Source organism: Cetorhinus maximus, chromosome 17 (genome assembly GCF_964194155.1).
Source record: "Cetorhinus maximus chromosome 17, sCetMax3.hap1.1, whole genome shotgun sequence".
NCBI lineage: Eukaryota > Metazoa > Chordata > Chondrichthyes > Lamniformes > Cetorhinidae > Cetorhinus > Cetorhinus maximus.
In genome coordinates, this window is record NC_135895.1 from 30,602,216 (window position 1) to 30,855,527 (window position 253,312).

Genomic DNA, 253,312 nt, shown 5'->3' on the forward strand with positions numbered 1-253,312 from the left:
GATTAGACCCACCCTTCAATTCAAGCCTTGGAAAGCCCCATCCCGGGGAATCGGACGCTCCCGTCCCATAACCCCTCCCCCCACGCCCCAGAGTATCCACGCCCCAGAGTATCAGTGACCACTAGCCTACCACTGTCACAACTGCTCCCAAGATCTGCACAAGTACCCCCGCTAAACGAGCAGCAGACTCCATAGCTGCTTCTGATGGTCTCCTCCGGAGCATTTCATTGCCTGACAGAGCTAAACCTCCTCTTGGCCCTCCAGCTTTTGGGGGCCCACTCACCATCCTTAACTAGACAGCGAGCATGCAAATTTAGGGTAAATTACCTCCAGGTGCTTGTTCCAGATGGTGTGGAGTCGGGACCTCTAATTTCCCTGACATTGGGGTCCTGACCCAAAACACAAAACCCTGCTCACTGACTTGTACAGTTCCACAGAATGGGTCAGGTCTGGACACCTATTGCTAACACCATTCATACATGGTTTGGAAAAGCCCAATTCTTGTAATATTGTATTATTGCCTAATGACACTTAGCTATGTGGCTAAGCAATTAAGGTAAGTGAAACTGATAGCATTCAAAGGAATTTGGACCAAAGAGACATATGGGCCAAGGAAGGGCAAACCGGTTTTAATGTAGATAAATGTCAAGTAACGCTGGGCAGAACTGAGGGAGGTGCCGTCTTTTCTGAGATTGAGGCCTTGACTTTCTCAGGTGAACATAAAAGATCCCCGGCACTATTATGAAGAAAAGGAAGGGAGTTATACCCGGTGTCTTGGCCATTATTTGCCCCTCAACCAAGATCACTAAAAATACAGATTACTTGGTCATTATTGCATTGCTGTTTGTAGGACCCTGTTATGCACAAATTGGCTGTCGAATTTCCTTCATTGCAATAGTAACCATATCATAAAAAGTACTTCATTGGCTGTAAAGCATTTTGAGATGTCCTGAGACTGTGATAGGTACTATAAAAATGGAAGCCCGTCTTATTTTCATATTAAAGCAAGTAACATGACAAAAATGTTATATTCTGGAGACCTAGTTCACTACATCTGGAGAACTGAATCTGCCATCTCAATTAAACTCAAGAACACACCAGCCCACCCAGGGAAACCTAATAATTCTGCATACATTCGAGATAGAATCTGGGGCTTGCTGTATCTATGAAGCTCAAGAGCATACCTGCACCCACATTCAATCCATCAGCGCCCCAGGAAATGTGACCTATTTTAATCTGTCCAGCTGATGCAAACCAATTCAGCATACCTTGAAAACCAAACCTCAGACCTTCAAAAGCTACTTAGCTCAGAGTACAAAAAGCTACCACTTCACCCGGCAACAACTTTTTATTGACCAGTAGGGAAAGTGGAAAGGGAAAATAGAACATAGTCCTTCACTTAAAACTCTCAGTAACGGTAAAACGATTATCGTCAGAAATAATCAGATGTTACGGTTTTCTTGAGGACACTTAAATGTAAATCAAATAAATGATTGGAACCATATGTAGATCATTTGGCAGGCCACATTTGGAATAGTGTGTATAATTCTGGATTTCACCCTCTAAACAGACATTGATGTTTTGCAGATGGCTACAAGGAGAGCAACAAGGTTAATCCCAAATCGTGGGATTAGATTCTGGGAAAAGACGACTAGGTAAACTTGTTTCCATTAAAACATAATTAAGAAGAACATAATCCAGGTCTTTTAAACTAGCAACAGGCATAAATAGTACAGATCTAAGCAGCATACTTAACTTAGCTAGAAATACAAGGGCATGATTAATAAACCTCAAGCATAATGGACTGGTGGGTATGTGGAACAAATAGTCAGCAAAAGTATTTGACCTTTAGCCGATGGGTAGATCCATGAAAATTTCAATGTTCCTGGGCCAGCCATTTTAAAAAAACTTTTCACGTGACACACTGCAATACGACAAAGCACAACATTTCACAGGTAGCTTTATTACCAGAACATTAATCCTGTACAGTAAAAACATACACTTAAAACTGAAGAAAATTTAAATTTCTACTCACACCTTTGACCATTTTGTTTACATTGGTGAATTATTACCTGAAGGAAGATCCACTCTGCTGCATCATTTTGTCAATAGTGGTGAAGCATCCAATTGAAAACACTACTGATCACCTCAGATCAGCCTGACCACTGACCAAGCCAGCCAACGCTGGGAAGACCAGGTGGACATTCAGAGTATTGATTATACATACGAATTAGAGCTTATTCATTCAGGAGTGAAATCGGCTTTCTCGTATAAAGGGTAGCAAAAACCTCGAACTCTTTCCTCCAAAAGGCTGTGGATCTAGGATCTAGACTGAGATTTATAGAGTTTTGTTAGGCAAGGGTAACAAGGGAGATGGAGGAAGGGTGGGTAAGTGGAGTTATGATATAGATCAGCCAGGATCTATGGTGGAACAGGTTTCATGCACTGAATGGCCTACTCTTTTCCTATGCATAGATATGTATACATATATTTGTATTAAGAAAGTTATGTATGCATAAATTCCAGACACAAAACAATCTTTATAAAACCAGCCATTACCTGATCGTCTCTTCTGATCTTGGGGAGGAGTCAGATATTTACAACCACTACCAAACCCAATAGAAGCAATGACCCTCTCATTTACTTTAGGATTTCTGCTAAAGGAATTGACCTCTAAATAACTTCACAGTCTATTTTCAGCAAATAGACCTTATAGGGCTAAAGATATAAAGCTTCACCTTTACAGCAGAATTATGTGTTGTGTGTTATATGATATTATGCCTCTGTCTTTATAAAACATTTACTATGAGTAAGACCCCAGGCTATCTACTAGCATTATACAATAACATGGAAAGTATATATTCAATTGATTCTTTGTGGAAGCCATTAACATTTCAACACAGCATTATATGGACACATACAGAAAGGGTGCTGCTTTGTGTATAGGCACTAATTACTGACCCCATAAGTGGCATGACCAGCAGGGTTTCAGGGGATGCCCAGGATCTACCAGAAGTGGGTTTTTTTTGGAAAAATATACTTTATTCATAAAATATCTGAAAGAACATTACAAAACACTTCAAAATGGCCATCACAAAAAGTGAAATCATATTCAACTTTTCCACATAGATCATGAGGTGCTTCAGTATAATCAATGAATATTACAAACATTTCAATATGGTCATAACAGACAATCAGACAGTGATTTCAGATTAAACCACTGAACCGAGTATGACATGGATCCCAAATTCTCCTCGATGTCCAGTACCTCAACATTGTATTTCTACCGCATTAACATCAGAATTCCTGCACTATATAATCATTTTATAATATGGTATATATCATATAACCAAGTAAATACTTATATGGTATTTAATTACAATGGTTATATAGTTATATACAATTACATTTTTAGTTGATTGGTAGTACAGAACTTGAGTATTAAAAGTTAACAACTGTCGATGGTGCATTCTCCATGGCAATGTCTTGACCTGCTGCCTTCTCCATGACAACATCTAGACCAATCAGAGTCAACTTGCCAACTAATCAGCACCTATTTCTCATGTAGTATAAATTGTTGCTCCCTTTGAAATTTGATATTCTTGCATTTGTTCTATGAGTGCAAGATGGACCATATGGTGGCCTATATAGTACACTGAGCAAAGTAATTGCACCATTTTTCTTCCTTAGCTCTAGCCATATAGGACAGAATCATCCCAGGTGTGCACTAAGTGCGGTAGCGGGTGGGAAAAAAGACATTTTACCCGCCGGCCACAATGGTGGGTTTTCACGCCATATTGTCCCCTTCCTGCCTCATTAATTATGCAGCCACGGGAAACACACTGTCTTGTTGGGGGAGGGGGGCGGCCTCCAATTTGTCCACCACGCCATTACCTCACCACTTCCTCATGCCGGGCACCATATTTAAACTGTAAACACGTGCACAGTTTTCAATTCTTGCAGCCCAGGACTGCTCTGGTGATGACATGACCCCAAAAGCCAAGAAGAGTGCAGCCCCCCAATTCAGTGACGCATCCCTGGAATGCCTTCTGAACATTGTGAAGGCTCGCCGCAATGTCCTTTACCTCCTCTCTGGTGGCAGGAGGTTCATCAGTCTCACCACTCTGGCTTGCGAGGCAGTAGCAGAGGTGGCCAATGCCATCACTGCACACAAGAAGTCGGCCATTGAGTGCAGACAAAGGATGAATGATCTCACTGGTGCCACCGGGGTAAGTCAACCATCTCATCACTCTAAACTCACACACTCACAAGGTCATCACACATTCACTGACATCTCACTCACTGTCAGCTCGAGGGAAATCACCACTCACTCCCTCACACACACCCTCACATCTCCATCTGGTCTCATCTTCTCTGGAGACTGCCTCCTTAGCCCTCACCAACTTGAGGCCACTTGCACAGATCAACATGTGCCCCCACACACACCCTGGGATACCCCCTGCCCCAATACAGCCCTTGCCCTGTAGCCTCTTCCCTTGCCTGAGGCCACTTCTCCCCCTTCCCCAAGCAAGACCTAGCCCTGCAGCCATTGAAAAGCCACCCCCATTCCCCCCCCCACCCCACCCCCACCCTTACGGCTGGTCTGGTAGGTAGAGATCTGCCCGAGAGCCCCTCTAAAAGTGATGTGGTGTTGCCTGCGAAGCCTGGCGCTGATGACTGTGAGTGCTGCCCGAAGCAAGGTAGGCAAACAAACCTCAAAGTCCTGAGCGAAGTGCAGCTCACCAGGTGCACGTCACTTATGTACAGTGGTGAAATACTTCAGCGTGATTCCCGGATGATCCAGCGTGGGGTGGGGGGTTGATTCCGGTGAGCAGGCTTATAATAAGATACTAAAGTATTGAAATCAGGTTCCTGACGTGCAGAGGCGGAAATCGCAGCCAGCCATTGAAGGGTAGAGCGGACGATTGCAAACTGGTTTCACGATGGTGTGAAACCGATTTTTGGCCCTCTCGCCATATTGGCTGCTCACGCCCACCATGACGCCCACGGCCAATGGGACCAGATGATTCCTTGACCCTTCTGGGACATTATCTCCAGCTCCTTAATCAATACTGCCACCCTTCCCCATTCCCTTTCCTGTCTTCCCTAAACACCTTGTATCCAACAATATTTAATACCCAGCTATGCTCTTCTTTGAGCCAGGTCTCTGACATAGCCACATTACATTTCCATGTGCCTATCTGTGCCTACAGCTCACCAATCTTATTTACTACACTCTGTGCATTCACATATGCACAGTAACACTAATTTAAAATGGTAACGGGCAGTGCTATGGAAGCTTGGGGTTTGTGGAGGGAGGGGCAGCGTTGACGTTTTGAGTCCTGTGTGGCTCTTCTGTGGGGGTGTGGTGAGCTTTGTGCTGTTAGGTTGGGGGGAGGGTCAGGTGGAGCGTGGAGGTGTGATGAACCCATTCCACTGTGTGATTGACCCATTCCACTGTGTGATTAATCCATTGCACTGTGTGACTGACCCATTCCACTGTGTGATTGACCCATTCCACTGTGTGATTGACCCATTCCACTGTGTGATTGACCCATTGCATTGTGTGATTAACCCATTCCACTGTGTGATTGACCCATTGCATTGTGTGATTAACCCATTCCACTGTGTGATTGACCCATTCCACTGTGTGATTCACCCATTCCACTGTGTGATTGACCCATTCCACTGTGTGATTAACCCATTCCACTGTGTGATTGACCCATTCCACTGTGTGATTGAACCATTCCACTGTGATTGATCCATTCCACTGTGTGATTGACCCATTCCACTGTGTGATTGACCCATTCCACTGTGTGATTGACCCCTTCCACTGTGTGATTAACCCCTTCCACTGTGTGATTGACCCATTGCACTGTGTGATTGACCCATTCCACTGTGGGATTGGCCCATTCCACTGTGGGATTGACCCATTCCACTGTGTGATTGAACCATTCCACTATGGGATTGGCCCATTCCACTGTGCGATTGACCCATTCCACTGTGGGACTGACCCATTCCACTGTGTGATTGACCCATTCCACTGTGTGATTGATCCATTCCACTGTGTGATTGACCCATTCCACTGTGGGATTGACCCCTTCCACTGTGTGATTGACCCATTCCACTGTGGGACTGACCCATTCCACTGTGTGATTGACCCATTCCACTGTGTGATTGATCCATTCCACTGTGTGATTGATCCATTCCACTGTGTGATTGACCCATTCCACTGTGTGATTGACCCATTCCACTGCGTGATTGACCCATTCCATTGTGTGATTGACCCATTCCACTGTGTGATTGATCCATTCCACTGTGTGATTGATCCATTCCACTGTGTGATTGACCCATTCCACTGTGTGATTGATCCATTCCACTGCGTGATTGACCCATTCCACTGTGTGATTCACCCATTCCACTGTGTGATTCACCCATTCAACTGCGTGATTGACCCATTCCACTGTGTGATTGACCCATTCCACTGTGGGATTGACCCATTCCACTGTGTGATTGACCCATTCCACTGTGCGATTGACCCATTCCACTGTGTGATTGACCCATTCCACTGTGATTGACCCATTCCACTGTGGGATTGACCCATTCCACTGTGGGATTGACCCATTCCACTGTGTGATTGAACCATTCCACTGTGGGATTGACCCATTCCACTGTGCGATTGACCCATTCCACTGTGGGACTGACCCATTCCACTGTGTGATTGACCCATTCCACTGTGTGATTGATCCATTCCACTGTGTGATTGACCCATTCCACTGTTTGATTGACCCATTCCACTGTGGGATTGACCCATTCCACTGTGGGATTGACCCATTCCACTGTGTGATTCACCCATTCAACTGCGTGATTGACCCATTCCACTGTGTGATTGACCCATTCCACTGTGGGATTGACCCATTCCACTGTGTGATTGACCCATTCCACTGTGATTGACCCATTCCACTGTGGGATTGACCCATTCCACTGTAAGTAACCCATTCCACTGTGGGATTGACCCATTCCACTGTGTGATTGACCCATTCCACTGTGTGATTAACCCCTTCCACTGTGTGATTGACCCATTGCACTGTGAGTAACCCATTCCACTGTGTGATTGACCCATTCCACTGTGTGATTGACCCATTCCACTGTGTGATTGACCCATTCCACTGTGGGATTGACCCATTCCACTGTGGGATTGACCCATTCCACTGTAAGTAACCCATTCCACTGTGGGATTGACCCATTCCACTGTGTGATTGACCCATTCCACTGTGTGATTAACCCCTTCCACTGTGTGATTGACCCATTGCACTGTGAGTAACCCATTCCACTGTGTGATTGACCCATTCCACTGTGTGATTGACCCATTCCACTGTGTGATTGACCCATTCCACTGTGTGATTGACCCATTCCACTGTGGGATTGACTCATTCCACTGTAAGTAACCCATTCCACTGTGGGATTGACCCATTCCACTGTGTGATTGACCCATTCCACTGTGTGATTGACCCATTCCGCTGTGTGATTAACCCATTCCACTGTGTGATTGACCCATTCCACTGTGTGATTGACCCATTGCACTGTGTGATTGACCCATTGCACTGTGATTAACCCATTGCAATATGTGATTAACCCATTGCACTGTGATTGACCCATTGCACTGTGAGTAACCCATTCCACTGTGTGATTGACCCATTGCACTGTGTGATTGACCCATTCCACTATGTGATTGACCCATTCCACTGTGGGATTGACCCATTCCACTGTGTGATTGACCCATTCCACTGTGTGATTGACCCATTGCACTGTGGGATTAACCCATTCCACTGTGTGATTGACCCATTCCACTATGTGATTGACCCATTCCACTGTGTGATTGACCCATTCCACTGTGGGATTGACTCATTCCACTGTAAGTAACCCATTCCACTGTGGGATTGACCCATTCCACTGTGTGATTGACCCATTCCACTGTGTGATTGACCCATTCCGCTGTGTGATTAACCCATTCCACTGTGTGATTGACCCATTCCACTGTGTGATTGACCCATTGCACTGTGTGATTGACCCATTGCACTGTGATTAACCCATTGCAATATGTGATTAACCCATTGCACTGTGATTGACCCATTGCACTGTGAGTAACCCATTCCACTGTGTGATTGACCCATTGCACTGTGTGATTGACCCATTCCACTATGTGATTGACCCATTCCACTGTGGGATTGACCCATTCCACTGTGTGATTGACCCATTCCACTGTGTGATTGACCCATTGCACTGTGGGATTAACCCATTCCACTGTGTGATTGACCCATTCCACTATGTGATTGACCCATTCCACTGTGTGATTGACCCATTCCACTGTGGGATTGACCCATTCCACTGTGTGATTGACCCATTCCACTGTGTGATTGACCCATTCCACTGTGTGATTGACCCATTCCACTGTGTGATTGACCCATTCCACTGTGGGATTGACCCATTGCATTGTGTGATTAACCCATTCCACTGTGTGATTGACCCATTCCACTGTGGGATTGACCCATTCCACTGTGTGATTGACCCATTCCACTGTGGGATTGACCCATTCCACTGTAAGTAACCCATTCCACTGTGGGATTGACCCATTCCACTGTGGGATTGACCCATTCCACTGTGGGATTGACCCATTCCACTGTGGGATTGACCCATTCCACTGTAAGTAACCCATTCCACTGTGGGATTGACCCATTCCACTGTGGGATTGACCCATTCCACTGTGGGATTGACCCATTCCACTGTGTGATTAACCCACTCCACTGTGGGATTGACCCATTCCACTGTGTGATTGACCCATTCCACTGTGGGATTGACCCATTGCATTGTGTGATTAACCCATTCCACTGTGTGATTGACCCATTCCACTGTGTGATTGACCCATTCCACTGTGGGATTGACCCATTCCACTGTGGGATTGACCCATTGCATTGTGTGATTAACCCCTTCCACTGTGGGATTGACCCATTCCACTGTGTGATTGACCCATTCCACTGTGGGATTGACCCATTCCACTGTGGGATTGACCCATTCCACTGTGTGATTAACCCCTTCCACTGTGGGATTGACCCATTCCACTGTGTGATTGACCCATTCCACTGTGGGATTGACCCATTCCACTGTAAGTAACCCATTCCACTGTGTGATTGACCCATTCCACTGTGTGATTGACCCATTCCACTGTGTGATTGACCCATTCCACTGTGCGATTGACCCATTCCACTGTGTGATTGACCCATTCCACTGTGTGATTGACCCATTGCACTGTGATTAACCCATTCCACTGTGTGATTGATCCATTCCACTGTGTGATTAACCCATTCCACTGTGTGATTGACCCATTGCAATATGTGATTAACCCATTCCACTGTGGGATTGACCCATTGCATTGTGTGATTAACCCCTTCCACTGTGGGATTGACCCATTCCACTGTGTGATTGACCCATTCCACTGTGGGATTGACCCATTCCACTGTGGGATTGACCCCTTCCACTGTGTGATTGACCCATTCCACTGTGGGATTGACCCATTCCACTGTAAGTAACCCATTCCACTGTGTGAATGACCCATTCCACTGTGTGATTGACCCATTCCACTGTGTGATTGACCCATTCCACTGTGCGATTGACCCATTCCACTGTGTGATTGACCCATTCCACTGTGTGATTGACCCATTGCACTGTGATTGACCCATTCCACTGTGGGATTGACCCCTTCCACTGTGTGATTGACCCATTCCACTGTGGGATTGACCCATTCCACTGTAAGTAACCCATTCCACTGTGTGAATGACCCATTCCACTGTGTGATTGACCCATTCCACTGTGTGATTGACCCATTCCACTGTGCGATTGACCCATTCCACTGTGTGATTGATCCATTGCACTGTGTGATTGACCCATTCCACTGTGTGATTGACCCATTGCAATATGTGATTAACCCATTCCACTGTGTGATTGACCCATTGCACTGTGATTAACCCATTGCATTGTGTGATTAAGCAATTAAATTAACCCATTGGGATTAACCCATTACACTGATGGGGTTTGTGGATGGAGGGGCAGCATTGACGTTTTGAGTCCCGTGTGGCTCTTCTATGGGACTGGGGAGAGGTGGGGGTGTGGTGGGCTTTGTGCTATTTTGTGGGGGGGGGGAGGGGGGCGTGAGGGTCAGGTGGAGCATGGGGGTGGTCTGGGACAGGGTGGAGGGCAGGAGAGAATAAATAAGAAATGTAATGGAATAAAAGGCAAAGGAAGAAGTAATGGTTGTAGTAAAGAAACAAAACATGGATCCAGAGTAAGTGTTAATGGCAGAATAAAGGACAGCTCTGTCTGAAAGCAAAAACTTAAAAACAAGTTATAATTGGCACATGGCAAAAAAAAACAAACAAAATGGAGGGCCGAGTTAACAGTCTGAAGTTGTTGAACTCAGTGTTAAGTCCAGAAGGCTGTAAAGTGCCTAATTGGAAGATGAGATGCTGTTCCTCCAGCTTGCGTTGGGCTTCACTGGAACGTTGCAGCAGGCCAAGGACAAAGATGTGAGCAAGAGAGCAAGGCATTCAATTAAAACGGCAAGCAACCAGGTGGGCTGGGCCACGCCCTCTGACCTCTCCCTGACCTTTCCTTTTGTTCTGCCTGGCCCTCCTCCCTTCTTCAGCAGCGTGGGACCCATTGCGTTTCTGCCTCTCTTCGGTTCTGAGGAGGAGATATGTTGAACTTGAGGCATTGACTCTGTTTCTTTTCATGCATGCTGCCAGCCCTGCTGAGTTTTTCCCACACTTGCTGTTTATCTTTCAGATTTCCAGCCTCCGTGGTATTTTGCTTTTATTAATCCTAATTTATTACTTTCCCTCTTACTCTGAACCTACCTAATAACTTACTTGTTCCTACCCTAGTGCTATCTGTCTCTCCCAGTATTCTGTGCACCTTGGTATTCCTTGCTAGTATTGCCTCCTGATCCCTACATTCCTAACTAACTAAAGTTAGTTTAAAATCTCTGCAATAGCACTCACAAATTTCCCCGTGAGGAATTTGATCCTGGCTCTGTTTAGTGGTAACCTGCCTGACCTTTACGGTCCCATCACCCTCAGAGCTGCTCCCAATCTTCCAGGAATCTAAAACCCTCCCTCCTGCACCACCTTTTCAGCCATGCATTCGTCTGCTTTATCCTTTTTCTATGTTCACTTGCTTCACAGGGAAAAATCTAGAGATTACTACTTTTGAGGTCCTGTTTGCTAATTTCCTACTGAGCTCCCTAAATTCTGGCTGCAAGACCACATCCCTCTTTCTACCTAAGTGGTTGGTACCAATGTGACCATGACTGCTGTCTGTTAACCTTCCTGCTTCAGGGTGCTCTGCAGCTGTTTAGTGATATCTTTGACCCAGGCAGCAGGGAGACAGCATATCATTCAGGTCTGTGGCTGCAGAAACGCCTGCCTGTTCCGCTGTTAAATCTCATATCACTACTGCCCTTCCGGACTTCTTCTTGTCCCCCCGCCCACACAATCTGAGCCAACAATCTTGCCATGGACTTGGCTGTGGCTGCACTCCCTCGATGAGTCATCGCTCTCACCATTACTCAGAATTGGAGAGTGAGATGCACTCAGGGGACTCCTGCGCTACCTGACCATTTCTTCTTGACTGCCTGATAGTCACCCATTCCCTCTGCCCCTGCATACTCTTAGGCTGTGGGAAAGTGTCTGGAGTTCCCACATAGCACAGGATGTGAACTCTAGAGGTTGGAGCTGCCCTGTCATTCCTCTGCCTATTAGATAATATACCTTACTATTGCTAATAAACTTTACAACTTAAAAAAAGAAAGACTCAGCAGCTACTCACTTCCCTTCTGTTGACATCACTATAATAACAGGAAGTTAATGGGATGTTTTACTTAACCCTTATTTTAAAGAAAATGGAAATTTTTAATTGCCCTGCTCCTTAGACTAACTCCATAACTTTGGAGAAAGGGACAAAAGTAACAATATTCACCAGCTGATCAAATCATGGCCTTCCTCTGATGCTACAGTTTGACTATTTTTCTCTCACTCCTTCTAACTTGAGCGTTCCCGGGTCCGTTCCTCCTTCCGAGCCTCTCCTCGGGTGGGAAATAGGCTCCAAGCCTGGGACTCAATTTTTCCTCTCCCTGTTGTTACAAATTCTTTCTAGGTCCACTCCAGTCCCTAGTATCTCCTCGGGTGAGTGATAGGCCCCAAGCCTGGGACTCAATTTATCCTCTCCTTGGTGCTCCTGATTCTTTCCGTGTATAGTATTGGCCTCCTTATTTAAGGAAGGATGTAAATGTGTTGGAAACAGTTCAGAGAAGGTTTACTAGACTAATACCTGGAATGGGTGGGTTGCTTTATGAGGAAAGGTTGGACAGACTGGGCTTGTATCCACTGGAGTTGAGAGGAGTGGGGGGGGTGGTGGTGACTTGATTGAGGCGTGTAGGATCCTGAGGGGTTTTGATGGGGTGGATGTGGATAGGATGTTTCCTCTTGTGGGAGAATTCAGAATTAGGGGGTCACTGTTTAAAAATAAGGGGTCGCCCATTTAAGACAGAGATGGGAATTTTTTTCTCTCAGAGAGTTGTGGGTCTTTGGATCTCAATTCCTCACAAGGTGGTGGAAGCAGAATCTTTGAATATTATTAAAGCAGAGGTAGATAGATTCTTGATAAGCACGGGGGTGAAAGGTTATCGGGGGCAGGCAGGAATGTGGGGCTGAGATTACAATCAGATCAGCCATGATCTTAATGAATGGCAGAGCAGGGGCTGAGTGGCCTACTCCTGCTCGTAATTCATACGTAGGTATGAAAGTTTCAGCAGCATGAACCTGTTGTCAACATTTCTTTTTTGTAGGGCATTTTTTCGGTTTTGAATCTCGGAGTTAAGTGAGTGAAGAGGAAGACATCCCACCCATCCAAGGTCACCCAGCCAGGAAAAACTGACAGATGTCCCATTCACAGAATGTAACTCTTGCCTAAATAAATCTAGGGTTTCTGCTTCCGCTAGCTATCCAGATGTATGTCCTACACATTGGTCATATTTTATATCAAGAACTTCATCACTGGTCTGAACCTGTGCCTCTTGTCCTGCTGTCATGGTTTAGCTTGAAAGTTACGTTCTGGATTAACCTCTTCTTTTTCATTTAATATTTGAGCACATCCTTTGAAGTTTCTCATTCTGAGCTTGGAGAGCCACAAGCTTTTTCTGTCTTTCCTAATAATAATGAAATATTTGGGATTGGCACACTAGCACTTCATTGCGCCATCTCCAGAATTCGAATGTCACTCCTGCACCCTGGTGTGCAAAATTGTATGGCTATTCACATATTTAATTGAACCTGTCTTTGGGTGCCTCTTCAAACTCCACAGCCTTCCCTCCTGCCCTATAGTTTCGTATCATCTGCAAATTGGATCAGAACGCATGAAGCCCTGAATCGAACTGTTAATGTCAGCTAGAAACAGTAATCAGTATACCCATCCCTAATATGCACCAGGCAGCACATCCACACATCCCAACATCACTGTCCTAACAAGTACTTGTTGCTTCCAAGAACTCCATCATTTCTGGAATTTTCCTGGAAATTAAGCATAAATTTTCTATGTCAATGCAGAACTTTGTTAAAGACCTTTAGAAAGATTGGATGCACCAGGTTATAAGGCTTTCCACAATCCACTTGGGATAACACTTGCAATGTCAAGGAGGTTGGTCAAGCTACATCTCCCCTTTCTGAAGCCGGAGTAGTTTTGTTCACTATGTTATTCATTTTGTGTTGACTGTGGCTGCCAAGAGCCTCTACACACTATTTGTAGGTGGTAATATTCACATTTTAGAATTAAACAACCCAGGTGTCATTGCAAATTGGTCAAACATTGATTTGTAGCTGATGACTAAAATGACATGACAAATACAGAATTGTAAATCCACTGATTAGATTATAAGGATGCTGTTCTTCCATCAGAAACATTTTCAGAACATTTATTAATTCCTGATTTATTTAGATTACAAATAGTGAGGTTTATTCAATTTGGAACTATCTGACAAAGATTAGGTTCGCCGTCACTAAAGGATCCCAATCAACTGAATTGAACAAAATGGAAATCAGCACGCAGTACATTTCAACACCGGGTCTCCTCAGGCAGTCAGTATGTGGCTTGTATCATAGTTGTTCTCTGAAAGTAAATCCAGTCCCTGGGCCAGTCACTGGTATTTAAACATGTACAAACTCCAAACTATGTAATTGTTCATGTCTGAAAACATCTTACTAATCACTATAACAAATTATGGCTGGCGACTGATACAGGAGGAAGATGACTAGCGCCCTCCTGTGGCCATTCCTTACCTGTGTTTCAGTTTATTCAATGGTATATCTTGCTGCAGCATTCACCATTAGACATTTTCCTGCCCTTACCAGTTTGAACATTTTTTGCCCTGTAACTTGCTAAAAGTAAAAGCTGATAACGGAAAAGTGGATAATTAGGACCTTAGTGAACTTTAGCTAATGATGGGGCCAACAGTGATTGAAGGATTGAGAAAGGGACAGAGGAATGAAAGAGAGGAGCAGAAAGATAAAAGCAAAAAACTGCGGATGCTGGAAATCCAAAACAAAAATAAAAATACCTGGAAAAACTCAGCAGGTCTGACAGCATCTGCCGAGAGGGACGCAGTTAACGTTTCGAGTCCGTATGACTCTTCAACAGAACTAAGGAAAAATAGAAAAGAGGTGAAATATAAGCTGGTTTAACGGGGGGTGGGACAAGTAGAGCTAGATAGAGGGCCAGTGATAGGTGGAGATAGCCAAAAGATGTCATAGACAAAAGGACAAAGAAACAGGCATAACTGGGGCCCATGCGGGTAAAAGGTGTGGCTATGGGTACCCGCATGGGCCCCAGCTATGCCTGTCTCTTTATGGGGTATGTGGAACATTCCTTGTTCCAGTCCTACTCCGGCCCCCTCCCACAACTCTTTCTCCGGTACATTGATGATTCATGCTGCTGCTTCATGCTCTCGTCTGAACCTGGAAAAATTGATTAATTTTGCTTCCAATTTCCACCCCTCCATCATTTTCACATGGTCCATCTCTGACACTTCCCTTCCCTTCCTTGACCTCTCTGTCTCAATTTCTGGTGATAAGACTGTCCACCAATATCCATTACAAGCCTACCAACTCCCACAGCTACCTCGACTACAGCTCCTCACACCCCGCTTCCAGTAAGGACTCCATCCCATTCTCTCAGTTCCTTCGCCTCCGTCGCATCTGTTCTGATGATGCCACTTTCAAAAACAGTTCCTCTGACATGTCTCCCTTCTTCCTTAACTGAGGTTTTCCACCGTGTCTGGCCCATCTCCCGCACATCCGCCCTCACACCTTCTTCTCCCTCCCAGAACCATGATAGGGTCCCCCTTGTCCTCACTTATCACCCCACCAGTCTCCACATTCAAAGGATCATCCTCCGCCATTTCCGCCAACTCCAGCATGATGCCACCACCAAACACATCTTCCCTTCACCCCCCCTGGTGGCATTCCGCAGGAATCATTCCCTCCGGGACACCCTGGTCCACTCCTCCATCACCCCCTACACCTCAACCTCCCACAGCACTTTCCCATGCAACCGCAGAAGGTGCAACACCTGCTCCTTTACTTCCCCTCTCCTCACCGTCCAAGGGCCCAAACACTCCTTTCAAGTGAAGCAGCATTTCACTTGCACTTCCCTCAATTTAGTTTCCTGCATTCGCTGCTCCCAATGCGGTTTCCTCTACATTGGAGAGACCAAACGCAGACTGGGTGACCGCTTTGCGGAACACCTTCGGTCTGTCCACAAGCATGACCCAGACCTCCCTGTCGCTTGCCATTTCAACACTCCACCCTGCTCTCATGCCCACATGATCGTCCTTGGCCTGCTGCATTGTTCAAGTGAAGCTCAATGCAAACTGGAGGAACAGCACCTCATTTTCCGACTAGGCACTTTACAGCCTTCCAGACTGAATATTGAGTTCAACAATTTTAGATCATGAACTCTCTCCTCCATCCCCACCCCCTTTCCGATCCCCTTTTTTTCCAATAATTTATATATATTTTTCTTTTCCCACCTATTTCCATTATTTTTAAATGTATTTCCATCCATTGTTTTATCTCTACCTTTTAGCCTATTTCGATCCCTTCCCCCCACCCCACCCCCACTAGGGCTACCTTGCTCGTCCTGCTTTCTACCCTTAATGTCACCTATTAGCACATTCCTTAGATAATATCACCACCTTCAACACCTATTTGTCCTTTTGTCTATGACATCTTTTGGCTATCTCCACCTATCATGGCCCTTTATCCAGCTCTACTTGTCCCACCACCACCCCCCCCCGCCCCCCCACCAACCCCCCCTTAAACCATCTTATATTTCACCTCTTTTCTATTTTTTCTTAGTTCCGTTGAAGAGTCATACGGACTCAAAACATTAACTATGTTCCTCTCTGCAGAACAAAAATAAAAATAGCTGGAAAAACTCAGCAGGTCTGGCAGCATCTGCAGAGAGGAACACAGTTAACGTTTCGAGTCCATATGACTCTTCAACAGAACTAAGTAAAAATAGAAGAGAGGTGAAATATAAGCTGGTTTAAGTGGGGGTGGGACAAGTAGTGCTGGATAGAGGGCCAGTGATAGGTGGAGATAGCCAAAAGATGAAATAGACAAAAGAACAAAGAGGTGTTGAAGGTGGTGATATTATCTAAGGAATGTGCTAATTAAGGGTAGAAAGCAGGACAAGCAAGGTACAGATAGCCCTAGTGGGGGTGGGGTGAAGGAATCGAAAAAGGCAAAAGGTAGAGATAAAACAGTGGATGGAAATACATTTAAAAATAATGGAAATAGGTGGGAAAAGAAAAATCTATATGAATTATTGGGAAAAAAAGGGGGATCGGAAAGGGGGTGGGGATGGAGGAGAGAGTTCATGATCTAAAATTGTTAAACTCAATATTCAGTCCGGAAGGTTGTAAAGTGCCTAGTCGGAAGATGAGGTGCTGTTCCTCCAGTTTGTGTTGAGCTTCACTGGAACAATGCAGCAGGCCAAGGACGGACATGTGGGCATGAGAGCAGGGTGGAGTGTTGAAATGGCAAGCGACAGGGAGGTCTGGGTAATGCTTGCGGACAGACCAAAGGTGTTCTGTTTTTTTTTTCCTCTCTGCAGATGCTGTCAGACCTGCTGAGTTTTTCCAGGTATTTTTATCTTTGTTATGAAAGAGAGGAGGGTTGATTAGAATGAGTGAATTGGAGTTAAATGAGCTACAGGGAAAAAACAAAGAACAATTAGATTAACAGAGAGAGAAATTAATTTATTTATTTAGCATGTGCATAGTTGCAGAGTCAAGCAATAGCATTGTCAGCAGCTAGATGGAGTTCTTCAGGCCCACCTTCAAGTTTAGTCAGTGGACACTCCTCGACAATGTGCATCATTGATTGGGCTGCACCACAGTTACAGCCTGGCTTGTCTTGGTGGCCCCACTGATGTTGGGTGCCTGCACAGAGGGCTTGGCCAGTCTGGAAACGGATTGAAAGGGCCCAACTGTTGCTATGGGAGATCAAAGCCGGGCAGACAGGCAGTGGGGTCTACAATGAGAGAGTGGTTTCTGGTGGACATATTCTCCTGCCAATCTTCCTGCCATCGGTCGTCAGTTGTTACTCCTTGGTGTGGTGCCTTTAACCGTATGGGGTGGCATGAGGTAAGGCATACCGCTGGTGGGTTGAGGAGGTCGTTGAATAAGGGCAGGCTTGTGTTGGAGTAGACCTTCTCCAGTAGCTTGTCTGTTGCAATAACCTGGCTGATGTGATGGAGAGTGGTTAGTGTAATGTTGCTTAGGACTGAGAGCCAGGGAGGTGATCAAAGAGTAACTGTAATAATGTGCGTTGTTGAGTTGAGCTGCATATCGATAAGTTTGATGTGGACAGATTGTTACCAGTATTCTGCAGTTGAGTACCTAATAGGAAGAGCAGAGGTCCTTAAGGATCCCCATGAAGTACTGAGTCTACTGTAGAGGCTAAGGGCTTTAATTTTTTCTTCAGCCTTGATGAGGTGTTGTCTGTATGTGAAGGTTCTGCCGAGGGTGACACCTAGGTTAACAGGGTGGGGATCGTGCTTCAGTCTCTGACCACCCAAGGTGATGTTCAGTTCCCTCTTAACACTGAGTTGTGCAGGTGAAATGTGCTACAGACTGTTCTACTGGTGCTTGGCTGTAGGCTTCATCTCTTACAGTATTCAGCCAGCTTTTCAATATTGTCATTGAATGCATCTTCCAGCTGAGGGAAAGTCTGAACCTGTATTCCACAGCAGATGTCATCTCCTCAGATAAACTTCTGGGACTAGGCTGGGTGTAGGTTGTTGGTGTACAAATTGAACAGGCTTTGGGCTAAGGCAGAACCCTGGAGTAGCCCATTTGTCTGTTTCCTCCAGGTACTATAGAGAAATGAAAGAGACAGAAAGGAAAAGTAAGAAAAATAGTTTCAAATTCATGAAATCTTTAACAATAGTTTATTACATGTGGGAATGGGACTCAACAATTTACATTGTTTCCTTTCTGGGCTGGTGTTACTCCTTATTCTAGCTTTAACTTTATGACTTTAAACTGAGTTCTGTCCCCGTTAAGAGTGTTGTCTTGATCTTCCTTCACCTTCCAGACCCACAAACTCTGCAGCAGTATCTGTAACACTGCATTGATGGATTTTTTTTTTAAAAAAAAGAATAAACTACAGGAGAAAGCCATTCAGCCCATCAAGCCTGCTCCTCCTTTCAATACGATCATGGCTGATCGGACACTTAAATGCCTTTTACCCGCACTATCCCCATAACTCTTGACATTATTGTTAAACAGAAATTGATCAATTTCTACTGTAAACATATTCAATGACTGAGCTTCCATGGCCCTCTGGGGTAGAGAATTCCAAAGATTCACAACCTACTGAGTAAAGAAATCTCTCCTCATCTCGGTCCTAAGAGGTTTCCCCCTTATTCTGAAACTGTGTCTCCTGGTTCCAGACTCCCCAACCAGGGGAAACATCTTACCTGCATCTACCCTGTCTATTCCTTTAAGTATTTTGTAGGTTTCAATGAGATCACCTCTCATTCTTCAAAACAGGCCCAGTTTCCCCAATCTATCTTCACAAGACAGTCCTGCCATCCCCGGAACAAGTCTGGTGAAACTTTGTTGCACTCCCTCTATGGCAATAATACCCTTTCTGAGGTAAGGGGACCAAAACTGTACACAGTACTCCAAGTGCGGTCTAACCAAGCTTCTATACAACCTTCACTACTCCTGTTCTCAAATCCTCTTGCGATAAAGGCTAACGTTCCATTAGAATCACAGATTCATAGAATCACACAGTGCATCAAGCCCTTTATATTCGACCTGGCTTATAACACAATGGCCCAGATTTGCAGTTGTCATTATAACAAGGCTGTCAGTGTTCACCATCATAATCCCACTGACAGCAACTTCTGGCATCAGCACATGCGCAGTTAAAATCACAGTGCAGAAGAGGCCCTTTGGCCCATGGATCTGCACCGACACGTGAGAAACACCTGACCTACCTACCTATTCCCACGTACCAGCACTTGGCCCATAGCCTTGAATGTTATGACGTGCCAAGTGCTCATCCAGGTACTTTTTAAAGGATGTGAGGCAACCCGCCTCCACCACCCTCCCAGACAGTGCATTCCAGACTGTCACCACCCTCTGGGTAAAAAAGCTTTTCCTCACATCCCCCCTAAACGTCCTGCCCCTCACCTTGAACTTATGCCTCCTTGTGACTGACCCTTCAACTAAGGGGAACAGCTGCTCCCTATCCACTCTGTCCATGCCCCTCATAATCTTGTACACCTCGATCAGGTCGCCCCTCAGTCTTCTCTGCTCCAATGAAAACAACCCAAGTCTATCCAACCTCTCTTCATAACTTAAATGTTTCATCCCAGGCAACATCCTGGTGAATCTCCTCTGCACCCCCTCCAGTGCAATCACATCCTTCCTATAATGTGGCGACTAGAACTGCACACAGTACTCCAACTGTGGTCTCACCAACGTTCTATACAACTCCAACATGACCTTCCTACTTTTGTAATCTATGCCTCGATTGATAAAGGCAAGTGTCCCATATGCCTTTTTCACCATCCCACTAACATGCCCCTCTGCCTTCAGAGATCTATGGACACACACGCCAAGGTCCTTTTGTTCCTCAGGACTTCCTAGTGTCATGCCGTTCCTTGAATACTTCCTTGTCAAATTAGTCCTTCCAAAGTGTATCACCTCACACTTTTCAGGGTTAAATTCCGTCTGCCACTTATCTGCCCATTTGACCATCCCGTCTATATCTTCCTGTAGCCCAAGACACTCAACCTCACTGTTAACCACCCGGCCAATCTATGTGTCATCCGCAAACTTACTAATCCTACCCCCCACATAGTCATCTATATTTAAATAAATGACAAATAATAGGGGACCATGCACAGATCCCTGTGGTACGCCAGTGGACACTGGCTTCCAGTCACTAAAGCATCCTTCTGTCATCACCCTCTGCCTCCAACAACTAAGCCAATTTTGAATCCACCTTATCAAATTACCCTGTAACCCATGTGCCTTTGCCTTCTTTATAAGTCTCCCATGTGGGACCTTGTCAAAGGCTTTGCTGAAATCCATATAAACTACATCAACTGCACTACCCTCATCTACACACCTGGTCACCTCCTCAAAAAATTCAATCAAATTTGTTAGGCATGACCTCCCTCTGACAAAGCCATGCTGACTATCCCTGATCAAATCTTGCCTCTCCAAGTGGAGATAGATACTCTCCTTCAGAAATTTCTCCAATAGTTTCCCTACCACTGACGTGAGACTCACTGGCCTGTAGTTCCCTGGCTTATCTCTACAACCCTTCTTAAATAGCGGAACCACATTAGCTATTCTCCAGCCCTCTGGCACCTCCCCCGTGGCCAGAGAGGAATTAAAAATTTGGGCCAGAGCCCCTGCGATCTCCTCCCTTGCCTCCCTCAGCAGTCTGGGACACAAATCATCCGGACCTGGAGATTTGTCCACTTTTAAGCCTGCCAACACCTCCAATACCTTGTCACTCCCTATATCAATTTGCTTAAGAACCTCGCAGCCTCTCTCCCTGAGTTCGATACCTTCATCCTCATTCTCTTGGGTGAAGACGAATGTGAAGTATTCATTCAACACTCTAGCGATGTCCTCTGGCTCCACCCATAGATTGACCCCTTGGTCCCTTATGGGCCCTACTCTTTCCCTAGTTATCCTCTTCCCATTGATATACTTATAGAATATCTTGGGATTTTCCCTACTTTTACCAGCCAGAGCTTTCTCATATCCCCTCTTTGCTCTCCTAATTGCTTTCTTAAGCTCCACCCTGCACTTTTTGTACTCCACTAATGCCTCCGCTGAGTTGCTCCCCTTGTAACTGCTAAAAGTCTCTCTTTTCCTTCTCAACGTATCCTGAATATCTCTAGTCATCCATGATTCTCTGGGATTGTTACTCCTTCCTATCACCCTAGAGGGAACATGTTGAGCCTGTACCCTCCCCATTTCCTTTTTGAACCCCCCCACTGTTCCTCTGTAGCTCTTCCTAATTACCTGCTGCACCTGCATGTTAGCTTTCAGTGACTTATGGACGAGGACACCCAGGTCCCTTTGTACATCTACACTTTCTAAACTCTTACTATTTAGGAAATACTCTGCACATCTGTTCCTTCCACCAGGATAACCTCACATTTTTCCACATCTGCCATGTTCTTGCCCACTCACTGAGTCTGTCCAAATCCTCCTGTAGCCGCTTTACATCTTCCTCACAACACACATTCCCGCCTAGTTTTATATCATCCATGAACTTGGAAATATTACATTTGGTCCTCACATCCAAATCATTGATATATATTGTGAACAGCTGGAGCCTGAGTACTGATCCTTGAGGTGCCCCATTAGTCACAGCCTCCCAATGTGAGAATGACCCGTTTATTCCTACTCTGTTTTCTGCCTGTTAGCCAATCCTTAATCCATGCCAGTACATTGCCTCCTATCCCATGAGCTTTGATTTTGCTAATTAACCTCCTGTGGGGGACTTTATCAAAAGCCTTCTGAAAATCCAAGTGTATTACATATATCGACCCTCATTTATCAATTTTTTTTAGTAACATCCTCAAAAAAATCTCAAAGTTCCTCAAACCTGATTTCCCATTCACAAATCCATGCTGACTATGCCCAATCAGATCATAATTATCCCAAGTATCCATTTACCACATCCTTTATAATAGATTCCAGCATTTTCCCTACTACTGATGTAAGGCTAACAGGTCTGAAGTTTCCTGTTTTCTCTCTCTCTCCCTTCTTAAATAGTGGGGTGACATTTACCACCTTCCAATCTTCAGGAACTATTCCAGAATCTATAGAACTTTGGAAAATGATCACCAATGCATCCACTATCTCATTCACAACCTCTTTCAACTCTCTGGGATGCAGAATATCAGGTCCCGGGGACTAATCAACTTTCAGTCCTATTAATTCCTCCAATACAACCTTCTTACTTACACTAATTTCCTTCAACTCCTCATCCCTTGGATCTCTAAAGCTGGGAGATTTCCTGTATATTCCTCAGTGAAAACAGACATAAAGTAATCATTTAGCTTCTCTGCCATTTCTCTAACCCCCATTATAAATTCTCCTGACTCTGCCTGTAATGGACCCACATTTGTCTTGGTCAAACATTTCCTTTTTACATACCCATAGGAGCTTTTACAGTCTATTTTTATGTTTTTTGCTAGATTGCATTCATATTCTATTCTCCCTTTCTTTACCAGTTTATTGATCTTTCTTTTATGTATTCTAAAAACCTCCCAATCCTCAGGTTTACTACTACTTCTGGCAACTTTATAAGCCTTTTCTTTTAATCTTATACAATCCTTAACTTGCTTTGTCAGCCACGGTTGACAGACATTTTTTGGGTTTTTGCACCTTGAAGGAATGTATAGCTGCTGTAAGCTATGTACTAGTTCTTTGAAGACAATCCATTGCCTATGTACAGTCACACCTTTTAATGTATTTTCCCAACCCACCTCAGCCAATTTGTCCCTCATGCCTTCATAATTTCCTTTATTCAACTTTAACACCCTTGCTTCAGAGTGAACTACCTCACTTTCAAACATACAGTAAAATTCTATTATATTGTGGGAGCTCATTCCCAAAGTTTCTTTTACAACAAGATTATTAGTAAGCCATTTTTCATTACGTAATACTAGATCTAAAATAGCCTGTCCTCTATTCCGCTCTTCAACATACTGCTCTAGAAAATCATCCCTAACACTCCAGAAACTCGTCTTCCACAGCATTAGTGCTCAATAGGTTTATTCATCTATATGCAGATTGAAGTCACCCATGATTACTGCATTGCCCATGCTACATGCTTCTCTCATCTCCTGATTAATGCCATGCCCCACATTATCATTACTATTTGGTGGCCTATAAACAACTCCAACCAATGTCTGTTGCCCTTTGCTGTTTCTTAGCTCCACCCAAAAAAATTCCACACATTGTTTTTCCAATCTGAGATCCTCCCTCACTGATTCCATCCCTTATTATCGGAGCAACTCCACTTCCTTTCCCTTCTTGTTTGTCCTACCTTAACTTGAATATCCTTGAATATCCAATTCCCAGTCTTGGTCACCATGCAGCCATGTTTCAGTAATGGCAATTATATCATACCCATTTACCTCTATTTCTGCCTTTAGATCATCTATCTTATCGCGAATGCTGCGCACATTCAGGTAGAGTGGCCTTAGCTTTGTCTTTTTGACATCATTCTGCATTCGAAGCATACTCAATGCTCTGCTTTGTTTCGCCTGCCTTCTAGTCTCACTACCACTTCCTGTTACCAACTTTACTTCCTTCCACTTTGGGCCACCCCTCAGGTTCCCAACCCCCTGACAAGCTAGGTTAAACTCACCCCAACAGCATTAGCAAATCTCCTTGCGAGTATATTAGTCCCAGTCCTGTTAAGATGTAACCTGTCCAGCTTGTACAGGGCCCACCTGTCCTAGAACTGGTCCCAACGTCTCAGAAATCTGATGCTCTTCCTCCTGCACAAGTTCTCCAGCCACATATTTAATCGATCAATCCTCCTATTCCTATGCTCACTAGCAAGTGGCACTGGGAGTAATCCTGAGATTACTGCTCTGGAGATCCTGCTTTTCACTTTCCTTCCTAACTCCCTGAAATCTGTTTTCAGGACCTCATCCCTCTTCCTATCTATGTCGTTGGTACCAATGTGGACCATGACTTCTGGCTAATCCCCCTCCCCCCGAAGGATGTCCTGGATCTGCTCGGTGACATCCTTGACCCTGGCACCAGGGAAGCAACACACCATTTTGGGGTCACGTTTACTGCCACAGAAACGCCTGTCTGATCTCCTGACTATGGAATCCCCTATCACTATCGCCCTTCCATTCTTCTTCCTCCCCCGCTGTACAGCTGAACTGCCTGTGGTGCCACAGGCTTGGCTCTGGCTGCACTCCCCTGAGGAACCATTGCCCTCATCAGCATCCAAAATGGAAAACGATTAGTAAGCAGGATCGACTCAAGGGACTTCTGCACCACCTGCCTGGTTCTCTTAGACTGCCTGGCAGTCACCCATTCCCTCTCTGGCTGTACGCTTCTGACCTTTGGTATAACCATCTCCCTAACTGTGCTATCCATGTAGTCCTCTGCTTCGCAGATGCACAACAGTGACTCCAGCCGCCGCTCAAGTTCTGAAACCCAAGCTCAAGCTTGTGCAGCTGGCGACACTGCCTATAGACGTGTTTGTCTGGGACACATGGTGCGTTCAGGACTTCACACATACCGCAGGATGTGCACTCCACTGGCCAAGCTGACCGGCCATCCCGTAACTCTAAAAACTATTTATTACACTTAAAGTAGGTAGAATGAGTAGAATAAATTAATAGTAACTTAACTTTACCACACTTACACTAACTTTATCTTACTTTGGTTTACTTTATTACTTTATTTCACTTTGATTGATTTAACTTTACTTCTCTATCGCTAGTGTTCCTTACTGAAATCCTAGTAGCTACTTCTTTATAAATGATATGTTTTCTAGTTTTAAGCTATTTAAATACAGTCCCCAACAGCAACTTCTCACCAACCAGTGAATGTACAGTTTTCCTGTGATGTCACTCCTGTATTTTTTTCAAACTCAGCCCACTGCCCGAGTAGAGGTGTCCCTCGCAAGTTTGGCTGTCTCCGTGCCCAGAAGGTGAGTGAAGGCCCTAAGCCTCGCCCTCTATTTATCTGCTACCCGAGCAGAGGTGTCCCTCATAGATCCGGCTGTCATCGCTCCTGGAAAGCGAGTGAAGGCCCTGAGCCTTGCCCTCTATTTATCTGCTGCCCGAGCAGAGGTGATCCTCGCAGATCCGGCTGTCTCTGCTCCCGGAAGGACATTTGCTAAACCATACAACTCATTACAGAATTTTGATATACTTCGTATGTCTTGGGGTAATAATCTCTGATAGACACTGATATACATTCAAGATAATTTTCTTGGTCATGCCCCAATTTATCACTTCTGTCTAATGTAACAGATTTCTCACTGTAACAGACAAACATATAATCTAGTCATTCTTTCATTGTTGTTTGTGGGAGCTTGCTGTGTGCAAATTGGCTGCCATGTGTCCTACATTACAACAGCGAATTGTCTTTAAAAGTACTCCATTGGCTGTAAAGCGCTTTGGGACACCCTGAAGGTATGAATGCAAGCCTTTCTTTTAATTTCTATCATATTTTGTAATCTGTCTTCCATTGCCATATACTGCTCTGATACAACATACTCCATAACATGGCATTGCATGATGTTAAGGAGAAGATTTGTATATTCTTGCGCATGGTGGAGTACTGCATAGTGAATACAGGAAAATTAGGCAAGGAGGAGCTAATGCCCATATGGGAAACTTTCTGAATTTCCATCTATATACATTGATGGACAGAAATGTGTGTTTCTTCCTATTGAATTACTGTGTATTTATTGTGGTAAGGCAATCTGATAACATATGGTTCAGAACGGGAAAACCTTCCCCAATATGCCCATCAGTGTGAAATTCTATAGTATGTCCCATATTTCTCTCAATAAAACTACACCATAAAGCAAACTGTAATGCACTAATATACTTTCCCATCAGTACACTGCTCTTTTGTCTCTAAGTCAGAAGATAGTGAGTTCAAGCCCAAGTCTGGAGACTTGGGCACATAATCCAGGCTGACACTTCAGTGCAATATTGAGGAAGTGAGGCAATGTCAGAGTGGCGTCAATCAGAACAAAACATTAAACCGAGGCCCACATGCCTTCTCAGATGGATATAGAAGATTTCATGAAACTACTGGAAGAGCAGGGGAGTTCTCTGGCTCATCTGGCCAACATTTATCCTTCAAACAACACCACCAAATAATTAATCGCATTGCTGTTTGTGGGACCATGCTGTGTGCAAATCATCTGCCCCATTTCCCTATTTTACAACAGTGACCACATTTACAAAATACTTCCTTGGATGTGAAGCCCTTTGCGATAGAGTGAAAGATGCTGTGTGATTGCAGGCTCTTCCTCTAATCCAATAAATGCCTCAGTACATCAAGCCCTTTATATTCTACCTGGCTTATAACACAATGGCCCAGATTTTGCAGTTGTAATGATAACAAAACTGTCAGTGTTCACCATCATAACCCTGTGAAACTGACAGCAACTTCTGGCATCAGCACATGCGCAGTTAAAAGCGGAAATCCAACAGGTGCAATCGGTAATTCTTCCTTCCTCCACAAGGAGCACTGATGTAGTCGCTGCAGATGGCAATCTTTAGAAATCACTGAACTGATTAGAAATTCTCCTAATATGCTGTAATATCACTGATTAAAAAAAAGAGATATTAAATGATGAATTCCACCTCTCTGCAGCTCCCGTCCAAGATCCCCCCACTTGCCTCCCCTTTCCTGCTTTTAAAACTGTTCTTCTTTAACTGCCATCTACTTGCCTAAATTTTCCACCTTGGCTTATGCTTGATGTTCACTATTTCCTTCATCATTTAACCTCAAGGTGCTTACTGGTATTTAAGGAGTAATATAGAAATGTAAGTTGATGCACCAGAGAGTGTTATTATCATGTGTTATTTCGGTGGGTGATTGTACTCTGCCAGAATGTGTAACAGTGAATGTTATTAGATACATCAATGAGTGTAATACTCAAACTGATGTTATAAGAAAGGCATAACCAGGGCTGTTACATTAGAGCTTTATAGTCTTGGTATGTTGGAACTGTAGTTTATGGTAGTTCAACAGCAGGCTTGTGATATATCAAAGTATTATAATAAAAATCAAATTAAACATTGGCCTAGATCTTATGATCTTGAAGAAAGATGCCCATAAAGATCGAACGATCTCTGTGGTATGGATTTCACCTTTCCTCACGTTAACTTGAATCTGGCATCTAGATCACCAGGTGTCTAGCAGAGTGATCTGATCAGCAGGCAATCACATTGAATAATTCTGACAGCAAACCAGGAAATAATGTTCACGGATTACCCTTCACTTTTATAAATTTTACAAAGAAGGAAATAAAGATTGGGACATACGCATTTGGAGCTCAAATATCATAATCAGACTTAAAAAATAAATGAGAAAACTATGGGATTTTTATGATAATGGAAAATATAAAATTTGTTTTCCAGAGACACCAACGTTGTTTAGCAATAATTAGGAACTTAGTACAAGGTGTAACTTTTTCAATTTTTTTACTGAAAGAGAGGCCACTGTAAGTGGAGCACAGGGATATAACTTAACCTCTTATAATCAGATAACATCAGCACAAGAATTCCAGCGGTTCAAGAAAGCAGCTCACATCACCTTCTCAGGGTAACTAAGAAAGAATAGTCAATAAATTTTAACAATCAATTTAAAATCTCCAAAATATTAATTAAATGATCTAATCCTAATCCACAGATGACATTTCCTTGGTCTTAAAGGACTGAAGCCATTGAACTCTCTGGCATATTTGATCAGCTACACAGAACAAAACATGTTCCCTTTTGTTAAAGACACATGGAGATCTTTAGTGTACTATCTCAAAAGAAGGTTTGAAAGGCATACAGGGAACTTCAGTGCTGAAAAAAAACACTCCAAATGCCACCCGCCATTAGGATGTGCATTGATCTTTGAAAATTGAAAAGTAGTGTTACAAATAACATCTCCAGATTGCTGGAGATGTGGGGCGGAATCGTTCCAGATTTGCACTAAGTGCGGTAGCGGATAGGAAAAAGAAAGTTTTACCCGCCAGCCGCAATGGCGGCTTTTCACGCCGCAACATCCCAATCCCGCCTCATTAATCATGCATTCCTGGGAAATAAGCCGGCGAATGGGCTGTCATTTGCCAGCCACACTGTCACCTCGACACTTCCTTATGCCAGGTGTCACATTTAAAGTGCGGCCATGCACACATGTCTCAGTGGTTCCAGCCCAGGACTGCTGCACAGAAGACATGGCCCCAAAAGGTAAGAACAATGCAGACCCCCGATTCAGTGACGAATCCCTGGAACACCTTTTGTACACCGTGGAAGCCCGCTGTGATGTCCCCTACCCTCAATCTTGCCGCAGGAGGTCCAGCAATCTCACCACTCCAGCTTGGTAGATGATGACAGTGGTGATCAGTGCCAATGCTGCACAGAAGAGGTTGGCCATCTAATGCAGAAAGAGGATGAATGATCTCATCTGCGCCGCCAAGGTAAGGCAACCACATAATTTCGCTCAGCAGGCATGTGCGGCAGTCGGAAGAGGCCCGCCGACAATTAAGCGGGCAATTAAGCTCATTAATGGCGCAATTGTAAGCAATTTTTTGTGGCCCGTCCAACCTTATGGTTGGCGCGTGGGCCGATTAGCCAGGTGGCCTTTACATTTTTGATGAAACCTCACCTGAGGGCAGAATGAAATCTCCGTTAGGGTATAAAATAAAAATAAGTATCTGGGGACTGGTTTTTTTATGAGGTATGCTTTCAGGTGCTTGATTTGTGCTGCATGGACATTGTCTGCACCATTTTTGTGCTTTCTTTTATTCTGTGGAGGTCTGCAGCTCCCGGAGGCAGCTGTCTGCCTTCAGGGCGCTCAGTGGAAGCGCTCACTAACACCCACGGTGACGTCAGCGCCTGACCTTTTCCCACCCTCACCGGCAGCGCTGAGCCTTTCCATGGGCGCATTTCATGATTGCTGGCTGTTAATTGGCCAACCAGTGTAAAATCCCGGCCGGCGGTCATTCGCGGCTGGGTGCCCATTTCCCGTCTGCTCCCGGACGCGCCCATCGCACGCACCCGACGAGTGCAAAATTCAGGCCATGGGCACAAAATGACATTTATTCGCACCAGCATACCAGCAAATATGTGATTTGTTAGTCACCTTTCTTCCCACGATTTGCTTTGTAACTGCGAGGAGAGAATCCTTATTGTCTGTTCATTCCAAAACCAGCTAACAGGAGGGTCAAACAGGATGGGCAATTCATCAGTAATAACTGGGTGCATGTGCACATGGAACCAAACATCACTAGAAAAAAAATTACATTCAAATTAGAAAAGTCACATTTGAGTAAAAGCTAAGCACCTTGTAGAGTATGATATAACAACTCAAGGACACTTCTGAAACAAAAACAAAACAGGCTGGAAAAACTCAGCAGGTCTGACAGCATCTGTAGAGAGAAAAACAGAGTTAGCATTTTGAGTCCGTATGGCTCTTCTTCAGAGCACAGACGCTGTCAGACCTGCTGAGCTTTTCCAGCATTTTTTGTTTTTGTTTCAGTTTTCCAGCACCCGCAGTATTTTGCCTTTATCAAGGACACTTCTGATTTGAATTAAATGTTCCTTAAAGGAACATTGACTGAAATGTAGGAACCTTCCTCCACCCAAAGTCTGATCGCATGTCCCATTGCTCCAGCTACACTAATGCATTTCGAATGTGCTAACCCTCCAGTTTCTGCTGCCATTTAGGGGTGAATGCTTAATATATATCAATAGAAAACTAGAAATGGTGTTGTGATATCATTCATATTTATAGCATGAGAAAGAAAGGAACAAGAAAAGGGATTGGGCATATCTAACTGGCTCCTTCTATACAGCATATACAGCTTATACTACCATGAGCTTCATCCCTTCAATTTAGCACTCTGAGGTAAAGTTCTGTATAAATATTCCCTAATCCCCAGATGTATTTCAGCAACATTATGTTTTTTTCTTAATTCTCATTTTCCCACTATTCAAACTTTAAAATTTCTACTACTCTTTCCCATTGTCTCTTATGTACAGCTCCCACTCCCGCCACGTTGGGAATTGGGAAGGAGCACCAGAATTTTATTTCTTTTATTACCATATGTTATATTTTTCCCCTAAAGTGCAGGTTAAAGTGATAAGGAGAACACTGTTAAATGCATATAATGGGAAAAAAATTCAAAGAATATTTACACATTTCAATCCAGCCAGCTCAGCGTAGTAAAAACCCAAATAGTTTCATGTGTCATTAATTCTTCAGAGGTCCAAGCTACATTCTATTACTATAATAAGTACAGTAATCATTCACAGACATTAATATAATTATATTCACTGAGCCACAGCAGACCATACCAAGGCTAGGTTACACATTTTATATTGTATGTTTTATCAAGTGCTGACAAAGTGAGAAACTACAAATAAGGAATGAATGCTGTCATTGAATTGGACACGATCCTTAATTCTCTGACAGTGTCTAAAATAAAAATAAAATATAATGATCATCAGAAAGTTACACAAGTTGTTTTATTAGATCAGTAGCCAAGTGCACAGCCTGTCCTAAACTAAAAGGACATGTTGCAATCGTTGTTATGATTAATCATGTTTGTGAATTCACTTGTTATAATTGCCTTGGTACTGAGTTAGGTTCTGCTGATGAATTCAATGTATGTTCTGAGAAAACAGTAAGGGTGTTATACAATTAGATGGTGAAACATTGAGGCAACTGTATATTTGGAAAGAGTGCATTTTCAATATCTGTACAATAAGAAATGTTTTTTTATCTTGTTATCTTCTGAAATTGATGCAAATGGTACACTGATTTCAAAATATTCAGACAATAGTTCAAAAGCCTCCTAACCCAGAACATGGGGCCAGCAAAAGGGAGTTTAATATCAAAGTAATAGCTTGGGTTTTGCAGTCACCAGTGAAGGAATGACACTTACAGCTGCCCACAGGCTCTTGACCATTTAGAGATCTTGTTCAGCATAGGGCCCTCTGTAGGCGATGTGCAGCATGTGCAAGGAGGACAAATAACAGCATGGCTCATCAACCAATCAGACTGAAGAATCCTTACAGAGACATGCTGAGTTTAAACCAGGAAGTGTAAATTAGAATAGTTATTTCATTGCAAAATCATGTTCAGAAACCAAAATAAAGAAAAGAAAGATGGGGTTGAGAGAGAGAAAAAAGAGACAAAGTAAAAAGATAGCTATTTTATTTTAAAATCTCCAACAATAAATAAGTTCTAAGACAAACAGGACTCTACATTTTTAAAATTAAATTTGCAGGGCCAGAGCGATTTTTGACAGTAATTAAGACTTATTCTGTCACTTAAAATTGGTTTATACCTAAATGCACCCATCCTAACTTTTTCTGACATGCTTATTGGGTAACTAACAGGCAAATACAGCAACTTCATGTCCTAAGCAAAAACAAAAATAGCTGGAAAAACTCAGCAGGTCTGACAGCATCGGCGGAGAGGAGTACAGTTAACGTTTCGAGTCCGCATGACTCTTCATCAGACGAAAATGCGGACTCGAAACGTTAACTGTACTCCTCTACGCAGATGCTGTCAGACCTGCTGAGTTTTTTCAGCTATTTTTGTTTTTGCTTCAGGTTTCCAGCATCCACAGTATTTTGCTTTTATCTTCATGTCCTAATATGGATTTCAATGTTGAGTCACATGGTGAGGTCCCAGTGTCGGTGAAGCTTGTGGAGGAACAGGGAAAGTCAGTCATCACCTTTTGGATTAGTGCATTTAGCTGCATATGTATTGGCTCTGGAAATTGCTGTCTGATGTTCTCCATAATAATGATGAGCATTGATAGACTTGACATGATTCTTTATTCAAATACCAGGTCATTGTGTTTAACTTCAAAATTAAGAAATAAACCCTATCTCTTTCAAACTCATTTCGACTATCACAAAATAGTAAAGCAATAGTAATATCTCTAATGCTGTTAGACTTGTCTTCTCATGGCAGGAGAGAATCAATGCAAAACAAACACAATCAGTTGGCGGGAAAGTATTGGCACTATTGTACTGGGCATTTGCATTCATGTATTAGAAGATTGAATTAATCCCAATGTTATTCCTTGGCTCCTAGATCCTTATCTCATCGTTATCTCTTAACCAATAGAAATACTGAATTGTCCTATAATCCTAAACAGGCTCTTTACCCACACTAACAAGATGTAGCTCATATTAAATGTGATTTACATACACGGCAAGTCACAGTAAATTCAGCTCCTAGCTACTGTATATAGGAAATCATGGCCATAATTCATTTTAATAGCAAAGAGGCAAATGGGAGGAGCAGCAGTTACCAAAAGAAAATCAAAATTTTCTGGTAGCATGCAAGGGAAAGTGATGTAGGTCACAGGTAGAGGCTGCTAGGAATTTGCATATTATTAAAAATGTGTTCATTTGGGTTCCACAGGGCCACTCAGCTCCTGATCTCATTACAGCCTTGGTTCAAACATGGACAAAAAAATTGAATTCTCGAAGTGAGGTGAGAATGACTGCCCTTGACATCAAGGCTGCATTTGACTGAGTGTGGCATCAAGGAGACCTAGCAAAACTGAGGTCAATGGAAATCAGGGGGAAAACTCTCCACTGGTTGAAGTTATACCTAGTACAAAGGAAGATGATTGTGGTCGTTGGAGTTTAATCATCTCAGATCCAGGACATCACTGCAGGAGTTCGTTAGGGTAGTGTCCTAGGCCCAACTATTTTCAGCTGCTTCATCAATGACCTTCCTTCATCATAAGGTCAGAAGTGGGGATGATCACTGATAATTACACAATGTTCAGCACCATTTGTGACTCCTCAGTTACTGAAGCAATCCATGTCCAAATACAGCAAGACTAGGGCAATATCCAGGCTTGGGCTGACAAGTGGCAAGTAACATCCCTGTCGTACAAGCGCCAAGCAACAACCTTCTCCAACAAGAGAGAATCTAACTATCACCCCTTGACATTCAATGGCATTATCATCGCTGAATCCCCCACTATCAACATCCTGGGGTTACCATTGACCAGAAGCTGAACTGGATTAGCCATATAAATACAATGGCTACGAGAGCAGCTCAAAGGCTAGGAATCCTGTGGCAAGTAACTCACCTCCTGACTCCCCAAAGCCTGTCCACCATCTACAAGGCACAAGTCATGAGTATGTTGGAATATTCTCCACTTGCCTGGATGAGTGCAGCTCCAACACTCAAGAAGCTTCTTCCACTGTCGCCACATGGTGGCAGCAGTGTATACCATCTATAAGGAACTACACTACAGGAACTCACCAAGGCTCCTTAGACAGCACCTTCCAAACCCATGATCGCTACCTTCTAGAATGGCAAGGGCAGCAGATACATGGGAATACCACCACCTGGAGGTTCCCCTCCAAGCCACTCACCTTCCTGACTTGGAAATATATCGCAGTTCCTTCACTGTCGCTGAGTCAAAATCCTGGAACTCCCTCCCTAACAGCACTGTGGGTATACCTACACCACATGGACTGCAGCAGTTCAAGAAGGCAACTCACCACCACGTTCTCAAGGGTAATTAGGGGTGGGCAATAAATCAAAGTTTGCGAATGCTACGAAACTTGGAAGCATTGTAAACTGTGAGGAGGACAGTATTAAACCTCAAAAGGATGTAGACAAGTTGGTGGAGTGGGCAGATTAGTGGCAGGTGAAGTCCAATGCAGAGAAGTGGGAGGTGATCCATTTTGGTAGGAAGAACATGGAGAGACAATATAAAATAAGGGTACAACTCTAAAGGCTGTGCAGGAACAGAGGGACCTGGGTATATATGTGTATAGGTCATTAAAGGCGGCAGGACAAGTGGAGAGTGCAGTTAATAAAGTATACAATATTCTAGGCTTTATTAATAGGGGCATAGGGCCTAGAGTACAAGAGCAAGGAGCTTATGCTGAACTTGTATAGGACACTAGTTAGACCTCAGCTGGATTGTTGTGTACAGTTCTGGGTGCCACACTTTAGGAAGGATGTGAATGCATTGGAGAGAGTGCAGAAGAGGTTTACCAAAATGGTTCCAGGGATGAGAAACTCTGTTATGTAGGTAGATTGGAGACATTGGGACTGTTCTCCTTGGAGAGGAGAAGGCTAAGAGGAGATTTGATAGAGGTGTTCACACAATCATGAGGGGGTTTGGACAGAGTAGATAGGGAGAAACTGTTCCCACTCGTAAAAGGATCGAGAACGAGAGGGCACAGATTTAAAGTGATTTGCAAACGCGATGTCAGAAAAAACTTTTTCACACAGTGAGTAGTTTGGGGCTGGAATACACTGCCTGGAATTGTGGTGGAGGCAGGTTCAATCGAGACATTCAAAAAGGCATTAGATGATTATTTAAATAGAAACAATGTGCAGGGTTACAGAGAAAAGACAGGAGAATGACATCAAGTCATAACGCTCATTTGGGGAGCCAGTGCTGATACGATGTGCCGAATGGCCTCCTTCTGCACCATAGCAATTCTGTAAAGTCTATAAATGAAGACCTGCAGCTAGAACCTTCCTGCACAAACACAACAGCTCCAAGCTTGTATCTCTCACAATATTAATCACTATTTCAAGGCGCAGTTGTTTGGAGACTGAAGATAAAAGGCTGAATTGAGTGAGAGGGAAGGCAATAATCAGACACGGTTAGATAATTTACATTATTAAAGTAATCATCACCATAACATTTCTCCAGATTTTATGAAGAAAGCACAACAGTGGAAGTGCAGAGACAAGGCTGATTTTGTGTTATTCCTCCTACTGCCCTCAGGAATACAGAAAAAAAAATGCAGGTTTCACACTTGTCAGCAAGAAAAAAAAGGCGACTGCCTGCAACAAAAGTGGTGTAAATGATGCCAGAGCCGGGTCCTGGTGAAGACCAACTCGTGGATCAAGCAGGCTGAATTAAATGAAAGATAAGAGTTTGTCAAAATTTTTAAAAACTTGTTTGCGCAGTGTGCAGCATTAAGTTGATGCACAGGATAGCATAGCGCCTTGGTTTTAAAATTCTCATCCTTGTTTTCAAGTCTCTCCATGGGATGCCGCTCCCTATCTCTGTAAGCTCCTCCAGCCCTACAATGCCCTGAGATATCTGCACTCCTCCAATTCTGACCTTTTGTGCATCTCCAATTTTAACCTTTCCACCATTGGTGGTTATGCCTTCTTGGCCGCAAGCTCTGGAATACCTTCCCTACACTTCTCCAAGCCTCTAAATCACATTCCTCCTTTCAAACGTTCTTCAAAAACTATCTCTTTTATCAAGTTTTTGGTCATCGGACCTAATATCTCATTCTGTGGCACGGGGTCATACTTTATTTTGTAATGCTCCTGTGGAGCTCCTTGGGATGCTTTGTTGCATTATAAATATGTTGTTGTTGTTGACATTGTAACAAAAAACCTCCTACTATCTGAGAAGGTACAGCAAAGGTTACCAAACACTTTTTGTTAGTGTCTGTTTAAAGGCAGAGTATATGCTGTCTAATGGCCATAATGGATAATTATCCAAAACTGATCAAGCAAGCATTTCAGTTTTAAGTGGTTTGGAGAAAAGATAAAAACACAAGAATAAAAGGTGAAGGTTATTTCTGGTTCTTCAGTTTAACATATTAAAGATAAATAGACATCAAGGTCTGGATTTTAGTTTGGATGAGAGTTCTGTGCAGGGTTTGGTGAGGCTGTATTGAGGTTGGAAAATCCAGGAGAGCAGGTCTGAATATCCTGCAGATTTGAACTGAAGAGCTCCTTTAATACAGCTCCTGTATTCCTATCCACAGGCAGCCTAATTGTAATTCCTCTTCAGGCAGGAAGGCTGCTTCACAGGGCTGAACTCTATGACAGCAGTTTGATGCCATGGGTGAGGGTGGCAGGGGGTTTATTTGGTAGATTGTTAGGCCTTAAGGGAGCACTCCCTCTTTCCTGGCCCACAAGCAGTGCTGTAAAGAGAGTTACCTCATGGAATCAACCCCTCTCCTAGGCTATCAGGTTTCCTGAGGCCTGGGAGACCTTACCGCCTGTCATTAAACATAGAATAGCTGCTAAAATGAAGACAGGCAACCTAATTTAATATTCTTACATAGGATATATGGCACAGAAACAAACCATTTAACTCAACCAGTCCATGCTAGCATTTCTGCTCCACTCGAGCCTCATCCCAACTAAATTCATCATTGGTGACTAACCCAGACTTCCTGGGAACCAATTCGTTATCTGTCCTTGACCTATTTCTAGTAAATGCGGAAGTGGGTTCAGTTGCTGTTCCAGCTTTTTCTAATCCTATAACACGACCCTAACCCACCCATTTTTGGGAATTAAAGTTCAGGCCTAAGTGTTTTCACAGGTTAATAATCAGCTTAAACTATTTTACTAATTCTTATACACTCATGAACAAGAATGTCCAAGTGCTCAATGAGTTGGTTAGCGAGTTTCTAAATCACACCAGTAATCCAGTATTGTAACTTCCTATTGTCAATTCAAGAGAAACACTAAAAAATAGAAACTGAAGCCCAATGGTTATGGAACCAAGTATCAATTTATTTATTGCATTATGATATTCCTGTCTTCAATATTTAGAGATTTTTGTCCCTCATATGTCCTATTACACCAAAACAAAATTTACTGGCAACATCAGATTACAATAAAGTCCCAAACAGTTCAACGGGCCAATGTTTTACAATTTACAGTGAAAGGTGTGTGGAGGGATAGAACATAGTCAACGTCTTTCTAACATGTTAAACACATCACCATTTGATTTCAAGTTGTTAAAAATCAGAAAATTCAATTTATTAATCCCAAAATTAAGTTTATGTCACCTAATTCCAAAACTTTTTGCCATATCCCCAAGTAGAGCAGCATCTGTGTGAAGGTTCAGCCAGGAGTAGTTGTACTTAAAAGGCTGCTCCAATAACCGATGTAGTTAAATGGTCCTCTTCTTCTGAGTAACCCTTTCCACCTCCCTCATCAGACACAGGCAGAGTTCATCCTGCCAAGGCAGGGCTACACACTGCACAGCTAGTGGGAGACCAATAGCTCCTGATGCACCCTGGAATATAGGAGAGGAAAGAGAAACAGCAAAATAAGATCATATACATATGAGATAAGTATTTGTACAAATTAATTATCTTAAATTGATTACACTGCTAATATTTTTATTGATCAGGAGAGGACATTCAATTCTCACAGAACTACGCTAGTTGTAACCATAAATCATAAAACATTAACTTCCCCATTCATTCTCACATTGGTTTAGTGCAATCCACTTTTTAAATACAAATAGATACAGGGTAATCTTCCTCCAGCCTCACTATAACAGAGTTAGATGGTCTTTCTGCCCCTTTGCTCACTCCAGTTTAGAGACAATACAATTTAAATACAAGTTCCATTTATAAATTTTTCATCGAGCATTCCAAGGTCCGGTATGCAATCTCCACCCTGCCTCAACTCAGGTGAGCATTGCTGTACAATGTGCTATTTCCTATTTTGTCGAAAGGGACATTCCCCCCGACCCCCACAAGGGAAAATCATTGCCTTCCCATCCCCTTTTCCCAGAATTATCTCTCCATTTCCCACAGTCAATTTTATGTCCTCCATTCGAAACTGCCAATTAGCCCCAAGTCATCTTCTCAAGGAACCAGACCAGAAGTGTAACAAAGTCATTTTATTGAGGAGGAGCTCAGATCAGAGGTGAAAAATGGTGCCAACTATGTCAATTTATGACTTTCACCTACACAAAATTAGGCAGGAGGTTGTTCCAGGCTTAGTGCCAATATTGTGAACATTAAGTAGATCAGACTTAATGCCAATATTGTGACCGTTAAGGAGATCAGACTTGCTTTGGGCACACCAGCAGCAGAAGAGTATTTTGGCCATTATGAATTTTTCTGGCGGCGCACACAATAAGCCCCCCAATGTTTTCTACTGTCCTCATTTAAATGTAATACTGGAGATAACTCCTCTGCTCTTCATCAAAATAGTGCCATGGGATCTTTTATGTCCACCTGAGAGAACAGACAGTTTAACATCTCATCTGAAAAAGAGCACCTCAGTACTCCACTGAGTATCAGCCTAGATTTTTGTGCTCAAGTCTCTGAAGCGGGACTTGAACCCACATCTTTCAACTCAGAGACATGTGCGCTACCAACTTAGCAACTGCTAATGCCCAGGCACAAGCTTATGTCAGGCAATGAGTTTTGAATGGTGCTGTCAATCAGTAAAGTTGAAACCAAATTAAAGGAACTGCATAAGCTGCCAAGCCAAAAATAGAAACAACTGTGCAATGGCAAGAAACCAATAATAGCAAGAAAAGATGACAGCGCTCATCAAAAGGTCAGTACTGACAGCTTTGAAACTAATGTTGTTACTGTGACAAGTGCAGGAATGTGCAAAGCTCCAGTATTAAAAAGGTGTCAGTCTCCTGCTAGTGGGGAACAAACATGAAATCTCAGGAGCACAAAGCAGATGACTTCACATGAATGCATGAATGAAGCCTTTCACTCCAAACAGCCCAACTCCGTCAGAAAACCCAGGTTTACTACAGTTCAGCAAAAATAGGTACCAGGTTTCTATCCCTGAGTTGTAAGCATATGGGAATGTCATTTTAGCCCCAGATATGTCAGCTCAAGCAAGAAACCGGTACCAAAGTTCTAACCCTGTTTTAAAGTCTACTGATTTTTTTCTATTCATTCATGGAATGTGGGCTTCGCTGGCTGGGCCAGCATTTTTACTGCCCATCCCTAGTTGCCCTTGAGAAGGTGGTGGTGAGCTGCCTTCTTGAACTGCTGCAGTCCATGTGGTGTAGGAATACCCTTAGTGCTGTTAGGAAGGGAGTTCCAGGATTTTGACCCAGCGACAGTGATGGAACGGCGATATATTTTCAAGTCAGGATGGTGAGTGACTTGGAGTGGAACTTCCACATGGTGGTGTTCCCATCTATCTGCTGCCCTTGTCTTTCTAGGTGGTAGTGGTCGTGGGTTTGGAAGCTGCTATCTCAGGAGCCTTGGTGAATCGCTGCAGTGCATCTTGTAGATGGTACACACTGCTGCTACTGTGCGTCGGTGGTGGAGGGAGTGAATGTTTGTGGATGTGGTGCCAATCAAGTGGGCTGCTTTGTCCTGAATGGTATTAAGCTTCTTGAGAGTTGTTGGAGCTGCACTCATCCAGTCAAGTGGGGAGTATTCCATCACACTCCTGACTTCTGCCTTGTAGATGGCGGACAGGCTTTGGGGATTGAAGAGGTGGGGTACTCGTCACATGATTCCTAGCCTCTGACCTGCTCTTCTAGCCACAGTATTAATATGGCTAGTCCAGTTCAGTTCCTGGTCAATGGTAACCCCCAGGATGTTGATCGTGGGGGATTCACTGATGGTAGTGCCATTGAACGTCAAGGGGCAATGCTTAGATTCTCTCTCTTGTTGGAGATGATCATTGCCTGACACTTGTGTGGCACGAATGTTACTTGCCACTTGTCAGCCCAAGCCTGGATATTGTCCAGGTCTTGCTGCATTTGGACATGGACTGCTTCAGTATCTGAAGAGTCGCAACTGGTGCTGAGCATTGTGCAATCATCAGCGAACATCCCCACTTCTGACCTTATGATGGAAGGAAGGTCATTGATGAAGCAGCTGAAGGTGGCTGGGCTGAGGACACTACCCTGAGGAACTCCTGTGGTGATGTCCTGGAGCTGAGATATCTGACCTCCAACAACTACAACCATCTTCCTTTGTGCTAGTTATGACTCCAACCAGCGGAGAATTTTCCCCCTGATTCCCACTGACTCCAGTTTTGCTAGGGCTCCTTGATGCCACACTTGGTCAAATGCATCCTTGATGTCATGGGCAGTCACTCTCACCTTACCTCGGGAGTTCAGCTCTTTTGTCCATGTTTGAACCAAAAGAGTACATTCTGGTGGAAGGTTGTACTTCAAAAACTAGCAGGATGTGGCTTCCAAACATTAGGGAGAGGAAAACAAAGATGAGATAGCCGTTGAAGTATTTTGGACTGATCTCACATAATTTCTGGATATGAGATGAACCGTTAATTGAGGGATTTTTGAATCAAGGCTTACTTTTTCTGATCAGGTGCACTAACCTTTTTGAAAGTCCTGTCCCAGAGATCATTACTGTAACCCACATAGTCCTTTAGTTCCTCTTCATCCTTCTCTGTTACTGTACTAACTGGCACAACACCAGCTGGGAAATTTAGCAGGTTGAAAATAATCTGGTAGCAGGCAGTAGCTGTGGAAAAAAAGTTCAGTATCTTTATCTACCATATTTTTAATTAGCCTCAAATGAACGTCACAAGGTGACAGGAGTGGTTAAAATAGTGAGATGGCAAGGTCAAGGGGGTGGCTGTGAATACGAGATGGGGAGTTTACATGGAGCTTATGTGGAGGGAGAGTTTAAGGGAGTATGACAGGGGAGTGAACTCATGAAGAGAGAGAGCTTGATGAGTTGAGATGGGAGGTTGAAATCATCTGGGAAGAGAAGCCTGTTCAGCACAGAGGCTGAGTAAAGAAAGCAGTGAAGATACCACGGTGAGCAAATTTTTACCATGCAGACGATGCAATGCTGTGGTTGTGGAAGTAAGCAGTCTTGATGATGGAAAAAAAGTTTGGGTTTGAAGCTCTGCTCACGGTCAAACAACATGCCAAGGCTGTAAACAGTATGGTTCAGCCTGAGGGAGTGGCACAGGCAAAATGGTATCAGTGGCAAGGGAGTGAAGTAAGTGGTGATGCTCAAGTTATCGTTCATTACAGAGAAGCTAAAGAAGTTTTGAAGCATCGTAACCACTTTGGAAGAGGATATGGTTTCTATAGTAATGTAATCTAGTGAAATATGCTTTGTTTTCTCATGCTGCCAATAATTCTACTTCTTAATAAATCTGATTCATAGTTTATAGTCTGAGACATACACGGTCTGTAGGAGTGTTATTTGTCCATCTGTCAGAAAGCTCCAAAAGCATAAGGGAATTTTGTACTATGTTGAATGAGATCATCAGTAGCATAATGGCTTCATTGTTCATCCCAGGATACTACCTCCCTGATTACTTTGTGTATTATGCTTTGGTTCGCAAGAAATATGGATTTGCCCATGGAAGCTGTACTTTGAACTGGGCATATTAAATCAGAACCCAGTCATCCTTTAATATCCATTTGAATCACAGAAGCAAGCCTAGTATTCCTGTTCCAATGATTCAGGGAGATGTATTAGAAACCTTTGAAATATTCAAAGAAAGGGTACAAATTATCCAAGTCCCTCAGCTACTGATACCTCTCAACCAATACTACTAACAACAGTCTTCCATCTGATTATTGCTGTACGACATGGCTTTGTGTAATGTGATTGCTGCTTTGTTTGCCTAAAACAACACAGTGGCTGCACTTAAAAAAGCAATCCAAAGCACTTAGAGATGTTTCTGTTAGAAGGTCCAATATTACTAACTACATCCAAAGCACTTTGAGATGTTTCTGTTAGATGGCACAATATTACTAACATCAAGATTAATTCAGGTCTTTTATTTCATTAACAGTGCCTCTCAGAAGTGCACTTCTGAAAAGTGGGTCTCAGTATTCGGTAGTGCCCTAAACTATATAAACCAACAGAAACAAAAAGGATAAATAGAAACAAATCAGTATACATCAGGTTGCAGTTATACTGCTCAGCTGTGAATCTAACTCTGGCAGTCCAAAGAGAGTTCTATGCATTGTTGCTTAACATGCATGTGCAAAACTCTGCTCTAGGCAGTTCAATTTTAGATTGTTTTACACCTTCTCAAAACAATGAAGTAAAACCTGTTTCCGTTCATAAGGGCCTGGAAGGACCAACAGACCTTTAAGGACTTTCTAAAACTGGGTTTGATGCCTCAGTAGAGCCATACTGCTCACCAGGTTTGCAATGATTTGGCTGCATATGTGAACCCTTACGTTTGACTTTGGATGCAGAGGGCAAATTAGATGCCTTTACCATGGAGAACAATTAGATTTTATCTTCGTACATCACCAACCCGGCTGAATGTAAAATAATTGTAGTTTCCCCACAATAGCACATTACTCTGGTAAAGGGCTTATCCCTGAATTGTTTCATACCTGTTAATTTTCCAGCATATCCGACAGTGAGAGCTGGACCTATTGCTGGGCAAAGTAAGACGTCAAGGTTTGCGCTTTTCCACATGCTGATGTACTCCTCACGGTAAGCCTAGACAAAATACAAAAACTTAAGTTTACTTAATAGTGACAGTTTATTTTATAGGCGCTTAGTCCTACACATGCATTCAACCTCAAACATGGGACCTTGATTTTAGCTGAGCCTAACCCGCCCAGTGATAAAGGGGCAGTGAATGAATAAAGTTGTGAAAATTGACTTGTTAGCCCTCTCCAGTTATTTGTGCTGTGGAGCAGATTCGGGTCACAATTCCACCAGCCAGAAAGAGATGGTTTAGCTCATGAATTAATTCAACTAGGAGTCTGATAATGGCATTTCAATCCAGATACAGTTTTAACTGGACCAGTTAGAAGTCCCGCTCAACAGCAAACATACTAAGTGAAGTGTAGCAGCTTTTGCTTCACAAACTGACTAGAGGCTGAATTTAAAGGAACACTCACCTGCAAGCACTAGGATCAGACAATCTGTGCACCATTGTGAATAGTGCATTTTCAAGCCAGCTTCCAACTTGGGCCTTCTAATTTTCCCCTTCTTAATTACCCTCATTAAGCACTCACTGGTTATCATGTGTGGATGAACAGTCAGGGGAAGAGGAGCAACAGCCTGAAGAACAAAGGCAGGTAGCAACTAGGTCTGATGGAAGACAGCATTTGAGATGGGCTAAGATGAGGGAAGGGGTGTGGGGGTGAGGGAGGGGGTTGGGCTCCTCGTCAAAGGCCTCACCCAGCCCACAGGCTTTATAAGTCAAGACTTACTTTTGAAGTGCTTTGACTCATGGAGACCAGGTATCATTCTGGTAAACCTATGTGGGACATCCTGCCCCATGTGCCCAAAGATCTGTGGATCAAGAAATGGCCTACTCGGGCAAATGAAGATACAGGGCAGATACTCGAGACCCTGAGCAGACATCACCCGTGAATCGAGGGACAGCCGACAATATCCTCCAAGTTTAATTTGCACCTGCAATTCATTCAATTTATCCCTTATATTCCATGTGTTTGCATAAAGAACTCTTATTTGGGTTCCAATTACCTGGTGGGCCTAAAGCACATTTCTCATTGTTATTCTACTCTCTTCCCTCTTGTTTGCTTTTGAGCTATTATTAATACTACCTCTTCCACCTGAGCCCTCCCTCCAATTTTCTAGTTTAAAGTCCTTGTCACACCCTCGCCCACCCCCAACTCCCACTTTTATCCTTACTACTAAGACCCTGGTCCCAGTTCAGTTCAGGTACACCATCAACAAGACACACTGCAACACTTGCCAACACCCCGACAGGACCTTCCGAACCCGTGTCCTCTACCATCCAAAAGGATAAGGCTAGCATACGCATGGGAATACCATCATCTACAAATTCCCCTCCAAGCCACATACCATCCTGACCTGGAACTATATCGCTGTTCCTTCACTGTCACTAAGTCAATAACCTAGAACTCCCTTCCTAACAGCCCTGTGGGTGTATCTACACCACATGGATTGCAAAGGTACAAGGCAGCTCACCACCACCTTCTCAAGGGCAATTAGCAATGGGCAATAAATGCTGGCTCTGCCAATGATGCCCATAATTTGTGCACAAATGAAAAAGGTGGAGCCCATTCTAACGGTTATTATTTCCTGTCGCAACACTGGTCCTAGTGTTCCACAAAATAGAACCCCTCCTTCCTACATCACTCCTTCAACCACGTGTTCACCTCCATAATCTGCTTATCCCTATGCCAATTCACGCATGGATCAGGTAATAGTCCAGAGGTCCTGATATGCAACCCGTGTAGTCCTGCTCTTTAATTTAGCTTCTAAACAGGACTTTTGTCTAATCTTCCCTATGTCACTGTTCTCAACATGAATCACAACAACTGGATCCTCACCCTCCCTCACCAATATCCTTTCAAGCTAGTTCGAGATATCCCTCACCCTGGCACCAGGCTGGAAATATACCATGTGCATCTCTCAACCCTGCTTACAAAGGATATTTTCTATTCCCCACACTCCCCTGCAATTACCACATTTGGCTTACCCTCTTTCTCTTCCCCATTTCAGCGGCCTCCTGCTCCAAGGTGCCTTAGTCTGCATTGTGGCTGTCATTCCAATAGTCTTTATCCTTATCCTCACAGGCAGCGAGTATATCGAACTTATTGAATAGGAGCAGTTTCTGCAGATCCTCGTTCATTATCTTACCTGGGTCCCCATTACCCTGCACACTATCAGTCATACCAACCCCATTCTGAACTCGCACCTCTTTGTGAGGCACAGCAAACTGTCCAGATATAGCACCCTCTCCCTTTTATCTCAGAGTGTCTCTAACTCTCACATCAGCCCAATGACTTGGAGCCAGAGAGATTGGAGATGGAGACATTTACAGCAGAGTGCTCACTCAGAACAGTCTCGCCGTCCACTAATTCCCACACAGAGCAGACCAGGCATAAAACCTGTTCTGCCATATTTACTTTCTAGTTTTTTTTTCTTCACATTAACTTGTACCAAGCAATAAAATAAAACATTAGACCAAAAGATTTTACAATGTTTACTGCCTCAAGCTTACAGGAGCCACTGCAAGTATAGGAGGCAGAAACCAGCTTCTTCATCCGAACTCCCAGTTGCATGAAATTCCAAACTTCAGCACTCTGTTTACAACACAATCTGTGTCAACCACGCTGTTAAGTGGCTGCACACCTGAGCAGGGGGCACAAAATCACGAGAGGCTAGCACACAAGCCTGCACGGCTTGTAACCACCCTGCATTTCTTAAAAGATAGGTACATTTTGGTTGGAGGTGGTGTTGGAAGTCACTCTAAATTTGAGTTGGACCTGGGAAAGTCAAGAATGGGGCCATATAATTGAGAGTGTGCTCCAATATTTTCCGATGCTACACTGGAGGCCTTGGTACAGGAGGTGGAGAGAATGAGAAACATCATCTGTGCTTGGAGTGCCAGCAGGCCCTCCAGACAAATGTTGAGAAGGCAGTGGGCCCAGATAGCTGTTGCAGTCAATGCCAGCAGTATAGCTCCTGAGGACCTGGGTGCAATGCCACAAGAAGCTCAATAACCTCACAGGAGTAGTCAAGGCCAGTGAATACATTTTCAAATGCCACATCCTACCAACTGCCTCAAACGCTGCTCCAAGTATCACCCCCTATCACTCACCTACCAACAATCACCATCAGCCATGACTTATACTCCACATGCATACCTTCACCTCACCCTCACCTACTTAGCACTACTGTAAGCCTCACACCTACATCACACAGCCTATATTGTTAGCTATTCAACCATGAAAACTGCTTCACTCAGCTGAATGATGAGAGATTGTAATCCCTTTCCATTGCAGCACATCTCAGAGTCGACTTATCTGTGCCTACAAATTTTGTGTGTGTGTGCGCAGTCAATGACACCCTACATCATGCAGAAGCTTGCAATCCTCACGAAGCTGCCTGCACACTCTGTCTAGAGAGATGAAGTGAAAGGTACATGGCAAGCTGTGAGATGTTGCAAATCTCATCTATGCCAGCCTGGAAGGAACCAGGCACTATGGGCTGGATTTTACCATCGGCATAAAATGATGCGCGGTGACGTCGGGCGGAACTCCTGATGTCACCGCGCCCTATTTAAATTTTCAGGAAGGCGTGGGCGCAGCAAAATCAGCTGCGCGCCCGCCGACCTGTCAATGGCCAACTGAGGCCATTGACAGAGCAATTAAAGTAATTAGTGGACCTTCCCATCCAACCTTAAGGTTGGCGGGTCGGTCAGGAGCCTCGCCGCGAACTAGAGAAAGCATGAAACCTCATCTACGGATGGGATGAGGTTTCATGCAGGGTTTTAAAAATTTTAATAAAGTTTTTTTGGAAATTATGAACATGTCCCAACTCATGTGACATTGTCACATGAGGGTTCATGTTAGAAAAATAAATCAATTGCCAAGTTAATGTACTAGTGATATTTGCTCATGTAAAGATCACTAGATTGGGCATGAATACAGTTTACGCTTACAGGTTACTGCCTAAGAAACCAAATAATCTGGGTTGGGATGGGCTCCAACACCCAGCGTATACATTTTTTCAAAACCAGTTCTGCCACAGTCACAGTTACATCAATTTGAGTGACTTTTACCCTGCCCAAAATCACCAGCTACTAGAGTTTGGGTTTCCTCTGTAGATAACTAGTGTCAAAGAAAAACAATATGTAAACCATTGAGTCTGACACTGATACGCATGATGATCTGTGACATTATTGATTTCTACACGCAATGTACTGAACAAACTACCATTTTCTTAAGTGATTTTCCCTTCCTTCATGGGGAGAAGTATATTAACTACTTCTAAAGGCCTGGTTGAGACCAACAACTCACCCTCTGGAAATTTCTGGGTGGGCACATCCATCACATCACTCTTTGTCACATTAGCTTGGTGCTTGGTAGTCACCATACTTACAGATAACAAAATAAATCATGGGCTGGATTCTACAGGGCACCGTGGTCCCCCACTTCCCAGCTTCCCAGTCCCACGATATTCCTGGCTACCCCGTAGTCATTTAATGTTGGGAGCAGCACTAATTGGCTTAAGGCAAGACTTCTGCCCCTATCTTGGAAGGAAGTCCTGCTGAAAGAACTGCCAGCCAATCAATGACTGGCAGCTCAATAGGCCCAAAGGCAGATGGATGCCTCCACCATCCCCATAAAATTTGAGATAGGATGCGGGTGGGTAGGCAGTAGACAGGCCACATATTGCATTTAATGAGCCCCCTCCCCACTTCAAACCCGTCGGCAGTTGTGTAAAATCCAGCTCCATGTTGCATCATGTGCATTTCCAGATAGTCACTGATCCTTTTGGACTCCTCACTCATTCACATTGAAAAATACTAAATATAAACAAAAATTCTGCAAATGAAAAGCAATATCTGAAATATGCAAACAATGATCTCACCTCTATTGCAGAATGCAGCTTCCACAGTTTATCGATTGATCTATTGAAACATAACAAGGTGACACAGAATATACAGAAAAGAGAAAGACACAAGAAAAGAGAATGAAGGTTTAGATTAAATACATTCATTGTAAATCTGGAATGCTCTAATATTACCAAAAATACACTAATGTTAAGAAAAGAAATCAGCAAACTTAATTGTAAATCATTAGATACATTTAGAATCAAAATGTTCTACATTATAATTTTGTCTTTAATAATTAAACAATTATCTATCCCACAGAGCTACAGTAAAATGAATTTCTTAATTTAGTATGACAGAGGGGCTGATAATCTGATGACAGGCATCAGGCACAGAATACCACATTTGCAAGGTCAGACCATCTAGCCACAGTCCCAAAGGGCCATAGGCATCTCTCTCCATGACAGAAAGACAATTTTTGCAACTCGTAGCTTGAGGGGTGCCACTCCGCAAGCACAGGGCAAGACAAGGAGGCAGGGCCTCCATGAAATACAATAGCCAGTATGGGAATTAAACCCACACTGTTGGCATCATTCTGCATCACACTCTAGCCAACTGAGTAAACCAACCCCCCAGTCTTGAAATATACAATGCAAATAAATCTAGAGTAGTTCCACAGAGTGCTGGTGGTTTCTAGAAAGATGATGTTTCCTGAAGAATCATTACCATGCTCAAAGACAACTTAGTAAATAAGTTCAGGCAGAATACAAAATCAAAATAAGGAATGGATGAGGGTGTTCAAAGCCTTACCCTACTCCATCCAGGAACTTGCAGGCCTCTGCAATTCTAGGACTCTAAAACAGGTAAAAGTTATAGATTTTATGAGAAAAGTACTGATAGCAGCCAAGCATTCAAACCAAACAATAATTATTCAGATATACATCATTGCAAACTAACAGCTGATTATTTGAACAGCGCTCAGAGTCAAGAGATTGACAAAAGGGTTGGGATGGGAATGTGAGGTAAATACAACACAAACAGGAGTGCAGATAGATAGGGTACATCATTAAAATGTGATGACATTCCAAAAATGAAAGTTTGAGTTTCCAACAACCTTCAGGAAAGGCCAAGAACCTCCCCACTTCTTCCCCCCAACCCACCCTTTCTCTACCCACCTAGCCCTCTCTACCCCATCAGCGCACAGACTTTCGCAGCTCAACCCACAAAGTAGAGTGGCAGCCTTTGAATATTCTGGTTATTAACATATACACATAAATGTTGTCCCACATCACTCCAGTGAACACAGTATGTATAATACAATGAGTTTCCCCAGACAGGTCCTGCTACATTGTGAATTCTTAAAAATTGGAATAAAAATGCCACAATTCAGAAAATTGCTAGAAATGTGACTCAGCTTCAATATATTTGTTGAAAGTTCTCATTTTAAACAATTCACTGTAACTCATGCATCCTGTACCTGTCAGTGTGATTGGCACAACAGGGAGTGCTGAGTCAGAAGATATATAAATAGTTTTCATAAGAATGGAGTAATCAAACTGCAATGATTTCACAGTGATTTTTGTAGCAAAGAGAACAAATGGGTGGTGAGGAAGGAGGGCAGATAATTATTTAATGCATTATTGAAAATATGAAGGCAACAACTTAACCGTTTACTGATAGCTATGCCAAGGTGGTAACTGGCACTGTTGACAATAGCACCACCAGCTGGTTAGCTATATTGTAGCTCTAAAGTGGTACAGTGATCAAACTGAAAGCGTCAAATTGCATTTTTTATTACAAGATCACAAACTAATTACAAATCTGGAAGGTCCATCTTATTTCACTTATACAGAGAGACCCTAAAGATCCCCTACTTCACCATCTAAATATTTCTTAAAATATTCCAGGGTTTGGCTTCCCATACTCCTTCAGAAAGTCTGTTCCACTCTTTGTTTGAAGAATTTCCTGACATCAGTTCTGCATTTTCTTTTCACTACCTTGTCTCCTCATCTTATGGTCAGAATTTAGCTTAAAGTTATATTATGGATTTACTTCTTTTCCATTTGCATAACTAGCCCTCTGGAGGATCGCCTCTCAAATGCCTCTTCCGTAGGCAATTAAAAAGCCTACATCATTCCATTCTTCCCTCACAACTCAGTTCTTTGACAATAGGGATCAACCATATGGATTGCCTCTGAACTGCTCGTTTGGTGGCCTAAGTGGACACAACACACAAGATGCGGCCTGATCTGAGCAGCATACTGTTTGCCCGTGACATTCTCAGGACTGTTCCATCTGTGTAGTTCAACATTCAAATGGAAATGAGCTCAGTAGAAAAGTTTGCAACAGAGTTAGAAAAATGGTCATGCGTATAGAAAGAGGGATGATTTGTGCCTCTGCTCAATGCCTCAATGTTGAGCTACTGTGATGTCTCAATTCCTAGCCCTGATAAACTACAAAATAAGGCAAGGCTTTCACGTTGAAGGAGGAGCTAATCTTACAGGAAAATAAGTCAGTATCCCACGAGAGATACATAATGTAAAATTTAGCACACATTGTTACTGAATGTAAAATTTGGCTGTACAACAAACACTCTAAAATTGAATTAGTGCTTCTAATCACCTTTGTCTTGCCAACAAAGATGATGGGGATGGGTGGAAAGACCTGCAAGATTCTGATTAACCTAGTTTCAGCTTGAGCAGTTTGATACATGATGAATGATCCAAGATAGCGGAAGGTAAGATGCAGAGTCTACCAAAGAAATTCAGGCTAGACTTAACAAGGGTCATGGCATTGTGAACTCACTTAAAAGAGTACGGAGTAGCCACAGCATCTCAATTACAATGAAAATTCGTCTTCTGAAAGCCCTCGTGTGGCTGGTGACAATATATGGCCGTGAAAGCTAGTCAATCAGGAAGAATGATGAGGCTCAAATAAGAGCATTTAAAATGAAAGGACTCTAGACGGATATTACATGTGTCATGGACGACCAAGCAGACAAACGAGTGGATGCTTGAGAAAGCTGGTGCTAAGAGGAATTTGTTTGAGGCAATGATATCAGGGGAGCTCATATTTTGGACATGTACTGCGAACAGGAGGGGAGTGTTTGGAAAAAGAGGTAATGCAAGACAGACACCTGGAAAACAAGCACAAGGAATACCCAAGATGGCATGGATGGATAATATCAGAACATTGACTGGCCTCTCTATGAGACAGGCAATGAGGGCAGCAGGGAATAGAAATCAGTGGAGAAAGATTGTTCATAGTGAGGCTAACCCTTGGAATGAGGACTGATGAAAGACAAGTGCTCCTATAATACAAATTCAATAGGAAGGCGCTGTGTTCATTCCTAATATTTGCAATGTGCAATTTTAAAATCCTCTTTTTTCATAAACCTACTTTTATATTTACCTAGGCACTTCTCATAATACTGGGTCATTTTGAAACATTTTGGGAAATGTTTTACTCACAAAAAATTTCAGAAGAAAGCACAGGATCTTCTTTAGCATCTGAGGCACCTTGTACATGAAAAACAAATCTTTCAAAGTCGGGTCGAATATGTCTCCCTTTCTGGAAAACACAAAGTAACATAACAGTTAGTCACATTCACTTGTTTGCGTGTGGACATGTCAAAGCACATAAGATTGTTGGCAAAGGTCAGAAGAACAAACCTTTCTGCCTATCAAGTACTCACAGATTAGAGTTACGCCCTGTACCATTCTGTGAAGTTCCCCAGTTTGCTGCAAGTTATCCCTTTATTATACATACCCACCAAACGACAGAACAACTTAAGAATGGGAACAGAAATAAGGTTAACAACTGGAACTTTGAGCCTTTCGCTGTTTCCTTTAATGAAGCAAAGTATCACATTTGCCAACCATTAAGGCATCCGCTGGCACAATTTTGGACATTTTTAGAGTCCGAGCCACTGACCACATTCCTTATATTTGTATTTATTAGGCCTTTGATCCCTGCAGCTGTGTTACCTTTACATTTCTCACTTAACTGGTTACGTGTTAGTTCTGTATCTGAGTAGCAACTAAGGTTGAGTGATGGTCAGTTGTGTACTATGAATTCATAACTACTGGATAATTATGAACAGACTGTACCAGACAACAGCCAAGGTAGTTGTTAACATCTAATCTTTAAAACCTGAAGATAATTGTTCACAAATTTGAATGTTTAAAACTGCACTAAAAAGAAATTTTCTACAATCCTTTCACCAAAATGAGACTTACAATCTTTCCATCAGTGTAACGCCACCATCAGCCCCGACACCACTTATAATAAGCTCATTTACTGCATATCGAGTCCTCATAGGTGTGAAGGGAACCAGCTGAAAAGAAACAAAAAGGTGAAAAGTTATTGCATAGGTGACCAATGCTAATCGAGAATAACAAATTTAATCTGCTCAAAAGTAGCTGTCATTCTTCTCACCAACCAAAATGATTTAGTATTACAGTTGAAGTATGTAATTTAGAATTCTTAGTCCCATTTATCGTCATGCCTTAGGAAATAAAAAATCAATTAATACAGATCTTAATACATTAAGAACAAACTGAACTAGTCTTCACTCAAGGTCCTGGTCTTGACCCGATTTGGTGTGGAATGAAGACTCTTGCCTAACTGGGTTAACATGGTTCTTCTAAATGATAAAGGAATCTGCTCCCCATTCCCCTCCTGCTTCACTCTCAGTCAGACGTGAGTAGGGCATGAATTCACCCTGCACCGTCTGTGCAAGGATTTGGTCACATCACAAACATAATATTATCAAAGATACAACTTTGTGGTTGGTCAAAAATAATTAAAAATTGGAAAACATGGACCAGGATTAAGCACAGTTTATTCAAGCTACTCCCTCCCCTCAAGTTTAAGTTGATTAGATTTATTGATCTGCATTGCATCACCCTCCACAACTTCATCCATCAATTCCGTTGCATCCCCAAAGGGTTCCAATAACTTTTAAGCTGGCTTCATGAACCCATTTTGGCTTTTCTTTACTGTTTTTCCTCAGTGGAAAACATAACAGAGAAATAATCGGAGGATCAGCTAGGATTTTATTGCAATGCCTATAGCTTAGTCAGTCTGGATTCTCACGCTTGTGCACTCAAATTACAGGGCTGAACCCAGTGGCTGTCCACATACCCTGTTTAGAAACAAGCAATATTTTTGGTAGTTTACTCCAATAGCATTTTATACCGGATACCCTTAATCTTGAGCGTTGAAACCCAGATTGCACCACTGGACATTTCATCAATATTACTTCTTCATGCATCATACTAATGGATTGATTCTGTCATTGGTATATTCTGTAGCTATATTATGGAAAACTGTCACAAAGATTTGACTGAAACAAAGAAAGATTTATGTTCAAGACAAACATAAAAAAATATTTTTGCAGTTGTTTCCCTTTATTTGTTTAAGGCACTACTTCCTGCTGAAGTATGCTTCTATGGGTACTGGTAGTCTCCTAACATCCACTTTTCATGTTTGGCTTTTGACAGCAAGTGTCAGAAAGCTATCTGACTTAAGCATAATGCTATCCTTACTCAACATTCATAAGTACAAAGTTTACTGCAGGGCCTCGGGACTTATCGAAAAGAGTGAAAACCCCAAGTGCTTGTTTTTGTCCTCCTCTTGTCTGGAAGCACTGATGCTAATTGCAGTACCAGATCTGGTCTAGTTGAGATAATTTAACTTAGCACAGACTAGGAACTGAACCAGTGTCTTCCTAGCACATATATCTAAAATTACACAGCATGGTACACACTTTTCTTCTCGGAAAACACTGCATGTTTTGCATGCATTGAAGAACGGGTAGGCTTTGTAAAAGAAAATCCATGTCAAAAGATGGGTTTCTCTGCAGAACCAGTTAATTCAGAGTGCTGGGATGCTGAGGATTGTAGCCAAGTAAACTATTGAAATGTTCAATTTTACATTTGTCTGCACTGGAGTGCTGTTTTTGGCCGCAGTCGAGTGCTTCACTTGGAGTTTGGTGACTGAGGGAGTTCGATGAGAAGGGAGGAGGTGCTCCTTTCTTTTTCTACCTTTCCTCAGAAAGAAGAGCGGCAGCCTTGGTAGGTAGGACCTGGTGAGTAAATTAGAAAAGTGTAACATTTTTAAACAAGTTGCTATACTTGGGTTCAACTGAGAAGTGCCAGGAATAAGGGAAATTTAGGGCCAATATAATAAAGTAATATAAATAATCTAAAGTAGAATAGAGTTAAAGTAGGGGAATTGGAGTTAAGACATGGCAGTCGAGTGGAATCTGTATCCTGTAATATGTGCGAAGTCATGGATGCTACTGGTGTCCTAGATGACCACATGTGCAGGAAGTGCTGCCAGCTGCAGAAACTTGAGCTCTGGGTTTCAGAGCTCGAACAGCGGCTGGAGTCACTGTGGCGCATCAGCGAGGCTGAGAGCTATGTGAATAGCATGTTCAGAGAGGTGGTCACCCCGCAGCTTAAGGGCCTGGAGACAGAGAGGGAATGGGTGACCACCAGGTAGTCCAAGAGAAGTAGGCAGGTAGTGCAGGAGTCTCCTGGGGGTCCACTCACAAATCGGTTTTCCATTTTGGAAGCTGGTGAGGGTGCTGGTTCCTCAGAGGAGTGCAGTCAGAGCCAAGTTTGTGGCACCACGAGTGGCTCAGATGTACAGGAGGGAAGAAGAAAGAGAGAGCAATATTGATATGGAATTCATTGGTTAGGGGGATGGACAGGTGTTTCTGTGGCCGTAGAGGTGACTCCAGGATGGTATGTTGCCTCCCTGGTGCCAGGGTCAATGATGTCACAGAGCGGCTGCAGGCCATTCTTCTGGTGAAGGGTGATCAGCCAGAGGTCGTGATCCGCATTGGTACCAATGACTTAGGTAGGAAGGGAATGTAGTCCTGCAATCGGAATTTAGGGATTAGGTAGAAAATTAGCAACCAGTACCTTAAATGTAGTACAAAAACAAAAATACCTGGAAAAACTCAGCAGGTCAAACAGCATCTGCGGAGAGGGATACAGTTAACGTTTCGAGTCCGTATGATTCTTCATCAGATCTTAGTTCTGATGAAGAGTGATACGGACTCGAAACGTTAACTATATGCCTCTCCGCAGATGCTGTCAGACCTGCTGAGTTTTTCCAGGTATTTTTGTTTTTGTTCTAGATTTCCAGCATCCGCAGTATTTTGCTTTTACCTTAAATGTAGTAATCTCTGGATTACTCCCAGTGCCACATGCCAGTGAGGAGGATAAGGCAGATGAATGCATGGTTGTAAAGATGGTGTAGGAGGGAAGGCTTTAGATTCCTGGCACATTAGGACTGGTTCTGGGGGAGATGGCACCTGTACAAGCCGTCTGGGTTGTATCTGAACAGAGCTGGGACGGAGATCCTTGCAGGGCACTTTGCTAGTGCTGTTGGAGGTGTGTGGGAACCAAGAGAAAATATTAGAGAGGAATACCAGTGTGCACAAAATACTGGGAGGGACAGGTAGCACTAGTATAGAGAATTGCAAGTTAATAGGTAAAGTCGGAGCAAGGGAGAAAGTAACACAATCTAAATCAGGGTTACTATGCATGTATGTGAATGCACAGAGTATAGTAAACAAGATTGGGGAGTTACAGGCACAGATTGCCACGTGGAAATATGATGTTGTGGTGATAACAGAGATCTGGCTCAAGGAAGGGCGGAACTGGGTGTTAAATATTCCTGGGTACAAGGTGTTCAGAAGAGATAAGAAAGGGGGAGGGGTGGCAGTACTGGTTAAGGAGAGCATTGCAATGCTGGAGAAAGAGGATGTCCCAGAGGGTTCAAGGACAGAATCAATTTGACTAGAGCTAAGGAACAAAAATGGGTGCAATTATATTGCTCAGCGTAGTCTAAAGACGACCAACTAGTGAGAAGGATGTAGAAGGACAAATCAATAGGGAAGTTACAGAGAGATGCAAGCATTATAGAGTAGTTTTAATCGGTGACTTTAATTACCCGAATGTAAACTGAGACAGTGGCAGTGTAAAGGTCGGAGAGGGGCAAAAGTTCTTAGATTGTGTTCAGGAGAATTTTCTACAGCAGTATGTGTCAAATCCAAGAAGAAAAGATGCACTGTTGGACCTGGTTCTTGAAAATGAGGTGGGCCAAATAGATCAAGTGTCAGTGGGGGAACATTTAGGAGATTAGTGATAATTGTATTGTATGTTTTAGGATGATGATAGAAAAGGACGACAGGCAATCCAGAATAAAAATAATTAACTGGACGAGAGTTGACTTTGATGGGGCAAGAACGGAGCTGGGCCAGATAGACTGGAACAAAAGATTGGCAGGAAAAACTGTTGAACAATGGGCTACCTTCAAAAAAGAATTGGTTCGGGCACAGTCAAGGTACATTCCATTCAAAGGGGAAGGTAGGGCAAACAAATCCAGAGCTCCCTGGATGCAAAAGGAGGTTGAAATTAAGATAAAGAAGAAAAAGTGCACTTATGACAGGTATCAGATAGAAAATACAGTTGAGAACCAAGAGGAATACAGAAGGTTCAGAGGGGAAGTGAAAAAGCATATTAGAGAAGCGAAGACGGATCATGAGAAATGACTGGCAGCCAACATAAAGGGGAATCCCAAAGTCTTCGATAAGCATATAAATAGTAAAAGGGTGATTAGGGACCTAAAAGGGAATTTACACATGGACAAAGGGGCCATGGCTGAGGTATTAAATGAATACTTTGCATCCGTCTTTACCAAGGAGGCAGATGCTACCCAGGCCATGATGACAGACAAGGAAACTCTGTCACTAGAAGGGTTCCAAATTGACAAGGAGGAAGTGTTGAGTAGACTGTCGGTACTTATAGTCAACAAGGCACTGGGACCGGATGAGATACATCCAAAGATATTGAAGAAAGTGAGAGTAGAAATTGCAGGGGCACTGGCCATAATCTTTCAGTCTTTCCTAGACTCAGGGGAGGTGCCAGAGGATTGGAGAATTATAAACATTATGCCCTTGTTCAAAAAAAGGTTGTAAGGATAAGCCCAGCAATTACAGGCCAGTCAGTTTAACTTCAGTGGTGGGCAAGATTCTAGAAACAATTATTCGGGATAAAATTAGCAGTTACATGGAAAAATATGGGTTGATAAGGAAGAGCCAGCATGGATTTCTAAAGGGAAAATTGTGTTTAACTAACTTGCTGGAGTGTTTTGAAGAGGTAACAGTAAAGGTTGATGAGGTGTACATGGACTATCAAAAGGCATTTGACGCAGTGCCGCACAACAAACTTGAGAAAAGTTATTGCTCATGGAATAAAATAAGGACATTTATTGTGTCTCTGTTCCCTTTGACTATTGCCAATCCTCTGCCATAAGTCTGTAAACCCACCGTGTGTCCCGCCTCCTCCAGCAGTTGTTTGGTTTCCAAAACTGCACGTTTCATGCTGGCATTGGGAATCCAAAATCCATCACTCTCATAATAACCTATCCTCAACGGTTTGGAGCTGGAAAACACCTAAAATGAAAGAAAATAGATCAAATGATAGAAAAATTATATATTTTTTTTATACTCAGCTGAACCGTCTTGAGCTGTATAAGCATTCTGATAGGCCTGTTATGAATAGAATTTTTGTCAGAACTGGGTAAGTGACTATAAACGGAGAGGAAAGCAGAGACAGAGGCCCGGATTTTCATGCCTCTGTCCTTGTCAGAACAGAGAGAGAAGGGCTTTAAAAAATGGTGGACACGTCCAGATTCCAGGAATCCTGCTCCAATTCCCATTTCTGGCAATTTTTGCCGACGTGGGATAAGGGTGCAGCGAGCCTGCAAGCGGCACTCCCGTTCTTGCCTGCTCCACTGCAATTCCCATTGGAAAAACCTTTACTCTTGTCTGCTCAACCTGCTTCTATTGTTACTGTTGTCAAATGGCTTCATATTGGATGCTTGGCTGAGCTCCAAGAGCTAAAGGACTCAGTCCGGCAGAGGGTCCGTTTACACAGTTGCAAAGGGGACTTCTAGCTTCATCTGATAGACAGTTTTCTTACCATCTAATAACTCGACCTTCCTTTGTCATGGTTTATCAATGGGCGGAATTGTCACTGAAATTGGCAAAGTCAATATCGGGTGGGGAAAGTGGCGTTTGACCCATTGACAGCAATGGCAGCTTTTACTCCGTATGGTGCGGCACTTTGTTGAAAAAATACAGAGGCACAGGTTTCGTGTCGGATCGCTGGTGGGGCGGCCTCTGATTCGCCCATCCCACTGTCACCTCAGGCCTTCAGTAATCCGGGCGCCATATTTAAAGGACACCCCCGCACAGAGAGTGAACGCTCCTCAAGGGATAGGAAGCTGCTGGGTACCAATGGCTGCCAAATGGAGAAAACATGCTGCCCCCAAATTTAGCGATGCCTCCCTAGAGCACAGTGGAGGCTGCCACAAAGTCTTCTGCCCCCACTCTGGGCAAAGACCAGCAAGCAAAGTTACCAATCCAGCATGGGAGGCATTGGCAGCGATGCTCAGTGCCAAAACCCTGCAAAGGAGAACTGCCACCCAGTGTCAAAAGGGGATGAATGACCTCCTCCGTTCCGCCAGGGTAAGTCATTCTTCTCATCACTCTTAACTCTCACATGCTCACAAACCCGTCACACATCCACAGGGATCTCACTCGCTGCCAGCTTAAATCCCATTCGCTTTCTCACACACACCTTCATCTGCCCTGCAGATAGTGTCCTCATCCCGTCCATGGAACCACTCAACACCCACACATGCCAGGCAACCTTCTCATTTAGCCTGGCAGGTATCCTGCTTACACTCTCTCCATCGGTCTTCATTCTTTTCCTCTTTTTTTCGAAAAGGGGGTGCAGCCTACAACAATTAACATAGACATGGACTCCACAAGGCCGCAAAAGACACAGGTATCTTGGGAGGCCGTGAACCGACACAACTTACGGTTGTATGGGACCACTGTGTGCAACACCCTCCACCCCAGGTCCTCGATGGAAAGTGGGAGGAAACCCCTGTAGAGGGCCCCCCACTGGGGACCTCCACCGCCGGATGTCAACAAGGCACGTCTGGATGGCGGGCAAGGGCAGGGAAGTGAAGCCCATACAGGAAACCCCTCCGCGCCATGCTAAAGGACATGGAGGGCATTTCCACGAGGCGACTCAGGTTGCAGGACACCGGCTCCCAAGGGAGAGGTCAGGGCGTGGGGCCAATGTGGAATTCCGTCTGAACAGGTGTATGCTGTATGTATGAACAGGGCACCTGCGCCAACTCGAGACCCAGGATAATGTTGGGGCCGAGCACGACCGTCCTAAGGTCATGAATGGCATCGGCCGCGAGCCAGACATCCACGGACGCGCGACGCGCCAACTCCCATGGTAGCATCCAGCCCACTCCTCCGCCACCCAGCACCTCCCTGATCCATCTGTCTTCAGCAGGACAAGCTGGCACATAACGCAAGGGAAAGGTCGCAGACTGGTGGAGGAATGCCTGAAATCAAGGTCCTCACAGGCTTTGAAAGCAGGGCCATCCAGCTGGCCAGCGACGATCTGGATCATTCCTGTGCTGACGGTGAGGTCGGCGTAGCTCAACCAAGTGAGGATCCAGCAGTGTAACATCCATCAGTCAGCCATGCTGTGAGTAATGTGTCCTGTTTCACAGGCCACTGCCATGTACTAATTATCTCCCCATGTTTCCGCATGCACATCTGGAAAACAGCCGAAGGGGTCCACGGCCCAGGTCCTCGACTCAAGCCCCGAGGACACCAGGTTGAGAAATTCGCAGACACCGACACTGAAGACTGGTCACAGCGCTCACCCACACCCTCCACCAGCGCAGAGACAGACATCTTGGTGGAAATTAGTTCTGGAGTAGCCTCCGGGTCACAACATGGTGGGCACATCGCTTAGTCTGATCCACAGCAGGCGGAGCCAGGGGCTTTCCAGGTTGCTAGCACTCGGAGGATTGCTGGAGGCCAGAAATCTGCTGAGTCCTAGTCAGATGAGGATGGACTGGATTCTACCTCAGTTGCTGGAGCTGCAAAAGCAAGCTCAGGGACATCAGGAAGGGATGTCCGCTGCGCTCCTCAGATTGCAAGGCACGATGAAGGAGTGCGTCCGCCTTTAGTCTGAGGTGACAGCGCCGGCATGACAACACACAGAAGTCAACACTGGTAGGATGGCGGCTGCCATGGAGATCTTGGTCCAGGTCATTGCCCCTGCAGTGCTGCAGGAGCTGCACTCCATCGCTGAGGCACTTGCCATCAGTGTCAATACATCTCGAACTCAGTCCGGCTGCCCCTTCCTCTCAAGGAGTCAGCCAGGTACCCATAGGGAGGAAGGTCAGCAGGTGCACACCCCGGGCCATTCACCCAGGTAATTGCAGGAGTGTCCAGCCCATCCGAATCCCCTCCTCCTGTGACCCCAGAAGCTCAGGTTCCACAGGCCAAGGAGGATGCCACTGTCGCACAGCAGGACCCTGAAAGCAGGCCGGGGCCCTCTAGGGCTCAGCCCTCCAGAGGACGCCCACCAAGGTTGTCACAGACAGGGCACAGCAGTCAGCAGGCCACTCCACCTCCACTGTGGATGTCGGGAGAGCACCAAGGGTTAGAAAGGTCAAGAAGATTTAACTCTTTTGAATCCAACCAAATAAGCTAAGTTAACAAAATTAGGGACAAAGTAAAAAGCAGCCCCTTAAGTTAGGGAAACTGCAAAAACAAAAACAAAATTTAAAAGAACTTACAAACATTAAACCAAACTGTGATTAACAGGGTCTATAAAGCACCCCAGCCCCCGCAGTGCCCACCGGGCACAGAAGGCCTCGATGGTGCTGGCAGACACCGCATGCTCCCTCTCCAGGGATACCTGGCCACGAACATAGCCACAGAAGAGGGGCAGACAGTCGAGTTGGACAACCCCCTCGATTGCCTGCTGCCTGGACCTGTTAATGGCCAACTTGGCCAGGCCCAGGAGCAGATTCGCAAGGAGGTCCTCCTCCCTTCCGGCCCCCCTCCACAACGGGTGCCTGTAGATCAGGAACGTGGGGCTGAAGTGCAGACAAAGCATCAGTAAAAGGATTTTTAAATAACAGAAAAGGGTGTGCAGCCTACAACACCCTATATAAATGTGGTCCATGGACTCCATAAGGCCGCAAAAGGTGCAGGTATCTTAGGAGTCTGTGAACCGACACATCCTACGGTTATACGGGGCTGCTGCATGCGACACCCTCCACCCCAGATTCCCCAATACAAAGCAGGAAAACACCCCCATAGACTGGGGACCTCTGCCGCTGGATGGCAACAAGGCACGATAGGGCGTGTCCAGGCAGCGGGCGAGGGCAAGGAAGTGAAGGGTATGCAGCAGCAGCCCATACAGGAAACCCCTCCGCGCTGTGCTAAAGGCACGGAGGGCATTTCTGCAAGGCGACTCAGGTTGGGGGGCACCAGCTTCCAAAGGAGGGTTCGGGGCTTGGGGCCTATGTGGAATTCCGTCTGAACAGGGGTACACTCAGACGGAAGACCACCGCGCACCTGCACCACCTCGAGGCCCAGTATGATGGCGGGGCCGAGCACGACCCTCCTAAGGTCTTGAATGGCATTGGCCACGAGCCAGATGTCCATGGACGCGCAATGCGCCAACTCCTGCGGAAGCATCCAGCCCACTCCTCCACCATCCAGCACATCCCCGATCCTGGTCACCCCAGCAGCCACAGCCCTCCTCTCCTCCAGCCACTGAAAAGAACGGAGGGGCAGATTCCTGAGCAGCGGCTCTCTGATGATAGCTGCTACTCCTGACGGCGGAGAGCTGCGTTGCGAGGTGTACACAAGAAGATTTAATTTTATTTACACAACATTTCCATCGTAACCTGTTTACTTCAGGAGAGATGAACCTGAAGCAGTGAGTGGCACCGATATCAGGTCTGCTGTGCTCGACAGGCTTGTAGGTGATGGAGAACTCTCCAAGGTAATGGCCAATCATTTCAGGCTTGATTTCAACCTGGTTAAAGGTTTTCCCATTGTACACACCAACCATGCTGTCGACCATCTCTGGGAGGATAACCATATCCCGAAGGTGAGTCTTGACAGCCTCTGGTTTCTCCATTGGAGGAGCTTCCTTTATTCACCTTGCGCAGCCTTTTCAGGAGGGACTGCTGTTAGTGGCGAAGGCCTCTGTTCACATGCCTATGCTGACCAGCACAGTACAACTGCATCAGCTGCTCATAGGACATGTCGAGGGGCTGATCCAGGTCAACGCCTCTGTAGGTAAATTTCCTGAAAATTTCTTTTCTTCTTCTTCTGTTCTACTTGGTCAGCTATTTTCACCCGGTCTTGCTGGAAAGGAAACTCTTTCGAGTTATCAACAGTCACAGATTGCAACTCTTTTGAGTACAATCACAGTTCTTGGTTTCCGGGAGTGGGACATGAACCCACAACCCTCTGATTCAAAGGCGAGGGCGCTATGAACTGAGCCACAGCTGACACCTCCCTTGCTGGAAAGGAAGTTGCACAATGTGGGCATGGGTGTTAATCACTTGTACTTAATGTTGACCATTGTAAATACACTCCCAAGAATGTCTCCTTGTCGATGGCTCCTTGTTATGATGAGCAGTATTCGTGTCAATCAGACGTGAAACCTTGGTTCGTTCCTGAAGGCTACTGTCACAGTCTAGGGCCTCTCCCCTGTGCAGAGTGTAACGTTTTGAGCACAGTGATTGTCCGGCTTCAGTCACTCTCCAGATCAGTGACACGCGCACCTCCATGCGGCTTTTATTTGCTGCAAGAATCTCATACCCAAGTGTGACTGGGTTCTGTGATGTACTCTGTGCTCTCAGCACCTTTGAGGCAGGGCTGCCCCCCCATCTCATCACCATTCCTGATTGGTGAAGGTGTGGTGCTGAAGAGAACAGGTGATGAAGCCTGCCAAAGGATTAAGTTGTCTTAAAGTCCATGTGGCTGCAGCGTCTCGATGATATGAGCCTCTTCACAGAGCATATGTGCGTTGCCCTCAGCCAGACAGGTGTCAGACGTACCCAGATGCAATGTGAAGATCTCAGGAGTGTCCTCACTGCATTTCGTCATCATCCTCCTGGAATTTTGTGGCAATGAGGGCCTCACAAGTACGCCTGCCTCAACTGGCCAGCGCACTGGCCTCATTGCCTGCACCCTCGCCTTCCAGGACCTCATTGCCCTCATCCCATTCGATTTCCTCCTCATCGGAGAAGAGGTGCAGCTCTTGCATCTCCTCATCATCCCCCTTTGCATCACCAGGCTGTGTAGCGCGCAGCAAGTCACTATGATGCGCGACACCCTCTGGGTAGTGTACTGCAGTGCTCCACCAGGTCTGTTCAGGCACCAGAACCTCATTCTCAGGATGTCAATGGTGCGCTCAACCAAACTCTAGGTTGCAGCTTGAGCCTCTTTGTACCTTCTCTCATCAGGAGTCTGAGGCCGCCACACAGATGTCATCAGTGAGTGAGTAGACCTTGTACCCGAAGGGCAAACCCCACATCCTGTGTGCTCCCTGGAAGGTTTCAGGGCTCTGAGGCCAGAAGTTGTACGAGTTGTGGATGCTTCCAGATATCTTGCATACACTTGCATGATCTGTTCATTATGGTCGCAGACCAACTGAATGTTGGGAGAGTGGAAGCCTTTGTGGTTCACATAAATCTGCCTGGCAACAAGCAGTCCAGTAAGCGCCAGTGGGTACAGTCGATGGCACCCTGTACCTGTGGGAATCTGAGCAAATCCCAGCTCTCTTGCTTCCTGGCTTGCCTGGTCCCTGTCAAAATTGACAAAAAAGTGTGTGCTTGGATACATTTGTGGGTGAAGGCTTGCAAGATCCCACAAAGGTCCGCAGTGGAGCCCTGGGGACTTTTGCTGTAGAAATTGAGCGCGGCAGTAATTTTAACTGCCAATGGTAGCGGATGCCCTTCGGGTCCCCCTGGTGCCAAATCCTGCAGAAGGCGGCATATGTGTGTGACCAGTTCCCTTGACATGTGCAGGCATTGGCGACACTGGGTCTCACTCATCTGCAGGTAGCATATGTGCCACCTGTAGACCCTGGGTCTAGTGATGCATCTATGAACGATGACTCTGTGGTGTTCATCCTCTACGTGCGGAGGAGGCCGTGCTGCCACTTGGTCTTCAGGGTTTTGCTCCTCCCTTTGGTGAGCCAGGCCTCTCCATCACATTCTTCTCAATCTTCTCTCCTGCCTATAAACAAAGAGGCAGACAGCAAGATCACCAGGCTCCATGTTCCTGATGGTCTCCTCACTGCAGTATCAAAGAGAGAGACGCAAGAGCCAGCAAATGTCTCCTAAGGACCACTCTTGGTCAAGTCAACCACAATAATGCCCAGTGTTTAGTGTGCATGATGGCTCACCATGGCCAAACCCAGCACCGCCCCACATGACCGAGTGATGGCAGCTTCGGCCACTCGACTGCATCCAGAACTCTCATCTCAGACGCAGGCATTTTTCTAACCTGGACTCCAAGACTTCGTGGTTTGCTCGGGCCATGAGGGTGACTTTTCAATGTCAACTTAAACATAATGCAAGGGACTGGGAGTGCATCCCTCCATCAGTGTTCAATGGCTTCCTTTCCCGACAGAATGCTCAAACTTGCCCAGTCATCCAAAAGTTCCACAGCATCATAGCACTCATCCGAGTTTGAAGTATGCGCATGAGCAATTAACAGTAAAGGAGTAATCATGTGAGGAATTAGTGCAGCTTTAGTGGGTATATTTGCTTGAGTAGGCTGACTCCTAGCAAGTCAATTGAGCCCAAGCTAAACCCTCTCAGCTGTGGTGCAGTGCTCATCTTTGACGTGTTTTTGCCATTAGCGTGGCCGTTTTCTTCCCTTCCACCCACCGTCTCCCCCTCCCACCCACAATGTGTTGGTGCTCAAACTTCAGTCAGTGCTGCCATGACCCCCCCTCGGCACTGATACCCTTGCCCCGAGGTTACTTCTCCTACATCCCCCTTTACACTGTTGCCTTTGCCCCGGCACCACAAGCTAGCCACAAAGCTGCTGCTCCAGAGACTTGCCCATCCCCCCCAAATCCACGAAGCTGCTTGGATCATCACGAGCACACTGCGCAAAGTTGTGTGCACTCACCTCCGAGTTCCTCTCTAAGTTGAGATCGGCAGGTTCATGCCTTTTAAAAGCCGTTGTAAATCATGCCATCGTGAAACCACGCCATTGTGGGATTTGACGTGGGGGGAGGATTCCGGCATGTGGCCACAATAATTAGATGCAAATTTATTTCAATAAGTTTCCCGACATTCAACGGCAGGAAACGTGATCTGCCATTGACGGGGGAAGAGGACAATCGCGTCCTGGTTAGACGTCATTGGGAAACATGACTAGGGCCTCATTGTGAGAATCTCCAATCTCGCCACCAAACTCGCCTGCTGTGAACAGGGTCGGAAAATCCTGGCCAATATGTGTGTGTTTATTTAGGCAAAATTAAGGTTTCCTTCATGTGAATTTCACAGGCTGCGTTTGATTGACAGCTTTATGAGAAAGATAAGAGGGGAATTGTTTTTCAAAGGGATTTTTGAATGGCTGTTTTGATTTGTAAATTTCATTGGCATTTCAAAGACTTGCCAGCGTTATTACATGGCTCATTTGTTATGTACCTAGTGCATACTAGGTGAATGGGCATGGGAAGTAAAAGGGTGCATAGAAGGTGGGTGGGGAATGAGGGGTGATCACTAGCAGACCTAACAATCATGAATTGAACTGGGGCAACGTCCCAGTAAATGGAGGCAGGCCTTCTAACCAGCTTCGTCATCCAGCTGGCTCTGTTGCCATTTCGGCCTGGCTCCAGAGGCAGTGGGCCAGTCTCTGGCCCATGCCTGCCTCCCCACCACAAGAACAGAGCAGGTGGGCTCCTCTGGGACCAAGTCGGGAAACAGGAGTGGGACATTTCCCAACTCCTGCTTCCTGTCTCCTTGATGAGAATCCGACCCAGAAAGACTGAAGGAAATATCTCTCACAGGCATGCAATTTATGTCCAAAGGTGGGTTGAGTGGCCATTATTTGAATAGTGTAAGGAGAGTGAGAGAATGCGAGAGGGATATGCAACTGTTCCTGCCTCAACTAGTACAATTTCATGATTCAACAACACTTTGTGTGAAGAAATCTCTCCTAACCTCATTCTCTTAGTGATGATTTGAAAATTCTTGACCCTTCATCACTTACTCCCATTAGCTTCTGATTCCTATCATTATCCCAGTCAATTCATCAGCAGAGTGATAGAAGGGGTTGTTGACATTGCTATCAAGCGGCTCTTATTCATAAACAATCTGCTCACTGAAGCTCAGTTTGGGTTCCGCCAGGGCCACTCAACTCCTGACCTCATTATAGCCTTAGTTCAAACATGAAGGTGAGGTGAGAGTGACTTCCCTTGACATCAAGGCTGCATTTGACCGAGTGTGGCATCAAAGAGCCCAAGCAAAACTGGAGTCCATGGGAATCGGGGAAAAATTCTCCACTAGCTGGAATCACACAAAGGAAAATGTTTGTGGTTTTTGGAGGTCAATCATCTCAGTCCCAGGTAATCACTGCAGGAGTTCCTCAGGGTGGTGTCCTAGGCCCAACCATCTTCAGCTGCTTCATCAATGACCTTCTATTAAAAGATCAGAAGTGGAAATGTTCGCTGATGATTACACAATGTTCAGCACCATCCGCGATGACTCAGATGCTGAAGCAGTCCTTTTGTTTTTATTCATGGGATGTGGGCATCTTTGGCTAAGCCAGCACTTATTACCCATCTCTGATTGCCCTTGAAAAGGCAATGGTGAGCTGCCTTCTTGAACTGCTGCACTCTGTGCCCATATGCAGCACCTGGACAAGGCTTGGACAACATTCAGGTTTGGGCTGATGAGTGGCAAGTAACATTCGTGCCACACAAGTGGCAGGCACTGAGCATCTCCAATGAGAGAGAGTCCAACCATCTCCCCTTTACAATCAATGGCTTTGCCATCACTGAATCCCCCACTATCAATATCCTGGGGGGTTACCTTTGACCAGAAACTGAACAGGATCAGCCATATAAAAAAGTGTGGCTGCATGAGCAGGTCAGAGGCTGGGTATTCTGTGGGGAGTAACTCACCTCCTGACTCCCCAAAGCCTGTCCACCATCTACAAAGCACAAGTTAGGAGTGTGAAGGAATAATCTCCATTTTCCTGGATTGAGTGCAACTCCAACAACACTCCAGATGCACACCACCATCCAGGACAAAGCAACCTGCTTAATTGCCGCCCCATCCATCACCTTCAACATTCACTCCCTTCACCACCGATGCACAGTGGCAGCAGTGTGTACCATCTATAGGATGCATTGTAGAAACTCACCAAAGCTCCTTCAACAGCACCTTCCAAACCCACGACCTCTACCACTGAGAAGGACAAGGGCAGCAAACACATGGAAATACCACCATCTGGAACTTCCCCTCCAAGCCACTCACCATCTTAACTTGGAAATATATTGCAGTTCCTTCACTGTCTCTGGGTCAAAATCCTGAAACTCCATCCCAAACAGCACTGTGGGTGTACTTACACCACGTGAACTGCAATGGTTCAAGAGGGCGGTTCACCAGCACCTTCTCAAGGGCAATTAGGGATGGACAATAAAAATGCTGGCCAACCAATGACACCCACATTTCTTGAAAGAATAAAAAAAATCTACTATAATAATAACTTATGTAGCACCATTAATTAAGTAAAACATTCCAGAGCACTAACGAGTGTTATCAGAAAAATAATCTACATTGCAAGGTCTCTACATCTTTAACGCCCATTCTATAATGGCTTGTCTGAATTGTACATGGTACAGCTGTGCCTAACTAATGTTTTGTATGAACTTATCATTAGTTCTTTATTTTTGAACTCCCTTATTTACAAAACCTATAATTCTACTGGCAATTTTTAATGTTTCTATCTATCTGCACTTACACTTTAGAGAATGATATATCAAATATTTAGGATTTTCTGTTATTACACGCCCTTCAGTGTCTTTCCTGGAAATACATAGTCCCATTTATTCTTTATACATGTTGTATTTATGTATTTATCCATGGTTCATTGCTTTTACCACCTGTTATGTTTTAACTATTAATGTGCTGCAACTTCCTCAGAGTTGCGATCAGCGTCGGATTGCCGCTCCGTGCCCACTTACCTGTGCCAAATTTCTTCTGTGCCTGTCTCGCCCGACCTTCCAACTCAGGCCGGGCGAGATCCAAGCAGCGCAGATGTCTCCAAAGCCCAGTGTCAAAGTCCAGCATAGTCAAATTGAAGGAGGAAACACCCCCCTTTTTTACAGCACTATCTGCTATAGAGCAGGTGAGTTTAAAGGTCCCGTTGAAATTGACAGGCCAGGGAGAAGGAAAGTGCCTGAGGTAAGTGAAAAGGATTTGGTCGGGGGGGGGTGTTTGGAGGTAGGGTGGGGATGTGGGGAGGGGATCGGACATCGGGGGTGGTGTGGAAGGAGTCAGACATTGAGGGGGTGCAACGTAGTCGGACATCGTGGGGGCTAGCGCTGCTCGGACATATGGGAGGTGTAGGTCGGACATGGGCGTAGTGGGGGGTCCGGTCAGGGAGTAAGTGTCGGGCCTGCAGGGGAGTGGTGGGTGGTTGGGTGAGGAGTCCCATGCGGTTGGGTTGGAATACCATGGGAGGGTTGGTGGGTGGGGAACACCATGGGAGGGGGGCATTTAGTCAGGGGTGGGGGAGGCACCGGGCAGGGGAGGTGAAATCGCTCCGGGTCTTTACAATAGTTACCCAGAAGTTAGAAGAGGTTTTAATTCTTCTAACGTTTTCTGGGTAACTATTGGTGTAACCCCAGCGGAACCATCTGAACTTTGCAATTTAAAGCGCATTTTTGGATGGTTCCCAGCACAGCGCAATTGTCCAGAGGAAGTGTGCGCTTCTGGGCAATTGCTGTGCAAACCCTTACCTGGGAACTTCCCAGAGGGATTCCCCAGCGCATCGTTGGGGTAACCCCCCCCGCAAAACCTGCAATGGGGAGCTCGGAGGTTATGGCCCATTGCTTCTGAGCCATTTTTCTTTCACAGTCCTCCTCACTGTTTACCAAACTTCATAACAAAAATGAACTCCTTGCATGCAGCAACATAATAAACACACATGTTCTGAAGCAGATAGGTTAAATAAATTAGCTCTAATACTTATTCCAGAGGTTGGGGAGGAAGGAGGGAAGAACAACCACTGGTGATATCTTGCTTTTAAAATGCATTCTGGTCAGATTGCCTCACTGAAGTAGTCATCTAAAAACTAAACAAACAAAAAAAATGGAGCTAATATTCAGCACAAATTTATAGCAAACCAGCCCAGGCATTGGGCAAAATATCAAAAAATTACTTTCAGCTCTGAAATCTAATCTAAATTAATGGAATGAAGGTCTTTTTATCTTTGCAAATATTAGCTGCCTGCACGTATTGGCAAAGTAATTGAAATGAGTCTGTAGTAGCGAGTGCAGTTGCAATGACAGAACTGAATGACCCATCATTCATTCATTTCTAATTAGGAAACCGGCTCAGCGAGTCCAACTATAAGGGAAATGGAAATGTCTAGGGAAATACTAAGGGATGCTTTTATAAGATGGTGTCGAATATTACAGTTTACAAGAATAATTTTAGACTGAGAGCACACATAAGGAATTCAAGGCCGCACTTCCCATGATTTCCAGACCGTTAAAATGAATGGGCACAAAATCATGGAAAGTATATCCCTGAATCCCAAATAAATTTTCCCAAGAGCATGAAGTCCCTGTTGGGACCACAAATTCATCAAGCTTCCCTTGTATCTGTCAGATAATTTAGTTAACCTGGGTGCGTCTGACACTGTGGAAAAAGTCAAAAAATATCCCATTCTTAACAGTGACGTCCCTCACCTTGAGCAGCCTAATATAGAAGAGAAAAGCATGCACAAGCCCACCACAATAATCCTCCTCCTATTCTGAAGAAATCAGAAGCTTTGGAAATCCTCTCTGATATGGTGTAGTGGAGAGGAGAGGGGGAGCAGGAGGGAAGACAAAAGTATAAGATAAAAATATAGTTCACCTCACACATTACCTCATTATTGAAGGGAAGAGGTGGCACTATGGGATCCAACTGGAACATGTCTTCACATAACAGAGCATTCATGCACAATGCCAAACTATCCACATCTCTGGCCAATGGGCCAACTGCCGCCTCAACTAAAAAACAATAAAGGTTGCATTACTTAAAAACATCTTTGAGTTCTACCATGACACAGTTTGCTTTCAGCTAGGTACAGAGGGCTTTCTTTCACTTCCTCATCTCTATTTCTTTATTATTAGTTTTTCTAGTTAAATTATTTTCTTTGCCTTCTTTTCTCATCCTTCTGGTGTCCCATTCACTATTTTGGACAGGGAAACAATTTTCCAAATACTGGATTTTCATTGGCTGAAGTATTAGAAGAAGGGTGACTTTCCAAGGGTTGACCTAGAGGAGGAGCAAATTGAAGCTCAATAAAGATTCACTACAAGCTGAAATTTGTGACTCCACTCCAGAGAAGTAAAATGGGAGCACATGCTGCCATGTAGAGGTACATGATAGTTGAGGCACACTGGGTTGAATGGCCTCCATCTGAGCTGTAATTATAGAATAGTTACAACACAGGAAGCCATTCGGTCCATTGTCTCCAGGCCAGTCATTGAAGAGCTACCCAGCCTAATCCCAGCTTCTGCACACAGCCCATAGTCCTGCAGCTCACAAGCTCTTCACATAGACATCCAAATGCTTCTTAAATGTGGAGAGAGTTTCTGCCACTCTTCAAGGCAGTGAGTTTCAGGTCCCTACCATCCTTTATAATTAAATGGACTGAATTTTAACTGAAGAAAAACAGGCAGTTTTGGGTCGAGTGGGAGAGGCAGAGGGTGGTGGGGGGAAGCAGTTAAAGACTCAGAAATCTGTTTCCTGACCTGAACCTGTCACAAACCCACTCATTTCTGGCTTTATCTGAGACTGCAAGGCAGCATGAGATCAACCCAATCCACAAAGGTGGGTTAAAGTTTTAAAGATAAAGTCACAAGCTTGATTTTCATGCAATTTGAACTTTTCCTGATAATGGCCAGATTTACTGGGCATCGGGAAACCCCAATAGCTTCCTCGAGGTGAGGACTTGGTGAATTCATGGATAAGGGCTTCCACATCTACCTCCTGCATCCAGGTGCCTGCCTGAGGGAACTCCATGCCTGCATCCCACCGAACGACCTTCCCCTCTAAGGCCTCCAACCAACCCCCCAATACCATAAGCAAGGCCTGTCTCAGGCCCAATCTCACCCTCCTCCCAAAAGGCTCCAATTCCCCATCATGAGGCCTTTGACCTGCCCACCCTCCTCTCGGGATGAGCAGCCCCCTCCAGTTGACCCCGTCCCCACTCCAATCAACCCTCACTATCCCCCCACCCTTCCCTAGATGTACATGGATTAATCTATTGCCCTGATTGTCAGTGAGTGACTCCCTGTCTGAATGGAGGCCCAGCTGTCAATCAAAATGGGCCTCTGGGCGAGGAAATAATCACTATCTTCACTTACATGCTGGAGAGTTAAGGCTTCATAGTATGTGGGTGAATCTCAAATAGTGGATTCCACACCCATCCCCCAACCCCTGCCATCTTTCAGATGAACCGGCTCCCTGCAGCTCAGGTCAGTGAAAATATTGCCCTATGATTCTATGTAGATTGTCCCTTTCTGCTAACAATTTCACTGGGACTATAAAATAGTTTGCCACCTATTCATAATTAATTGGCATATCTTTCTTCATAGTGTGCACAGTCTGTGGTAATGAGGAAGCTCAAATATCGCAAAATGTCTAAATGCTGATTCACTAAATGCTGACCATAGCAATGTGGTCGACTCTTAACTGCCTTCCGAAATGGCCTAGCAAGCCACTCAGTTGTATCAAGCTGCTAAAAAGTCTAAGAGGAATGAAACTGGATGGACCACCCAGCATCGACCCAGGGACCGAAAACGACAACAGCAAGCTCAGCCCTGTTGACCCTGCAAAGTCCTCCTTATGAACATCTGGGGGCTAGTGCCAATATTGGGAGAGCTGTCTCACAGACTAGTCAAGCAACAGCCTGACATAGTCATATTCACGGAGTCATACCTCACAGACAATGTCCCAGACTCCACTAATACCATCCCTGGGTATGTCCTGTCCCAACAGAAGGACAGGCCCAGCAGAGACAGCTGCACAGTGATATACAGTCAAGAAGGAGTTACCCTGGGAGTCTTCAACATCAGCTCTGGACCCCATGAATTCTGATGGCATCAGGTCAAACATGGGCAACTCCTACTGATTACCACGTACTGCCCCACCTCAGCTGATGAATCAGTACTCCTCCATGTTGAACACTGTTTGGAGGAAGCACTGAGGGTGGCGAGGGTGCAGAATGTACTCTGGGTGGGGACTTCAATGTCCATCACCAAGAGTGGCTTGGTAGCACAACTACAGACCGAGTTGGTCGAGTCCTAAAGGACATACCTGCCAGACTGGGTCTGTGGCAGGTGGTGAGGGAACCAACAAGAGGGAAACACATACTTGATCTCATCCTCACCAACCTGCCTGCCGCAGATGCATCTGTCCTTAACAGTATCTGTAGGAATGACCACCGCACAGTTCTCGTGGAGACATCCCGTTTTCACATTGAGGATACCCTCCATCATGTTGTGTGGCACTACCATGACGAAGTGGGAAGATTTCAAACAGATCTAACAACTCAAGAGTGAACAACCATGAGGCGCTGTGGGCCATCAGCAGCAGCATAATTGTACTCAACCACAATAAGTAACCTCATGGCCCAGCAGATCCCCCTTCTACCATTACCACCAAGCCAGGGGATCAACCCTGGTTCAATGAAGAGTGCAAGAGGGCATGCCAGGAGCAGCACTAGACATACCCAAAAATGAGGTGTCAACCTGGTGAAGCTACAGACAGGATTACTTGCGTGCAAAACAGCATAAGTTGCAAGCGATAGATGGAGCTAAGCAATTCCGTAACCAATGGATCAGATCTAAGCTCTGCAGTCCAGCCACATCCAGTCGTGAATGGTGGTGGACAATTCAACAACTCACTGGAGGAGGAGGCTCCAAAAATATCCCAATCCCCAATGATGGGGAGCCCAGCACATTATTCATTTAGAGGATGTGGGCTTCACTGGCTGGGCCAGCATTTATTTCCCATTCCTAATTGCCCTTGAGAAGGTGATGGTGAGCTGCCATCTTGAACTACTGCAGTCTGTGTGGTATAGGTATATCCACAGTGCTGTTAGGAAGGGGGTTCCAGGATTTTGACCCAGTGCCAGTGAAGGGACAGCGATATATTTCCAAGTCAGGATGGTGAGTGACTGAGAGGGGAACTTCCAGGTGGTGGTGTTTCCAACTATTTGCTGCCCTTGTCCTTGACCTGGTAGCGGTCATGGGTTTGGAAGGTGCTGTCTAAGGAGCCTTGGTGAATTCCTGCAGTGCATCTTGTAGATGGTACACACTGCTGCTACTGTGAGTCGGTGGTGGAGGGAATGAATATTGTGGAGGTGGTGCTAATCAAACAGGCTGCTTTGTCCTGGATGTGTCAAGTTTCTTGAGTGCTGTGGGAGCTGCACTCATCCAGGCAAGCGGGGAGTATTCCATCACACTCCTGACTTGTGCCTTGTAGATGGTGGACAGGCTTTGGGGAGCCAGGTGATGAGGTACTTGTCGCACGATTCCTAGCCTCTGACCTGCCTTTGTAGCCACAGTATTTATTTGGCTAGTCCAGTTCAGTTTCTGGTCAGTGGTAACCCCCGGGATGTTGATAGTGGGGGATTCAGTGATGGTAATGCCATTGAACGTCAAGGGACCATGGTTAGATTCGCTCTTGTTGGAGGTGGTCATTGCCTGGCATTTGTGTGGCACAAACGTTACTTGCCACTAGCCCAAGCCTGGATATTGTTCAGTTCTTGCAGCATTTGGACATGGACTGCTTCAGTATCTGAGGAGTCGCAAATGGTGCTGAACATTGTACAATCATCAGCGAACATCCCCACTTCTGACCTTATGATGGAAGGAAGGTCATTGATGAAGCAGCTGAAGATGGTTGGGCCGGGGACACTACCCAGAGGAAAACAAATGTAACAAAATCAGAATCCCACTTCTAAAGAATGTTTCTATGATATTGTTACACGTAATCTACAGAGGAAGCTTCATTTAGGTGACGTAGAAACAATCTGCTCTCTTGATTGGCTGGTTCTTGAGACAGTTATGGGACATGTGCTTGCTCAGAGGAGCAACTCTTGATATAAACATTACTAGTTCCAAGCACCCAAATACTATTCTTGCCACCTGACATGCGTCATCATTATGTCTTTCTATGGTGCTTCAGCTGGATTGCCAACATTTACCAATTTAAACTGCTGCCTCAGCAAGAGAAGCGGAAGAAATACAGCCATAGCAAGGCTACTCAATTCGCCCCATCACTCAGAATCACTATATTCTCAGTCGTGAGAATATCGGTAAATTTGTTTCAAAGAGCAACCTGCATTGACATTGCTCTGCCTCCTGATTCTTTTTCATTGCAAGGCCAAAAGTAGCAAAGATCAACACATGGGTGCACACAAGGGGATACAAAACGGCACAGAGGGGAAACTGGGAAACGTGCATGAAACTGCACAACATTTCAAAATTTGACACTAAAGAATGAATTTTCCCAGCCTATGGAGACAGATTGGAGATGGGGACCTGGAAAATAGTGAGCAGGGGGGGGGTGGGGGGCGGTTGGTGGGTGTGGAGCCATAATGGGAAGGCTCCCCAGGGGACTTCCACAGGGGCAGGGCTAGAACCACACTCCCAAGGTGGCAGGCAGCCAATCAGATGCCATTCTGAGCCAGTGCCAGTATTTTACCACTGTCAGTGCAGTCCCCACCATATGCCGAGGCCACTGGTTCAATTGAGGCGGCCTCCTGGTGGCAGGCCACGGGGCCATCAGAACCAGAGGCTCCATACCTCAGTGATGGAGCCACGAGGATGAAAGGATTTCAGTGAGGCATTTCCATCACGTCTTGGCTTTGTAAGTCTTCGGTGCAGGCCTTCTGTGTTGACCACCGAAGGCATCCCCATGGGCCCTACCTGACTCTGCAGTGCCCACCTCTCCTGATGAGGCTGCCGAGCCTCCCGATCTGCCGGCCCTCTGATTGGGCCAGCAACATTGGGAACCCATCTGTTGTCCTTAATAGGATGGCAAAAATGGAGGTGGCTAATTAGAGGACCACCTTCTGCTGCCAGCAAGTGCAGGCTCGGGTCGCCCATTTGGTTCTGACGCCCACGTGAAAATCTAGCCCCAAGTTACCCAGCTCACTAAAACGTGCAGAGTGTGAGAAATAGACGCTTGTTTAATAGGTGATTCCTGTCTAAGGATTTGGATAAATCGCAAAATGGATTTGCATTCATGTGTGATCAAGGTGCAATGTTAAAGTAAAAGAGGCAATTAAGGTACTGCCGTTTGTTAGTAGGGGGATAACATACAAATAAAAAGATGGTGCATTGCAGTTGGATAAATTGCTCAGAGTACTGTGTGCAGTTCTGGTTCACTAATTCATGGGAAGATGATGATTATTATTTTTTGTGCGAGTATAGAGACAAGGGAGTACAGCAAATCTGTTATCCAGCTTGCTCCAGGAATGGGAGGTGCCGGTTAATCAAATATGCTGGTTAACTGAGGTGTAAAGTGAGTTCCGCGCTTTCATCCAATGAGAAAGCTCCAGGATGATCACACAGGTGTTGAGGCCTCACTAGAGGTATGGGAGCGTGCGAATCGAGTGAGCATAGCTAAGGGGAGATGGTGCTGCAGAGCAGTGGGAGACTGAGACCTGAGCGAGGACCGGCCACCAATAACTGTTATTGGTGAGTCTGACATCTCCAATTAAAAAACAGACCTGACAGACTCAGAATTCCGGTTAATGGAGAATTCTGGTTGGTAGAGTGCCGGATAACAGAAATTTTACTGCCAAATGAATCCAGGTATCTTAAAATCAAAATCACAATCAAAGGACAAGAAGTTAACCTTGTTCTTTTCAGAAGGAATGAAACTTTAAGGTGACCTAGTAAAAAGGTTGGCAGGGAATTAAAATTGTTTCAGGCAAATTGTTCACTATAATGAAGGGTAGAAATATCAGGCAATATAAGGAAACAAACTGAAGGTCAGTTGGAATTTCATACAAACTCACCAGCTCTCTGTCCAGGCATAGATGATCTGAATCCTTTGCCGCTATATAACATATCAACAAAAAAATGTTACTAAAGGAACCAGATTCCTCTTCATAAATATTAACAGCGCTCTAGCGTATTGGTTCATAGCAGCGGTATATGTGAGTTTCAAAGGAATCCAGCACAGAAAAACTTCAAAGCAGGAAAACAGTGGAGTATCTTCCATTAGCTGAATCGTAACTTTCAAAAACAGATGGGTTGGGGTCAGTTCAGAGATTAAAAATTCAAAAAGTTGAAAACACTTCCGCTTCTAGTTTTATTGGAGGTGGGACGAGGGACAGGAGACCAATCCGATTGCAGAAGATGGATTGGTCATTTAAATATTTTAATGAGGCTGTGTGCCTTGTCATGAAGGTATTAATGTATATAATGTTATTGGAAATTATTTTAAATTGGACTTGTAATAGCATCTGTGCCTGTGGGTGAGAGTGTGTGTGTCTTAATTGATTAAAGCCAGCTAGTCTGGGTGTTTTGATGTTTAGTAGTTTTGAGACATTAAACAGCAAGGATGTTAAGATAAAGAGGACATTTGCATTTTGTTGAATAAACCATTCAAAGACTAGGGGTGAAATCTTGCACCTAGCTAGGAGACACCAGCAATATGTTTATATTACTAAAAAAATTGGTACTATGAAAGGAGTTTTATTGTTAGGAGAGGTGGAGTTCAAAGGGCCTGCTGATACAATGAGAATTTGCATTCAAAGGGAAGGCTAGGTATATACAGAAAAAGAGTTGTGTGTGTGGGTCAGAGGCATGTGAGATCTAAGCCGCCTGTAAGCCTTTAACTGTCAGCAAAGGAAACAAATTGAAAGGAACCTCATTTTGAATTTGTAAGATAAAATGTGCTATGCCTGGTGTCTGTTTAAGTTTATGGGTTATTGTTGCCTTGGGGAAGATTATCTGGGAGTGATTAATTTGGGGATTTCTTTAATAGTTGTTATGGTAGTAATTTGTAGACATGTGTATGTCTACATGACCTTGGGGTTGGTGGTTTCATTTCTGAATTCAAAGCTGCATCTCAAACATACCAATTGAAAATATAGGTTATGACAGTTGTTTAAAGTTTCCCTCTGGGATTTTAAATAACTCAGCCTTTACCAACTGCTGTGTCATAACAATTGGGGGTTCTTGGCATGGTACTATTTGTAATTTCTTGACTGGTTTGGAATTGGTGAATCTTAGGGTTACGAGTACGAGAAGCACTTTGAATTCAGGAGTTGGTAAGGTTTTTTTTAAGAAGTGGTGAGACTGCAAGATGGCTTTGGCAATTGCTTAAGACTTGTCTGGGAATAGAAGATATAACTCTGATTGGGTTGCAGAAAATAACCAAGAGTAAGTTAACAGAGTTGGCAGACAAGTTAAAACTGGGGTTACCTGCGTGGGCTAGGAAATCAAGTATAATTAAAAGTATAGCACAGCATCTGCAGTTGGAAGTGATGCCTGACAGTAGCGAGTCACAGCTGGAAGTAGTGAGGCTTCAGTTTGAAATGAAGAAGCTTGAATTTGAACAAGCAAAGGAACTGAAAAAAACTTGAATTAGAAGCGAAAGAAAGAGAAATGAAATTTAAAAGGGAGCAAGCAGAAGGGCAGGAGAAAGAAAGGAAGCTGGAACTGGAATTTTGAGAAAGAGAATACCCGCCTAAAAGGCTGGAAGTTAAAACGGAGATCTCAGATTCTGAGGAGAGTTCTGATGACGAAAAAACCTTTAACCTAAAACCCAGTAGGGAGATATTTAGATTTGTACAAGCTCTTCCACAGTTTGAGGAAAAAGATGTTGAAGCGTTCTTTATTTCATTTGAGAAGATAGCTAAACAGATGAAATGGCCACAGGAGTACTGGATGTTATTATTACAGTCTAGGTTGCTGGATAGAGCGCATGAGGTATACGCTTCGCTGTCTGAAGAGGTATCGGTGAATTATGATGTGGTGAAAAAGGCTATTTTGAGTGCATGAGTTGGTTCCTGAAGCATACAGGCAGAAATTTAGGAATATGAGAAAACAGCCTGGGCAAACTTATATTGAGTTTGAGAGAGTAAAACAAAGTAATTTTGACCAGTGGATATGGGCGTTAAAAATAGAGACAACATATGCAGCTCTTAGGGAAGTAATTCTTTCAGAAGAATTTAAAAACTCAATCCCTTTGGTAGTGAGAATTCATGTGGAGGAACAGAGGGTTTAAACTGTAAGACAAGCAGCAGAGATAGCTGATGATTATGAGTTAGTTCATAGAGCTAAACCTTTTTTTCATCACCCTTTTAAATCAGAAAAGGATTGAAAGTGGGAAGATGAAAGGAAGGGAAGAGGAGTCAGGAAAGAGGAGTGGCTGGGAATTCCCAGGAAGTTTTTTCTCAGAATAAAAAGGAAGGTGCTGAGGGTAGGACTGACATTCGAAAATGGAGGTGTTTTCATTGTAATAAAGTGGGGCACACAAAGTCAGTGTGTTGGAAATTGCAGGAAAAGTCTGTTGGAAAGTTCTGGAAGTAAAAGTACTGTGGCTTTTGAGGTTCAGGCACAGGAAAAAAGTGTTTTGTGTACAGGTAAAACAGGGAGAATCAGTGATAGGTAAAGAAGTGGGAATGTGTTCACAATTTGCCCAAAGACAGTTCTGAGGAGCAGGTTGCAGAAATGTTTAAAGGCTTTGTGTATGAAGGGAAAGTCTTTCCATATGTACAGGGTAGAGCAGGTAAAGATGTTAACATTTTAAGAGACACGGGGGCTAGCCAATCTTTAATGTTGTGGGATAGTGTTATTTGTTGTTCAGAGGGAGTATTACAGGAGCAGGTGATAATAAGCGGGGTTCACGGAGATGCTAAATCTATTCCGTTGTGGAAGGCAAATTTAAAGAGCGAATTCAGGACAGGTGAAGTTATTGTTGGAGTAGTGGAAAAATTGCCCATTACAAGGGTTCAATTTATCCTGGGTAATGATATAGCTGAATTACAAATGTAGGTGATGCCTAGGTAATTGATCAGCCTGCAGAAGTGTTTTCAACAGAGGTGTTACAGAAGGAGTATCCTGGGTTGTTTCCAGATTATGTGACGAGATCAAAAGCTCATCGGGAAGAAGAAGAAATCTAATTAACTGTGTTTAATAACATTGTTCAGGAGGAAAGACTACAGGGCAATTCAGCTGAAGTGTTTAACACAAGGAGGTTAGTGGGGGTTACAGAAAAAGGATTTGCAACTAAAGCAGTTATATCAGAAAGTTTATTCAGAAACTGAAACAAAATGTATTCCAGTATGTTTTTACCTTAAGGGAGATATTTTAATGAGAAAATGGAGGCCAGATCATGTCGCAGCAGATCAAAGCTGGAGTGTGGTGCATCAGATTGTTATCCCATTAGGGTACAGAAATGAGATTCTGAGGATTGCTCATGAAATTCTAATGGGTGGACAATTAGGAATTAGGAAAACACAGGAAAAGATAGAGGATTTTTTTTTGGCCAGGATTGCATAGGGATATAGTCAAACTTTGTAGAACCTGTCATACATGTCAAGAAACAAGAAAACCACAAACATTGATTAAGCCGGTGCCTTTTAATCCCAATACCAGCAATTGAAGAACCTTTTACTAGGGTCATGATTGATCGTGTAGGATCCCTCCCTAAGACTAAAAGAGGAAATCAGTATTTATTGACAATAATGGATGTGTCTACCAGGTTTCCTGAAGCGATATCTTTAATCTGTCTGCTGCCTCCTAACTACTCTCTTACCCATTTCCCCTGCCTTAAATAATATTTCCCAACCCGCCCGCCAGCAGCACCCCACCCCCTCCCTCCAGAATTACCTGCTCCCAGGCAACATTTTCAGGCTTGTGCTATCGCCCTCCCCATCTAATAGGTCTCCAGTCTTTCAATAAGGCTGGCAGGGAACCAAAAGAAAGAAATGTAAAAGTTGTTCTGCAGCTTTTAAACTGCAAGGCCTTTAGCAAAACACAGTCTTCTGAATTTCCCAACCTCAAAACAAATCCCAACACCCCAACACAGAACATGCCTCCCGCCTAAAATCTACAGAGTCGCAGGCAGATTGTTCTATCCCCCTGCAGCAGATTAAAGATGCTCTAAATCTTTAATTATATACGGCAGAATCATTTGGCTAGCTTTCAAAGAACGTAATTATTCAGAGGATAGTGAGAAATTGTACAAATTGTCATGTGATCTTTTCCCTTCCAAAAGTGTTATTACTGTATTGTAAAATATGAAATCCTCGTTAACCCTAGGGGAGGATTTTTCCCTCATTGGGCAGGTTACGCAGGGCAGTCAGGAGGCCAACTGCTGCCCACAATCAGAGCCGGACGGCTATTTCATGCTGGCGGGCCAATTAAAGCCTGCCCAGCGTGAAACACGCACAGCAGCGCTATCTGTGTGGGGGGTGCAGGGAGGCGGAGGGCAAAAGCGCAAGTTCACGCATGCGCGCGGGAAAAGCACAGAGCTGCCTCAGGGAGATGAAGAGTTTAAAACATTAAAAATAAAGATTTTAAAAATGTTATAAGACATGTCCACATGTTATTAATAAAATGTTAAAAATTTTATTTTATTGTTATTTGCTGTTGGAAACCTCATCACGCCCATGGATGAGGTTTTCTAAAAAAATGCTAAGGCCACTTGGCCTTTTTGCCTGCCCGCCAACCGGAAGGTTGTAAAGACAGCGAAAAATTTCTTTCAATTATAACTTTAATGGCCTTAATAGGCCTTTTAATTGTTGTCGTGCGTGCTGCCGACTCCGGCACGCATCTACCAACCGAAATATCGTGCGAGTGTGCGCGTCCGCCCAACGAGCGTTATATTCTGGCCCCATAGTTTGGAAAAATAATGCCGACATTACAGTCATAAGATCTTTTCAATTGATGGACAACACTTTTTTTTAAAAACAGATCTATTGTGGGTGCAAGAAATATGAAAACAGATGCACCAGCAGAGAGGCCGCTGTCCCCCACAGCTGCCTAAAAGAGACAGAAAGCCAAAGAGTGGTAATTACAATGGGGCCCAGCATATTCCAGTGAAGTGCTGAAATGTAGACTACTATTCATCATTCTCCACAAGCTCTGTTCCCGTTTCCTGTCACAAAGAAGTACCAGGTACGTTCCAGGGAGAGAAAATCAAATGCAAAGTTAATGTAAACTGCTCTTGCACATCATAGTGATCACCTTGAGAGCATCTGACTCCTGGGTGCTCCAACCAATTAGCACAATCGAGTGTGATGCTGACCTGTATAAGTGTATTTCAGATGAAGTATTTAAAGGGGTATTGAAATTCTCAAACCCAGAGGGTTTTAGATGCTCAGTGGCTGAACATATTCAAGACAGAGATCTCTACATTTTTGGATACTAAGGGAATTTAGGGATTTGGGGATAGTGCAGTTAGGTGGTATTGAGGTTGATCATCCATGTTCGTGGTGAATGGTGGACCAGGCTCAAAGGGCTGAATGGCCACTTCTGTTCCTGTTTCTTATGTTCCTATGGGCTCTGATGGATAATTTTTCAACTTTCATCCTAAGTGTTTCGACAGGGCAAGGAATTGCAGCAATGGGTTCACAACATGGCAAGGTGGCACTTCATTTCACTGATGCCTCCCTAGAGCTGATGCAGTTACCTATAAGGGCCCACAGGGGGGTGCTGTTCCCCGCCAACAGGCAGAAGAAGCCCGCCACAGAAAATAGAAAGGCATGGCAGGACATTGCTGAGGTGGTTAGCAGCAGGAGTATGGTGCCATGCTCCTGGCAAATGAAGTTTAATGACCTTGTCAGATCAGGAAAAGGAAATGACATTGCTCACTATGCCTTCCCAAATCTTCTCCTGCACTCCATTCCTCATACAAACTTACCTTCAGGTGCACCCATCCCTCCCTTTGAGGCATCTCCTCACATCCCAACCTGACCAGTCACTAGTGAAATGCACCCTTAACTTAATGCAATGTCACATCCATCTATCAGTGACCTTTCACAAATATTGTCCCTCCATCCACCCAACACATTCCATTTTTCACACTCATAGGCTTGTCTCTCCCACCTTGCAGTAGAAGCAAGCACAGAACACCTGGGAGACGCAGAGAACTGATGGTGGAGCTGCAGCTATCTCCACACCGACAGCTGCTGAGGCGATGGCACTGCAGATAGGCCAGTCTGGCCATTAGAGATGGGGGTGGTGGAGGAGGACGACTCCCAGCTACCTGGTGACAGAATTCAATGTCAAACAGCCACATGGCACACTACACTCACCCCGGATTACAGTTGTCAGTGATATATGATCTCGTGCAGATTGATGCCTCAGCACCTTGTCTTGACCATTCTAAATCACGTCTTCACCTATATAAGAATCAAGTGACCCACAAGAGAAGCACGAATCTCCTCATAGAAGATCAACCACTCTGAGGATGCACCTGCACAGGACTCAGACACGCTGTCTACCAGCTCAGATACACACACCACAGTTAGACTGGCAAGATAGGTAGTTGGGTTTTCACATGGAATTTCTCAGTTCACAAGTGAGCAAGAGCAAGTGGTGGAGATGGAGGCTGCAGTAATGAAACCCCATCGAAGGGAGCAGGACATTCCATGCGCTGCTCAGCTGGACATAGATCTGAGTCTCAAGTGCCGTCGACATGGAGGATAATTCTGGAGCAGTAGCAGAGAATATATGTCAGGTTCTGTTACCCTTCCAAGCCTCATTGTAAATGACTGGAAACAGAATGGTAGAGTCTCTCTCTAATATGAGTGCCACGATGTCACAGGCCTTCACAATGATATCTATGTCAATGGAAAGAGTGGCCATTTGCACAGAGCATCAGGCGTTGGCAGGCAATCGAGTTCATGCTGGGCCTTCACCTATAACCTGTACACTCAGAATGCCACCTTAAGCAGGGTTGATGAAAACCAAGCCTTGGCCATTCAGCAAACTGTTCTCCAGCTCATTGTTATCTGCGATGTGGGGATGGAACATGAGGCAGAAGTGGGGACTCTGCTCAAAGTACTCCCACTTCTCACCTATTCCCACTCCCATTCTGCCTTCTGTCCTGATGGCAGAGTTTGTCCTTGCATAGGTGCGGAAGGCGGGGGGTGGGGGGGGGGCAGTCTTTGGTGAGGCAGGCTCCAAAACCCAGAGACCCATTAGACAAGAGCATCTGAGCAGTCAGAGCAGGGATATGAACAGCCCACTTCTACCTCTACTGAAACCAGCGGTAGCACCATGCAAGAAAGGTTAAAAAAAGAGTAAAGAATTGTAGTTGTACAACGGCGTGCATATTGATGTTTAACACAATGTTAGATTAAGTTCCTGCATGTTTCTGTAAAATTAAAATTATTTGTTTGCACCATGTTGTCCATTTTTACCTGCTGCCTGGCAAATGGCCTTCTCACTTGTGGTGAGACAAAAATTAAGGATGAGTAATGGGTGACAGTGACAGGGTCGCTCCATTGATTGTGGGGCTGCTACATGTTTGGGGGTGGGGGGAGGGGGGTGGGTCCCAATGGGGTTCAGAATTTGGATGCAAGGTGGGTGTACTGTTTGCATCTAACTAAATCATGCCAGAATTAGGACATCCATGTGCCATGATGGTGCCCTTACAACATCAAAGTTTCTCCACCTCCTCCTCCTGAAGTCAGTGTGCTCAGCACCCTCTACAGCTCCAGTCTTCCTCACTGCAAAGGGCAGCAAATGCTATTATTCTGCATACCCAGGTTGGTGCATCACAAAAAGAGTGCCCCCAGATCTGTCCAGGCACCTAAAGTGCATCTTCTGCATCCTGAGTGCATGTTTGCTGACAGCTCTTGTGGTCAGCTGGCTTCGACTGTCTCTCTCCTGGCTCTCCTCTACTGTCTGTCTGTGCTCCTTAAAGGTGTCATCAGCCAGGTCTTCAGTAGGTAGCCCCCGTCTCTGAGGAGCCAGCTCTTAGCTCAGCTTTGAGGTGTGAAGAACTCAGGGAGGACAAAAGCATCATGGCAGCTCCCTGGGAATCTTACACAAACATGCATGGTGATCTTGTGGTTGCACACACATTGCATTAATGGAATGGAAGCCCTTAGAGTTGACTAAGGCTCCAGGGTGATCTGGGAGAACTTTGATTCCCACGTGTGGAGTCGATGACTCCCTGGACCTGAGGGAAGCCAGTCAGAGCCGCAAATCCAAATGCTTGCTCATTCCGATAGGCCTCATCGGTTGCAAAACGTATATCATTCCAAACTATGCCAAACATGCATCCCTCAAGATGCATTTATAAGCAGTAGATGCTGAGGTTCTAAAAATATTATCTGTTGATTCCTTGAAGGAGCCAGAGGTGAAGAAATTAAGGGCAGTGGCACTTTTGACAGCTACTGCCAACAAACAGGAGATCTTCTTCCAGAAGGCTGAAAATATCAGTGACCACCTGGTGTGAAACCCTAAGCCTCCTAAGGCTTCAGTGCTCGGACATATCCAGAAAGCTGATCCTTTGTTTATAAACCCTGTGAATGGGGTGTTACCTTCAAGAGCAAATCTCTGTGCATTTCCCCTCTCTCCTGTGGAACGGAAGGCTGGTGAGGAAAACGCTGCAGCTGAAGCTGCTCCTGCTGCTTATCTTGGTCCTCATCGAAGGCTCAAAGTAAAGCTGGATATGTGGCACTCGTTCTGAACTGATATTTGCCAGCTGGGAAGTGTAGATCAGGTGCACAACACTCCAAGATAGTGAAATGACCGCCACAAAGTATTGCACATCACCTCCAAAGTAATGAAAGTACATTTTCAGAACAAGCCCTGTGAACAAATGCCTTTCAATGCAATGTCAGAGTACTTATCGAATTTGCTCAGCCCCCTCAATTCCTGCTGTTGTCCTGCCTTGTGTTTACCGGCCAAGTTCCGGAAGGCCAGAGAAAGCCTTGCCCTCAGAATTACATTTGATAAGCATAGTTAAAACAGCTGCTAATTGTCTTTAAAATGTTATAATTAGTAACCCACCTCCCCCACAGTGGTTCCAGACGCACAGCAACAGTGAACTAGAAGGTGGAAGTCAGCAGGCTGCTGTCGACCTCCTGACACACTGACAAATTCAGCCCACTTAGCTAGCAAACCACTCCCAAATCCATTCACTTCTTTTAGGTTAAAACTACTCCCACCCACCCCCCCAATACCCCCACACACACACAACACCCCACCACCCCTACCCCACACCCCCCACCCTCCACCATTGTAGTTCAAACCTCAAGAGGTTGCAATGTCTGGGTGATAAAAGGATTATTAGGAAATCACCCATGTTAATGTGAAGGAAAAATAATTGCTGCATTCTTACCTCAGTCTTTTTCCAGTTGGTTTGAAGCCACAGATTCCACAAAATGCAGCTGGCACCCGGATGCTGCCACCGATATCACTTCCAATGCCAAGAATGGAACCACCAGCTGCGATCAGGGCCCCCTCTCCTCCAGATGACCCACCTGGCGTGCGCTTGTTATCATGTGGGTTGACAGTTTGCCCAAATATAGGGTTACTGCACTCATAGCTTCAGCAAAGAACAAATCATTATTCTTATTATGAATTCTTTTATATTTCTCTGCCTTTCCTACCTTTTGATTTCTTACAACAGTTAATATTCCACAGATGAGAAGTTCAGCCCTTTTCTAGACTCATGCCAATGTTAATCAATAACCAGGGCAAGGAGGTGATTTTGCTCCCTCCAAGGAAGCAGCAAGCCTGTCTGGCTCATACCTTGACAGCATAGGTTTAAAAGATCATTTGCTTGGCTGAGAGTCCAGACTCTTATAAAAAGATTATGTGAATGAGTTTCTTTACACAGGCAGAGTGAACTATTGACTTTGCTTGATTGACATCTCTATGTGGTTATAATATGGTATTTTTCATGATCTCTTTTGTCAATGTCTCAATGTTTATTTGCAGAAGATTAAGAGGTGTCAAACGCTTAGAGTAGCTGTTATTGATACTTTAATGGTCTGTTTGATTGACACTTGTATAGGGTTGTATGAACATCAGTTTTTTTTCCAAAAAATTATGAGTCACTTTTTTTTTCTAAGCAGTTTCACACATTCAGTTGTTACTATAGAGTTCATTGATTCTGTAGACAGTGTATACTGGGCATTGAAGGGCCATGAGTTGGCATGGGGCTACAAGGGGCCATGAGGGTTGGTGGTGGGCATGAGTGACATTGAGTTCATATGGAGGCATGGAGGTAGCGTGGGGAGTGGGTGGAGGTTGATGGGATGGGAGGCTAGAGAACCTAACCAAACTGGGACAAAGTCCAAGAGAACCAACTTGGCACTCTAACACACCATGGCTGCCTCCGATCTGCTTCCAGGGGCAACAAGCCAAATCCCACACCTACACTCACGCCCCCACAGCAAAGATCACACCATTTGGGGCAGTTTCTACTGAGGAAGGTGAGGTGAACCATGACATTTTTCAACTCGAGCTACTTGCCTTGGGACCGAAAATCCAGTCCTCCATCTTGCTCCAGACTCCCCCAAAAGTTGTTTGTTCATATGTATGTATGAGTTTTGTAGATGCACAAAGTGGCAAGCAAAGACCAATGCAGTGTGAAGTAATGGATGTTGGATGGGGTAAATTAAGGTGAAAGGAGGAAGAGTGGCATTGAAATAGGGAAATACATGTCAATGAAGAGGAAAGGAAATATGAGGCATAGGAAAATGCCAGCATGAATGCTTTGGAAAGAGCGAATACTACTGTTGAAATATTAGATGGAGACGCAGTCATTGTTATGAATGCAAGGTCTTATAAGATGTTTATGGCCTGGATCTTCCGATAAGCGGCAATCATTGCCCACTCAAACTTTCTCCCCAACTTAGCGCTGCTCTGACAGGTCTTTTGAGCCTGGCATTCCAGAAATGCGGAAGCAGTGTCCTTCGGAGAGCTCTATCACAGCAAAGTGGAGTCAGGGGCAGCACCAGCTACCATGTCATGAGTTTAAATGTCTAGTCTCAATGTTAGTGATTGGATGAATGTAAAATGAATGGGTGAGTGAGTGCACACAAGAAATAGGAGCAGGAGTAGGTCATTCAGCCCTTAGAGCCCACTCTGCCATTCAATAAGATCATGGCTGAGCTTCTACTTCAATACCATTTTCCTGCACTATCCCTGTATCCCTTGACGTTTTTAAATATGTTGAAATATATCGATCTCAGTCTTGAACATGCTCAACGACTAAGCCTCCACAGCCTTCTAGGGCAGAGAATTCCAAAGATTGACCACTCTCTGAGTGAAAAAATTCTTCTTCATCCGAGTCTTAAACGACCTGTCCCTTATTCTGAGACTGTGTAGCCCCCGGTTCCAGACACCCCAGCCACGGGAAACATCCTTCCTGCATCTACTCTGTCACGCCCTGTAAGAATTTTGCATGATTGAATGAGATCACCTCTCGTTCTTCAAAATTCCAGACAGTGGATGAATGAGTGAATGGGTAGGGTTATAGAGTGGGTGAGGTAGTGGATAAGTGGGTAGGGTGGCAAGGGAGTGAGTGGGTAGTCAGACCTGGAGGGGTAGTCAGATAAGGAGCTAGTCAGGTTCGGTCAGATCAGTAGTCAGGTGGTTGGTGGAGTAGTCGGGAGGGATAGACAGGTTGGATCGGGGTTTCATTGGAGGGTTGAGGGGTTAATTAGGGAGTCAGTGTGAGTGATTGGAGGGGTCAGTTCTGTGGTTTCCCAGGAGTTAGACTAGGTTTTTACTGCCTAGCATTTCCTAGGTAACTATCCAAGTAAATACATTGGAACTGTCCGAAGTCTTCAACTAACTCAGGGTCCAAGACATTGGTAGATGGTCCTGGGGAGCAGCAGAATTGCCCATCAGAAGTTCAAACCTCCTGGGCAATTCCCACAGAGGTCAGACAATCCAGAGACAAGAAGATTTGAGCCAATGTTTTAGACTGTCTCTTTAATTCAAGGTAAAATGGAGTAGTGAAGAGAGTCATGTGATCTGTTTTGAGTTCCACCCAACAACAAGCCTGTGTTGCTTGGTTACCATGGAGGCCAGGAGCTCAGCTTGATACTTGTTATGCAAAATTGTTCACACCTGAAAATAAAGGAAGGAGCAGCTGGGCAGACTGTGGATAAACTTTCTGTCTCAGATTTTTTTGGGCATGTCTCACAGAGACAAAGACTGCAGCTAGTGTGGTCAGCAGAGAGAAGGCTTCAAGCTACCAGACAGAACACGGGAGGGGAGGACAATCTCTGGTCAAAGAGACACATCACGTGGCAATCTGAAGTCTCTGGAATATTTGCCCTGGTGAGGCCGGGAGAAGAAATCACCAGAGGTGCCTCACTACTGAAAGTTGATTCAAGAATTCTCAGGAGAGTTAGGTAGAAGACCTGTCACGTTCAACAGATGTTATGACTCAGCAAAACAGGGAGACATGAACCTTTTGGAAGTGACGATGGGCTGTTTTCTATAAAGACTAATCCTGTGAACAGGGTGCTGTAAACAGAGGGTTATTGGTCTGTGGAATTCTCTTCCCCAGAGAGCAATGGAGGCAGGGTCATTGAATATTTTTAAGGCTGAAATAGAAAGATTCTTAATTGACAATGGAATCAAAGGGTATAGGGGATAGACAGGAAAGTTGATTTGAGGCCACAATCAAGTCAGCCACAATCTTATCAAATGGCAGGATAGGCTCAAGGGGCTAAATGGCCTACTCCTGCTCCTAATTCATAAGTTTGCATATGCATGTGGGGTTATCGGTTGTGTTAAGGTATTAATAAGAGTTACCTTTTGTTTGGAATATTAGTTGCCTACTTGGTAATGTTGGGTTATTGTTGCTCTTAGGTTTTTTTTGTTACAGCGAAAGTCTTAAAACTCAATCTTGTTGTGCAATTCCTTTAAGATGGTCACTGGGAATTAAAATCTCATGTTTAAAGTTAGATATTGGTCTCTATGCAGATTGTAACAAGATACAGTCGTAGCCTAACTCGAGGCAAATTCATGCCCCACTTCCCTCCCATGACGGGTTACAGAAAAACTAAATTGCTAAACAGGATCAAGATATTAAAGGAAATTTGGAGAGTCATTGTAATAAAACAAGAACTTAATTTATTCAGTCACCTTAAAGTCATGACTTTACTCCTAGGCATTTATTTAGAGCTGTTTTTTAAGTTTCACTTTGTTTTCTAAGTTTTAATATGTTTGAAGCTTTAATGAGGTTTTCAGACTGTTGTAAGTTTTTCTTTATGTATGCCTGTCAGATCCGAGACACTGGTTGTGCAGGCAGATTCAGAACGGAACATAAAAATTTCACAGTGAAATAAAACTGCATTGTGCAACCCCACTACACCGCACACATTTTTCTTACATGCGACATTTTACTTCTTGCAGCCAAGTCGCTTGATAATCATTTTCACTTTTCCAATTATTTGCTATATACTTGCACAAGCAAGTAGAATTTTGATTGCTCCACATTGATCACAACATAGTTCAAACTGTGCTAAAACATGTCAATAGGTATTAAAGTGTTAGTTTGGATTGTTGTACTATGCTTCTTGTTGAATTCTGGCTGAATGAGATTCCTCTTACACTATGTATGACTTCGACAAAGGCTGTATTATGTTTTTCTTAAAATTATTTACAACTATTTACAACCAAGGCCTCATGGTATGTAACATTACTCTCTCTACACAGACTATTCTGTGTTCTGCTCCCGTGGAAACTCTTGGTCATCTCTGATCTGATGTCATGCCTAACATTGCCTATCATTGTCTAATTAACACAAACATTAACCCTTTAATCTGCAGGTGTCAGCGGCCTCTTACTGCAACACAACAGTATATTACCTTAGCATGGACTGAGGAACATTAGTTTTCACAAAAGGAACAGCCCCTTGTTTCTTCAGCACTTGGACTAAGACACTGTCCTCCATTGCAGGCTGCTGTAAGAATTTCCTAAGTCCACAAGTTGAATCATGACCCTGTGTTAAAAAAATAAAAATGTTTTTTTGACAAAGAATATCCTATTTTACTTATGTGATAGCAGAAACCACTAAAAATCATGACTGAAAACAAGGATGATTTTTGCTCCCTTACTCACCTAGCCTGGGCAGAGATCTGGTGAAGCACATTTGAAATGTACTCTGCTTAAGGAAATGTGAATCTGTCTGGATTTTCAGATTTTTAGCACTTGTGCAATATGCCCAAGGCACAGACAAGAAAATTAGGAGGGAAGTCCCAATAGGTCCCTCTCATCTCACTTCGAGAGCTGCCCCAAGCTTATGTCTGGTCTATGCACAAACACTTTGCTCACCCACCTTGAAGGATCCTCAAGAAATCCCCAAGCAATATAATGGGGAAAGGACCTAGCCATGGGGAACTCTGCCCCTAGAATATCAGGGCCATTAAGATCCAATTCTTCAGTCATCAAAATCAATGGAATTGTCACTGAACACCGACTAGGATGCAAATCACTTCCACATCAGTGGGAGCACATCTCAAGGGAAGGAACAAACATAACTCTTCTCATCTGTCCACAATATACCTTTCTCTCATGGAACCATTAGATCATTCAAATCACAGACATCAAACTTTCAAAAACTGATCTTGAAACAGAGGTGGGTATGAAAATCTGTTCCCATTCAAAATGGGCATGCAGGAGGCAACTGCATGCATCTGAATGGATAGGCCTGTGGTGCACCTAATATTGGGGCCTTCGAACCATGTCTCCAGGCAGCTCACCAGAGAAGAGACCTCTCAGATCAGGTCATTCCATCACCGCCACCAGCCCTCAGCTAATACCCAAAAGAAGACTGAGAAAGGGGTACGACCAAGAGTGAAGGAAGTGATGGCCGGGATCAGGGTGGGTGGTATTGCTGATGCAGGGTGGTGGGTGGGGTTAGGATTGAGGTCAACGTCTCCAAGGAGAGAAGCAGTGGTCCATAGTTTTATTGTTGATGTTGGGAAAAGCATCCTGGCTCCTCTTGGTCTGAAGTATTTCGACAAAAATCACCTTTTTGGAATCAGCCTGCAATGGTGCCTTTAAGTTATGCTGATTAGGCCACATGTAGACCAGTCCAAAATATTACACACTTAAATGCACTTTTCTTGTCTGTAAGACAGGCAAATTCTGTACAAATTTCTAGGCTATTTTGTTTCTATACATGAGGATCAGACCTCACCTCCCGAGTGAATCTTCACACCCTGTGAACTCCACTAGCTCCATTCAGGGCCTCGCCAAATTAGCACCTCATTATTATGTGGGGCATGACAGGCCCAACCCATCATCTCATTCTCCAGCTATTTGGAGCTTTGTATTTTATATTAAGTTGCATAACGAGTGACTGTAAGATTAGTTAGAAGACAGCAGAGTATTGTTATTAGAAAGGTTCAAAATGCATAAATTAGTCTGCTTATGATGTATGATTTAATCTAGGAATAAAAAGGGTTTGGCCAAGAGAGATGATAGATTTACTGCATAGACACACAAGTCAAACAAAACTTGCAAATCAATTAAAGCAACCGCTGAGCCAGAATTTGCCTATTTAATATTATGGCAGAACACTATGTTTGTCTCGTTATAAAGGTCAGGTCAGGCTCCACATGTATGCTGATGACACCCAGCTCTAACTCATTTCAACCCTCAAATGTCTCATTGCTTGCTCAGCATCCAGTACTGGACTAGTTATTGGGAAGACCCATGCTTTGGTCTTTGGTCTCCACCACTAACTCCCTTCCTTAGTCATCGACTCCATCCCTCAGATAAAGGCAAAGTGCTGCGGATGCTGGATATCTGAAACAAAAACAAAAAAATGCTGGAAAAGCTCAGCGGGTCTGAAAGCGTCTGTGCTCTGAAGAAGAATTAACTCTTCTTCAGAGCACAGATGCTCAGACCTGCTGAGTTTTTCCAGAATTTTTTTGTTTTTGAATCCACCCCTCACCTTGCCTGAGGCTGAGTCTTGGTGTCCTGTTTGAAATGAGCTTCCAACCACATGCTCACACCCTTACCAATACCTGCTACTTCCACCTCTGTACTAATATCGTCCGACTCTGCTCTGGCCTCAGACTATTTGCTATTGAAACCCCTGTTCATGCCTTTGTTACTTCTAAACTTGACTCTTCCAACACTCTGCTGGTGGACCTCCCATCATCCACTCTACATAAACTGGAGTTCATCGAAAACTCATCTGTTGCCCATGTCCTTATAAACTCATCACCCCTGTGCTCACTCACCTATATTGGCTTCCAGCTTGGTGATGCTTCAATTTTAAAAATTCTCATTCTTGATTTCAAATTCCTCCATGGCCTTGCCCTTCCATATTTGTGTAACCTGCTCCAGCCTTACATGTATTCAATATCTCTGCACTCCTCCAATTCTGACCTCTTATGCATCCCCAGTTTTAATTCCGCCACCACTGGTTTGGCTCTACTTTCTGAAATTTTCACCCTAAAGCTCTTTGTCTCTCCACTTCCTCCTATAACACCTTCCTCTTTGTCCATCCATCCTAATATCTCCTTATGTGGCTCATTGTCAGATTTTCCAATAAAGTGCCTTGGAAAGTTTTATTATTGGGATAGGCTACTTAAATGAAAGTTGTTGTAAAAAAAAACATTCTTCTCAAAGTGATTGTCATTAGATTTAATAGCACTTCCTCACCTACTATTGTTACAAATAGACAAACTCACCATTTCCTGCAAAGTCTTATGTTCTCAACTCAACCAAAGTTAACTTTTTTCTGATCCCTTCTCTCCCCACCCAATTTCATCACTCTCAGTGGCCAGCTCCACCACCATTCCATCTTTACCATTCTCCCAACATACTTTCACACCAAGTTATTTCCTCCATCTGTTGAACCTCTACCTTGTAGTTAACGTTATCCTTAATGCTGACAGGGATTCCATGTAGAAGTCCTTTCTTATTCCCACAGAGCTCCTGAAGTTGTGTTTGACATTCTGGAAGAAAATCTGTGAGGCAGTTCAGCTGCTTGGTGACTTCCAGGGCCTTCAAAAGAAAAAAAAAAGTGTGCAAATCTAGCATGACAAAGCAACTATAAAACCTTTTCTTTCTTTTTCTACTTGCTCATAGGATTGGGGTGTCACTGGCAAATTTAGCATTTATTGTCCATCCCTAATTGCCCTTAAGAAGGTGGTGGTGAACTGCCTTCTTGAACCCCTGCAGTCCATGTGGTATAGGTGCATGCACAGGGCTGTTCAGAAGGAAGTTCAAGGATTTTGCCCCAGCAATAGTGCACGAACAGCAATATAGTTGAAGTCAGGATTGCATGTGGCTTGGAATGGAACTTGCAGGTGGTGGTGTTCCAATGCAGCTATTGTGCTTGTTCTTCTAGGCGGTAGAGGTTGAAAATTTGGAAGGTGCTGTGAAAGGAGGCTTGACAAGTTGCTGCAATGCATCTTGTCGATGGTGCACGCTGCTGTCACTATGCATTGGTGGTGGAGGGAGTGAATGTTTAATGGATGGGGTACCAATCAAATAGGCTGTCTTGTCCTGGATGGTGTCAAGTTCCTTGAGTGTTGTTGGAGCTGTACTCATCCAGGTAAGTGGAGAATACAAAACAATACATTCCTGTCCCAACTGAGATCAACTTATTCTGAGCATATTGAGGAGAGAACCTGGAATCTTGCTGAATGATATGATTCAGCAGTTTCCCCAGCCACCCTGGCTACTGCACAGGGCTACACGAAGCTACTGAGCCATTGGGGGAGGGGTTATGGAAATTAAATATAGTCAAACCAGCTTATTTTTCAGGCACAGAATGTATAAGGCCATCTCTGAAGTTAAATAAAACTGATCACAGATAATGTAGCAATAAAATTAAATGCTGACTGAGGAAAATGGAAAAACTTTAGAAAAATAAATGACTGCTACATCCAACACGCACATTTTTTTTGTTTTATGATACAGATCACAACATCTTTAAAACCTGTTCACCAACAGCATGGGAGACAAGTACTCCAGAACTTCAGGCTCAATGTGTCGTGAATACTGTACTAAATAAGATCTCTAACCATGTCGTTGCAAGGCAAGTAATTTAAAATGGCATTTTCATACCTTCCCCATGTAAGCATGCAACACAACATCAGGAGAAAGAGAATCTTCCTGCAATTGTTCATGCAGCTCCAGGAGGGATAGAGATAGAATAGATTCAGTGTCTCCAGATCTGCCCTAAGAAGAGAGAGTTTTAGTTAATTTTGAGTAAAAGTATCAGAATGCAACATGAAACACTATATATGTCACTGTTCACATAATGCAAGTTCATTGCTGCAGTAAATAAAGAATTTGCTTGAAAAGTATGACGAGGTCCCAGGTTCAATTCCTGGCCTGTGCTGAATTATCTCATCTCAATTAGGATGCTTTACTTGAAGATGTAAAACTGGGAAGAGTGTCCTCTGCAGTCACCCCCGCCGTGAGGCAGCCTGGGAAGAGTGTCCTCTGCAGTCACCCCCGTGAAGCAGCCTGGGAAGAGTGTCCTCTGCAGTCATCCCCGCCGAGTGAAAAAAAAGTGACATCGCAGGAAAACCGTAAGTTCATTGGTTGGTAAGTAACTGCTAGTTTGAACTACCTATTCTAAGTTGATTTCAGATTAGAGGTGACTACTGGGGCCCAGGATCAGAGGTCTAACATTTCAGCTTCAACTCAGCAGGGAGAGCGAGTTCCAGTTGATTTTAAAAAGTGTATATTGAATCTCTATTCTAACTTGCTTTCAGATTAAAGGTAAATAGGAGAAATATTTTACAGATTGATAAATTAAAGACCAGTAGGAAATTTAAAAACAAATTTAAAAACTAATTAAATAAAATAGAGATGCAGGGCCAGGCAATGTGTTGTAGCTGCCTGATGTGGGAGCAGGTGGACCCCATTGTGACCACATCTGTGGCAAATGTTGGTTTCTCGAGGAACTCCAGCTCAGAGTTGATGAGCTGGAGTCTGAGCTTCGGACACTGTGACACTTCAGGGAGGGGGAGAGTTACCCTGGGCGCTGTGTTTCAGGAGACAGTCACACCCCTTAGATTAACTACCTTAAATTCAGCCAGTGGTCAGGGACACGAGGGTGTGACTATGAGTGAGGCAAGTAGAGGGATCCAGGAAGTAGCACTGCAGGAGCCTCAGGCCTTGACCTAATCCAACAGGTTCGATGTTCTTGCTCCCTGTGTGGACGAGAGCGGGGACTGTAGGGGGGATGAGCAAACTGACTATAGCACTGTGGTACAGGGAGCCATTCAAGTGGGGGGAGAAAAGAGAAATATAGTTGTAATTGGGGATAGTATAGTTAGGGGAATAGATACTATTCTCTGTAGCCAGGATCGAGAGTCTCGAAGGCTGTGTTGCCTACCTGGTGCCAGGGTTAAGGATATCTCATCTGGGTTGCAGAGGAACCTGGAGTGGGAGGGGAAAGATCCAGTTGTCGTGGTCCACGTAGGTACCAATAATATAGGTAGAATGAGGAAAGAGGTTCTGCTGAGGGAATACAAGCAGCTACGGGCTAAATTAAAAAGCAGAACCAAAAAGATAATAATCTCTGGACTACTACCTGAGCCACGAGCTGATTGGCACAGGGTTAATAAGATTAAAGAGGTAAATGCGTGGCTCAAAGGTTGGTGTGAGAGAAATGGCTTCGAATTCATGGGACATTGGCACTAGTACTGGGGAAAGAGGGGGTGTTACAGGGAGAACAGGTTTGGGTGTTGAATATCGAAGGGTACTCAGTGTTTCGGAAGGATAGGCAGGAAGGAAAAGGAGGTGGTGTAGCTTTGTTAGTAAAGGGAGAGATCAGTGCTATAGTGAGGAATGATATAGGCACTGGAGAGCAAGATGTAGAGTCAGTCTGGGTAGAAATAAGAAATAGCAAGGGAAAGAAGTCCCTGGTGGGAGTAATCTATAGGTCCCCAAACAGTTGTTCAGCAGTAGGGCACAGTATAAACCAGGAAATACTGGGAGCATGTAAGAAAGGCACGGCAATAATCATGGGTGATTTTAATATGCATATAGACTGGATTCATCAAATTGGCAGATATCTCAAATAGAGAGATGAGGTGAAATATAAGCTGGTAGAGGGGGGTGGGGGTAGGACAGGTAGTGCTGGATAGAGGGCCAGTGGAGGCAAAGAAGAGATTGCCAAAGATGTCGTAGACAAAAGGACAAAGGGGTGTTGAAGGTGGTGATATTATCTAAGGAATGTGCTGATGGGGACATTAAGGGTAGCAAGCAGGACAAGCTAGTGGCAGATGGCCCTAGTGGGGGGGGGGGGGGATCGAAATGGGCTAAAAGGTGGATATAAAACAATAGATAGAAATAAATTTAAAAATAGGTGGGAAAAGAAAAATATATTTTTTTTAATTATAAATTATTGGAAAAAGGGGGATTGGAAAGGGGGTGGGGATGGAGGAGAGAGTTCATGAGCTGAAGTTTTTGAACTCAATATTAAGTCCAGAAGGCTGTAAAGTGTCTAGTCGGAAGATGAGGTGCTGTCCCTTCCCTGGTGTTCTCAAACGTGAGGCCCTCCCCGCCGCCTGCAAACAGCCAGCAGCCTCCAGGTCGTGTGATTCTCCAGGCAGCAAGTTGGCCAGCGGGATTTCAACCAGCTGCGGGTCTCATTCTGCCGCGGACTGACTGCCATTTAACTCGCCAGTAATATTGAGGCGCAAGTGGAAATTAGGCGAGGCTAAAGGAGCGGAACACAGGCCTGGCGAGGTCAATAATCATACATTTATCGCGCAAACTCTAATGTTGACTGCGAGTCGGCAGCTCATTTTACATCTCACCCAATTGTCATTTCCTGCCAATTTTTGCTCCCATTGACTTCACTGGGCAGCTCAGTCCCTGCCACTCATTCACTCTAACGCCAGAAAAATCGCGATCTAGCCCAGAAACCCTGCAACAATTAGGTGACGGCATCCGGCAGTCAGTGCTCAGAATCTGTCACCAGAATCATAGAAATCTGATGGCAGATGGTAAGGACATATCTGCTACCATTTTTCTGTTGTCCCTAATTCTGTTCAAAGATTGAAGAAGATTCACTAACCAATGTGATATATAACAGCGCTTTATTCGTTAGATCTCTTCAGTAAACTTTGGTAACCCAGGCATCTCCCCGAGCAAACCCCTTACCGACTCTTTAAACACCAGCACAGCTCTTTCCATGGCGCTCAACGCTTTCTTTCTGCTTGCCCGAGCTTTCTCTATCTCCGCAAGACAGTTCCTTCTTTCCATCCATCTCAGCAGTTTAAACAATACAACGGTGCAGCAGATTAAACCAGGGACCGCTTGGTAAACTTGGGGCGTGAGAACAAATTCATTCCACAACCAAGGCATATTTCGCAAAGCCCTCCACCACCAGCTAAACTCACAGACACACGATAAGAAACGCCCATTCGCCAGCAAACGCTGCTGAGCAGGGCTGCCCTTAAACCCAGGCACGGATGAATACAACAGATGGCTTGTGGTAATCCATTGCAATGTTAATTTTCTAATCCTTAGAGAATTAGTGTGAATAGGCAACGCAATGCACCACGCTATCCCTGTCACCAGGGTAGACTGACACAAGGGGCTATGTGTTCAGGAGCCACTCATGCAGTCTTGGTAAAATTCTCTGCAAAAACTGCATCCGACTGCTGGATCGGATGAATTAACATACTACATTGTGATATTATTTGTTTTATTATTAGTGCAATGTATAAACACACACAGCAGACAGATACTAAGGGAATACACGAGTGATTATTTTTGTAAGCATCCCCGTGACTGAATTTATGAAATTTAATTGGCATATGCACTATCTGATTTTTAAAAATTTTTGTGCTGTCAGAAAGAGGATGATGATATGATAGGGGAAAGGTAAGGAATGTGGGCTGTTGGTGAATGGGGAAGTCCAGTTGAGGTTACTGGTATCATTCTTGAATTATTTGATCACGTGGGCCCCAGTCTTCTGCCTTTTCCTCTTTCCGTGCTTTTGCGCTCCCCCCCCCTCCCCCCTCCCAAAAAAAAGCTTCAAAAGATTGCGGTTCCTTCATAATGACAAAGTTGGGCAGCATGCACAAATCTTGATACCTGCTATGTGGAGTACTTTAGGGTTCCTTCAGAGTGCCCAGGCAGTGCAAGCGTTGCTTGAGGATGTTTGGTGAGCCTTGTAGCAGTGTGGCTCTCCTTGTAAGTGAACTATGTGCGTATTCATGGGCTCCAGACCAGAGTCATGAGCCATTTCATGAGCAGATAACCCTTACTGCCCAAAAGCCAGCCTTTGACTTGCCATGGTGGGTCAAATACAGGTGGCAGAAAGGTTGTTGCAGAATGAAGAAATCTTGACTGCTGCCAGGATATTTGAGGTCTTTCAATCCGTTTAATATATTCAGTGAGGTTGTGACAGGGCATAAGCTGCAGTGTGCTATTGGAAAATAGCAGTGCTGAAGTCAACTCGACGTTGCACACCAATTCACATCATGGTCTGCCTGCTTTGCATGTTGCCAATGGTTTTTAGATGCTTTTGCAGAAACCCATTTAACAGGGTGGCATCCTGCACATTTTCATTGAGTGCGTGTGCATCTTGGACCACATTTTTATCCATTAGGCATCTGTGTAGACCTAAAAAGCAAGCACTATACAGCCTAAATTAGCCCCATAGACATTTTACCACCACTGATATTTGACTGATTGGCTTGAAATTACTAGGTTTATACATGTTTCCATTTTTTGAACAGCCCTCTGGCACCACTCCTACTCCTAAGGAAGATTGAAAGATTGGTCAGAGCCTCTGTTAATTCCACCCTTACTTTCCTCAGCAGAAGTGATTTTTAAAAAATTGTGTGTGTAAATGCTTTTTCTTTTTTCTCTTGACTGATTTGCAGTGTACTGCATTTGGGTGAACCTGTTTCCTTTTTGCTCTGTCTGGTACCGTCACATGAGACAGCTTCAGATGTGGGCTGCTCCATGGGCCACTGCAAGTAACACAGACTTCCTGAAGCTGGTCCTTCTGGGGACAAACCAACCCTGAGACAAAAGTAAACTCAAGTTTCCAAGGCCCCAGACACCTACTCTTCAACCTCATCTCATTCAGGGGACACTTCATAATAATAGTAGTAAGTAGCTGCAGAAAGGGAGAATTGATTTTGTTGGCATTTCCTGATGAATATTGTGTCTTGGATGATGGTGGATAAAGTTTAACGTTTTATCTTATTAGGAATATGTAAAAAAAATTAGAAAATGACAGACTCTGTGTTGGGAAGAATAGGCAGCTATGAAGTAACTATTTGGTGTGTCAACCTTTATTTCTTGCAAGTTTAGAGTATCAGTTGTGTTCTTACTCTGTCAGCTGATTCTCTTATTCTAACCCATCTTTCTTGCTTCCCTCCTTGTGGCCGTAGAGCACTTAAGACCTTTGTTTCCTGACCCTAGTGAGTAATTGTCTATGCAAAGTGAAGAGATAGCTTTGGTACTCAAAGAGCTTCCAAACTAACCTTTTCCCTGTCTTCATCCACCTTCTCTTCATAATGTCAACACACCTTTTGCAATGGCTTCTTTTCCACTGCTCATCTCTGCCTATCCCTTAGTTCTATTTTGGTCCCAATTCCTAATCTGTGTGTTACCCATCAGTGAAATTATCTGCAGGCGTGGAGTTTAGTTTTTATCTCTTCCCTGCCTGCTTGATTCTGCAAAACGGGCTGTCCAACTGTCTAACGTTGTGAATAAGCTGGAACTTTCTGTACCTCAATAGTGGGAAGCCCAAGGTCATCCTTAGCCCCTGATCCCATCTCTCTTCCTGAATGCTTGGTGAAAATTAATGATGGCAGCCACTGAATCCTTTATAAATCATCCTTCGGTATGTGGCCATCAAAGGCAAGGCCAGCATTTATTGTACATGTCTACTTGCCCTTAAGTCTGTGAGATAATTAAACATTTTGGTATTAAAAAACCTGAAAATTTGAAAAACTTGAACTGTCGGATGTTTGAAGTAAATTATATAAATAATATTTATAAGAAGCTGTTCAATTATGTATTTTCTCATTGTTAGATTACCTATAAAGTTATTTTTGTTTCCGATCTCCCAATAAATCTCCTCAATGTAAACAGAAACTCCAATTTTGATAACATTCCCAAATTGTTACAGCGTTTTACATATTGTTATGTTCCCAGCTGATATTACAACTGGACAAGCCTAATCCCAGAGTAGAACCCGGCTTGATAGATCCCAGCTTTTATTTTTTTCAGATATGTTGAAAGTAGCTACTGAACAGAGTCACAGGAGTCAATTGAAAAGAATAAAACATTAATTAAACAAGAAAAGATGGACTATATTACAATACTCTTTCATCCACAACTATACCTTTATATACAGATATACATATTTGTAAGGATAACACACAAGTTACAAAAGCTATCTTAAACTCCAATGTTACACAGTCCATATAAACCAATTGGTAACCCTTGGTCAGGCACATCACACTCTGAACCAAGTGACAGATGCCATTCCAAACAAATACTATGGATCTCTCCTGAACTCCCCCCAGATGCTTGTCACCATGTAAGCCAACCAGTCTCACTGAACTCCGTCTTTCAAATGAGGGTTTCCAATCTCCACTCTCCAAGAACTCGCTTTGGAATCATCTCCCAAACCGACATTTTCTCTCAGACGCCTTCCGCAAGGGTTCACCTCCAGGGTTTCAAAGTCTCCTTCTGTTGTTCCTTTCCCTAGGTCACCGCATGCATTCAAGCTTTCTTTCACGCACTCTCTCTCACTGACTCAGCCGTCAACAGTACATCACAGCTTCACAAGCCCATAGTAAAGAGTTACAGACCTTCAGCCATCTCTTTGGACCTCCCGACTTCTCACAAGCTGTTTTTGCTTTAAACCTGCTTCCTGCAGCTTTTCTTTCTCTAAGCTTGAAGCCTTTCTCTCCTCATCACTCCTAGCTTTACTTAACATGACCATTTCCAGGTTCCTGTCCTTCCTTGGACTAGAAGTCTTTGGACTTTCTCCTGTTTCTGTCTCACTCCTTGGCCTTGGGACCTTTCAGTTCTTTTGGGAACTCTGCTCTCACTCTGCAGCTCCCTCTCCCAGGGTCCAGTCTCTCTGGAGTCCTGGCTTCAACTTCAGTTTGGGACTTAATATTTGCCCTTCTGCTGCAGTCTCTCTCTGGCTGCTGTTTTCAACTGAACTCAAACTGCTTTCTCTTTAGCTTTTCTGTGTGTGGGTGGGGCCTGCCTCTCTGGACCCCTGTTGTTATGCAACAGCAGATTTTTTCTACTCTTGTGTTTGCTTTAACTTCTCTTAGAGTCGTAAAACTCATCAGAAATGCAGGTATACAAACTGCTTTAGACATGCTGTCTCCACTCAAAATGGAACTAGATCCCAGGTTTCACTTTTTTAAGTGAAACTAAACTCAGCTTGACCTTTTCTTAACACCAGGTATGGAAATACAAAAATCAAACTTAAACTTTAAAGCTAAAAGTCATCCCTAACACCCATAAATACAAATATAACTTACTTAAACTGTCTCTATTTCCTAAAAATATATTGATGAATGAAATTAAACAGATAGAAGTTTTTGTATTTTGTACTAAATTCTAAGTAGTTAAACAGTTTCTACTTTATTTCTACTGAGAACTCAAAAAATGATAATTCATTCAAACAGATTGGTCAAACAACTAAGATATTTATTTTCGAGGAACCAATCAAAACACACTACCATCACGGTCTCTGGGCAGTGCTCTTACAAATCTCTTTCCATGATGATAGGTACCCTTTCATTTTGAATCAATGTTCTATGTCAACACTTAAAATGGAAAAACTCATGTCAATGCTTTATAATGGAAAAATATGTCAACATCTGGCTGCCATGCTAGAATTGCTTACCTTCCGACTTTTATTTCTGGCCTCGGGCCATTGGTCATCTAATGTGTTTTCTTTTCTTGGCACAATGCATTGGTTTTAAGCGTAATGCTCAGGCCTACCCACCTAAATCCATTCCTGGCCACCAGAGAAGTTTTAGAGCTGTCTCCCACCTACCCTCCAACCATCCCTGCTCATATCCTCATTAGCAATGGTCAAGCATTGGGCCAACTACCACATGTCTAATGCCCCCTTCACATCACAACTCCTGATCTTACTTACCTGTCCTCCTCTTTCACCAGCAGAACTCACCTCCAAGTGCCTTATCATAATCCCGACTCTCTATGTGCAAATATTTTAAAAACACACTTCCATCTATATAGCACCATATCAGATCTTTGATATATTCCAAAGCACTTTATAACAAATGGATTACTAAGTGATAATACTGCACAAGTATAAACTATTGACACTTTAATTGCTCCCACAAGAGTATTTTACTTCAGAAATCTTAAAACAGGTTTTTTGTGTCTCCACTTATTTTTCATATCAGTGGGAACACAAGTTCTGCAATACAGTGAACTATGCACTCAATGATTGCACTGTGTAAATACAGAGTGTTAACTCTTTTAAGTGCTTTAGGTGTCAGCTCAGTGGTAGTAAACTTACCTCTGAGTCAGAAAATTATCAGTTCAGGTCCCACTCCAGAGACTTATGTGCATAATCAAGGATGACCGAAGAAGTGCTACATGACTCTTTCAGTTGAGAAGATAAACTGAGATCCATGTGCCCTCTCAGGTAGACGTGAAAGATCTTATAGCATTAGTGGAAGAAGAGCAGGGGGGGTTCTCTCTGGTCTCCTCCCAGTAATTGTCCCTCAGTGAAAACCTCTTGCTCTTTGTGGGACCTTGCTGTGCAAAAATTGGCTGCTGTGGTTCCTGCAATACAAGCTGAAATACAATATGCTGATAAAGTATTTAGTTGGCTATAAAGCACTTTGGGATGTCCTGAGATCAAGAAAAGTGCTATATAAGGAAAGTTCTTTCTTTAACAATGAGCTTGTCTACACCTCAGTAACCTTAAACAGGCTATTTTTAAAACCTACCTTTCACACTGGTGTAAATGCAGCAACAAAATCTGCCTGTAATGCTCTTGAATTATTTAGTAGCCCTATCACTAGCATATTGAAGAAGCAACAGTCACAAAGATTAGCAATCAACTTGCACACCTATTTTTATTCTTCACATTTCTACTCAGTTTTTGAGAATAATTTGTTCAAACATTGAGTGCTCCATCATCATCCAGAAAACTGACTACAGGGAGTTGCAGAGATCAATGGCAGGTGATAATTACCCCACCATCATTTGTGAAATAGCTATAAAAGCAAGACTGCTGTGTAATTATAAATGTAATTGCGAATTGAGCACTTTGGCACTGTAAGACTAATTTTTAAAAATTGACCTTAGAGCAAGGTTTGCTCATTAAGTAACTGAGCATCAGGCACAAACATTTTCGTTACTCTCTCCCTGGTGCAGCTGAGTTCCTTTATTCTTTCTGACAAGTTTTTCCACTTCCCTCATGAAACAAAGACAGAGTTCGTCATGCCAGGGTAAGGCCACACACTGCACAGCTAAAGGAAGACCAACACCTCCTGACACAGCCTGAAACACATGTAAACCAAAAATATTAGTATTAGGATAAATAGCTTACTGATGTAGGAGTTAGAAGTCTCCAGTCAAATTTACATTTGATTTAATTTAGGTCAACATGTGCAACTTTCATGACAAAACTAATACAGCAAAATCCATTTATCACAATACTGCTAGAAGTCAAAGTTTATCATCAAAATGGTGCACTTTGTACCTTCATCATGTGACTTGCCTTGCATGCTAATTCACATATCTACATTGTATTCACATGACATGTACAGTAAAAAAACAGGCCAGTCAGACCAAATGTTCATGCCAGTGTTTATGCTCCATATGAACCTCCTTCCACCCTCTTCATCTGACCCTATCTATATAACCTATTCCTTTCTCCCTCATGTGTTTACCTACCTTCCTCTTAAATGAATGTATCCTACTCACCTTAACTACTGCTTGGGCTGAATTTTACAGGACCCAATGGTCCATGTTCCTCCTGGCTAAAAGGTCAGTGGCGGGTCCACCCATGATCTTGACAGCTGCCCCACAGCATCTTAACCCTGGGAGCAGCATAAATTACATTAAAAAGTGAGACTTCCACCCTGATCTCAGGAGAAAGCCCCAATTTAGAGCACTGTTGGCCAATTGGATGGCTGGCAGCTCTGTAGTACCAGCAGCACCAGGCAGGAGTGGTGGCCACTGCTGGGACGACAGGCAGTCCAACGAAGAGCAGCCCAGACTCAGAGGTAAGTCTTGGGTATCACCGGGGCTCGGCTGGCAGCCCAGGCAAGGGAACGTGTTTGGGTTGGAGTCCTGGTTTGTGAGGCCGGATGGAGGTTAGAAGGGGAGGTATGACCTTGGTGAGGGGGGGGAGGGCATGCCTCCGATGGGCCACCCCCCACATGCCTAACACCAGTCCATGAAGATAAAACTGCTGGGCATCTCGCATGGCCTCCCTGCTGCGGGTAAATCATTGGCAGGGGAGTGATAAGTCCATTAATTGGCCACTTGATAGGCCCAAGTGTGGGCAGGCTACCAGATGCTTCTCTCACCCCGTGTAAAATTTCAGACAGGGATGAGGTGGGTGAGTAGGTGGCAGGAGGGCCACCTGCTGGATTTTACAAATCTGCCTCCGCCTTCAAACCCGTTGTAGAGGAGTGTAAAATCCAGCCCCTTGTGGTGACAGTTCCACATTCTAATACTGATTCAGTAAAGAAGTTCCTCCTGAATTCCTTATTGGCTTTATTGGTGATCTTATACTTATGGCACTTAGTTATGGTCTCATAATTATTTCAGTTTCAGTCTTTTAAACCTACACTCTCATTTTTTTTCCCCTTTTGTTTCATCATACTGATAGAGCAACTTACTTACTTAGGGTAACTTACTTCAACTGATAGGGCAGAGAAGTAGCTCACTTCAAACTGATTCAGCCATGAGTGTTTAGAGGCTCAGACCTATAGAAGGTTGCTTCATTTCATTTGTCCTTCAGATTCCACCTTTCTTTATGAGCCTATTCACTTTAACTCTATTTGATATTTCCCTTATTTTGTTTCATTTTGGCAATTTTCCCTAGATACAGGGGAAGTGCTAGAGAACTGGAGATTGAGAAATGTGACACCCTTATTCAAGAAAGGGTATTAGACCATAAGACATAGGAGCAGAAATTAGGCCATTCGGCCCATCGAGTCTGCTCCACCATTCAATCATGGCTGATAAGTTTCTCAACTCCATTCTCCCGCCTTCTCCCTGTAACCTTTGATCCCCTTACCAATCAAGAATTTATCTATCTCGGTATTGGGACATTTTTAGCAATGCAAGCTGGTCAGTTTAACATCAGTGGTGTTTAAGTTTTTCATTAATCAGGGGGAAAAGAGCAGTTGGTGAGATTTGTGTTAATTAAGGAGAGCCAGGAAAGGCAATGTAAAAGACAGATTGTGCTTGACTAATTTAATTGAATTTTTTGTTGGAGAGGGTTGATGAGGCAATCAGTATATGTTGTCCAAGTGGATTTTAAGAAAGCCTTTGACAAAATGAAGGCTCATGCTATAGGAGCGTCAATGTCATCTTGAATAAAAAAACACAAGGACAAAAGAAATAGGACCAGGAGTAGACCGTATGGCCCCTTGAGCCTGCTTTGCCATTCAGTACAATTGCGGCTGATCTTCTGTCTCACTCCCCTTATTCCTTGATACCCTGAGAGACCAAAAGAACATCCCAGCCTTAAATACATTCAACAATGGAGCATCCATTGTTATTGTATTGTTGGTTGGGAGTAGTTTCAATAACCCCTGAAGACTGCCAGCTGCAAACACTCTCACTTTATTGTAACATATTTAAGTTCTGAGAACATTCCCCTACACTAGCTTCTTTCCACACCGCTTTCTCCTAGAATCTACAATCACATGAATATATGTCACTTCCTTTTATGACATTACAGACTATTAGAGTTAACCTTTTATAGGATTTAGTCTAAGATACTCCATGAGACTAAATCTTCACACCAAGTCTCTGTTCAGAATTCAACGTTCTCTGAAGTTCCTGGAAAGCTAATGCTTCAGTCTCCTAGTCATTCTGAACATTTCAGTGTTTTGAAGTCTCATGGAGAATGTAGTGTCTTTTTGATCTCTTAGGTAAGTGTTTTTCTTCTTCGCTCCATGTCCTCTTCTTGTTCTCTCTTCTCTCTCCTTCCTCCTTGTGGTGCCTTCACAAGCATCCCGTACCTCATTCTCTTTTTGTTTGTAGGGAATAGACATGGCATTATCTCATTCTGCCGTTGATCCTCTGGATGCTGTTGAACAGAATTCGAACTAGTAGATGGTTCGGAATCACCTGCTTCCGTGCCTTCTTTCATTTCTGATGACTGTAACCTATCTGGTCACTGATTTCCAATCTGTTGCTCAATTCCAATCAAGGCTCTCTTATTTCTACTTACTGTTCCCTGTTCTGTCTGGAGCAAGTAAGATCTCAGGTGTGGCAATCTCTCCACTATTTCTCCAAATCTCGATTGATTTCTGATCCAAACCAGTTCTCCCTGTCGAAGATCCGATAATCTTCTTGCTCTGTGATGGCTATCATAGTGTTTTATCTATTTACTACAGCAAGTTTCCTCTCTTTCTCATACTTCCTCTAAGTCTGCGTCTTTGACCTGTGGCATCAATGTATGTGGGCGCGTAGGAATCTGTGTCTGTAACCTTCTTCTCATGACTAACTCGCAATGAACCAATCCATTCTCCAAGGGTGAGGATCTATAACTCAAGAATGCTAGTTTGATATCCTCATTCTTTCAAAGTGAAAAGTGGTCCTGTAGAAAGTGAGTCTCGGCAGTTAATAATGGAAAGTAAGGAGATGGCAGATGAATTGAACAGGTATTTTCCATTGGTCTTCACTATAGAGGGTACAAGTAGCATCCCAGAAATAGCTCAAATCAGGAAATTTGGAATGGAGGGAGAAACCCAGGAAAATTACAATCACCAGGAAAATGGTATTGAGCAAATTGTTGGAGCTGCGGGCTGACAAATCCCCAGGTCCTGATGGAGTTCATCCTAAGGTCTTAAATGAAGTGGTTAGTGAGATAGTTGATGCTTTGGTTTTAATTTTCCAAAATTCCCTTGATTCGGAGAAGGCTCCATTAGATTGGAAAGTAGCAATTGTAACTCCTTTATTCAAAAAGGGAGGGACACAAATAACAGGAAACTTCAGGCCAGTTAGCTTAACATCTGTCATAGGGAAAATGTTAAAATCTAATTTTAAAGCTGTCATAGCAGACACTTGGAAAAATTCAGGGCAATCAGGCAGAGTCAACGTGGTTTTGTGAAAGGAAAATCATGTTTAACCAATTTATTGGGTTCTTTGAGGGAGTCACATGTGCTGTGGATATAGGGGAACCAGTGGATGCACTGTACTTAGACTTCCAGAAGGCATTTGAAAGGGGGACACACCAAATATTATTGCGGAAAATAAAAGCTCATGGCGTAGGGGGTAACATATTGACATGGATAGAAGATTGGCTAGCTAACAGGGAACAGAGAGTTGGCATGAATGGGACATTTTCTGGTTGGCAAGATGTAATGAGTGGGGTGCCACAGAGATCAGTGCTAGGGTCTCAGCATTTTACAATTTAGATAAATGACTTGGATGAAGGGGCCAAAAGTATAGTTGCTAAGTTTGCTGATGATAGAAAGATAGGAAGGAAAGTAAGTTGTGAAGAGGATATAAGGAAGCTACAAAGTAACATAGATAGGTTAAGCAAGTGGGCAAAGTTCTGGCAAATGGAGTATAGGGCAGAATTTTCTGCCTACCGGGCGGGCGGGCCTGACCCAATCTCTGATGGGCGGAGAGGCGATCCCCGCCAGAGAAGCGGGCCCTGCCACCATTTTAAGTGGGCGGGCCAATTAAGGCCCACCCAGCGTGACACCCGGCGGGAAGCGCTATGCGCTTCCTGTGCGGGTGGTGGGGGGGGGGGATTCCCCAAATGTGAGATTGCGCTCTTTTGCGCATGCGCACGAAAGAGCGCACATCTCCCTGAGGTAAAGTGCTGCCTCAGGGAGATCATTGACAGTTGTTAAAACATTAAAAATAGAAAAAAAAATCCTTAACATGTTCCCCTCATGAGATGGAACATGTTCATAAATTTCACTAAAACTTTATTAAACTTTTTAAATCCCTACATGAAACCTCATCCCGCCGGTGGATGAGGCTTCATGATATTTCTATTCCCCGCCGGGGCTCCTGGCCTGCCCGCCAACCTTAAGCTTGGACGGGCAGGTCCTTTAATCGTTTTAATGATCCTGTCAACGGCCTCAATTGGCCATTGACAGGTCAGTGGGCCCGCAGCTGATTTTGCTGCGGGCCTGCCTGCCTGAATATTTAAATGGAGTGGGATGACGTCAGGGGTTCCCCCCAACATCATCCTGCATCGGCGAGCGGGCCCCGCCCTCTGCTTGCCGACGGCAAAATTCAGCCCATAATGTGGGAAAATGTGAAATTGTCAATTTTGGCAGAAAGAATAAAAAAGAAGCATATTATCTAAAAGGTGTGAGAATGCAGAGCTCTGAGGTGCAGTGGGATCTGAGTGTCCTGGTGCATGAATCACAAAAGGCTAGTATTCAGGTACAACAAGTAATTAGGAAAGCTAATAGATTGTTATCAGTTATTGTGAGGGGATTTGAGTGCAAAGTAGGGAGGTTATGCTTCAGTTGTACAGGACATTGGTGAGACCACATCTGGAGTACTGTGTACAGTATTGGTCTCCTTATTTAAGGAAAGATGTAAATGTGTTAGAAGCTGTTCAGAGAAGGTTTACTAGACTAACACAAAGAATGGGCAAGTTGCCTTAGGAGGGATGGTTGGTCCATCTAGATTTGTATCCACTGGAGTTTAGAAGAGTAAGAGGCAGCTTGATTGAAAACCTTGGCCGGGGGTGGCGGGAGGTGCTCTTGGCAGGGTGGATGTGGAGAGGATGTTTCCTCTTGTGGGAGAATCTAGAACTAGGGGTCATTGTTTTAGACTAAGGGGTCGCTCATTTAAGACAGAGAATTTTTTTCTCTCAAAGCTTCGTGAGACTTTGGAACTCTCTTCCTCAAATGGCAGTGGAAGCAGAATCTTGGAATATTTTTAATGCAGAGCTAGATAGATTCTTGATAAGCAAGGGGGTGAGAAGTTATCGGGGCAGGTGAGAATGTGGGGTTGAGGCTACAATCAGATCAGCCATGATCTTATTGAATGCAGAGCAGGCTCGAGGGGCCGAGTGGCCTACTCCTAATTCATATGTTATTTCAGTAATACCTTTATAGTCCTGACACCTCTCTCAACTTCTCCATTAGCTTGAGGAAAAACTGGTGAACTTGTTGTGTGAACAAATCCAAATAATTCTGTAAACGCTTGAAACTCCACATTCACGAATTGTGGACGGTTATCTGATATCACAATATTAGGAATCCCATCAACTGGAAAAATGTCTTTCAATGATGTTATCACTGCTTCTGATCTGTGACCATGTAAACTTTTTCAGTTCAATCCACCTCAAGTAGTAATCTACTACTATTATGAACATTTTCCCTTTATGCTCAAATAAATCCAAACCTAGGTGTTCCTATGGCCTTATAGGAAAAGAAGATGACAGTAGCAGTTATTTTGATTCCTTTCTGTGATTTGAGCATGTAATACATCTGGATATAATTTCTTCCAATGACTTCAAGAGACCCGGCCACCAAACCGAATGCTGTGCTCTGGCTCTACACTTGGTAATACCTAAATGACCTTGTTGTAGCCATTGTAAGATCTCAAGTCTCAATGCTCTTGGGATTACTATTCTATCATCGTATACCAGTGAATCATGAATCACTGTCAGATGTGCTCTCTGCTCAAAATATGGTCTCACGGTAGGATTATGTGGTATATATGTTGGCCATCCTCTAATGCAAAATCCTCAGATCTGCTTATATTCCTCGTCTGATTTTTGAGCCTTGTTGATTTCATTTAGTCTTTGTGTAGTTGCCAGTAAAGTATGAACAATCATTATAGCAAATTCGCCAATCTTCCACAAATTCAATATTGCATTTTTCTGGGTTCTCTGTTTCAATGCATGATAACATGTCTGCTGTGCTCTGTTGTTTCCCTTGAACATATACCATGTCAATGACCAACCTTTTCAATCTTAATTTAAACCCTTGAGCTCTTGATGGCTTCGCTGCAAGTTCTTTCAAATTCAATAGTGTGATTAAAGGTTTATGATCTGGTTCTATCATAATGTGGAGACCAAAGACGTAGTCAGCAAATTTCTCGCATGCCTGAACAAGTACTGTGCCCGATCTTGTAGAGGATGTCTCCGCTGTTATTATTGTAGGTAATTCCATATTGTGTCATCAGCCTCTCCTTCATTTTTTCGAATGATTTTTGATGTGCTTCTTCCCAATATCATTAACTTGCGTAACAACCTATGTAGTGGCTTGTTGAGCTCTGTTAATTTTTTTCTTAGAAATTTTGCCACTTGATTCAGCATTCCTATGAGCCTTTCTAACTCCCTGATGTCCCTTGGAGCTGGAAATTCTTTTATGACTCTGGTCTTCAGTGGGTCAACCTTTATTCCTGATACACTCACTACGCGACCAAGAAATATGATTGATGGCTGTGAAAACTCACACTTACTGTTGAGTGTCAATCCTGCCTCTTGTAATCTTCTCAGCACGGCTCTCACTCTGTCATGCTGAGCTTGAGTGGACCCATGTATCAACACATCATCCAAGTGGCAAACAACACCATGTGAGCCCTCTAAAAGATTTGATATTGTTCTTTGAAAGATCTCTGGTGCTGATATTATTCCAAAGGGTAACCTGTTAAAACAGAATCTTCCATATGGTGTTATAAAATTTTGAGAAGTTTGGACTCCTCTTCTAGTGTTATTTGCCTGAACTTGCCGATAGCATCTAATTTAGAGAATATTGAGCTCTTTCCTAATTTTGCTAAACTCTCATCTACTGAAACCATTGGATAGGCTTCTCTTTTCAAAGCTTTGTTGAGATCAACACATATTCTTATAGAACAGTTTGGCTTCAAAACTGGTATCATCCCTGATCACCAATTTGTTGGCTGTTTTACGGATGAAATGAAGCTTGTCTTACCATTGAATTAATCTTTTTTTTTGGAAGTAAAGCATGTGGAACCTTTCTGGGTGTATATGAGCATATTGGTTTCACTTCTGCATTTAGTATTATACGATACACTGTTTTTAGTGTATCCTTGTGTATCCAATCCTGGGCTGTTGCCTAGCAACAGGGGTTCAGAGAGGCAGGCCCCGCCCACAGACACACACACAGAAAAAACTAGAAACAGCAGTTTAATTTGGAAGCCGTTTGAGTTCAGTTAATTTTGAAGACAGCTGCCAGGCAGAAGCAGCCTAGAAGGGACAGATAGCCAGTTCCAAGCTAAAGTTGGTTAAACATATGAAACAAGGGGGACAGATGGTAAGTCCTAATCTAAAGAAGAAATTCCCCAAGAAATCTGGTGGAGTGGAACAGGAGAAAGTCCCAAGCAGACCTTCTAGTCAAAGGAAGGACAGGAACCTGGAAAAGATCCTGTTAAGTGAAGTTAAGAGTGAGGGTCAAAGAAAGGCTCCAAGCTTCAAGCTTAAAGAGATAAAGGCTTTGGAAAAGTCAGAAGGTCCAAAGAGACAACTGAAGGTCTATAACTCTTTACTATGGGCATGTGAAGCAGTGATGTACTGGTGACAGCCGAGTCGGTGAGAGAGCATGCGTGGAAGAAAGCTTGAATGCGTGCAGTGACCCAGGGGAGAGGAACATCAGAAGGAGAGTTTGAAACCCCGGAGGTGAACCCTTGCAGAAGGCATCTGAGAGAAAGTGTCAGTTTGGGAGAAGATTCCAAGCAAGTTCTTGGAGAGTGGAGATTGGAAACCCATCGTGTGAAAGACGAAGATTAGTGAGGCTGATTGGCTCATGGTCTGACAAGCATCTGGGAGGAGTTGAGAAGAGATCCACAGCACCTGGTTGAGGTGGCATCTGTCACTTGGTTTCAGAGTGTAGTGTGCCTGACTATAGGTTGCCAATTGGTTTACATGGTCTGTGTACTTACTATGAACATAAGAGTATAAGATAGTTTTTGTAACTTGTGTTATCTTTACAAATCTGTACATATCTGTGAAGGTATAGTTGTGGGTGAAGGAGCATTATAAAATAGTTTATCTTTACTTGTTTAATAAATGTTTTATGCTTTTGTTAAAAGTTCATTAGCTGACTCCGGTGACTCTGTTCAGTATCCCGCTCTATGTATTTAAACAAACAAATAAAAGTTAGGATCTATCAAGCTGGGTTCTACCCTGGGATCAGGCTTGTCCAGGGGTAACCTCAGCTGCGATCGTAACAAAGTCGGTGCTCTTGCGGGATTTGAAACATGGACAGTGGGTGATTGGACGCGGAATAATAATTGATCAAGGATTATCGGCGTAAGGTGGGATCTGTGAATCCTTATAAAACGAGTACATGGAGGTAAAGAGGCACAGGACATATGGATAGAGTTGCTTTGAGGTATATTGTACTAGTTGTAATTCAAAATGGCTTTGTAAGTTGTTAAGGCTTTTTTTTTCACAGATGGAAAATGTACCTGACTGGTTTGCAGAACTTAACCAAGATCAAGTTAATAAAATTGGCGGATAAGCTGGAGGTAGAATTAAACGAAGGGGTGAGGAAATCAGACATAGTTGAGATAATAGCATGTTCTCCATGGGGTGAGTCAATTGGGTTAGCTAAGATCCAATTGCAAATGAAACAACTTGAACATGAAAAGGAACTGAAAAAACTTGAACTTGAGGCAAAAGAAAATGAAAAGGAAAAAGAAAGAGATTTAGAATTGAAAAGGATAGAGCCAAAGGACAAAGAAAAGGAAAGAGAAAGAGCATTTCAAAGGGAGCAAACGGAAAGGCAGGAGAAAGAAAGGAAGCTGAAACAGGAATTTCAGGAAGGGAGAAGGATAAAGAAAGAGCTTCATCGCTGAATCCCCCACTATTAACACCCTGGGGGTTACCATTGACCAGAAACTGAAATAGACTAGCCATAAAAATACTGTGGCTACAAGAGCGGGACCGAAGCTAGGAATCCTGCAGCAAATAACTCACCTCCTGATACCCCAAAGCCTGTCCACCATCTACAATGTACAAGTCAGGAGTGTGATGGAATACTCTCCACTTGCCTAGATGAGTGCAGCTCCAACAACACTCAAGAAGCTTGACACCATCCAGTACAAAGCAGCCCGCTTGATTGGCACCGCATCCACAAACATTCACTCCCTCCACCACCAACACATAATGGCAGCAGTGTGAACCTTCTACAAGATGCACTGCAGGAACTCACCAAGGCACCTTAGACAACACCTTCCAAACCCATGACCACTACCATCAAGAAGGACAAGGGCAGCAGACAAATGGGAACACCACCACCTGGAAGTTACCTTCCAAGCCATGCACCATCCTGACTTGGAAATATATCGCTGTTCCTTCACTGTCGCTGGGTCAAAATCCTGAAGCTCCCTCCCTAACAGCACTGTGGTGTACCTAGATCACATGGACTGCAGTGCTTCAAGAAGACAGCTCACCACCAACTTCTCAAGATCAACTGGGGATGGGCAATAAATGCTGGCCTAGCCAGTGACACCTACAACCCATGAATGAATAATAAAAAAAGTATCTAATTTAAAGTGTGACCTTTGACCTTCTACCAGGATCTCTGTACTCCAATAGATTCCACTTCTTTAAACTCTCCTAAGAAGGGTATCTCAATGTCTTGTGAATCTTCAACTTCATAGACTCTGTTTCCTTTTAAAACTTTTTCTTTTTGAGTGTTCTCCCTGTTTCTCTACAGCAACATACAGCCTGAAAATGCCCCATCTTTTTGCACCAAAGGCGTTGTGCATCTTTGGTGGGACAATTCCCATGCCTGTACCTTTCTCTTACACGTCAGCAACAACTAGTCTGGGCTGCCGCATTAATTGCTTTTCATGTCACATGTTTCTCCTCTTTATTTTCCCTTTATTTTGTCTGACAAATTCAACTGTATCTGTTACTTTGGGATTCGAGCTGTCCCCCTCTCTCTTGACCAGCTCTGCCTCCTGATCTCGGCTTGCCTACTTAATTGAACCACCTTCACCAGTGTCAAGACTTCTTGGGACTGCAAATTATCTGTTAATGCATCATCCATTGCTCCAACAACTATTCTGTTGTGAATTAGTTCCTCTTTCAGATTACCATACTCACAGTCTTCTGCTCCTCAGCACAAATCATTAATAAATGCGATGATGTATTCTCCATGTCTCTGGGTATGTTTATTGAACTTCGCATATTCCACGATGGTGTTCTGGCTGAGATTGAAACATTTCTTCAATGCATCAACGACTTTGGCAAATGTGACTTTTCCCTCATCAATCCCCAGGGTAAATATAATGTTATCTACACTGTTGCCCATTGCGTACAGAGGTTTCCTGACTTGCTCACAATCTGGCTTCATTGCGAGACCTGATATGGTGTGAAATCGAGTGAATCTCATATACCACTTTGGCCATACTTTGGCCTGATTAAACCCTGCAACTTCCTTGAAGCTGTCTGATAGAGATAGAGATTTTTCAATCACTATCTTTTTTATCAGTTGCCACCATACATTATTTTGTTGTTGGACAAACAGAGTGCAGCTGAGCTAACTGAGTGAAGACTTGGAGTTTGGTGAGAGGGGAGTTTTAAGTGTTGATTTTGTTCTTAAATTTGGTTTGTAAAATCTAATCTAGTCTGTAATTAGCAGTAACTGGAAAGTGCTGTGTAAGCAGGCTAAGTTCTTTCTTTCTTGCAGTTTAGACAGGGTAAGGGCAGAATTTTACACTTGGCATGCGGGGGAGGGCCCAACGCGCCGGGACGTAACATGACGTGCGATGACATCAGGCATGCTCCTGATGTCACTGTGCACCATCGCAATATTACAGTAAGTGGGCGCTATGAGGATGGAGGCGCGGCTGTCATTAATTAACGGGCCGGTTAAGGCCCTTGAGGCACCAATTGTCTTTGATTTTACACAGCCTGTGCGATTTTCAGGGTGTCACACGGGCACAACGGGCAGGCGGGTAGGCCACATTTTCAAAAACCTCATCCATGGCAGGATAAGAGGGGTGAGTGGGCTCACTAATGCGAGTTGTTTGTACTTTAGATTATAACTTACTGCTGCTTGCTTGTGTGAACAGAACAACTTCATTTCGCTTCAGAGCTGCTTTGACGGAAATAACAAGCTTCAGTTCAGGACTCCGGAGGAGTCATAACACTTAGGGCCTTCCAGGTATCAGACAGCCTTCCCTTACCCTGGGAATGGGGATTGTGGTCTCCGCTGGAGGCACCTCCTCTGAGGAGGAAGAGAGGGCCAGATGGGGTAGGAGGCCAGGCGTCCCTATTCAGCCTCCAGGGAGCGACCTGTGGGAGACAGGCGCAAGCACAAGGGGCACAGGGACAACAAGAAGTCCAAGGCGGAAGGGGCTGCAGAAGACGCCACTATCCTGCTGCCAGGGTTTACAGGTGGTGATGCAGCTACCTCAATATGTCTGTGTGCAATGCCGAAGGAGGCTCTGCCTCTCAAGGGAGACTGTGAGCTCTACCTCTCAGATGATCGGCCCTAAGATCAGCTCCAACTGTGTGTGTGGACACCCCATGCCAGTGGCGCTGAAGGCATAGCAGCCCTCAACTTCTATGCCTCCGGTTCCTTCCAGGGGTTGATGGGTGACCTTTGTGGAGTCTCCCAATCAGCTGTCCACAGTTGTCAAGCTGGTGACAGATGCTCTGTTCAGGCGTGCATTGACTTTTATTCACTACCGCACAGACAAGGCCAGCCAGACAGAGCGAGCCAGAGGCTTTGCAGCGATTGCTGGGTTCCCCCGCATCCAGGGTGCAATCGACTGCACATATGTGGCCACCATGGCGCCAGCGGGTGAGCTGGGTGCCTTCATCAACAGGAAGCGATTCCACTCCATAAACATGCAGATAGTGTGTGACCATCGGGTGCAGATTCTGCAAGTCTGTGCAAGGTAACCAGGCAGCTCCATGACACTTACATCCTGAGACACTCCCAGGTGCCGAGGCTCTTCAGTGCTCCACCCTGACTGGATGGATGGCTGCTGGGTGACAAGGGCTATCCCTTCAAAAGGTGGCTCATGACGCCTCTCCGCCATCCAAGAACAGAGACTGAGCAGCGGTACAATAGGAGCCACGCCTCCACAAGGGCGGTGGTAGAGAGAACCATCAGTCTTCTCAAGATGCGCTTCCAATGCCTGGACCGTTCAGGGGGTGCACTGCAATACCCCCCAGATCGTGAGTCACTGATAGTGGCTGCATGCTGTGCTCTCCATAATCTGGCACTGGAAAGGGAGGACGTAGTGGAGGAAGAAGATGCTCTGGCAGAAGACGATGAGCCCAGTAGTGAGTCTGAGGACGAGCACACTCAGGAGAATGCTGAGGGGATAGACGCTGACATGGGCAACCTCCAGGGAGGCAGGGACACCCGGGAGGCTTTGATCCAACGCTCCTTCAGCTAACCTACCAAAGATGAACCACCACCACCACATGCCAGGGCTGCAGGCTCCATACTTGATACCTGAGAGCAACATTTGCCTGGTCAGCAACATGCACTATGTGCCATTTCAATAAAGCTCAATGACAAACAGTCACTCATAACATCATGGATTCCCCTTCACCTGCAGAACTAATGAAGCACCCAGAGGCTTGTTGAGAACAAACACCTTTACTGGTGTGGTGCCTGGCATACATAAAACAAATTAAATGGAAAGGTATTCTCCATCACACCAACTCATAACGAACTTAAAAGCGAGGGAAAAAAAATATCACCAGTGATAAGCCCGTGTGGTGCTGAAAGTGCTTTAAGTTTGCATTTGCAGGTGCTATGCCTAGATGCCCCCCACCCCAGCACCGGCATTGGAGACAGCCTGCTCACTCTGCTGTCCTGTTGACCTTGGCAGGCATCCTCTGGCCCATGGAGTCTGTGCTGACCCCGCCTGGGAGGGAGTGGCCTGTGCCACAGCTGGCATTTCCCCAGTCGTCACAGCCTCATTGGATGCCACGGTCACTGGCAAAGAGGCAGAGGAGCTGCTGGCCTCATCTGGAGCACCCTGAGAGGAGCCCACAGAGACAACAAGCAGCTCGTGCACCAACGTGAAGTCGCTTTGGACCTCCCTGCTCACCATTGATGGATGGGCACCTAACTGGGATACTGGGTGCCCAATCCATCTCTCACACTGACAGTGACCACCTGAGGTCATTACCGGTGTGAGGGCTTGTAGGTCCAAGCGCATCCCCAGGAATCTCTGATTCTGCTCCTGGGGGAGCCTCTCCATGAGAGTTGCCACAATCTCCATGGAGGAGGCAGTGCGCTCGGCCATGAGGGTCATTGCATTGCTCATGCTCCGCATGGACTCCTCCATCACGGAGACCATGGCACCCATTCCCTCATGTATCTCCGCCAGATCCTTCTGCACACCCTCCTGGACTTCCAGTATCTGCTGCCTCAGGGACGACTCCAGAGGATCAACATCATTCACCGACTGAGCATATTCCTGGTCCCAAGCAGTCCTCTGACTGCCGGCGCCCTAGGCACTCTCTGCCTCCGCTTGTACCTCAAGCGAGTGTGAAGTGCCCTCACCGCTGTGCACTGAAATAATTTCCGCCGATCTAATGCCCACTGAGGTGCTGGTATCTGCATTGGTGCCTGCCTGGCTGTGAGCGTGTGATGCTGGTGCATTTATATCATCTGTGTCCTCTGGGGTGAGCAGTAGGCCTTCAGGCTCCTGACCCCAATGGGCGTCTGGTGAGCCTGAAAGGAAGAACAAGGACATGTCATTAGTTGAAGTCAATACACTGTGTATGCCTGGCACCCAGATCAGGGTGCCCTCGTCTCTCCATTATCAATGGGGATTCCATGTTCGAGGTTCACAGCAATATAGAGACAACAGTGGAATGGTTGCTAAGACAGACATTCTGACCTCAGTGCACTGCACTCTTACCTCCCTGTGGCACCCCAACCTCACCGCAGCCGGATGACCTAGGCGCTTGGTGCCTCTCCAGCTGCAGTGCCTCCTGCTCATATCTGGACAAGATTAGAAGGTGGGGCGCTCCTGTGCCATTCTGCAACCTTTCGGCATTGTGTGGGATGTCTTCTCCTGAAAGGAGAGAGGAGTATTGATTAGTCCACTCTGTACCTGCATTGCCATTGCAGCCTGGCTAACCCCATATGAGGAATACTTCGCAGGGCTCAGCTGATTCGTGACCCTGGAGCCACAAGGCACTCATTCCAAGCAGCCAGGGCTCAACCCCTTGCCCAGATGCTGCCTCATTGTCATTTTCCACTCACACTCTAAGAACTCTGAGATCCGGGTGGGGGGGCTCCTAACTGCTGTGCTAAATGACCCATGCCAACATGGTACTCACCCTTCCCGATTGCAGGACATTATTGAAGTGCTTACCGCACTGCACACATGTGCGCCTCACCACTTCATGGGAGCTGACCCTGGATGCCACCTCCTCCTCCTAGGCATTTTTAGTGAGGTGGAGGACAAGTACATCCCAGCATGACTGTGGCCCTCCGAGTCAATGGCAGTCTTCGCATGGCTGCCGTGGCCGCTTTTGAACCTGGTAGACATTGAGCCCCCGCTCACCCTTTCTCACTGATGCCAGAGTCGTGTATTATGCTGGGTGGGCCTTAATTGGCCCACCCACATAAAATGGTGGCGCACAGCCGATCGCGGGCAGTGATCGGCTCCGCGCCGGCTCCCGCCCAGCCCGCTCACCATAGGAAAAATTCTCACCTGGGGTGTAGTCCAATGAGACACTGAGTGTCAGTGCGATCTTCTACATTTTCTTGGTCTCCTGTTGCAGAGGTTTCCAAATCTGAGCCTCAGAGTCCTTCATTGCTGATTCAAAACTCTCCCAGCAAAATATCCATTTGAAGTTCAATGTTCTCATTTTCATTCTTTCTGTCATGGCTGCTGCTGTCAGGTGTGCTTCTTCTTTCAGTGATGCCACAATCCCTGTAAGCAGCAGTATGTTAATATCCTGCTGCTACATCAAAACTGTGTTGCTAGTTTCCTCTCTCTGTTCTTACCTCCCTCACAATGGCTTTCAGTCAGAGCAAGTTCTTGCCTCAGCAATAGACAGTCCACCCCAGGGCACCTGTGGCATTGCAGCAGGCGAGATTTGCACAGTCTGCCCAACTCTGAATGTTTCTGGTGTGGGCAATGGCATAGTCAAATGGCAGATGCTTTTAAATCCCACCTGTACTATGACAGAAAGAACAGAAACCATACAATAAAGCAACGTAAACAAAATGGCCTTATTTATCTCACACTGACCTTCTTGAATGTTTTGTCCCAGGAATCATTCATGTATCCCTTATAATTCATCAGCTCTTCCTCATCTTCCTTCGTTACCTTGGTAACTGGCACAACACCCGCAGGAAAATTTAACAAATTGAAAATAATTGTGTAGCTAGATGTAGCTGTTGGGAAAAGTATTTTGAAATAATTTTTTTGTAATTTTATTTTTCTGTCTTTCTTATATCCTCTGTATAATAAAAAATATGGTGCTTTATTCTCTGTAATGTTGGATGATATCTATGAGCAAGGCCATTGATTTGCAGTTTTCAAGAAAAAATGGATAGAATCACAGAATGCAATTCCTAAAACATAGCTAAGAATTGATACATTAAAAACAGAATCTGACGTATTCAGTCATCATAAAAAACAAAGCTCTCTACATAGGGTATGGTCTATCGACAATAACAACTTGTAGTCATGTGGCATCTTTAACATAGTAAAATGCTCCAACATGCTTCTTGAGAGCTTTATAAGCAAGATTTGATACTGAATCATGTGTAACGAATATCTATCTCGTGGCTCATGTTGATATGCTAGAGATAATGTTTATTTCTGGGAAGATTGTTGCTGTGAAGGAAAGGTAACTAAAATACTGGGCTTTTGAGATTTCCAGAACCCTAAAAGAGAATGGCAGTTCAGAAGGTTACCCAAGTTTGTTTGATAGAGTCAGAATTGAAAAGATGGAGCCATAAAACAGCAGGTGGGCTTACTTTGCTGGAGAACTGGAGACATGGTGTCTACACTACTTGCAAAGAAGTGCAGTCCTGAGAGTTTTTTTGTTTTGGCAGTTAGAGATAAATTAGCTTAAATGCCTTCAGTGAATCCTGAAAGGTTATGTCATCATGGGGATGGGTGGAGCTTAAAAAGGTTCTCTTGATTCATTTTATCTGTGTTTGCTGGGAGAGGGGGGGTTGGTTGAAGTTTGAACCTCATGTAGTTTTCAGCTCACTGAGAAGCCCTGGGAGCTGTTAGCAGGCTTCAGGCAGTTAGGGCTCAGAGAAGCCCAGGAAGCTATTTTATAGATTGGTGCAGCTGGGAGACTGGGGTTCAGAGAAACCCAGGAGCGGTGCCAACTTAGTGGAGCTAGTGGTTTGCAAAAGAGTTGGAAGTGGGCCAGTAATTAAAGGCGTGAGTGCAGCTTTGTGAATCCCATGGAATACAGTCTCAGGTGAAGAGATTGAACAATCGAGAGGTGAGCAGTCTTTGAGGAAATCTTAGTTGGAGCAGCTTTTGAGGGAATTCAGAGCCTAGAACTTTGAAAGTGAAGAGTTGAAATTCCTCATGAGGGTGACAGAGTTTTAATGAGATATTGTGACTCACAGTGATCACTGATACCTGGGTGAGTTGCTGAGAAATCTGTAGGATCTGCTTAGGTTACATCTGCTATTTTAATGTGCAGTGTGGTGTGTTTGACCATAGTTTGTCTATTAATTCATATTTAAGTCATGTTAATTCTGAATCTTAGAATATAAGATTGATATTGTACATTATTTTACTTTGCTGACCTTGTACAGTAAAGTTCATTTTGTTTGTTTAAAACTGCAAAATCTTGTGGCTTTATTTTCTTAGTGGGTAACTGGGATTTCCAATTTTGTGTCCTTGAAACAAAAAATTACTAGTCCCTAACTGTAAAACATGTAAGGAGATGTTTGGAAAGATGACCAAAAGCTTAGTTAAAGAAGTAGTGTTGAAGAAGTGTCTTAAATGAGAAAAGAGAGGTAAAGAGGTTGAGAAGTTTAGGGAGCAAATTCCAAAGCATAGGACATAGGCAATGGTGGAGTGATTAAAACTGGGGATGTGCAAGAGGCCAGAACTGGAAGAGCATAGAGGGTTGTAGACTTGAAGGAGGTTACAGAGCTAGGGAGGGGCAAGGCCATTGAGGAATTTGAAAAAAAAGATGAGAATTTTAAAATCAAGTCATAGCTTAACTGGGAGCCAATGCAGTTCAGCAAGCATACGGGCAACGAGAGGACTTGGTGTGAGTGAGGACTTGGGCAGTAGAGTTTAAGATGAGAGGCCAGCTAGGAGTGTGTTGGAATAGTCAAGTCTAGAGGTAACAAAATCTTGGATGAGGGTTTCGGGAGCAGGTCAATTGAGGCATGGATGAAGTCTGGCAATCTATAGAAGTGGAAAGAGGCGGTCTTAGTGATGGTGCAGATATGTAGTTGGAAGTTCATCTCGGGGTCAAATACAATTCTAAATCATTGATCAGTCTGGATCAGCCTCAAACAGTTTCTAGGGAGAGGGATAGAGTCAGCGGCTGAGGAAAAGAATTTGTGGCAGGAGTTGAAGAAATTGGATTTTGTCTACTCAACATTTAGTTGGAGGAACTTTCTGCTCATCCAATACTGGTTGTCAGATAAGCAGTATGAAACTTTAGAGTACATGGAGGGGTCAGGAGAGGTGTTGGTGAGGTAGAGCTGGATATTGTCAGGAATTGTGGAAACTGACGCTACTTTTTTGGATGGGGAAGCATGTAGATGAGAAATACGCAGGGGCTGACTGGCAAAAAGCATTGTCAGATACCCTTAAGAGAAAAGCTGCGGAAAACATTTTAATGATATATAGCAATAGAAATTATTGTGTTGGCTGGTCACAAAAGAGGAAGATACAGAATAAAAATAGAATGCTCTCAAGACACTGGGCTTGTGAAGGGTTAACTGTACATAGAAATCTAATGAATCTGTGGACCCCTTAGAATATATTCAGCTCCATAGAATCCCATCTCAGCAACTGCACCATATGGTACATACACAGGATGTTGTAATGTCTAAAATATTGTACATTATCAATTGTATTATTTTTCTAAAATAAACATGCTAATAAACTACATGTTCTGGAATCATATATTTGTGTAATTCTGAATCTTTAATGTATCATTGTATCATCAATGACTTTTCCCATTTACACTCAAACAGAAATAGGAATGATTCTCTACATCTAATTGGGGAGCATTATAAATGTTTCTTTTGTGGACTATCATTCATTGTTAGCTCATACATGTGGTGATGAAAAAACAAATTCAGAATTGTACCCACATCATAAATGCACGAATGACCATCCATTACTAAAGGGTGTGACCCATCTGATTTCTCCCTGTGTGAATTAATACAATGGTGAATGTGAAATTATTGTTCTTTCTCTTGTATAACTTTGTAGTTGCCTATGAAGGAGATAGTCCTGAATTGTTACCTACCTGACAGTTTTCCAGCACATCCAATAGTAAAAGCAGGACCGATTGATGGGCAGAGTAGGACTTCAATGTTGTGCTTTCTCCATGCCTTCAGGTACTCTTCACGGTAGGTCTACACAAAATACAAGAACTTGGACTCATTATCAGTGGCAGTTTATTCTGAAATTAGCTGCTCAAGAAGTAAGAGGCAACTGTTTGGGAACTGAATTGCCTTGGCTCTGTGGACTTCTGATAAACTCACTATTCTATATATTTTTGGCTGCATCCTTATGCTTTAGGTTCAGTGTTAATTCTGTATTTTAAAAACCAGGAACTATGCTGCCAGGTTGCTATCTTGAGAACAATGAAAACTCACTTGCATTATAAATAATCTGAGTGATTGCAATATGCCTATTGTTGGCTGAGTTTCATTGGATTCAAGTTTACTTGAAGTAGATTCTACTAAATCTGAGAAATGTAACATTAAAATATTATTGTAGTTTATTTAAGAATCAAATGGATCTTACTGATGCTGACAGCAACATTTGATCTTACCATTGCAGCAATATGGTGCTTCCACAGTTCCTTAACTGATCTAGGAAAACATGAAAATAAGGACACTAAAGGTCAGATAGAAACAGGTTTTCTGAATCAAAATATAATGCCCTGATTTTAACACCCCACCCCCCACCCCCAAGCAGGAATGCTATGGGTGGAAGAGCTAAGGTGCTGGGAATGGGAGGGTTGTCTGGTCATATTCCTTTTGTGTTCCCAACCTCTGCCATCTTAATTTACTGTTATGGCCTTGTGAGGAGGGGTAAAATTGACTCCCCTATTGCACCACTCCAAGTCTGACCATAACAGGGTTTTCTTGTGAAGATATGTGAAAGTATGTTATGAGTTAGGCAGCTGAAGACACAGCCACCAATGGGGAACAGAAAGAAGATGATGCACTAGTGGTCACAATTGGAGGAATGCAGAGTTTTCAATGTGCTGGAGGGCTGGCAAAGGTTACAGAGATAGAGAGACCTCCCCTAGATGGTAATGCCTAAAATTCAATAAATATTAATTAAAGAAACTCTTAACAGAAACTTATAGGTGAATCATCCCAGATTTGCACGAAGTGTGGTAGCAGGTGTGAAAAATGACGTTTTACCTGCCGACAGCAATGGTTGGTTTTTACGCTGTATCATCTGCTTCCTACCTCATTAATTATGCAAATATGAGGAAACACACCATCTTGCTGATGAGCAGCCACTGAATCACCCGCCACGCCATTACCTTACCATTTTCTCACTCCGGGTGCTATGTCTAAATTGCAGCCGCACACAGTTCTCAATGCTCATAGCCCAGGACTGCTCCAATGAAGACATGGCTCTGAAAGCCAAGAAGAGTTCAGTGACTCATCACTGGAGTGCCTTTTGGAAGCCCCCAGGGATGTCCTCTACCCTGCTTTGGCCGCAAGAGATCCAACGCTGCACAAAATAGGTTGGCCAGCCAGTACAGAAAGGGGATGAATGATCTCATCCATGCCACCGGGGTAAGGCAACCATTTCATCACTCTAAACTCACACACTCGCAAGCCCATCACTGACATTCACTGACATGTCACTCACTGCCAGCTTAAGGGACATCACCGCTTGCTCACTCTCACACAACCTCATTTCTCCATCTGGCCTCATCTCCTCTGGAGACATCTCCTCCGGCCTCACCAACTTGAGGCCACAGATCAACATGTGCCCCCGCACATACACCATGGGATACCCCCTTCCCAAGTTGCCCTCGCCTTGCAGCCTCTTCCCTTGCCTGAGGCCACTTCTCCCCCTTCCCCAAGCAAGCCCTATCACTGAAGCCGTTGAAAAGTCACACCCTCCTTATGGCTAGTCTGGTTGGTAGACACCTGCCTGTGGGCCCCCCTAAAATTGATGTGGTGCTGTCTGCAAAGCCTGGTGCTGATGACTACGAGCACTGCCCAGAGCAAAGTAGGCAAACAAACCTCGAAGTCCCAAGCAAAGGTAAGCTCACCATGTGCTCTTTGCTTATGTACAGTTGTGACGCACGTTGGCGTGCAATCACACCAATGTGCCCAGATGATCCAGTGTGGGGGCACGGGAGGTGATTCTGGTGAGCAGGGCTTATAATGAGATGCAGAAGCATTGAAATTAGGTTCCCGATGTGCAGAGGGGGGAAACACAGCCTGCCATTGAATGACGGAGCAGACGATCTCAATCTGGTTTTACGACGACGTAAAACTGATTTTTGTGATCTCCCAATATTTTCTGCTCCCACCCCCTACGACGGCCACAGCAAACAGAGCGGACAAACCCGCCCTATGTCTCCAATCTGTGGTACAGTATCAAAATATTGTTTCTAGATATATTTTTTAAACTTTTTGAAAATTGGACCATTTGTGTACATAACTTGTTCTTCAGAGAACGTTACTGTCTCAAACTTCTTCTGCAATGTGCTTAATAAAGGATCAGCTTTAGCTATGAAAGAGATCACCAAAATCTCTATGAAAATATTCAAAAACACATCTTTTCATCCTTTTTCATAATTCACAACTCACCTTATTCCAGTCAATGCCTTGAAACCAGCAGCGATTCTAGGACTCTATGAAATATCAAAGAAGGACACGGCTGTATCATGAATATCACCACCATTACAGAGAAGGTGCAGATGTGGTCATTACCATTCTCATTCAGTCACATCTTACATTAAAACTGAAGTCAAAATATTGGTATCTCATAATCTACCTCAGTATCTACTGTATTTCGTGGAGAAAATTAAGGGTATGCCTTTAACATTCAATTATAAAGGACCTGAAATTAAGCCAGAATTGTAGATATGTTGAGTCCAGGCCTTACACTGGGGACTCTCTGGAAGTCTTGTGAGCTGTTGAGGCCCTTAGAAAGTAAGAAGCATAGAAGAGAGCAGGCTGGAGCAGGAACTCCATGTGCCCACGAATCAGGACAAGGTCAGTAGGCAGAGTGAAAGCAGCCGCACAGGCTGTAGTAAGGACTTAGGGAGGGTGCCTCAACTTTCAAATACTGAGGAATTTTTGAGCAAGTATTAACAGTTATACAAACCTAACCACTGCCACCCTCTTGATGCCACACAAGATTGAATGAGTTATTTAACCTCTTCTTACTAAGGTCATTGAAGATGAAGTCAGACAAATAAATTTGTACTCCTATATGATTAATTTCTATAATAAACTAAAATGTAAGTTGAAAATTGGCTAGCCAAAAGCAAAAAGAAAATAACAAGTAAAAATAGTAATAGTAAGTAAACTAATTACAGCTAAAGAAAGGGTAGTATAGGGTATTGTAGCTTTGACTAGCTAACCCAGGGGTTGTGAGTTCAAATCTTATTGTTGTAAAATTGAAACCAATAAATGTGTAAATGAGGAAATTGCTGGATTGCCATAAAAACTCAACTGACCCATTAGTGTCACCCAAGAAGAAAACCTACCAGCCCTACTTCTGGCTTATTTGTGATTTCAGTTTCACACTATGTGGCATCTCTTAATGCTCTCAGTGCATCTAATGGTGGTCAAGTAAATAGTGCTATTGCCAACACCTGAAGAACAAATCTAAAAAAGAAAACATGAAGAGGAAAATCTAGTTAATAAATATTTGTGCCAATTAATGGTGCAAATGATGATGCAGGTATATTGGGTGAGAATTGTTAGCGATAACCATAGAAAAGGGACTGGTTCTGAAAAAAATAGAATTTGAAGTTGATAAGTTATTTGTCCCTCGTTGAAAGGAGTCAGAGGAGACTGCTGTCTGATTGAAGCTCTGACTGTGTTTATCAATTTATAGTGGTGTGCTGCATGCTGCACAACTTTGACATCAAGAGCGATCAGCCCTTCCCCCAACTGGTCAGTAAGAAGTGAAGGAAGGAAGAAGAGTAGGTGCAGGAGTAACACGAAGAGAAGGAAGAGCATGAGTAGCATCAACACCCATGCCCCTAACTGCCAGAGCTCTTAGATAGCAACTCATACAGAGCATTTCACAGAAGCAAAGTTCCCATTCCAAAATAGCAACAGTCCCACAATTCTTTTCATCACCTTCCTCACTACCAGCTATCTTTCAGTCCAATAGTTATGGGTCTTTCGTTCACTTCACTACAAATATTATCAACACTAAATGTAGAAAATATAGTCCCACAACTCAATTTAATCCGTGTATAATAGTTCACAATTAAGAATCACTAATACAAAAGCCTCCCTTCCCTTTAGCGCCTTTCCATGCAAACTCAGGAGATGCAACACTTGTCCTTTCACCTCCTCCCTTCTTACCATCCAAGGCACCAAACTGTCCTTCCAAGTCAAACAACAATTTACGTGTACTTCTTTCAATTGGCTGTTCATGATGTGGTCTCCTCTACATTGGGGAGACCAAACATAGGCTAGGGGATATAAAACAGAAAATGCTGGAAAAACTCAGCAGGTCTGGCAGCATCAAAGAAGAGTCATATGGACTCGAAACGTTAACTCTGACCGGAATTTTCCAGTCCCACTGGCGTCGAGCGTCATGGCAGGCTGGGGGGGAACAATATGGCGAGAAGGCCAAAAATTGATTTCACGCCAGTGTGAAAGCACAGCAGGATCGTCCGATGGTGTCTGCCGTGGCAGAACGCCAATCCTGCTGGAGGCCAGGGTGAACCCATTTCCCTCCCACTAATGAGATGCAAAGTAAGGCCAGACCAGAATCGTCCCCCCCCCCCACGCCAGATTTACCGTTACACTGGCAGGAAAACACGCTAGTTCATAACATGTCTGGACAAGTGTGACATGCAGAAGTCGGAACTTATCGTTAGGGCCTTGCTCAGGTCGTGGACATCCGAGGAGCAGAAGATGCTGGAGCCCTACAGCTATCGGATCCCAGAGGAACACGTGCATCACATGCTGGGTGGATTCTCATGGACATGGCTCCACCACGAAGCAGCTCACCAAAGGTGGGTGGCCTCCTTTGATGCCTGGGGTCTGCTTCAGAACATCACGGTCTTGGCCATTGGCTGCTACGGATGATCGGTGAGGAGGGTGAAGAGGAAGGTCTAGGTTTGTCTAGGAGAGGAAGGTGTACCGGGTGAGGTGGGGAGTGGGGGGCAGTTGAGGTTAGGAGGGGGTGGACAAAGGTGTTGGGAGCAGGAGTGAAGTTGAGAGGGGAAAGATGAAGATGTCAAGGGGGGTGAGGTTGGAAGGGGGGGAACAAAGGTGTCAGGGGGTGAGGTTGAGAAGGGGGAGGACGGAGTACAGGGGAGGAGGGTGTAATGGGGAGAATGCGCCAAGTGGGGAGTTAGGCATAAGAGAAGTTCGGAGGGGGAAAGTAGTCCAGGGGGAGGAAGGTGTCCAGAAGGAAGAAGGAGTTTGGAGGGAGGATGGAGTTCGGAGGGGGAAGGAGTCCAGGGGGATGAAGGTGTCCAGGGGGAGAAAGGAGTTCGGAGTGGGGGAAGCAATCCAGGGGGAGGAAGCTGTCTGGGGAGAGGAAGGAACTCGGAGGTGAGAAGGAGTCCAGAGAGAGGAGGGAATAAGGATGGAGGAGGGAGTAAGGTGGGGAGGGATGTCCAGGTGAATGTGCAAGGGAGGGGTCTGTGGAGTCAATGACTGCCTCCTGAGGAGCGAACTGAGGGTGGGCATGGTAGGAGGGAATGGTGAGTATGAGAGGGGCAGAGGGGGCCGGAAGGGTGGGAGAGTGAGGGTGCGTCGGTAGCTGTAGAAGGGACAATGAGGGTGGTTGGCGGGGACTCGGAGGCAGACACAGATCATGGGGGTGGGAAGGAGGAGGTTGGGGAGTTCAATGTGGATAGGGGTGGGATTCTCAGGAAGGTAGGGAATGTGCATGTTTACCTCGACATCCTGGAAAGAAAAGAGTTTGGGTTGCTAGGTGGCAGTGGGGAGGTTGAAGGTGATGCCAGGGCAGTCGACATTGAAGGCGGAAGAAATGACTGGGGGAGGGGAAAAGACAGAGGAGCTAATCAAAAACTTAACGACTATCATGGCTGTCGAAATCAAAAGCGAGCAGAGCCTCGTGGTAGACGGGCATAGATGCTGCTGCATCTTTAGTGCGATCAGTGACTGGGCGGAGATGCAGGTCAGCTCAGATGGACAACTGAAAGCGAACCCCAGCAGGCAGCATTCAAAATGCTCGGGACATTGAGATGAGTGTGATGGATGAAGGCTCCACGTGTGTGGGAGAGAGCTTGCATGAGGCTCCGAAAGGCCCTGCCACATACACAGTTCTCCTTCCAGAATCGCTCGTGGTCTGGCTGCATGAGGCTGAAGTGCTAGTTCGGCAGGAGGATGCAGTGGGAGGACTCGCGAAGCCTGTAAATGAAGCTGAAAGACAACATTACACGTTATGCAGTGAAAATTAATATATTTTCAGATTATAAAGTGACAAGATGTGTTCACCCATGCAACTACTTGTGATCAGAATTTCTTAACTTTTCTAGACCTAACACTCCATCCGCAGCAGGGGTGGAGACAGCCATGTGCAATGGTTGGCCCTGTTGCCTCTTATGACTTTGGCGACCTTTAGAGCCCTGGCTTGCTTTGGCTGTCCTCCTGTCAGCCAGCTGCTCACTCTGCGGTGACAGAGGATGAGTTTGAGGGGGTCGCAGGCAAAAGGAACTTGGAGGGAGCAGACAGCCTCTGAGATTCCTGAGTGGATGACCCATGGGATGTACAGCTGCCGCTCTTCATCCCTTCGGGTGCCCGAGGCCCCCAGCCTGACTCCTTGAGGGGAAGAAGCACCTGGATGCACATCGAGGTGCCTCGTTTCCCTCTCGCGTTGCCACTGCAGGAACGCACCCATGGTTACCAGAATGGAGGGTAAGTCTGCGTGAATCTCCGTGTTCTGCTGAACCAGGGTCTCCATGGCGTCCGCCATCCTCCCCATGGAGACCTCCATACGTGCACATATGGGCACCACTTCATCAGAGAGCAGGCGAACGCACTCCTCCAATTCACGTGTCATTCTGTTGCCAGCTTCCAACAGCTCTGTGTGATGTTCCCCCACCTTCTGCTGACTCTCCACGATGAGTTGGAAGGTTGAATCCAGAGGCTCGTCATGACTCCAACCTCACAGATGCCTCTTCCCCAGCAGTCCTCTGAGTGCCGGTGAACTCGGCTGAACCTGCCTCCTCCTGCTGCGGACACGTGCCCATATGGTGACCAGCAGATTGTGAACCCGAGCCTGCTCTAGATCGCACCAAAGTGTGCATCTCTGCACTGGTGGAGGGTGTGGGTAAGCGCTGTGATGGGTCTTCCAGGCTGTTTATTCCCTGCTCTTCAATGGAGGAGGTGTCCTCTTGGCTGGGGGTGAGGATCTGGATGAAGCTGAGGGACTGGCTGGCTGAGGGCGTTGGTCGCTTGGCAGAGCTCCCTGTGAACCAAAGTAGAGATAATTAGTGCATGGCAGCAGAGTCAAAAGCAGGAGAGAGAGCACTCACAGTTGCGTTGAGAGAGGGATGATGTGGTGCAGGATCCTCATATGGGCGTTCACCACCGACCTCACCATCGCCGCAGGCATGGTTCATGTCCTCACCAGTCAGCGCAATGCCACACTCGTCAAAGTGAGTGAGGGGCTTAATTCAGGCCACTCCACCCCAGGTTTGGGACCTCTCCCTGCTGTTGTGAGCCAGCTACTCCTGCATGGAAACTGATGGAGAGAGTGTGAGCAGGACGCATGGCACTGCGTGGAATGTTTGTGTGGTGAGCGGAGCCATGGACAGGATGAGGATGCGAGCTCGGGAAGGTATGAGCCTGATGGAGATGTGAGGGTGTGTGTGAGAGTTAGTGGTGTTGTCCCTTGAGATGTGAGATTCCTGTGGATGTGTGATGGGTTTGTGAGTGTGTGAGTTGAGAGTGATGAGGTGGTTGACCTACCCTGGCAGAACAGATGAGAACATTCATCCTCTTCCTGCACTGGATGGCTGACCTCCTCTGTGCTCCAGTGGCATTGATCGCTGCTGCCACCACCTCCCAGGCCAGATTGGTGACTCTGGTGGACCCCCTGCGGCCTGAGCGGGGGTAGAGGGCATCAGGGCGGCCTTCCACTGCATCCAGCAGGCGCCCCAGAGAGGCATCACTAAATTTGGGGGCTACCAATGTCTTTGCTTTTCGGCCATCTGTCGCCGGGAGCAGTCCTGTTCTGAAGACATGAAGTAGGCAGGTGCTCTGGTGCACTTTAAATGTGGCGCCCGGAACGAGGAAGTGCTGATGTCACGGCAGGGTGGGCAAATCCGAGCCCGCCCACCAGCGATCTAGCGTGTTTCCCACGAATACATTATTAATGAGGCGGGAATGGGATGATATGACGCGAAAAGCCACCATTGCGGCCGGCAGGTAAAACCTTCTTTTTCCTTTCCACTACCATACTTTATGCAAATATGGGACGATTCAGCCTGTTTCTCTCTCCACAGATGTCGCCAGACCTGCTGAGTTTTTCCTGCATTTTCTTTTATTATTATTGTGTACAACCTTTGTTACTTTACTATACCCATTACCACTCTCCTTGGGTGTTCCATCATGAAATCTTTGATCACTTAATCTCTCCTACCTTCCACTCTATCACAGAACTTCTCTTTTGTTCTGCCTTCCCCTCCCTTCCAATGTTTTAAAATGTTTACATTTCTATCTTTCTTCAGTTCTGATGAAGGGCCATCTGAACTTGAATTGTTAACTCTGTTTCTCTCCACAGATTCTGCCTGATCTGCCGAATATTTCCAGCATTTTTTTATTTTTATTCACAGTTAAGAGTAACACTTGTGCAACCCCTTAGTGCCTGTCTTGTATTCATTTGCATATCCTAGTGCTCGACTATGTAAGCTATTATTCCCAGTGTTTACAGTCAGTTGAGGATATTCAAATGACCATGGTCGCAAACCCGAGCAACTCTGGATCTTACAGGTACGGATACAGGCCACGGCATCACAGCATGGGACAGGGCATCTTGGCCCAGCTGGTAGTGTGGCACTAATAAGAGCACTGGTAGACTAGTCGGTGAGGGAGCAGGCATTCTGCCATCCTGAGAATGGACAACAGGTGCCTCTCGCATGCAACCAAGGCTTCTTTCTTGGAATGGCACTTTGGCAGTTCTACAGTGCTACACAAGAACAAAGTGCAGAAGTGATATGCCGCTCCGGAAAACCCTTTCAACGTTGAACCCCAAAGGCAAGACGACAGTCATTTGAGTATCCCTTTCCCGTCAATCAGTCGCACGACTCCACTAAAGAAAGCTTTCATGTCTAAGATAAATAAATAGCTTATTCACTTGAATAAAACCGGTTAGGATTGAACCAATGTACTTAAAAATAGACTTCCCTTCACATCTTACAATCTTAATAATGACCACAAACACCCTGATTCAGTGACTGCCAACACATACATTTCTAATGTCTTATTTATGTTCCCTTCACCCAAATCCATTTATGACAGAACTTTTATACTTACAAAAGGCTTCAGAAGAAAATGCAAGAGCTTTTTCACTACTACAGGCATAGACCATAAGGACATCTGAAACTTCAAACTCGGATCAATGACGTCTCCTTTACTAGAAAATTCCAAAAGGTTTAATGGAATTAATTCCTTCATTGTGTACATTGTGTACATACTTGTAAAATAAAATAAATCATAGCTCAGAGACTGAGAAATTCATCATATTTATAATATTAAAAATTAAATCCTCGATTTTTCAAAGAAGCTGACAACTTTAAACAGCCATAAATGTGTGTCTATGCCTTGGGATTACTGCTTTATAATGGCTGAATAAATTACATTCTGTTTTTACTAGATGATATTTCTGCATTTTTATTAATGTTTTTGGAGTCAAACTTCAAAATTCGGCCTGTTTTTCTGTTCTCAGTCTAAACTAAAGACATTGCCTAATACATTTGGAAAACAAATAATTACACTGAGAATCCATCGGGACATGAGTTTACCATAATTTAAATTGCTTATACATCTACTATTCTATCACATGTAGTGAAGGAAAACCTAAAAAATACAAAAGAGTCAGTTTTTGCTTTGGTAGATTTAGTATAGTTCACTGCTGTAATGTAGGAAACATGGCAGCTAAATTTGCTCACAGCAAGCTCCTACAAACAGCAATGTGATAATGGCCAGATAATCTGTATTTTTATTGTGATGTTAACTGAGGAATAAATATTGACAAGGACACCAGGGATACCGCCTTGGCTCTTTGAAAAAGGAATCTTTTATGTCCATGTGAGAGGGCAACCAGGGCCTCAGCTTAACATCTCATCCAAAAGGCAGTACCACTGGCTGTGCAGCACTCCCTCACTACTGCACTGGAGTGTCAGCATTAATTTTTGTGCTCAAGTCCTGGAACGGGACTTGAATCCATGACCTTCTAGCTTAGAAGTGAGAGTGCCACCAATTGAGCCAGGGCTGACAATACTAGGAATAGTGAGGTGCTGCCCTGGGGAGTAGCAGTGGCTCCAAAGAGCAGGAAAAGTTCAATTTTGACATTACATAAATGCAATGCAGCTCAATATCTTAAATACAGTATGTGACAGTCTGAGGAACCTGCCATCCTCTTACAGGAAAGTGCTTTCGTCCTTCTACTCCTGCAATTTCTCCGCCAGAGCCCTCAACCCTGCACATGTGCCAGTCACCACGACTGCCCATGCAGAGATGCAGAGGTCGCAGTTTGAAGGAGGTCCCCAACAGGTGTCTGCATGAAGAGGCAGTCCACCACGATCTTCATTGCCGTTTAGACAGAGAAGTGAGCAGCCTACCTCCACCTCCTCCAAGGCAACACTTGGGTGGTGGGGTGCTTCGTAAGAGTGTGCAAGAATGAACGGCACCATCTCGGCTACAGCATTAATGGGTTCACCTTGGTTACATTGTTTATAGCACAATTGAGCATTTCTTGGGGCAGAATTTTGCCCTTGTCAGGCAGGCTTTGGTGGTGGGGAGGGGGGGGGGGGCAGGAGTGGTCAGGAAGCAGACTGCCGCCTGCGATTGGGGCCGGCCGCGATTTCACACTGGCGGGCCAATTAAGGCTTGCCCAGCGTGAAAGTTGTGCTTCAGCGCTCAGCGCTGCCTGTGTGGGGAAGGGAAGAGGGCAAGAGTGCAAGTTCGCACATGCATGTGGGTGCGTGCTGGAAAAGCTCCCTGAGGCACAGAGCAGATTTTTTAAATGTTATAAAACATGTCCCCTCATGTGACTCTGTCACATGAGCAGGGACATGTTATTAATGAAACATTAAAATTTTTATTTTATTTTTATTTGCTGTTGGAAATCTCATCCTGCCCATGGATGAGGTTTCCAAAAAATGAAAGGCCGCTTGGCCTTTTCATCTGGCCTCCAACTGTAAGGTTGGATGGGCAGCGAAAAATTTAGTTCAATTAAAGCTTTAATGGCCTTAATAGGCCTTTTAATTGTCGGCGGGCGCGCTGCCAATTCCCCCGCACACCCGCTGACCGAAATATTGCGCGAGTGCGCAATGATGTCGGGATGTTCACCTGATGTCATCGCGCTTCATTTTAAGCTCGATCGGGTTGGGCATGCGCCCGCCCGACGACATAAAAATTCTGGCCTTGAATATATTTGCACTTCTACATGACTCAGTTTGTGTTTATACACTAGAGAGCTCAAAAAGAATGGTAACATTATGAAGGTGGTTCTTACCAGGAATAATGAGGGTGGCACACTGAGGTCCATCTCAATGTGCCATCATCAGGATCAAGATTGTCGACTGATTTGTGATTTGGAGGGCTTCTTCCTTTTCTGCTGTATCACGTAAGATTCCAGAGCACTGTATTGCTCCTTGTATCTTTCATTGTCCATCCAGGCTTGACTTTAAGGGAGGCTCAATGATCAAACTCCATGAACAGAGGCTGGGCAGTAGGTGCATCTCAAGCATGAGTGCTGAGTGAAAGGTATTGATCTGCACTGCAGAGTTACACATTAGAGTACGTGTAAGCATCACAGCTCAAGAGGCCATGTATCATGCAGTAATATTGGTTGGCTGCTGTGCCCACTACATTTGCATTCCAAGTGTCATAGGATGTGCTTTGTACGGTGAGCAGAGGTATATGGAATGTGGCGCCCATGTCAGAAACCGAACCATTGGCCGTAGTGGATGGTGCTCAAGTTCTTTCAAAGAGCTGCTGTCGTACAGTTATGGGCACCTCATGAGCAAGATGCCTTATCTGCATGTATGCTACAACATACAATCTTATCAGCATGTATAGGGTTTGAATTTGTGTCATTCTCAGCATTGTGGACATGGTTTGATTATGGGCAATTGGCATCCTGAGCCACTCATTTGCAGTCATTGGTGTTCTTGTGAAGGGGCCAGATTGTGAATGACATATTACCATGTGTGTTTGCAATATGATGAGGCTCATGATTATTATGATGGTGAGGGTTTCAGCGAAATAAATGTGACTGAGTCCAACTCATTGATGTTTATTGTTTCCCATCTGTGGACGATGGGCAATCCCTTGAGTAATTGTGGTGTTAATGTACAAGGTTCTTTAGATGGAAGTATGTCATTAGGGACTGGCTGATGGAAATTGTGATATTGGAGGACCCTATGAGAATCTATTTTACACAAGGGCCCATCTGGCGATGATCCCCTCCTGCAGAGAGTCAGCTCTGGCTTCATGGCCATACCTCCCAGCTGGTCTGCCATTGGCAGCCACCTCAACTTCATCCATTTCAGAACCTTCTGAATAGACCAGGGCTTTCCCCTCCTCCTCATCTTCCTCATTTTTTCCTCCTCAGAGGTTGGATCTCTGCCCTTGGCATCATCATCATCGATTTGTATGATCCTCCACTGCGCAATATTGTGCAGCATGCAGCACACCACTACTATTCTTGGTACCCTTGCTGGGGCATATTGCAGAACTCCAACTGAGCAATTGAGGCACATGAAGCACATCTTTAAAATGCCAATTTCCTATTCGATGGTAATCCTGGTGATGATATGGCGTCTGTTGTAGTTGCGCTCTTCCTCTGTTTGTGGGCTCCTGAAGGGGATCATTATCCAAGTTCTTAAGGCGTAGCCTTGTCCCCTAGATACCACCCATGGATCTGTGTTGGTGGCTGCAATTGCAGAAGGAGTTAGAAACTCTTAGTATTAAGGAGTCATTTGAGCTGCCAGGAAACCTTGCACACACATGATAGCATTCTTTGTGGTAGTCAAAAACCACCTGTACATTGATTGAGTGGAATGACTTCCAGTTGATAAAGTGTCTGCATGTTGCATTGGGGCCTTAATGGCAACATGGGTGCAATCGATAACACCCTGCACCTGAGTGAAGCCTGCTAATTGGGCAAAGGCTATGGTTCTCTGTGTCTGAGACACCAGATCTAGAGGGAAATTAATGTGATCCCCACACAAGCAACAGCACATTAGTTACAGCCTCAATGCAGCTGTGTACTGTTGACTGGGATATACCAGACAGGCCTCCTGATGATCCCTGGAAAGATCCTGAGGCATAGCAATTGAGAACGATGGTTACCTTCACAGTCACTGGCAGGGCATGGGGGTTGATGGATTGTGGCTCGAGTTGTTGTTAGATCATGCAATATGTACCTGTCATAACCTCACAGCTTAGCCTCAGTCATCTTTGACACTAGTTCTCCGTCATATTGTGGTAGGATGTCCTAGGTCTGTACGCCTTTCCCTCGGGGTAGTACCTGGTTATCCTGCCTCTCCTCCTCCTCCTTGCAAGCGCAGCAGCCTCTCCCTCCTGACCTTCTGCCCTCCCTCTGGCCTCCGGCTGCTCACGGTGACGAGCTTCTATGGCCTCTATGTGTGAGGGTGCCATGCCCATCTTCTATGTTCCTTTGCGCTAAGCGCTATGCATCCTTCCCCAGCACAAATTTCTTCCTGGCACCTGGGTGCACAAGTCGGTAGGGGCAAAAATAATTGTCCTGCAAGACTACTGCCTTGGGCTAAGGGAAGTTATTAGCTATTTTTTTTGTGCCACTTCTGGGCAGTTTTAGGGCAAATTGCACTGGAGTACCCTACCTTTCTACCTATCCAAAGAAATAGCCAAGTTCAGACCTGCCCTTACCATGTCTTCTTTGCACATTTCCGGTATCACACTTCAAAATCCAACTAGAGTGGAGGCAGCTGACTATTTAAATGGCCAGCTGCCTCCATAAAATGTGCAAGTGTAAAACAGGGCCCCACGCCCATTCCCACCCCTGCGAAAATGGAGAATGCCATGCTTGGGGGTCAGGGACATACAATTTTCAGGCAGTTCCGCTATTTTCACCATGACAGAGAGAGCCTCTGTCGTGGCGAAAGTCTGGGCCCAGTTAACATATTTTGGGGGTTTTCTTACACCCCCAACCCCTCCTTCACAAATAATCTTGTTGCTTACAAAATATAACGAAAGCAGATAACAATTTCAACTCAGGTGCCAATATTGTACATTTAAATCCATTGAGCTTACTTACAGGCTTTCTATATGTGTAAGACCCTTGTCTGCAAGAAGTCCAGGAATAATTATTTCATTCATAGCATAGTACATTTTTGGTGGTTTGAATGATATCAACTGAAAAGAGGGAGAAACAAAGGGTAAATCATTTGGTGTATTGAATTGAAGGCCCTGGAACAAATGAAAAAAATCAGTCACTCCGTGCTTCTTACATAACCAATCAATCCAATTTTAAAGTCAGAGATTACCTGAAATATGTAACATAAAAACAAAAGTATATGAATGAAGAGAAACCTGTGCTTAGAAAGTGGAACTTGCAACCACAAGGAGAGCTGCACAGATACATTTAAGGAAAGCTAGATAAAAACATAAAGGAGAGAGGAATGGAAGGGTATGCTGATAGGGTTAAATGAAGAGGGGTGGGAGGAGGTTCATTCAGAGCATAAACACTGGCATGGGTCAGCTGAGCCATTTCTATGCTGGATATTCAATGTAATTCTATATAATTCAAAATCATCCAAATTGGGTTAACATATAAACGTGACCCAATTTATAACTTTCTGATTGGTTTGGTAGCATCTGAGTCATTAAAGTGAGAGTCGAAAACATGTTAAGAGGGAACCTTGGTGGTTTCCATCAATTTCACATGCACATGGCATTCCTGATGAAAGGAGTTAGTTTGCAATGAACTTTTGAAACTTACTGTGAGTGTTTTTCAAACCTTTCTGCAGGGATCGCCTGAACTTATTAACACAGTCACCACATGTTGTAAATATTGGCACACATCTAGTGACCCTTGTCTTAGCTTCAAAATCCCAGCGTTAACTAAACAAAGGAAAACTGTGCTTTTATTCGAGAATAATAATAACTTGTACATGGCCACAGAAATAGCATTCTGGTGAGTCCACAGATGAAGAAGCCTGATGAACTTGCAGACCCCCTGAGGTCCCCAGAATTGCCAATTTGAAAAAAAAGGGGGGGAAATGTCAGAACACAAATTACTCCATTTCTCAAGTTTCTAGATCCAGAAAGTATAGTTAACTAACTACGGTCTGCAATTCACAGCCATGGTTTTCCACTCCCAAGACTGCATCGCTTTATGCATTGGGGTCATATTCTCATGAAGCACACCTATGTTCTTCCAGGAATGAACACGTTCATTTCTGTATGCACTCATCTCAAAGGAACCAGAAAGCAAGAAACAAACTGAAACAAAGCTTAGCATTCAGTATAGTAGAGAAGGGCATAAAGGTCCAACTGCATCTCTTTTTTTTTATTCATTTGTGGGGTGCATGTCACTGGCTAGGCCAGCATTTATTGCCCATCTCTAAATGCCCTTGAGAATTGCTGGGCCATTTCAGAGGGCATTTAAGAGTCAACCACATTGCTGTGGGTCTGGAGTCACATGTAGGCCAGACCCAAGGAAGGCAGATTTCCTTCCCTAAAGGCCATTAGTGAACAGATGGGTTCTGGTTCAATGTTTTTACAATGGTTCCATGGTCACCATTAGATTTTTAATTACAGATATTTTATTGAATTCAAATTCTGCCATCTGTAAGTAAGCTCAACAGATTTGAACCCGGGACCCCAGAGCATTACCCTGGGTCCCTGGATTACCAGTCCAGTAACAATACCGCTACACCACCACCTCCCCTGACCTACTTTAGTAACCCACTCTCTAGTGACCTATTAATCAAAGTCACCAAAATCTCCTACCAAGCAATATCATTGGGCAGAATTTTGTGTCCTTCCCCATGGTGAGTTTGGTGATAGTGGTGGGGTACGGGGCCATGCAGGAAGGTGGCAGGTTGGGCCCCGACTACCTTCCCGACTCCACCTCAATTAAGTCCAAGGCAGAAAGGCTCATGGACAGCCTTTCCACCCCAACGCCAATCGAGGCCTTTAAATGAGCGATTAATACCCACCTGAGGGCCTCATCACACCACCACCGGTAATAGCCCAGTGACAGGTGGGGGGCCATGCAGGGAGCATGGTTCAAACAGGGTGGGGATCTGCTGAGAGTCACCTCCCTGCCCTTGCCGATGACCTCCCCACTCTTGCCGATGACCTCCCCCCCCGCAGCGATCTCTACCCAGTCACCATCACTCACCTTGACCTGGGATCCAGCGACTTCTGCACCTGGGGTCCTTGATTCCAGGGGAAGGCCTGCTACTAGCCTGCAAATGCCTGAGTGGAGCAAGATGCGACAGGCCTTCCTGAAAAAAAAGCGATGCAGGGCTCTCGCCAGCTCTCCAGCCAACAGCTGAGACCCTGTCATCTCCGCAAGATTCTGGCCCTTATCAAGCCAATTCCCTTTTGTTTCATACAATCATATGTAGGCCATTCAACCCCTCAAGCCTGTTTCACCATTCAGTTAGATCACAGCTAATCTGTATCTTTTGCCCACCTTGGTTCTGTAACCCTTAATACCCTGGCCGAACAAAAATCTATCAATTTCAGTTTTGAAATTTTCAATTGATCCACTTTATCAGGGAGAGAATTCCAGATCTCCATTACCTTTAGAGTGAAAAAGTTCTCCCTGACATCGTCCTAAATGGCCTAGCTCTAATTTAAGGTGATGCCACCTTGTTCTGAACTTCCCCTCAGAAGAAATGCTTTCTGTCTTTTCACTCTAACAAATCCTCAAATCATCTTGAAAACCTCATTTGCATTGAATATATGAACAATTGACCTGCAGAAAAAGACCAGCTGGTCCATCTGGCCTGGTCCACAACATGATGGCTGAAGCATCATAGCTAAACACTTCTTCCTATTTTTCTACTCCCCCTTCCATCCCTGCTGCCATATAATTTCTAGGGAGAAACAAAGACCCGGAGAAAAATGCTAGTTTAATAAGGGAAAAAGTACTCAGGATAATTCCTCTCTGAAACCCTTTAGACAATCAAAATCCAGTCCTGAAGTGTTATCCGTAGTCACTTAACTTTTAGATGTGATCTCTGCCCCGGTCAAGAACCAGCCCAACTCCTTTTTGAAGACACACAGAGAGTCAGCACCCACCTCGCCTGACGATGTATTCCTGAGGTTCACTCCTCTTGGGAAAAGCAAAATCACCTAACAGCTAGACTGTTCTTAACATTATATAGTTTAAACTCCTGCACTCTGGTACTCCTCAATCTGTTAAACTGGAATAATCTATCAACAGTGACACTATAGCCCTTTATTTATAGACATCTATCAGGTCATCTCCAAGTCTATGCTGCTGTAAAGTAAATATGCCAAGGTCCATCTGAACAGCTGAGGTTCTTTAAGCTAGAGATCATTTTTTCAGCTCTCCTCTGAACATTTTCCAAAGCCACTATATCATTCCCATGTTGGAGAACCAAAACTGCGACAGTACACCAAATGCAGTCTGACCAGCAATATGTATAGTGACAAAATGGTGTCCTTTGATTTACCCTGAAAGGTTCTATTAAAATAAATTGGAAATCCTGTGGAATCTCATTAATGTTCTATTAATAGAATCTAATATGTTGTTAGCCTTCACTACAGCTTTTCTACATTGATCATGAATCTTTAATAATCTGTGCACAATAACACCCCTTAATCTTCTGTACTTAAGAGAATACACGCATAATCGATGCAATTAGTCATCCTAGTTTAAACTTTTTAGCTCAGATATCATTCTGGTGAATCTGCGTTGCAACTTTTCCAAAGTTAATATATCTTTCCTGAGGTGTGGTGCCAAGAATTGAATGCAGTACTGTAAATGGGGTCTTTCTACAATCTTCTTTTGATCTCCCATGTTGATAGTGTCCTGCACTTTAGGCCTTTGTCCTTCACTTATACTTCTTAATTTAAAAAAGAATCTCAGAGTTAAAAGAACATAATTCTGACTTTGGTACTAACCATATTTGACATTAGGGCACCTTTCATATTTATTATTAAGCACTGTTGTTTCCCCTAAATTAATCACCTATGCACTTTCTATTGCATTGAGCAGGGCAGCAGGAAGATGGGCAAGTCTAAGGTCTCTGCCAAGACTCTCTATGGCTTGTACCTGGAACTACTTCACAGCATCCAGAATGATCATTTCCTAGGGCAGAATTTTCTGGTTAGCGTGCAGTGGTGGGCCCCACACGCCTATGTGTAAAATGATGCGCAGTGACGTCGGGTGTGCGTCTCGACGTCACCATGCACCATCGCGATATTTGGGAAGGTGGGTGCACTATAACTTCAGATGCGCGCCCGCCATCAAATAACAGGCCAGTTAGGGCCCTTGAGGCAGCAATTAAATTCGATTTTTCGCAGCCCATGCGATCTTCAGGATGTTGCAGGGGCGCAACGGGCAGGTGGGTTGAAGACATTTGGATAGATATCCATCCAAAGGCGGGATAAGAGGGGTGAGTGGATTCGCAAATGTGATCTTTCAGGTGCTTAAGTGTGAAAGTGACTTATACTTGCCTGTTTGAGCAGGGATACTTCAAAACTCATACCAGCTGCTAGGACAGGAATAAAAGCCTTGGTCAGGGCTCTACAGTAAAGATCATTTTTGGGGCCTGCAGGTTTCAGGAAGCCTTCCCTTAACCTGGGAATGGGAGTTGTGCTCTCCACTGGAGGCTCCTCCTCTGAGGAGGAAGAGAGGGCCAGAAGAGGGAGGAGGCCAGGAGTCCACATTCAGCCTCCAGGGGAGCCACCTTTGGGAGGAGAGGTGCAGGCACAAGGGGTGCAGGGCCAACAGGAAGTGCAAGGCGGAAGGGGCCGCAGAAGACGCCAATATCCTGCTGCCAGGCTTTACAGGCAGTGAAGCAGCTACCTCAATATGTCTATGGTCCAGTTCCAAATGAGGCTTCATCTCTCAAGGGAGACAGTCACCACCATCTGTCAGATGATAGGCCCTGAGGTCCCGCAAACTCTGTGGGTGGACACCCCACGCCAGTGGCTCTATAGGTCACAGCTGCCCTCAATTTCTATGCCTCCGGCTCTTTCCAGGGGTCGGTGGGTGGTCTCTGCAGAGTCTCCCAATCAGCTGTCCACACTTGTGTCAAGCAGGTGACAGATGCTCTATTCAGGCATACATTGACCTTCATCCACTACCGCTGGGACGAGGCCAGCAAGACAGATTGAGCCAGAGGCTTCGCGATGATTGCTGGCTTCCCCTGCGTCCAGGGTGCAATAGACTGCACACATGTGGCCATCAAGGCGCCAGCAGGTGAGCCCGGTGCCTTCGTCAACAGGAAGGGCTTCCACTCCATGAACGTGCAGATAGTGTGTGATCACAGGATGCGGATTCTACAAGTCTGTGCAAGGTACCCAGGCAGCTCCCATGATGCTTACATCCTCAGACACTCCCAGGTGCCGGGACTCTTCAGTGCTCCAGCCCGGCTTGATGGATGGCTGCTGGGTGACAAGGGCTATCCCCTCAAAAGGTGGCTCATGATGCCTCTCCGCCATCCAAGAACAGAAGCTGAGCAGCAGTACAATAGGAGCCATGCCTCCACAAGGGCTGTGGTGGAGAGAACGATCGGTCTTCTCAAGATGATCTTACAATGCCTGGACCGCTCAGGGGGCGCACTGCAATACCCCCAAATCATGTGTTGCTAATAGTGGTTGCATTCTGTGCTCTCCGCAATCTGACGCTGGAAAGGGGGGAACACAGTGGACAAGAAAGACGTAAAAGCAGTTGCTCCAGATGCACACGATGAGCCCAGCAGTGAGTCCGAGGATGAGCACAGGAGAATGCTGAGAGGGTAGATGTCGACCCGGGCATACTCCAGGGAGGCAGGGACACCCAGGAGGCTTTAATCCAAAGAACTTTCAGCTAGCCCACCACAGATGGGCCTTCAACACACTCCAGGGCTGCAGGTCCCACACTTGATACCTGAGTGCTAAATCAGCCTGGATACTAACATTAACTAAGGCCCTTGTCAATAAAGCTCAATGTCAAAAAACTCACTCATAACATCATGGCTTCCCGTCCACTTGCAGAAGTAAGGAATCATCGCGAGGCATGGCAACATGTCAAAATTTATTGAGTGAACAAATGTAGCTTCATAAAGCAAAACAAAAACGGTGTTGGACATCACACCAAGTCTTCCACAAAGTACTATGGGCCAACATAAAAGCACCAATGAGAAACCCATGGTGTGCTTAAGTGCCTTAAATTTATGCTTACGGGTGCTACGTCTAGGTGCTGTCCCCTCGCTGGCACTGGCACCTGAGACAGCTTGCTCACTGTGCTGTCCTGTTGGCCTCGGTGACCTTGGCAGACGTCCTCTGGCCCGTGGAGCATTTGATGGCCCCGCCTGGGAGGGAGCGCCCAGTTCCACAGCTGGCATCTCCCCAGTCACTGCAGCCTCATCAGATACCATGGTCATTGGCAGAGGGGCGGAGGAGCTGCTGCCCTCATCCGGAGCACCCTGAGAGGAGCCTGCAGAGATGACAGGCGGCTGCTGCGCCGACAAGAGGTCGCTTTGGACCCCTCATCTCACCGTAGATGGATGGGCACTGAGCTGGGATACTTGGTGCCCAAAGCATCTCCCACTGACCAGCTGAGGCCAATGCCGCTGTGAGGGCTTGCAGGCTCGAGCGCAACCCCAGGAGGCCCTGATTGGTCTCCTGGAGAAGCCTCTCCATGAGAGTCGCCACTCTCTCCATGGAGGAAGCATGGCACTCAGCCATGAGGCTCATTGCATCGGTGATGCTCCGCTGGACTCCTCCAGCACGGGCACCATGCCACGCATAGCCTCATGTATCTCCGCCAGATCGTCCCACATACCCTGCTGCACTTCCAGTGTTCGCTGCCTCACGGGTGACTCCAGAGGCACATCATCATCCACCGACCGTGCATGTCCGTGGTCCCCAACAGTCCTCTGACTGCTGGTGCCCTGGGCACTCTCTGTCTCTGCCCGCACCTCAAGCGAGAGTGAAGTGCCCTCACTGCTGTGCCCTGGGAAACTAGCCGAAGATCTAATTCCCACCAAGGTGCTAATATCTGCGCTGGTGCCTGTCTGGCTAAGATGGTGTGACGCTGGTGAGTGGATTTGCTCTGGGGCTTCAGGTGTAAGAGGTGGGCCCTCTGTCTCCTCCTCCCAGCCCTGCTCCAGTGATGCTGAAAGCAAGAAAAAGGACATTTGATTAGTTACAGGACAAACAATGTCAAAATGCATGCCGCTTCCCTGGATTATTATACACTCATCCTTCCATAATCAATGGTAAACCATGTTGCTAACTTCAATCACGGAGCATTCAGCAGAGCCATGGCTTCTGTGACACACATGGTGACCTGAGTGCTCGCCAAACATAGCTCCCCGTGGCACCCCAGCCTCACGGCCACCAGTGGATCTGGGGGCATGGCGTCTCTTCAGGTCCATGGCCTGCTGCTCGAAAGCCATTAGGATGGCCAACTGGGCCTGTCCTCTGCCAGTCCGCATTCGTTCAGAGGCATTGTGCACAGTCTTTTCCTGAAAAGGAGAAATGAGCATTGATTAGTCCAGCCTGCACCTGAATTCCCATCATATCCCTGCCAGCCCAGCCAGAGTGGGACATTGCAGGACTCCAGTTCTTCGTCACCCTGCAGCTGCTGCACACTCACCCAAACAAGCCAGGGCTGACCCCACCCCCATTGCCCAAATGCTGCCCCCTTCACCTGTGGCACCTAAAGGTATCACTTTGCTAAGCAAAGAGGCACAAGCACGTGGAGCGCAAAGACCAACAGATGGATTGGTGCCCCGCCAACTGGAAGCTCCCCTCACAGCATGTTAGCACCCTGACTTTATCATGCTTCGCAGTTCCAGCACTCTGCCTAGGTGCAGATCCTTGACTTTCAACTCCATTCTATACTCTGGGTGTCAGTGTCACACATGCTGCGGATGCAGAACACATCCTAGCTCAACCTTCTCAGGGTGAACTGGGCATGGGCAATCTCTGCTGGCTCACCCAGTGAGGAATCCATGATGTGAGGGGTTCAATGACATTACTGTACTCAGAGTTGGCAGGGGTGTTGGGGGTGACGGGGGGTGGTGGTGGTGGCTGGAGGGAAAGGGTGACGGCTGCATTAAATGACTTGAGGCAACATGGTACTCACCCTTCCCAAGTGCAGGAGATCGTTGAATCTTTTGCGGCACTGGAGCCATGTGCGCCGCACCACATCATGGAAGCTAACACTCTCGGACACCTCCTCCCACCCACATTTGGTCAGGTGGGGAGGCCTCTGCCTCCCGTACCTCGGAATAAGGACCTCCCACTGCGCCGCCACCTCCTCCAGGAGGGCAGCTAGGCACTCAGGGGAAAAACAAGGGGCACACTGCCCCGCTGGCCTACCCTCCAGCCTGGCCGGCCCTGATGGCCTACTCTCCGGCCTGGCCTGCCCTGATGGCCTGCCCTGATGGCCTACCCTCCGGCCTGGCCCGCCCCAATGGCCTACTTATGTCAGGCACATTGCCTCTCTGATGTGCCCTTCTCCCAGCCATTGTCAGCAGCCTTGCAGAGGCTGCCAGGCTTTCATTAAAACAGGCCGCCAGGTCACCATTTGACCCGGCGGTCTGAGCGCACCCACCGCAGCCCGTCCATTCCCATTATCCATGGGAGTCGTGAACTACGCTGGGCGGGCCTTAATTGGCCCACCTGTGTAAAATGGTGGCACGGACCCGATTGCAGGCGGCGATTGGGTCCACACCCGCTCCCACATGGCACACCCAACATGGGGAAAATTCTCCCCCTAATGTTTATTTCCCTTGTTTTCTACCACAGAATGTTAGTAATGAGATTAGTGGTAGCCAAATTATTGATCTATTTTTTAGCAGTGACCTTACTGCTGCATTGGACCTCATTTAAGGGAGCACCCAAGCAACAGAGATCACAATATAATAAGAGTTAGCCTTAATAGTTAAGGAAGTGCTACTGAAAATTAACGATTTCAAGAAGATTAATTTTACATAAATGGATGAAGATTTGGAAAAGGTTGATAGGTCAACGCTACTAGGCAGAGAAATTAATGCTGAGGAAAAATGGGCAATTGTAAGTCAATTCTAAAGTAAAAACAAGAAAATAGATATCCCAAAGGATAAAAAAGACACATAGCACAACAAATCCAAGATGACTAACTAGATATGTGAAACGGCAAATTAAACTTAAGCAAAAATACTTCAAAAGATTAGTGGATTAATTCAACAGAGAAGAAAGACAAATATTTCGCTTAATTAAGAGGAATCAAAATAGTCATCAGAGTAGACATATGTGGTGACAATGGCAAAAGTTTTTTTTAAGCTATGGTAGATATCAGAGGACCATTATAGACTGTATATAACCATTGAAAGAAGCTTTAGGACAGGTTCAATGGACAGTAGTGCTAAATGGTTACTTCACAACAATATTCACTCCTCTGAATAATATTCAACTAGCAGCTATATGTTCTAATGTAGATACTAAAACAGCTGAGGATACAATTTTAGAAGAATAAGGCACCTTACAATAAACTGGGCTGATGGCCTAGATTACATCCCCACATGTGTGCTTAAAGAGATCAGGCATGTCCACTGCAAACACCTTACCCATACCTTTAATATCTCACTATACTACAGAATCGTTCCCTTTGATTAGAAGGATGTTTATCTAGTTCAAGCTTTTAAAAAATTCAAACTCAGAGATATATAGGACAATTAGTCTGATGTCAGGTATGTGAGATGCTTGAAATGATCATAAGAGTTACTCTTTATGATCTCCTGCATGGAGAAGTAGTCATCAGTGACACACAGCATGGTTTCTGCAAAAGAGGTTTGTGTTTTAATGATTTTCTAGAATTTTTCAAAGAAGTGATTGGGATATTCGGGTATCCTAGTAGATATTATTCTGTTGGATTTTCAGAAAGAATTTAGTGATTTGGCAATTGCTTACCATACAAAACAGGATGCTGTGAAATCAGTGGGAAGTTGCATAGGCAGAAAATTGATATCAACGGCTGTGAATCTACCTGGAGACCTGTTGCCAGTGGAGTCCCACAGGGATCATTGTTAGAGCCATTGCTTTTTAACTAGCTTCATAAATGGCCAAGATACAGGTATTCGGGAATGGTTAGCAAGGTCACAGATGATGCAAAGATTCGTACAATCATTAGGAACGTGGAGAATTAATTTCTGTGAGAATGGACCAAATTTGGCTAAATGATCCTTTTCTGCCTGTCAATTTCATATGTCTGAAAGTGACCCCACATGTCAGTCGAAACTCATTGAAAGGTGAATTCAGCAGAATCTTTTCACTGCATGGAGTAAGACATTAATAAACTAAGACAAATCAGCTTATTTGTCCATGCTTTCATATATATTTCCAGTGTTCTTGTTTGGTGTTGGGATGAGGGGGCAAGGAGGAAAGATGAATTAAAAATAAATAATTTTTTAGTCCGCTCAATCTTTCTCCATTATCCCTTCTCATCCTCCCTCTACCTCCAGGAATTTCTCCATTCTCTTTGAGGATTAGTAAACACACCGTGTGTCCAGCTGATTCCAGTAGTTGTTTGGTTTCCATGATGGCTCGCTTCATGCTGGGGGTGGGGATCCAGTACCCGTCACTTTCAAAATAACCTATCCTCATTTGTTTGATGTTGGTATAAATCTTTTAAAAAAAAAATTGAAGTAAATGTTAAGATGCAATTCTTTCTTAGTTTTTTTTTACAAGATCCAAAATTCACAAAAATATAGAGACAGATAGTGTTCTGACTTCTGTTTAGATTAAGTTGCTAAATGAATGATTAACTAGTCTGAAGAATAAACATTTACAAGCTGCCTGTCCTACACTTAGGATAAATATAACCAGAACATCGCCAATCAAAATTACTTTTTATTTTTCAGGACGCAACTGCAGTTATAGTTTACTTATTAACAGAAGTCAATTTGTCAAAAATAAGTGCTACAAGGGCACAAAGACACAGTTCATCATTAACTATTCTTCACTGATTAAAAGCAGTGTTTTTTTGTTATCTCTTTTGTGCAGAAGTGTGGAGTTTGTATTATTACAGGTCTGCAGTGAATATTGTTTGCGATAGTTAAGGGAGGCTTATGTATGCATAAACAGCTGGTAGGATTCTGGCAAAGTTAATGGGCGGCATTTTCACAGATTTGCACTAAGTGTGGTAGCGGGCGGGTGAAACAATGTTTTACTCGCCGGCTGTGATGACAGGTTTTCACACCGTATTGTCCCAAACCTGCCTCATTATTTATGCTTTCCCAGGAAACACACCATTTCCACGGCGGACAGGCTCTTATCCACCCTCCCGCCATCACCCCGCCGTTGCATCACACTGGCCGCCATGTTTAAAAGGCAGCCGCCAGCACACCGCTCAACACTACCAGCTCACCACCACTGCTGGGAGACACGGTCGGCAAAGGAAAAAAGACCACGGCCCCCTGGTTTAATGACGGATCCCTCAAGCGACTGCTGGATGTTGTGGAGGTCTGCTGGGATGTCCTGTGCCCCGATTTGGCCGCAGGATGGGCAGCAATGTGACAATCCGGTTTGGAAGGCGGTGGCAGCGGTGGTCAGCGCCAATGCCCTTCAGATGAGGACAGCCACCTTATGCTTCAAGAGGATGAATGATATCTTCTGTTCCATCAGGGTAAGTCACTCTTCTCATCACTCTCAACTCACACACTCACAAACCAATCACACATCCACAGGGCCCTCACTCACTGCCAGTTTAAGGGACATCACCATTCATTCTCTCACACACACCTTCATTGTCCTCAGCCTGTCCATGGGACCACTCACCACCCACACAGGCCAGACACATCTATCATCTGGCCCAGCTTACAATTTCTCCATCTCTATCCATGCAGGACAAGCTGGCACATAACAAGAGAGAAAGGTCACAGGCCAGTTGTGGAATGCCCGAAATCAAGGTCTTCACGGACTTTGAAAACAGAGCCATCCAGCTGGCCAGCCATGATCTGCACCATTCCTGGGCTGACGGTGAGGTCGGTGCTGCTCTACCAAGTGAGGATCCAATGGTGCAACATCCATCAGATAACCATGGTGTGAGTGATGTGTCCTGTTTCACAGGCCACTGCCATGAACTAATTATCTCTCCTTGGCAGGCACATCTGCCAAACAGCCGATGGAGTCCATGACCTCCAGCCCCGAAGAAACCTCTGAAGGGGAATCTGAATGCATCCTCCTCGAAGTTCCATCACAGCACTCAGCCACACCCTCCACCAGTGCAGAGTGGAGCCTAGCTCTACAATAGGCACAGGATCACAATCTGTTGAGCACAGTGCACAGATGGATCAACAGCAGGCGGTGGCAGGGACATCCCAGGTCCCCGGCACGTGGAGGACTACTGGAGGCCAAGACGTTGCTAAGTCCAAGACAGATGACGCGCCTCTGGATTCGGTCATGTCACAGTTGCTGGAGCTGCAAAGGCAAACTCGGGAACATCAGGAAGGGATGTCTGCTGCACTCCTCAGATTGCAAGGCACGATGGAGGAGTCCATCTGCCTTCAGGCTCAGGTGATAGTGCCGGCATGCCAACGTACCGAAGTCAACACTGACAGGATGGTGGCTGCCATGGAGACCTTGGTCCAGTATGTTGCTCCTGCACTGCTGCGCGGGCTTAACTCCATCGCTGATGCCATAGTTGGCCTCCAACAGTGTGTACACGAGAGGGGTGCCGGGCAGCTCAATCTCACTCCAACTACCCCATCTGTTCACGGAGTCAGCCAGGGGCCCTCGGGCACCCACAGGGAAGAGGATCAGCATGCGCACACCCCAGGGTCATCCACCTAGGTGACTTGGAGAGTGTCCAGCCCATCCGAATCCTTTCTTCCTGGGACCTCTGCAGCTTTAGCTTCACAGGCCGAGGAGGCTGCCAATGCCACATAGCAGAACCCTGAAAGCAGGCTGGGGCCCTCCAAATCTTGGCTCTCTAGAGGACTCCCACTAAAGTCATCACAGAGAGGGCATCACAGTCAGCAGGCTGCCTCCACCTCCGCTGTGGATGTCCGGGGGGCATCAAGATGTAGCTGCAGGGTTAGGGCAGTTAAGGAAAAGTAGTTACACAGCCTGGGCACGGGCATTCGTCACTTGTACATACTGTTCACAATTGTCAATAAACTCCTAAGAATGCCTACCTGCTCCTTGTTCTGATGAACAATGAATGTGAAACTTTTCTGCACAAGATAAAAGGCAGATGTCCAGGGCCTCTTCCCTGTGCTCTGTGCAGCCTTCAGACCACAGTGATGGTCCAGCCTCACACTCCCTAGAAACATTACTGATGCCTGCTGGTCATTGCTGCCAGAATGTAGTGGGCAGGCGCCACAGAGCTGTTTCATTCTTTCTGTGTGTTCTCAGGCCATTTAAGGTGGGGTTGGCCCCCATCGCACCAGTGTTTGCAACCAGTGATGCTGTTCACCAGCTCCTGAAGGGCTCAGGTGGTGAAGGCGGACACAGCATCAGATATGTCTAAAGTTTCATGGCTGCATCTCCATGAGATGGCCCTGATCACAGAGCACAAGCAAGCTGCCCTCGGCTAGACAGGAGTCGGGTATTCTCAGAGTCTATGTGAAGATTCATGGAGTGTCCTCACTGCATGTTGTCATCATCCTCCTGCGATCGAGCGACTATTAGGGCCTCCACTGCATCTCCATGACAGGAGCGTTCTCACAGAGGGTATTGGCACTGCCATAAGCCAGACTGGAGTCAAATGCTCACAACTGCAATGTGAGGATCTATGGGGACACCTCACTGCATGTCCATAAGACAATAAGACATAGGAGCAGAAATTAGGCCATTCGGCCCATCGAGTCTGCTCCGCCATTCAATCATGACTGATAAGTTTCTCAACCCAATTCTCCCGCCTTCTCCCCGTAACCTTTGATCCCCTTACCAATCAAGAACCTATCTATCTCGGTCTTAAATACACTCAATGACCTGGCCTCCATAGCCATCTGTGGCAATGAATTCCATAGATTCACCACTCTCTGGCTAAAGAAGTTTCTCCTCATCTCTGTTCTAAAAGATCTTCCTTTTACTCTGAGGCTGTGCCCTCGGGTCCTAGTCTCTCCTACTAATGGAAACATCTTCCCCATGTCCACTCTATCCAGGCCTTTCAGTATTCTGTAAGTTTCAATCAGATCCCCCCTCATCCTTCTAAACTCCAGCGAGTATAGACCCAGAGTCCTCAAACATTCCTCATATATTAAGCCTTTCATTCCTGGGATCATTCTCGTGAACCTCCTCTGGACCCTCTCCAGGGCCAGCACATCCTTCCTGAGATATGGGGCCCAAAATTGCTCACAATATTCTAAATGTGGTCTGACCAGAGCCTTATAAAGCCTCAGCAGCACATCCCTGCTTTTATATTCCAGTCCTCTCAAAATAAATGCCAACATTGCATTTGCCTTTCTAACCACCGACTCAACTTGCAAGTTAACCTTGTCGTCATCATCCTCCACAAATCTGGCAGCTATGAGGGCCTCCTGAGCGCGCCTGCCTCGTCTAGTCAGTGCAGAGCCTCATCCCCATCATCGTCACCACCGAGGAGCTCCTCACACTCATCCCCGCTGCCGTCCTCTTCACCATTGGCGCCAAGTCCTGCAATAAGTGGCAGATATGAGCGACCAAGTACCTAGACATGTGCAGTCTTCGGCAACACTGGTTCTTGGTCATCTGCAGGAATGACAGTCGGCATCTATAGACCCTGGGTGTCGCTAGGTGCCAACCAGCCACAGCTCGCTGTTGCTCCTGGGCAACGTGTGCGGGATACCCAACAGCCCCTTCTTCATGAGGTTGCTGCTCCTGCCTTTGCGCAGCCAGGAGCCTCAGTCGCTCTCTCCTCCGTCTTCTTCGCTGTCTGTAGGCCATCAGGCATACAGTTAGGTCACCAGGATCCATGATCCTGACGTGGTCCTCCTGCAGCATGAAAGAGAGAGAGAGAGAAAGATTTGGTTAGCATGGGTGTACTTAGCATCCTTTCCTGGACCTGTGTAACAGCCCCTTAATGCTTCCCGGGAGTGCTGGCCACCCCTCGGATGGCCAGAGATGAGTGCCCTGCATGGCTGCCCTGTCAACCTGCAACATGGGGGACACTGGTCCAAACCGGGATGCTGAGATTGCGAGGGGCTGTGAGCGCCTCCAGCAGTGACTGCTACATGGCCAGCATTGGCGAGGAGATTGTACAATTTGTGCAGCCCAACTACTGCGCGGTTCATTAAAGTTGTCGCAGACTCGCAGTCTGTGCTGGGGTGATGAGGGTTAAGGTCTGGAGCGCTTGCTGGCACATTGGTGCCTCCACATTGCTTGAGTGGGTGGGCAAGCTAGGAGTCCGACCCCAATCACATCACTGTGCCTGTGCCTGAACTGTCTCAGTTGCAGAGGGATGGTCAGTTTATACTGGTGCCCCTACTGCATGGCCACTTCCCTCGCCTACCCTGCCCCCCACCTTGATTGCTTGGGTGCAGGATCCAACGCCAGGGCAGCAGTTGTCCCCGGACACCCCCACCCCGAGAATAGTCACCTCTGGGGCCAGGCAGCAGTTGTCCCAGGACACCACCCCCCCACCCCAAAAACAGTCACCTTCAAGGCAGGGCGGCACTTCACCCAGGCCCCCGGTGCCCCTGAAGCCTGTAGAGCAATAGGTGGCCCTGGTGAGTTGTGGAAAATGATGCTGTTCACTCACCTCAGTTCCCCCAAAGTGAAGGCCAACAAGTGCACGTCGCCTGCATGCTGTTGTGATCCACGCCAACCTGCTTTCCCACCGACATGGATGGACGATCCGGCAGGGGTCCACAGCCTGGCAGGATGGTCTTTTAATGAGATGCTGATCTTTTACAATGAGCTCCCCAGACGACAATTGGTGGGAAACACAGCCCGCCAATGGCAGGCTGAGTGGACGATCGCGACCTGCCTTCCCGCTGTCATTAACCAGATCGCGCCATATTGTCCGCGCACACCACCTATCACACCCGCTGCCAGCAGGCATGGGAAATTCTGCTCAATGTTTCTTCGAAATTAATGTTTCCCCACTCTGTTTTAAACAGCTCTTTCAGTTACTGTACATCAATGGGGACCAGAATTTGCTCTGATACCCTGTTTGAAACTGATCTCATTTCTAAAGGCATTGATTGGCATATTGTTATTTATTTTATTGTCAAGATTATAACTAAACAAAAAGATTAAATTGCTCTTGCTGCGAGCTTGCATGGACTTGATGGGCTGAATGACCTCCTGTAGTGTAACAATTTCATGATTCTAAAATGATTAAAGGTGAATTGTTACCTTCTGCCTAAGTTCCTACACAAAATTTTCTGATCTGCTTTTGTCACAAACTGAATGATTCAGGTATTCGTGTTGAATGATTCCTTTATTCCTCATTTTAAACCATTATCCAACAGGAAACACTCCAATGACATTCAATGAGGGGACTTTGTGGAATCCCCCAGCCAATGCTGAGTCTTGCTGTCTTCTGATTTATTAAAGCAGACTATATAGAGCTATCCTGATAACCCACTCCTACCTGTCCGAACATAATTTGGAATACCTCTCAACCACAAAACTACCTTTCCTCCCAGCAGTGGCCTCTGACATTGTAAATAAGTCCTTCTGCACAAACACAATATCCCTTCCCTTCAAAACTACCATCGCACCCTCCTGCCTTCAACCTCTCCATCCTGTCTAGATAACATCCATTTTTAATCTCCCTTTGTTTCCTCAGGTCCTTAAATGCTCAGCTCCACATTCAACTTTCCCACCACTCTCAATTTAAGCCCCATTAGTCCAGCTTGAACTCTGCCTAAACTATGACAACAACTTGGTCAACATTACTGATGACAATCTCTGTAGCTGCAACTGTGGTGCACTAAACCCTATACACAACCTATCTGTAACATTCAACATAGCTAAACACTCCATCCAAGATTGTTTGCATATTATCTATTGGAAATATCATCTGTGTAAGTTTCACACTATGGCAGTGTCGCCAGCTGTGGCTATTGCGCCATCAGGTTGATGTCCAGCAATAAATCTTTAATGAGCCAGAATTTCTATCACATTACCTATGAGACAAAGTCCTTCAGTTGGCTAATAACCAAGCTTCGACTTTAACTTGGTACACAAATTCGGCACTCAGGAAGCATGACTATCAGGTTTTATTTCAATGTAATAAATTAATTTCCCACCCAATTCAATTGGGCAGCATGCCCACGTGATGTGCACATTTTCCACTGGGCCTCCTCAGACCTATTTAAAATGAGAATACACCTTTTAAAATGAGATTCGTATTCCCTACATTGAAGTTACTTGCTGGTAACAATTCTAGCAGCAAAGACGAGTCAGGGGTTTTCTGATGCCCCTCATGAGGTCCTGAGGTGTAAGTACAGGAGCATCCGTGGCCACATTTAAGCAGGACTGGACAGAGGTAGTTGACAAGATCAGAATATCCAGCATCACCTACATAGGGCGTGGCTTCATGGTAAGACAAGGTTCAATGATCTCACACAAGCAACAAGAATGAGGAGAGCTCCTCATCTCTTCAGCTCCCTTGACAACATCCCCTTTATTCCCAACTCCCCAGTATTCCCAACCATTCCCTCCCTTCCATCACATCTTATGGACTACAATCACAATGGCACATTGGAACACCCCTCTTTCTCATTCCAAACAAACTCACTTTGGCTCTCTTCAAATCACACACTAACACCATTTTCTTCTCACATTCTAACACTTACATGACCAGAAACTCTTCCCAGCACTCCTACCTCACTTTACTTTCCACACATTTGACTTTACGTTTGTTACCCCCCATTCTCACTCCATCTTGTCACTCCTCAACACATGCACTATATGATATGAGCATCTTTCCGGGAATGCTTGAAATTTCCACAGATATATCTGAAACTCTGGAATTTTCTGAAGCAGCTCTTTGCCGGCCCCACCTATCCCTGACATATTCTTGTTAAACCTCCAATGACAGAAACCCCTTCACCCCTGTGCTCACTGATCCACCAATCACAACCTCCCCTTCCCTTCTGTGCTCACTGATCCACCAATCACAACCTCCCCTTCCCTTCTGTGCTCACTGATCCACCAATCACAACTTCCCCTTCCCTTCTGTGCTCACTGATCCACCAATCACAACTTCCCCTTCCCTTCTGTGCTCACTGATCCACCAATCACAACTTCCCTTCCCCTTTGTGCTTGCTGATCCACCAATAAAAACTTCCCCTTCCCCATTGTGCTCGCTCATCCAATAATGACAGCTTCCCTTTTCTCTGCTGTGCGACCACCGCAGGTGCTTGCCGATCCTCATATCACAGCTTCCCCTTCTCCTCTGTGCTCTCTTATCCACCAATCGAAACCTCCCCTTCTCTTTGTGCTTGCTGATCCACCAATGATAGCTTCCTCTTTCCAAGCTCTGCATCCACCCCAAGTGCTTACTGATGTTTCAATCATAGCCTCCCATTTCCCTCCACTGCTCACTGACCATCCAATTAAAGCTTTTGCTTTCCTTGCCCCCCTCCACACATTCTCTTTGACCCTCCAATCACAGTTTCCCCCCTTTCCTGCTCTCTGCCAGTGTTTGTGCCAGTTACCTAAGCGTTTCACATTTTCAAACAATCAGAAGGCTCTTGGGTGATCTTGTAGTGATATGAGTGGGTGTTGAGGTCTCATGAGAGGTGTGGGAGTGTGTGAATCTAGTGAGGTGCTGATGGAACATGGCACTGCAGAACAGTGTGAGTCTGGGACCGGAGTGAGGACTGGTCAAGATCGCAACTACCCGTTGACAATTTTTAGTGGTTGTCTGAGAATGGGATTGATGGTGAGCAAGTGTTATTGCCACTTTACTGTACTCGTTTTAAAAAGTTAATTGTTGGGGGTGCTGGGGATCTGGGGGGTGCAAGGCTGAATGTTCTAATACTCTTGCACTGGCATGGCCTGCTTCAATTTAAACTTCCTAGAAATTATATTACAAGAAACCTCCCAACCTGCTGTGAGTTCTTCACTTCACAAGACTCTCACTTCAACTTTACAGCATCAAAACAATCTAACAATCCAGGCATCCCACATGGGAGACGGGAGATCGTAAACCAGAGACTGTGATAACTGTAATTGGTAAAGGTGCATGACCTTTATCTGTATCTAATCTTTGTGTGTGAAACATTATGGTAATTCGAACAATTGTGTGAGAATAAATAACCTTCTTTATTTAAAACTCACAAAAGCTTGCTGCTGAATAATTTAATTGGAATACACACTCCAAGGGTAAGAAAAGACACATCTCTTTCCATACAAAAACACTGATCACAGGCAGTAGAAGAACGCATTCTGTCCATAATATATTATTGCCCTCACCCAAGCAGAGCAAGAAGCCCTGGAGATTAATAGGCTAGACAGAGCTATGAACATTAGGGAAATTGAGGTAAGCTACTTACCTCAGCAGGGTGTCTCCATATTACTTTTAACCCTTCATTCACCTGAACAAATATTCAGTAAACTTCGCAACTTCAGGCTGTATTCTGAACGCCGTCACTTTCTAATGTCCAGGTTCTTAGCGGTATCCTAACACTTGTCCTTTTTCTCTTTCTCCCAGGACCTTCTTGGCAGCAAGAAAATCCTGAAGAAGGTATCTCCAAAGACAACTGAGGTTGTACTGGAAGACTCTTTGTGATTCACAGTTAAACTGGCGTTGAGATCCTAATTGGGGTCATCAGACCCTGAGTTACATTATTCATGAAGGAACATGCAACTTTGGCAGATGCCTTGGTTGACTCACAAAGTTGCACAGTTAAAATCACTGACAGCACACAGTGAATGCAACTCTACCACTATTTTAACCAGGATTAAAATTCGGGATTTTAAACTCAGAAAGTGAGGAGTCTCAGTTCATCATGGGTAGATACAAGAGTGCTCGAAGAAATCTCTGAGCCTTTTCATGCTGAGCCATATTCTTCACAATTAGAAATCTTGAGATTTCTTTCTTCCCAACTTCAAAAGCCCCCTTAAAAAGTACAATTTCGACTATACTTTCTGTCATCTCTCTTGAATGTATCATTTCTCTTGAATCAATTACTTCTCAGAATCTATTTCTCTTATGTGAAGTGCTTTGGAGCAGTTGAAACTGAAAGGTGCAATATAAATGCAAGCAGTTGTTGTTGTATAAGTTACCTCATCATTGAAGGGAATAGGTGGCACTGTGGGATCCAAATGGAACATTTCTTCACATAATAGGGCTTTCATGCACAATGCCAGGCTATCCACATCTTTGGCCAGTGGGCCAACCATTGACTCAACTAGAAAACAATAAGGATATCACTCAAAATTACGATTCATTGTTAAACAACTAGAAAAGTTGAATGATATATCTTTAGATTTGTAAAGATTACAGATTCAAACCCTATGCCTGTACTTGGGCACATAATCTTGGCTGACATTCCAGTCCATTAATGAGGGGGCAACAGGAGTCAAAAGGACAATTTCAAAATTGTTGGATGACAGCAAATTGTGGTCTGTGGTTAATACAGAGGAGACTATGACAAAATACAGAAAACATTAATAATCTTGCAAATTGGATGTGTAACTGGCAAATTAACTTCCTTATAGATAAGTGCAAGGAAATACATTTTGGTGGGGGACTAAGGAGAACACATACTCCTTGGAAAATAAGTGTTTAAATGGGTTAAAGGAATAGAGATCAGAAGAATAAATATACAAATCACAAAAGTAGCGAAACAAATTAATAAGACCTTAAAAAAAACAAAGTGCTGGGATTCATTTTTAGAGGCATAGGATTGAAAATACAAGAACATAAGAAATAGGAGCAGCAGTAGACCATATGGCCCATCAAACCTGCTCCAGTATTCAATACGATCATGCCTAATCTTGAGCTTCAACTCCATATTCCCGCCCACTCCCCATATCCCTTAATTCCCCGAAAGACCAAAAAATTATTTATACCAGCCTTAAATGTATTCAACAATGGAGCATCCACAACTCCTGGGGTAGAGAATTCCAAAGATTCACGGCCCTTTGAGTGAAGAAATTTCTCTTCATCGCAATCCTAAATGATCGGCTCCTTATTTTAAGAGTGTGCCCCCGTGTTTTAGATTCCGAGACCAGCAGAAACAACCTGTCAGCATCTTTTTTTAAAATTTATTCATCATAAATAAATAGAAAAAAGACCCTTCAGAATTTTGTAGGTTTCAATGAAAATGCCTCTCATTCCTCTAAACATCAGAGAATATATGCCTAATTGACTCAGCCTCTCATCATAGGACAACCCACTCATCCCAGGGACCAATTTAGAGAAACCTTGCTGTACCACCTCCAATGCAGGTGTATCCTTTCTTAAATGCGGAGACCAAATCTGCTCACAGTGTTCCAGAGGTGGTCTCACCAAAACTCTGCACAATTGTAGCAAGAATTCTTTATTCTTGTACTCCAATCCCCTTGCAATAAAGGCCAACATGCCCTTTGCCTCCTAATTACTTGCTGCACCTGCATGCCAACTTTGTGTTTCTTATATGAGTGCACCCAAATCTCTTTGAACATCAACGCTTACAAGTTTCCCACCATTTAAAAAATATTCTGCTTTTCTATTCTTCGACCAAAGTGAAAAACTTCACACTTCTCTACATTATGCTCCAACTGACATCTTGTTCCCCACTCACTTAACCTACCTGTATCTCTTACAGCCTCTCTGTGTCCTCTCCACAACTTGCCTTTCTACCTAACTTGGTATCATCAGCAAACCTAGATACATTACTCTTGTCTCTTCATCTAAGTCATTAATGTAGATTGTAAATAGCTGAGGCCCCAGCACTGATCCTTGCAGTACTCTACCATTCACTGCCTGCCAACTTAAAAAGCACATTTATGCCCACTCTCTGCTTTCTATCTGTTAATCAATTCTCTACCCACACTAAAATATTACCCCCAACTCCATGAGCCTTTATCTTGCCTATTAATCTTTGTGTGACACCTTATCAAATGCCTTTTGGAAATCCAGGTATAATACATTTACTACTTCTCCTTTATCTACCCCACTAGTTACATCCTCAAAAAACTCTAATAAATTTGTCAAATTTAACAAAGCCACATTGACTTGTTCTAATCGTGCTATGCTTTTCCAAGTGCATTGTTAAGACTTCTTTAATGATAGACTCCACCATTTTCCCAACAACTGATGTTAGGATAACTGGCTTATGGTTCACTCTTTTCTCTTTCCCTCCTTTCTTGAAAACTGACGTAGCATTTTCCAAATTCTAATCTAATGCAACTATTCTTGAATCTAAGGGACTTTGGAAAATCATAGCTAGCACATCCATTATCTCTGCAGCTATCTCTTTTAGAACCCTAGGGTATAGGTCATCAGGATTTTAGTCCTGTAAGTTTCTCTAATACTTTTTCTCTGCTGATATTAATTTCCTTAACTTCTCACTCTTTTTAGCTCCTAGGTTATCATCTATTTCTGGTGTGGAACTTGTGTCTTCTCCTTTGAAGGACAGACACAAAATATTTGTTCAATGCCTCTACCATCTCCTTATTCCCCATGATAATTTCCCCTGTCTTTGCTTCAAAGGGACCAAAATTTACTTCAGCTACTCTCTTCCTTTTTATATACTTATAAAAGCTCTTACAATCTGTTTTCATATTTCTGGCTAGTTTACTCTCATTCTATTTTTTCTCTTTTTATCAACTTTTTGGTGACCCTTTGCTAGTTCCTAATACATTTCCAATCCTCAGACTTACTACCTTTTTTTGCAACATTGTAAGCCTCTTCTTTTAATCTAATACTATCCTTAACTTTCTGAGTAAGCCATGGATGGGTCTTTCTTGCTGAGTTTTTGCTTTTCCATATAATGTATTTCTGTTGAACATTTTAACTTGTTTCTTTACATTTTTCCCACTGTTCATTTACCTCCATGCCTGTTAGTCTATTTACTCAGTTAACGTGGGCCAGTTCTCCCCTCATACCTGTATAATTGGCTTTGTTTAAGTTTAAGATTCTTGTATGCAATTGGAGTATGTCACATTCAACCTTAACATGGAATTCAATGGTATTATGATCACTATTTCCCATTGGATTTTTTATTATGACATTACTAATTAACTCTGCTTCATTACACAGTGCTAGATCTAAGATAGCTTTACCCCCTGTTGGTTCCACAACTTATTGAACCAAGAAACTGTCACAAAATCATTTTACAAACTCATCTCTAAACCACTCTTACCAATTTGATTGTCCCAGTCTATATGAAGATTAAAGTCCCCCTCAATTATTACATTTCCTTTGTTACAAGCTCCAATAATTTCATGTTTAATGCCCTGCCCAATGGCATAACTACTGCTAGGGAGCCTATAAACTACTCCCACCTGTGTTATTCCTGATTTCTACCCATACTGATTCTATTTCATGATCTTCAGGGACCAGATCCTTTCTCATAAATGTCCTTATGTTATCCCTTACTATCAGGGCTACCCCTCCTCCTTTGTCATTCTGTCTGCCTTTCCAAAATACTCAAAAGTATTCTGAAAAGCTGAGAAGCTATATGAAACTTGCATAAAGCATTGATTAGACCACATTTGGAGTACCATGAACAGTTCTAGTCTTTATATTATAAAAGGGATATCGAAACACTGGAGAAGATGCAAAAATACTAAAATACTTTACTAGAATGATACCAGAACTGAGAAATTATGCTTATCAGGAAAGATTGAATAAACTGGGCATCATTTCTCTCAGAAAAGACAGACAGAATGGCAAAGGAGGAGGGATAGCCCTGATAGTAAAGGATGACATAAGGACATTAGTGAGAAAGGATCTGGCCTTGGAAGATCATGAAGTAGAATCAGTATGGGTGGAAATTAGGAAATAGAGCTCTTCAAGATTATGGAAGCTTTTGGTAGTGTAGATGTAGAAAAAAATGCTTCCATTTGGGTGGGAGACCAGAACATGGAACCATCAATATGATATAGTCACTAATAAATCCAATAGAGAATTCAGCAGAAAATTCTTTATCCGGAAAGTGATTAGAATGTGGAACTTAGTACCAGAGGGAGTAGTTGAGGTATTTAAGGGAAAGCTACATGTGGGACAAAGGAATAGAAGAAGAGATTAATGGGGTTAGATGAAGACCGGTGGGAAGAGGTTTGTGTGGAAAATAAACACTGGCTTGGACTTTTATAGCCAAATGGCCTGTTTCTGTGTTGTAAATATATTGTAATACTTTGTAACTTTGTACTTATATGCCAGAAATGTTGCCATTTGGATGAAGTGTTAAACTGAGACTCGGGCCTAGATTTTCGCTACTGGGGCAGGTGTAATAACAACAGTAAAATTAAAAAACAGCCCTCTCACCCTCATCCCTCACAACTCCTCATCTCCCACCTACTCCTCATGCGCCATTCATGTCAACTCATGCCCTCTACCCACCCCTATGGCCCCTCATACCCTCCACGTCAACTTTTGCCCTCGACCCATCCCCCATGGCGCCTGACACTCTTAATGGCAACATATGCCACTTTAGTTCATCCCCATGACCCCAGCTCACCCAGTATCTACAATGGGCAGACCTCAGGAACTAAAATAAAATAAGGTTCGAAGTATCTATTACAGACTTCACTATATATATATAAAAACTCTCTCATTGATCAAAACCCATTCAATAAATTTAAATCCCTTCAAGTACCCCTTATAACCCACATCAAAGACAGCTTATGCCTTCATAACCTCTTGGAGCTTTCAATCAAACTATCAACTTACAAAACTCCCACCACCGCTCCCCCTGCCTCCCTCCCCCCGCCCTCCCCCCCTCTACTGTGACTATGATAGAAGAAACTCTTGTAGATGCAGCCAGCAGTGCTAATACTACAATGACAACCCTCAAGCTTATGCCAACAAACAGCAGCCTTTTCTTTCAACGTTTAAAGAGAAGTGTAGGGGATTTTAAAAATGAAAGCTTTTTAAAAATGTATTCCTTAACAGGGTGTGGGTGTCACTGCCTAGGCCAACATCTATTGCCTTTCAGAAGGTGGTGGTGAGCTTCCTCCTTGAACTGCTGCAGTCCATGTGGTGTAGGTACACTCACAGTGCTGTTAGGAAGGGAGTTCCAGGATTTTGACCAACAACAAAGAAGAAACAGCGATATAAATCCAAGTCAGGGTCGTGCATGGCTTGGAGGGGGAACTTACAAGTGGAGTTGTTTCCGTGTATCTGCTGCCTTTGTCTTTCAAGGCGGTAGAGGTCGCAGGTTTGGAAGGTGCTTGTAGATGGTACACACTACCATGTCGGTGGTGGAGGGAGTGAATGTTTAAGGTGGTGAGTGGGATGCCATTCAAGTGGTCTGCTTTGTCCTAGACTTTGTCCAGCTTCTTGAGTATTGTTGAAGCTGCACTCATCCAGGCAAGTTCAAAACACTCCTGACTTGTGTCTGGTAGATGGTGAACAGGCTTTGGGAAGTCAGGGGATGAGTTACTGCAGGATTCCTAGCCTCTTACCTGCTCTTGGAGCCACAGTATTTATATGGCTAGATCAGTTCACTTTCTGGTCAATGGTAACATCCAGGATATTGATAGTGTGGGATGTAGCAATGGTAATGACATTGAATGTCAAAGGGAGATGGTTAGATTCTCTCCTGTTGGAGATGGTCATTGTATGGCACTTGTGTGGCGTGAATGTTACTTGCCACTTGCCAAAGCCTGAATGTTGTCTAGGTCTTGTTGCATATGGACACGGACAGCTTTAGTAGCTGAGCAGTCATGAATAGTGCTGAACATTGTTCAATGATTCGTGAACATCCCCACTTCTGACCTTATGATTAAAGAAGGTCATTGGTGAAGCAGCTGAAGATGGTTGGGCCCTGGACACTAACCCTGAGGATCTCCTGCTTGACAGTTCCACAGACCTTATCCTTACATGCACATTTATGTCTACACTTAAAAACTCGTAAGTCACACACTGTGGGAACCGGACCGTGCTCCAGTAAAAATGGGATCTGTTCAAACTCTGCACAGGGTTCAAATGGCCCTGCGGGGTTTAGTTTCCATATGTTGCATCACATGATGCCCCTTTCCTCTACCAGTGCAAATAGGATCTGTCGGAAATGGGGGCAGGTCTTCCTGATCCAGGTTCCTGCCACCATTTTAGTTAAGGCGTGGAGTCTCCATGACTCTGTGAAATTCCAGGCCCTGGTCTAGCATGGACCAAAGATCCCAGGACATTATTTGAAGAAAAGCGGAGAGTTCTCTGAGTGACATTCCTTCCTCAACCAATACCTCCAATGAAAATAGTGGCTTAGTGCTATTACCACAAATATTTTCATGCAATGTGCATGTTTGGTGGCATGATACTTGCCTGTAATAATACAGCTGTAAGAATGCTCATATCATACTTTTTGAGCTGCTAATACACTACTTAATATTAATGTGAGTACATGAATCAACATTTTGTTAATCACAGAATCTCAGTGCAGAAGAGGACCTTCGGCCCATAGAGTCTGCACCGACACGTGAGAAACACCTGACCTACCTACCTAATCCCATTTACCAGCACTTGGCCCATAGCCTTTAATGTTATGATGTGCCAAGTGCTCATCCAGGTACTTTTTAAAGGATGTGAGGCAACCCGCCTCCACCAACCCCCCAGGCAGCGCATTCCAGACCGTTACCACCCTCTGGGTAAAAAGGTTTTTCCTCGCATCCCCCCTAAACCTCCTGCCTCTCACCTTGAACTTATGCCCCCTTGTGACTGACCCTTCAACTAAGGGGAACAGCTGCTCCCTATCCACCCTGTCCATGCCCCTCATAATCTTGTGCACCTCGATCAGGTCGCCCCTCAGTCTTCTCTGCTCCAATGAAAACAACCCAAGTCTATCCAACCTTTCTTCATAACTTGAATGTTTCATCCCAGGCAACATCCTGGTGAATCTCCTCTGCACCCCCTCCAGTGCCATCACATCCTTCCTATAATGTGGCGACCAGAACTGCACACAGTATTACAGCTGTGGCCTCACCAAGGTTCTATACAACTCCAACATGACCTCCCTACTTTTGTAATCTATGCCTCGATTGATAAAGGTAAGTGTCCCATATGCCTCTTTCACCACCCCACTAACATGCCCCACTGCCTTCAGAGATCTATGGATACACATGCCAAGGTCTCTTTGTTCCTCAGAACTTCCTAGTGTCATGCTGTTCGTTGAATACTTCCTTGTCAAATTACTCCTTTCAAAGTGTATCACCTCACACTTTTCAGGGTTAAATTCCATCTGCCGCTTATCTGCCCATCTGACCATCCCATCTATATCTCCCTGTAGCCCAAGACAGTCAACCTCACTGTTAACCACCCGGCCAATCTTTGTGTCATCCGCAAACTTACTAATCCTACCCCCCACATAGTCATCTATATCGTTTATATAAATGACAAATAATAGGGGACCGAGCACAGATCCCTGTGGTACGCCACTGGACACTGGTTTCCAGTCACTAAAGCACTAATCCAGTCACTTTACAGCATTGACTGCTGTACAAATGCTTTAGAGCATTGACTCAGAGCAAATTTATAATGTCCATTTCACTGAGTATACACCCCCACCCTCACACCCACACTCCCCCCACACCACCACCACTGGCTCAAATTTATCTTAGTCTTTATCTGGGGTATTTTGTCTCTCCCAGGAGTTCATAGGACTCAGGGTTGGTTAGTGAGTACAAGAATTGTGAAGCATAAGGCATTACAACTGTATGGGACAAGCTAGATGGAACAGTACATATTTTCCTGTCCATCATTTTCGAATCTTTATATAAAAAAGAAGGAATTGTTTGATCAGCCAAAGCACACTCCAGTTATGCAATAGTCATGATAAGTTGGAAAGAGGTCCAACAGACACTGCACTAATGCAGTAGATGTACTATCTGCATTGTGAGTGTGGTGCTTCCTATCTGGTGTGTGCTCATGGTTGGCCTCTCTTCATACTCTGCCTCACTAAGAAAAATCAATTTAAAGTTGCATCCATGTTATTCAACAGAAAACTCTATACTCCTGTCAGCAGTGCTTTTTGAAATCTTGCCCTAATTCAACTGGTGCTAGATCTGAGTTTGAGTTTAATATTCAGTCTTATTTTATATGATCACACCTTCACTCCCAACTTGCTCCCCAACCCCAATGAGATTCTCATAACTGGCCTATAACAAGGCCTTAACAGTTTTTAACAAACAAGGTGATTGGGAATGAAACAGAAGAGAAGTCCATTCCAGCTTTCTACTGGTTTGACGAATTACTGCATCAAAATTAACACAGAGGAAAGTTGCTTCCCAAGCAGATTGGAGCAAGCCATTAGACAGGCATGAAAATACAAGGAGTACAAGAGATTTATAGAAGTAAAAGTTTTGCACAACTTCCTTCTACTTTATTTCTTGCTTATAAAGCAAAGGATCCCATATGCTTTTTAACAGTCTTCAAAAATTTGTGTGCACACAACCCCAGGCCTCTCTGTTCCTGCACCATCTTTATAATAGTATAATTTAGCTAATAATGCCTCTCCTCATTCTTCCTGTCAAAATGCATAACTTCATACTTTCTGTTTTATGCCTTTCTTTTATATTTATTCATAGGATGTGGGTATCATTGGCTAGGCCAGCATTTATTGCCCATCCCTACTAGCCCTTGAACTGAGTGGCTTGCTAGAGGGTGTTTAAGAGTCAACCACATTGTTGTAGGTCTGGAGTCACATTAGGCCACAGGCCAGGCAAGGATGGCAGATTTCCTTCCCTAAAGGGCATTGGTGAATCAATTGGGGTTTTCTGAAAATCAGCAATGTTTTTTTTTAATGATTTTCAATTCCAGATTTTTTTTTATTGAATTCAAATTCCACCATCTGCCATGGTGCATTTCAAACCCAGGTCCTCAAAGCATTACCCTGGGTCTCTGGGTTATCAGTTCAGTGACAAGACCATGACGCTACCACCTCCCATGTGCCTTCCCGTTTCATCAGTCTGTCTCTGTCCTCCTGAAGTTTGTAATTATCTTCCTCACTATTTATAACATTCTTGAGTTTTGTGTCATCTGCAATCTTTGAAATAATGCCTTGTTCACCCAAGTGCATTTCATTAATGGATTTCAAAAAGAGCAGAGATCCTAATAATGAAACCTGGGAACACTACTCTATGCTTTCCTTCTGAAAAACAACCATAACCACCATCTCTGCATTTTGTCTCCTAGTGAATTCCATAATTCTACTGTCATGCCATCTTGGATGCTCCTTGCCTGTGGGATCATACAAAAGCAGGCAGGAGAATGGGGGTAGCAGCATGCACTATCCCTCCACTATAATCAAACTCCTTTGCATAGGTTTGGCTATAAAGTGTGACCTACAGACATACAACCTGGTCCTACAGTGATCAAAAGTGGGAGAAGTGACAGGTGCCATCACACTGGAAGTCGTATTCCTCAAAATGTAATAGATGATGGTCAGTCGCTTTTTGCACCCGGAGGCAGCATAAGCGTCAGGCAGCATTATATGACAACCCAGCTGCTCCATTTAGGGATGCCAGATTTCACCAGGGGGGCTGATAAAAGGAAGTCTGCTTCTTAGATTACTGCCCAGTGTACCATGGCTGGGGTGACTCAATCCAGCAGCAAGAAACCACAGAAAAAAACAAAGACAAAGTCACCAACCATGACAGCAGCATGCTGGAATGTCCACACCCTACTTGATCATCAAGCTAGCCAGTGGACCAGAATGCTATTCCGCTCCAGTAGCCAGGAAACTTAGCCACTATTGTGTCGAAATAGCTGCCTTTAGCAAGACAAGACAAGCAGGAGGAGGCAGCTTGAAGAAATAGGAGTAGGATACACTTTCTTTTGGAGCGGTCTAGCTCGTCTCGAATGTAGAAAGGCAGGGGTTGGTTTTGCCATTGGGAGAGAGATTACAAAGGATCTCAAAAACCTTCGCAAAGACGTCAATGAACACCTGATGAGCCTACAACAACATGAGAGACACACAACAATCAGAAGTGCAAATGCTTGACTAATGACGAACAGTGAAGATGTAAAGGAAAGGTTCTATGATCTGGACCATCTCCTACAATCAAACCCTAAAGACAACAATATTATCCTCTTGGGTGATTTCAATGCCAGAATCAGATATGACCACATCTCATGGGCAGGCATCCTCAGTCAATATGGGGTTGGAAAGGAAAATGGAACTCTCCTACTTCAGTTGTGTGCCAGGCATGACCTTGCCATAACTAATACAATATTCCACCAGAAAGGAAAATACCAGACAACCTAGCAACACCCCCCAATCCAAGCATTGGCATCTCCTTGATTACGATCCTGTCAGACAGAAGGAAAAGGCTGATGTCAAATAACTCACTGACTGCTGACTAGCTGACTGCTAGACAGACCAACGCCTGATCCACACCAAACTGAGTCTAAAGATCCAGCCAAAACCTGGTAAATCTGCATGGTAAATCTACTTGCCAGGCATGACCAAAGCTAAATGTCAAACTCCTCAAGTACCCTACTATTGCCTTAGACCTTGCTACACAACTTGACACAACTCTGCAGTTCTTCCTCCCCAAATTGATGTAGAAGATGAATGGAAACAGCCCTATATCAGATCAGCCCAGTGTACATTTCTCCCGATTTTTATTTCCATTGAAGTAAAACGAGCTGCCCAGTCACTGTCACACATTTTACACTATGACACAAAGAAAGAAGCACCCTCAAGAACATTAGGTAGGTGTCAAAACAACTCACCTTTATGAGAAAATCATGTCCACTATTTCAGAGCAACATTGTGTTTCTTCACCCTATGCCTTCAACAATATTTTCTTAGCAATTTTACATCACTGATTAGGTTATAGTCATTTATTCCCTGGAGGTTAGAAGAATGAGGGGTGATCTTATTTTAAATATATAAACTTCTTAAGGGGCATGACAAGGTAGATGCTGAGAAAACATTTCCCCTGGCTGGGGAATCCAGGGTCACAGCCTCAGAATAAAAGGTCAGCTATTTAGGACTGAGACAAGGAGAACATTCTTCAATTATAATGTTGCAAATCCTTGGAATTCTCTAGGCCCAGAGACTCACAGGTGCTCAGTTGTTGAGTATATTCAAGACAGAGGTCAATATATTTTAGGTAGTAAGGAAATTAAGGGATATGGGGATAGTGTGGGAATGTGGAGTTGGGGTAGAAGATCCGCCATGATCTTGATTGGTGGAGCAGGCTTGAAGGGCCAAATGGCCTTCTCCAGCTCCTCTTTCTTATCTTACTATGCTCTTGCATATAAATGGCTTTTAGTTATGTGCTAGTGGTAAGGACATTGAGATAATATGGAGTACATACTTTGATGCATTATATTTTGAAGCAATCAGGCTTTCTGTTGGTAGAAGCAGTTCAGTCTGATGAAAGGAGATGGCATGTAGGAGAAAGGCAAAGAGGCCATAATACATGGGGCAATTCTAGTCTAGTTTGTTTGAAGGTTTGGAGTAGCACATAGGATGATACTGATATAATGTTTTTAAATAGCAACAGCATTTAAGTAGAGTAGAAACTCACAAGTTTTCTGTCCAGGCAAACTTCCTGACAATCCGATTTTGCTGTATGAAATGAAAACATATTATTACTTTAATTAATAAACCAGTTTCTTTATCAATATCAGCTGCCTAGTCAATATCGATTCATTGCAGTCATTTCCAGAATGAGTAGTAAGTTGCCTCCTAAAGCTAACCTCTTGAAACTAATATTCTGGTACGTTTTGTCCAAATGTATTGGCAGAAACATCAACTTTCATGGCTTATATGTTATATATAGAACAAAAAGGCATTCTACTTTAGACTTAACAAGTTTGTAGCCAATGGCAGGTGCTTGCAGAAGATGCAAATAAATGCTAATGAGGTGGGATGGTTGTTACCTGACTTATTTTCCTCCCCATTTGTTTGAACAGTGAAGATGTGAGAGTTAGGCCCTGTAAGCAGTCCATCTCTGACTGGAGTGAGGGATCCAAGCAGATATATCCCTTTTTATCTCAAAGACAGCTGGGCAGGGTCATACTGTTACTTTTTTAATAGCCATTGTACTTCATAACCACTTCTGTTTTTATTTTTTTCATCCACTTTCTTTGTATTATCATAAACTTGAAAATGTGCAAACAAAAAGTCACAATAAAGAAACAGCAAACTGAAATCCCTTTTCAAAAATATCTTGGAACTATGGTCCCCACTGAATCTGATGACAAGAAGTTTATTGGACAATCTGTTGGAGTAATGTGCTAAGAAATTTCGTACAATTGTACCGTTTATAAGATCATTATGTTTTGGGGCTGTGTCTTCAGACTTAGGGTAAATGAAAGGGGTCATATGACCTGTTCTATAATCTGCCTGACAGTAAGCCTGGATGGTTTGATTGTTATAGATCAAAGGAAGATTTGGATTGTTTTACCAAGAAGAAGGTGCAAGATATTTATGTTTGGAGACAATGGCAACAATCCCTGGGTATACCATGAGTAGGTGCTGAGACTCCTAAAGTCCCAGAAATATGTTATCGGCATCAACTTATCATCAGTTGTGCTGCAAACTATCCATTTACTTCTAAGATGAAAGGGAATTGGGATCAAGGATAACTAATTAGCATTTCTATTGAGACACAAAGTTAACGTGTTTCCTATTGTCCTGGGGAAGGGGGCAGAGGAAACCATTTGGAGATCAGGATACAAGCTTCCCTATAAATTCCATGAGTATCACAGACAGATGGTTCTTTTGTGTGGTCTGCAGCCTTCTGAGAGGCAGAGAGAGCAGGAAATAGAGGCAGCCAGGCCTGCACCTGAAGCAGAGGAAATGCTGACTCTATTGTTAATCATGCAAAGTGTGGGTGGGAGCTCATACTCAGATTAAAGACCAGGTTCATAAGGATTTAGAGGAGGCTGGAATATTTGCCCAGCTTGGAACTAGAGGAAGCAATCTACAGTATAACCCTCACAGTGAAAGTCAATTCTGGGATTGAAGGTTACCTAGCTGGGAAAGTCAAATGGAAGCAACCCATTGGAAGCTTGGAGCCACTGTGGATCATTTGCCATAAAAACTGTATCTTTGTGGAGAGTGTAATGTGCCATAAATAAAAATGAACTGTTTATGTCTGTAACTTAAACTATAAATTGCTTACAAAAAGGAAATAATGTTTAGTATAGTGTATTTTAGTCATTTGTTAAAGTAAGAGTTTTAAAATGTAATGAGTCATTCTTTCAGTTAATAACTAGAACTTCAAATCTCTTTTGAAAATTATCAGTCACTATAGAGATTGTAACAAATTTTACTTATCTATAACTCAGGAAGGATATATTGGCCTTGGCGTGAGTACAACTCTGATTCACAAGAATGAAACTGGGGCTCAGAGCGGCCAATTATGAAGATAGCTTGCATTGAAGATCGAGGGGGTATTTTGATCAAGGTATTTAAAGTGATTTGATAGAAATTACTTCTTCCAATAGGGCAATCAAGAATAAGGGGACATAGTTAGAGCTGGGCAACTCAGGAGTGAAATCAAGATGCATTTTTTTATGCAAAGGCCAGTAGAAGTCTTTAATTCTCTCCCCCATAAGGTTGCGGATCCCAGGACAATTGGAGCTTTCAAGACTGAGATAGAAAGACTTTTGTTAGGTATGACATGAATCAACTGTGGGTGAATGGAGTCGAGCTGCAGATCAGCAATTAACTAACTGAATGATGGAACAGGTTGGAAGGGCTGAATAGCCTGCTCCTGTTCCTATAATAACAAACAAATTTCTCACCTTAATCGGTTTGCAGTTGGTTTGAAACCACAGATTCCACAGCATGCAGCTGGAAAGCGTATACTGCCACCCATGTCTGTTCCAATACCAAGGATGGAGCCACCTGCTGCAATCAAGGCAGCCTCCCCACCAGATGACCCACCAGATGTCCGCTTTGCATTATGTGGGTTGATGGTCTGTCCATAAATGGGATTACTGCACTCAAAGCTGTTGCAAAGAAAAATACATCATTTTATGGGTGATCTGTAATGTTAATAATCTGTAAACATTAGCAGGGAACCTAAAATGACTCTATTCCACCTCCCTCCATTAACACTTCAAAAGGACTGCTGTATACTTATTAACGCAGGAAGGGATAGTCCTTACAAACACTCATGCCAACCAATAGCTTTTTAAGTTCACAGTGCACTTTTCAATCTATTTGTCACCTTATAAGCATTTCACAGGAAACATTGGTGGGGTGGGGGTGGATTTTAAGGACCCGCAATAGAGGGAAGCGTGGCGTGCAGGGTGACTGAATTAGGCGGGATGCAAAATGTTGATTTCCCAACAGCAGGTTGGCATGCAGAGTCAGTGGTATGTTTGCAGCATGTCAGGCCTCACGCCAGCCTGTGGAGGGTTTGTACTTGTAATACATTTGCATGCCGTGAGTACTCAGTAGCATAAAACTTTTTTTTTGATACAGGCATACCTTTAAGGTAAACTCAGTGGTACACAAGAATCTTTTTGCACCCAGTTCACATTTGTTTAAAGGTGGCGTGCAACAATTGTCTTTGTGTCTAAGGTCAGTGGTTTTCCTTGTGGAACTCTATGGCACAAGGGGGGTTGGGCGGGAAAATGGCAGCTTGCATGGAGGCTCAAGACTAGCAAGGGTAAGTCACAAGTGAGGGGAGGGGTGGGTGAAGTGGGATTGGGGGCATGGAGGAGTGAACTGGGAATGGCCTGGCATCCTGGGTGCAGTGGAGGGTGGTGTGGGCAGTCAGTCAAGCTAAGAAAATAAGGGGCCTAAAGGAAGTGTCAGTACAATTCAAGTGTGGGTCCATCTCAGGGTATTGGCTGACAGTCCTTTCAGGGCTTTGAGCCCACAACATGCCTACCGCTTTTCAATTATCCCCACTGAGAGTGATTTTGGGTAATGTCCTTTAAATGTGTAGCAGAGGGTCAGCTGAGCCTGCAATTTCAGCCATATCCCACAGAACGGTGAGTACAATACTGGACTCTAACATGGACAATAATAAAGAGTGAACGCAAAAACACAATATTGCTTCCTCCACAATAAAAGAGATGTCCCTAACTCCCCTGTAGCCATCAATGCGTGCCAACTATGAGGCCTGCCAGTACATTTAACACTCTGACTGCTGCTTGTATCAACTAATAATGACGATGCACACATGAATAAAGTGAAACCAATGCAATGTGAATTATTTACAAGTGAAATTTAAGTTTGAAAAAACATGCATGCCACCTTTGTGTCCTCAATAAGTCTTATGTTAATGTCAATGGAGTTGGGCAGGAAAGTTTTGGCCATGATGGAGAGCCTTCCTGTTTGACCAAGAGGCTCTTTTATAGGCCACCTGTAGCTGCAGCATTGTCAGTTGACAGTGGGTTTCACCAATGAAAAGTATCCCCCATCACAGAATCACGCATGTTTCCCCTGCCTCCGGCACTTTAAATTTTATCTGCAATCATGTGGGAAACGAGCGGAAGTGGCACACAATTCATTCTGCTGTCAGGAACAGCATACCACTAACAAATCCCACCCATCATCTTTTTGAATTGGAGATTGTCAACATGAGCTAATCAAATCAGTACAAGAACAGAAATGGAAGTGATAGAACCAATCCCTTTTTCTACTTCAGACAACAAAGTTTTGAGATGCTGTCTCAGAGCCATAGCAAGGGATGTATTTATTGAGAGTTTAGGATTTTACTACAGTGTTTTGGTGATATAAGGTGCAGACCACTGGTAGTGGCAATATCTGCTTATATCATTAATATCTGTAACTTAGTTGGTTGTTTATCCATTCATCGCTAAAGTGTCTTTGTTCCTGTGGTGGAACCAGGGAGAGTGCCCACACAACTTATATTATAGCAGTCAATATCCGTATAAGTGACATTAATAATGATAGTAAAATAGATTGCTACCTAATGGAGGCAGTCAGCTGTACATGAGAGTCTGAAAGCACAAACTTCAGCTCTCCATGTCCGTTCAAGGAAACCGGTTATTGTGCACCTTATTTTTTATGACAATAGCGTATAGTGATTCTTATTTCTAGTAGAAGAAAATAAACATTTTCGAAAGATTCCAAAGATGTTAGATGTTATTGTTAACAATACATGCTTAGCACATTTTTTTGACATTCCTCTATCCATTGTTCAATTAGGAAGATATTTGGGGAAGATAGAGATTCCTACTTAACTTCATTTGTAAAACTGTATTGAAGCCCAGACAACTATTTCAACTTTCATACTTAAGAGAAATTAGTTTTGGCTTCATGATCAGAATTATAATAAGCTTCAAAATGCCAGAAGGTGCATCAAATGAAGGGCTAAAGATCAAAATGTTCTGGGAGGAGGCATGACCTCAGATGCCCCAGAAAATAAATCTCAAACCTTCAATGGTCACATTCTCTTGCAGCTAAATTGAATGTAGAAATTACTGAAAATTATGTTTTTATGTACTTTAGAGTTGTCACACTATAATAAAATGTTGGATATATTTAGTATAAGCACTGACCTGCACTTTCAGTGCAAAGCCACATGTGAATGGAATTAAGCCATATATATTCAGGGCTGTTTTTCAGTTCTCAACTTTTCTGGGCCTCTTCAGCTTTTGTGCTGCAGTTGGTCATTTTTTAGCGGCAGATGTGACCAACATAATATATTTTTTGATCTCCCCACAAGGCTATCCTCATTTGAAAGGTGAAATAATCCAGCTGAAGTCCTTGAGAAACCCATTAGATCCACAGTTCTGTCATGCTGAGCCCCAGAAGGGGTTTGAACGCAGAGTAATAATCCACAGCATTTTCACCCGGGGAGCCAGGTTTCAACCAGTTAGACTAATAATATGTAGCTCTTTTCTATCTACTGTAGAAGTAAGAATTAACCTGGAATAAATTAGTTTAGGGACAAACTCAATTCGATTCTTAGGCATGAGTCTACAGCACAAATTGCTCACTGATAGTACAAAGGAATGACATTTTGTCATCTGCTGCCAAATGCAAGCTAGTCAATTCTATAAAGCAGTACTCACAGAAGTAAAAAGCAATCAATTTTCTTCTGTAGGTGAAATAATTAACCTAAATTACTATCATCAATTGGATAAATGCTTCATACATAAACACAAAGATAACCTATAGGGCCTCATCTTCACTAGCCTATCTGTTGCACTTGTCCATGACAGTATTGGTAGGAGTGGTGACTACACAATCTGTGACCTAATGGTCCAGCATAGTCCTCACTCCGCCATCACTAATAAGGCAGGTGACCATCGGTGGTTCAGTAAAGAGTACAGAAGTGCATGCCAGCAGCAGCATCAAGAGTATCTGAAAATGAGGTACCAACCTGGTGAAGCTACAACACAGGATTACATGCATGCTAAAGCAGAAGAAATGTGCTATAGACAGAGTTAAGCCATTCCACAGCCAATAAACCTCATAAAAATTTTTCAGTCCTACCACATCCACTCTTCTAATTCTAGCCTCTTGTGTATTCCCAATTTTAATTGCTCCACCATTGATAACTGCATCTTCAGTTGCCTAGGCCCTAAGCTCTAGAATTCCCTCCCTAAATTTCTCTGCCTCCCTAACTTGATTTCCATTTTTAAGACACTCCTTCAAGCCTACCTCTTTGCCAAGATTTTGGTCATCTGACCTAATTTATCTTTTTGGTGGCTCAGTGTCATACTTTGTTTTACATTGCTCCCGTGAAGCGCCTTGGGACATTTCACTTTGTTAAATATAAGTTGTTGTTGCTGCGAATGGTGGTAGACAATTAAGCATATTTACATCATCACTTTCCTATTTCCACTTTTGTAACTTTACCTGACTCTGGCCTGTCTCAGCTCATCTGCTGCTGAAACCCTCAACCATGTCTTTGTTAATTCTAGACTTCAGAATTCCGACACACGCCTGGTTGGCCTTCCACGTTCTACATCCTTAAACTTGAGGTCATCCAAAACTCTATTGGCTGTGTCCTAACTCACACAAAGTCCCATTCACCCATTAACCCTGTGCTCTCTACCTCTGTTGGCTCCCAGTTAATCAATGCCTTCATTTTAGAATTGTCATTCTTGTTTTCAAACCCCTCCATGGTCCCTCCCAATCTCTGCATTCTCCTGCATCCCCACAATCCTCCAAGATATCTGTGTTCCTCCAAATCTAGCTTTTTGAGCATCCCTGATTTTAATTGTTCCACTATTGGTGGTTAGACTTCAGCAGACCTAGGCCCTAGCTTTGGAATTCTCTCCTTAAATTTCTCCATCCCTCTACCTTCTGTTCCCCCTTTAAGACGTGCATTTGTCATCAGTCCTAATGCCTCGTTATCTAGCTGGGTGTCAAATTTTATTTGACAATGCTCCTGTGAAGGGCCTTAGGATGTTATACTACATTAAAAGTGTTATATAAAAACAAATTGCTGTTATTGTTTTTGTATCCAATGAGAAGAAGAGGCTTCATTAACATTCCCATCTTCAATGATGGCAGGACTCAACGCAAGTGAAAAAGACAAGGATGAAGAAATGCCTAGTAGATGATCCCTCTGGGTTTCCTCCTAGGTTTTAAACCATCACAGATGTTAGCCTTCAGCCCTTTCGATTTACTTCATGTGACATCAAGAAATGACTGAGTCTACATGGCATAGGCCACTGGCCACGACAACATTTTCAGCTGTATGCTGAAGAGCTGTGCTCCAGAACTATCAGTGCTTTATGCCAACCTGTGCTTAGCATAGCAAATTCACTGACATTTATCCGACAATGTGGAAAATTGTCCATGTAGGTCCCATCCACAAAAAAGCTGAACAAATCCAATTCGGCCAATTACCATCCTATCATTCTACTCTCAATCATTAGTGAAGTGATGGAAGGAGTTATCAACAGTGTTATCAAGCAATACTTACCAATAACTTGGACAGTTTGTCTTATGCTAGGACCACTGAGCTACAGAGTTAATTCAGAGCTTCAATCTTGGTTCAAACATGAACAAAAGAGCTGAATTCCAAAGGTGAAATGGGAGTGGCTGTCTTTGACACCAAAACAGCGTGACAACGAGCAGCTCTAGTAAAATTGAAGCCAATGGGGATCCAGCAAAAAACTCTCCACTGGCTGGAATCATATCTATCACAAAGGAAGATGGTTGTAGTTGCTGAGGGCCAATCATCTCAGTCCCAGGACATCCCTGGAGGAGTTCCTCAGGGTAGTGTCCTAGGCCTAACCATCTTCAGCTGCTTCATTAATTAACTTCCCTCCATCATAAGGTCAGAAGTGAGGATGTTCACTGATAATTGCACACTGCTCAGTACCATTCTCAACTCCTCAGATAGCAGTCCATACTCACATGCAGCAAGTAATATTTGCACCAGACAAGTGACAGACAATGACCATCTCCAACAAGAGAGAATCTAACCATCTCCTCTTGATAGTCAATGGCATTACTATTGCCGAGTCCCAACAATCAACATTCTAAAGGGTCACCAATGACCAGAAACTGAATTGGACCGGCCAAGTAAATACTGTGGCTACTAGGGCAGGTTGAGTACTTTGCAGCACGTTGTTCAGCTCCTGATTTTCCAAAGCCTCTACAACACCTACAAAACACATGTCAGAGTGGGATAGGTATAGCTGCAACAACATTAAAGAAGCCTGACACCATCCTCATGAAAGGGAAATCATGTTTAACTGATTTATTAGAGTTCTTAGAAGGAATAGCATGTGGTGTGGATAAAGGGGAGTTTGTAGATGTACTGTACTTGGATTTCCAGAAGGCATTTGATAAGGTGCCACATCAAAGATTATTGTGAAAAATAAGTGTAGTGGGTAACATATTAGCCTGGATAGAGGATTGGTTGGCTCGCAGAAAACAGAGTATGCATAAATGGGTCTCTTTCTGATTGGCAGGAAGTGACGAATGGAGTTCTAGTGGCTTCAACTTTTTACAATTTACATCAATTACTTAGATGAGGAGAGTGAAGGCATGGTAGCTAAATATGCAGATGTACAAAGATAGGTAGGAAAGTATGTTGTGAAGAAGACGTAAAGAGTTTGCTGACTGATATAGATAGGTTGAGTGCATGGGCAAAAATCTGGCAAATGTAGTATAATGTGGGAACATGTGAAGTTGTTCACTTTGGCAGGAGGAATAAAAAGGTAAAGTATTACTTAAACGGAGAACGACTGCAGAATTCTAAGGTGCAGAGGGATCTAGGCATTTTTGTGCATGAGTCACAAAATGTTAGTATGCAGGTACAGCATGTAATCAAGAAGGCTAATGGAATGTTATCCTTTATTGCGAAAGGAATTGAACATAAAAGTAAGGATGTTGAGCTTCAGTTATACAGGGCATTGGTGAGACCACATCTCGAAAACCGTCTGCAGTTTTGGTCTCCTTATTTAAGGAAGGATGTAAATGCATTGGAGACGGTTCAAAGGAGTTTACTAAATTGATACCTGGAATGAGCGAGTTATCTTATGAATATAGGTTGGACAGGCTGGGCTTGTTTCCACTGGAGTGTAGAAAAGTGAGGGGTGATTTGATTGAAGTATATAAGATCCTGAACGGTATTGACAAGGTGGACGTGGAAAGGATGTTTCCTCTTGTGGGTGAGTCCAGAACTAGGGGGCACTGTTTTAAAATTAGGGGTCGCCCTGATCGGACAGAGATGAGGAGAAATTTTTTTCTCTCAAAGGGTTGTGCAACTTTGGAAGTTCTCTGCCTCAGAAGGTGGTGGAGGCAGGGTCACTGAATATTTTTAAGGCAGGGGTAGATAGATTCTTGCTGGGCAAAGGAATCAAAGGTTATCGGGGAATGTAGAACTCAAAACACAAACAGATCAGCCATGATCTTATTGAATGGCGGAGCAGGCTCGAGTGGCCAACTGGCCTACTCCTGATCCTATTTTGCATGTTCGTATCCAGGACAAAACAGTCTGCTGAATTGGTGCCTTTGCCACCTGTTTAAACATCCATTTCCTCCACCACTGCCATAGTATGTCTGCAGCATGCATAATCTACAGGATGGACTGCAGCAAGTTTCCAAGACTTTTTCTACTGCACCTTCCAAATCCATGACCTCTACCACCTTAAAGGACAAAAGCAGCACATGTATAGGAAAACTATTACTTCCAAGTTCCCTCAGGTCATCCTGACTTGGACTAATAGGTATTGAGTCAAAATCCTGGAACTCCTTACCTATATTGTGGGAGCATTTTCACCACATGGATTGCAGCTGTTACCTATGAAATAGGAGCTGGCCCTTTGAACCCGCTCTGCCATTCAATAAGATCATGGCTGGCCTTCTATTTCATTTTACTCATATCCCTTAATTCTCTTAGTGCCCAAAGATTCTTCGACCTCTGTCTTGACTGAGCATCCACAGTTCTCTGGGGTACAGAATTCCAAAGTTTAACAAACTTTTCTGAGTGAAGAAATTTCTCCTCATCTCAGTCCTAAATGGCTGATCCCTTATTCTTAGACTGTGACCCTGTGTTCTAGGTTCCCCAGTCAGGGAAATCATTTTCTCAGCATTTATCCTGACAAGCCCCTTAAGAATTTAATGTGTTTCACAGAATTGTTACAGCACAGAAAGAGGCCATTTGGCCCATCATGTTTTCACTGGCTCTCCGAATGATCATTTCACCTAGGACCATTCTCCTGCCTTCTCCCCGTAACCCTGCACTTTGTTTCTTTACAAATAATCATTTAATTCCCTCTTGAATGCGTCAATTGAACCTGCCTCCACCACACTCAAGCAGTGCATTCCAGTCCCTAACCACTCATTGTTTGAAATGTGTTTTTGTATATCTCTTTTGCTTCTTTTACCAATTACCTTAAATCTGTGCCCTCTGGTTCTAGATTCTTTTGCCAATGGAAACAATTTTCCCCGATCTACTCTGTCTCATGATTTTGAATACTTCTATCAAATCTCCTCTCAGCCTTCTTTACTCCATGGAAAAGAGTCCTAACCTCTCCAATCTACCTTCATAACTGAACCATTCTTGTAAACCTCTTCTGCACTCTCTCCAATGCCTTGGCATCCTTCCTAAAATGCAGCACCCTCAACTGTATGCAGTACCCCAGCTGAGGTCTAACTAGTGTCTTATACAAGCTCAACATAACCTCCTTGCTCTTGTACTCTATGCCCCTATTAATAAAGCCTAGGGCACTGTAAGCTTTATTAACTGCTCTCTCAACTGTCCTGCCACCTTTAATGACTTATGCACATATACACCCAGGACCCTCTGCCCCTGCAGCCCCAATTAGATAACCTCCAATTTTTCTACTCTCCAGGCAATTTAGGCCAAGTGTACTCAATATCTCCTCATAGGACAAGCCCCTCATCCCAGAACCAGTCTACATTCACTCTACCAGTTATGTCCATCCTTAGGTAAGATGTGACCTCAAAATTCCCTGTAAAATTCTAGTAAGACTTCTTTACTCCTGTATGCGAATCCACTTGTAACAAAAGCTAATATACCAAGAATATATCCCACTACCACCTTCTTAAGGTCAACTAGGGATGGGCAATAAATGCTGCCCTTGCCAGAAACCCCTGTACCCCATAAATGAAATGAAAAATAAGCACATATAAACATACTACTCATTTCAAAGAAGAACTGAAGTGGATAGGCCCTATTTACAAGATATCATGTGAGTAAACTTGCACTACACTGCCATCAAATGAATGAGGGCCTTCAAATCATGTTTCAAATTCAAAATATTTTCAAATTTTCCTTTCACATAATACATAAATTCCTTATATTTATACACAAACAATATTGTAGCAGAAGCAGTGTATTATGACCATTTCACAATTGTGAAATAACCTCAGTATTACACCTTTATCTCTTTTTAAAAGAATGTTCAATGGCAAAAGGTATGTGCTGTATGTTGATACATTCAAATCTATTCAGTAATTAGCCCTTTTCCACTCCCACCATGATCTTCATAATTAACATTTCTCTGGTCCTTAAAAGCACCGCAATTTTCAGTGGTAATCTATTGAATATCACCTTAATAATGTCTGAGGAACATTGGTTTTCACAAATGGAATCGCTCCTTGTTTCTTCAGCACCTTAACTATTACGCTGTCTTGACCTGCAGGTTGGTTTACAAATTTCTTAAGCCCACAAGTTGAATCATAACCCTGTATTAAAGTAATTTTAGAACATTTTATTATTGTTGCTTCATTGGGTCACATGATGTTCTGACAGGCTTTTTGATCCCTGATTAAAATATAATATTTGTTGTCTTGCAGAGAACATTTGAGCTCTGGGCAAAATTACATCTCAAATGGCTGACAGTAAAGAAGAAAAAATTGCAATCAGAAACATGAAATACCTTTTTCAAGTCTCGGCGATTAACTAATGGTTTGGCCGCAATCAGTGGAACATTCTTGTTCTCTCATATTTGCAATATGGTATTTTCAACTACAAGCTTTGCATTCTTGGTATCTTCTTGACAGATACAAAGCTTTCAGATTATAAAATTAATGTTAGCCTGAGCAATGCCTGCAAAACTTGCAGCACAACAGACAAATTGATGTTCAGAGGTCCTTGAGAAAATGACCAAACAGAGTTTGAGAACCTTTAACTCAGAAAAGAGACTCCCTGTTGGGATTTTAAGAACTAGGAAATGGAATGAAGACTTTGATATTGTCAAACTAATTAACATTTGACAATTATAACATTGTGCCTGCTCATCTGAATGATTTCTTAGAAAAAAGGTCCCTGTAATTAAGTTAATTGTTTAAGTTAGTCTTTAATGATCTTAAATCCTTTAATAGAGATTTTGTCTAATATTTTTAGAGTACAGCAATAACCCAGTGGCATAGAAATTAACAGCAGTCATGACCTTAACAGTCACCGACACGGTGAATCATATAGTGGACGTGAAGAGAAGATTGAATTGCAGCATGTAGCATGACTCTGCAGCGCTTCCTTTGGGAATAAAAAAGGCTCCAAAGGCACTGCTCCTCAGTCAAATGCAGGTAAGTGTATCTTCACATGTATAATGCATGTGAAGGTACTGGTGGCTGCATGCAATGTGCCTGTGCAGCCTAGCTAACCTCTCCTCCCTCAGTTCACCACCTTAAATATTCATTCCCTCCACCACCAGAGCATAGCGGCTGCAGTATGTACCATCTACAAGACACACTGCAGCAACTCGTCAGGGCTTATTTCACAGTAAGTAAACCCGCAACCTTTAATGCCGAGAAGAACAAGGGCAGCGAGTGCATTGAAACATGATTAAGTTCGCTTCCATATCGTACACCATCCTGATTTGGAACTATGTCATTGTTCTTTCATCGTTGTTGGATCAAAATCTTGGGACTCCCTACCTAACAGCATGATGGGATTACCTTCATCACATGGACTGCAGCATTTCAAGAAGGTGGCTCACCACCACCTTCTCAAAGGTTATTAGACAGAAAATGCTGGCTTTGCCAAAAACACCAACATTCCATGAATGAACTGAGGTTACTCCTACTGTTCTTCCACGAGGTAAATTAGAGGGCAATCCTCAATAGAAAATCCAATGGGCAGAACTTTCCCAGCCCCACAGAGGCAGATTTGGAGGTGGCTGGGGGGTGAAAATTTGGAACACTCCATGTTGGGTTGGTTTTCGCACCTCTGACAGAGCCAGGTAGCCAATTAAGGCTCATAAAAGGGCAATTAGCTCCTGTTTTTGGACATAGTTGTAACACAGTGCATTGGTTCCTTGCTGAGGCCACTCTCAGTCAGGTGAAAGGTGGTGCGAGGTCAGAGCATGGTTACTTTTGAGCTGTGGAAGAGTTCCACAGCAGATGTCTGCCCATATCACATCCTAGCCATTGAGTAACGCAGCTGTGGAGACAGATATCTCTGATGGTCATATGCATTTTACTTTCCATCCGCTCCACTATTTTTTACTCGTTCATGGGATGTGGGCATCGCTGGCTAGGCCAGCATTCATTGTCCATCCGCAGTTACCATTGACAAGGTGGTAGTGAGCTGCCTTCTTGAAGGGCTGAAGTCCATGTGGTATTACGCACAGTGATATTACAAAGGGAGTTCCAGGATTTGGACCCAGTGACAGTAAAGGAACAATGATATATTTCCAAGTCAGGATGGTGTTTGACTTGGAGGGGATCTTGCAGGTGGTGGTGTTCCCATGCATCTGCTGCCCTTGTTCTTCTAGGTCGTAGAGGTCACGGGTTTCGAAGGTGCTGTTGAAGGAGCTTTAGTGAGTTGCTGCAATGCATCTTGTAGATGGTACACACTGCTGCTACTGTGTGTCAGTGGGAGAGGGAGTGAATGTTGGTGGTAGTGGAAGGGGTGCCAATCAAGCAGGCTGCTTTGTCCTGGATGGTGTCAAGCTTCTTGAGTGTTGTTGGAGCTGTCCTCATCCAGGTAAGTGGAAAGTATTCCATCACACTCCTGGCTTGTCTTGTAAATGGTGGACAGGCTTTGGGGAGTCAAGAAATGAGATATTCTCCACAGAATTCTTGTAACCCTAGTACTTATATGACTATTCCAGTTCAGTTTCTGGTCAATTGTAACCCCCAGGATGTTGATAGTGGGGAATTCAGTTATGGTAATGCCATTGAATTTCAAGGAGGGGGGGGCGGGGTGGATGGTTAGATTCTCTCTTTTTGGAGGTGGGCATTGCCTGGTACTTCTGTGGCACATATGTTGCTTGTCGTTTATCAGCTCAAACCTGAATATTGTCCAGGTTTTGCTGCATTTGGACATGGACTGCTTCAGTATCTGAGGAGTCGCAAATGGTGCTGAACATTGTGCAATCATCAATGAACTGCCCACTTCTGACCTTATGATGGAGGGAAGGTCATTGATGAAGCAGCTAAAACAGGTTGGGCCTAGGACACTACCCTGAGGAATGCCTGCAGCAATGTCTCAGGACTGAGATGATTGACCTGCAATAACTACAACCATCTTTCTTTATGCTAGGTATGACTAAAAACAGTTGAGAGCTTTCCCCCTGATTCCCATTGACATCAGTTTGGCTAAAGCTCCTTGATGCCACACTCGGTCAAATGCTGCCTTGATGTCAAGGGCAGACACTCTCAGCTCACCCCTGGAGTTCAGCTCTTTTGTCCATGTTTGAACCAAGGCTGTGATGAGGTCAGAAGCTGAGTGGCCCTGGCGGAACCAGAGTGTCAGTGATCAGGTTGTTGCTGACTAAGTGCTGCTTTATGGCACCGTCGATAACACTTTGCCGATGATCGAGAGTAGACTGATGGGGCAGTAATTGGCCAGGTTGGATTTGTCCTGGTGGCAGTGTGTTACAGTTTATTCCGAGTCCGGGTTGCTGTGGCAACATGCACTTTTACATGCATGTTGTAGCCTGGAGTTATGGGTAGTGGTTGTAGAGGCTCCGACTTTCTTTCCATCACGTTGCTGAACAGGAATCTCTCTCGCTCTTTCTACCTGCCATTGGCAAGTCTTGGAAGGATTTGCAGGCTGGTACTCAACCTGTTTTGCTGTATTATGAATGACCAAGTCCTGGGGTTGAACTCAAACCAAAGCCTCTGGCCATTACGCCACATGAGCTTCATTGAGACTGATAGGGAGATTAAAATATATATTGGCAGGTGCTGTTAAGAGAGCTGGGAGGTAAAAGCTGTATTCACCTTTGCTTCTTTTGTGAAGTGAACAAATTTCTGTGGGTATCACCCAGCTCTGTGGAGACCCATACAAGTGTTGCCCCTTGCAGCTGCTTGGTGAAAAGTACATTCCGCCAGGACCTCTAGAAAGATATCAGGAAAATTGGGGGCCCTCGAACTAAATAACACTGGCATCACATTGTTGCTAGCCTTGTTCAAATGAAATTCAAATCACCTTGCTAGAAGAGATACATTCCCCCTTTAAATTGGCCTCAGTTTTCCACCTGAAATTTCACAGATTATGAGGCGGGTGCCCAATTCCTAACTCAATTGTTAAGACAGCATGTCAATCGTACTGAAATGAGGCCCAGTAGTTAAAATCAACCAGACCTCACTCTTGTAACCTTGTGGAGCTTTCCATTCATTCCCCATCTGCCCAATTCATGCCCCGTGTTAAAATAGTTTTAAGTGCTAGAGCTTGCATTGTGTGCTATGCATTAGTATGTACATAACCAAATTAGTTAATACAGCTACCCACAAGCCAATTTGTGTTGATAGACAAGAGGACTCAGCAACTATTGCTCAGAAAACGGTCCATACTAAGAAAGACAAAGACCTAGTTATAAAAAAAGAGTAGAATTGTGCCTAATGGAAATGGGAAATATAACAGTATGGGAGAATTCTTTCATCTCTGTACAGTTTTCTAGTGGAGGATTCTTTTGGTTCTGTTTGTTAATTATCACAAAATATGGTTGATATTTACTTCCAACTAATGATAGAGCAGCACTTCTTAAGTACTAGAATTAAAGTTCCCAGTATGGTAGAAAAATAGCTCAGTATGTTATCAAAAACTTATTCACTGAAATGATGGCCACTGCTTCAAGCTGCTGAACCATAGAAATCGGGAAAGTTATCGGTTTGATTCCTGCTCTGCTTGAAGTGAACTGGCTTTATTAGGGTGGCAGTAGGAATGTTGCTTTTGGCCTCAGAGTCTTTAGATGGGGAAAGGGAAAGATGCTGGGGTCTCTACTCCTGAGCACTACCCAACAACTGCTGCTGGAAGTGCATGTGTAAAGACTATGGGCAAGGACAGTATTAGGCTTGACTGTAGTACCCCCTTTTTTTATAGCCATGCCAATACTCCCAGTCAAGATTCATCCACAAATAATGACCACTTGTCCAAGATGTCAGACGGTGACTGGAATTTGAAATTATACCCTGGATGATGACAAGTATTCATTGCCTTCATGAGGGAAGGGAAAAGAGTGGTGAGGATAGAAAAAAATATAATGAGTGCTTCCTTAAGCAGCAAATTGGATTGACATAGATATGGGACCTGCATTTTTTTCAATTCCTTCTGGCTTTTAAGCCCCTTTAGCAACATAACACAAAACACATTCACAAGCATCAAATTCCAAAGAACTTCAAACATTCAATATTTAACACATTTTCCATAAAGCCTGCACCTTGTAGTTAATGTTTTCCTTGATGCTGATGGGGATCCCATACAAGAGTCCTTTTTTTGCTTCACGCAAATCTACAAGTTGTGCTTGACATTCAGGGAGAAATTCTGTGATGCAGTTGAATTTTCTTGTGGCATCCAGAGCCTTCAAAACAATGAACATAAAAACACAGCTTGACCAGAGCGATTACAAAATAGGATTGATATTATGTTTTAACAAATTCACACGTTTTCTAAATAAAACAATCCTGACTAAAAGATAATTTCAGTGTCTCAATAGATTACATTTTTTTACTCTACTCTATTACATTCCCAATATCTATAGGGATGATTTTCCTGTTGTCTGCAGATCTCTCAGCACAACACAGTAATCTGAGCTGCCTCAAGTATCTTCAGAACCCTTCCACAGGCCATTCATTGATCCATTCCCCCTCTTTTTCTGGGCAAACTGGCATAGAGAGTACAAGAACAGGAAGATATGCATCCATGCTTCAAAATAGCAGCTACACACCTGCATTGTATGGCTACTCATCTCTCACCTTTCCAAGAATCAGTACAGAGAATAGCATCCCAAGTGGTTATCCATTGTGGGTTAGAGGGTCCGCACTGAATGATTCGCTCAGCACAAGTGAGCAGGTGCAAGTGGAATGGACATCCCAGCAAATGGCTTGCTGGAGGGCCAGTTCAGGTAATAGTTCTATCGAGTGGTCAAAACTGTAGATTTTGGGAACCCAGCCTTCAAAAGAAAACTGGTTTAAGTCACCAGCAATTGCTCAGTGTATTAGACAGTATACCAGGACTTGCCAATACTTCAGAAATGACAGAAGAATCTTCTACCAATTTGTGTGGTGTTCTGGTTCATGGCATCAACACTCTGCAGTAAACTAAGGAATATGTGGTGTCATCAGTGGATAATGAAGCCAGACCCTTCTGGCAGGAGATAGCAATACCCATAGTAGAAACTATCAGGGATACTCGTACTAGAGCCATGCAGTCTCCCTAGGTTTCACTATCTCCTCTGTCATGGGCAGGCTGGGAGATTAAATCAATCAGGTTGCATCACAGTGTCCTACAAACTGCTCTCTACAGAACAGTGGTGGTGCTGAGCTGCAGGTCAATAGCATGGGCATAGCAGGCAATGGAAGTGGAGCATGTCTTCTTCTCTCTGGATGATAGCACACCCACAGCCTAGCTACCCGCTCAACCAATGCCCAGTGTTGTGCCAGAAGTTACTCAGCCAAACAGTTGCAGCACCGTCGAGATGCTAAAATCCGTAGCTGATCCTTCTCAGGCTTGAAATGCTAAAGATTTCTGACCACAAGAGCCCCAATCTGAGCCACAGCAGTCTTCCACCTCTCACACTGAAGCCACTGGACAAGGACCTCATAGGAGTAGTTGAGCAGGTAAGAGATCACTTAAGGAAGGCCTGAGTAGTAATTAGTTTGTATGCAGTTTTGTAAGCCAGTGCAATGATATCTTTTTTGGGAAATATTTGCCTGCTGACATTCACTGTCTACACTACACATGAAGCATGGGAGTTTGGAGGAGGATTACTGCTGCCTGTGAAACTATATTCCCAGTAACCATCAGCCCCTTCGAGAGAGACAAGGCGAAAACGTGGTGGGGGAGGAGGTTCATAGTGAGTGAAATTAGGGGTGAAATTAGGAAACCCTTCTCATGAAAAAGGCAGTAAAAGTTTGGAACTCTCTTCCACAAATGACAAATGATCGTAGATCAAGTGTTAATTTTAAAACTGATAGATTTTTGCTAACCAAAGGTTAACCAAAGAATCTGGGACAAAGGGATCTGTGGAGCTAGGTCACAGATCAGCCATGATCTCATTGAAGGAGGAGCTAAATGGCCTACTCATATTCTTATGCTCCTATGTGACACATGGTTTTTCTCTTACTTTCTCCAGATAAGCATGCAGCACGTAGCTTGGTGATACATCCCCTTTGCTTATTGATTTACAGAGATCATGAAGTGTGAGAAAGAGAACGGAATCAATTTTTGTCTGATAGGTTTCCTAGAAGGAAGAGAACATAGTCTTGGTTATGTTGTAAACAGAATTGTGGCTATTGAATGATTGAGCAACTGGGCTGCTATAACATAGAGATTCTGGAACAAAATATGCCATAAGAGCAGAAATTAAACAAATAACAAAAGTGAATATAAAATGAACGAATTTAAAGGGAAGTTGGAAGTTTTAGATCTGATTTATTATGAATCCTAACTCTCTATTTATTATTCTGTTAATGTTCTCATATCTTCAAAATACAAATAATTGGGGGGTTGATGGAATCAGTGGATGATTCATTCCAGGACATTGTACTCCTCCAGATGAACGGGTTAACAGCTGTAACTATAAGGGGCCAAAGCAGCCCCATGGGTGATTCAACCTCCAACCTCTTGTCCCATCCTCTGATCCCTACAGGTATTGTGCCTCCCTGCATCTAGAATAGAGATTGATAACTCACTGTGGTGGGAATTGCAGACATTACCACCCCTTCTCCCCCCTGCCATCTCCTCAAGTGGAGAGGCCGTGGGGAGAGGTCAATGGCAGAGAAGTAGGAGGGCAGGTTCCACCTAGAGGTTTATGCAGAACATTACTTTTTTCTCTTCAAATCCAGCTGGGCCCATATAATCTGTCAGGCAATTATTTTATGAAACTTATCATGTCATTCCTTCTACTGTAAGTGAGTTGTGATCTTTGCTTCTCAATAAACCATTTTAACCTTCCATACTATTTTCCTGCACTGCATGTACCTGAGCAGTAAACTGAGGAAGAAGAAGCAGTTATGATGCATCTGGCTGTGCTGGCACTTTTTGATCCTCACAGGCACCAGCCAGAAGACTAACTGTACAGGTACAGTCATGTGCCATACAGCAACCTAGACATTGTGAAATGGAATTTAATAAATCTGGTGATTTCCAGACTAGACCCTGTCAGGATAAGCCAACAGGTTCACTAATGTTCATCAGGGAAGAGAACTTGCCCATATCCAGACCATCCTACATTTGATTCCAGTACACACTCTATGGTTTACTCTTAATGTCCTCAGAAATGGTTTAGTAAGGTGCTAATTGGCAAAACTAATTTTAAAAAGTGGCCACAACACCAACTTCCTCAGCACAACACAAACATGGGGAAGAAATAGGGGTCTCCCAGCATCACCTTATGGCCTCTTTCTATGTATCTAAAGAACACTAACAATTGTCCACTTAGAGAGATTTAGTGTGAAGTAGAGGGAAGTGCATTAGATGAACACTGTGAAGCCAAGAACGTGTACCATCTGATTAGAATGTAAGAACTTGCACTATTTATGACGTCAGAATGAAGTAAGGCAACTTCATAGCCACTGATGTAGTTTTGAATTGTAATTACTGTTAATAATGGAGGTTAGCACAGCAGCAAATTTATGCTCAGCATGTTCTGACAAGCAAAAAATAAGATAAATGACCACCTATGTAATCTGTTCAGAGATCATCATTGAGGTCACCAAGAGAAATTTAATGTGTTTCTTGAAATAATGTCATTTGTTCTTTGTGTCACAGAATCATAGAATTTTAAAGGCACAGAAGGAGGCCATTCGGCCCATCGTCTCTGCACCGGCTTTCCAAATGAGCATTATGACCTAGTGCTTTTGCCCTGCCTTTTCCTCATACCCCTGCACATTGTTTCTATTCAAATAATCATCTAATGCCCTCTTGAATGCCTCGATTGAACCTGCCTCCACCACACTTCCAGGCAGTGCATTCCAGACCCGAACCACTTGTTGTGTAAAAAAGTTTTTTCTCACATCACATTTGCTTCTTTTGCAAATCACTAAATCTGTGCCCTCTAGTCCTTGGTCCTTTTACGAGCGGGAACAATTTCTCCCTATCTACTCTGTCCAGCCCGACCATGATTGTGAACATCTCTATTGAATCTCCTCTTAACCTTCTTCCCTCCAAGGAAAACAGTCCCAACCTCTCCAATCTATCTTCATAACTGAAATTTTTCATCCCTGGAACCATTCTTGTAAACCTCTTCTGCACTCTCTCCAATATGCTCATGTCCTTCCTATAATGTGGCACCCAGAACTGTATACAACACTCCAGCTGAGGTCTAATGAGTGCCTTATATAAATTCAGCATAACCTCCTTGCTCTTGTACTCTATGCCCCTATTAATAAAGCCCAGGATACTATATGCTTTATTAACTGCTCTCTCCACCTGTCCTGCCACCTTCAATGATCTATGCACATATACACCCAGGTCTTTCTGCTCCCTTGCCTCTTCAAAGTTTCACCCTTTGTTTTATATTGTATGTCCATGTTCTTCCTACCAAAATGCATTACCTCACACTTCTCCACATTGAACTTCATCTGCCATCTATCTGCCCACCCCACCAACTTGTCTATGTCCTTTTGAAGTTCTACACTGTCCTCCTCGCAGTTTATAACACTCCCAAACTTTGTGTCATCTGCAAACTTTGAAATTTTCCCCTACACACCAAGATCTAGATCATCAATATATAACAGGCAAAGCAAGTATCCCAATACCGACCCCTGGGGAACTCCACTACAAACCTTCCTCCAGCCCGAAAAATATCCATTGACCATTAATCTCTGCTTCCTATTTTTCAGCCAATTTTGTATCCATGTTGCTACTGTCCCTTTTATTCCATGAGCAATAGCTTTTCTACATGAGAGAATGAGAGAGCAGCACACAGGGCCTTGGTTTAGCATTTCTTCCAAAGGATGGCATCGAAGTGCCAACATACATAATGTGCACAAATATACCCATCTTTCTGGGTCAAAGGCACAACTTTCACATCCTTGCAAGTCAAATAAAAACCTAGGTGAAGCTTGCAGGCAGATGGCTACCGCCTGAATCTTGTAATCTAGTAATGAAAGTTAGTTTCCCTCTTACCTCTAACTATGTCAAACACATTACCTCATACAGTTACAGTCACATAACACAAAGAACAGAATTTTCCTCGTTAGATGCAAAACCAAAGCTCTCCTTTTCTCACAGTTGGATTCACAATGATTTCATTTTGGATATAAATCAATCATGGAGCACCCCGAGAGGTCTTCAATTATTCAGATGAAAGTAATTGCCAAGACATATCACTCTATAAAATATTTAACAATCAAAGTACTAATTATTTTGTTTTATCCCTCCTATGTGAGTTAGTGAGCAAAGCTGCCTTCATATACTGTACATGTATTATTTATTATTAAAACAGAAAATGCTAGAAACTCTCAGTGGGTCATGCAGCATCTGTAGAGAGAGAAAAAGAGAGTTAATGTTTCAGGTCAATGACTTGTCATCAGAATTTGTTGTCAAAATTGATTTGGGGATAGTGAAATAGAGACAATAGTAAACATTGGAAGAGAAGAACAAATGAATTTATTTTCAGTTAATTAAAAGCAAAATGTTGCAGATGCTGGAGATCTGGAATGAAAACAGAAAGTGCTGGAAAAACTCAGCAGGTCTGGCTGCATCTGTGGAGAGAGAAACAGAGTTAACGTTTTGAGTCCAATATGACTTCTTCGGAACTGATGATTATTATTTTCAGTTAAGTTTGATTTGTCTCACAAAATGAAAGAAGAGGCTACTATTTAGTGATTCATTTTGAAACTAAATATGATCATTATTTTGCTAATAGATTATCACAGTGTGGACAATTATTTATTATATTTGTCTTCTGTTAGATATTTCAAAAACGTCCAAAAAGCTTGACAGGAATCAACTGTGGTAATTCTGGGTGGACCCAAGAAACGGCCGAAGGATAGGGAGTAACAGGTGAGGTGTCTCGGGTCTCAGTGCTGGTGTCATTACTGTTTCCAGTTGAGATAAATGACCTGAATTAAGGAACTCAATGCAATTTGCAGGCAATACTAAACAAGAAGGAGCAGTGGTTGTGGCTTAGATATTACAGAATAGGTCAGATATGTAAATTGACAGGACAATAATAGATGAAAACTAATGCAGAAAGGTGTGAAGTGCAACACACAGGAAAGAAAAATAATTTGTACACTTTGTTAATCATACTGAGATAGCTAGGTACGAGCTGAAAGAGACCTCTGTGCTTTATAGATTTGACACTAAGCATGTCCAATTGATGTAGCCACTAAAAACTAAACAGGATGTTGAATTACAAAGCCTAAACAGTAAAATCTAAATCAGGATAGGTAACTGTCAAGTGTTATATTGCTCTGCTTAGACAACTTTAGAATTTTTAAAAATCTGTTTATGGGATGTGAGCATCGCTGGGTAGGGCATCCCTAATTGCCCTTGCTCAGAGGACATTTAAGAGTCAATCACATTGCTGTGAGTCTGGAGTCACCTGTAGGCCAGACCAGGTAAGGATGGCAGATTTCCTTCCCTAAAGGGCATTAGTGAACCAGATGGGTTTTTACAACAATCGGCAATGGTTTCGTGGTCGTCATCAATCTTTGAATTCCAGATTTTTATTGAATTCAAATTTCACCATCTGGCATGGCGGGATTTGAAACTAGGTCCCCAGAGCATTCCCCATTTACTGCTTTATATAAAAGAACATGTGAGATCACAGGATAATTATGAATGAGGAAGCTCCATTTGGCACATTGGAATACTAGTCAGTGGAATACTAGTCAGTGACAATACCACTATGCTACCATCTCCCTTTAGTCACAGTAGCTAAATAATAAGAGAGATTCAAGCACTGGAGAACAGAGAAGAGCTACTAAGCCAACCCCTTGTGCCAACATTTGGGTTATGAGGCGAAGCATGGGCATTCCTGCTTAGAAAGGAGGTGTCTGAGAATTGTTGGATAGAGGTTTGCAAGATTGATAAGATTGAAAAAGTTAAACTTTGGAAGTAGAATCAGGGTTCAAATTAATAAAGGTAATTTTAAGATTGATGTCAGGGAATTGTTCTTCACAGAAAGACTAGTCAACATGTGGAATAAGCTTCCAAATAGAATAGGGAAGCAAAGATCCTGGAACCGTTTAAGAAACAATTAGATGTTACAATGGGGAAGATGTTAAGTTATCTTCGGATGGTGAACTGCAATGCACCAAATGGAGCTCCCTCATTCATAATTATTCTGTGATCTCACATGTTCTTTTATATAAAGCAGTAAATGGGGAATGAGGGGGGCAGAAAGCAATTTTGTGATGTAGACAAGCCTCTGTGGAGGGAGAACTGCTGATAGGTGTGGACAATGAAATATCTTTCTTAAAACCTTAGCCTTTTCCAATAAAGTTGATATCACAATGCTAGCTGGTAAAGGTCTTTCAGCTCTTCTACCTCACTACCATTCCAAAGAAGAGTTATATTGGACTTGAAACGGTAGGTCTGGGCTTCCCACCCAAAGTCAACGGACCTTTTGCTGGTCCATCAAATTTACCATCCCACCTGCGACGATTCCCACAGCAGGCAAAACCGGAAAATTTAGGCCTCTGTTTTTCTCTCTCCACAAATGCTGCCAGACCTGTTGAGTTTTTCCAGTATTTTCTGTTTTTAGTTCAGCATATCTGTCAGGGAGCAGTCCTAATTAGTGCTATATGCCCACTCCATGCCCACATACAGTAGGGTAGCAGTGCCAGAGACAGGAATGTCAGCAATTCTGCCAGATAATTTTCTCTCTCCAGTCTCACCAATTTTTTCATGATGCCACCAGATGAAGGATTAGAGAAAAGGAAGTGTAAAAACTGGCATACCTCCACACCCCGGATGAGACAGGTATCCATCATAAATGGGTCCCACCCAAAATCGGTCCACACTTAAACGATTGTGGAGTTTTACCGTCACTGCATTTACGGAAAGGGCCACTCTTCCATCTTATTATGTGAGAGTTTTGTTTGTGAAAGGCTGGATTAAGTACGGTTTTGTAATATACACATAGGAAAGCTACACATGACAACACAAGAAAATTTTACAGCAGACTGGCCAGAAGCCAGGAGTCCTCGCACTTACCATTTCTTTAATCTGATCTGTAATCTTTCTCATTTTCTTCAAAGCTGCTTCCTTCCTCAAGTGGGCTTTTGCCACCAGACGATAATATTTCCTGGTTTCCAGCCATCTCGCCAGTTTCAAATAAAGGACAGTGCAGATTATAACGACAGAGATGAACTCCAGGGGAATAATACTAGTCTGAAGCTAGGATAGCATAGCAAGGACAATGGTTAATATTTCTATGACTTCTAAACATGCAGCTATGCTCAGTTGTTGAACATCAATAACAATAATAAAATTACTTGACAGGGCTATCTTCAAAGCTGACAGAAAACCACTTGGTGGAAATGATTGGAATACTTTTGGAATATCATTGTAGCCATTGTTTGACCAACCTTTACATTTTTTTGTGGGAAATAAAAGCTCATGGTGTAGGGGGTAACATATTGGCATGGATAGAAGATTAGCTAGCTAACAGGGAACAGACAGTTGGCATAAATGGGTCTTTTTCTGGTCGGCAGGATGTGATGAGTGGTGTGCCACAGGGATCAGAGCTGGGGTCTCAACTTTTTACAATTTATATAGATGACTTGGATGAAGGGACTGAGGGATGGTTGCTAAACTTGCCGATGACACAAAGATACATAGGAAAGTAAATTGTGAAGAGGACGTAAGGAGACTGCAAAGGGACATAGATAGGTTAAGTGAGTGGGCAAAGATCTGGCAAATGGAGTATAATGTGGTCAAATGTGAAGTTGTCCATTTTGGCAGGAAGAATAAAGAAGAAGCTTATTATCTAAAAGGTGAGAGATTTTGGAGATCTGAGATTCAGAGGGATCTGGGTGTCCAAGTGCATGAATCACAAAAGGCTAGTATGTAGATACAGCAAGTGCTTAGGAAAGCTAATAGAATGTTATTGTTGATTGTGAGGGGAATTGATTACAAAACTAGGGAGGTTATGCTTCAGTTGTACAGGGCACTGGTGAGACCACATCTGGAGTATTGTGTCCAGTACTGGTCTCCTTATTTAAAGAAAGATGTAAATGTGTTAGAAGAAGTTCAGAGAAGGTTTACTAGACTAATGCCAGAAATGGGTGGGTTGTCTTATGAGGAAAGGCTGGACAGGTTAGGCTTGTACCCATTGTATCCATTTAGAAGAGTAAGAGATGGCTTGATTGAAACCTTTAATAACCTGAGGGGTCTTGACAGGGTGGACATGGAAAGGATGTTTCCTCTTGTGGGAGAATCTAGAATTAGGAGTCACTGTATAAAAATAGGGGTCGCTCGTTTAGGACAGAGATGAGGAGAATTTTTTGTTCTCAGAGGGTCGTGAGACTTTGGAACTCCCTTCCTCAAATGGCAGTAGAAGCAGAGTCTTTGAATATTTTTAAGACAGAGGTAGATAGATTCTTGATTAACAAAGCAGGGTGGTGGGGGTGGTGAAAGGTTATTGGGGGATAGGCAGGAATGTGGGGTTGAGGTTACATTCAGATCAGCTATGACCTTATTAAATGGCGAAGCAGGCTTGAGGGGCTGAGTGGCCTACTCCTGTTCTTAATTTGTATGTTCCTATTTTTAGCTTTTTCCTTTCACACCGTTCCCAGCCAAGAGCACAGGCAAGTGACAATCACAAGAGTTTTAGCTGGTACAGTTGTCAATTACTATATTTCAATCTAGCTTGATTATTAACAATTTAATGTTATTTGAGTTTAATATTTTAATTTATTATAACAAATAGATATAATTTTAAAAATAAGTTTAAAAACTAGGTAATCCCAACAAAAGTAAGGTTTATTTGCACTAGGGTCAAAATCATGAGTTTCTAACATTAACTCCTAAACTTTACTATTGCTACTGTGTCTATAAGTAGCTCTACTGTTACAAAAAGTTTATTGAATACAAACACTGACACCACCTGCATGATTATATATACATAAATTATTAATTTGATCAAATTCACATTTCACTCCAATTCGTTAATATGTATATTAACAATATTATAAACTATTTCATAAATGGTAACTCAGCTCAGTAGTAGCATTTTCATCTCAGGAGCATTTGGGATGAATTCCAACTCCAGGATTGGAAAATATACTCTAGATTTGCACTTCAATGCAATAGCGAGAGAATGGCACATTATCAAAAGTACCTTCTTTTTGGATGAAACATTAAACAGAGGCCTTACATTCTGGGTGGACATAGAAGTTCAAAAGGCCCTATTCAAAGAGAAGTAAAAATTCTTTCAATATCCTAGCCAAGATTGATCCTTCAACCAACATCACCAGAAACCATATTAACTGACCATTCTATTCATTTTCTACCTGTGAGATGTTGCTATCCACAAATTGGCTACTGCATTTATTCTTTTTACAACAATGACCACACTTTAAAAAGTGAGTATTCTAGGATGTCTTGTGGATGTAAAAGTTACGACACAAATTTGAGTGTTGTACTTCATTCCTTATAGGAATGATTTCCCCAAATTTCCAAATTCAAGTTGATTAATTAGTTGCACCAATGACATTTTTCCCACCTGTTTCAATTGCCCAGATATTTTCAATTAGTTTCTATTAAATGTACCTTTTTATTCTCTTTTATATATTCCTGATTTTATTGTATTAAATATAAAAGTGTTATATCTTTCTTTTCAGTTTAGTAACTCACCGCTATCTTGACAGTTTTAATAATTCTTAATTCTTCAAGAATCTTGCTATCCGACGTCTTTTAATCTATTATTTGTTCTGAGGTTGCTTTTTTATCTCACCATCTTTTCTAACCAACTTTGTCCTTATCGCTATCTTCCACATTAGATTAGCAAGGATTCTGCTAGTTCTGGATTCTCTTACACCCTTAAATTCTCTTTTTACGGTTGTACTATTTCAACTGTCTAAACTGCCAGATTCTCATCTTTTTATTCTTTCTCATTGCATTCTAGAACTTGCCAGTTTCAAACGCCAATGTTCCAGACTTTCAACTGATTGGCTTTTTAAGCAACACTGGATTTGTTCTGCACAATGGATTTGTTCTGTTCATAACATGGCAGCAGCCTATACGTTAACTGTTGGAGTTGGTGAATTGCTCTCATGCTGCCCCCCGCACCCATTGTGCAGAAGCGGGTAGGTTGTGTTCAGTTGCCATTGTTTCTTTCTGTTGACATGCTTAATGATGCCTGAGGCCCAATTCTGGGTCCGTCTCAGGCCTTCTAGTTAGGATAGTTTGAGCTGCTGAGTCCTGAAGGATGGAAATACCAGATTGGGCATACCTAGCACAAAGGAAGGTGTTTGTGGTTGTTGGATGTCAGTCATCTCAGTCCCAGGACATTGCTGCAGGAGCTCCTCAGGGTGGTGCCCTAGGCCTAACCATCTTCAGCTGCTTCATCAATGACCTTCCCTTCATCATAAGGTCAGAAGTGGAGATGTTCACTGATGATTGAACAATGTTCAGCACCATTCATGAGTACTCAGATAATGAAGCAGTCCATGCCTGCATGGAGCAAAACCCATGGATAACACTCAGATGTGAACTGCTAAGTGGCAAGTAACATTTGTGTCACACAAGTGCCAGGCAATGACCATCACCGACAAAGAAAGTCTAACCACCTCCCCTTGAGTTTTAACACATTACAATCACTAAACCCGCCACCATCAACATCCTGGGGGTCACCATTGACCAGAAACATAACTGGACCAGCTCTATAAATACTGTGGCTACAAGAGCAGGCTAGAGGCTGAGAATTTTGCAGTGAGTAGTTCAGCTCCTGACTCTTTAAAGCCTTTCCACCATCTACAAAGTGCAAGTCTCCACTTGCCTGGATGAGTGCAACTTCAGTAACTAAAGAAGCTTGACATCATCCAGGACAATTCATCCTGCTTGATTGGCACCCCATTCACCAACATAAGCATTTAATCCCTCCACCACCTTGGTTGGACTGTGTATCACCTACAAGATGGGCAGTAAAAATGACTACTGATTCCATTACCACCCAATTACCATTATCACTTTATATACATTGAAGCAAAACATGATAGCGTTCAATCCCATTCGTAACTCCTCAGATAAGAAGCAGCCCATGCTTGGTCCATTCATTGTGCTGCTTGCCCTTATTAGCTATCCTACAAGTGCTCTTTGTACATTCTAGTGCTAGCAGCAGTAGGTGAGGTGGATGGCTGCTGAGAAGTGGAAAAGAACAGAAATTCTCCTGGGATGACCTCGAAAGGCTGTAGGACAGACAGCCCCACCTCTGGCTGCACCGTCTCAGTATAGGTTTCAGCAGTGTGGGCTGCCTGGCTGTCCGAACATGGCAGTGGCAGCTAAGGGAGGGAGCAGCAATGATCGCATCCAGAGAGAGACCTGTATGTTCCTGATCCACCTCAGAGCATCTGTTCAGCCAATTCAGTGGGGAAGGACAGATCTCTGAGCATCAGAAACACTGCAAACCCTTTTCAACCAAAGAGCAGAGATGACAGCTAGTTTCCATTGCAGATCTTTGTCATTCCATGCCAGCTGCAATGACAGCATTGGAAGCTTCAAACACTGCATGATTTTAAACTCCACAGGTCACTGGCGATAATTGATTAGCCTCTACATGATGGAGGGGAACAGGGTTCCAGGCTCTGTGTCAAGCAACAGATGAAGTTGGAGACAAACTCCTCCATCCCCCAGTATGACAGGTCATTTTGTTCTATTCCTTCACGGGACATGGGCATCGCTGGCTAGGCCAGCAATTTTATTGCCCATTCCTAATTACCACCTTCTCAAGGGCAATTAAGGATGGGCAATAAAAGTGCTGGCCCAGCCAGTGACGCCCATGATCCATGAAAGAATAAAGGAAAATGACCTGAAAACTTTCAGGCAGCCTTTCTACAACAACAAGCATTTGGCTTTTTGCGTCAATCAACCTTCTTCTGAAGCTTGACCCTCAGATCCTCATCTGAGTCGTCTACAGTAGAACTAGTATGTGTACCTGCACTCACCTGGCCCAACCTCATTCCACCGGGAAAGACACTAGTATCCCTTCCACTATGCATGGCTGCTGCCCTCTACTGCCCAGTGCATGCTACTGTGAGGATCCCTCTTCTAAGCTAGCATCTGGGTTGCTTTTGGGGCCGTCTCTAAACTAGTGCCTATGACAGTGGTACCATTGACAAAATGCATTATTCCTAGCCCTCCTCTTCCTCCTCCTCTTTTTTGGGGGCACGAGGAGGCTGTTGCTCACTTACTCAGGGTAGGGGGTGGTGCAGGGGGTGGGCATGAGGTGAATCTTGTTCCTGATTGGTTGCAATGATAACACTGGGTTAGATTGTGGAATATATGATCACTGTAATAGGATCAATGTGATAACGACGTATGGAGTTTAGGAGAGAGGGTAGTTTTGGGGATTAGGGATTAGGAATAATTGTGCATTTGTTAGGAAAGCGGAGTTGCCACATCCGTTTAGGTGATATGTCCCCTGCTCTGTATTTAGCTGTGGCATCTCTCACCTGCCCTCCCAGTCACTGGGTCCTCAAAGGGAGTGATGTCATACAAGCATGGTTTTCTTCCCTGATCAGGCCCTGCCTGTTACCTTGTCCTGGAAGATAGTGATAATTGTGAATGTTGAAAAATTGGCATGAGTGTTTTGTGTGTGTGCCTCACTTGGCTTAGGAGCTGTGAGATCTGTCTGCATTGAGTGGTGTCAATGAAGGATGTAATAGTGAGGATTGTGTAAATGTCAGTGTATAGTTAGATGGCAGATGAAGTGCGTTGAGATTATGATGCTGTTGCAGGTGGTGCAATTATTCAGAAGTATATTTGTAAGATGGAACCTTACCTTGACAACTCATGTAATTAAATTTCTTATGACATTTGAGCGGTGTGTGGGCCAGAGCTCTTGGCTGTCACCTTCTGGATGATCTCTTCCCACATACTCTGCATTAGCTGCCACTGTGGCCTTCTTCCTCTCTTGGGAACAGAACAACGCTCCTGCTCTATACATTGCCCACAAGGACCTCCATGGCTGCATCTGAGAACCTGAGCGTCCTCTCTTGCTGTTTGGGACATCCTTCCACATTGGTTTCACTCTCCAAGCCTGTGCACTCCATATCTTCAGTGGAAGTGAGTGCGAGCAATATAGAGTTCCAGGAAAATTGTTGCATCACTGCTTGAGTGCTAAACTTGTAATTGTTAGTTTTAGCACCTTCAGGCACGTTTAAATCAAGATATTCATCAATTAAACCAGAAATTGCATGCTAAATCTTTTTTTGCAAAAATATTCTTTATTCATAAATATCTAAAAGAACATTACAAAATATTTCAAAATGGTCATTACAGAAAATGCTATGATATTCAAGTTTTCTACATAGGTCATGTTGCACTTTGAGGTGTTTCAATGCAATTGTGATACATGTAATATTTACTGTATACATTCAATGTGAGTCCATAAGACCATAAGACATAGGAGCAGAAATTAGGTCATTCAGCCCATTGAGTCTGCTCCGCCATTCCATCATAGCTGATAAGTTTATCAACCCCATTCTCCCGCCTTCTCCCCGTAACCTTTGATCCCCTTACCAATCAAGGACCTATCTATCTCGGTCTTAAGTACACTCAATGACCTGTCCCCCACAGCCTTCTGTGACAATGAATTCCATAGATTCACCACTCTCTGGCTAAAGAAGTTTCTCCTCATCTCTGTTCTAAAAGGTCTTCCCTTTACTCTGAGGTTGTGCCCTCGGGTCCTAGTCTCTCCTACTAAAGGAAACATCTTCCCCATGTCCATTCTACCCAGGCCTTTCAGTATTCTGTAAGTTTCAATCAGATCCCCCATCATCCTTCTAAACTCCATCGAGTATAGGCCCAGAGTCCTCAAACGTTCCTCATATGTTAAGCCTTTCATTCCTGGGATTGTTCTCGTGAACCTCCTCTGGACCGTCTCCAGGGCCAGAACATCCTTCCTGAGATACGGGACCAAAATTGCTCACAATATTCTAAATGTGGTCTGACCAGAGCCTTATAAAGCCTTAGCAGCACATCCCTGCTTTTATATTCTAGTCCTCTCGAAATAAATGCCAACATTGCATTTGCCTTCCTAACTACCGACTCAACCTGCAAGTTAACCTTAAGAGAATCCTGGACTAAGACTCCCAAGTCCCTTTGCACTCCAGATTTCTGAATTCTCTCCCCATTTAGAAAATAGTCTATGCCTCTATTCTTCCGACCAAAGAGCATGACCTCACACTTCCCCATGTTGTATTCCATCTGCCACTTCTTTGCCCATTCTCCTAACCTGTCCAAATCCTTCTGCAGCCTCCTCAATACTACCTGTCCCTCCACCTATCTTTGTATCATCTGCAAACTTAGCCAGGATGCCCTCAGTTCCTTCATCTAGATCATTAACGTATAAAGTGAAAAGTTGTGGTCCCGACACTGACCCCTGTGGAACTCCACCAGTCACCGGCCGCCATCCTGAGAAGGACCCCCTTATCCCCACTCTCTGCCTCCTGCCAGACAGCCAATCTTCTATCCATGCTAGTACCTTGCCTCTAACACCATGGGCTCTTATCTTACTGAGCAGCCTCCTGTGTGGCACCTTGTCAAAGGCCTTCTGGAAGTCCACGTAGATAACATCCATTAGCTCTCCTTTGTCTAACCTACTCATTACCTCCTCAAAGAATTCTAACAGATTTGTCAGGCATGACCTCCCCTTGATGAAACCATGCTGACTTTGCCCTATTTTACCATGCACTTCCAAGTATTCTGAAATCTCATCCTTAATAATGGACTCTAAAATCTTACCAACGACCGAGGTCAGGCTAATCGGCCTGTAATTTCCTGTCTTTTGCCTCACTCCCTTCTTAAACAGGGGGGGTTACATTAGCAATTTTCTAGTCCTCTGGGATCCTCCCTGATTCCAGTAATTCCTGAAAGATCACCACTAATGCCTCCACTATCTCTTCAGCTATCTCCTTCAGAACTCTGGGGTGTAATCCATCTGGTCCAGGTGATTTATCCTCCTTCAGACCTTTCAGTTTTCCTAGCACCTTCTCCTCGGTAATGGCCACCATACTCACCTCTGCCCCCCGACTCTTGAACTTTGGGAATGTTACTCGTGTCTTCCACCGTGAAGACTGACGCAAAGTACCTATTCAGTTCCTCCGCCATTTTTGTTCCCCACTACTACTTCTCCAGTGTCATTTTCCAGTGGCCCAATGTCCATTTTTGCCTCTCTCTTACCCTTTATATATCTAAAAAAAACTCTTGCAATCTTCTTGTATATTACTGGCTAGTTTACCCTCATATTTAATCTTCTCCCTCCTTATTTCTTTTTTAGTTGTCCTCTGTTGGTCTTTGTAGGCTTCCCAATCCCCTGGTTTCCCACTGCTCTTCGCCGCATTGTATGCTTTCTCTTTAGCTTTTATGCCGTCCCTGACTTCCCTTGTCAGCCACGGTTGCCTCGTCCTCCCTTTAGTATGCTTCTTCTTCCTAGGGATGAATTTTTGCTGTGTCTCAAATTACTCCCAGAAACTCCTGCCATTGCTGTTCCACTGTCTTTCTGGCTAGGCTCATCTCCCAGTCAATTCTGGCCAACTCCTCCCTCATGCCTCTGTAGTTGCCTTTATTCAACTGTAATACCGTTACATCTGATTCCAGCTTTTTCCTCTCAAATTGCAGGGCAAATTCTATCATATTATGGTCACTTCCTCCTAAGGGTTCCTTCACCTTAAGCTCCCTTATGAAATCTGCCTCATTACACATCACTAAATCTAGAATTGCCTGTTCCCTAGTGGGCTCCACCACAAGCTGCTCCAAAAAGCCATCTCGTAGACATTCCAAAAATTCCTTTTCTTGGGATCCACTACCAACCTGATTTTCCAGTCTACCTGAATATTGAATTCCCCCATGATCACTGTAACCTTGCCTTTCTTACACGCCTTTTCTATCTCCTGGTGTATCTTGCGCCCCACATCCTGACTACTGTTTGGAGGCCATATGTACATAACTCCCATTTTGGTTTTTTTACCTTTGCGGTTCCTCAACTCTACCCACAGATTCTACATCATCTGACCCTATGTCGTTTCTTGCTATTGATTTAATTTCATTTCTTATTAACAAAGCAACCCCACCCCCTCTGCCAACCTGCCTATCTTTTTGATAGGATGTATATCCTTGGATATTTAGCTCCCAGTCCTGATCCCCTTGCAGCCATGTCTCCGTGATGCCCACCACATCGTACCTGCCAATTTCAATCTGCGCCACAAGCTCATTTACCTTATTTCGTATACTGCGTGCATTCAGATACAACACCTTCGGTCCTGTATTTCTTGTCCCCTTTCTCATTGTCGTCCCTTTATCTGATGTGCTTGAAGTTAGATTCCTAGCCCTTTCCATACACTCTGTCCTATTTTGTGTTCTGGAGACTTTAATAGCCTCTCCTGGGCTCTCCTTTCTTTTGAGTTTTTTCATAATTTTCCATGAAGTTGAACCCCCCTCCCCCGCCACGCTAACCTGCTGCGTTTCCCATTAGTCATACTTCTTGGAATTTTACCCTTCCCTTCCCCCCTACTTTCTAGTCATACAGCCCGAGGGGTTCTATACAATTTCCAGCCCCTTGGTGCACCATGGCTGCAGTCTGGACAGTGACCTTTCCCCATTGCGCCTCTGCAGCAGCTGCCCCAAGCTTTAGTGCATCCCTCAGCACATAGTCCTGGATCTTGGAATGTGCCAGTCTGCGATACTGGGTCAGGCTCAACTCTTTGCACTGGAAGACCAACAAGTTTTGGGCAGACCAGAGCGTCTTTCACCGAGTTGATGAATCTCCAGCTGCAATTGCTATTTGTCTCAGTGTGTCCCTGGGAACAGCCTGTAGAGCACAGAGTCTTGTGTCACAGAGCTGCTCGGGATGAACCTTGACAAAAGCCTGCTAAATCCACACTTGCAAACAGGCATTTCTTATTAGCACAGCACTTAAGTGCCCTTTTATGTCCACCAAAACATTTTGAAATTGTACAGAGAATGAAACTATGAGTCTTCAGTATGTGTTTCCCAGATATATTCTAAAAGTTGTTCCTCATTGAGTTCCCGGTTTTAGTAGCAAGACTATATAGTACCAGATGACATTAATTCAAAGCTCAATCACAGAAACATATTAAGGACTTGTGTGTACATGTCATCGTACTGAATTAACAGTGAAGCAGGAATGACGTATTCGCAGATGAAATGATTCATTGTTGTTAATCAAGAATTAATTCAGCTAGGGATGTCTTCAGATCCAGACTCAGCATTGTGCATGCAGTGTGGTTTTCTTTCATTCATTCATGGGATACAGGCATTGCTGGCAAGGCCAGCGTCTATTGGCCATCCTTAATTTCCCTTGGGAAGGTGATGGTGAGCTGCCTTCTTGAACCACTACAGTCCATGTGGTGTAGGTACAACCGCAGTGCTATTCGGGAGGGAGTTCCAGGATTTTGACCCAGGGACAATAAAGGAACGGCAATAAAGTTCCCAGTCAGGATGGTGTGTGCCTTAAGAGTGAAAATTGCAGGTGGTGCTGTTCCCATGCTTCTGCTGGCCTTGTCCTTTTAAGTAGTAAGGTGTTTGGAAGATGCTGTTGAAGGAGACTTGGCGAGTTGATGCACTGCATCTTGAAGATGGTACACATTGCTGCCACTGTGTGACGTCAGTGGAGGGGCTGAATATTTAGGGTAGTGGATGGGATGTGAATCAAACAGGCTGCTTTGTCCTGGATGGTGTTGAGTTGCTCTAGCATTGTTGGAGTTACACTCATCCATGCAAGTGGAAATATTCCATCACATTCCTAACTTGTGCCTTGTAGGTGGTGGACAGGCTTTGGGAATCAGGTGTGCTATTCACCACAGAATGCCCAGCCTCTGAACTGCTCTTGTAGCTGGAGTATTTAAGTAGCTGCTTCAGTTATGTTTCTGGTCAATGGTGACCACTGACTCCACCACCCCCCCCACAAATAACCTCAACTCCAGAATGTTGATGTTGGGGGTTACATTCAATAGTAATGACATTGAAAATCAAGGGGAGACAGTTAGATTCTCTCTTTTTGGTGATGGCCTTTGCTTGGCACTTCTGTGGCACAAATGTTACTTGCCACTTATCAGCCTGGGCCTGAATGTTGTCTAGGTCTTGCTGCCTGTACGCATGGACTGCTTCATTATCTGAGGAGTTACAAATGGGACTGAACACTGCAATCATCAGTGAACATCCTGACTTCTGATCTTGTGACAGACACGTAATTTCTGTGGTAACAACTGCTTTGTCAAGATTGCCAGATTGTGGAGCAAGCAGCAAATCATCAAGTCTGCACACGTTCTCAGCCAAGTCTTGTAGGATACTTCCTGACAGGTCAAGGCATCCAAACCCCTGCTTCAGGAGCCCAATACTATTCAGTGATATTCCTGGTGACAGAGTGGCTCTGAATGAGTGCTCAGTTAGTGCCTGGGATTTCTCAAGGGAGTCATAAGCCATGGCAACAGAAGGTATTTGTTATCACTTAGTTGCCAGAAATGCATGTTGTGTTAAGGCTCAAAGATTATAAGCACAACATGGCAGCTCTCTGGATAGCAGGCACTCGCCTGTATGATGCACTTCCAGCATTACAGTCAAGCTGCACAGTGAGGGAATGAAATCCTTTCCTGTTCCTGAAAATCTCTAAGTTTAAATGAGGGACTTGCGTAGGCCCTCAAGTAGGTGAAGAGAAATTTCTTCATGCAATGGGCTGTGAATCTTTGTAATTTACTATTCCAGAAGGCAATAGGTGCTCAGTTGTTGAGTACATGCAAGACTGAGATTGATAGATTTTTTGCCTTCTAAGGGAATCGAGATGGTCATAGGGCAGGAAAGTGGAGGTAGAAGATCAGCTACGATCTTACTGAACAGTGAGCCATATGACCAATGCTTGCTCCTATTAATTATGTTCTTATGTGTCTACGTAAGTTGAATTGAGAATGCCCTAATCATCTTGGTTCAAATGAATGCACCAAGTTTAGGATGTTATTTGCACCATATAACTCATTTCTAGGTAACCAGTATCATCGATTTTAACTGCGTGCAGGTAGAGGCTATAATAATTAGGGTTCAAAACATTTTGTTCTGTAGCTAACACCATCATATTCAACTGAGATACAGTTGGCACCAAGTCACTTTTTTTCATTTTTCTCACTAAAAAATAAGCTTTAAAACTAATGTATAAATTTAGATTTCAAGAAGGAAAAAAGCTAGTTTATTGGTCTAATTTTTTTTTTTAATTGAATATTTTTTAGTGTATTCTGTGCAATTTACAAAAATACATTGGCCCGTAATTTGCAGTGAGATGCGGGAGGACTAGTTCCCCAACTCTACAACAGCCATGGAAATTAAATGTGTCACTGTAAAGGGTCCGGATAGCAGTCAGGTCCACCAGACGCAGCTCCATGTTATGTTCTGTCTCTGCCACTTCAACTGCTCTCTCCACCACATATTCATTTTGTAACTGAGATAGGCTGCATGTTGAATATACGATTGATCCGCCAGGCTTCGTGGCAAGAATGCCAGAACTGGGAAAGAAAACCAAAGAAAAATCAACCATCAACTCCAAGAGACAGAACAAACTCTACTGCAAGAAAGACAATTTAGTAAAACCTGAGGATTTCATGGGAAATGCATGTTGAATCAATAATCAAATAGTAATGTGGCAAAGATCATATTGGCAGAAGAGATTTTTAAATCTGCACTGCCAGAGATTAGCAGCAAGTGTCTATGTACCCATAATTCCCAAACTGGTAAGTTGCATGAATGCTCCTGGAGCGTTAAGGGTAGCTCGAAAATAGGACCAGGCATTTTAACAAAAACAGAAAATGCTGGAAACAATCAGCATGTCAGGCAGTTACCATGGAGGAAACAGGCAAGACTTTTCAGGAACAGACACTTCCTCAGAAGCTGAACAGCATAAAACAAAGAATAAAACTGGGGACGGGAAGAAAAAAGAAAACACAATCACAAACACCCAGGAAAAGAAAAAAAAACAAAGAATGACCAGCAACGTACTTCAAAGGAAACTATTAAATGGCAGGATTGATATTAACACAAAAACCAGCATTTTAACCATGGGTAGAAGGAACTCCGAGCTGAGGATGGGGCTAGGAAGGTGACAAGGTAGGGGAGACGAAGGAGGAGTGGACAACATGAGTGGATGTGAAGGGGGAGTGATGGGGAAAGGAGAAAAAGAATATTATTGGCTATCCCTTTCAAGTGAGGATGATTGTCTTCCATGAGTCCAGGGCCTGCAGACTTTATGGCATGTAGGGCGTTAGTTGTCATGTGGGATGTCTGATTTTATATTATTAATTCGGATTGTATCGTGTTCTTTTCACCGCTCTCGTTTTTCCTCTTCATTTTGTTGTCGTTGGGTCTCAAAATGCTGGATCCTTCCCACAGACCCTGCTGCCATCTAGTTTGATCCAGGATGATGGTCTTCCAGGAGTTTATGTCAATGTTGCAGTTCATGTTGACTTTCAGCATATCCTTGAAGTGCTTCTTCTGTCCACCTCTGCTGCCGTGACTGACCTAGGAGAAGACGGCCTGCTTTGGAAGCCTAGTATCTGACATCTGAACTATTTGACCAGCCCAGTGAGGCTGATGCTGGATGATCTCAATGCTTGTGGTGCCTGCTTGTAAGAAGACACTGATGTGTCTGTCCTCCCACTTAGTGTGCAAGATCTTCTGCAGGCAGTGTTGATGGTATGGCTCCTGTGCCTTGAGGTGTCGCCTATACGCTGTCCATGTTTTAGCCCCAGTAAGGTAGGGATCACGACTGCATGGCAGACCATAAGCTTGGTTTCATTTTTGATGTCACAAATATTAGAAAAAGAATATTACAGCCAATGTTACTTGATCATCACACAGGCACTTTCCACTGGGAATTATTGAATAACGATCAGGAATAGAAACTCTGGCTGATGTTTTCTCATCTCCCTAGCTCAGGGCAACAGAACCTACTTGTATTGTTCCTGCTGCTGTGCCAACTACGATCAGTAAACTCAGTACAGTTCACGGATGGATCTTGAATGATTTCTTAATAATCTAGCTTTCACTATTTGTGATTTCCTGATCCTGTTGATTATGTATAACAAACAATCATTTCAATGCATGGTTGGTATACAGCACACAGCTTGTAAAAAGGAACAATGTACTTGTGTCTAATACTATATAGAGATTGTTTCTCTCTCCAGGCAACTGTTCATGTCAATATAGACTGGGTGAGTTACACATTCATCATAGCTAAGGAATCCATATTTCATCTGTCCAGAATCTCAGGGGTGCAACAGATAAAACAATGACATATGCAGGAAAATCAGACTATTGAGATACTGGGCAAGCGAGTGGGGCAGGGAGGTGAAGGGAGTGGGGGCACAGGACAAAATAATAGAAATACTCACACCAATAACTGGGTCTGTAATAAAGGAAGCCTTTGCCGCTCCCTGAGTCGTAGTCGACTAAAGATATTATTGTCTTCCTCAAGTACTGAGTGTCTGTCAGTTGTACATGGAACATCAACTAACACCTGCAAGTACAATTCAAATCAAAAACTTTATTACAGAAAGACCTCTCAGAAAAGTTGCCAGTGTCCAAAATTTCTCAAAAATGTGGAAAGGTGTAAATAAATGTTTATATTTTCCCCAAGTCGAATCCTTCACTGTCCAACATACCACAGGTTGACAGGTAGCCAGGCCATCACTCAGGTCTGTGCAACCAGCCACTTTGAGATGAGGGAAAATCACAAAACAACTCTACAAACAATTAAGTACTTTTGAAGTTAGACGCTGTTGCTTCGTAGAAAAAGTGGAGGCAATTTGCACACAGCAAGTTTCTACAAACAGCAATGTGATAATGACCAGATAATCTGCAGGTTTCTTTCCTCTGCTCTTCAAAATAATGCTATAGAATACTTTATGTCAGCCTGAGAAGGCAGTCGGGGCCTCCGTTTACCATTTCATCTCAAAGACAGCAGCTCAAATAGCACCCCACTGCTTCAGTTCTGCACTGGAGTGCCAACCTAGATGATAATTTCTATGGTTCTAAGGACACAGAAGGCGGCTATTTAGCCCATTGTGTCTGTGCCGGCCAAAAAAGTGTTATCAAGCCTAATCCCACTTTCTACCTCTTGGTCCAGCGCCTTGTAGTTTACGGGACTTGAAGTGCATATCCAAGTGCTTTTTAAGTGTGGAGATGTTTCCGCCTGCACCAGCCTTTCAGGCAGTGAGTTTCAGACCCCCACCACCCTCTGGATGAAAGATTCTTCAACTCCCCTCTAATCCTTCTCCCAATTACTTCAGGTGCCCCAGGTAAGTGAACTCTCTGATAAGGGAAACAGGTCCTTCCTATCCCTCAGAAATTTATACACCTCAATTACATCTCCCCTCAGCCTCCTCTGTTCCAATGGTTATTTGCTCCACACTCCTTTAAAGCAGAGGGTTCCCTGCAATTACTGACATCGTGCCAGGGCCCATCCTAACTTCTGAAAGACAGTCTTGGTTAATACTATCACTGAGCAATGTTTTTATTTCTATTTGCCAACACAAATAATGAATTAGTAAGTCAACTAGTAAAAAAAATAGAGAAGCCCAAGCAGTAACAGGTCGCATGGGCCTCCCAAGGATTACCTCAACAGAACCACTGGGACCTGTGACCTCAGTTTGAAAATACATGCTGTGAAGTGCGGAAGAATCTGAATATTTTGACACCAGCCGATTTTTTCAATCCAACTTTTCCCTTCCATGGTACATGTGACTTTTTCACTCCAGGCATTTTTTTCACTTTACAATGATGCATTCTCTTATTTGTACATGTTCTGCTTGTCCAAGTCATTAACTGAATAGAAAATGTTTCCTTTCTCCAACATGGTTATTTTTCTCCCCTTTTCAAGCTACTCACTACCAGGCCTTCAAGTAGGAGGGCAGAAATGGCTAAACTGTAGACATGCCCCTACTATCTGTGGAGGGTACTTGTTAACTAGTTAAATAGGCGGAGAGACTTCAATGTGTACTAACCTTTTTGGTCTGCACTGCTCCAATTTGAAAATGATAAATCTCACCTCTTACAGTGCATGGCCAAGAAGGCTGGCAAAACTCACTCAACTGAAGTAAAGTTGAGCCACAAGGACACCTGGAGTTAAACCTCTTGACCATCTGGTGGAAGTCAAGTAGGCAGCTCTTTAGGGTAACGACTGTTAAGTTTTAAAAAAACAGCGCAAAGTTAAGTTAAGAGGCCTTTTAAAACAACTCAATCCTGGCTAATTTTTTTAATGCAATTGGGGGGTTTTTTTTTACATACAAATCACACTAACATCTGTCACACAATGTACCCACCCGGTCAAAGGTATTCCTCTCTACCTCGCCCCAGTGTCTGCCATCAAATGATGTGATGCGTAGTCTGTCCTCTGTACGGGCATTCTTTGGAACATAACTATGAAGGATTTTACGCAACCTGCTTAATCGAGATGTGGATATATCATTGACAGCGAGATGTCCTGTTCCAACAGAAAAGACCAAAAGCAACATTTATTCCCACTCCTCAGCATTACAGAACAGGTGACAATTTGCTATAGTCTGTTGCTAACATTTTCTCCTCTTCGTGTCTCCCAATACATTATATTGCTTTTTTAAAAAAAGCCTTGCATTTATACAACACCTCTCACTACTTCAGGAAACCCCAAAACACTTTGCAATCAGTGAGGTATTTTTTGAATCTTAGTCAACTTTTAATTGGTATACTTTTAATTGTCATTGAAGAGAGGAAAGGTAGGGATGTTAAATGGAACACCTTCCTGGTATATGCAGCATCCGTACCAAACATTCCCAGGCTTTGCACATCACAGGCAGAGTTAGCGTAAAGCTATGTGAACTCTGTCTTTATAACATAGGTTAACTCCAACCTCAGAAGAGTAGCTCACTTACTGACATTTTCATTTCTTCCAAAACCCAACATTAATGCCCCTTCTAAGTGAGATTATCAAATTATGGGCAGTTTTGTGCAGGGAATTACACTCACTGAAAGTATGATAAAATCATCCAAGCCCATTTCATGCTATACCTTTACAATTAACGGAAAGGAGATTTTTGAACTTATCAGTCTTGGCCGCATTAATTAACGTTACCAGCCTCACATACCTCCTTATACATTTTACCCTCAGCAAAGTGACTGTGCAACCTCTTAATGAGGTCAAAGCTGGGCTACAACATAATATTTTACAACAGACTCCCACTAAACTAGCAGCTGTAAATCATAAAATACACCAATGAAAGTAACTGCAGGTACATTCTATAAATCTTTTTCCAATTCAGTACAGTTCTTTAAAATTTTTTGAAAGTTAATTTTGCTGAAGGGAAACTTACAAATTGAACAATTTCAATAATTTAGACTCATGTTTGGTGAAAACTGATTTAACTGCTTCATATCTAGGAGTTAGTTTCCATCTTCAAGCCATGAAGCTGTCCATATCAGAGGATAGGTCACTGCTTGCAGGCCTCTGTGAAAGCTGGACAAGAACCAGTTGTTAGTAAGAACTGATTTTTCCTACTTTGGGAAACATACTGACCTCATTCTCTTTCAGGAATGCATCCCATAAATGGTACACTATTTTGTTATACTGTCTTCAGGTTTTTGCAATTTTGACATGTAATTAGTTCTTTCCACTTCCACTAAAAAGAACCCATTAACTTACGACAACATTCTGTCTGCAACAGTGCGAGAGACTTTCCACCAGGTGCTGCGCAGAGATCAAGGACTGTGTGACCTGGTTGAACATCCAGGACGAGTACTGGGAGGAGCGATGCAGCATCCATCAGATAATATTCCAACAATCTTAAACTGTCTGGTCTGAAGTAGGGCAAAAATAATGCATCAGAATATATTTTGACAAATAGCAGAAGGTGAAAAACTCCCAACATCTGAGGAGACTACCATATCTTCAGACAATATCTATGCCTTGCTTTTGGAGTTAATGGCTAATTTGAAATGGAATCTGGATTCTCCTGTATAATGTATTGCATTTATTTCCCCTCTCTTTCTAGCAGGATTCAAAATACAGAGGGCAAATTTTCCCTGGAAACCTCACAAATTGCCCCCAGAAACACAATGACAGAGATGAAGAATTCAAGAAAGGTCACACCCACCCTACCCCCCCGCCCCATATATTTTAATTGGAAGAGCAGTGAGCATGGGAGACAGAATCATGAGGAGCTGCTCCATCAGTCACAGATTCTGTCTCTCCCATGTTGCTCCTCGAGCTCCTCCAATCACAGGTACACTCCCCCTTGCTTTTTTTTCCCTAATCTTGTCTTTTTACTTTGCTGGGGTATCTGGTTTTCTTGTGCAACAGCACAGCCTAGATGTTGGGCAGGACGTCGCCCTGGGCTATGGTGAGTCTTCTTAGCAGCTTGCCGTATTCCCTATCGTTGCAGATGGCGAGCTGGAGCTCACAGGGAGATTATCCTTTCGTCCCGGGCCACGTTGCCAGCCAGTTTCAGGATCTCAACGGCAGTCAGGTAGATGGCAGCTCCGGCCTCGACATGCTCGGCATAGTGATCCTTGCACACTATGCAGCAGCCGTTGGATGTGGCTGATGGGGAACTGGAGACAGGTTCTGGAGGAGCAGGTCTTGGCCTTGGCCTGAGTAGGGGCCATTGACTGTCAGGGAGGAATCGCCCTGCTCCATGCCCTCTATGTCCTGTGCTTGTTCCCTGCTGACAGAGGCTCAATAGGCTCCGGGCCTTGGAGGTTCCACCTATAACTGTGTCCAGCCCCTGGGGTGGATTTGCACATTAAGAAGAGCAGGCACAGCTGGGCAGCCGTCCAGATTGTGTGTCTCTCCCCTCTCGCCCCCATGGAGGGTGGAGAGAGGTGGTAGAGAATTATCGAGCGGTTCTGTTTTAAATTCTGTTCAGTAATTTGGTACTTTAAACAGATATTTATAACAAGGGGTTATCAACCAGAACTGAACTGCAAGGAAGTTACTTAACCTGCACAGTGAGGAAACACTCATCTAAGTTGTCAGTGAAGCTCAATTGGCTTACAAGTGAAATTCTTGATTAGATTGCAACATTGAATCTTATTATTTATGTTAAACTTTTTCTGTAGATTTACACCCATGCTCTTTTGCTTTATCCCTATGATTCCTGTTTCATTGTGTCAAATAATTGTAATTTGGGATGAATCTGATCTTAGTTTAATATTGTGATTTGGGAATTGTATTTAGAATCCGAATTTGAGAGAAAATACCAAGGAAGAATAGTATCCTGAACTCCTCGTGTGAAAGTGAAAAAATCACTCTCAAAATTCAAAAAAGTAGCCCTCCAGAAAATCTCAAGAGCCCTGAAACAAAAATTTTGACCCCTGCTTTCTAGGCATCCCAGTATTCCCCACCATTCCCTAATCCCATTATTTTTCTGCTTTTGATTTCTCATTACTTTAAAAAAAATTAAAACATGATAACATTTGATCTGTGAGAGGTTAACTGAGTGATTTGTTGACACAAGTGAGTTTCTACTGATAAAGGGTGACTCTCGCCGGAACAGGGGTTTTGACACTGAGAAAGGCCTGCAACTACAAAACCAGGCAGGCTAGAAAAAAATTAGTTTTAACTAATTAAGTCAGGATTAGGAATTCAGTTACTGGTGCATGCAGTATACATGCGGGTGCAGGATATCCACTCTGCGAAGTACCTGGTGTGCCATGATAACTGTGTTGCTCAAGTAGTAATTTTGGAATATGCAGAGAATGAACAAAATGGAGAAAATGAATTGGATGACGATGTACAGGAAGAATCAATACAGAAGAACGGTGGGTCTGGATTTGTCCAACAGGTAAACGGTGGAAGTTGTGTCAATATTTTAGAATTAAGAGGGATAGTGGCATGTTGCCTCCTAGGTGTCACGGGGTATAACTGAAAGCAACCCCAACCGAAAGACATGTTTTACATAGGAACCAATGGCATCGGAAAGAGGGGAATAGAATTCCTTGAGGTGTGACCTATTCATTTCTCATTATAACCGACCACCAAAAGACGGGTTAAAAACAAAAAACTACTGCGGATGCTGGAAATCCAAAACAAAAACAGAATTACCTGGAAAAACTCAACAGGTCTGGCAGCATCAGCGGAGAAGAAAAGAGTTGACGTTTTGAGTCCTCATGACCCTTCAACAGAACTAAGTAAAAATAGGACAGGGGTGAAATATAAGCTGGTTTAAGGTGGGGGGGAGAGAGAAGTTGGGGGTGGTGGGGTGGTTGTAGGGACAAGCAAGCAGTGATAGGAGCAGATAATCAAAAGGTGTCACAGATAAAGGAAGCCCAACGCAAACTGGAGGAACAGCACCTCATCTTCTGACTAGACACTTTACAGCCTTCCGGACTGAATATTGAATTCAACAACTTTAGATCTTGAACTCCCTCGTCCATCCCCACCCCCTTTCCATTTCTTCCCCCTCCCTTTTGTTTTTTCCAATAATTTATATAGATTTTTCTTTTCCCACCTATTTCCATTATTTTTAAATCTATACCTGTAATGCCCTGTCAGTCTTTCCACCCCACCCCCACTAGACCTGTACCTTGAGTGTCCTGCCATCCATTCTTAATTAGCACATTCTCTTAGATATTATCACCACCTTTAACACCTCTTTGTTCCTTTGTCTGTGACATCTTTTGATTATCTGCTCCTATCACTGCTTGCTTGTCCCTACGACCACCCCCCACTGCCCCCCCCCCCCCCCCCGCCCAACTTCTCTCCCCCTCACCTTAAACCAGCTTATATTTCACCCCTCTCCTATTTTTACTTAGTTCTGTTGAAGGGTCATGAGGACTCGAAACGTCAACTCTTTTCTTCTCCGCCGATGCTGCCAGACCTGCTGAATTTTTCCAGGTAATTCTGTTTTTGTTTTTTTTAACCAAAAGACGGGTGGTCCTCATGGCTTTCCCTACTTCGTACCCGATCGGGGAGTAGCCGACTTCAACCTGACAATCGAGGTGTCAGCTGTGGCTCAGTTCATAGCACCCTCGCCTTTGAATCAGAGGGTTGTGGGTTCATGTCCCACTCCCGGAAACCAAGAACTGAGATTGTACTCGAAAGAGTTGCAATCTGTGACTGTTGATAACTCGAAAGAGTTTCAACCTGACAATCGTCCCACAGCAAAGCTGAAAATCTACACTTGGAAACTGTGAATACCAAGCGGCCTCGTTCCGCAATCGAGCTTCAGAGCCGCAGGGAGGTTGACAACAAAGCCCCTCATGTACCTTGCTGGCCTGAAGCGTGTGATGTCTCCCCTCGGATAAGTGAAGCACTTGAGGTTCGGGCTGATGGGAACGGACCGATTCGTTTCCAGGACGGATGGCGGCTCTCGCGCCGTGTCACCGCCGGACGCCGGCGGCGCAGGGCCAGCGGACGCGGGGGTCTGCCCATCCTGGGCCGGCCGCAGCCGGGGGCGCGCGCGCGATGTCCAGTCCGGCCCCTGGCCGGCCCGCTCCCTCCGGCTCTCGTACACGAAGTCTCCGGCCTGCCGCCGCTCCATCTCCCGCAGCGCTGCCTCCACGTCCCCGAAGCCGTTGAGCAGGGCCGCGTATTTCTGCTGGCAGAGTAAAGCCAGGCGGATGGAGGGCCAGCGCTCGCCGAACTGCAGGCTGTAGCTCATGTCCATGTTGTGTAAGGCCAGCTGGGTGTTCGGCACCCTCGGCCGGGAGGAAGCCTGGAGGTTCAAAGCAAGGTTACTGAGTGTGCGTCTCTCACTGACCATGGTGCGGACACAAAACACACGCGTTTCGACCCCGTCCCCGACTCACCCATTTCTTTTTGTATATGTTCCGCCGCTCCAGCCGCTGCCATTCGCTCCGCCTCTCGGTTAAAAACGTCAAGCGACAACTCAGTGGCCTCAGCGCCGCCATCCCCCGCTCGCTCGCTGTCCCCTCCCCCCCTCTCGCTCGCTGTCCCCTCCCCCCGCTCGCTCGCTGTCCCCTCCCCCCGCTCGCTCGCTGTCCCCTCCCCCCGCTCGCTCGCTGTCCCCTACCCCCGCTCGCTGTCCCCTCCCCCCGCTCGCTCGTTCGCTGTCCCCTCCCCCGCTCGCTCGCTGTCCCCTCCCCCGCTCGCTCGCTGTCCCCTCCCCCGCTCACTGTCCCCTCCTCCGCTCGCTCGCTGTCCCCTCCCCCGCTCGCTCGCTGTCCCCTCCCCCGCTCGCTCGCTGTCCCCTCCCCCGCTCGCTCGCTGTTCCCTCCCCCGCTCGCTGTCCTCTCCCCCGCTCGCTGTCCCCTCCCCCGCTCGCTCGCTGTCCCCTCCCCCGCTCGCTCGCTGTCCTCTCCCCCGCTCGCTGTCCCCTCCCCCGCTTGCTGTCCCCTCCCCCGCTCGCTCGCTGTCCCCTCCCCCGCTCGCTTGCTGTCCCCTCCCCCGCTCGCTGTCCCCTCCCCCGCTCGCTGTCCCCTCCCCCGCTCGCTCGCTCGCTGTCCCCTCCCCCGCTCGCTCGCTGTCCGCTTGCTGTCCCTTCCCCCGCTCGCTAGCTGTCCCCTCCCCCGCCCGCTCGCTGTCCCCTCCCCCGCCCGCTCGCTGTCCCCTCCCCCGCTCGCTCGCTGTCCCCTCCCCCGCTCGCTCGCTGTCCCCTCCCCCGCTCGCTCGCTGTCCCCTCCCTCGCTCGCTGTCCCCTCCCCCGCTTGCTCGCTCGCTGTCCCCTCCCCCGCTCGCTGTCCCTCCCCCGCTCGTCCCCCACTTGCTCGCTGTCCCTCCTCCGCTCACTCGCTGTCCCCCCTTCCCAGCGGAAACTCGGAGCGCGCGCCGCACACGCTCCGCCTTCCGCGAGTTTGGGCTCGTCGAGTTCATCTCGCTCTCTCTCTCTCCCCCTGTCTCTCTCTGCACAGATTCTGCCTGACCGGCTGGACGTTTCCAATATTTTCTGCTTTTGTTTCAGATTTTCAGCGCAGTCTTGCTTCTTTTGCTTTTGATTTTAGCTGATTTTATCCCGAATTATTGGATTAAAGAAATAAGCGTAGTTAGAAATGTGGAAAAGCAAGGCCTCAAAAAGCAGGACAGTCAGCACTTCTGAAAAAAAAAAGCAGACCAGGTTCTACATGTGCACTGCCCCCCACCCTTTGTGCTACTTCTACACCAGTCCTGTATGAGCTGAAAGTTCCTCCAAGTAAACACGGCAAAAGAAGGAAGCATTGTCTTCAAGCTCAATTCCATGTCCATACCAATGTCTCATGTTGAAACATACTGCTCAAAACCAAGGTGAGTTTCAAACCCCATATTCTCTCCATCATAAATACCACCTACTTCCATCTCTGTAATTTTACCATAATAATATAAAAGCAAAAAAACTGCGGATGCTGGAAATCGAAAACAAAAACAAAAATACCTGGAAAAACTCAGCAGGTCTGGCAGTTCTGTTGAAGAATCATGCGGACTCGAAACGTTAACTGTGCTCCCTTCCACAGATGCTGCCAGGCCTGCTGAGTTTTTCCAGGTATTTTTGTGTCTGTAATTTTACCTGTTTCTACTCCTGTTTCAGCCTATCTGCTGCTGAAACCCTCATCTTATGGTTTTGTTACCTCCAGACTTGACTATTCCAATCCTCCCCTGGAATGCCTCTTTGTAAACTTTAGCTCATCAAACTGCCAGTATCCTATGGCACCCATTCCTAATCATCCAGCCTCTTGGTGCTCACTGATCTACATTGTCTCCAGGTCCACGAACACCTCCATTTTAAAATTCACATCCATATGCTTAAATCACTCCATGGCCTTCTGCCTTCCTGTGCTTTCCAGTTGTACCACCCTCCAAGAACTCTGGGTTCCTCCAACTCTGGCCTCTTGTGCATCCCGCCACTTCCTTTGCCTCAGTGTTGGAGACTGTGCCTTTAGCCATCCAGCACAAAGTTCTACAATTCCCTCCTTAAAGCACTCTACCTCTCTCATACTTTAATATGCTCCTTAATATCTCTGACCAGACTTTTAGCCAGCTGTCCTAATGTTCCCTCCTTTGGTTTGGCCTAAATTTTTGTTTGACTATGCTCCCGTGTAGCCCCTTGTAACGTTTTACTATGCTAAAGGGGATGAATTTTTTCATTCTTTAATGGGATGAGAGCATAGCTGGCAAGACCAGCATTCATTGCTCATCCTTAACTGTCCTTGAGAAGTTGGTGTTGTCTTCTTGAACTGATGCAGTCCACCTGGAGTAATTAAACCTACAGTGCTGTTAGGAAGGGGGGGGTTTCCAGGATCTTGACACAGCGGCAGTGAAGGAACGGCAATATCGTTCAAGTCAGTGTTGCTTGAAGGGGACCTTGGAGGTGGTGGTGTTCCTATGCTTCTGTCCTTCTAGGTGGTCGAGGTTGCAGGTTGGGAAGATGCTGTTTAAGGAACCTTGGTGAGTTACTATTGTGCATCTTGTATAAGATTGCACACTGCTGCCACTGTGCATCAGTGGTGGAGGGAGTAAATGTTTAAAGTGGTGGGATGGGGCTCCAATCAAGCAGGCTGCTTTGTCCTGGATTATTTCGAGCTTCTTGAGTGTTGTTGCAGCTTCACTCAACCAGGCAAATGGAGAGTATTCCATTACACTCCTGACTTGTGCCTTGTAGATGATGGTTTTGAGGAGTCCAGAGGTGAGTTACTCACTGCAGAATTTCCAGTCTCTGACCTGCTCTTGTAGCCACAGCATTTATATGGCTAGCCCAGTTAAGTTTCTGGTCAAAGATAATCCCCAACATGTTAATAGTGGTGAATTCAGTCCTGGTAATGCTATTGAGTGTCATGGGGAGGTGGTTTGATTCTCTCTTGTCGGAGAAGGTCACTGCCTGCACTGCCATTGTGTGAATATTACTTGCCATTTATCAGCCCAAGTCTGAATGTTGCCAGGGTCTTGCTGTATATGGAAACCAACTGCTTCAGTACCTGAGGAGTTATGAGTGGCACTGAACACTGTGAAATCAGCAGCAAATATCCCCACTTTGGACTTTATGATGGAGGAAAGGTCATTGATGAAGCAGCTGAAGATTGTTGGGCCTCCGATATTAGACCTCCAGCAGCAATGTCCTGGGGTTAAGATGGTTGGCCTCCAACAACCACAACCATCTTCCTTTGTGCTAGGCATTAATCTTTTCCTCTCGATTCCCATTGACTTTAATTTTGCTAGGGCTCCTTTGACTAGGTCAAATGATGCCTTGATTTCAAAGGCAGTCACTCTCACCTCACCCCTTGAGCTTAGCTATTTTATCCATGCTTAGAACAAGGTTCTAATGAAGTAGCTCTGGCGGAACTCAAACTGAGCGTCACTGAGCAGGTTATTGCTGTGTAAGTGCTGCTTCATAGCACGGTCAATGACACCTTTCACCTTTGGTGATGATAGAGAGTAAACTGATGGAGCATTAATTGGTTGGATTGGATTTGTCCTGCTTTTTGTGGACAGGACAGATCAGAGCAATTTTCTACCGTATCAGGTAGATGCCAGTGTCATATCTGTATTAGAACAGCTTGGCCAGAGGCGCAGATGGTTCTGGAGCACAAGTCTTCCGTACTTCTGCTGGGATGTTATCAGGGCCCATAACCTTTGCTATATCTGGCATCTTCAGCCATTTCTTGATATCTCATGGAGTGAACCAAATTGGCTGAAGACTGGCATCAGTGACTGGGATCTCAGGAGGAGGCTGACATAAGTGCATAAGCTGTTGGTATATAAATTCAAGCAGTTGTTGTTAAGCAGAACCGTAGCTGGAGTCTTTTTAAAATTGCTTCACATTTGCTCAATCCTCTACTATATACGTTCCAGTACCAATAAATGTCACTTTAAAATTTTTTAGTGAATAACTGAATGTAAAAATTTCTAACGTGCTATATTAGTTTATAATAAAGTTTATCTTTTTTCTGTTTTGTTGCCAAACTCAAGTTTTTGACAAATCTCATCTTTGGTGATTTACTGTACTTCGAGGATAGGTCTCCGTTTAAGTATTATCTGTCTAACTACGTATATTTAAAAACTCCATTTCAGCACTCCAAATGTCTGTGTCTAAGGAAAGAATTAAATTCATATGGCACCTTTCACAATGTCGCAGTGTTTTACAGCCAAAGAAGTTTAGGGAAATGAGGCAGCCAATTTTCATACTGCAAGGGTTTATAAACAGCAATGTGATATTGGTTAGTTATGTTGGTTGAGGAGTAAATATTGGCCTGGATACCTGGGAGTGCTTCTCCATGAAGTGTCATGGAATCCACTTGACAGGGCAGAGGAGCTTAATTCGACATCTCATCTAAAACATGGCATCTGATAGTACAGCACTCTCTCTACTGCACTGAAGTGTCAGGCTACAGTATACATTTAAGTGCCTGTGAGTGGGGCTCAAGTCCATGACCCTTTGGCTCAGAAGCAAGAGTGCTAAGCAAAGGCTGATTCTAATGCAAAGCACTATGATGCGATCTAATACTGAAAAAAGAACTGCTTTTTAATTGACCTTCCAACGAAACCCAGGGTTGGATGCTGAGGGTCAGGCCTGGTTAGCATAGAACTAGGGACAGAGTAGGAAACCAGTGCTCAAGGGCAACTCGCCAGATTTGAGCCAATACAGTATTGGTGACTTAGCCAGCCTCTGAGCCAGAAGGTAGGTAGATTTGGGCTGTGGTGGTTGATAACTGTTCCTGGAAGGAGGGCACCAAGTTTAGTGGCAGCCCTTTGTGGTAAGTATTGATATATACATGCACCAAGGTAAAGGCTGGAGTACAAAATATATTACTGGTCCCAATTTCATAGTACTGCTGGTACCTATATACTTATTTTCCATCCTGCTCAGTCAGATCCATTCTTCATATATTGTGTCAATGTGGCCCTACACTTTGAATGTTTCAAAGGCCAAGATGGGTGATTGTAAAATGTCATTTATTTTAATACAACCCTTTCCTCTAATACTACAGATTTAAAGACAATCACCACCTAGACTTTACCATAACTAGGCAAAAGAAAGCACAGAAAAATAAATTGTACATTTAGCCTGGACTTGCAACTAGGGCAATAAAGTGAAAATCAAAAATCCCTTCTTTGTGAAAAAGTGTTGAGGAGTTATGCCTTATCTAATCACAACTGAAGTTGTGGCCATTAAACTTTGATCAATCATTGTTTACTTTTCAAGCGTAAAACATCTTGTGAAAGTTTATCAATGTATATAGCAAATTGCAGTTTTCAACTGCTTCGATTGGATGCCTTTAGTTCACATTAAAGGCACATCATGAACCCTAAGATAAAGGCAAATTACTGCGGATGCTGGAAGTCTGAAACAAGAACAGAAAATGCTGGAAAGACACAGCAGGTCTAACAGCATCTGTGGAAAGAAAAACAGAGTTAGCGTTTCAAGTCCGATTGACACTTCTTCAGAGCTATAAGAGAAGTAAAAATGTGATGAAATTTATACTGTTTAAGGGAGGTAGGGAGGTGGGGGATAGAACAGGTGAAGCTGCATAGAAAGCCAGCAATAGGTGGGGGCAAAGGAGAGATTGACAAAGATGTCATGAACAAAAGGACAAAGGGGTGTTAATGGTAGTGGTACTGGCTAAAGGAGGTGGTAATGGTGGTATTAAGGTAAGAAAGCAGAATGTGATAGCAGGACTGCCTCAGAGAGATCGGCTCCTGTCTGAAAAAATTTTAAAAACAGAAGAAATAAATTTCCCTGACGTCCCCTCATGTGACACTGTCACATGAGTTGGTACATGCCCATCGCTTTCATTGACAATTTTATTAAAAATTTAAAAACCTACATGAAACCTCATCCTGCCCGTGGATGAGTTTTCATGCTTTTTCTTAAGCACTCCAGGACTCCTGGCCTGCCCGCCAACCTTAAGGTTGGACGGGCAGGTCCATTAATTACTTTAACTACTTTGTCAATGGCCTCAATTAGCACAGCTGATTCTGCTGAGCCCCTGCCAACCTGAAAATTGAAATGAGGCAGGGTGACGTCAGGAGTTCTGTCTGATGTCATCCCGCATCATTTTACGTGTCGGTGAGCGGACCCCGCCACCCCACTTGCCGACTAGGAAATCCTGGCCAATGAGTTTCTGACTGATCAGCATTTTAACTCTATTTACCCACCTTGTTTAACTTAGTTGAGTGTAGTAACTGTAGCTTTAAGGAATGTAGTGACTAGCTTTAAGACTTATTGTACTTTTTAGTATCACTTGACAGTGTGAACAAATCCCTAAGTGCACGGAACTTTAGGGGTGGAGTTTATATCTAGTTGTGGATCTTGATGGAAGCATATAACTGCTGCTGAAGCCCTGTAAATAAAGTTCACTGCTTCTAATGAGAAAGCTGTCTGGAAAAATCAAGTCCAGAACAATTGGCGACGAGGATAAATTTGTTCCGGGGCTGTCCCTCGCCCAGTGAATGTATCTTATTTTAAACCAAGGAAAGGGAAAATACACACATCAGGTATGCCACTTTTTGGCAGGATCGACCCCTTCGACTCATCTACAGAGGATTGGAGTCAATATATAGAATGCCTTGGTTTCTTTTTCCAAGCAAAGAAAATAACGGGTGGAAGGACAAAGGAAAGCAATTCTCCTAAGCGTCCGTGGGAGTAAAATTTATAATTTAATCTGTAGTTCGATGGCCCTGAACACTCCCGATTTGAAGACCTTCAATGAATTGGTAGACTTCATAAAAGGCCATTTTTCAACCCAAACTCTGTAATCATGCAGAGGTTCAAATTTAATTCAAGAGTAAGAGCCCTGGAGGAGACCATAGCAACATACGTAGCGAAGTTGAAACAGCTAACGGAGCATTGTGACTTTGGAGAGACCCTAAACGATGTGTTAAGGAATCGTTTGGTCTGCGGTGTGCGCAATGATGCCATTCAACGACTGTCATTAGCTGAAGTAAATATCAATTTTAAAAGAGCATGGGAAATGGCGCGTGCAATGGAAAGCACCGAACAGGATTTGCAGGCCTTAGTGTGTACAAAATGGCGCCGTTTTCCAGTTGGGGAACAGACCACCGGGTGCGGCGCAAAAACCAGGGAGTCAGCCACTAATCAGGAGACAGACCCTCCTACCCAAAAATTAATATATACAGGAGGCAGCTCAGCAGCAAATCTGAAAATGAATTGTTTCCGATGTGGAAGTAACCTTATCCCTGAAACTTGCTGTTTTAAAAAGAGGTGGAGTGCCATTATTGTCATAAGAGGGCACATACTTAATCAACGTAAAGCAAGATTGAGACAGACTCCCAGGCAACAAACTAAACTGATCGAAGTACATAATGTGGAAGAACCAGAAACCACTAATTCCAGTGTTTATTGTCTATTTAATGTGCAAGTACAGAAAACAGAGCCAATCACTGTTACTCTGCAGGTCAATGGAAAACCTCTGATTATGGAAGTGGATCCTGGTGCACCAACTACTGTAGTGGGGGAAGCACACATTCAAATATTTAAACAAGGGTTCTGAACAACTGAATATAGAACAGACTTCAGCCCAACTGAAAACATACACTGGTGTGAAGCCATACAAGTGAAAGGTATTACCACTGTACCTGTTTATTACAAGCCCCAGACAGCACAGCTCCCTGTGATTGTAGTGGGAGTTGAAGGACCAAGTCTTCTAGGTCATAATTGGTTGAGGGAAATTAACGTTGATTGGTCAGTGAGATTTCAAAAGGAAGCTGGAAAACTTTCTGAGTTGGAAAAGGAACAAGGCACTTCAGAATAAGCCTGGACAGTCAAAGGACCTTAACAGGATGCAAAAGGAGTGTGTAACCATTCAGCAACCTGAGGAAATGAAGACTGTCTGAACAGCAGCATGGAAGAACAGCAGAATAAATCCAAGGATACTCTGTTGAATTACAGAATTCAAGATGAAGCAAGTGAGCTTCACAAAGAAATGGAAAACCTGTTGAAAGATCTTCACACACTACAAGGATCCTTCAGGTCAAAGTTTGTACCTCTGGAAAATTACAGAGAAGCAGAATGAATTTAATGTCACTCTGAACAAACTGAAGCACCAGAGAAGACGCAGCAATGTTCAAGGTTCCAGGAGGATAATAACAGAAACAAGAAGGAAACAGAAGAGCTGAAAAATCAGCTGAGTGAAACAAAAGAAGCGTTGGAAGTAAAAGTCGTGGAACTTTCCAAAGTGCAAGTGGGTGATGAAGCCATGGGGAGCTCAACCCCTGAACAGAGCTAAGTTGAGATTTCGCCTGAGAGAAGTCTGTATCATTTCAGTGCAACAATAGCCTGTATCAACTCCAAACTATGAGTCTATACAAAACTAGGAATGAATTGAGACAAACAAGATTCAAGTTTGAGTTCAATAAATTTATTTATAATGGCAAGTATAATTAAACAATTTCTGGCTCCAAACTCAGTCATAAACACAGTAAACCTTTGACTGAGGCAATGCCTGAACCATCGTGTAATGGACCACAAAGATTCATTCTCACAAACAGTTAGAAATCAGTGAATAACCAAGTTCCCCACAACTGTTATGAATTCTGGTACCATTAAGTTCCTCAGGTACTGGACTTCACTTTAACTTACTGAAGATATTTTCAGCCACCTGGAACAAAAAAAAAGTTTTAATCTTGTGTGAGAAATATCCTGTAAGTGAACTGGGAGGAAATTTATAAATAAGTGTATCAAAAACAGAACCTTTTAACAAGGTGAATTTATTATTTTTCAATTGGAGAGGCTACGAACAGACAAATGTGTACTTTTCATTTATTTTGGCTTTTTAGAAACTACAGAAAACATTGTAGAGTTATAAGAAAAGGATGGGGACTGGGAGTAATTGAATTGCTCTTTCACAGTCACCACAAACAATGGTCCGGGTGGCCTCTTTCTGTATCATAACATTTGATAATTCTCGAATTAAGAGTTTAAATTCCAATCTGAATTCTTTATAATTTATACAAACCATCTTACTTTCCAATGATTAGAATTAATCACAAAATTAACAGCATTTTCATCATTAATTAACCCACCTTTGGTGTGATCACCAAAAAAAAATAACCAGGCATTTATAAAAACAATTTCAATTTAAAAAAATGGCTAAACATACTTGATGTATTCTCTAACGGATATTCAAGGAAGATTTCTGTATGAGTCTACATTACTATGTTGGTAGGAACGTCAGGTTGTGTGCCACCAGGAGACTTTACAAAACAAGAGAGAACAACACCCATAGGGAAAATTGGAATTCCTCCCTAAAATCAAAACAATGACACAAATACATATTTACTACCCAAGCAAAGAACTTACACAGTGGTCCCGGATGTGCAAGAAGTCAAACAGCTCCTCAGTACAGGTTTCTAATGTTTGCGATCGAGAACTCACTCGCTCTGTACAGGCATCCAGTATTTCTCGCAGTTTCACGCACTTTTCAACCTGCTCACACTGCTCTCTGATGGTTGTTAAGGGATCCTGCATAAGGAAAACAATGTTTTAAACAAATTACATAGATGAAGCTATTTAAATTTATTTGATGTGTTTAAATCTTTAAGCATTTTCCCACTATTTAAATTCTTGTTTTCAAGATAAAGTGGACTCCAGTGGGACAGATAGAGTGGGACTCCAAAGAGGAATAGGGAGTGGTTTCAGGCCAGCTGTCTTCACATCAGTGAGCCTTGCCTATGTGGGGATTATTAAATAGTGTAAATCGGATGAGGCATCTTAGTTATGCATTTGAATAGTAGCTTGCACTGATTATGTATACTGTTTCTTCACCTCAACAAAGCTTAAAGTTTCCCCAATGCAAAATCCATTACAGGTCAGCAGCATGTAGGTTCAGTGACCACCTTAAAAGGGAAGATTTTCAACTTGAACCAAATATTCCAAACAACAAAGAGGCAAACAAACAAGAAGTCAATCACTTGACTCATGCAAGTTGACTAAATGAGCTTGAAACTAAAAGTAAAAGCCTTTGAGTACAACGGCTTATCGTATGCAATAAATGACAAGATCTTTATGGGGTGAAATGAGAATAGTGTTACAATAAAAGTTTCTTGTTAAATCATTGAATCATATTGCAATGTCAAGACAAATCTACATTTTCCTCTTGCCCATGGGTAATTAGTTGTGGAAAATATTTAACCCCAAGTCTTGTTGCAGCTTTGGTTTAGACCTAGATTGCTATCCGCTGTTACATAACACTTGAATGTTCACATTTTGTGTTACTAGGTTCTCAGAAATGAAGGGCATCAGAGTGGGACTCCGAGGAGGAATAGAGAGTGGTTTCAGGCCAGCTGAACATTAACCCCTAGTCATGTTGCAGCTTTGGTTTAGTCCTAGATTGCTATCCGCTGTTGCATAACATTTAGAAACGTGCAGAATGAATAAAATAAAAAAGAAACTCACTTTATTTCCACAATATACCAGATGGTCTCAATGCCTTAATTTTTTAAAAATTTGTTCTTGGAATGTGAACATCACTGGCAAGGCCAGCATTTGTTGCCCATCCAACTGCCCTGAGGTGCTGGTGAGCCACCTTCTTGAACCACTGCAATCCATGTGGCACCCAAAACACTGTCGGGAAGTTCCAAGATTTTGAACGTGAAGGAACGGTGATGTTTGTCTGTCATTTCCAGTGCCAAGGTCGATGCCGGGTGACATTTGCACAGCGGTTTGATACAACTGAGTTGCTTGCTGGGACATTCCAGCTAACAGTTAAAAGTTAAACATATTGCTGGGGGTCTGGAGTCACACAAACTAGACCAGGTAACAATAGCAAATTTTTGTCCCCGGAAGACAGTGAACCAGATGGGTTTTTGGAATCAGATAGTTTCATAAATATTATTAGTGAGACTCACATTTTATTCCAAATTTAATTACATTAAAAAATTCCCCAGCTGTCATGGTGGGACTTGAACTTATGTCTCTAAAGCATTACTCCGAGCCTCCAGATTACTCAACCAGTAACATTAGGACTATGCTACCATTCCCCTACAAAAGAGTTGTTAACTAGAGACTAAAGAGGCACTTGTTGTTTCTTCATGGAGGAGAGATTAATACTTCAATTTGCAGCCATACCCTTCAATGGCACAAAGAGCACAATCAAGCCGAGTCCTCTACTGTCAACATCTTGAGGTCACCACTGATCAGAAGTGAACTGAACCAGCTTACCAGCACCACAGGATCTGAGCAGAAGCTGGATACTCAATGAGTGGTCACCTCCTGACTCAAAATTTAACCATCATCTACAAGACTCAGGTCAAGAGTGATGGACCACATTCGCCTGATGGATGCAGCTGCAACAACTCAAGCTCAACAGCATGCAAGGCACAGCAAATCACTTGATCGGTGCATTAGATTGGATACAAAGAGAATGTTTCCTCCTGTGGGGAAGAACATAACTAGAGGCCAATCAATATAAGATAGTCACCAAAAAAATCTAATAGGGAATTCAGAAGAAACTTATTCACCCAAAGAGTGATAGGAATGTGGAACTCACTACCACAGGGAGTGGTTGAAGCAAATAGAACATAAGCATTTTAAGGGAAACGAGACAAGCATGAGGGAGAAGGGAATATGGAGATGGTTACAATGGTAGATTTAGATGAGAAAAGATGGAAGGAGGCTTGAGTGGAGTATAAACAAAATATATTATCACCAGGTTCAATATCTAGCCCTTGCATCACAGATATTCTGTGTATGTACCTGATGCAGTGTAGCAAGGTCCCTTCAACAACACCCTCTTCCCCCATGACCCCTTCACCTCAGATGAACAAGAACAGCAATGTTGCGGAAACACTATAACTTTCAAGTCATACACCTTCCTTACATTAATAAATACTGCTGTTCTTTCATTGTCACTGGGTGACTACCCTGAAATTCCCCATTTAAAGCTGTTTTGGGAGTATAAGGGACTGCAGCAGTTGAAGGAAAAGATCCATCACCATTTTCTTGGACAGGCAATAAATTGGTCCTTGCCCACATTCCAAGCACAAGTAATGAAAATCAAATGAGAACTTCCAGATATCTGTGATTTACACAGAAGATCTTTGTGTACTTACCACCAATTCTTCTTCCTCCTCCTCCTCCTCTTCATCCTAAAGAGAAACAGCTTGATCAGTAATAAATAGGAAATGATGAATGACAAATTGATCCATTACAACTATTTGCATTTAGATAGCACCTTTCACAGACACACACTAGAAAAACAAAAGGAGACATCAGGAGTGACCAAAAACTTGGTCAAAGAGATGAGTTTTAAGGAGGGTCTTAAGAGAGAGAGAGAGAGAGATGGAGAAATTTGGGAGGGAACTCCAAAATACAAGGTCTAGGTAGCTGAAAGCAAGGCCATCAATGGTGGGGCAATGTGGACGGTGGGGCGGGGGGAGCAGGAGGGGTGGAGATGGAGGGAAAAAAGATGGATAAGAGATCAAAGTGGGAGTAATGGTGAGTTCAGGAAGGGTGATATCACAGTGAAGAAACCATAAAGATAGGGACAGTCAAGACCAATGCGGGATTTGAATACAAGGATGTGAATTTTAAATGAAATACTGGACACAAGGCTGTTGATGCTAGGTAAACTGAAATTTTCAAGAGAGAGAATTTTATTAGGTATCAGCATCAAGAAACATGGAGAAAAATTAGATAAATGGAGTTGAAGTACAGATCCACCATGATAAAATAGAATGGTGGAACAGGCTCGAGGAGCTACATGGCTTCCTCCTGTTTATATGTTTCTATAAGTCAGTGTAAGTTGGTATGCTTGGGCTAATGAACAAGTGGGATGCAGCATGATAGCAGCGCTGAAGCTGCTGAGATGGCAGACAGCAGAGCATTGAACTAGTCATGCCTGAAGGTGACAAAGCCACAGGTGAGGATTTCAGCAGCAAATGGACTGAGAGGAAGGTAGAAGTGGAGGTCTTTACGATTATGCTACTCAGATCTGGATTTAATAGCTCATCGAGGACCAACAAACATGGTAACATCAAACAGGGATGGAATCTGTAGTAAGAGATGGGCTTTGTGATAGGGTGCAGCCAAAGAATATGTCTTCAACTTAACTGGAGTAAATTGTGGCTCACGCAGGACTGGGTGTTGGACAAAATCTGACAGCACAAGAGATGGTAGACAGGTTATGAGAAGTGGTGGAGGGCTGGATCTGCAGGTCATCTACATGCACGTGCATGCTGATAGTGTCGTCAAAGGGTAACAGGGAATTGAGAAAGAGGGGGTGGGCTAATGATGAATCTATTCGGACCCCTGAGGTCATGGTGCTGGAGCAGGAAGAGAAGCGATTGTTACAGGTGATCTGAAAATGATTAGTTAGGCAACAGCGAAATCAAGTAAAACAGTAACACTGAGCTGGATAACGGAGGCAGCACTGGAGGAGGATGATTCTGACCACGAAGACCCTGGCCACTGTCTCACACTGAAACAGACAGATCATAAATGCAATAGAAAACCTCACTCATGTCTCTCGTCACCTCCAAACTCAAATGTTCCAATACTCCCCTCGCTGGCCTCCTATCCTCTCCCTAGAACATATTTCAGTTCATCTAGAGCTTTACTGTCCCTGTCTAACTCATCCACGACGGCATCCGCTACCACAGCCTCATGTTTAAGCCTCTTCTAGTCCACAGCTCCTCCACATTTGTAATTTCCTCCAGCCCTACAACCTCTTCCCAACAAATTCTCCATTCCTTCAACACAGGGCTTCTGTTAACCCTTGCCCTTTCTTCCAAGTCAGCAGCCAGCCTTCAGTGACCCACACTCAAATTTGCTCTCTAAGCCACTTCTCTTTCATCCTTTATTACACTCCCTAAAATCCACTTCATTTAGTCACCCCTTTGGCCCTCTGTCCATTTTTTGCCTCATTATGCTTCTGTGAAATACTTCAGAATATTTATTAAAATAAAAAGCACTAGATAAACACAAGTTATTATTGCAGACTAGATTAGAACTTAATTTTCATATTTTAAAAAAAGCATTTATATTGTTCAAGACACTTTCCTGCATCATTCAAACTCTCCGAAAAACTCTTTTATTAGAGGCATTTAATAAGGAATAAGGAAGGGGGGGGGGAATCACAAGAAATAATAGTTACCTGTAAAGTGCTTTATTGGAAAACAGGGAGATGGTTAGTATGAGCACATCATCCCCTTTTGCTTTGTTCCATTTTAAATGCTATTCATCTGTAGCATTTAGTTTATAGGTCCCAACGGAAATGTTAACTTGCTTGTTCTCCCCATACACTGCCTGAACTGTTGAGTCTTTTGAGCATTTGATGTATTTGTTTTAAATTTCAAGCGTCTGGCACCTTATTTTTCTTTAATGTCATTAGAAATGTGACACCTGGTGGACTAATACGATAAGCTTCTTCCCACAACCATCCTTGCAGGTAGAGTAATGCTGGGACACATAAGGACATAAGAAATAGGAGTAGGCCATTCGGCCCTTCAAGCCTGCCCTGCCATTCAATAAGCTCATGGATGATCTGCCCCAGGCCTCAATTCCTCTTTTGTGCCAGCTCCTCATAAGCCCTCAACTCCCCGATATTTCAAAAATCTATCTACCTCCTCTTTAAATAAGACCATAAGGCATAGGAGCAGAAATTAGGCCATTCGGCCCATTGAGTCTGCTCCGCCATTCAATCATGGCTGATAAGTTTCTCAACCCCATTCTCCCGTCTTCTCCCCGTAACCTTTGATCCCCATACCAATCAAGAACCTATCTATCTCGGACTTAAATACACTTAATGACCTGGCCTCCACAGCCTTCTGTGGCAATGAATTCCATAGATTCACCACTCTCTGGCTAAAGAAGTTTCTCAACTCATACTTTCAGTGATCTAGCCTCCACAACTGAGGTAGAGGGTCCAGTCATTCATTACCCTCAGAAGAAATTCCTTCGCATCTGTTTTAAATGAATGTTCCCTTATTCTTTAACTATGTCCTCTAGTTTGAGATTCCCCCACTAGTGGAAACATCTTCTCAACATCTACCCTGTCAAGCCCCCTCAATCTTGTACATTTCAATAAGATCACCCCTCATTCTTCTAAATTCTAATGAATAAAAGCATAACCTGCTTAGTTGTTCTTGACAAATCAACCTCTTCATCCCAGGAATCAGCTTAGTAAATCTCTTTTGAATTGCCTCCAATGCCAGTATATCCTTTCTTAAATACGGGGACCAAAACTGTACACAGTACTCCAGCCTCACCAACAAGTTGTAACAAGACTTCCCTATTTTTAAACTCCAACCCATAGCAATACAGGCCAAAATTCCATTTGTCTTCTTAATTACTTGCTGCACCTGCACGCTAACTTTGTGTTTCATGCACAAGAACACCCAGGTCCCTCCGTACTGCACTTTTTTGGAGTCTCTCTCCATTTAAATAATAGTCTGCCTTTTCATTTTTCCTACCAAAGTGCATGGCCTCACACTTTCCTACAATAAAAGCTATCTGCCAAGTTACCCACTCACTCAACCTGTCTATATCACCTTGCAGATTCCTTATGTCCTTATCACAACATGCCTTCCCACCTATTTTTGTATTGTCAGCAAATGTGAGTACATTACACTCTGCCCCCTCCTCCAAGCCATTAATATATAATAAATAATCACTAGGACTGATCCTTGTGGTACTCCACTAGCTACATTTTTCCAACCTGAAAAAGACCCATTAATCCTGACACTGCATATTAACCAGGTAACAGGACATAGATTACAGAACTGGATAAAGTTTAAAAAGATGGGTTGAGGAATGCATCTAGGTTTCCAATTCTCTGCCTTACTCATTGCACAACAAACTGCAACTGAAAGTAAGTCATGATTTAAGAATAAAATTATTCGCACCGGGGCCTTTCCTAACAGCTGGAGAAAGCGTGTATGTCAGTGAATGGGTAAAACTAAATACAATACTGCAGGAACTAGAAGCTGTCAAGTGCTGCAAGCACAGGTCGATTAGTATCGCTGGGGAAAATCAGTGGTCGCTGTGCACATTTAGTGACCTAATCTGGAGGATAAATCCGAACCAGACTGACCTCCTCACACTATCCCTCAACCCGTGAGCTCGTCTCCCCTCACAGCTCGGCGACTACCCGCCTTTGTCCTTGGACTCACCCCCAGCGTCCCGGCCCAGGCTTCGCCCTTGGCTTCACGCCCCCGCCGGGCTCTCAACTTTCAGAGCCCGGCCACAATTTACAGATTGCTTCGCCCTGCCCCGCCATTATATCCCTTAGTGTCCCACCTTCCTCTCACCGGGCCTCACCTCAGGTCCTCCGGTCAACTTCAACTCATCCTCCAGCCCCATGGCTCCGACCTTCCACTCAGACCCGGCGAAAAGAACTACGCATGCTCTACCGGGCTATAGTGACGTCAGCACCTAAAGACCCGGATGGTCAGTACAAAGATATAGACCGTATTCAGCAGCAGGAAGTGGTTTGGCAATCTACTTCCGGGGTTATCTCTCCATTCATTTAAATTGGAGCCCATATGAACAGGTGGTCACCTTATTTTGCTAATAATCAATTTGGATTTTATGTTTTACTCTAAAGTGAAAAAGGAGCTAAATCATACCCGCTACCACTACAGGGGTAAACTGTGTTCGCTTTATTATCACTGAATGCGGCATTTAATCAACATAGGGAGATCGAGGCAGGGCCACCTTTTGCATGCAATGTTTATTCAAGAAGCATACCCAAATAGCGCACACATAGCAAAGTTGCGAGTTCATTGTGATGTTCCCAACATCGTGTTTCGTTCTGATGAAAGGTTCTCAACCTGAAACGTTAACTCCGTTTCTAGCTGCACAGTAGCTGCCTGATCTACTGAATATTTCCAACATTTTTTTAAAATCATGTTTGAGTTACATGTTTAATAACTGGTCCCTAACGGGTTTTGAGTGCGAATATAATTAGAAACTCTTTTTCGTTTAACATAAAAGCAGGACGGACACTGTGGTTAAAAACGCACGAACTGGCGTCGCAAAATCTCAAAGCTATTGAACAATATTCACAATTTTGCTTGTAGAGATCATTTTAATTAGTTGATTCAAGGTATCGCATTCACTGATGAAACGCACGAAAGAAATTGAGAATAATTTAAAGAGCACATTATATAATTCATATTTATAGAACAAAGTCGATTTTATATTGAATAATGAAGCTATTATAAATTAACTTCTACTTACACCTAAGTCGAATTTCGTACATACGAATTAGGAGCAGGAGTAGGCCACTCGGCTCCTCGAGCCAGCTCCGCCATTCAATAAGATCATGGCTGATCTGAATATAACATCAACCCCACATTCCTGCCTACCCCGATAACCTTTCACCCCCTTCTTAATCAAAAATCGATCTAGCTCTGCCTTAAAAATATTCAAAGACTCTGCTTTCACTGCCTTTTGAGGAAGAGAGTTCCAACGACTTACGGCCCTCAGAGAAAAAAATTCTCCTCATCTCTGTCTTAAATGAGCGACCCTTATTTTTAAACAGTGACCTCTAGTTCTAGATTCTCCCAAAAGAGAAAACATCCTCTCCACATCCACCCTGTCAAGACCCCTCAGGATCTTAAAAGGTTTCAATGAAGTCACCCACCTCTTACTCTCCTAAACCTCAGTGGATAGAAGCCTAACCTGTCCAACCTTTCCTCACAAGGCAACCTGTCCATTCCTGGAACAAGAACAAAAATTGCCGGAAAAACTCAGCAGGTCTGACAGCATCTCTGGAGAGGAAGACAGAGTCAACATTTCGAGTCCGTATGACACTTCATCAGAACTAAAGAGAAATTGAAATGTGGTGAAATATAAGCTGTTTAAGGGGGGTGGGACAGGTGGAGCTGGATAGAGGGCCAGTGATAGGTGGGGGCAAAGAAAAGATTGCCAAAGATGTCATAAACAAAAGGTCAAAAGGATGTTGACAGTGGTGATATTAGCTAAAGGATGGGCTAATGGTGACATTAAGGTTAGAAAGCAGGATGAGCAAGTGACAGATCACCCTAGTTGGGGCGGGGTGGGGGGAAGGGATCAAATAGCCTAATAGGTGGAGATAAAACAATGGATGGAAATACATTTTTAAAATAATAATAGAAATAGGTGGGAAAAGAAAAAATATACATATTAAAAATATATAATAATTATTAGAAAAAAGGGGATCAAAAAGGGGGTGAGGATGGAGGAGAGAGTTCATGATCTGAAGTTGTTGAACTCAATGTTAAGTCTGGAAGGCTGTAAAGTGCCTAATCGGAAGATGAGGTGCTGTTCCTCCAGTTTGCGTTGAGCTTCACTGGAACATTGCAGCAAGCCAAGGACGGACATGTGGGCATGAGAGCAGGGTGGTGTGTTGAAATGGCAAGCGACAGGAAGGTCTGGGTCATGCTTGCGGACAGACCTAAGGTGTTCTGCAAAGCGGTCACCCAGTCTGGGTTTGGTCTCTCCAATGTAGAGGAGAGTGCATTGGGAGCAGCAAATGAGGGAAGTGCAAGTGAAGTGCTGCTTCATTTGTAAGGAGTGTTTGGGCCCTTGGACGGTAAGGAGGGGGAAGTAAAGAGGCAAGTGTTGCACCTTCTGCGGTTGCATGGGAAGGTGCTGTGGGAGGGGGTTGAGGTGTAGGGGGTGATGGAGGAGTGGACCAGGGTGTCCGGGAGGGAACAGTCCCTACAGAATGCCAACAGGGGGAATGAAGGGAAGGTGTTTGGTGGTGGCATCATGCTGGAGTTGGCAGAAATGGCAGAGCATGATCCCTTGAATGCAGAGGCTGGTGGGGTGATAAGTGAAGACAAGAGGGGGCCCTATCATGGTTCTGGGAGGGAGAGGAAGGTGTGAGGGTGGATGCGCGGGAGATGGGCCAGACACAGTTGAGGGCCCTGTCAACCACCGTGGGTGGAAAACCTCAGTTAAGGAAGAAGGAAGACATGTCAGAAGAACTGTTTTGGAAAGTGGCATCATCGGAACAGATGCGACGGACGCGAAGGAACTGAGAGAATGGGATGGAGTCCTTACAGGAAGCAGGGTGTGAGGAGCTGTAGTCGAGGTAGCCGTGGGAGTCGGTGGGCTTGAAATGAAAATTGGTGGACAGTCTATCACCAGAAATTGAGACATTGAGATCAAGGAAGGGAAGGGAAGCGTCAGTGATGGACCATGTGAAAATGATGGAGGGGTGGAAATTGGAAGCAAAGTTAAGAAATTTTTCCAGGTCCAGATGAGAGCATGAAGCAGCACCGAAGCAGTCATCGATGTACCGGAGAAAGAGTTGTGGGAGAGGGCCTGAGTAGGACTGGAACAAGGAATGTTCCACATACCCCATAAAGAGACAGGCATAACTGGGGCCCATGCGGGTACCCATGGCCACACCTTTTATTTGGAGGAAATGAGATGAGTTTAAGGAGAAATTGTTCAGTGAAAGAACAAGTTCAGCCAGACGGAGGAGAGTGGTGGTAGATGGGGATTGTTCAGGCCTCTGTTCAAGGAAGAAGCGGAGAGCCATCAGACCATCCCGCTGGGGGATGGAGGTGTAAAGGGATTGGACGTCCATGGTGAAGAGGAGGCAGTTGGGGCCAGGAAACTGGAAATTGTTGATATGATGTAGGGCGTCAGAGGAATCGCGGATGCAGTTGGGAAGAGACTGGACAATGGGAGAGAGAGAATGGAGTCAAGATAGCAGGAAATGAGTTCCATGGGGCAGGAACAGGCTGACATGATCAGTCTGCCGGGACAGTCCTATTTGTGGATTTTGGGTAGGGGGTAGAAGTGGTCCATCCGAGGTTGGGAGACTATGAGGTTGGAAGCTGTGGAGGAAGACCTCCAGAGGAGATGAAGTCAGTTACAGTCCTGGAAACAATGGCTTGATGTTCAGTGGTGGGGTCATGGTCCAGGGGGAGGTAGGAGGACATGTCTGCGAGTTGGCACTCAGCCTCTGTGAGGTAGAGGTCAGTACGCCAGATAACAACAGCACCACCCTTGTCAGCAGGTTTGATGACAAAGTCAGTGTGGACTTGAGAGAATGGAGTGCGACAAGTTGAGAGAGAGACAGGTTAGAGTGGGTGAGAGGAGCAGAGAAATTGAGACGACTGATGTCACGCCGATAGTTCTCAATGAAAAGATCAAGAGCAGGTAAGAATCCAGAGGGAGGGGTCCAGGTGGAGGGTGAATATTAGAGGCAGGTAAAAGGGTCCGTTGAACCTGCCCAAAGCACGAAGCATGGAGACGAAGGCGACTGAAGAAGAGTTCAGCATCGTGTCGAGCCCAGAATTCATTGAGGTGAGGGGGTAAGGGTATGAAACTGAGTCCTTTGCTGAGCACTGAACGTTCAGCATCAGAGAGGGAAAGGTCAGGGGGTACGGTGAATACACGGCCGGGGCTGGGATTAGAAGACGGGATGGGGTCAGAGGGAGGTTCAGGGGTGGAGGGTCCTGGATGGGCGTTGGTTTTGATGAGTTGTTGGAGCTTGTGTTCCTTTGTACCTGAAAGAAAGAGACAAAGTTTCTTGTTAAGGCTTCAGATGAGACAAAGAATAAAATGAAACTGGGGGCAAGGACAGCTTAGAGATAGGGTGAGTCAGTGCAGCTGGAGGGAGAGGTCAGGTGAGTTCATATAACGGCGCATGGCACTGAGTGTGGATCTCAGGATGCGACGAGAACAGCAGTCCGAGAAGCGTTGTATGTACCAGAGATACCTGTAATCCTGGTTGGGTTGGAAACATGAGGGATGGTCGGAGACGGAAGCAGTCACTGAGGAAGGAAATATGGCTGTGAAAGCGAGTTTTAGTAAACACCTTGTCAAACACGAGAGAAATGGAAAGCAATGAAGGTGAACAGGGCAAAAGAGACAAGCGGAAATCCTGTCGGAGAGAAGAGCAGTGCTCCTTCAAGGTAGGCAAGGAAGAGAAGTGGAAGTCAATTAAACACTAAGATAAAAGCAAAATATCGCTGGTACTGGAAATCTGAAATAAAAACAAAAATTGCCGGAAAAACTCAGCAGGTCTGACAGCATCTCTGGAGAGGAAGACAGAGTTAACGTTTCGAGTCCGTATGACTCTTCATCAGAACTAAAGAGAAATTGAAATGTGGTGAAATATAAGCTGTTTAAGGGGGGTGGGGCAGGTGGAGCTGGATAGAGGGCCAGTGAAGGCAAAGGAGAGATTGCCAAAGATGTCATAAACAAAAGGTCAAAGGGGTGTTGACAGTGGTGATATTAACAAAAGGATGTGCTAATGGTGACATTAAAGGTAGAAAGCAGGATGAGCAAGTGACAGATGGCCCTTGTGGGAGTGGGGTGGGGGGAAGGGATCAAATAGGCTAATAGGTGGAGATAAAACAATGGATGGAAATAAATTTTAAAAATAATAATAGAAATAGGTGGGAAAAGAAAAAAAATATATATATTAAAAATATATGATAATTATTAGAAAAAATGGGATCAAAAAGGGGTGAGGATAGAGGAGAGAGTTCACGATCTGAAGTTGTTGAACTCAATGTTAAGCCTGGAAGGCTGTAAAGTGCCTAATCAGAAGATGAGGTGCTGTTCCTCCAGTTTGCGTTGAGCTTCACTGGAACATTGCAGCAGGCCAAGGATGGACATGTGGGCATGAGAGCAGGGTGGTGTGTTGAAATGGCAAGCGACAGGAAGGTCTGGGTCATGCTTGCGGACAGACCGAAGGTGTTCCGCAAAGCGGTCACCCAGTCTGCGTTTAGTCTCTCCAATGTAGAAGAGACCGCATTGGGAGCAGCGAATGCAGTAGACTAAATTGAGGGAAGTGCAAGTAAAGTGCTGCTTCACTTGAAAGGAGTGTTTGGGCCCTTGGACGGTGAGGAGGGGGGAAGTAAAGGGGCAGGTGTTGCACCTTCTGTGGTTGCATGGGAAGGTGCCGTGGGAGGGGGTTGAGGTGTAGGTGGTGATGGAGGAGTGGACCAGGGTGTCCCGGAGGGAATGGTCCCTAAGGAATGCAGACAGGGCGGGGGTGAAGGGAAGATGTGTTTGGTCGTGGCATCATGCTGGAGTTAGCGGAAATAGCAGAGGATGATCCTTTGAATGCAGAGGCTGCTGGGGTGATGTGAGGACAAGGGGAACCCTATAATGGTTCCATGAAGGAGAGGAAAGTGTGAGGGTGGATGCACGGGAGATGGGCCGGAGACAGTTGAGGGCCCTGTCAACCACCATGGGTGGAAAACCTCAGTTAAGGAAGAAGGAAGACATGTCAGAAGAACTGTTTTGGAAAGTGGCATCATCGGAATAGATGCGACAGAGGCGATGGAACTGAGAGAATGTGATGGAGTCCTTACAGGAAGCAGGGTGTGAGGAGCTGTATTCGAGGCAGCTGTGGGAGTTGGTGGGCTTGTAATGAATATTGGTGGATAGTCTATCACCAGAAATTGAGACAGAGAGGTCAAGGAGAGGTCCATCCTGGAATTAGTCTAGTAAACCTTCTCTGAACTGCTTCTAACGCGTTTAGGTCTTTCCTTAAATAAGGAGACCAATACTGTACACTGTACTCCAGACGTGGTCACACCAGTGCCCTGTACAATGGAAGCCTAACCTCCCTACTTTTGTAATCAATTCCCCTCACAATCAACAATAACATTCCATTAGCTCTCCTAATTACTTGCTGTACCTGCATACTAACCTTTTGTGATTCATGCACTAGAACACCCAGATCCCTCTAAATCTCAGAGCTCTGCAATCTCTCACATTTGGATAATATGCTTCTTTTTTATTCTTTCTGCCACAATGGACAATTTCTCATTGCCCACATTATAATCCATCTGCCAGATCTTTGGCCACTCACTTAACCCTCCTGTGTCCCTTTGTAGCCTCCTTCTGTCCTCTTCACAATTTACTTTCCTACATATCTTTGTCATCAGCAAATTTAGCAACCATACCTTCGGTCCCTTCATCCATGTCGTTTATATAAATTGTAAAAAGTTAAGACCCCAGCACTGATCCCTGTGGCACACCAATTGTTACCAAGAAGCAAAGTACAAATTTCCTTTCATGGCTTTGCCAGTATTACCCTTTACCGATTGGATATCAGTCTCCATATTAGGGGATTGTGTAACCCTATATATCAATCTACAACCCCAACCCCATTGACAATTTTCAATACTTTAAAGTATAATTATTTTCCTTTCAACAGTTCCAAAGCAGATCATATAATCGGATCCTACACCCTATTAACCTGAAACTGTCCTTATGAGTTTTGCTTATTCAGAGGTTGGTGACAATTACAGTCATTCGCATAGTGGAATGTGACTAACAGTGTAGTACAGTACAATGCTCTCAGTCTGATATCAAAAAACACAGTACACGCCATTTACCAACAAGGTAGCATGAGTGAAGAAATTCCTCCTCATTTCAGTCTTAAATGGCCATTTACCAACAAGATAGCATGTTTTTTTCAAATTAAATTGCAAAATCACAGAAATGTAGATGAGTACGATGATTTAAAAAGAAGCTTCTTTGCATTATTCTTTAATGTTTTCTGCTGATCTGAAGATAAGCCTTGCTGCTGGACTCAAAGATTTTAACCCTAGAAAAGAAAATTTGCATTATTTTAGCAATCTAGCACAACTCTGAGAACTTTTTGCAATGGCCACAGCCCAGCTTTGTGTTTAGTATTTTAGTTTGAGAGTTAAAACTCCAGTTATACCTTGAGGAGATTAGCATTGAAAAACAATTCGTTTAGGAGATCAGCTGGAACATGCAAGACTATAGTCAGACATTTAGCACTGCTTGGTGCACTATAAACATACCAATTTCCCATTTTAAAAAAATCAATCTCTATGAGTCTGGTCTGAAGTCTATCTCAAAAAGAAATGTGCCTAATTATGTTAAAGAAGTATTTCAAAACAGTTATCCAACTTAATCATTGAAAAGGGAAGGTAAACCTCCCAATGCTATGGAGGATGTGGGATGGGATTTAAAGTAACAACTTGATTATTTTCAACATTCACCATATTTATGAATATTTATCTTGTAATGCTTGACTAGAACTCTACCAAAAAGATAATATTGCATTAAAAAAATCTAGTCTTTGGCTCTAAGAATTAGGGGGATGCTTTGCTCTGTTCAATGATTTAAATCTCCCCCACCCCCAACCCCCCGCCCTAATTCCCTGACAAAGACAAACATGTCATATATAGAGGAAACTGCAAACCCACAGTCCACCTTTCCTAATTTCAATAGACATTACAAGGAGATAGAGAACACAGAAAAGTCACTTTCCCACAGAGAAACCTAGGAACAGGAGGAGGCCATTTGGCCCATCGCTCCTACTCCGCCATTCAGTTAGATCATGGATGATCATCTGCCTCAAAGCCACTTTCCTGCACTGTCCCCATACCCCTTGATATCACCAGCATACAACCCAGAAATCTATTGCTTTCTGTCTTGAACATGCTCAATGATTGAATTTCCACATCCCTCTGAGGTAGAGAATTCCAAAGATTCACCACCCTCCGAGTGAAGAAATTCCTCCTCATTTCAGTCTTAAATGGCCTGCCTCCTATTCTGAGAATGTGTCCCCTGATTCTAGACTCACCAGCCGAGGGGGAAATCCTATCTATATCTACTCTGTCACGCACTAAGAATTTTGTAAATTTCAATGAGAATGCCTCTCATTCTTCAAAATTCTAGAGAATACAGGCCCAGTTTCCTCAATCTCTCCTCACATGACAACAGCACCATCACAAGGATTAGTCTGGTAAGCCTCTTTTGCACTCCCTCTATGGCAAGAACATCCTTCCTTACATTAGGAAACCAAAACTGTACACAATACTCCAGGTGCTGTCTCACCAAGGCTCTATGCAATTGCAGCAAGACATTTTTACCCTTGTGCTCAAATCCCCTTGCGATGAAAGCCAATATACCATTCGCCTTCCTTATTGCTTGTTGCACCTGCATGCAAGCTTTTAGTAACTCATGAACAAAGACACCCAGGTCCCTTTGGACATCAATACTTCCCAACCTCTCACATTTAAGAAATACTCTGCCTTTCTGTTTTTTCTACCAAAGTTGATAAATTCACACTTCTACACATATTACATCTGCCATGTCCTTGCCAACTCACTTAGACTGTCCAAGTCTCTTTGAAATTTCCTTGCATCCTCCTCATAATTTACATTCCCACCTAGTTTTGTGTCATCAGCAAATTTGGAAATATTAGAATTGGTCTCCAAATCTTGAGAATGACCCATTTATTCCTACTCTGTTTTCTGTCTGTTGACCAGTTCGCAATCCAATACCAGTATGTTACCCCCAATCCCATGTGCTCTAATTTTGTTTACTAATTTCCTTGTGGGCCCTTAAGCCTCCTGAAAATCCAAATACACCACATCCACTGGTTCTCCTTTATCAATGCTACAAGTAACATCCTCAAAAAACTCCAACAGGTTTGTCAAACATGATTTCCTTTTCATAAATCCATGTTGATTCTGCCTGATCATATTACTATTTTCCAAGTGTCTAGTTATCACATCCTTTATAATAGATTCTAACATTTTCCCTATTATTGGCATCAAGCTAACAGGTCTGTAGTTCTCAGTTTTCTCTCTCCCTCCCTTCTTAAATAGTGGGGTTACATTCGCTACTTTCCAGTCTTCAAGGACCTTTCCAGAATCTAAAAAAAATCAAAAGATAACCATCAATTAACTCTATAACCACCTCCTTCAACATTCTGGGATGTTGCTAATCAGGTCCAGGGGATTTATCAACCTTCAATCCAATTAATTTTGAGTACTACCTTTTTATTAATACTAATTTCTTTAAGTTCCTCATTTTCACAAGCCCTTGGTTCCCTAATATTTCTGGGATATTTTCTGTATCTTCCTCCGTGAAGACAAACACAAAGTATTGTTTAGTTTCTCTGCCATTGTCCTATTCCCCAGTCTCCACCTGTAATGGACCCACATTTGTCCTTGCTAATCTTTTCCTTTTCACGTACCTAAAGAATCTTTTCCAGTCTACCTTTACGTTTCTTGCATTCATATTCTCTTTTCCTTTTCTTTATCTGTTTCTTGTTCTTCCTTTGCTGGATTCTAAATTGCTCCCAATCCTCAGGCTTACCATATTTTCAGACAACCTTACAAGCCACTTCCTTTGATCAAATCCAAACTGCAATGAACTCCAATACTTACTTAAATTGGCAGTCGCAGATCAGGAACTACAGTTCCCAGTGGGTCTCAGACTTTCTATGCATGTGCTGGCTAGGCAATGACCACACATGCACAGTTCATGTTTTTTTTTTACTATCTTCAGGCTTTCTGCGCATGCGCAGGCTGGAGAATGGCTGCACATGCACAGTCTGTTGATTTCACCGTCTTTAGGCCGGGAACCGGCCCTGCACACATGCGCAGAAGAAAAGGAAGTGAAGAAGTGAAACGGTGTGAAACTGCATGTTGACCTGGAACCAGAGCACCATTAGAGAGAAAGTGTCCCAGGAAGCAGAACACAGGGAAAGGGACAGGAAGAAGGTCCAAAACCATGGCGTGGGACAGAAAGATCCCAGAAGATAGTCCCAGGTAAGGGACAAGGGCCGAGGTCAGGAACAGATCCAGTTAAGTAAAGTTGAGAGAAAGGAGCAGAGAAAAAGGCTCCAAGTTAAAGAAACAGTTGCGAGGAGCAGACTTGAAGTGAAGTGGGCTCATGAGAAGCCCTGAAGATGAGAGATCAGCCGAAGGTTGGTGACGCCATGCTGCGAGCCATAAGGGCAAAGGTACCCTTTTGGAGCAGTGGTGTTCTGCTTGGCATGGCCAAAGATCTGAAAGTGTACTTAGAAGTTGAAGATTGAGTGTACTCGGAGATCCCGAGAAAAGGAGTCTCAGAAGGTGAGAGTGAAACCCTGGAGGCGGATCCATGTTGAAGCCATCCGAATGGAAGCAACGTTTGAAGAGAATCTTTTAATGTAAAGATTGGAAACCCTCGTGAAAAAGACAGATTTTTAAAAATTCATTCATGGGATTTGGGCGTCACTGGCTATGCCAGCATTTATTACCCATCCCTTATTGCCCTTGTTTGGAGGGCATTTTTAAGAGTCAGCCACATTGCTGTAGGTCTGGAGTCACCTGTAGTCCAGACTAGGTAAAGACTTCCTTCCCTAAAGGACATTAGTGAACCAGATGGGTTTTTGTAACAATCAGCAGTGGTTTCATGGTTATCATCAGACTTTTAATTCCAGATCTGCCATGGTGGGATTTGAACCTGGGTCCCCAGAGCATTACCCTGGGTCTCTAGAATACTAGTCCAGTGATAATACCACTATGACACCACCAGTGAGACATATTGGCTAGGTGAATTGTTGAGAAATCCATAGAATCTGCACTGGTCGCATCTGTCATTTATTTTGATCACAGTTCACCAGTAAGTTCACATGTACTGTATACTTACCCTGAATATTAAGAGTATTTGATAGATATGGTAAATTGTTTTATCTTTCTGAATTTATATGTGTCTGTAGAGATATGGCTGAGGTGAAGGAATTGTGAATATTTGAATCATTTTCTTGTGTTTGTATTGAGATCTTTCCAACCTTTTTGTCTGGTGTAATATAATTTATTTTTCTTATTTAATAAATGTTTTATTCTTTTTGTTAAAAGTTCATCAGCAGACTCCTGTGAATTTGTTCAGTAACTTACCTCCACAGTTTCTAAAAAAAGTTAGGATCTATCAAACCAGATTTCACTCTGGGATCTGACTCGTCCAGTAGTAACATCAGCTGGGGTCATAAATCTTTAACTTCTTTTGTTAGCCACGGTTGATTCACCTTTCCAATTGGGTTTTTGTCTTAGAGAAATGTGCATTTGTTGTAGACCATGTAATACTTCTTTAAATACTAGCCATTGACTGTCTACCATCAAAGTTTTTTAGTGTATTTTCCCAATCCACTACAGCCAACTTGCCCCTCATACCTTCATGGTTTCCTTGTTCAGATTTAAGACTCTAGTTTCAGAATGAACTACATCACTTTCAAACTTAATGAAAAATTCTATTATATTTCCTAAAGGCTCCTTTACAGCAAGGCTATTAATTAGCCCTTTTTCATTACATAATACTAAATTTAAAATAGCCTGATCCCTACTTGGCTCTTCAATATACCCATCACGTGCACACTCCTGGAATTCATCCTCCACAGCATAAGTGCTAATTAGGTTTACCCATTCTATATGTAAATTGAATTCACCCATTATTACAGTTATTACCCATGTTACATGCAGCTGTAATTTCTTGATTTATACTGTGCCCAACATTACTACTAGTTTGGTGGCCTATAAACATCTCCCACCAATGTTTCTGTCCCTTGCTGTTTCTTGATAAAAATTCTGGATTTGGTATCTTGACAAATATACATTAGTGAACCAGATGAATCACTCTGCCTTAACTCCTCACCAAGAAACAGTCTGGTGTATGCTGCCTAGCTTAGGTCTAGGAATGATGCCTTAATTTGTTTCACTGAAATGTCTCATCACCCAGTTCAAATTGACTTTGAGTTTATCTTATCAATCATCATTTTGAATGCCTGCAAGCTAAAGCAAATGAATTAACCCTCTCCTGCCAAAGCAAAGAAATCAGACAGTAAATCATGCACTAACAATTATTTATTGAGTACAGGGTCCTAATTATCTCTACTTAAATTTAAACATTGAGTGCAGAAATAATGCATAGATTTGTTATAAACAGGATTACCTAGCAATTGGAAGAACGTTATTAAAAAGTACCTTATGAGTTAATAACAGTGGTTGGTGGTGGCATAGTGGTATTGTCACTGACTAGTATTGCAGAAGCCCAGGGTAATGCTCTAGGGACATGAGTTTGAATCCCACCATGGCAGACAGTGAAATCTGAATCCAATAAAAATCTGGAATTAAAAATCTAATGACAACCATGAAACCATTGCTGATTGTTGCAAAAAACCATCTGGTTCACTAATGTCCTTTAGGGAAGGAAATCTGCTGTCCTTACCTGGTCTGGCATACATGTGACTCCAGGCCCACAGCAATGTAGTTGACTCTTAAAATGCCCTCTGAACAAGGACAATTAGGGATGGGAAACTAATGCTGGTCTAACCAGTGATGCCCACATCCCATGAACAAATCAAAAAAAAATGCTCAGTGCAGCTCAGTGTATCGCTGATTCAGCCTTAACTGGATTGCTAAGTTGAGACCAGAGTCTAAGGTTTAACCACTTAGATAGCTGAATATCATTGTAAAGCCAGTTTATTGAATGGAGTAGAATCTATGGCCAGGATTTTACCTATGGCAGGTGGGCTGGGCGGAAGCAGAGCCGATCGCCGCCTGCGATCAGCTCCACGCTGCCATTTTACGCGGGCGGGCCAATTAAGGCCAGCCCAGCATAAATCTCGGCTCCTAAAATCAGCGGGAAGGGGAGGGCAGCAGCCGGAGGCCAATGACCACCGGGTCCAATGGTGACCCAGTGGCATACTCAAAACCGGCACAGGCAGCCGTCCTAAGGCTGCCACTGATGTTGGACAGGAGGATGTCGGATAGCGTCCTCAGAGAGCAGGCCAGGCGGGAGGGCAGGTCAGCGGGGCTGCACGCCATGAGATCCTTGTGCCAAGGGACAGAAGGAAGAGACTCCCCCGCATAAGAAAACGTGCCTGGGAGGAGATGGCAGAACGGGTCAGCTCCCCTGATGTGGTGAGACGCACCTGGGTGCAGTGCTGCAAGCGGTTTAATGACCTCTTCCAATTGGGAAGGGTGCGTACCGTGTTAGCATGGGTCACTTAGCACAGAAGTTAGGTTGCCCCCCCCCAGCACCCTCCTAACTCAGAATGTTGTTTCTGTATTCATTCATGCACAAGATGTGGCCTTCGCTGGGTGGGCCGGCATCCCTAGTTGTCCCTGAGGGGGTGGTGCTGAGCTGCATTCTGTATCCGCTGTATGTGGTGCAGGAACATCCAGTATTGTTAGGGGGCGAGTCCCAGGATTTTGACCTAGCGACAGTGCTGGAGCGCCGCACATTTCAAAGTCAGGATGCTGAGTGATTTCGAGGGGAGCTTCCAGGTGGCAGTGTTTCCATCTATCTGCTGCCCTTGCCCTTCTAGGTGGTGGTGGTGGTCGTGGAAGGTATCAGAATGTGAGTGCCAAATGTGATGGAGGCAGCATCTGGGCAAGGGGGTCAGCCCTGGCTGCTTGGAGTGAGTGTATGGCAGCTCCAGGATCACGAATCAGATGAGCCCTGCAATGTTTCACTCAGCTGGGGGAGGCAAGGCTACAATGCAGGGCAGGGCAGACTAATCAATGCTCCTCTCTCCTTTCAGGAGAAAACAGCACACAATAATGCAGAGTGACTGCGGACAGGCGGAGGGCAGCCCCACCTTCTGATCATCACCAGATACGAGCAGGAGGCACTGGAGTGGGAGAAGCACCATGTGCCCAGGTCAACCGGCCACAGTGAAGTTGGGGTGCCATTGGGAGCTAAGAGTGCCGTGCACTGAGGTCTGTCAGGTCAAACATTCCACTGTTGACTGTAAATGGATTTCAGCATCCAACATGGGCTGCCCATTGATAATCAAAGGAGGAGCGCATCCTGACCCGGGTGCCAGGCATGCACGTTAACAGTGTAACGACTTCTACTCATCAAATGTCCTTGTTCTTCCTTTCAGCCTCACCGGAGCAAGCCTGGACTCAGGAGCCAGAAGGTCCGCTGCTGACCCCTGAGGGCCCAGAAGATATAAATGCACCAGCGTCACACTCTCATGAGTCATAGAGTCATGGAGGTCTACAGCACAGAAAAAGGCCCTTCGGCCCATTGAGTCTGCGCCAGTCAAACAATTACCTAACTATTCTAATCCCACTTTCCAGCACTAGACCCATAGCCTTGAATGCCATGGCATAGCAAGTCCACATTCGAATACTTCTTAAATGTTATGAGGGTTTCTGCTTCTACCACCCTTTCAGGCAGTGAGCTCCAGATTCCCACCACCCTCTGGGTGAAAAAATTCTTCCTCACATCCCCTCTAAACTTCCTGCCCCTTATCTTAAATCTATGTCCCCTGGTTACTGATCCCTCCACTAAGGGGAAAAGTTCCTTCCTGTCTACCCTATTTATGCCCCTCATTAATTTATACAACTCAATCATGTACCCCCTCAATCTCCTCTGCTCCAGGGGAAACAACCCCAGTCTATCCAATCTCTCCTCATAAGTAAAACTCTCCAGACCAGGCAACATCCTGCTAAATCTCCTCTACATTCTCTCTCATGCAATCAATCTGTCTCATAATGTGGATTCCAGAACTGCACGCAATACTCTAGCTGTGGCCTAACCAGTGTTTTATACAGTTCCAGCATAACCTCCCGGCTCTTATATTCTATGCCTCGGCTAATAAAGGTAAGTATCCCATATGCCTTCTTAATCACCTTATCTACTTGTCCCGCTACCTTAAGGGACCGTGGACACGTACGCCAAGGTCCCTCTGATCCTTGGTACTTCCCAGTGTCCTACCATTCATCGTGTATTCCCGTGCCTTGTTTGTACCGCCCAAGTGCACCACATCACACTTATCCGGATTAAATTCCATTTGCCACTGATCAGCCCATCTGACCAGCCCGTTTATATCCTCCTGTAATCTAAGGCTCTCCTCCTCATTATTTACCACTCCACCAATTTTCGTGTCATCTGCGAACTTACTGATCAACCCTCCTACATTCAAGTCTAAATCATTTATATATACCACAAACAGCATGGGACCCAACACTGATCCCTTTGGAACCCCACTGGACACAGGCATCCAGTCACAAAAACACCCCCCCGACCATCACCCTCTGCTTCCTGCCACTCAGCCAATTCTGGATCCAATTTGCCTTGGATCGCATGGGCTTTTACCTTCGCTATCAGTCTCCCATGCGGAGCCTTGTCAAAAGCCTTGCTGAAGTCCAAGTAGACTATGTCAAATGCATTTCCCTCATCTACACACCTGGTCACCTTTTTGAAAAATTCAATCAAATTGATCAGACATGACCTCCCCTTAACAAAACCATGCTGACTGTCCTTGATTAATCCCTGCCTCTCCAAGTGTAGATTAATTCTGTCCCTCAGAATTACTCCCAATAGTTTCCCCACCACTGAGGTTAGACTGGCCTGTAGTTCCCTGGTTTATCCCTTCCTCCCTTCTTGAATAACTATACCACATTGGCTGTCCTCCAGTCCTCTGGCACCTCTCCTGTGGCCAGAAAGGTATTAGAAATTATTGCCAGCGCACCCCTGCTATCTCCTTCCTTGCCTCACTCAACACTGTGGGATACATTTCATCCGGGCCTGGAGATTTATCTACTTTTAAGCCTGCTAGATCACTTAGAACCTCCCCCCTTTCTATGCTAATTTCTTCAATTATATCAGTCCTTATGCCTGGTCCCTCTCACTTGTGAACACCAACACAAAGTATTCATTTAGAACCCTACCTACGATTCCGGCTCCACACACAAATTACCACTATGGTCCTTAATGGGCCCTACTCTTTCCCAAGTTATCCTCTTACTCTTAATGTACTTGTAAAATAACTTTGGATTTTCCTTTATTTCACCTGCCAATGTTTTTTCATGCCCCCTTTTTGCTCTCCTAATTTCCTTTTTAAGTTCCCCCCTACACATTCTATACTCCTCTATGGCTTCCGCTGTTTTGAGCCCTCGGTATCTGCCATTAGCCTCCCTTTTTCTCTTGATCCAATCCTGTATATCCTTTGACCTCCAGGGTTCCCACCCTTTATCTTCACTGAAATATGTTGGCCCTGTACTCTCCCTATTTCCTTCTTGAATGAGTACCACTGCTCTGACGCAAATATACCTAAAAGTAGTTGCTCCTAGTCCACTCTGGCCAAATCATATCTGATCTTATTAAAATCGGCTTTCCCCCAATTTAGAATTCTGATTTCTGGCCCATCCTTGTCCTTTTCCATAACAACCTTGAATCTAACGGAGTTATGATCACTATCAAAATGCTCCCCCACTGATACCTCTACCGTTTGCCCAGCTTCATTCCTTAAAATTAAGTCCAGGAGCAGCCCTTCTCTTGTAGGACCTTGTACATACTGGCTTAAAAAGCTCTCCTGGATGCATTTTAAGAATTCCGCTTCCTTTAAACCTATCACACTATGACTAACCCAGTTAATGTTGGAGAAGTTGAAATCCCCCAGTATTACTACCCTATTATTTTTACACTTCTCTGAAATTTGCCTACATATCTACTCTTCTATTTCTCTCTGACTGTTTGGGGGCCTTTAGTACACTCCCAGCAATGAGGTTGCTCCTTTTTTGTTTTTCAATTCTACCCATATGGCTTCATTTGAGGAGCCTTCTAAGATGTCATCCCTCCTTGCTGCTATAATTGATTCCTTGATCAATATTGCGATACCCCCTCCTCTTTTACCTCCTTGCCTGTGAATACCCTATATCCTGAAATATTGAGCTGCCAATCATGCCTCCCTCTCAACCATGTCTCTGTGACAGCAATGGTATCATACTTCCATGTGTTAATTTGTGCCCTCAACTCATCTGCCTTATTTGTCAGACTCCTTGCATTAAAATAATTACCATCCAACCTTGCCAAACTCCCTTGTGCCTTAACTGACCTATAATTTCAATGCCTTCAGACTCACTTGCTCTCTCTTCTAATTTTGGCTGTGCATCTCCCTCTGCTGAACCTCCTTCTCAAGATCCCATTCCCCCTGCCAAGTTAGTTTAAACCCTCCCCAACAGCACTAGCAAACCTTCTCGCAAGGATGTTGGTCCTATTCTGGTTCTGGTGCAACCCGTCCACCTTGTACAGATCCCACTGCCCCCAGAAACGGTCCCATGTCTCAGAAATTTAAAACCCTCCCTCCTGCACCATCTCTCCAGCCATGCATTCATCTGGACTAATCTCCTATCTCTATACTCACGAGCGCGTGGCACCGGAAGTAATCCAGAGATTACTACCTTTGAGGTCCTGTTTTTTAATCTGTTTCCCAGCCCCCTAAATTCTGCTTGCAGGACCTCATCCCTCTTTCTACCTATATCATTGGTACCAATATGTACCATGATCTCTGTCTGTTTGCCCTCCCCCTTTAGAATGCCCTGCAGCCGTTCAGTGACATCCTTGACCCTAGCACCAGGGAGGCAACATTCCATCCTAGATTCACGTCTACGGCTGCAGAAACGCCTGTCTGTTCTCCTTACTATCGAGTCTCCTACCACTATTGCTCTTCCCCTCTTTCTCTTCCCGACGCTGTGCAGCTGAGCCACTCACAGTGCCACGAGCATAGCTGCGCTTCCCAGAGGAGCTGTCACTCTCAACGTTTTCCAACACAGAAAATGGTTCTTGAGTGAGAAGCACCCTGGGGATTTCCTGACTACCTGCCTGACACCTTTCTTCTGATTGATGGTCACCCATTCCCTCTCTGTCAGTACTTCCGTAAGCCTTGGGGTGATCATGTCTAAAAACGTGCTATCCATGAAACTCTCAGCCTCGCGGATGCACCTCAGTGCCTCCAGCTGCCGCTCAAGCTCCGAAACTCGGAGCTCAAGTAGCTGCAGCTGGTGGCATTTCCTGCACAAAAAATGGTCAGAGCTCAAGGAGCGCACTCTCTCAGCCAGGCAGGCACCAGCGCAGATACCAGAACCTCGGTGAGGATAAGATCATCGGCTAGTATCTCGGTGCACAGTGGTGAGGGCACTTCACACCCGCTTGAGGTGCAGGTGGAAACAGAATGCCCAGGGCGCCGACACTTGGAGGACTGCTGGGGACCAGAAACATGCTCAGTTGGTGGCTGATGATGTGCCTCTGGAGTTGTCCCTGAGGTAGCAGATTCTGGACTTCCAGCAGGGTGTGCGGGAGGATCAGACAGAGATACTTGAGGGAATGTGTGCCACGGTCTCCATTGTGGAGGAGTCCCTGCGGAGCACGAGCAATGCAATGACCCTCATGGCCGAGCACACTGCCTCCTCCACGGAGATGGTGGCGACTCTCATGGTGAGGCAGCTCCAGGGACAGAAGCAGGGCTTCATGGGGATGCGCTCGGACCAGCAAGACCTCACATCGGCATTGACCTCAGGCGGTCAGTGTCAGTGTGGGACATGGATTGGGCACCAAGTATCCCAGCTAGGTGCCCATCCAATAGTGAGTAGGGAGGTCAAAAGCGACCGGATATTGGCGCAAGAGCTGCTTGTCATCTCTGCGGGCTCCTCTCGGAGCACTCCGGATGATGGCAACAGCTCCTCCGCCCCTCTGCCAGTGACTGTAGCATCCGATGAGTCTGCGGCGACTGGGGAGATGCCAGCCGTGCCACTGGCTGCTCCCTCCCAGTCAGGGTTAGCACAGACTCCACGGGCCAATGAACCACCGCCAAGGTCATCAAGGCCAACAGGACAGCAGAGTGAGCAGGCTGTCTCCAATGCTGGTGCCAGCGAGGGGGGAGCACCTAGACGTAGCACCTGCAAGTGTAAGCGTAAATCACCTTAGTCACAACAAGGGTTATCACTAGTGGTTTTCTTTTGCCCCACGTTTAAGTTGTTTTTAAGTTGGTGTGCTGTTCAACACCTTTTAATGTACTTTGATTTCTGTATGCAAGTTGGCAATCATTAAATGTTTTTGTCCTCAACAAGCCTCTGGGTGCTTCATTAGTTCTGCAGGTGAAGGGGAATCCATGATGTTATGAGTGACTTGTTTGTCATTGAGCTTTATTGAAAAGGCAAATAGTTAATGTTCCTGACCAGACAAATGTTGCTCTCAGGTATTGAGTATGGAGCCTGCAGCCCTGGCATGTGTTGGTGGTTCATCTTTGGTAGGCTAGCTGAAGGAGCGTTGGATCAAAGCCTCCCAGGTGTCCCTGCCTCCCTGCAGGTAGCCCGGGTCAGCATTTATCCCTTCAGTGTTCTCCTATGCATGCTCATCCTCAGACTCACTACTGGACTCATTGTCTGCAGCCAGAGCATCTGTGTCTACATCTTCATCCTCCACTGCGTCCCCCCTTTCTAGCGCCAGAGTGACACTCAATCTGGGGGTATTGTAGTGCGCCCCCTGAACGGTCCAGGCATCAGAAGCGCATCTTGAGAAGTCCGATGGTTCTACCACTGCCCTTGTGGAGGCGTGGCTCCTATTATACCGCTGCTCGGCGTCTGTTCTTGAGTGGCGGAGAGGCGTCATGAGCCACCTTTTGAAGGGATAGCCCTTGTCACCCAGCAGCCATCCATCTAGCCAGGCTGGAACACTGGAGAGCCTCGGCACCTGGGAGTGTCTCAGGACGTGTGTGTCAAGGGAGCTGCCTGGGTACCTTGCACAGACGTGCAGAATCTGCATCCTGTGATCTCACACTATCTGCACGTTCATGGAGTGGAATCCCTTCCGGTTGATGAAGGCTGCCACCTCACCTGCTGGCGCATTGAGGGCCACATGTGTGCAGTCTATTGCACCCTGGATGCGGGGGAACCCAGCAATTGCGGCAAAGCCTCTAGCTCGCTCTGCCTGGCTGGCCTTATCCGTGCGGTAGTGAATGAAAGTCAATGCACAACTGAACAGAGCGCCTGTCACCAGCTTGACACAACTGTGGACTGCTGACTGAGACACTCCACAAAGCTCACCCACCAATCCCTGGAAAGAGCCAGAGGCATAGAGGTTGAGGGCAACCGTGATCTTCAGCGGCACTGGCATGGGGTATCCACCCATACAGTTGGAGCTGATCTCAGGGCTGATCATCTGACAGATAGAGATCACTGTCTGCTTTGAGAGATGGAGCCTCTTTCGGCATTGCACCTCAGACAAATTGAGGTAGCTGCAACACTGCCTGTAAACCCTGGCAGCAGGATAGTGGGGTCTTCTGTGGTCCTTTCCGCCTTGAACTTCCTGTTGGCCCTGCATCCCTTATGCCTGTGCCTGTCCTCCCACAGGTGGCTCCCCTGGAGGCTGAATAGGAACACCTGGCCTCATACCCCTTTTGGTCCTCTCTTCCACCTCAGAGGAGGTGCCTCCAGTGGAGACCACAATCCCCATTCCCAGGGTAAAGGAAAGCTGTCTGATACCTGGAAGGCCCCAAGTGTTATGATTCCTCCAGAGTCCTGAACTGAAGCCTGTCCTTTCTGTCAAAGCAGCTCTGAAGGGAATTAAAGTTGTCCTGTTCACACAAGCAAGTAGGAGTAAGTTTAAAAACTAAAGTTATAAGTACTCGCATTAGCGAGCCCACTCACCCCTCTTATCCCGCCCGCGGATGAGGATTTTAAAAACGTGGCCTACCCACCTGCCCGTTGAGCACGTGCAATGCACTAGAAATCGCACGGGCTGCAAAAATTCTCTCTCACTTGCTGCCTCAAGGGCCTTAACTAGCCCGTTAATTAATAGTGGGCGCGCTTCAGAACTTATAGCACCCGCCTTCTGAAATATCACGATGGCTCGCAGTGACATCGGGATGCGTGCCCAATGTCATCGCGCGTCATTTTACGGGTTGGCGTGTCAGGCCCTCCCTCAAATGCCAACCTGAAAATTCTGCGGTGTGTGTTGGTGATCAATATTTCCAGAGCTTCAACCGCCATGGGCTGAATCTTACCTCCCAAAAATGAGTGTATTTGGGTCATGTCAGAAGTTAACATGCAAAAAGCAGGCAGTGCTGTAAAGGCACTGGCCTCATGGATTCATCCCTTCTCGTCTCCTTTATGCCACCACTTCCAGTTATAACAGGATGAATGGTGGGTGACCAATCTGCTCGTAGAAAGTGGGTTTGTCATTTAAATATTATGATGGGTTGCCTGTCTTAGCTCTAAACAATCATTCTATTTTTAACCACAAGCAGTTTGGGTTTCCCAGGCATTGAAAACTTCAGCAGCATAAAGGAGACAAGAAAGGCTGAATGCATGAATAAGTACCTTTACAGTATTGCTTGCGAGTCTGTAAGTGTGTTTCGTTCAGGCCCAACATAATATCCAGTAAACCCACCCTGATACCTGGCCTCTCCCGAGCAATCAGAACCACAATCAGGCCCCCCTAGACCACTATAGGAACACCCCCAAACAATCTCTCCCCACCCCACCCCACCTGTGAGCGGGAACTCCACAGAAAAAGATTTAAAGGTATCCTACGGTAAATTTCTGTCAGGTATTTGGGAAACCTGAGGCAGAATTTTATGGCCCTGTTTCGGCAGGGGCGGGGCCATAAAATGCAGCGAGCCGTTCAAACGTCCATTAACTTCAGCAGGACCATAAAATCCCGCCGGCGTAAAATTCCGTCCCTGTTCTTCTGGGTTTTCTGACTTCACTAACAGGCACCCACCCTAACACAGAATTCACCTCCAGGCTACGAATCCAGGCCCATGTTCTTATAAGGATTGCTGGGTTGTTGTTCTTCCATCTCTTGGGATGGCGGTATCTGGAAAGTCAAACAGCTGTTGACGAGGTTATCTGTAACTATATGGATGAGCTGGCTTAACACTCACCTTCCTTGATCACAGGCAACTTGAACCATTAAATGAAACATTTATCTTTGCCCATAATTAGCGGGTTTAGCCATACAATCGTTTACAACCCCTTACTCTCTACCTTGAATAAAATTTGCACTTGAAAGGTACGTCTGCTAGGTAAAGATTACACAGAAGACTCGAGCCTACAAAGAGCTTGTAACTAGCCAAGAAAATCAAATGCAGATAAAGAGAATCTGCAAGAGGTGTGTCAAGCACCTGCTTATATATCTTAAATTCAAAGAAAAACCTCTTTTCAGTCAATTGACCAATCCAGGTGACAAACATAGAAAGGTTCACCTTCTATGAGGTCAGTCATTTCTAATCTTCCAGGAAATTGTGTGACTATAAAAGTCATGGATAACGAGACATACCAGGTCCTATTTTCAATCCTCCACATTTTCAATCATTTCTTTCATAAACACAGGAACAAGATTGGCATTAATGAGCTA

The 253,312-nt window shown here is 44.2% G+C and overlaps 4 protein-coding genes, 1 long non-coding RNA gene and 1 pseudogene across 8 annotated transcripts; 1 reads left to right on the plus strand and 5 right to left on the minus strand.

Annotated features, from left to right (window-relative positions):
• Positions 1–25,296: 25,296 nt before the first annotated feature.
• Positions 25,297–89,438, plus strand: LOC144692284 (uncharacterized). 2 transcript variants are annotated; one of them, XR_013579295.1, is made up of 3 exons: positions 25,297–25,334; positions 80,527–80,730; positions 89,367–89,438. It is a non-coding gene; the product is annotated as an uncharacterized LOC144692284 (long non-coding RNA). The 2 variants fall into 2 exon arrangements; XR_013579296.1 differs by lacking the exon at positions 25,297–25,334 and adding an exon at positions 38,080–38,701.
• Positions 36,890–96,959, minus strand: faah (fatty acid amide hydrolase). The gene is made up of 15 exons (XM_078560919.1): positions 96,685–96,959; positions 93,628–93,741; positions 92,419–92,559; positions 89,406–89,539; positions 84,911–85,117; positions 75,615–75,655; positions 69,461–69,585; positions 56,757–56,882; positions 51,649–51,746; positions 50,881–50,980; positions 48,221–48,264; positions 47,449–47,488; positions 42,459–42,567; positions 40,463–40,608; positions 36,890–37,418 (listed from the first exon to the last, which is right to left on the minus strand). Exons 1-15 carry the CDS (start codon positions 96,886–96,888, stop codon positions 37,293–37,295), a joined length of 1,755 nt encoding a protein of 584 aa, XP_078417045.1. The 5' UTR covers positions 96,889–96,959; the 3' UTR covers positions 36,890–37,292.
• Positions 57,000–64,530, minus strand: LOC144692797 (small ribosomal subunit protein uS19 pseudogene; annotated as a pseudogene). Its single transcript, XR_013579396.1, has 3 exons — positions 61,848–64,530; positions 61,240–61,693; positions 57,000–57,017 (listed from the first exon to the last, which is right to left on the minus strand). The product of XR_013579396.1 is annotated as a small ribosomal subunit protein uS19 pseudogene (transcript).
• Positions 96,960–102,474: 5,515 nt separating the features above from the next.
• Positions 102,475–192,560, minus strand: LOC144692828 (fatty-acid amide hydrolase 1-like). The gene is made up of 15 exons (XM_078561901.1): positions 192,528–192,560; positions 186,484–186,600; positions 184,579–184,719; positions 179,520–179,653; positions 170,296–170,502; positions 168,069–168,109; positions 156,672–156,796; positions 147,006–147,131; positions 136,585–136,682; positions 131,595–131,694; positions 124,701–124,744; positions 122,687–122,726; positions 122,156–122,264; positions 118,936–119,081; positions 102,475–103,059 (listed from the first exon to the last, which is right to left on the minus strand). Exons 1-15 carry the CDS (start codon positions 192,558–192,560, stop codon positions 102,895–102,897), a joined length of 1,626 nt encoding a protein of 541 aa, XP_078418027.1. The 3' UTR covers positions 102,475–102,894.
• A 12,155-nt stretch (positions 192,561–204,715) lies between these two features.
• Positions 204,716–214,450, minus strand: nsun4 (NOP2/Sun RNA methyltransferase 4). The gene is made up of 6 exons (XM_078560911.1): positions 214,317–214,450; positions 213,774–214,222; positions 210,211–210,365; positions 208,856–209,016; positions 206,927–207,051; positions 204,716–205,045 (listed from the first exon to the last, which is right to left on the minus strand). Exons 1-6 carry the CDS (start codon positions 214,416–214,418, stop codon positions 204,769–204,771), a joined length of 1,269 nt encoding a protein of 422 aa, XP_078417037.1. The 5' UTR covers positions 214,419–214,450; the 3' UTR covers positions 204,716–204,768.
• An 8,340-nt stretch (positions 214,451–222,790) lies between these two features.
• Positions 222,791–230,821, minus strand: uqcrh (ubiquinol-cytochrome c reductase hinge protein). Of its 2 annotated transcripts, none has more exons than XM_078560913.1 (4): positions 230,711–230,821; positions 226,504–226,539; positions 223,754–223,915; positions 222,791–223,052 (listed from the first exon to the last, which is right to left on the minus strand). In XM_078560913.1, the coding sequence occupies exons 1-4, from the start codon at positions 230,750–230,752 to the stop codon at positions 223,020–223,022; spliced, it is 273 nt and encodes a 90-aa protein (XP_078417039.1). In that variant the 5' UTR covers positions 230,753–230,821; the 3' UTR covers positions 222,791–223,019. The 2 variants fall into 2 exon arrangements, with proteins under 2 accessions (XP_078417039.1, XP_078417038.1); XM_078560912.1 differs by having other exon boundaries at positions 230,690–230,767.
• Between the last annotated feature and the right edge of the window lie 22,491 nt (positions 230,822–253,312).

Bases quoted from the DNA above. Each gene is read 5' to 3' on its own strand.
- uqcrh (XM_078560912.1), bottom strand. From the start codon at position 230,752: ATGGGGCTGGAGGATGAGTTGAAGTTGACCGGAGGACCTGAGGTGAGG. The intron at 226,540-230,689 runs GTGGGACACTAA...GTTTCTCTTTAG, and splicing joins TGAGGCCCGGTGAGAGGAAG to GATGAAGAGGAGGAGGAGGA. The intron at 223,916-226,503 runs GTAAGTACACAA...TTCCTTATGCAG, and splicing joins AGGAGGAAGAAGAATTGGTG to GATCCCTTAACAACCATCAG.
- LOC144692828 (XM_078561901.1), bottom strand. From the start codon at position 192,560: ATGAGAAAGATTACAGATCAGATTAAAGAAATG. The intron at 136,683-147,005 runs GTGTGTTTACTA...CCCTCTTTTCAG, and splicing joins TGGAATCAGCTGGACACACG to TTGATATCATTCAAACCACC. The intron at 122,727-124,700 runs GTGAGTTGTGAA...ATGTTTTCCTAG, and splicing joins AAGGCATTGACTGGAATAAG to ATCAGTTAAGGAACTGTGGA.
- nsun4 (XM_078560911.1), bottom strand. From the start codon at position 214,418: ATGGCGGCGCTGAGGCCACTGAGTTGTCGCTTGACGTTTTTAACCGAG. The intron at 209,017-210,210 runs GTAAGTTAATGG...CTGTTGGAACAG, and splicing joins GTTGCAGACAGAATGTTGTC to GACATCTCGCTGTCAATGAT. The intron at 207,052-208,855 runs GTGGGTACATTG...TTGTACTTGCAG, and splicing joins AGAGGAATACCTTTGACCGG to GTGTTAGTTGATGTTCCATG.
- faah (XM_078560919.1), bottom strand. From the start codon at position 96,888: ATGCCTTGGTTGTGGAATGAATTTGTTCTCACGCCCCAAGTTTACCAA. The intron at 92,560-93,627 runs GTATGAAAATGC...TTTCTTTTGAAG, and splicing joins TGCATGCTTACATGGGGAAG to GCCCTGGAAGTCACCAAGCA. The intron at 69,586-75,614 runs GTGAGTTTGTAT...ATTGTTTTTTAG, and splicing joins TATGCCTGGACAGAGAGCTG to TTGAGGCGGCAGTTGGCCCA.